This window comes from Puma concolor, chromosome D1 (genome assembly GCF_028749965.1).
Source record: "Puma concolor isolate L17-30 chromosome D1, mPumCon1.1.hap2, whole genome shotgun sequence".
Lineage (NCBI taxonomy): Eukaryota > Metazoa > Chordata > Mammalia > Carnivora > Felidae > Puma > Puma concolor.
In genome coordinates, this window is record NC_141676.1 from 97,856,156 (window position 1) to 98,144,513 (window position 288,358).

A 288,358-nucleotide genomic window follows, 5' to 3' on the forward strand; every position below is an offset into this window, starting at 1 on the left:
AAATCTATTACCATAATGAGCTGTCCCCACTCCTGTCCCCTTCCCTTCTCGCCCTCACTCAGCCAAACCTCCCCTTTCTCTCCCTAAAAGCCCCTTCTCGAATGGGCCATTCCCATCAGCCAAAAAGTTATGAACAAACTGGAACATCTCCCCCGCCATTAAAAAACTCCCTTGACCCCACATCACCCCATTCCTCTGCTTCCTTTTACAATGGGAGCCCTCAAAATAAGTATTGATACTTGCTGTCTCTACTCTTCTCTCATTTGTTCCAGAACCATCTTCTGCTAGGCTTTCCGGTCACTCTCGTCCAAGCTCTTATTGTCCTATTGTTCTGGTCGCCAGTGACCTCTGTGTTGGCAAATCCAGTAGCTGCTTCCAGTCATCAGATTACTCAACTCACACACACACACACACACACACACACACACACAGCCTACTTTCCCCCGAGATATCTCCATCTCAGTAAATGCCGAAAACTGGTCTGCCGGGCCAAAAATTTTAGAGACAACCTTGACACCCTCTCCATTTCTCACACTTCAAAACCAGCTCATCAGTTCTACCATCAAAAAATATCCAGCATCGGGGGTGCCTGGGTGGCAACAAGCAGTTCAGCGTCCAACTTTTGATTCCGGCTCAGGTTATGATCTCACAGTTTGTGAGTTCGAGCCCCGCATCAGGCACGACACTGGTGGTGTAGAGACTGCTTGCGATTCTCTCTCTCTCTCTCTCTCTCTCTCTGTCCCTCCCCCATTTGAACTCTCCCATTTGAAAATAAATTTTTCTTTCATTTGAAAATAAATAAAGGAACTTAAAAAACTTTCTCTAAATATCCAGAACCTAATTTTCACCATTTCTGCCATCATCACCCTCATCCAAGCCACCGCCCTCTCTGCACATCAGCCTAACAACTTCCAACAAGATCCCTGCCTCCCTTTTATATTTTATTTTCCACCTGGCAGCAGGATGACAGTGGTAAAAGAAGTCAGGTCATAGCACTCATCCAAAAATGAATATCCCCTGCCCTGTGCCCCTTGAAGATCTCACAGTTGGCATCAGCCATTTGGCATTCAGCACATCCTGTCATCATTCATTCATCCGACAAAATTTATGTTATCAGGCTTCCATCACATAGTGTCAATATCTTCTTCCCATACTTGCACCTGACCTATTCAGTTACGTTATAAACCCTTTGAGAGAGAAAACCAAGACCTCAAACTTGTTTGAATGGTCTATGCAATTTTCTATGTATAGGCATAATTACTGATCAAAGAGAATGTGGCCCGTTTCATGCCCCCGCATGGTTATACATGTCGTTCCATCTACTTGAATGAGCTCCCTCTCCTCCCGCTCTTTGGATTCCCATCTGTCAGGCAAATTCTCACCTTTCTTTGGGTGAGGCTGATCTCACCCTCCGTTGGATATCCCCTAACTCCAACACACTGCCCTTGTCAGGTTTCACGGTTTTCTTGTCTGTTTTGTTTGGTGACTAATTTCCTCTCCTAACACCACTGCCAATAATATTTCATGATATATTTAAGCGTTTTACACTCTTCGCAGGAAAAGCCCTAATGAAATCCATGCAGATACCACAGTTATTGTTGGGGCATGCATCTAGGAACTTTAAACGCATATTCTTGTTAGTAGTACCTTATGTATGTAAAATGCATTTCCTCCTTTTTTACCCTCACAACGTCCACGTGGGTTGCTATGGAACCTCGCCATGTTGCATTTGAATTAACGAGTTCTGCAGTTCCTTGCTTCTGTTGTTCTACGTGTCGCTCCGTTTGCCTGCAATGCCCTAAGAGTAGAAAGAGATTAAACGAATTAATCAATAAAGCATACTCGATATGCACTGAAGGTCCCCATACTATTGCTCATATTTGCCATTCCTTGGGTATCACAAGTGATATTAAGAAACAAAGAAGGATTGGGGCACCTGGGTGGCTCCGTCAGTTAAGCGTCTGACTTTGGCTCAGGTCATGATCTCACCCCTCACGAGTTCAGGCCCCGCGTTGGGCTCTGTGCCGACAGTTCAGAGCCTGGAGCCTGCTTCGGATTCTGTGTCTCCCTCTCTCGCTCTTTCCCTCCCCTGCTGGTGGTCTCTCTCTCTCTCTCTTTCAAAAATAAATAAACATTAAAAAAAAGACAAAAACAAAGAAGGATAAAGACACTTTATCATGACACAAATTCTGACAATCATGAAAATTGAGAAAGGTGACAGTAAAGATAGTCTGATGGATAAACTGCCATTTTCTTTTTCTTTTTTAATTTTTTTAACATCTGTTTATTTTTGAGAGAGAGACAGAGTGCGAGCAGGGGAGGGGCAGAGAGAGAAGGAGACACAGAATCGGAAGCAGGCCCCAGGCTCTGAGCTGTCAGCACAGAGCCCGACGCGGGGCTCGAGCTCCCCAACCATGAGATCATGACCTGAGCCGACGTCGGTCAGACGTTCAACCGACTGAGCCACCCAGGTGCCCCTAAACTGGCATTTTCTAAGTGAACCACCTTGGTTCAAACGTCAGCTTCACCTCTTTCTAGTTGTGTGTCCTCGGGCGTTATTTCACATCTCTTATTCTCAGTTTCTTCATCTACTAAATGAAGATAATAGAAGAAACTAACAGTATTGTGATGATTCAAAAGGATGATGTATATAAAATACTTAGCATGCTGCCAGGAACGTAGTAAGCAAGCACTCTATACATAAATAGGGATTATTTATAAACATTATTGTGTCAAAAGACCAGAAATAGATACATGCTTTCATACTTTAAAAAACAATTCTGGAAACAGCTTAATAGTGAACATAATATACTCTCGCAGAATCCTAGAAAATATTATTGAACAGATGACTTACGAAGAGAAAGAGGGAGTCTCTTTAGGTTAGCATGGGTTCCTTGAGACTAAGTAAAATCCACTAATCTTATTTCTTGTATGGAAAAGATTATGAAACGGGTGAATTAATGTGATTATACAGAGATAGTATATCTTCATTTTTGGTAATGTGTTATGCTCTCTTTGGTGATTTCTTTAGGAGAAATATAAGCAAAATGAGAATTCTGTTAGGTAAGCGAGTTAAAAATATATAATGGCCGTGATGGAATAACTGATACAAGGCCTGCCTTCCTGTGGTAAATAACTAGAAAACAAGACACAAGCAATGAAACTATGAGTTTTAGACATAAAACAGGCAGTGCTTGAGTGTGATCCCTGAAAATAGAGATGCAAACTAGATGAGCCTTGTGATAGGCTAGGTATTTCGTCTGAAAGTATTTCCAAAGCTATAGTACAGGAGGTAGCAGTCCAAGCACAGCATAGTGGTCTCGCTGAATTGAGGAGGCAGAGATCAAAATTTGAGAAGGTAGAGTCGGCTGGAATTTGTGGAATAGAATACCGTACAGAAGGAATCTATACAGGAAAAGAGATCCAGAAATCTGCACAGTGATCCCGTTGAGTCTTTCATTAAGTACTAAGTTTCACATGCTCGGGAAGAAACTCTGTGAGGCCAGGCAAATAACAAATACTGAGAATCTGAAATGAAACATTTCTAGAGCTCACATGGGGCTGGGAAATGGCCAAGTTCCAACCAGCCAGCATGGAGAGAGTTTGTTGAACCTTGGGGCATTTTGTAGAGAACCCAGAAGGGTCACACCTTAGAAACATGGTAAAACTACCCCAAGGGTAAATGCTCTTCTAGATACATCTTTTAAAATTATTTAAAGTCTCTAAAGGATCAGACTGATTCACAAGCAACTTAGTGGCTGCTGAAACAATATTCACCACTCTTTAAAGGAAGACAACAAAATCTACACACTCAACAATGTTACAATCATAATCTCCAATACCACCTGGACACCCGACACCACAAATTGCTGGATATGTAACCCCTAACCAGTTAAGCAAAACAAAACAAACAAACAAACAAAAAAAACAAACGGTAAAAACAATGGCAGAACATATAGAAAGAATGGAGGTAGCAGACAGAGGTTTTTAAATGGCGAGTATACAGATGTTCGAGGATTTATTATTTTTTTTAATGTTTATTTATTTTTGAGTGACAGACAGAGCACGAGTTGGGCAGGGGCAGAGAGAGAGGGAGACACAGAATCCAAAGCCGGCTCCAGGCTCTGAGCTGTCAGCACAGAGTCCTATGCGGGGCTCGAACTTGGGAACAGCGAGATCATGGCCTAGGCTGATGTCGGACACTTAACTGACTGAGCCACCCAGGTGCCCCCAAATGTTTGAGGATTTAAAGGAAAACATAAAAGTAATGAGATAAATTAAAGATATAAGGGAAAAAAGCAAAATGAAACTTCCAGAGCTGAAAAATTATATCTGAAATGAAAAATTCACTAAATGGACTTCCTTAATAGCATAGTAAACACTGTAGAAAAAGAGACCAAAGAACTTTTGGACGATCAATAGAAATGATCCAAACTGAAGCCGAGAAAGAAAAGCATTGGGAAAAAAATGCTCATAACATCAGTAACTTTTAAGACAATATAAAGCAGTCTAACATATGTGTAATTGGAGGCCCAGGGAGGAAGCATAAAAGAATATTAAACAAATAATAATTGAAAAATTACCAAATTTATGGAAATTATAAATTCAAAGACCCAAGACACTCAACAAAGAGCAAGAATAAAGAAAGAAAACTAGACACATCATAATGAAATTGCTGTAAGTCAAAGGTAAAGAGATTATTAGAAAAGCATCCAGAGAAAAAAGACATATTAGAAACAAAGAAGCAAAGTAACAATGCCCATATTCTTCCCTCTGAAATAATGCAAGCCAGATGAACACCTTTAAAGTCCTGAAAGAAAACCAATCAACCCAGAATTCTATATTCATTGAGTATATTCCTCAAAAATGGAAGCAAAATAAAGGCATTCTTAAAAAAACAACAAAACAAAACAAAACAAAACAAAAACTAAAAGAATTTGTTGCCAGTAGATCTGCACTTAAAAAAAAAAAGCTGGGGCGCCTGGGTGGCGCCGTCGGTTAAGCGTCCGACTTCAGCCAGGTCACGATCTCGCGGTCCGGGAGTTCGAGCCCCGCGTCGGGCTCTGGGCTGATGGCTCGGAGCCTGGAGCCTGTTTCCGATTCTGTGTCTCCCTCTCTCTCTGCCCCTCCCCCGTTCATGCTCTGTCTCTCTCTGTCCCAAAAATAAAATAAACGTTGGAAAAAAAAATTATAAAAAAAAAAAAAGTTAATGAAGTTGAAGCTGAAGGCAAATGAGCAGGGAAATAGTAAATGTATGAGAAACTATAAAATATATTTAAATACATTGAATTAATAAATTGAAACCTTCCCCCAAATAAACTCTAATCCCATATGGTTTCGCAGGTGAGTTCTAGCCAACATATAAGGTAGAGTAATACCTATCTCACAAAAATTTTCAGAAAAGAGAATAAAGGGAACATTTGCTGACTCCTTTTATGGAACAGAAATACTATGATGCCAACACTAAATAATGAACTTATAAGAAAAGGAAATTTCTAACAAATATCCTAAAACAAAAATCTGAACAAAATGTTAGCAAATTAAATTCATCCACATATAAAAATGATGATGCATCATGACCAAATGGGATTCATACCGAGAATGCAATATTAGTTTAACATTTGAAGTTCAACCTCTGACATTTACCATAACAACAAAATAAAGAAGAAAACCACACAATCACCTACATACTTTGTAGAATTTGACACACTGATTTTAAAATTTATATGGACGGGGCATGCCTGGGTGGCTCAGTCGGTTAAATGTCTGACTTCGGCTCAGGTCGTGATCTCACGGCTCGTGAGTTCCAGCCCCACGTCGGGCTCTGTGCTGACAGCTCAGAGCCTGAAGCCTGTCTTCGGATTCTGTGTCTCCTCTCTCTCTCGGCCCCTCCCCTGCTTGTGCTGTCTCTCTCTCTCTCAAAAATAAATTAAAAACATTAAAAATTTAAAAAAATTAAAATTTAGATGGAAATGCAAAAGACCAAAATATATATAACATAATTTTAGATAAAGAACAAGGTTGGAGGATTCGTATTATCTGATTTCAGATTTATGATAAAGCTACACTAAACAACACAGGGTGTTGTTGACATAGGACAGGCATACAAGTCAGGGGAGAGCACAAAGCCTCCAGAAATAGAGCCCCATATAATTTGGTCAGTTGATTTTTGGTCAGTTTTGACATTTTGGTCAGGTGATTCACACAGTTGATTTACCAAGGTAATCCAATTGGGAAAAAAACAGTCTTTTCAAAAAATTTTCACTTTACCTTCATACACACACAAAGTAACTCAAATGGATCATGAAACAAAACCTAAAATTTACAACTGCAAAACTTCTAAAAGGAAACAGGAGAAAATCTTTATGATTTTAGGATAGCAGTGATTTCTTAGGGCAAATAAAGCATTTAGAAGAGAAACTCGGTAAGTTAAACTCCACAAAAGGTTAGTATTTCCGTTCTGTTCCTTGAAAGATATGGTTAAGAAAATAAAAGAAAAAGCCACAAGCTGGGGGGACGGGGAGGGGGAAATATACATACTTCTTGAATCAGACCATATATACAAGTTTCCATATGGGTGTAATAAATACGTACGTAAGAACTTTTACAAATGGATAAGAAGATGCACACAACCAACTTAAAAATGGACACAAAGGTAGGAGAACACAATGAGACCATGCCTTAGAAAACTGACAGTTTCTAATGAAGTTGAGCATACATTCACCTTATGGCTTCATAATTCTATTGTTAGGCATTTACCCAAGAGAAGGGAAAGCTATGTCCACACAAAGACTTGTAGACAAATGTTTGAGACTGGTTTAACCATAATAACTCAAGCTGGAGATAACCCAAATGTCCACCAACAGATGAATATATAAAGATATTTTTATTTTTATTTTTTTTTTATTTTTTTATTTTTTTTAAACAGTGTTTATTTTTTTTTTTTAATTTTTTTTCAACGTTTATTTTATCTTTGGGACAGAGAGAGACAGAGCATGAACGGGGGAGGGGCAGAGAGAGAGGGAGACACAGAATTGGAAACAGGCTCCAGGCTCCGAGCCATCAGCCCAGAGCCCGACGCGGGGCTCGAACTCACGGACCGCGAGATCGCGACCTGGCTGAAGTCGGACGCTCAACTGGCTGAGCCACCCAGGCGCCCCTATGCCTTAATTTAAAAATATCTTATCACTAAGGTGTCTGGGTGGCTCAGTCAGTTAAGTGTCTCGCTTCGGCTCAGGTCATGATCTTATGGTTCGTGAGTTCGAGCCCCACGTTGGGCTCTGTGCTGACAGCTCGGAGCCCGGAGCCTGCTTCGGATTCTGTGTCTGCCTCTCTCTCTGCCCCTCCCCCACTTGCACTCTGTCTCTCTGTCTCTCTCTCAAAAATAAATAAACATTAAAAATAATTTTAAAAAATAATTAAAAAGGCTGAAATATTGCAAGAATCACCAAAATATGACCCAGAGACATGAAGTGAGCAAAATGCTGTTGGAAAAAAATGGTGCCAAGAGACTTGCTCGATGAAGGGTTTGCTACAAACCTTCATTTGTAAAGAATGCAATATCTGTAAGTGAAATAAAGCAAAGTGAAACAAAACGAGGTATGTTTGTATGCCTCAATAATGTCGATTTTTAAAGAATCAAAAAGGATTACATAAATTGAACTAAAGTACAGGGCTTTGCTCTCAACCTCACTGGATTCTACATTCATATATAGCAAGAAATTATATATATCAAGTTCACGGGTGGCACATAGTTGGGAGAGTTTTTTATGTATCTATCCAACAAATATTCTTTAAGCACCCACTATATGCTAGGGAGTGAAGGTTATAATGGTGAAAAAAAATGAAGTCTCTATTCTTACGGCATTACAGACCTCGGGTGAGGCAGACACTAATCAAATAAGTGGAATGTGCAATTCGAAGCCAAAGGAAGCTGTACTGCTCTATGCGACCACAGGAAAAAGGAACGTGGCTGAGTCTAAAGGGGGCAGGGTAAGGGGTGCCTGGGTGGTTCAGTCGGTCGAGCATCCAACTTCTGCTCAGGTCATGATCTCACGGTTTGTGTGTCCGAGCCCCCACGTCAGGCTCACTGCTGTCAGCCTGTCAGCACAGAGCCTGTTTGAGATCCTCTGTCCCCCTCTCCCAGCCCCTCTCCCACAGGTGCTCTCCCCAAAATAAATAATAAAATATTTTAAAGAAAGAGAGAGAGAGGAAGGAAGGAAGGAAGAGAGAAAGAGAAAGAAAGAAAGAAAGAAAGAAAGAAAGAAAGAAAGAAAGAAAGAAGAAAGGAAAGAAAGAGAGAAAGAAAGAAAGAAAGAAAGAAAGAAGAAAGAAAGAAAGAAAGAAAGAAAGAAAGAAAGAAAGAAAGAAAGAAAGAAGGGTAAGACTCCTCAAGGCTCCCATCCAGTTGAGAGCTTAAGGACAAGTGGGCAGGACTTATCTAGTTGAGGGGTGCGTTTCGCATTATAAGGCCCCAGTGGGGGAGAAGAAAGCATTTTGAAGGAACCAAGGGAAGGTCAGTGCGGCAGGAGCCCTCAGTGCAAGGGAGAGAGCGAAACAGAAGATGAAGCCTGGAAGGTCAAATCCATGTCCTGGGAGGGGAGCAACTCAAAGGAGCCTGAGCAGGAGTGATGAGGTCAGACCTCGAATCGATCGGGGGTGGGAGGAGGACATGAGAGACATACCCAATCTCAAGCACCTGGAGGACACTCACCTGGAAAAGTCCTGAAACGTGGAAGATGTGGGCTGGAGCTGTGGTACCGCGGCCATCAGGGAGGGACAAATCATCAAAGACTCGGGGAGGATGAGATGGCATAAGCACAGGTACGAGGGCAGAAGAGTAGGGGCCCAAGACAGAGCCCAGGGGAGAACTGACAATCGACGCCCAGCCAGAGGACACAGGTGCCACAAACCACAACGGCCAGCAGGACCTGGCAGGTGGGAAGAGAAGCAGAAAAGTGCTCCACCTCAGAAGCAAAGGAGGCGTAGAGACCACTTCAAGGCGGATGCAGTTGGGGACGGCACCCCTTCCATCTCAAGGTTCTAGATCCGTTCACGAGGCCGGTGGGTGGTGATGATAATGAACGTCTAATGTGATTGGGTACGCTCTAGACCCTGTTCTAAGCACTTTGCGGGTGAATCATCTGACCCGATGCTCCAACAGCAACAATGGGTCGGAGAGGGGAAGCTCTGCTCTAGAAGGATCGCCCTGCCAAAGCCAGAACTCACAGGGGACACCCAACTGCCATCCCAGCATTCTTTCCCCCTACTGCCTTTTCACTGGCCTGGCTTGCCTGGCTCTCTATTTCTCCAAAATTGCCCCTCGGGGCTAGGGGATCCAAATTCTCTCTACCATGGCATATGATATAGGCTAACCTATTTCAGACTTTGGACTTCCGGGTCTCCTCCCTGGCCCGCCCTGAAGCCAGCTGACTCTCAGGCCAGAGGAGGAGACAGCTGCCATGCACGCCCCCAGGGAAAGAGCATCTATTCCTGCAAATGCCTGGTACAGCTGCCCTCCTACCCCTCCCCGCCCTTTATTATTTCTTGATTATTCCACAGCTGGTCACAGAACTTCTGCAGGAGTTATGATCCCTGCTGCAACTTGTGGGGGGGATGGATAAGGGGAACATCTCCAGCCCAGCCCCCTGCAAATTCTCTCCCCTCCCTTGCCATCCCATCCCTCGGGTTGGCACCCTTCTCTTTGCTTCCCGGGCCTTATATAGTCATGCGGTTTCACAAGTACCAAGGCAGACTGTCAGCCAGCACCTCTAACCGCTCCGCTGCCAAGGCGATGGCTGAGGCGAGCTGCAAACTCCCGAGTCTGAGCCAGACACCAAATATATCTATTTTCTGCTTCTCGAGCAAGGCACCCGAGACGGCCTCCGGGGCCCTGGGTCCCTTCCCACCGGTGCCACAGGCACTCCACAGACGCTTACAAGGAGACCAGGGTGCCAGGGTGCGTGGGCCTCAGCACCTAGCACTGGGGGAGTCCGGGGTACGCGGCTGGCTGTGCTCGGTGCACGCGGACGCGAGCAGGTGCTAACCACCGCCCTCTCCCTCTCCGGGCGCGCGCAAGGCTGCAGTTCTTTGTGTCTGCGCCTCACCGCTCGCTGTCTGCGCTAGACTGGGTGGGGTGGGGGAAGCCGGAAGCGGCAAATCAACGTCTGGGTCTTGAAAATTGCCTTGAAGGGTGGACATTTTCATTAGAAACCCCTGCACACTCGGAGAGAACGAGCCTGCGTGCGCAGCAGCCTTTTCCTCCCCGGCCCCCGCCCTCCCCCGCCGCCCCTCCCCGCCCCTATCCCCTCACCTCCCCCTCCTGATTCCTCCACCAACCTCCTTCCTCCCTGGTCATCTGGATCTCGTTGTTCCTGCATTTTCCCCAGCTGCCTGTCTGCGTTTGCAGCCCTGCACGTGCACAGACACACACGTGCTCACGGCACTCCCACCCTGTAGCCCCTCACCGCGACAACCCAACACCTTTCAAAGATTCATAAGGCAGTTCCTAACCTGGCTCCAAGACCCCCTTAACAGAATGAGCCCTTTATTCCAAAGAGCCTTGGGTATAGTTAACCGCAGCGAGAGGAGCCACCAGGAAGGGCTGTATTTTCGTACGGGAGAGTGGGTGGGCAACTTCTGCGGTTTGGGATATTTTAGTCACTTCCCAAAGAATATACTATATGAACAATCTATTTCTCCACTCCGAGGGCTTCCCTGCGAGAGGACTGTTAAAGGGATCAGGAAACACAACTTATGAAATGTTTTCCCCTCGCTTCACCTGAAGACCTTTCAGTACATTGAATTACTGTTCATTTTATATTGTATATGTTCACCGATGTGCTGGAAACACGCACACACGCACACACACACACACACACACACACACACAGGCAAAAATCCGGGACATTGTCGCTTTAAGAAACTAGACGAAAACACCTTAAATGAACTCTGCAGCAGATGAAAAAAAAAAAAAAAAACAGAGAGAGAGAAAGAAAGAAAGAAAGAAAGAAAGAAAAAGAAAAAGAAAAAAAAAAGGCCCTTCTCTGGCCCTTGCTGCTTTTGCCATTATTCATGATGTAATTTTTCAGGTGTTAGTTTGGCAGAGAAAGATTGGAACAGGGCTTGTTGCTAGGACATGAATGAAGAAGAGGAATCCCATTGGTTCTCTGGAACTCCGCAGGAGCCAATGAGAATGAAGGGGTTGGAGGGGGGGGAAGCCACCCCCCCCCCAAAAAAAGACTCTGGCTGGACTATTATTGTATTTGCTATGTTAAAGTAGAGTGGGGTACTGTAAATTTACGGGAGGGTTGTTATTTTTTTTTGGTCTATTTTTTTAAGGTGTAGGTGGGTAGTATTGTCCGATGGACTAATGCTGAAGAATGAGCACATTAGAGGCAGCTTTGTTCACACTGTCCTGGGTTTCACTAATAGCTCACTGTCACCGGCAGTCTGGAGCAGTATGCAAACGAGACCAGGCGCATTTCACACCCTCACCCTGCCACACACCGTTCAGGAAACGTAATTATGCTAGGGCTTCGGGGTGGGGGGAGGCTTTGATGCGTCCTCTAGTCCTGATCACAATCGGGTGAACCCCAAACAACCTTTTGCAATGTAAGTGAAACGGACGCCGTGTGCGTAAACCAGGGGCTCAGCATGTTCCCTGCCTAAGGCTTGGGAGACGCCTCCCAACACGCTGCCCTGGCATCTCTGTGGGTCACAGCAAGATCTGGCCCAGCGAAACCTCCGGTTCTGGTAACAACCACGTGCGCGCGCGGAGAGGCAAAGAATGTCACCCCCGGCTTTCCAGACCCGGGCAATAAAACGTTCACCCACTTAAGCCGTTTGAGTCTCAGCCTCCAGGCTAGGAAAGTGAGCAGTTCTGTGTGCCAGTCATGCTCAGCTGCTGGGTTCTAGAAAGTTCCTTGCAAACTTGGGCAGGAAGACAAGCTTTGATCCCTGCAGGCCCCCTCTTTCCCTCCACTGACCGTGTAGAGTTGACAATCATCCACCTCCCTTGCCATATTCCATTGTCTGGGCTCCGGCTATAACCCACACCTTTTCTTTAATAAATGTGCAGGGTTTGGGCAGGGTGACTTGAAACACACATGCAATAAATTGACTTCTTATTGGGTTATAGACCTGGCCAGTTTATTTACACCCCGGAGGGGGCTCAACCTCTGCCAGATTCCTACTTCAGAGATTCCGTGGCTGGAATCCAGCAACATAAAAGGATTTCTCCTTGTAATCGGAGCACTTCCTAAGACCACAGGCAGTTTCAACCAATTAACATCTCTGATTGCAGTAGAAGATTTTAGGAGACCCAGAAGGACCAAGAGGGTTTTCAACCACAAGCCTTTATTGGATCCATGGCAAGAATTGATCCGATTATCAATTTCTTTCTTACAGATTTCTGTTGACTTCTGAGCTTATTGGAGATTTGAGGGGATGGAAGGTGGGGCATGAGCAGAAAATGGGAGGAGATAAAACAAAAAGAGAGACTTTTTAATCTGCCTTTCTTTTTCTTCCAGCCAAACAAACGCCAGTCTCTGCTCACGTCCACCCCTCAGCCCTGATAGAAAACACAGCTCCCAGTGCAGACCCTAATTGCACCCTTCAGGTGACAGGTAGCGTGTGTATGCTCCAGTTCAAAGCCGAAGTCGGGGTTGAGTAAATCTGATTTCGGTCAGCATTTCAAAATAAAAGCATTCAACCCCGAGCCCCAAACAGGAGGCCTCCTTGCAGCCTTTTACCAGGAACCCTGAGAGTTGTACTTCACACAAGGTCTCCACTCAAACCTCACTTTGTCCTCAGTTCTCATAAAGCCTCACACTGCTTACAAAGCCGCCCCGCCTGAACCAAGCGGAGGCTCCAGAGAACAGTGCCAGGGAGTGCAAAATGCATGGCAATGATGTTGCAGGCAGCCAGCCCACACTGGGGAGTGGGGGGCCAAGCAGCCACCAAGGGGGACATACTGGTCCCAGGACAGATGAAGGGAGGTCACATGGTGACTTCTCTCTCTGTATCTTAACATAGGAACCAGTTAAGTGCCCTTCTCCATTTACTGGGGAAATGGATACAAATCATAAGGTGTCCATTTTGTGGGGAAGAGAGAGAGAGAGGGAGAATTATGGGGCAAGTTGAAAAATCAATATTATAATACTGTCATTTAAGCGCTACAGATTGTATTCAAAGCCAGGCTCTAAATTTAAACCTCTAAATACGCAACTTATGTATTATTAACTCTGTAGAAAAGCATCATCACTGCTTGGCGCAAAGAACTAACAAAGGTCCCCAAAGTTAGGTGATCTGCTTAGTTAACCCCAGTCAGCCTGGAGCAGGAGCCAGGAGGGGACATCCCCCACTCTCCACCCACAAACAAACTTCAGAAATGAGCACATTTTCATTGCCAGTGTGTGAACTATAGCTAATTATGTTTTCCTGCAAGGGAAGCAAATTATATTGATTGTACAATAAAAGCTATTGTCATTCCCAGTATATTCATCATGACTCAGAAAGATGCAAAAATATTGACTTGCTCTAAATAGCATTTTACTTTTGTCTCCAGACAGCAGTTTTTAAGGCACGGAATGACCAGAGATAGCTTTGTTAACCGGTCACGGTCAGGGAGCGTGACAAAAGAGACAGGAGTTTGGGGTATAATCTCACCCATCGTATGAGAATGACAGAGTGCTCTAAGCAGAAGGACGCACATCTCAGATCTCATGAAAGGGTTAACCTGTGCTATTACATGTATTATTTTTAAAATTTCTTAAAACTCCCGGCAGTACCTACAGTAACAAGAAAATAAGGAAGGAAGCCCACTGACATCTCTGAAAAGAAGGTGATTAATTAAAGTAATTAGGCTCTACTGAATTATTAAAATACAGAGTCTTCTGTAGGGACCATCAAAAAAAAGGCGGAACATTTTTGCAGTTCAAAAATTAAAACCATATTCCGGTTCATTAGCCGAGACGGGAACTCACACGTTTTAGCCTACAATCTTATTCACAGATGCGTAAGTGTCTAATATTTCACACCTTTGCCACGGCTCTTGTAAAAATTAAAAAAAAAAAAAGAAAGAAAGAAAGAAAGAAAGAAAGAAAGAAAGAAAGAAAGAAAGAAAGAAAGAAAAAAGAAAACAACAACCTGACTTCAATTATTTTATGGCTTGTCGTGCAGAGATCTTTTGGAAGAATGACAACGAGACTTTCGGGTTTACTTTAAAAATGCCCCCAGGCTTTGAAATGCCAGGTGTCTTAAGGGCCTGTACTAGAATCGGGCTGGGGACAGTGAAGGGCACTAGGGCTCCTCTTAACACATTCTTCGGCTGTGTCTTCAAAGCAGTCGGTGTCTCTTTCCTTCCTACTAAATGGGTCTCCTTGGCCTGACTTTCAAATCGCTCTTATTCACCATCAGTGGCCCCTGACCCAAAGGCCCTTTATTCCTGTCCGATGGGCCCTCGTCCCCTCGTCTCTCAGAACTCAGCTTCGGGTACTTCTCCACAAAGCCTTCCCCCCCTCTTCTCCAGCATCTTCACACTCGGGCCTTAGGACATTCATGATTTCATTGCCAACCTGATTATGTCGCTGCCCTGCTTGAAACCCTTCAATTGCACCCTCTGCCTTCAAGATAAACGTTCGGGCACATTAGCCTGGTGTCCATTGCCCTCTGGGATCTGGCCCTGGCCTATTTCTCCAACCAGTGGTCAGCGGTACCCACTCTGGAGCCGGAGAGCCCAGAGGAGGACCCCAGCTCTGCCACATGCTGGTGCGGCCTTGGCCAATTCCTTCTGTCTTTGAACTTCAGTTTCAACAAAGGGTTATTGAGATGATTGAAAGAGTTAACGGAAGTGACACGCTTAGAACTGGGCCTGCTATATACTTGGTGCTCAGCAAGTATTTCTTATTAACATTGTCATTAATGTTATTTTTCCTCGTCACAAATCCTGCCCTCCTGCTCACTACCCTACTTCGCTTTTCTGCGAATATCCATGGTTCTTAAAGTCCATCAACCCCGGGGGCGGGGGAGGGGGGGGAACCACTCTAATGCCACGTTCTCCAGAATCGTGTCCCGGATTCAGCCCCCAAAATCTACCCAGCCCCTAAACTTCGTCAGCACTCCATCGTCATCTCTCTGATACCGTGTGGCACTATCTGCTTTGTGTCACAGTTTTGCACAGTGATCGAGGGTAGGGGCTCTATTTTTCCCCACCTATGGCAGAAGCTGTTAGCGGTCATCAAATATTTCATGGGTCCTGTATTTCCCAGTTTCCCTTTCATGACCTTAAGGTCATATGACTAGTTCAGATCAACAAATTACGAACAGAAGTGGCATATGTCACTTCTGGGCTGAGGGTTAAAAGCCAGTGTGCCCATCCACCCTTCTCTTCCCTTCTTTGGAAACCTCAGAGCTCACATGTCCCCAGAAAGTACAACTACAACATGGAAAGCTTCCATCCGTGTGGGCCTCCAAGCACACAACTCCTGACCACACTTGTTGGGTGTGTTTGTTTCCTGAGCAACCAATGGAAACCTATGTTGTGTTCAAGCTCTGGAATTTGGAGACAGTTGTTACTTCCGTATAGCATAGCTTATCCTGACTATTATGCCTCCCCACCTTTTCAATGCTTGATAGAAGAGATTTAGCACCCAGGAGATATTTAGTATTCAATGCCGAATGAGTAACGTATGGATTCTTCTTTTTTATAAACGTGTCCAGTAGTGGCATGTGGCTCAATCCAACCTCGAGCCTTTTATTTGGACTCCTTACCTCGAATGCAAACTCCTTGTGGGCTTTCTCTGTTGGACAAAGGACCTAGCATAACACTAGACGTGCGCTTAGGAAGACTTGGTGATTAATCAAGGGTCAGCCTCGGTTTACCCATTCACCAGAATGCACTCCGTCTGAGACCACAGTTTGGTAGTAAGAGTTCCAATGATGGCTCACTCCTCCCGAGCTATTTCTGACTCTGCGACTGGTCGGGGGGACAGTGAGATGATGGCTGAGCTGTGCAGTGGCCGTCGCAGCTCCAGGACCATAGCTCTCCAGGGGAGATCGAGGACAAAGCTGGTTTCCAATGTTTTTTTTTTTTTTTTTTTTTTTTTTCAACGTTTTTTATTTATTTTTGGGACAGAGAGAGACAGAGCATGAACGGGGGAGGGGCAGAGAGAGAGGGAGACACAGAATCGGAAACAGGCTCCAGGCTCCGAGCCATCAGCCCAGAGCCCGACGCGGGGCTCGAACTCACGGACCGCGAGATCGTGACCTGGCTGAAGTCGGACGCCCAACCGACTGCGCCACCCAGGCGCCCCTCCAATGTTTTTTTTAACCCTAGCCTCATTAGTCAAGCTTTCATTAGGGCTTTTGCTAAGTGGTTTGTAGTGTCAGCATTCAATTTCTAAAGATGAAAGTATAATGAATATATTTCTGGAAAGTACCCCTTTTTTCCCCTCCTTTGCCCACTCTAAAGATTCTGATATACACCAGATGGGCAGAGATCTAGCTGGGCGCCATTTTCCACCACCTTGATCCCAGAAGGATGAACCAGGAATCACACGTGACTCCTCCCACCCTGTGGTGGGAATGTGAAGAGCCAAGTTCAAGTCCCAGTTCCACCTTGGGGGTAACTCATCATTTCTAAGTCTGAATTGCCATCTGCAAAAAAGGGGAGGAAAAAAGACTCCTCTCTCTTTCCTTCCCCCTTGGGATTGTAAGGGATACAATGAGGAAATGCATTTTCTCGCTGGCTTCTTAATCAAGGCTCCTGCTCCCTAGCACATTCACACAAACGTGCTGGACAAATCTACCTTCCAGAGCTGTCACCCAGGGAAAGACTAACGTACCTCTTGAACAGAAGCAACTCAGTTCAGAAAGACAAGGGTAAATCTGGGGGGGTTCTCTATTGACTGGGATTTCAGAAAAAAAGCATTAGTTAAGAGGAGGCAAATTGGGTCACCTCGGCTGGGGAAAGCTCTCCACTCTGGGATCATGCCTTAAAACCAAGATGCCATAAACCCATTAGCCACCTCGCCCACTTGAAAAAGGAAAAAAAGGAAGCTGAACTCCTTTAGAGGGAAGATAGTTGAAGAATAGACATCACTGGGGTGAGATTAATCAACTAGAGTGGGATCCCTTCCAGGATATAAGAACACTATACACAGCATCGAGGACTCAGGTAATTACCCTCATCCCGACTTGGAAAGGCCACCTGTGGTAGACTATGCCACCGGTCCCAGGCAACTCTCCACTGCCCTCTTAATTGGTTTTATCTCGTGCCAGTTACTCTCAAAGCCTCTAACTGCCAGTTTGTCCTGTGGGGGCACTGCCCGCAAGTGGACAGAACTAGGTGAGAGGTGCCAGGACCACCAGGCGGTCAGACTGCTCTGAACCCCTAAATGGGCGAATTCGGGACATCTCAGAGCAGAAGGGCTGGCTAAAAGGCAACCGAAGGCGACCTCAGCCAGGAGAGACGGGTTCATAGGGTCACAGCTTAAAATGCAACAAGGAAGCAAAGCTGGCCTCTCAAGCCAGGTGGGAGCCAAGGATGGTAATTAAGAGGTAAGTGACGCCGGAGCCAGTGGGCTGGGAATCAGCTAAGCAGATGGTGGGGGTGGACGTGCCGTTGCTTTCCCAGCCAAGTGCCCTTGTGCGCAGATGACATTGCTGCTTAAGTGTCTTACCAAGGCTCCAGCTCTCTGACATGGCAGTGCAACAGCCCTGCGTCCTGCCGTATGGAGACATGTCCTGTCACACCCGCTCCTACACGTCGCCCAAGCGCGTTAGAAACGATGCGGATCTCCGCCATAGCGGTCTCTGCCTCCAGGGCATTTTATTCTCCTGCCTGGCCTTTGAGATTTTTTTTTTTTTCCATTCATTCCATTATGAGCAAGTACTGATTATGTGCCCAGCTTTGTGCTACGTATATCCTGGTGATTCTAGAAATAACTAAGACAATGCGGCTCCCGGGTGGCTCAGTCAGTTAAGCGTCTGCTTCTTGATTTCAGCTGAGGTCATGATCTCGTGGTTCATGGGTTCGAGGCCCGCATTGGGCTCTGCGCTGACAGCATGGAGCCTGCCTGGGATTCTCTGTCTCCCTGTCTCTCTAACTCTTCCATTCATGCTCACTCTCTCTCTCTCTCTCTCTCTCTCTCTCAAAATAAATAAATAAACTTTAACTAAGACATGATTGCTGCACCTAAGAAATTCAGTCTAACCAGAGAGACGGACGGGTAAACAAGTACATTAAGGTGATGCAGTCTGTGAGAGAGAAACTTCACACGTCTGGCCACTGATTTTCTCTGAACACCATCTTCTCTAAGCTTCGAGGATCCACATTCACCTGGTTTTCCTCCGAAATCAGTTTCTACCTACCTACGTTTCCTTTACTGGATCCTTCTCCTCCATATCTCTACATTTCAAGAAGCCCCCGGATTCTTCTGTGGTTCTCTCCCCCTCCTTGGATGACATCTAACCTTGCGACTTTAGTACCGTCTACATACTGACAGTTCCCAAATTTATATCTCCAGCCCAGACTTTTCCCTTGAGCTCCATTTCATATATATACAACTGCTCACTGGCATCTCTATATGGATGCCTAATAGATATCTCCAGCCTACTTCCTATTTACCTATCAATTCCCCTCTTCCCAGTTGTGCCCCCACCTCTCTCACCAAAAATCGCTTCCTCAGTACATGACAGGACATCTACCCAATTGTTCCAATAGAAAACGCACGAGAATTCTGGCTTCTGCTCCGACTGCGATCGTCATCATCCAGTCCATCAACAAATCCAGAATCAAATCCAGAATTTGCTGCCTTTTACCACGTCTTCTGCTCTGATACTCTCATAGCGGTTGGGGGACCCTACCCGCAAAATATGCACATATGCAAACTTTTCCCATACAGTTTCAGAAATTTCATAAAGAGAGACAGTTGTCAATAGCTTCCAGGTTGAGGACCCACGTCATTGACTGCTATAAATGAGTGTTTATATCTGTTTAACAGTTTTAGATGTTAAGCTACTTAGGGACAGGAATCCTTCATGTAATTATCTCAGTAGGACACCTGGCACAGTGCCTCCTACAGCTAATCCCTTTATTAAATCTTTTCGAATATAATATGGAGAACAAAATTAACCACTCATCCAATAAATATTTATTGAACACATACCATGTGCCGTGCCCTGTACTGGTTGCCATGGGAATACAAAGATTGAGACAAAATGTACGGAGAAAGGGAGTCAATAACACAGAGAAAGGAGAAGCCAGTTCTGGCTTTAGGGTCCAGCATTAGCAAAGATGCAGAGGTAGAATAGGGCAAGATGGGTTTGTTGAAAAGCAGAGCAGTCCAGTCCGGCTAGAGCAAAGGGATTGGTTCCCCCAGAGGCTTAGTGGAGCCACGATTGGGAGGAGAAAAGTGGTAGAAACAATGCTCAAGCAATACCTTTGTATGGCTGAGTTGGCACGAAGGACAATTTGGCGCTATTCAAAACCCATTACATCATCGAAAGGTGCCAGGCAGCCTTCTTTATTGCCCCATTTTTATGTTGGAAGAAGGAATATGGGTTAGGTCAAACCCCTTAGAGAGCACTGGGCATTGAGATACTGCATAAGACCCCGGGACATTGGAGAACTTATGTGGGGCATTGGAGCATTGGGGTACTCAGGCCACTGGGCATTAGGGTACTTGTAGAGGGCACTGGGCATTGGGGTGTTTACAGAGGGCATTGGGACCCTGGGGAACTTATGCACTGGGGTACTCACAGGGGGCATTGGACCTTAGGGTACTCGTAGGGGACGCGGGGCACGGGGCATTGGAAACTTTCACAGGGCACTGGGTTATCGGGTACTTACAGAGAGCACTGGGGCATTGAGAAACTTATTGGGGTACTAAAGCATTGGGGTACTTACAGGGGGCACTGGAGCGTTGGGGTCCTGACAGAAAGCACTGCGACGTTGAGGTGTTTAGTCATGTGCTAAGTGTAAGTGTTTCACACGTGTGTTTCATGGCCTTCTAGCATGACTGTAAGCTCTTTGAGGGTGCCTATAACAATAATGGCTATCATCAGCGCAGTAGTTAAGAATTAGGAAACACTCAGGGGCGCCTGGGTGGCGCAGTCGGTTAAGCGTCCGACTTCAGCCAGGTCACGATCTCGCGGTCCGTGAGTTCGAGCCCCGCGTCAGGCTCTGGGCTGATGGCTCAGAGCCTGGAGCCTGCTTCCGATTCTGTGTCTCCCTCTCTCTCTGCCCCTCCCCCGTTCATGCTCTGTCTCTCTCTGTCTCAAAAATAAATAAACGTTAAAAAAAAAAAAATTAAAAAAAAAAGAATTAGGAAACACTCTAACATGCATTATCTTACTTAAGCCTCAAAACCTCCCACTGAAAGAGCTGTTATTCTCTCTACAAACAAGTAAGCGATGCAACCAGTATTTGAGGATGGAGCCCCCTTACCTCTAGCAAGGAGTGCAAGGCTTAGACACCCAGCAGATATTTAATAAATACAACTTAAATCGGTAGGACAATGGATGGCAGAATTAATAGCGGGAAAAGTGGCTTTTGGGAAGCCTCTTCATTATAGCACAAAACACAGAACCTTCTAGAGTCACAGTAACTCAGGAAAAGGCCCCCTCAGGAAAGAACTCTGGAACACCTGAGCAAAATTAACTTCAGACTTAGCACTCCCTTTTATCTAAGGGGGCCTGAGAGCTCATAGATAAAGCTGACCTAGCATCTTCTTTTAGACACTTTGAAAACTTTCCTTGCCCAGCTCCCTTTCAGTGGGTCTTTACCCAGTGCCCACAGTTTCAACTCTCCATTCTGATGGCTGTGGACCCTTGGCACCAGAGTCGAGGGAAGAGAAATGTACTCAAATAATGAAAATGGGGGCGCCTGGGTGGCTCAGTCGGTTGGGCGGCCGACTTCAGCTCAGGTCATGATCTCGCGGTCTGTGAGTTCGAGCCCCGCGTCGGGCTCTGTGCTGACAGCTCAGGGCCTGGAGCCTGCTTCAGATTCTGGGTCTCCCTCTCTCTCTGCCCCTCCCCTGCTTGCTCTCTGTCTGTCTCTCTCTCTCAAATATTTCCTGGGATCTCCCTCCCCTATGCCAATTTATCTAATAGAATCTGTGGATGAAATCAGGTCTGTGGTCCTACAAGAATTGGAGTAGAGATGGGATGTGCAGATCTAGAAAGCCTTGAGGAGAAGAATCCATGTCTAACCTATGATACCATGTCCCTGTCGCACCTGGTATAGTGTCTTATTCATGAGAGTTGCTCAATAAATAATCACTGAATTTCACTGAATTGAAATGAGCCAAAATGGTTCTATGAATAGCGCTCAGAAGAGGGTGTGGCAATGTGATTCTTTGGTCACAGACTTAGTCATTTGCCGGGGGAGGATTCTTGTGCTTCTGGTTTAAGGAGATGGAACCCAGAGTCGAGAATCCCTCGCTATCGTAGGGCCAAGTCCCTGAGCCCAGCCAGATCGCCCGTGTCCATTCGTCATCAGTGGAATCCGTCACCAAAGCCACTCCAAGTTTCCCTACGTGGGATTTAAGCTGCTCTTTGATTCAGCATGAAACCTGTCTTTCCTACAAGAATCTCTTGTAGGAGCGCGGTCAGCTCGGCCCTGCAGCATGAAAGTAACTGGAGACTCATCTCCTACCCTCCAGAGAGAGGGGGTAGGGAGATAGGAGGGTGGGGACAGGGATGGAGAGAATATTTTGAAAACAGTAATCAAGGAAACACTGCCAGGACAAAACACACAAGCCAACACAATTACCCGCCATCTGTTATACGGACTAAGGATAGTTATTTAGTGATCAGAACAGACCCCATGGTTCCTGGCCTGGTCTCTTCGTGGAAACTGCTTTGTGTTCTGAAGTTGGTGCCTTTGACTCTCTACACACAGTTTACTGGCGTGTGAGACCGTGGTGACACGGCCATGCCCCTGTGGATGTGATGAGAATGCACTTCCCATACAGGCTGGACAGGAACACTGCTCTAGCAATCTGGTGATTTAATTAGTGTTTGCCGTGTATTTGCTGGATCTGCTGGTGAAAAGGGCCACATGTAGGAGCAAAGTTATTATGATTATTATGGTTTATGACTCAACTCCTTTCCCAAGCTCCGTGTGGATACATTTTGAAATCCCACTGTGATTTCAAAGGCAGAGTTGATCTCTTTTACATGCATCCGATAAACAGCTTCCCACTAGAGACTCTCACTGTCTTAGGGGGCCATATTTAAAATTCGCACTAATACAAATAAACACAGAGACGACGCTTCAATAAGGTAGACTCTCTGTGACCTATTTATGGCTGTCGGTTTCTACGCAAATCGTCAATTCTCAATTAGGCACTCAAATAAGGAACTAATGGGGCAGACGCCTGACTGGATGCGAACGAAAGATACTTTTCTTTCTGCCCATTCGTTTACCCACTCATTCTGCAGTAAGCGTTTGCTGAGCACCTACTAAGTACCAGGGAGTGTGCTAAGGCATGGAGATTCAAAGCCGACTCAGACAAGGTACTTGCCCTTCAGGAACTCGCGATCTAGAAGGGGAAACGGACAAAGGAAACGCTCGCAGCACAATACTATAAGTGCTGTGGACAGCAAAGTTACCCAGATTGGCTCTGAGAACATGGAGGACTGGCTGTTGTCGAGACTGGCCTTACGTGCTCCCCACAACAAGGACGATGAGTGTCAGTGAGTTTCAAGAATGGGAATGGAAAAGGCCAGAGCACCTAATTCTATCCGCAGAGGTTGGGGGAAAATTTTAGAGAGGAGTCATGTATGCTGGTTTTAAAGAACCCACAGGCCTCTGCTATAGAAAAATCATTAACTAGACAGCTGAGTGTCGATGGTTATACAGCAGACAGCTGTGGATGCAGAATAAAGTATATGTTTGGTTGCTCTCACTTTGAGAGAGCCATAGTTTGAATCTGTTTCCTACATGGGATTTAAGCTGCTGTTGGATTCGGCAGGAAACTTTTCCTTCCTACAAGACTCTCTGGTAGGAACATGGTCAGCTTGAACCTGCAGTATGAAAATGGCTGGAGCTCATCTCTTATCCTTCAGAGAGAGGGGGGAGGGGGGTAGGAGGGTTGGGGGCAGGGACATTCAAGGCCACCCATCATCAGACAACAACCAATCTTTAAATCCTGGTGTATCCCTTCACCTGCCAACGATCTTCCGGTTACACCGGACTAATCCCTGTTCCCCAAACAATCTCAGGCTTGTACTTTGCTTCTATTGTCCCCTCAGCCCGAAATTCCCTTCTGGCCCTTTCCCTATGGACACAGTACACACCTCTCTATACCGAACCCAAACACTGCCCCACCTGGGAAGACATCCCTCACCACCACCACCACCCCAGGGAAGATGAGCCAGTCTTTGTTCTGAGCTTCCCAAATGTATTACTTACACCTCCACCGGCCAGCCTTTCTGTTCCGCCTTTGATTAAACACAGTGATTCACATGCCTCCTTGCCCATTCTGGCAAACAGGAAGTGGTAAGTAAAGGGCAAGCCCCTCGAGGACAGAGAGACCTCCTTTTGTGTCTTGCTTTCTTTTTTGGAAATGTCCTATCTACAGAAAAGTTGCATAACTACTCAACACCAATACGTTCCAGCCTTGATTCATCAATGATCACATCTAAACAATCATCAGTCGTCCCAGTATGCAGTCTACACGTAGATTTCTCCAATTGTCTCAGAAGCGTCTTTTATAGCTTTTTTCCCCTTGGATCTAGGACCCAGTCAAGGTTCACACACTGTATTTCATTATAATGCTTCTTTGGTCTCTGACTGAAGATGGGAAGGTCCCAGAGAGCGGGGCCTGATTGCTGCATGGAACGTCAGAGCTGGAAGAGAAGCTGAAGCTTCCTTTCAAGTTTACCTGGTCACCATGACGATATCTGGATTCTCTGTCTCTCTTGTTCCCGATGACTTAGGGGCAGTTCGCTCAACCTTTCAGTATCGAAGATCTCGAAGTATTCAAGGCAAACCTATTCTCAGAAACCCTATTTCACAGGGAGGAGCCAGTGACTGTTCCTTGCCTGGGCAGGATGGAGTTACTTTGGAGGGTGCCTGTTGCCTCCCGTGAGGAAAGACCGAGAAGCAAACTGTGTGTAGTCCTGGGAAAGGGTGGCAAGAGGAAGGCTTGGAGCTCGGGGCTAAGACAGGTAGGATGCCCCACGCTCGCCTCGCCTCTGCCATTTTACCCAAACGTGTCACTGAACATTAATAGGACCCGCTTGCCTCACCCATAAAACCAGATCATTTCGGACCCGTTGTCACCATGAGAGGCATTTGCAGGTGTGAATCCCTCTTGGAAACAGAAGCGATAAATGAGGGAGATCGGTGAGGGGTGGTTCTCATTTCTAACGGAGCGTAAGCATTTATTTAAACCAGAAAAAAAAAAAAAAAAAAAACACCTGAAAATTCCTCAGGAAGCATTTGTTCTTTCCAAATTTCTCAGAGGCAACAGCAACACAGGTGTGTGGTTGCTGGAGAGCCACACCGAACGGGAGAAACTGCCCAGAGGAGGTGGCTTGACTCAGTCCCTAACGATTTGAAGATTGAGGAAACGCTCAATCACCACGGAGGAGCCAGAGGTCTTATACAGAAATTCCAGGTTTAGACTTGAACTTGTGTGACCTTGGCTGCACCCCTTAACTCTTGGGAACCTCATCTGTAAAACAAGAGAAGTTGAAATAGAATTGCAGTGATTTATTATTATTATTATTATTGTTATTCTTATTTTACGTCTGGACGTACCTTATAATCATCTGGTTGGGGGAACAGTGGTTTAAAATTACGATGCCCATCCCTCACCTCGTTTCCATTCTGATTTCAAAAGCTCTGGAGTAGGGGCCAGGTGATTCTTAAGTAGCCAGGGTTAAGATCCTCTGGATAATAGGATCTGAGAAGCTGATACTCCAAAGTGAATGAAGTCAGGGTGGCGGCGAGAAGGAATATTGGAATTGCCTAACTGTCCCTGCCGTAAGGAGTCCGGGGTAGGCATTGTGAGCACCTCGCCTGCTGGATCATTCCTCCAAAGTGAGCATCCCCTAGGATCGAGGCGCACTCCTACCACGGGCACTCAGCATTTCCCCAGCAACCTGTGGGGACACATGTATTTTTCTAGCTGAAGGAAAACGGCAGGAGGCTTGGATCCCTAAACATTCTGGAGGTGTTTGGCCAGCTGTGCGGAGGTCCCACCACCCTTCCTACGTGTAATCCAGGCAGTGGGGTGGCCGCTGGAGAGGGGAGGAGGGGAGAGAGGGCCCAACCACATCCCCCAAGATGGCCGATCAGTCCGCCTGCCTGCCTGCCTGCCTGCCGCCAGCGCCAGCCACTGGCTCCCGACGCGCAGGACTAGAAGCATCTGCCAGACGGGTGCCGGCTTTCGATCAGGACCGTGTCAAGCCAGAGACCTGCGGGGAAACGGCCAGGCTCCCTGTTGTTGGCTGGCAGGCAGCTTGCTGCAACCTTGCGAGAGGAGCTAGAAGAATTTGTGCACGGGTTCCAAAGTGGGGTGCGAGCAGGGGGAGGAGGCCTGCCCCACGGGGACTATCTCCTGACGCCAGAGTCTTCCATCTCAGCTAGAGGAGGCAAGATGCCCTTTCCTAGCTGGTCGTTGGAGCAGATTCCGGGACTGCCTCTGCCTATTTTGCTACCCCGCCCCAGGGCTCAAAGAGCCTTTCAGCCTCAGCTGACACATTTGCAAAGCCCTGAGACCACCAGAGAGGGTCCCCAGCGTCCCCAATGTCAAGCAGCAGGGCGTGGCGGTGCCTGACGGCAGCGGGGCCGTTTAGAAGACACTTGAGGATTCGGCAGGTCCACTGGCCAGGAGCCTTAAGGAGGGTCTCTGTCTTCTAACTGGGTTCCCCTGGGGCCTTAGGCTGGTGTCCTTAGGAAACCTGGTCTGCGTCCTCAGCAGGGAGACTCCTGGGCACCCCTCAAAGCTGTGTGTTAAACTAGGGCTGCCCCCCACCCCCTTCCTGAGCAGCCGGGCCCAGCAGCGGACAGATAGTGTGTGTGTTACATCTGACAATGGCAGCTACGTGACTTGAGGGGCTCTTAGAAAACCAAATGCCCACCAGTTTTGCTTATTTGCTCTAACGTTCAAAGAGCCCAGAGGTCCCTTCCTAGTTCAACAAATAAATCCAGTTCCACTCTAGCGGGCTCCAGCCCACAAAGTTCTATTGTTACGCCTTCCCTGAATTTCCCCTTGTCGCTCCCTCTCGGGCACCCCAGCCCCAAGCAGGCTCACCCTTCTTTCGTCGTTGTTTTTTTTTTTTTTTTTTTTTGATAAATCAAGCTCTTTTTTTTTTTTTTTAATTCTTTCAAAGGGTACGGAATGTCGACACCCCCTGAAACATGCCTCTGATGTCTGGTTAGACTTCAGACGGCTGTATTTGAACGTGTGCTGACGCAATCGGGCATATTGGGTTAAACCAAATATTACAATTGCAAGAACTCATCTGGAACTAATAATTTTGAGGCCACCGAAAGTAAAAGGGCCCTGCTTTGGGGCTGGCCAGCGGCGGAGGCCAGCCCGGGCCAATGCTGCCACCTGCCGTGGGCGCTGGGAACAGGGCGCGCCGGCCCGGCCTTCCTGTTTTGTTCAGGACGCACTGGCTCCCACGCAGACGCGTTCGCCAGCCAGCCAGACCAGGGCTATTTTAAAAAGCTAGCGCCTCTCCCCAGCCCTTGGTGTAAAGATAGCTAGTCTGGCTGCCCTGGCTTTTCTCTGGAAAGGGGAAAAAAAAAAGACAACCTCCCAATTACAGGGCCAAGGCGGGCTACAAAGCCGGTTGCAGTTGGGGAGCTCGATTAAACATGTGCCCCCTTGGATTAAACAGATCATGTGTCAGTGGCTCACTTAGGAGGAAGGCTCGTTGAAGAATTTTTATTTTGCGGGCGATGAGGAGAACGCACAACTCTGGGTTATGTCGGCACACTGCTGAACTGCAAGTCACATGCCAGATCCAGAAATGATGAAAACATCTGTTTTCGCTTTAGACCAGCGAGGCTCTGGCCGCGGGGAGGGGCGGGGGAGGGAAGGGAACGGCTCTGCTCACCGGCGCCATCTGCTGAGCCTGGTGTAGAAACGCGTGCGTCCCGAGCACAATGCAGGTTGCCGCTCACCCGGGGAAAGGGGGAGAGCAACAGGTGGGGGGGGGGGAGGGGGGGGTCTCTGCCCAGGCGATCACTCTTCGTGGAGGACCGTCCCGATTTTGCCCCGGGGCTTGTGCACTTCCGTATTGTCTCGGGTGTTCACAACAAAGAGCTTTGTCCCTGGGGACTGCTCTGGGGCAGAGGAGGAGGAGAGAGAAGCAGCAAATGAATTCCCAGGTTGGGAAGGACGAGGTGAAGGCGGAGGGAGTAGCTCGTTGGTGGTTTGCAGACAGTAAAATTTGCTGTTCCTTCTGGCTGAAACCTACCAGAACAAAGAAACCGCACCGCGTCTCTAGGAAAACTCCCAGCTGCGCTTCCCCCAGCCATCCCTCTTTCCTGCTCCGATGCCTTTTACTCAGCATGTCTGAGAATGTTCCAGTATTCACAGAGACCATTCTGGTCAGGCAGGGCTTGGCCAACCCTTTAACGTGAGATCCACCCAGCCTCCTATGAATGGAGCACCGGGGATGGATTCTGAATATAAGAGCCATACTGACAGCCAAGCCACAGCCTTCTTGCAACGTTCAGCAAATATTTACTGCCTGCCTGCTAGGTGCCCAGCACTCACTCAGCGCAACTATTTGTCATACAGTTAAAAAAAAAAAAACAACCAAATATGTCAGAGGAAAATGTATGTTGAATGTCAAGGGAGCGTTGGAGACAATGACAGCTGTGAGTTCAGAGGCAGAGAGAGGATTCCAGACACTGATCCGGCCCTTTCTCGGGGTTTGGGGGCATTTCTGAGAAGTCTGATTCTCCCAGCTACCCCTCCTGTAGTCTAATCCCCTAAATAACCGCTTTCAGTCAACCTGCTTCAGCCTTAGCCTCTCTCTCCCAAGACCCAACAATTCAGTCCTTCTCTCTAGTTTCTGGGGAGCTCCTTGCCAGAGGAAATCACCACTAAGGGACCATCCAAACTCTATCCTATAACCCACAACCAGAATTGGGTGGGTCCTGTACTTGACTCCCTGGGTCAGAAGCAAAATTCTGAGACAGACCCTCAGGAACAGTGCTTTCTCAAATTCACAGGCCGTGAAGGGTTAATCTAAAGGAAAAAGAACTTGGTCACATGAAAAGGTCCAGGCTGGCAGATCTCGTTAAGTCCCTTTACGTCCCTTTGCGTTCATCTGTCGAACATAGCCTGAGCTCTCTGCTGGCCACTTCTGAGGTTCTCAGAGGAGTCTGCTCATTTGAACTGAAGTCAATCTGTCCACTCATTTTTGCCCACCTAACTAAAAACTCCCCAGTTCAAAGGGAAACTGAGGTTCTCTATCGGAGCCCATTTCCTTCCATTCTCCCGTTTTACGCCCACATAAGTATAGCAAGAGCTGGCCTCTGGGTGGGTCTGAGAACGAACTATCATCTAAAGGATGAGTCAGCAAAAAAAAAAAAAAAAAAAAAAAAAAGATTTATTCCCATTCTACAGCTGGACAAATAATATGAGACCCAGCTCAGTCCTTATGGATTTTGACATACGCTAGCTGTACCCCCAGTGCCCACATCGGTTTTGAGAAGATGCAAAGTTCTTCCATTGTTAGCATGTAATCTTCAAAGCTGCCTCCAAGTCCGCCCGTCACCTGCACTGCCCTGCACAAGGTTCTGGAAGATTACTAGGTCAGGGGAACCATGCAAATCAATACAATCAATTTCAGGTCTTGTTTCAGGCCCTAACGGATTAAAATAGGAGACTTCATTTTACTCCGGTCTGGTATTGATCTGCCCTGGAGAGTTTTGATGAATTTTCTTTGTTTTATAAACTGAGGAAATCTGGCCACTGACCCATATGTCTTTTCTGGATCTTTTCCCTGACCCTTTTTCCCATTTCTACCTGGTTTTGCAACAGGTCCGTATTTTGATCCCCAGGGGGCTGGAGGTGGAATTTTTCGTGCTGCACTGACATCTTTGAACCCAGAAGTTAGGGTCACTTGTCAACATTCAGCAAAATAAAATCTCTGAACTAGACTCAGACAATAGGGGAGGAAAAAACCCTGACGGCAGGAGAAAAGAGGTGACATGAACATCAACAGTTGTGACTTTGTGCTCTAGTAGGTGGAAAGTGCCAACCTTCCACACGGTTCTTCCAGTCCTACCTCAACTCTCTTTCCCTCATTATAAAAAGAAATTCTGTGGCCCCACTTCACTCCGTATATCTTGGTGTGATTCTCTCCACGCAGAGAAGTAACCTTTGTTCAAAGCTCTGCTCTCCTAAGCTGTGCTGAATTCTGCAAGATCACTCGCCACATACAAGATTAGCACCTCCTTTCCAGCTCCAAATAGACTATAATCCGAAAGCTGCTCTTTTAAATAGAGGTTTCTTTTATGCTTAAATTCCTAAATAAAAGGGACATCAATGCTATTGCTACTCTCCCCAGTTAAATCCGATTTGCAAGAAATGCCGCATGCTCAAAAATCTGGGTGTGAGCTGAAGCCGGGGCTCCGGAGCATATTTGGGATTCTCCAGTCATTCTCTATCTGGAGGGCCCTCCAGTGGCCAAAATAATACCTGATATAAACAAAGACCAAACAACAAACAACAAAGGCAGGGGTGGATGCTAGGCTATGTCTAAAATGCTGCGTGTAAGCCCCACGTTTTGCCCCACAGGGGTGTGTCTCATTTAAAGAAAGCCAAGACAGAATCTCTGCTCACGGAAGGGAGACGTTATTTGCATCACAAAAGGACCCTTCACTTGATAAAAAGAGGCAGGTTTGAACTCCATTAAATGACAACTCCCTCTCATGTCTTTAAGATTCTATTGAATTTGAAAAAAAACAAAAAAAACAACCACCAGATTGACACAGAAATTTCCAGAATGTGTCTGTGCATAAAACGTCGTATGTTTGTACTCGATCGGCACTACTCAGCCCACCCCTCCCACATTTCCATCTCAGAAAAGCTCATAAGCGCTTCGACCATAAGACGCAGAGAAGGTGGATGGAGGTCAGAATGCGTGATGGTGAGATCTGAAGGCTCGGGGTCATGGTCAAGATCCTCAGAACCCAGCGTTGCCTCTCTGGACTTCTGTGAGAATAACAGGAAGTGGCTCCAACACGCTTCCCTCTGGACTTGGAGGACACTTGTAGCGTTCTAGAAGATGTCACAAGAAGGTTTTCCCCACTAGGCAAACTCCTACTGGTTCCACGTAACCCAGGTCTGACGCCAACTCCGCCCAGATGCCTCACCCAATTTCCCCAAACATAAGGCTTGTTTCAACCCCTCTAGGTTCTGTGTGCCTCTGCCCAGGTCACAGGTCTTGACAAAGTTGATGCCCTCTGGCCTGCAGATCGTGGATAACCTGGTGCCTCCTTTGTCTCAGGTCACCCTTGCTTAGTGTGGGGGCTGCTGATTAGATGTAGAATAAGAAGGGAAGCTCCTGAGAGTAGAGCTCCTCTCCCTCCATTCCCTGCCGATGGGGCCAGCGATCCCTCCCCCAAGCCCCCCACCCCGACCAGGGACCATAGCGTGCCACAGCCAGGTGCCGGGAGGAGCAGAATGGGGGTCTCTCCCCCAGCAGCTCTGGGAAGCACAGAGGGGGATGGCCTCCTAGCTAATGCTGTTAGTCACGGCATTTGACGTGCATTATCTAATGTGCCCAATTACCTAATTTAATCCTCACAGCATCCCTGTGAGGTAGGTGCTAAAGGATCCTTATTTACAGGAGAGGAACTTTCAGTGCAAAAAAGAGGTTAAGACACACCCGAATCTCCAGCTCCCCAGTCCGGATTTGAACTCAGACTGTGATCCCAGAGCCCAGAGCCTTGACTACATGTGTTTCTGGACAAAGAAAGCGCTGAAATTCTGCGTGAAAGGCTTCCTGGTGCCCAGGAAGTGCTTGGCTGACATTGGTCATGGGTTCCCTCTTGTGGTCCATGGTCCCGTAGCCAGAATTGCAGAAGCAGGCTGCTACCTCAGCTCATGGGCTCTCCCTCTGAGGGAGGACGTATATGACCTGCCCCCCCACCCCTACTCCACCCCCCCCCCCAAGTTGGACTGTTGTTCTTGAATTTTTCGTTTGCTTTCCTTTTACGTACCAAAGACGCTGTGTGGCAAAGGCCCCTGTGTGGCCAATATCCACCCTCGCCTTCCTCCTTCCAACAAAAGCCCTCCGTCATTGGAAATGGCGACGAGCCAGGGACAAATGAACTACCTTTCCCAGACTCCTTGCAGAAAGGGAACATGACCGTTACTTGTTAGGTGGAGGTGCGGAGAAAGTTCTCTGAATGGAGCCGGTGCAGCTCTGAGGTTCTTTTCTGTCCTCCCCTCTTCCTCTTTCTCGCTGCCCGAACCTCAGACGTGATGGCGAGAAGAGGACCCTGGGTACAGACTGCAGGCCACGAGGAGACCCAAAGAGAGAAAACCAGGCAAAGGACGGCGGCGCAGAAAGCCAGGACAACCCTGGGTCTTTCACGGCTGAAGCTTCCACGGTAGCACATGAGAGCAAACAAACGTTTCACACCACGACCGTGGGGGATTTGGGCCGTTCTCTGCTGTACCTCATACTCATGGATTCATTCTTCGAGAACAGGTTGACTCATGCCTTCACTCAACCAACAGATTGACTAAGTGTCAAGGAATGTTCAAGGCTCTGTGGACATACAACGAAGGAGGAGCCCCAGTCTCAAAGATTCGGTATTTTCTGCCTTTTCGCCTCCACGCTGCCCCACGTGTCACCAGGACCCAGGATGATGGATGATGGGGGTTTTGCTCCACAATGGCCCACCTGCTTTTTGGTGAGATCCCCGGTCCTCACTCCCGAGCTCCCCGCTCCAGGCTGACCGCCAACAGGAGGAGGTTGACTTATGTCCCTGAAATGGAGAGTTCACGTTCTGTGCATCCTCTCCCACCTGGGGGGGGGGGGGGCACTCCCACAGCCACTTCGGGCCTGTTCATACCTCTGTGCGAAGAGCCAACCCACCTGAAATCGGAATGAGTGAGGCCCCAAAAGATGGCTTCCGTCTGGCCCTTATTCAGAAAGTTTGCCACATCGTGAAGATACGTCCACACTCTAACGTGCACAGTAGCTCTAAGGAATATCAACTTGCGTAGCTATCTTCTCCTTCCTGTTTCCCTCCCCTCTGGGACCACTGGGGCTCTGAATACGGGAAGTGCTAAAAACCCCACTGTTGATTCCACACTTGGGACCATCCAAAAACCAGTGTAGTGGGGGGTTAAGACTCTCAGGGTCAAACAGACCTCTGCTAAAAATGGGCTTTATTTTCTTCTGTGTAAAATGAGAGGAGAGTCTCTTCACTTCAAGGCGTTTTAAGATTAAATGAAATGGTGGAGTCTGGCATACAATTAGTCCTCGGCAAATGGGAGATATTATCCACTCATCCATCTGTCCACCGAGCAAGCTTTTCCAAGATAATCAGAGCAGTGTGGTAAATGTGGGTAACAGAAAAGAAGTAGACGATATGGCCTTTAATTTTAGAGAACTTAATCTTGCCATCCCAATTAGAAGTTATGGGACTTTTCACCAAGTTCAGACGGCAAAATGGATTTCCTTTCAAAGGGTTCCAATGGCCAAGGATCTCTGCAAACAGAAAATTAATTGTCTAATGAATCCTGTAATGTGATTTATCTTAGCAATAAGCCATCTCATGCCTGAGGCCACGTGTATGTGTCATTTCCTCACATAGCCCTCCCTACCTGGAGATTAGCAGAGAAGATCTGCTCTGTAAATTAAGAATGGCACATGGCAAGAGGCTAGCCTGGACCCAGGGATATATTTCTCACCCTCTATCCTGCTGGGTCCCCTGTCTCCAAAGTTGACAAACATTCAGGGAAGGAGTCCATCGTGACCCTCCCGGGGGTCCTGCGGGGGAATGATGCTACATTCACAACAGGCCCCCTGGGTGTTAGGATGCGGCTGATTTCACCAATGTTTCCAGGGCTAAAAGGTGAGGTGAGGGGAAGAAATCCCACCATGGGGTTCAGACCAAAGAGGAAAGGGCACCTTGTTCGTTTATGTTTTAGAGGCTAATGTTCAGTATCAGTTAGTATGAATTGTAGATTTCGGGATGAAGTGGTTAGGATAGATGTATCTGCACTCCATTATCTCTGCTAAAGGAAGGGAGTTGAGAAGCCCTGGGAAAATTTTAAAAGGTGGGCTATTCAAAATTTTAGTCCCTGGGTTTTGTAAATACAAAGATTGCCTACTTTTCGTATGTTTTGCTGACATTATTACAATCAGCCTTCATTTAAAAAAAATTTTTTTTGAAAGTTTATTTATTTTTGAGAGAGAGAGACAGAGGGCAAGCAGGAGAGGGGCAGAGAGAGGGGAGACAGAATCCGAAGCAGGCTCCAGGCTCCGAGCTGTCAGCGCAGAGCCCGATGTGGGGTTCAAACCCACAAACTGTGAGATCATGACCTGAGCCGAAGTCAAGACGATTAACTGAGCCCCCCAGGCACCCCGGCCTTCATTTTTTGAGTAGAAAAGAATAAAAAGCACAGTGTTAAGTTACAGAACAGTATCTGGGTCCTGGCATCCTTTTTCATTCACAGTCCCTTCCATTTAAGGAAGTCTACATGTAAAAAGCAATAGCCACGAGGAAACAATGCATCACATAATTAATACAACCTAGGTAAGCCTCCCATGACACACTCTCCTACCCCCGGTAGAGTTTCTCTTAGAAGCTGAATTGGAGCCCCTGGCTTAGGCTCAGAATCAAACTGGAGCCTCCTGCCTCCCCCAGTGTCGTCATGAGATGCACAAGAACAGGCTTGACTTCAGACTTTTAGACTAAGGCTGATTAGCCAGCTGATAAACCCAACTCTGAGGCAAATCACATCACATTCTCCGCCTCAGTGTCCTCTTGTATGAAATCATTGGGATCATCTACACAAGACTCAGGACGGCCTCGCCACGCAGGGGCTCCATCCTACGTTGTGCCAGAGGGCAAGAATCCTATCTGCTATATTCTACACTGTTCTTCCAATGGCCAATACAGGACCTCAGACGGAGGACGGGCTCAACAAGGACTTCCTGAATGAACGCTGCTCTAGGATCCAGGAGCCAAGTAGGTGCCTCACTGACCAGGAAGGTTTGCATCTTGCCAGCCGGGAGCTTGAGACCTGACATTAATCTTTAATTTCTTCAGGAACTGTCCCAATCCTCAGAATTCTCTGTCTTCCTCCTGCTTGAGACCTCTCTAGCCTGGAGAGGGTAGATATTTGTAAGGGATTCCAATAGGGGACTCACGCCACATTTTTTTTTTTTTTTACCGTCTAGCTCTGCCATTATCTACACGCTGCAATTTAACACGTAACTGTCTTGCCATTTAACACATTCCTTTTCCAGTTGAAGTGGAGAAAAAGTTCACCCTCCGACACTAAATCCCTCCAACACTGTTCCCAATTCCCTCTTTTCCTTCCCTACGCGGGTCACACAGACACAGGCAAACCTCCTAGGCTCTAGCCATCTTCAGACCATTCCCTTCTCTCTCTTAGAATCCAGACACATCCCTCTTGGCTAGCCAGATTATTCTGTACCAAACATGCTTAGTGTGACAACCATGTTTGCAAACCATCTTCTGCTATGCATCTGTCTTACGCTCTCCTATGTCGGTTCATGCTATTTCCTTTGGTGGGAGGCATCGATGGCTGTTTCTCCCATGTTTGGAAACTAAACGGTGAACGGGGAACCCTTAGTGAGCCAGAGATAATGAAGTGACAATTCGCCGGTTCCACATTTCTTCAGAGTAAGTCTCTATCAAAACTGGTTGCGGGGACAGGGGCACCTGGATGGCTCAGTCAGTTAAGCATCTGACTTCAGCTCAGGTCATGATCTCGTGGTCCGAGAGTTCAAGCCCCATGCCAGGCTCTGTGCTGACAGCTCAGAGCCTGGAGCTTGCTTGGGATTCTGTGTCTCCCCCTCTCTCTGCCCCTCCCCCTCTTGCACTCTCTCTCTCTCAAAAATAAACATTAAAGGGGCGCCTGGGTGGCTCAGTCGGTTGGGCGGCCGACTTCGGCTCAGGTCACGATCTCGCGGTCTGTGAGTTCGAGCCCCGCGTCAGGCTGTGGGCTGACGGCTCAGAGCCTGGAGCCTGTTTCAGATTCTGTGTCTCCCTCTCTCTGCCCCTCCCCCGTTCATACTCTGTCTCTCTCTGTCTCAAAAATAACATTAAAAAAATTAAAAAAAAAATAAACATTAAAAAATAAAAAAAATAAAAAACCATTAAAAAGTATAATCCCCAATAGAGTGTTATTTAAAAAGGTAAACTAGCTGCTTAAAATAAATCCGAATGTAGACATATCCAAACTGGGCTATCAGAAGGGACACTTGGGAGTGGCTGTGTGAAATAACTAATAACACAGACTCTGGAGCCGGGCTACTTGGGTTCAAATCCCAGCTCTGCCCCTTACTAGCTGGTGTGAACTTGGGCAACTTTCTTTATCTTTCTGTGCATCAGTCTCCTTATCTGGAACATAAGAATAATAATATCCTCCTTAAACGATTGGTGTGAGGTTTAAATGAGTTAACGTATAAGAAACCCCCAGAACAATTCCCACCGGAGCGCAATTTGGCTTTGCTACTAACATTCATCATCAAGTCCCATCGTGGCTACAGTGTATTTGGAACCACCTTTGGGGGCCGCGTATTCAGGGTCTTAAGCACATCCACCGGAATCACTGCAACGTGCATACGTTGGGATACAATTTCGTTCAACGGTAGTGCTGATTCTCGGGAGCAATCAAGCTATTGGGGGTTCAGAATGAGGTGTGCATGGGAAGTCAAGAGCGTGATGCTCCTGCATGGTTCACCTACCGCCTATGAAGAATTCCATAAAACCCACATGCACACACACCCTGACAGTCCAGCTCCGTCTGAGGCTTCATCAATCCCGGGGTAACTAACAGGTTCGGCTTCTGCTAGTGAGAGGCTGATAACGAAATTTTAATTATGAGATCTTCATTCCGTCGATGCCGAGGGCTTTCCTGACTGGTCTCCAACCAATGGGCAAGTTTCCTAAAAAGCTGATTTACATTTAAATCCAAGCCTTTTTTGTTGTTTTTTTTTTTTTTCTCCCTCAAAGTTTGCTGATGCCAAGTTTTAAGTATGAAATGTCATTGTTTTCATACAAATATTCCCAAACATTACCAGTTGTCATTTTGGCATTAAATAAGGTTGCAGCTCTAACAATGGTACCATTAGCATTTTTAAAAGCGTTAACATCATTGTTCTTCTGTAAATTATTGCAGGCTCCAATTACCCTACACAGAATCTTTAAAAAAGAAAAAAAAAATTAATGGGGCACCGGAATCAAAGCCAGTTAGGGCTGGATGAAAAGAATGGCAGTTACCTGTTTTTGCTGGGACCATAATGGTCTCGTGCTAGCCCAATTATCACCCCACTGGAACATGTTGCAATGCTGTGCCCCACCGTGTACCTAAATAACAGTGACTAAGACGTACGTTAAACATTCCTTCCCCAAGATGCATGGGATTTTGATAGACTCGAACTGGGTTGTCACAAAGGAAAAGAATTCTCTGTGGTTCTCAGCGCTGGATTCTTTACAAAAACATTTTCCAATTTTTCTTTTCTTAAAGAAAAGGTTTCATGGATCTAGCATCTTAGGGAATATTGCGTTTCACATATATGATTTTGCAAAGAAACTGAAGTCTATCTCGCCATGTCTCCAAATGTCATCCGTAATCTTCCTGGGGGAAATCCTTTAAAATTGTATTATCTGTGCCCTTAAGTTCCCTAACCACATAGTATTACTATTCTAGACCTCTAATATTGAAACCAAAAGGGCAAAGTAGCACGTGAATAAGAAAATAAATTTAAGAATGGAATAAATCCAGATTCAAATCTTGACTGTTGCCACTTACCACACGTGAGATCTCGGTTACTTCCCCTGAGACTAATGTAACTCACGTTTTAAAACACAGATTCGTATCGAAATCACAGGATCACTTTTAAAATTGCAAAAAGCTGTTTCTAGAGTTTAGCAGTGAGGGGCAAAGCATAGGGGTTCAGTAGAAGGGCCCTGTTATAATGCTAATCCAGTGAGCTACTTAATGTATAGGACTGGCCCTATGGGGTCTATCGGGCTTTTTGGTAAATGGCCTCGAGTTGTCGTCGAGAGTTCCTTTGTAGAGGTTTTTGGGTAGTCTAACTGTAAGGTTCTTTCTTAGTTTTTCTTTTAGAGTCAGGCTATCTGCCTTTAGCAGTGCCTTTCCATTTTTAATTTGCTGTCAACTGGGGAACGAGACATAGCTGACAGATGAAGTCAGAATTTGGGGGCTACCCTGAGGTGGTCCCCCAGACTCCAAAACAACGCCCTCCCAGAGTTAAACTTTAAAACCAACATATAATAGGCAGAATAATCTTACAGGTGCAATGGCTGTCAGGCCACGATGATTTTATTGTAACCCAGTCAGGGTTCATTAACATTAGCTATATAATGTTTTAGTGAAGGGGTGGGGGGCGGGGAGCTTGCTTCACCCACAAAACCCAAAAAAAGAGGAGTCAGTGGCAGATATGGGTGGTGCCCAAGCCCTGGTGGAGGGAACCTTTGGCGAAGGGACATCAAGGATCAAGACCCCACTGGCAAGACTTTCCTCAGAAACGGACAGAGTTGCAACCCAAAGGTTTCAAATACTAAGTTCATATGGGGTACATTATTCTTGTATTGGCACGCCAATCGTTTGTTCGTTCATTCAATATTTATTGGGCAACCCCTATTCTCACCTGGGTCCCTCCCATTTCCTTTCTTCTGAGTCCATGTTACTAAGCAACCTCCTAGTTGTGTCTGGCTTCCTGGGCAGAGGGCCCTGGAAGGGGGAGAATGCACTGGCCACGCTAACATTCTAAGTGACAGGACTGCTTCCCGTGATGAGCTACTCAATGGGCATTATTTTGTCGCAGATCAGTCTCAGGAGCTTGGTTAAAGTGCACCTGCTCACAAGAGACGAACTCACTAACGTGCTGACAAATTATCTAAACCTGGAGACCCAAGGGCTAGGTCACGACTAGGTAAATTCACCGTTGGGATTCCTCTGGGTGTGACGTGTTAGACTGTGTTCTGACGCTGAATGGTGACGGGGGTGGGGTGGGGGGGGTGGGGAGGCAGTGTGTGGGGTCAGAAATTCTTGGCACTGGAGGCTGGTTCTGCCATTCATGCTCTGGTTTCCCGAAGCCAGTTGCTTAGCCTCTCCGAGCCTCCGTTTCCTCTTCTACACAACAGAAGGACAGTCCTTCGGGGTTCTCTTTTGGCTCAATGTTTAAACAAAAGCGACAAACCAGCAGATCTGTTGGGTTAGAAACACCTGCCTCCCCTTCTCTCCCGTTCCATATTCTCCAGGCCTGACTGATGGGCCCACCTGCCATTCATTTACCCATCAGAGGGGCTGGCAGCATCCTTCGCACGACCCCACTGCCCACGGGAACCTCCTCAAAGTGCTCTTTGACAACACAGCACATCACACTGCTGTGCTTTCTTCTCATAAGACTTGAAAACTGCCTTCTTAGCCAATGGTGTCTCAGCAAATGTAGTGACAGCTTTAAGGAAGTCACTGCCCCTGTGGAGTAATTCTATTTACTGCGAGAACAGCTGCCTTGACGTCTCCCCGCTCCTCGGCCAACACTAAGGCATCGCGTTCTTCAAGGATCCACCACGCGAGACCACCGTGGTCATAACAAGATTATCCCAGGCCTTGGTGTTCTCTCGTCTATCCAATACACATCCTTCCAAACCAGGCAAATCAAAAGGGCATCCGGACACTGTACAGACCATCTTTATTGCGCTCAAAAGAACAACTCAAGACACGCGTAGAGAGTGGGTTCTCATATAGGTGTCTCCTTCACCCAGTTAAATTTTTATTCAGTGAAAAAAGTTGACATTGAGACAAAAAATTATCGTAAAACTGTGCAACAATATAGTAAAATCTTCAGCATAAATTGGTGATTTGGAAACGCATCAAGGCAATCGAAATCATAAATGCCTAATGTCACCTTGGAGAGAAACAAGTACACGGTGTTTCACTTTAAATGAGAGCAGAGTAGGCCTTTATTTTGCTTCCAATGCTTTCGATTTTGCGTAAAGTTTCTAATAATTTGTAACAAGAGTCTTTAGATGAGAAATGACATGGAATATCTGAGAATAATGTTCCCTCAGCATTCATACTTATTCCATTTGCGTTATTGTACATGAGACAAATACCATTCTTGGGTTACTTGGCTCTGAGGATTTAATTCCTAACACGGTTGCTCAAAATCGGTGGGCAGAAACATACGCACAACCTATCCTCCCTCAACCCACGTTCAATGGTGGTTCCCATTCCGAGAACGTGCTCATTGTCCATGTACCCGGCTACGCGTACCTCTTGCGATCTATTCCATAGCTCAGTCTTGCATAGAAAGTAGTCTATATGAACTTAATGCACTGGCTTTTATTACACAAAAATTGTACCTGAAAGGCAGCACACACTCCAGTTAAGAAAAATAACATGCTAGGAATGTCAAGATACAATCTCAACAAAGTGAAGATTCTGCACGGGGTTTGAGGGTCAATTCGGAAAATCAATATGGAGATGGTATTCGGTTGATTTATCTCCCGGACCCCTTGAGTGAGGGGTCTCCCAACTCTGCCGAAGGAAGAGAAAAATCTGCTCGGAGATTCACCATGATCCCCTTAGTAGGAAAGTGACCACCCAAACCTACCAAGATGAGGCTTCTGCCCTTAAGGAAGTACCGGGACTATCATCTTACAAGATGGAGTAACCGCCGGGTGGATGTTTGAAGGTAAGATTCTCCCAGGGGAGGTGGGTGGTTATCTACAAGAGCCTCACCACACCATCGCCCTCCCCAGTTCCCCCAGAATGGCCGCTATCTGAGAAGGGTTACGTTCCTTACCAGGCTAAAGCGTAGCTTAATCTAGCAGGCCAGGATGATGGGCAGGAGAGAGCATGTAGCTCTGCGTCCCACACCTGTTCCACCCAAATATTCCCAGAGATACTAGCAGAGATGGAACCCCGGGAACCTCTGTCCCCAAAGTCCCAAGTTTCCACCAGTTTCCCGGCATCATAACCATGTACCCAGTATGCCGGGGCAGCCAGGAGTTACTGGAACGTCTCACCTGTCTGGAAATGCCTGCATAGTCGTGGCTTCTCCCCAGACTCCTCTGCAGAATTCTACTCTTTGTCATGTCATCCGCATGGACCCGTGTCCCCTCAGGCTCAAGGGGCATTCGATACCCATAGGGGCAAAGTCAGCTTCCGGAGAAAACTCTGTACACAGTGCCCCTGCCTGCCAAATTTTAGCGGTCCGTTCGTGGTCCGTCGTGGTCCACGGGCATGCGGGCTGCTGACATCCTAACGTGCGTGCTGGGAGAGAAGAGAACTCTTTTCCTGTACGGTGTGAACTTTTGAGGTGGCATCTCCAACGAGGTACAAAGCCCCTTCTTCACAAACAACCAGGGGCTCCAACTGGTCACAGTGAAGACAATGATCTGGTCACGTTCAAAGGCTGCACATAGTTTGCGTTCTCATTTCCTATGGTCACTCCAACCTCTGGACTCCTGCAGACAGCGCATAGACACCACAACCCCACAAAGCTACGCGGAGGGAAGGAAGAGTGGGTGCTTCAAAAGTTCATAAAAATATACAATTTGCACATAGCTGTATCTACCTAGCTTAGTCTTCAGAAACTTAGCTCTTCTGTGTATATAAAATACTCTAGCCCTAAAAGGCTGCTTTTTCTCAAACAGCACAGTGGCGTTTTCCGAGGAGAGGGGTGATGGCCAGTCTATACAGTACTGTGCACTAAGCACTGGGAGGCGCTGGAGACAAGAATTGGAAGCTCAGGTATATCTCAAGTTGCCGACTGGAGACACAGGCCCTGTAAACAAAGGCCTGCCTGCAGAATAACTGAAAATAAAGTCTCAGAGCCTTTTATATCAGCTTTCACAAATGCCACCAAAAAGTTGGCCGAAAAAGAGAAGAAGAAAACATACTTTCTAGGGGTTCAATTAAACGACTTGCCTCCCACCAGACTGTGCATCTTTTAGCTACTAAAAGAGCTTCACTTAAAGGGGTGGGGGTGGGGGGTAGGCCTTGGAGTTCCGAACAAAACCCCAAGACAACACGAGATAAAACCAAAGAACTTCCATTCTTTGAAAAAGTAACAAAGGAGAGAGAAAGAAGGGAGAAAATGTGGAAGGAGGCTCGTCATGACCACCACGTGTTAAAATAAAAGGGAGCCTTACCCATGCAACATGCTACATGTCTATAGTTTAAGACACTCCTCCCTGAAAATATATACATGTATAAATTAAAACTTTTAGAACGAAAAAAATGGAATTGGCTCTTTGTTTTCCAGACGATCACTAGCTAGAGCGAAACTATATTATCACCCAAGAACGATGCTTTTGGTTAAAAGAAAGCAAATACTTGTGAGAAGGTGATGTAAAGCATCCCAGAGGAGATGGGGTTTTTACAAAGCTCGCACGTAAAGGACACACATTCAGAAACATGACTTTGGACTATCCCCAGAGCTCACTGCTTCTCGGCTGAGAGGTTCTGCAGTGAGGTCCGTACGGTAGGAGTCACAACAACGCCGGACATTGGTGCCTACGACGCTAGGTCTAAAGGGCGGCCATCAGTCCACAATGGATTCCACGTACCTATCAAGTGGCCATGAACTGAATACTAGGGTGGCGTTTAAAGGCAGAAGAAGAAAAAAAAAAAAAAAAAAAAGCTCAGCTTGTTCTACAGAGAGAATAAACTCTAGTCTTGTTCCAGCTGCAAACTGGATAGAACGGTCTCGGATTTGTCGATCTCCTGTATCTCTGTTAAGAGCGAACAGGACTCTTTAAACTGGGCAGGGGTATGGGGGAAGCAGGTGGAAAGAAACAAAAAAAAAAAGAGAGAGAGAGAGAGAGAGAGAAGGCACTGACCCAATTCAAAATGACTGCATATATCAGTGTAGATTTTTAAAGACAGTAAGTGGCCACCTCAACACAAATACAAAATTTTACATTCGAGATTCTTCAGTGGTGAGTAAAAACAAAAAAGCCAAAAAGGACAAAGCAGGTACTACGTCTGCCAGTGTATCTATCATGGCACAGACCTAGGATTCTCCCACAACCCGGGTGATTTTTTTTTTTTTTTTTTTTTTTGCAAGGGCCATGACACCGGGGTGTAATAAAGCAGGGTTATCGTTTTTGTAGCTGTGAAAGGCGCATATAGTAAGACTCCCTCGGCGTCAGAGAAGAAACTGCTGTCTGTTTGACTGAAACGGAGCAATGACTCAATGCGCTCTCCTGCCAAATACCATCAGGTGACACACGAGTGACTAAAAATGGATTGCTTCCGGAGTGGCGACAAAACTACTGCGGCTCCCCACCCCTCGACCCTACAAGGTGAGGGGTTCCTAACGGGCAGTGTTGGTGTCAGATGACCGCTAAAGCCTTGCCTTATACAGAGTCCCAATAAATTAACAAAGTAACAGGAAAGAACCTTCCCCTATCACACACACACTTTCATGTAAACTGAATCTGAACGAAATTTAAAGTTTGAGCACACCTTCAAGGAGGAGGGAGGGATCCCACCCGTCACCCTCTCTTGAAGTTTTTCTATTAAATACATTTCTGTGTCTTAGAAAAATAAAAAGAACGGCCAGTTTATTGAATCAAAATGATCTCACAGACTTAAAAGCATGCCCAGCAAGCACAGCCCTGTAAGACTACATTAATATGAAATTAAAGCAATTTGGTTACTAAAATCAACCTGGTTGGAAGTTCACAGTTGATGACTACAAAGTGTACCCATTCCTTTCTTTCCTTTTTTTTTTTGTTTTTTGTTTTTGTCTTTTGTTTTTGGCCCATATAAAAATAACATATTGCAACTCAAAGTGCATCTTTTTAAAATAAACCATCAACTATCTTTATCAAATAAAATATTTACACCATTTGGTTTCTAGTGAGGAAAAGCTCTTTCAGGCTATCACCATGGGGACGTCGTCTGAAAATCCAGTTATCATAGGAGCATCCTCGTCATCTTCCCCTAAAGGCAAAACAGTCGGTCCTTGGTAAGTTCCAGAGCACTTGCACCCAACCCCGACACCCACCCCTCCGCCCCAGCCGCCCCCAACACCGTCGCGAGCCCCAGCCTGGAAGATCGGTACCACGGCCCTCTAGGCACAGGGGTCTAAGCCGAAACCGAGCTCAGCTGACCCTTGACGCTCTTGGGTCACCTTCTCCCCGTCCATGGGTGACCAAGCTTATTTTAATGGTAGCTTGAACTTAACCAAAGAAAGAAAGGAAATCATTTAGGAAGGAGAACCTTATGACCTATCCAAAAGTCCAACGGGTGACTTAGGTTCCCTAATTGGAGTTATCCACACCCTACAACAACACTGTGAGCTTCTTTATCTGTTTTCTCCTCTGAACCCACACTGCTCTGAGGTAAAGGACCTCAGAGGGGTTGAAGCTATCTGAGGGCAGCTTCCCAGACTAAAGGATGTCCCCTCGTGGCCTCCGGTACAATCCTGTACAACCAAGTCACGATCAACCTTCAGTGATCACCGTGTGGTACCATTAACTTCTTTTGCCCCAGTAACGGAAGCAAAGAACCCGCCCCATTCACGCAAAGCAGACCAAATACTTGTACTGAGCAAGACAGGAAACTGAGAAGAGGAGGGAGCAAAGCTAATATCAAATGATCAGTGATCGGGGAATATACAAATACCTTTATAAACAAAAAAATATTATAGTTGGTTTACAGGGAAAAAAGTAGGTATGTAAAGTCACAGTCCACATGTCCGCGCTCGGGGACGACCCCAAAACACGCCTAACTTATTATATCAAGCGGTCCACTAGCTCTACAGCATTTCGTAATTATAATGAGCACGTAGACGTTTTAAAAGAGGTATTTCTTTCTTTCTTCCATACCACGTAATGGGTACGTAAAAAGCAGAATGACTGGGGAGGTGCCCCTAGCGATCGGAAAGGGGCACAGCCAGATGGAAAAGGCTTCTCTGGACGGAAGTCAGTTGGGAAGGCGTGACGCCTGATCTTGACCGGGCTCTTCAAGGACGCCGGACCTCCGGGTCCGGGAAGGATGGAGAGGGGTTGGGAATTCCTGAAAACCTGCTGACACCTCGGGGGTATCGAAAGCCCAGGGCCTATCGATCGACCCTTCCGTACTTCCTACTCAGGCCACCGGCTTGGAGGGGGTCCGCGCGGGGAGGAAGAGCCAGGGCACCCGCCCCACTTACCCAGGTCGTCCCCGGAGGAGAAGATGGCCGAGCCCAGCCTGGAGCTGTAGTGGCTGTTGGCGAAAGCGGTAAAGCTGCTCCGCAGCCTCCGATGCTTCGTGTACAGGACGGCAAACCCCACCGCCAGGCTCAGCAGTATCAGGAACAGGATGGGTACCACCACGGCGGCCACATCCGTAGACCTGGCCGCCCGGGCCGCGGACGCACCCGCACCTGCCAACGTTAAGACAGCCACGCATGAGCCCCCTCCGCAAAGGCAGCAGAGCCGCCCGCCGAGAAAGCGGGGAGTTTGCCGGTTACCCGAACCGCCTGCCCGGTGTGACGAGTTCCTGCCTGTGACGGCCGGCTGGGTCCCCACGCCGTGCCACAAGCCGAGAGACCACGGGCCTTGTGCATGCAAATACGGTAATTACGTTAGACTCCTAATCACTGCCTTGTTGTTGATTTAGATAATATCCTGGAAGGGAGACCTTTGTTGGGGTAGCAACACTGATTTCGTTAGCGTTCTTACTTAAGACCACTCGCTGGCCTTACATAAGAGGATGTGAAATCAGACCACTAATTAACGAGGTTGCAATTATTTCCCCCTACTCGGCACCGAAGTCACTCTGAACTGCAATTACCTGAAGCTCCGTCGAGTGATACAAACAAGATCCCTTAACTGCAACACTGACTTAACAGCTCATGAAGTTTTATGAGGTTTTTTTTCCCTTACTTAAATAAGAGAGAGAGAGAGAGAGAGAGAGAACCCTTCCATATATGCTTAACGTTTTAAAAATCCACTTGGCAAAGCCATTTAGGTGTCTGTAACCTGACAATGATGCCCACTTCCCACTATCTTAAACAAATTCTCACTTTATGATGATGTATAGATAGATTTGTACCAATAGGGCCCGAGGGCAAAGCCATCCCCCTGCTGGGTTAGGGCCAGTCTTAAAAAATCCCCGGGGAGGGGGCGCCTGTCGGTTAAGCGTCTGTCTTCGACTCAGGTCGTGATCTCACGGTTCGTGGGTTCAAGCCCCGTGTCGGGCTCCGTGCTGACAGCTCGGATTCTGGAGCCTACTTCGGATTCTGTGTCTCCCTCTCTCTGCCCCTCCCCTGCTCGTGCTCTGTCTCTCTCAAATAAACAAACGTCAAAAAAAAAAATTTTTTTTTTTAATTCCTGGGGAAAGTCTGAGTGAGGCAGGAAAATGGAGCTTGGGAGTCCGTTTTAGCTAAGGAAGCAAAGTGGACCTTCCCTGTCCTATGAAGAGTTGAGGCAGTTCCCTGGTTTGGGGCAAGGTGCTGTGGCACAGGCCTGTGCCTCAGAGGGAAGGCTCAGTAGCCACCCAGGGGTTCATCCCAACAAGGTGCTCAACCAGATGGGCCAGAGAACAGCCATTTCTTGCGAGCCTCATCTAACAACTCAAGACGCATGTCTTTAAATTCTTTCGTTATTGACCTACGGGGAAAAGCCGTAGCAGAATCTTACTTCATACGTCCCAACGTAACCCCAGCTGTGAAGTGGCAAACTAGGGCAATGCTCTTGCCTGGAACGGTGAAGAGGAACCAGTGTGGCGGAGGAAACAAGAATGAGTGGGCCCTCACCTCCCCCACCCTGCTTCTGTGGTGGAAAATGGAGGCCTCACTGAGAGATTCTTTCTGCTGGACGATCTTGGTTTTATAAAGGCAACAGTTGTTTTCCCCCCGGAGTCTATTTCACAGTTGCTAATTGGTTTTGCTTAAAAAGGAGGCTCTATTTAGGAACTGCTAGGTTAACAAGACTTCTGTTGTGTGTTTTCTGTAAGACCTTCTCAGAACCTCTAATACGCTATGATTCTCCAAAGGGGACACGGTCTGCAAGGTCGTCCTCCCTCAGGGAGGTGCCTGGGAAACATGACATGACAGAACGCACAACAACTCTAACGCAAGACTTTGGCTTAAGCATCGGTGAGCTCCCGGCTGGGAGTAAATGGAACTGAAAAGACCAGTGGCAAAACGTTGGCTGAAATGCTGACCAAGCTACTACGATACAAGCAGCATTTCTGTGCAAATGAAAGGTTCCTCTCCCCTGCCCCACCTCTGCCCTCGGCATGACCCAACACTGGTATCTGTGAGTGTTTTATAAGACAAGATGCCAGGCCAAATTCAGGTTCTGATCTGGACTGGCAGCTAAGACGAAGGGGGAGGCTATACAATCGGTTACTCTATGGGAAGGAGATTATCTACTACTGACTTGGAAGAATCCCAGGGAATATTAGCATACTAGAGGCTCTGAGAAGTCCTGCAAACAACAAGCAGTAGCACTCACACTAACCTAGTGTTTCCCAAGCAGAATCTCCTTTTTTTAACAAAACCTACTGCTAACCTATGCCCTTTTCTAGGCTCTACATTCAGAATTTGGTCACACGGTAACTCCAGCTCCTCACCCCATGCCTGGCTCGGGAAATATTTGTTAAATAAATCAGTGCCTGATTACACGGATGCACAAATGACTTTTTTGAACTGAAAGAATATTTTAATTTTTTTTTAACGTTTATTTATTTTTGAGACAGAGAGAGACAGAGCATGAACAGGGGAGGGGCAGAGAGAGAGAGAGACACAGAATCTGAAACGGGCTCCAGGCTCTGAGCTGTCAGCACAGAGCCCGACGCGGGGCTCGAACTCACGGACTGTGAGATCATGACCTGAGCCGAAGTCGGACGCTTAACCAACTGAGCCACCCAGGCGCCCCTGAAAGAATATTTTAAATGTGCGTAAGAAAGACACATATTCATCAGACCACGCCACATCCTTCATCTGTTTCCCCAGAGGTGAAGATGGAAAGTGGCCACACGAGCGACTCACCAGACCCCAGTTCGTCATACAGCAGGACAGCAGGCTCCCCACAGATCTGGCTGCCAAAAAGGCATCTTGCTTGCACAGTGAAAGTGTAATTATGACCCAATTTCAGGTTGGAAATTTTAAAGAAAGTGTCAGTAGTATTCCCAAGGTAAGCTGAGATATTCATGGCTCCATCCAACATGTGTATCTCATAGCCCTGAAAACAAAGACACGAGAGATTGTGCAGGAAGTTAAGTAAGGAATCTGACAGCTTCTATTACTGGTTCCAACTTTATGTGAGCTCCTTACTGCAGGCTTTTATAGATGCGAAAGCACTTTGGGTTTCTTACTAGATCTTTTTACATTACCACTGAGATATTGGATTCAGAAAATGGCAATTTTCCCATCCCAAATAACTACCACGCCCACTTGTGAGCTGCAAAGTGGAAAAGTATAGCCCTAATAAAAGCCATTTTAATAAATATTTTGGTACACATTCAAAGTTCTGGTCAAGAGTCCACTCATCTCAAGCAATATGAAATGCAACAAAGAATCTGGACAATTCAGCAACAGTTTGCTGTAATGTAATGGGATTTGACTCACAATAAATCCGGGTCGTGGTGGGACTCCAGCAGCAGGGCTGGAAAAGTCAGGACATTTCTAGGGAGAACAGTGTGTGGGAACTTCCTTGTCAGCCCACAGCTCACTCCCCAGCTCCTCACTTTCTAGCTCTTCCAGGCTGATGGTGGCCCCAGAACAACTTGGCCTTGACTAGAAAGCACTTCAAAATTAGGGTGGGGACAGAACGGACTCCTGGACTTCTCTGATAACCTCCCAATATTCCAGTGTCAAACCTACCAACTCCCACCCCACCAGCACCAAAAAAAAGACCTCCTCTCTTAGCTCTATCCACATATTGGGCCCCACTGCATACTCACGGACTCTTGGTCCCCATTCCATTGACCTGTCTATTCTCTGAACTCTAAGCCAGGGGGAGAGAAGAAGGATGCGCTATATGCTTATGCCAGAACCCTCCCCTGGGAGTCAAACACTGACCTGTCACCTCCACCTAAAAGCTGGGCCATGAGGCGGACCATTGGCTGCCAAACTGGGCCTCCCAACACCCCCTACCTGGAATCCTGTCCCTCCATTCTTCTTTAGAAACTAGCATTGATTGCTTCTATCTAGCACGTATTTGCTGTAGAGAGCGTGCAACATACATAAAGGTGTAAAGAAAAACATTCAAATGATACAAACGTCGGTCATTCACTTAATTAACTATTAAATATCCTCTTCTCTTAGACACTAAAGTTATTTCCTCTTTCTTGCTATCAGAAATAAAACAAGGCCCTCAACAGAGCCTTGTACATAAATTCTTTATGCACATCGTTTCCTGAGAATAAAATCCTGAAAGAATTGCCAGGCCAAAGGATGCGAACGCTTTTTATTTCTGACATGGATCACCAAAGTGCCTTACAGAAAGGCTGAACCAATTTGTATTCCCAGCATGCTAATCTCCCCAACTACGGCTCATTCTGGTAATACTCTCCCCCCCCCCCCCGCCAAACTTAGCTGATTTAATGTGGAAAGGGTCCTATCTTTGTTGTTCAGATCACCAGTGAGATTGATCCTTTTCTCTTTTGCCCACTGCTGCTGGAGTTTTTACTGTGTTACCGGTACCTTTTCCAGAATCAGAATATTAGTCTTCTGAACTCCTTTGAAAGCTTTCTTTATATTTGAGTTTATTAACCACGTATAGGTCCCGGCAGGGAGAGTTGTGAGGATTTTCAAATTTTACTCTGGCTTTGCTTCTGGCGTTACAGGGTGACCATTTACAACCCCAGCGCCCTTTACCGACGCTGTGCCGCGAAAGAGCCACAGTGGATTTGTCGTGTCTCTGTTCAGCTTGTGCTTTGCTGACAACGGGGACAAGCCAGGTCCGCTCAAGAACCTGTCCACCCTTGGGTGACAGATCGGCAGATCTACTCGCCCTCCTCCTCCCTCCCATCTCCCGTTGCGAATACAGTCATGGGTCTGCCAGTGACAAAACAAAACAAAACAAAACAAAACAAAACAAGTCTTTTCTGTATGTTGACGGACTATCTGCAGGTACTTCTTGCTCCCTCGGACATCACCGGAAAGAAACCGCGATGCCACGGCACGGATGTAGCTCAGTCCCCGGCACTGAAGCCACGGCCCTGCTCTGGGACTGTCAGAAGGCACAGGGAGGGCTTGGCCCATTCCCCGGTCTTGCGGGGGGAAAACAAGTTCAGGAATGAAAGGTGCTTAGTGCAGGGCTCTCTTGAACGGGCAGGATAAACCTCTGAGTAATTAGCGAGCCCACAGAAAATGGCCCTTTTGTTCTCAAGTTCGCTCCCGTGCCCTTTTCCTTCTCTCTCCCCCTATTGACGCGCCAGCGGGCTGGTAACGAGCCCGTCTCTAAAGCTGCATTTCAATTAGACCCCCGAAGTCATTGTGGAGGAGGGAGGAACTCACCCTGCTTTCATTGAAATGCTTTTCCTTCAAAGCTAGACTCTTCCAAAACAGAAGGACGTGGTCGTTTTCTGTTATGATTTTTAAGGCATCAGGTGCGGACAATGAAACTGAAAATTAAAGATACAGCAGGATGCGGTTAGTGGCTATGTATTGCAATCGCTGTTCTCTCTGGTCAGAGGGAGATTAAATAACGCCAACTTGAAAGGCTAGCTCAAGGAAGGAACGGAACCCATGTGTTGCTTAGTACAGAGCCTCACACAAGGTAGACGCTCCCTAAGTGGCATCTCTCTTGCTGCCGTTATAATACCTTTGGCCAAATCTGGATAGCACCTACTCTAGTGGCCCTCAGAGCCACAGATGGCCAAAAACAAATTGGGTCGGGGAGAAAGGGAGGGGGTGGGATGGACCACGGTTCCAGAGCCTTCCTGGACTTCTGCTCTGGTTGCAGTCTGCTTTCCTGTCTCCCTGGTCCCACCCCAAGACCTGAGGAGCCTGACTGCTCAGTGAGGGGCCAGGGACTGTACCCGACAAGAGAGCCCTGGAGTGACACTGGAGCCAGGCCCTGACCCGCTGCTCACACCGCCAGCCTGGTGGGGCCTCTGTCGCGGACATTCTGACACTGTCTGCTGCTAGCCAGGTACCTGAGCTCGTGACCTGCTTTCTGAACTAGAGTCTGACGGCTGAGCCAGCTCTGGACTGGCAGCAAGCCCCCTTTAATACGCTGCCCAATTCTTGGTCTCCCTCCTTGGCCGCAAGAAACCACTGTGATTTCAGCCTAGGTTCCCATCCTCGGCTTTCGTGGCAAATGCTGTTTCACTTCCTACCTCTTTGGGGCATTCCTGCCCTTGGCCCCTAAAAATGTTGAAACCAGCTAGGCAGAAGGAGAGCGAAAGCGATGCAGGATACGGAGAATGACAGCCGCCCCCCCAGGCCACCACCCTGTAGCCCAGGCCCTGGAACCCTGCCCTGCCCGCCAGGTGTGGATACCGACACTTCCCGTGCAGATCCTGAGAGATGTTGTGCGTCTACGGGCTTCCTAGCAGCCCTGTGGGTACCTTGCTGTGCGAGAGGGCTCCTCATCTCTCTCCTGTTTACCTGTGGTGATTTTTATACTGGAATCTTTGCTCATGTTCCCCAGTTGGACAATGACGTGGTATTTTCCTCCAGGTTGCAACTTGTTAAGGGTGTATTCCACAGTACTGTTGCGGGATCTTATTTTGTAGCTTCTATCACTCTTCCTTATCAGATCTTTAACCGCAATTGCATACAACTAGAACAGGAAAAAGAGACCTTAAGGGTAATCAGAAACTTGGCATTTTTTAACTCTTTGCAATTCGATGGTGGATGACAGAACATAAGCGCATCAGTGGCTGCGACCCAGAGCAACGATGTTTTGAGCCCCACAGTCTGACTCTGCTCTTTGGAAAGCCTTTGGGGGTGGCCAGGTCCAAATCTGGAACAGGTATTTGCTCCCAGAACTGTGCACAGAATTATCAATTCAACCCAAAAAACAAGCCTAGGGAAAGTTACATTTATTGTGGCATCAGCAAATAGGTTGGAACAGGCAAGAAAAATCCAAATTGAGTGTTCAGAGCATCTCCTCAGCTGTGATGGTTTCGGGATGCTGTCAGAGGAGATAAAAGGACAAAACGCTCTGCTTATTCTCTCCCCCCGATTGCTTCTTACATATATGGAAGCAAGAGGAAAAGACAGGGCCATGTGGTAAGTGCAGGAGATTCCATCACCAGGAAGAAGCTGAGAGTCAAGGAAAGCCTTAGCAACGGAGCATCTAAAACCATCCACCCCAGGGGCGCTCAGTGGGTTAAGTGTCTGACTTCGACTCAGGTCAAGATCTCACGGTTTGTGAGTTTGAGCCCCACATCTGTGCTGACAGCTCGCAGCCTGGAGCGTGCTTCAGATTCTGTGTCTCCCTCTCTGTCCCTCCCCCACTTATGCGCCCCCTCTCTCTCTCTCTCTCAAAAGTAAATAAGGGGTGTCTGAGTGGCTCAGTCGGTTGAGCGTCCGTACGACTTTGGCTCAGATCATGATCTCATGGTCCGTGAGTTCGAGCCCCACATCGGCTCTGTGCTGACAAGTCACAGCTGGAGGCTGCTTTGGATTCTGTGTCTCCCCCTCTCTCTGCCCCTCCCCACTTGCGCTCTGTCTTTCTCTCTCTCTCAACAATAAACAAACATTAAAAAAAATTTTTTTTAATAAATAAAACATTTTTTAAAAATTAAAAAAATAGGGGCGCCTGGGTGGCGCAGTCGGTTAAGCGTCCAACTTCAGCCAGGTCACGATCTCGCGGTCCGTGAGTTCGAGCCCCGCGTCAGGCTCTGGGCTGATGGCTCGGAGCCTGGAGCCTGTTTCCGATTCTGTGTCTCCCTCTCTCTCTGCCCCTCCCCCGTTCATGCTCTGTCTCTCTCTGTCCCAAAAATAAAAATAAACGCTGAAAAAAAAATTAAAAAAAAAAAAAAAAAAAATTAAAAAAATAAATAAATAAAACCACCCACCCCTGGGATGACGGAGAGGGCAGCCTGGAGCAAAGGAAAACAGAAGCTGTTTTTCAGAATTAATGCCTCTTCTTTTAGACCAGGGGCCAGCAAACTTTTTTGTAAAGGTTCAGATACAAAATACCTTCAGGCTTTGAAGGCCAAATGGGTCTCTACCAGAACTATTCAACTCTGCCACGTGTCACATGAAAGCAGCCACAGGGAAGATGTACACGAACGGTAAGAGTTTGGTTCTAATAAACTATTTACAAAAGCAGGCAACGACCTGGATTCGGCCTGCAGGGATTTGTCTGTCAACCCTGCTTCAGAGGATCAGGGGAGGGAAGGGGAGAAATCAGAGAAGAAAGAGGGACCAACCAATATGGCAGCTGGAAATCACGGAGAAGCAACGATTAAGAAGAGGCACCTACAAGGACCCCATCTTTGGCCAGACAGAAACGGGGGGAGAGACCTCCTGCTGAGCTCCCGCCACCAGGGCTGGCTTTCCTGGTCCCATCACAGGACCCCCTCTCCGCTCCCAAACCATGCCAAGAGCACGCATGGCCGGCCGAATGCCCGGCCCGCTCACCAGGTCCTGGTCAGGAGAATCATACGGGGATTCCCACTTGATGACAGCCGAGGTTTTGCCGGTGCGAACCACATGCAGGTGACGAGGTGGGAGCCTGTTGTCTGGGATCATCCTTACCACAACGTAGTCGGAGGACGGCCCTAGGTAGGGCACCACCACCCGGACCTGAAACAAACATCCATGGACGCACGCAGTCTGTGCTAAGACTTTTTTTTTCCCTCCCCCCACAAAACAGTGACACACGTACCCAATTATGATTCAATCATTGCAAAAGAAGACACAGAATGTAAGAGAACTCCCCACCCATCCCAGATCTCTAATCCATTTTCCCAGAAGTATCGCTGGAAATGGTCTTAGGTGCTTCCTGCCCGGTGTCCCGTGCACACGTTAAGCGCAGATCTACACACGCGTGCCTCCTACACATGCGTGTCTACGTGCGTGTGCGTCTAGGTAGCCTCTTCTTCTTAATTTTTTTATACAAATGAGAAAATGTTACACGGCTCGTTAGGCTCTTCGCTTCTTGCCATTAATAACAGAGCCCAGAGATGTCTCCCCCTCGGTACGGGGCTCTCTGTCTTTTGAAGGGTTGCCCTGTAGTTCATTGCAAGGATCAGCCATGCTCTTCTTAACCAGCCTTGGCAGCCACGTGTTTCAAACCTTCTGCTGTCACCAGCAAGAGCGCACCAGACACCTTTCTCCAGAGATCTTGGCACACATGACACAAGTATGTGGGCTAAGTTCCTAGAAGTGGAGTCGGACAAAGTGGTGTGTGTTTCTGTTCCTGCTGCGACCCATCTGCCGAGTTCGCAATCCCCCACCAGCGAGCCGCGGTGGGTTAAGGGGTCATTCGTTCTGTTTTTCAAGCAGGAACTTGCTGCTGCCACAGAAGAGGAACTACCCTCTCCTCACACACTCAGATCCTGGAGTCCCGCGTCCAGCTCCCCCGGTCTCGGTCTGAGCGAGGCGCCCGGGATCTAAGCCATCCTTAAAGAACAGAAAGTCCTCTGGACCCCCTGGTACGGGAACCTTACCAGAAACAAATACTGCTCATCCCTCCTGACAATGACTGTTTTGTTGTGGAGTGAAGTAGTCAAGCTCTTCGGACTGCGATACAGGTCAAGGAAGGATGTAGCGTAGAAAATGCCATAAACCTGGTCAAGAGGATGGAAGAGGACATCAGCTCGGTGGCCAGTGACTTCATTCTCTTGAAATCCCGAGTTTATGCCCTGCTGCAGGGGAGCTTAGAAGAGAAAAGTCTTCACGTAGCATGCATTTCATCGGCATTTACAGAGAAGGCGCACTGGGGCTGGCAGCGAACCCACGGCCACCAAGATGAATACGGCGGGTGCTCTCTGTCCTCCAAGAGCTCATTTTTTTTTTGAGGAAGGAGGAGCAGAGAAGAAAAGCAGACACGATTATAAATGACAAGCTGCCAGTACAGAACAGGGGATAATACAGGGAGCGACTGCGCGAGGAGCCGCGGAGAAGGGGGCGGTGGGTCCCAGAGAGCAGGGGGCATGCTACCTGAAAAGCAGGGATGGAAGAGGGGAGCTGAGCGGAAGTGCTGATTGGGGAGGAAGCGAGTGCATTTGTAGGGGGAGGTGAGGAGGGAAGGCAGCAGGGCGGACATGGGGCGCTGCCCAGAACACACCCATTCTTCATCTCCCCCTTAGGAGAATCCTGGTTCTTAGTGAGAATTGCCACCTGGAAGAAAATGTGCACTTCCCACCTCCCCGGAAGCTGGGAGGCCAGGTGACAAAGTTCTGGCCAATGAACTTTAAGCAGAGATGTCACGTGGGGCCTGAGTGACGGGCTCATTAACATAGGGGGAGGAGCCCTTCTTTCAGCTCTCCTCCCGCCTGGAACCCAGATGATGGTGTGGCTCCAGCCCTCCAGGACCTTGAGGTGACCTTGAAGATGGATGCCACGGGCAGCCTGGGTCCCGGATCAAACCGTGCTGCTGCTGTACAAACCCAGGCCCGCCGAAGGACTCCACCTTCCCTGTAAAAGCCCTGTCACTTTCAGCCCTGTGATATGCAGCCACTCTGAACCCCGGCTGAGGTGGGTGGAGAACTGGGAGTTTAAAGCAGGGACGGGGGATTTGATGGGCTTGGGGCAGGGGGTGGCCTCTGTGGGGGTTATAACGGGGAAGGGGCAGTAAAGTGCCGAGGAGGCTTTCTTTGTCAGGCAGCATGCAAGCACGCATGGGCAGGTAAGACGGGGGCTTGAAGAGAGCTGTACAAGTCTGGAGAGGAGGTGGGGCCGGAGGGCACGGCCCAGGGACGTGCGCGGGGACTTCCGAGGCCCAGAGAGCTGTGCATTTTCTCGAAGCTGCTCAGCAGCCAGGGCCAGAGAGGGGAAAGCATACAGGGAAGGGGAAGGGAAGCCCCAAGGGGGTGATACGCTGGCAGGAGGTGAGGAAAGAAAGAATTGGGGGACTCCAGGGAGTCAGAAGCAAAGCAAATGGGACAGAACAGGAAAAGGAAGGTGCTCAAAGCACAAGACGGGAATGGGGGTGGGGACCTCCAGCCTCAGAAGCAGGCCTGGTTTCCACAGGACAGGCCCGTGGCTGCTGGGGGTGGGGCGGCATGGGGCGGCTCCGGCCAGGGGCCAAGAGAGGGCTCCAAGAGCCAAGGAGGCCAGGGTGCAAGAAGGGCCCCAGAGATGGACAGCAGCTGTGCAGTTCCCACAGTGGAGAGGGCAACCGTGGGTGACGAACTCGCGTCCTCGGTGGACTGAAGTCGGGAAGAAGCGGAGAGCTCGCGACAGGTGGTTTCACTGGCCTTCTCGCCCTCGGAAAGCTACACGGAGCAAGGACGAGGCAGAGCAAGGCTACTTCTCAGAGTCCACGTGTAATCAGAGACCCTGAGGTCAAGTAACGACTCCAGGTGCCATACACTAGGCCCCACGCTGCGAACACGCTTGGGTGCGGCAAGGTGGCCGTGGCCTCGGCTGGGTACGCAAGCGAGAAAGGCCCTTTGTGCAGAGAGGCTACTTCGAGGGAAAGGGGGGTCCCGGGCGTGGCTCTGGGCGTCTCATCTCTGCCCCCGCCTCTGAATCGGGCTCTGGAGCCACAAAAGAGCAGAAGCTGTCACACGAGCCAGACATGAGCTTGCTTTAGAGCTTCAGTTCTGGCGAGCCTCCTCACCCCTCTGGGCCTCAGTTTCCTCACTGGTAAACTGAGAACACGGACCCCAGGGAGCTGATGAAAGGATCGAGTGGGAGAAGGAAAAAGGGTTCTCGGGGTGTCTTACTTCCCCTTTCTTCAAGGCCGACCTTACAATTACGTGCAAACCTTGGTTCATTCCCCATCGTTCAGTCCCGCTCCAGATGCACACCGGAGACGCCCTCAGAAGACAAGACTCAGGCTTCCATGCTCACCAGTCACGGTGAGGACTAAGTCTCGCCTACAGATTTAGTTCTATGGGCTTCTCCCTTTAGCAAACTCAGAAACCCTTCAAGGAGCTTACAGACTAGTTAGGGAGATAATAATGCACGGAAAATGTCAACGAGGATAAAGCGGTATCTAATGAGACAGGTCTCTGAATGGCACCAACTATACACTTCTCCGGAGTTCATACGGGAAAAGCATCAAGTAGAAGACAGTGGGATTGGACTGCAGACCAGAAGGACAGAAGGACTCCAGGAGGAGAAAGAGCATAAGCCAAGGTACAGACGCAGGAGGGGGTGAAAATGTGCCAAGAACCTTGGGAAGACCCACCTAAAAGCAAAGGGGAGGTATGGGGAATGAAAGCCACATTCAAAAGGAAGCACAAGTCTGATCATAGTGAGTCAAAATGCATACATAATGACAAAAAAAATGACCTATGTAACGTGCAGCAGGGACATTGGGATGAAGGGGGAGGGGGGAGGCACATGTGGGAGGAGCAGCCCCGGGGGCCGGGGCGCGGGGGCGGGGGGTCACATAGGTGGGGAGGAGTTGGAGGGTCTTGTTAGTGCTGCTAACATGTCACCACGCCCATGAGCCAAGGTGGGTCCCCCATGACAGGAACATGACCCCCTCTTGAAACTCACAGTCTATTCAACAGCAAAGAGCATGCGCATTTTCTCTCGGATGACAGGCCAAGGTGTGGAAAGGGATGCTGGGGCTGGGATGGCAGGTGCCTCTAGAAAGTAATCCAGAACTGACCAAGAGAGCGGTCTGTGTTTGGGTGAGAAACGAGGAAGTGGTAACAGAGGAGAAAGCCCTCAGGCTGCTGCCTAGCCTCCCATCAGGGCAGGGTCCATACTGACTCTGCAAAGGTCACCCTGGCTGACTTACCACATTCCTGGGGCCAGTCCAGGTGCATTCCACTGCAGTCTGATTGATGGCCTTGGCTTTGAGGCTAGGAGCAGGTGGGCGGACTCCTTTGGTCATGACATGCTCGAACGCCAGAGGGCTATCCCCTAAATCAGTCTTGGCCCAGGCAGAAATCTCATAAGATGTATGAGCGGTCAGATTGGTAACTGAAAACAGGGACAAGAAGACGTCAGGAGGGAGCTGGAGGTATCAGTCAAGAATCTGTGTCTTGACAAACCAAGAAAGAGACGCTTGACTACAGAGAACATACCGACATCACCAGAGGGGAGGTAGGGGGGTGCTGGGTGAAACAGGTGACAGGCATTAAGAGCACACTTATTGTCGTAAGCACTGCGTAACGCACAGAAGTGCTGAATCACCATATTGTACGCCTGAAACTAATATAACACTGGATGTTAATGACACTGGAATTAAAATTAAAAATCTCCTTAAAAAAAAAAAGAATTTGTTACTTGGTATACAACAACCTATTTTTTAAGCATTTTAAAAAAAATCTCTACCCAGTGTGGGGCTCAAACTCATGACCCTGAGATCAAGAGTCATATGCTGTTCCGACTGAGCCAGCCAGGTGCCCCGATACCCTATTTTTTTAAGGCAATCTCTCGGTTTAAGTGAGCCCCACATGCTGTAGGATTTTCATCATTTTGCAAGTTCATCCCAGCGTTAGTTACTGATGACTCCTACAAATAACACACTTGCATGGGTGCTAGGTAGTTTCTTTAAAGCTGACCATCTGAGGGGCGCCTGGGTGGCTCAGTCGGTTGAGCGTCTGACTTCAGCCCAGGTCATGATCTCGTGGTTGGTGGGTTCGGGCCCCACATCGGGCCCTGTGCTGACAGCGTGGAGCCTGGAGCCTGCTTCAGATTCTGTCTCCCTCTCTCTCCGCCCCTCCCCTGCTCGTGCAGTATCTCTCAAAAATAAACATTTAAAGAAATTTTTTTAAAAAGTTGTTTCTAAGAATATTTAATGAGACTAGAAAATTCTTAACAACTTTACGTTAAGTGGAAAGGGCAGGATATAAAACTACAGCTGCCCCTTGAACAACACAGGTTTGATCCTGCATGAGCCCACCTGTACATGGGTTTTTTATTTATTTATTTTTATTTTTTTTTAATATTTTTATTTATTTTTGAGAGAAACAGAGACAGAGACAGAGCACGAGTGGGGGGAGGGACCAAGAGAGAGGGAGACAGAATCCGAAGCAGGCTCCAGGCTCTGAGCTGTCAGCACAGAGCCCGACGTGGGGCTCGAACTCACGAACCGTGAGATCATGACCCGAGCCGAAGTCGGACGCTTAACCGACTGAGCTACCCAGGTGCCCCTGTACATGGGTTTTTCATAATCTGGTACTATAAATGTATGTTGGCTCTTCCCTATGATTTTCTTAAGAACACTTTTTTCGGGGCGCCTGGGTGGCTCAGTCGGCTAAGCGTCCGACTTCAGCTCGGGTCACGATCTCGCGGTCCGGGAGTTCGAGCCCTGCATCGGGCTCTGGGCTGATGGCTCAGAGCCTGAAGCCTGCTTCCGATTCTGTGTCTCCCTCTCTCTCTGCCCCTCCCCCGTTCATGCTCTCTCTCTGTCCCAAAAATAAATAAACATTGAAAAAAAATAAATAAAAACGTTAAAAAATAAACAAATAAAAAAAATAAAAAAAATTTTAAAAAAAAGAACACTTTTTTTATAGCTTACTTTATTGTAGGAACACAGTCTATAACAGATACGACATACAAAATGTGTGTTAATTCACTGTTCATGTTACTGGCAAGACTCCTGGTCGACAGCACGCTGTTAGTAGTTAAGTCTTAGGGGAGTCAAAAGTTATATGCAGATTTTCAACGGGGTCAGTGCCCTCTAACCCCCGACTATTCAGGGTCAATTGTATTCAAATGAAGTCCATTTCCTTGTTTGTAAGACAGAAAAGAACAACTACACTTACAGCAGCTACTATTCCAAGGATTCAAAAATAAAATGCTTAAAAAAAAAAAAAAAAAGCATGCGGCAGGGTGCCTCGCATCTAGCTAGCCCTAATATATTTCAGGCAAGACGGTTACCGCTTCTGATTCTGCCAATTCCTATCGGTGCGACACTGAGACAATGAGATCATAGCCTCAGAAATCAGAAAGTTGCAGGTTCTAAAGCTGCCACCTTCCGAGGGAACTACTTTATCTCTGAACCTTGGGTTCTCACCCATGAAATGAGCATACCCCATAGATTTATTACTGGGGTTGTATAAAATGCCTAGGTTACAAAGAACGCCTAGGTAAATGCCTGCGCACAGTAGGTGCACACATATAAGAGGGACTGGGGTACCTCCTTCCCTCCTCCCTTAGCTCAGGTCACTTGTCCATCCATTCAACAAACATGCCCTGAATACCAACGATGCACCACGCCCTGTGGACCTCGCATTAGCAAAGCAGGAGCGAGCCACGCCAGAGAAGAGGTGCAGGTAACTCACTCCCAGAACTTTCTTTTGGAGCTAAAAAATCATCGGTAGAGGGTTAATCTAGCTTCTTTCCAGTTTTTCCTCTTTGAAGCCTCCAACTTCCATTAAGAGCCAACAGAAGAGCCACCAAGCTAGAGAAGGAGGCTGACGAGCCAAGTGGACCCCCCCCCACCCCAAAGCAGGGGTCATTTACAGTCTCTTCGCTCTGCCCACCCAGAACAGCTGGCAGGGGAGAGCCTCCCTTTCCAGGCGGCCCCCACACAAACTCTGCCACCAGGAAGTATCCATCTCCTTTCTCCTCCCTGCCAACTAGCTCCAAGGTGTTACCTTTGTGCGACAAGATGTTCCCCCGGAAGTTCAAAGTTATCTTCTCTTGTTTGTGGGTGTCAAATGCCCAGAAGAGGTTCACCACATAGCCATTCACCTGCCGAGAATGAAGAAACAGGTTACAGGAACAGTACACAGTCAAGGGAGCACAGCAAACGCAAAAGGCACCCCTTGACGATGGTTGCTTTCGGCACCTCCTTTCTTACAGCAGACAGGTTGTTTCTTTTGATCTTTAGGCTGGTTCCAAGTGTGCGATCACTGAATATCTAGTTACCTGGCACCTAGTTCTAAAACCAGGGGCGCCTGGGTGTCGCAGTCAGTTAAGCATAAGACTTCGACTCAGGTCACGATCTCATGGTTCGTGAGTTCGAGCCCCACGTCGGGCTCTGTGCTGACGGCTCGGAGCCTGGAGCTTGCATGGGATTCTGTGTCTCCCTCTCTCTCTGCTCCTGCCCTGCTCACACTCTGTGTGTGTGTGTGTGTGTGTGTGTGTGTGTGTGTGTGTGTCTCTCTCTCTCTCTCTCTCAAAATTAGATAAACATTAAATAAAAGGAGGGGGGTGGGTGCCTGGGTGGCTCGGTCGGTAGAATGTCTGACTTTGGCTCAGGTCATGATCTCACAGTTTGTGACTTCCAGCCCCGCGTTGGGCTCTGTGCTGACAGCTGGGAGCCTGGAGCCTGCTTCGGATTCTGTGTCTCCCTCTCTCTCTGCCCCTCCCCCCACTCATGCTCGGTCTCTCTCAAAAATGACTAAACGTTAAAAAAAAAATTTAAAGGGGCGCCTGGGTGGCTCAGTCGGTTAAGCATCCGACTTCGGCTCAGGTCGTGATCTCGTGGTCCGTGGGTTCGAGCCCCGCGTCAGGCTCTGTGCTGACAGTTCAGAGCCTGGAGCCCGCTTCAGATTCTGTGTCTCCCTCTCTCTCTGCCTCTCCCTGGCTCGGGCTCTGTCTCTCTCTCTCTCTCTCTCAAAAATGAATAAACATTTAAAAAAAAAATCCAAAAAAAAAAAAAATTTAAAAACAAACAGTAGACTATGTAGAATATAAAATATGGGCTTGATGAAATCAAAAACACCGATGTAGAATAAAAGGACAAGAGCCAGTTCACAAAGGCAGAAAGAGGAAAAACTTTAAAGATAATTACGTTATGGTAATTAAGGATAAATCTCAGCTCGGGCGATCCTTGCAGTCAAGGCCAAGAGGTCGCTACAAAAGGGGCTCCCTTTGAGCTCTTCTTGTCTAACAGGAGCAAACCTATCCGTGTATCAGGAAAGCCTACCTTTCCGAAGTCCTGAGTTCATAAAGGAATTTGATCTAAAGACCTTTAAATATGGGACACCAGCCAAAAAACACGTGCAAGACCAAAAACTGTCATACAGACAGGGTTTACATAAAGGCCATTTCTTACACCAACAGTCTCTGAAGCCAAGGGCATGTGCCCCCAAACTGTAGTCCCGTAAACGGCACAAGGGGCTCTGAAGGCTGTTTGTCCCACCACCGCTCCACGGACAGGGAGGGAAACGAGGCAAAACAGACAAGAACGCTACGGAAGGTGGACCTCAGCTTGGAAAACCACAGGCAGGCAGAGAACCCGGGTGGAGCCGGCTTTGCAGACAGGCCTCGCAGAGCGGACGGGGGCGCTGGAAGGGGAGGGGGCGCGGTGGCTACAAGGGGGCATGTTTCTAAGGCATCCGACTCTCTCTTCCCCTGTGGGAACCTCTGCATTAGTGCTTAGCACCAGGAAATCCAATAAAGCTGAAAATTACAGGGCATACATATTCTGTTAACACCAACTCTTTATTTGCATTGTAGCTGTGAACCATTTAATTATACGGTTTAAAAAAAAAAAAAAAGGAAAAAAAGGCACCGGGCTGAGGCAGAACAATTACGTGCAAAGACTCACGTTGCTCTTCGTCGGGGGAAGGAACCGACCTGGCTGTGGTATTTTGGGTTGACTGGATCAAATCACTCACTTTTCTTCATCTCATTTGGCCCATGCGGCACCAGCTGCATACAAAGGAGAGCCCCACCCGCTGCTGTTTGGAAATTCCAACGTTACCTTGACGTCACTATCCATGGTCAGGGTGAAGCTTAGAGAATTCTCACTGTAGCTGTCAATGCGGATATCTGGTGGTGGGATCACTGAAAACAAAAAGGAATTCAGAAAGAGAAAGCACGTGACGAAAAGTGAGGAAGGCAGGGCCGAACAGTTTTCAACTCGACAGACAAAGCGATCTTTTTAGTTGGGGAAGAAAGGGCATTTCTTGGGCTGCTTTCACTCGTCTCTTTTACCGCTGTCGTCTTGCAGCGGAGGTTGGGTCCACAGTTGCCCGGCGAACACGTAACCCTCTCGGCTCAGCCTGCTCTCCTGGCAATCAGGTGGAGCAGAAAAGTTCCACTGTGTAAATGCCCCCAAACAGCCCAGCGGCGGTCTGGTTCTGAAACGTGCGGGGATCACAGAAAGCGCCACCTTTATTGGCAATGAGGAGGTCTCAGCGGCCTCGCGCCCTCTTCAAAAGTTGAGAGCAGGCCAGATCGTAAGGCAGAAGTTGTAAATGCACGTGTGGCAAGACGGAAACCACGTGGCCTCTGGAGTCTGGCAAACCCGAGTTCAAGTTCCCGTTTTAGACACTTAACGACTGTGTAACCGGAGGCAACTTACTTCCCTTCATACTAATGTTAACTCAACCAATGTGCCTTTTCTTTCCGTGTCCAGTAAAGTCCCACCTCGGACAGAGGAAGGAACTGGTAAGTCACTGGCATTCTCAAAAAGGCCAGAGCCCAAACTGAGAACTGGGGGCAGGGAGGGGTGTGTGTGGGAAAAGAAAGTGGCAGAGGGAAAAGACCCCTCTCAGTGCAAGTGATGAGCATGGTCCTTGACGTTCAGAAGGCCTGTCCACAAGATGGCGGATGGCGCTCTGCCAGCCGTAATCCAAAGGGCTTAGTGGGGTAACTATTATCAGAAGACAGTATTTAAATGACAACTTGTATACTTGACTGTCCTGTGTGTTACGTCACGAGGACACAGGATCACGGACAGAACGCAAGACATACTTTCTGATTCAGCACACCGTGACCTCCTGCACGTGCCTGAACCAAAACCTGTTATGAGCTGAGGCTCACCGACAAAATCACACAAAAGAAGTTTAAGACACTTTCCAAAGCAGGTGTGATTTGCGTTGAGAGAATTCAAGGCACATGTTTTATTGCTGACCTTCCAGGGTCCCTTCTTTTCCATACGCACGGCCAGCATGCTTTGATGGGTTTTGTAGAGGGAAATGACAACACAGCAAAAACCCTAGGGGAGTGTGAACTCAGTCCGTTTTTTTCTAATTACCCAAGAGCACCCTGCTACAGAATGGCTGGCTTCACTAAGTTTGCCTTCCTCTTGCCCTGATCTCAATGAGCCCCAATTTTAAAGGCAACCAGATAGTGACTCTCCATAAACCACAGCCTGTTTCTCACTGGCGCAGGCTCAGGTTAAAGCCCCCCAGTCGTGTCCCATAGGACGCTTCTGTCCAGAAACGAAAGCCGCAAGTGCCAAGGCTAAGATCAGGAAACCGCCGAGGAACATGAGGCTGTAATCCGCCTCCCCCACGTACGCCAGAAGCCTTCATTTTAATCGCTTTAATTCATTCCTTCCTCAATTATTGCATTGGCTCGCCCTCAACACCAGTGACACGAGGGCGGAGGAAACCAAGCCGGGCCCCCCTGCCCTCGCAAGGACACGTGCAAGCGGGACAGGGCAGCGGGAGCACGCGTCTCGGCCCAGGGGGAGCAGAGCAGCCCAGCGGTTAAAGGCACAGGCTTTGGAGCCAGGAGGATCAGGGTATGCTCCCAGCTCTCTGCGATTTACTGACCGCGTGGGAGGGGACTTTGCTTCTTTCTACTTCCTTATCTGTTCTTACATCCGTGACGTGGGCTGATATATGCCGAGCAGCAGGTGCTCCCGAGTACCCGGCTCTTGGCGGGCAGTCAGCTATCACTAGGGTCAACTCTGGTGCTAGGAACTACCACCTACACACGGTTTGTCAGCGCCGCTGGGGAAGACACAGGGGTCAGCCTGGGGATCTTGCAAACACCCTAAATGGACACGGACAAAATCCTCTGTACCCTTGGCGAGAAGGAAGGAGTCCTTTGATTTTGGATATTGCGCATGAGTATAAGAGCTGGGCGCGACGGCCTTTGGAAATCCCTCTTGTACGTCTGCATCCTTAGAGATGCTCAGCTCAGGGGCAGGAGGACATTCAACAGGCACCCGAAGAAACTTTGTAGCTAAGGCAGTATGGAAACACCTGGAAATGTGTGCATGTTGGGCAGAAGGAGGATGCGTGAAGATTTCTCCTCTACGCTTCTCCGTTTCCCAGTCATACTATAAGTTATTTCCGAAGGGTTTCTCTCTCCTCTAAATCTGTGAACGCTGGAATCATTTACCTTTGCCTTTGACGGTGATAATGGATTTAGAATCGCTCCAGTTTCCTACTCCACGGCTAGTCACCGCAGCCACCTTTTCAAATCAGAGCGTGAATTAGTAGAAGATAAAGGCAGTACACCATACAACGAGGGTCCCCAGTGGGCTACGGGGCTGAGACCCTGGCAATGAGGGTGGCAAACGTTCTACACAGAGGGATCCGGGACACTCAGAGGCCCCAGCATCTGAAACAAGGGGCTAATAAGAGGAAGCTGGGCAAAGGGGGTTGTGACAGTGCAGACATGACGGCATTCGTGTGGACTGATGGACGTCAAGGGCAGGGGTTGGGGGGGGGGTGCGTGTGCGCGTGGAGGCGTGGGGCCGTTCAGACACACAAATGAAAAAGGGTAATGGGGAAACGATCAGGGTCATGGAGTCGGTGTGCGCCCTTAAGGGTCCCAACAAACATGTTCTGCACAAAATCTCTCTCTTTTCTGCTAAAGGTATTAATAACATATTGCTTAAGATCCCTACGATATTGGCTTGTAAATGCCAGTGACCATAGCTCTGTACCACCCTGCAGCCAAGGATCAGCAGAAAGGTGGCAAGTGCAGACGTGTGGGAGCTGAAACGCGAGCAGAAAATCGGGGCGAAAAGCAGGTAAAGCTGCATTTACCATAAATTCTTGGTTATCTGAGGGAAGTCTGATTTCAAGTTCTCTGTGGCACTGATTTAAGAGACTGAAAAAAAAAAATGATGCCTCCCCCCGCCCCCCCCCCCCCCCACCCCGAGCAAAGGGCTGGGTTTTTAGCAGACTATTCGTAAGTCGTTCATATAGCCATGCTCTAAGGCCGCCCGGATGGCCGAAACGGGTGCTAACACTCACTCGGACGGTGTACGGAGTGTTAACCAGTAAATTCTTTATTTCCGTGACGTTACTGGCAGCCCTCTGGGACGCCCACATCCTGGAAGCATTCCTGCTGTATTCCACCTGAAGCGAGAAGAAACAATTATCAGCAGGGTACCCAATGGTCTGGGACATTCTGATACCTGACAAGGAGGCAGGAGGAGAGAGGGAGGTGATATGTAAAATCCTCTAACAGGTGGACCGCTATTTACCAGGCTACCCCAAATCAAGTGCTCGTCACACAGAACACCCCGCTGTGCTGACAGACCCAGAATCTCCTGTTCCCACAGCCGCACGTGAAGATGCTTACAATGTACTCTCGAATGAGGCCATGCGTGTGGGCGGGAGGAATCCAGTGGGCCACAATCACGCCTTCCTCTTCCCTGTGGAGCGACAGCTGGAGACTGCGAGGGGCGTCTGGCACTAGAAGAGAGTCAACGCAGGGTTAAAGCCCATCTGCGTGTTGGGTGAATGGGAGGAACTTCCCTGAGACTGACCACAAAGACCAGAAAGAATCTGGAGCCAGCATTGGCAAGAAGCCACCAGGAAAGGCCGTGAGCTTGGCCTTGGCATCGACAAACCTTTCCTCTCTTCTGGAATGTGAGGTGTGCTGTCCACACGTGAGATCACGGCTTTGTTGGTTGTGATGTAGGCGTGAGGCTCACAAGGGCTGCAGGACAGAATCACCTGCAGGCACTGGGCGTTCAATGCTGAGATCCTAACCGCCAAGCACAGCACCTGCTGCCTCGACTTCTCGTACAACCCTCGTACCACGGGCATGACCACAGAGGAGTAAGACTTTCTAACGGCGCAGAACTTCTGCACCGGAATGCATGGGATCACCTTCAAAGCAGGCTCTTTAACTTCTTTCCTTTAATTACACGGGCACGGCCGAGACATTTCTGGATCTTCTCTCTTGTGACTGCCTTCAAGAGCTGGGTGAGATGCCACCATACATGAAAACCAGCTACGATACCTTCTGGGCAAACTTCATTCTGACTGCAGCGTACTTATCCACGTGGATAAGCCACAAATGTTGAATATTATGGGCCCTCCCATCCCCCCTTACACACCCACACACAGGCGGAAGATACTATCCGCAAACCAGAGGGACAGAGGCCTCAGAAGGAAAATCCCTGCTAGTACCTTGATCTCGGACTCCCAGCCTCTAGAACTGTGAGAAAATAAATTTCTGTCGTGGAAGCCACCCGGTCCACATCACTCTGTTATGGCAGCCCCAGCAAACCGATGCGGTGAGCATTCATCAACAATCGGTGGCTGGCAAGCCCTCCAAGGGCAGGACTGTGTCTCATTCACCCGAAGCTCCCGTATCTAACCTAACACCTGAGCCATACTAGGCGCTCAGCTAATTATCTGTGGAAAGAAAATCAACGAATGGGGTATTTCAAAGATCGCTCCGGGGCGCCAAGAACTTAGCCAAGGTCCTCCTCAGCAGTACCATACTGCTGCCTGAGCCTCCGTTTTGTTTGGCCAAGCAGCCTGCAGACGTCTTCCACTGACACCAGCCCCTCACGCAAGCGTGTGCCCCAGAAAGCAGCCTGCAGAGCCACAAGCAAATCTGAGCTCCTGACACGACTGATCAACGTGTGATCAACGGTCTCCCTTGCCTCCCCGGACCTTCCCCTGGTGTGCTCCACAGAGCTTTACCCCCTGTTTTTGACTTGAATGGACCAATGCGGCCTCAGCACAGGAACCCCAATGTACTGCACCCGGGAGCCCTAAAAAGGGCATGTGCCCAGGACCCGCCACTCTCTCTGCCTGCACCCTGCCTTCCCCTGCCCATGTGGCCCCTCGGGTGTGCTGTGGCTCTTCTGGGGAACCTGCGAATGATAAACCTCTCTGTTTCGATTTTCCTCTGTGGTCTTCCGTGGACCGTCCGGCACCCCAGGGGCTCTACTGAACAAACGTTAATTTAACAAAGTCGTAACCCACACACGCACTTCCTTGCTTTCTGTAGGCTCATCTCCTAGCTGCCCCACCCTAGTGCTGGAATCAACGGATTCTTCAAGGAGCCCTCCTTGAAGGTCTTCCTTTTTTGAAGAATGGCACAGAAGCCCAGGTCTTACTGACAGGTGCGTTCACTGCTACTGTGGAGTCCTCTCTCTGTCTGGGCCTTCTCAGCTGACAAAGCGTGCAAATATACGCGTGTATACCAACCCGCCTAGATACACCTATCTGAATCTATTTCACATGTCAGCATCTGCACGGACATGAAGACCAGCGTGAGTTCACAGTGATGTCTCCAACCGTAATCTAAATGTCAGCACGGGCACTGGTAAATAGACGTTCACAAAACCTTGGGAAAGAGGATCACTGGAATACACGCACAGTCACCCAGTGTCAGCCACCGTGAGAGGGGAAGAAGCAGGGAACCCTCTAGGACACGTGAGTTTCGGCAAATTTCTTTACCACTTAGCCTCAATAGCCTTGGCGTGCCTCATGGTTTCACAATGATCTCACAATCCCGAGTACCGGGAAATACCTGGAGATGGAAGGTAGGGAAGGGAACGAGATAAGAAATGCAAAGGAGGCAACGGTGGGCACAATCTGAAATTAACTTCTTAGGGTAGAAACACATTACGTGACGTGATAAGGAGAATACATACATGGTCAACCACTCGGGTGGGACCATAAACTTTCGCCACAAATCTTCTGCATGTGTGAGGCACGTGTAATTATGTTCCCACGTTGCCAAGCGTCCTTGAGAAACTCTGAAAACCCCACCTAAGGGCTTGTGCGCTCCATAAAAATTAACTGTGACACTCACATCCTTCCGGCGTCCTCAGAGTCACAAAGTCGTTGGTGTTGTGCACCTTGCTCAGGCACTGCACTTGGACTTTAACCTGATACGTGGTATCTGGCTTCAAGACTTTCAATATCATGCTTGTTTTATTGCTGTGGGTCTCCACGGTCTTCCACATGCCCTCTCCAACCACCCTGGCCAAAAGAATAAAGATACCGTCACGTCAAAGCAGCATGGGGTTGCTGGGATGCCTGCCTCAGGGAGCGGGGAGTCACGCCGTGCTCGCCACAAGGGTTTTACAGAACATCCAGTGGTGGTAAGGACACGGTTTTCTTCTCCCGAGGCAAAGACGGGACCCACCTGTAGTAGACGTTGTAGACACAAGAAGCGGAGGGCATCTTCTTGGGCCGTATCCAGGTCAAAGTTACATTCCCCGAGAAGTCAGCTGTCCACTGGAGATTCTGTACTTTGTATACAGTTAGTTCATCTAGAGAGATGGAGAAAAAGGGATGGAAAGTGGTATCCTTGGATTCCAAAGGACCCAAGAGGTCCTCTGATTTTTAGGCAGACCTATCATGATCCACATGGTCAAGCCACTGTCATCATCTTAAGACATTCCAGAAAAAGAGTTCCAACCTTCCTACACAACCTCTCTCGGGGTCTCCTAAATATCCGGTCATGAAATTTTCATTACATTTCGCCTCCTTGTCTGCACTGGGGTAAGCTGTTTCTTAACAGAAAATACTGCAGGTCCAGGGACAATGTCATAGCACGATCCATTGCCGCTACAGTAGACTGAATGTTTGTGTCCCCCCCCACCAAAATTCATATGCTGAAACTCAATCTCCAACATAATGGTATTAAGAAATGGGGCTTGGGGCGCCTGGGTGGCGCAGTCGGTTAAGCGTCCGACTTCAGCCAGGTCACGATCTCGCGGTCCGTGAGTTCGAGCCCCGCGTCAGGCTCTGGGCTGATGGCTCGGAGCCTGGAGCCTGTTTCCGATTCTGTGTCTCCCTCTCTCTCTGCCCCTCCCCCGTTCATGCTCTGTCTCTCTCTGTCCCAAAAATAAATAAAAACGTTGAAAAGAAAAAAAAAAAATTAAAAAAAAGAAATGGGGCTTTTGGGAGGTGTTCAGGCCATAAGGATGGAGTCCTTGTGAATGAGATTAGTATCCTCATAAAAGCGACCCCAGAGAGCTCCCTCACCCCTTTCCCTGTGAGAGGGCACACAGAAGGCGGCCATCTATGATCCAGGAAATGAGCCCTCACCAGACACGGAATCTGAGGGTGCTCTGATCTTGGGCTTTCCGCCTCCAGAGCTATGAGGAGGAAGTTTCTGTTGCTTATAAGCCATTCAGTCTGTGGTGTTCTGTTACGGCAGCCCAAAAGGACTAGGACGATTTCTAGACACGTTCTACACAGAAGGACTGAGCTCACCCCACCACAAAGCCTGAGGCTCTGGGAGCATGGTGCACCCACACGAGGTGGGACGTCCACAGAAAACAAATCCAAGACCACTGTTTCCCTCACGGGGATGAGTTCAAACTACCACAGAGGCAGGACAAGCCTCACTTGACCGGGTGCTCCAAAACTGGGCAAAAAGCGGTTTCCTCTTCAGACTGAGGAGGCTCCCAAGGGTTCCCGCTGGAGTGGGGGAGGGGAGAGCTGAGGCTGAGCCCCGGGCCCGAGGGGTGGCACTCACCGCTGCAGGCCCTCTCGTCACTCTCGTCTGAGCAGTCCAGGAAGCCGTCACAGCGCTCGGAGAGCACGATGCAGGCCTCGCCGTCCTCACACTTGAACTCCATGCTCATACAGGTCAAGGTGCTGTGTGTGGCTGCAACACAGGGGAGGGCTACGTTGTGGTAACGGTTTGTCGTGTTTAGGAAAAGGGATCTGCATTCTCCGAACTAATCTGCTTCTGATTCAAAATACGCCTCTGGGGGCACCTGGGTGGCTCAGTCGGTTAAGCATCCGACTTCGGCTCAGGTCATGATCTCACAGTGTGTGGGTTTGAGCCCGGCGTCGGGCTCTGTGCTGACAGCTACGAGCCGGGAGGCTGCTTCGGATTCTGTCTCTCTCTCCATCCCTCCGCTGCTCGCTCCCCCTCTCTCTTTTTCTCTCTCAAAAATAAATGAACATTCAAAAAAATTAAGAAAAAAATACGCCTCCGGGATGAGGAGTGGTAACCCCCCACAATGGCACCGTGATGCCATTCTTTGACGGTAACCGCTGGACTCTGCCTTCAGGAAGAGCAAAAGCTTTGAAGTCAAGTGATCTAGAGTGCATGCAGTCATTTACAAGCTCCACAGCGATTCACCAGAATTGGCCAGGGTTGAATACTTCTGTTCCAGAACAAGGACAAGTAATCCCGTTTTCTACCTGAAACACCGCCATCGACCTCTGACAACCACACCTTGAGACGCAGGTAGAAAGAACGGATAAGGTTCTCACGAGAGAACCAGGATGGCAACGGGAATGGATAAGGGATCGACAGAGATGTTGCTAGAGATGAAGAGATCCAGGGGTTGAGGCGCGGTAGAATGTCGTAACAACCATCCTCAACTGGCGAATTAAAGATGGCATGTCTCTAGTGTGGAAGTATAGACTGCAATTAGCTACGCTTTCAAAAGAGCTCTCTACTAGAGTAATTCGCAATGAAAGAAAGGAAATGTGAGGTTTTTACAAACTATAATCCCCCTTCTCCTGGAAAACCACTGTATTATAGAGCTCTGTTATATGCTGAGTAGAAACTGGTTTGCTTTGGGGAAGTTGCAAGGGGGGCTTGGTTACAAATAAAACTGCATTAGAGCATTTAGAAAATGTCTGAGACCCACTAGGGTAAGAAACTCAAGATGGAATTCATCCTTCCATCTATCCATCCACCTACCCACTCACCATCCATCTACTCATCATCCATCCATCCACCCACCCACCTGCCCATCTAGACACCTATCTATCCACCTACACACCCACCCATCCACCCATCTACCCCTCCATTTATCCCTCTACCCAACCATCTACCCATCCAGTGAATATTCACGGAGGGCTACCAAGAATCAGGCACCGTTCAAGATGCTAAGACTATGGTGATGTGTAAAACAAAGGACCTAACCTCAAAGAGCTTACTTTCTATTAAGAGAAACAGCAAACAACTCTGGTATTTTAGACAGTGATTAACAACTACAAAGAAACATAAAGAGAAGAATAATAACAGAACGCTGGGCAGGGGTCATTTCATATAGAACGGTCAAGGAGAAACCCTGTGAAAGGCATTGTTTTAAGAGACTGCCAAGATCCCCAACACAGGATTATCCCACGTGGAAAAATATAATCAAACAACAGCTTATTAAACATGTCTCAACATTTTTAAAGTGGCCAAATGTAGGTTTTAGAAACTGAGAATCTAGTTGCTATTAATCTGTGAAGATTCCTAAACTGATAACTCAACAAATGATTAACAAGCACTTAGAACAGAATGCAGTGGCCTTCAGGGGCCAGCTTTTCTGAGAAGAATCATGCCATACTAATCTCATTTCCTTTTTTTTTTTTTTTTTTTAAGCTTATTTATTTGGAGAGAGAGAGAGAGCGCATGAGCAGAGGAGGGGCAGAGACAGAGGGAAAGAGAGAATCTCAAGCAGGTCCTGTACCACCAGCCCAGAGCCTTGATGCAGGGCTCCAACCCACGAACCATGAGATCATGACCTGAGCTGAAACCAACCATCTCAGATGCTTAACTGACTGAGCCACCCAGGCACTCCTCCTTTCCTTTTTTTGATAGGGTTCTCGGATTAATGGACTGAGGAAAATTGGAGACGAAGCACATTTTTATTTTAAGGCTCTTAACTAGGCAACATCCTTATGAATAAGGCCAATTTGGAACAGGTTAAATAAACTTATTTAAAGAATACCAACGAGGGGATGCCTGGGTGGCTCAGTTGGTTGAGTGTCCAACTCCTGATTTTGGCTCAGGTCATGAGCTCACCATTCATGGGATTGAGCCCTGTGTTGGGCTCTGTGCTGCCAGCGCAGAGCCTGCTCGAAATTCTCTCTCTCCCTTTCTCTCTACCCTTCCATCCCCCTCCCCGACTTGCGTCCGCACTCTCTTTCTCTCAAAATAAATAAATAAACTTAAAAAGAAAAAAAAAAAAAGAATATCAGTCAATGAGTTAATCTCACCCAGGAGGAAGGTCCTATTGCACTTCTCTGTTAATTATTTTCAGTGTTCATCTTACCGTGTGTTTGTTTCATTTGGGCCGAAACGTTCCTGCTATCATTTGGGGGAGTGTGGGATTAATCTGCCCTGTTCTTTTCATGTCCCAAAGGCCCACCTGCATTTTACACTATGCCCTATTTAGTGTCTCCCTCTGAGACTACTCACGGCAGTTGGCCTCGTCCTGGCCGTCCTGGCAATCCTGGTGGCCATCACAGCGTTTCCAGTTGGGGATACACTTCTTTGGCTGGCGGCACTCGAATTCAAATCGGTCACAGCGCCCACGCTGAGTGGGAGTAGAGGCAGCAGTGACATTTGCTGGAAGAAGAGGTTGTTTTTTTTTTTTTTTAATTCACTTTTCAGTACTGAGGGACCCGGTCAGCAAGAGCAACCAACTCGACGCATTAGGAAATTTAGGAAATGACAGTGCTTTGGGAATTACGATGGGGGCCTGGAGACAAAGGTGAGCTCTGGATATGGAAGGCGGATCGACCAGACGTGGGCATCTAACTTTGGAAGCTAGATGTAGACAGAGAGTGGTAAGTGACCCAAGAGACCAGATGAGGCATACCTGAACTGGGAGAGAAGAGGGAGAAAGACAACAAGGGCACAGACTAAAGATTCCCAAGTCCCCTGCTCCTACTAACCCCATGAGACAATCACCCCATACATCACTCCCACAGAAGACTGGAGGATTGTAATGTGCAGGGTAAAAAGGGCTGGTTAGGCCTAGCTAAGAGCAAGAATGCTGTACTGAAGAAAGGGGTTAAACTCACAGATTGCTGAAGGCGAGGACCCTGGTCCCCTTCCTCATAAACCGTGGCAGTGACACCTTTATTCTCTAGGCAGTAGATTACTGCAAAAACTCTCCTCTAGGGCAACTGACCAGCCTCGGGGACAAACCCTCAAGTAACGCCAACTCTTGTTGGGGATCAGGAGTTCCCCAATAAACAGCCCAAGCATGAAACTCAAAGCTGTGGGGAGTCTCTTGGCAGTGTTTTCGTCCCCAGCCTTAAACACAAGCCAATACCCCAGGATTATGCGGGCAAAACCTTTGACATGAAAGACAGAAACCAGTGCGGACCCTCTCCCCTCCTAATAAAGAAAATCTGGAGGAAACCGAGATTTTGTAAGAAGAAAACTTCAAAAAATAAAGATCCTTAATACGCTCAGAATGAAAGAATATAGATTTCTGCATGAAAAAAGACAAGATGCCATGAAAAAGGAACAGTACTAGAAATTTTAAATCTCTTAAAATTAAAAACCATGGTAACTGACATGGAAAACTCAGTAGTAGAGCTGAAAGATAGGGTGAGTCTTCCAGAAAACAGAAAAAGAGAGAGAGAGAGAGAGAGAGAGAGAGAGAGAGAGAGAGAGAGAGAGAAAGAGAGAGAGAGATAAAGAAATTTAAAAAAATAGACAAGAGGACCACGTCAGTAGATCTAATGCATGAATGACACGAGTTCCCGGAAGAGAAAACAGAAAAGAAGATACCATTAATGGCATATTTCAAGGAAAACTCTCCAAACTCAAATACATAAATTTGAAGGATAAAAGAGCCTATCAGCGTCCATCCACCACTCTGGATGGAAAGGAAGCTGCATCAAAGCACATCGTTGTGAGATTTCAAAACACTGGAGCCAAAGGGAATACCTTACAAGCTTCCAGAGAGTTAAAAAACGAACAAACAAACAAACAAACATGCAACATGTAAAAGATCAAAATCAAAATGACTCTGAATTTCCCAAGAGCGGTTCAACGGCAGGGGAGCCAAATTCTTAAGGAGAATTACCGACAACATAAAATTCCAAACCCGGACCAACAATCGTCAACCACATCTGAAGACAGAAGAAAAACACTGTTAGATAAGCAAGACCTCAATGATACCTCCCACGTTCCCTTTCTTGAGAACGTTCTGGAAAATGTGCTCTACCAAAAAGTGGGATTGAACTGGAAAGGGAGGGGAGGGGAGAAATCTAGGATACAGAAAATAGAAGCTCCAACATGAGAGAAGTAAAACAAGTCCTTAGGATGGAGAAAACATGTCCCACAAGGCACCTGTGGCCCAGGCACCGACAGCAACAGGCACAACAAACCCAAGCAGCAAACTCAGGGGACATACACGTTGAAGGCTATCCTCTCTGTGTCTCGGCCACTGTGCCACCACATGCATCTGGCAAAACTACCAGAGGGTGTACTCCAACAACACCAGGGAGTAAACCGAGAAAAGCAAAACACGAGACCCAGGAAGCAGCGAATCTAAACCAGGAGAAAGGCAAAGAGAATCCCAAGGAGGGCAGTGAAGGCCCCGGGGAGGGGCACGCAGGGGGCCTGGAGACCCCTGGGCCCAGAGAGGGAGATCTAGGCCATTAGAAGGAAAATCGCCCAGAGAAACTCTGGGGCTGAGAAATCACTGATACGGTGACCTTGGGGAGAGTTACCCTCAGAGGTCATGAAGAGAGAGACAGCGTTAGCAAACATCACACGATAACCTGAGCTAACAGACACAACAACAAAAACCAGGTACTAACTCTGGGATATTGGGCTCATTCCATGGTTTTAACTGGGTTTTCAAAGGGGCCTCTCCTACCCCCAGAACCACTCTGTGAAAACAGGGTGCATGAGGAAAAGCAGTAAAATATGAGGCTAGAAAGCCAGGCCAAGGCACATCACAGCACTACTGCCTGGACAGTGAGGGGGCCGCTAGAAAGTTCCAAACTGGGGAGGACAAGATCATGCATCAATATACGGCCTCTCAGAAGGTAAACCGAAAACGGGAGAGACACAAGACCCTGAGACCAGTTAGGAGACCCGCAATAAAGAAACCAGATCTGAGAGCTGGAGACAACCTGAATTAAATTTGCCCTGATGACGTACATGCAAAAGAAATCACAGAAGTTGAATGGAAAATCCAAATAGGAATCTGCTCACTGGATTAAGCAGAATTTGCTAGAGTCTGTTAATACCCTGCTCACAGTTCCGATAACCAAAAGACAATTGTGAGAGAAGGAGAATCGAGACACTCACTAACCAGATAGCTGGGTCTTGGGGGCCAAGGACAGAGATTTAAAAAATATCTTTTTTTTTTTTAATTTGTTTTGAGAAACGTTTTTGGGACACTAACTATTTGCCTATTACTGTAATCGGCAAAGTGGGGATTCCAAGCGGTATGCAGCACGATCCCCAAAAATACAAGGTCCACAGAATCGCTTGGGGAGGAAAGATTCCCACACGTGAAATGACCAGGAAGCAGCACATGACAGATCATAGTGAGGGATCAAAAGGACAAAGGGTAAACGTGAGACTGGAAAAGAGATCAATATCAACTATATCAATTACAGGACTCGGTGAAAGCCCCATGGTGGTGGCCTCGTGACAGAAAATGATGGTGTACTTGTTCCAAGAATCTCAAACTTTAGTGAACCTACAGGTCACATGGGGAGCTCCTGAGCTCCACACAGAAATCCTAATTCTGTATTTTTTACAAACACCCCAAGTGCGGGGCGCCTGGGTGGCTCAGTAGGTTGGGTGTCTGACTTCAGCTCAGGTCATGCTCTCGCACCTCGTGAGTTCGAGCCCCGCGTTGGGCTCTGTGCTGACAGCTCAGAGCCTGGAACCTGCTTCCGGTTCTGTGTCTCCCTCTCTCTCTGTCTCTCCCCTGCCCATGCTCTGTCTCTCTCTCTATATCTCTTAAAATTCAATAAACATTTAAAAAAATTGAAAAATATATTTAAAAAAAAAACACCCCAAGTGATTCCCTTACAGGTGGTCTTTGTTCCACACTTTCTTTGATAAATACGGAGGGCGTATCAAGGTCTCTTTTAGCTGCAAAATCCATGCCTCCCTTTGCCGTGATGGATGGTTTCATGGGGGGTGGGGGGGAGTCGGAGGAGGACAAGGCCAAGGAGGACAGAGGTCTCTGGTGAGGCAGAAACCCTGCTGAAACAATATCAGCAGAGAAGAAGCAGGTCTTTCCAGAGAGGATGAGAAGGAGGAACCCAGCTTGGCAGAGGTGCGAAGCAATGGCAGGCAAGGAAGGGCCTTGAAAATAAGACTTAAGGACAATAAATTTCATATGTTGAAAAATAAAAAAAAAATAAAATAAAATAAAAAAAGAAAAGAAGACTCAAGGGTTGGGATCTATCTTCGGGACAAGAGGAAACCACTGATGATGTTAAACAGTGAAGCAATGGGACGGATGAGTCTTAAAGGAGGAAAATCAGTGTTGACCTAGAAGTTTGCTAGGAAAAGGATTTGCAAAGCATGGCGGACAACTGTCTATTTTCTCATCATAAACTGAATATGCAACAGAATCCGGTTGAGGAAAGAACACAGCACCCTTACCTCTGTCCTGCCTGCAGTTAAGGGCATGCACTAGACAGGGGGTCTCAGGGTTTACCCCCGCCTCCAGCAACATGGTTTACTGCCCACACCTTCAGAGGCCTCTCTGCGTTGGGCCACTAGATGGCAGTGCTTACCCTCCTTTAGTAGGAGGGCCTCCAGCTAGTGGGCAGGAAAGTCGGACTCTCCCCCGGAGAGTGTTGTTAACCCACACCAATATTTTCCCTGTAATTCCCATTCTAATTTCCTGTGCAGAAGGAAGCAAAGGTGGCCCAACCACAGCCAGGGTGGGAAGCAAGGCGGCTGGCCTCTTCGTGCAGGAAGATCAAAAGGCGGTTATAGGAGACGAGACGCTCCAGTCACAAGTTCCACGGGTCTCCCTGCTCTGGAGGTGAGCAGCAGCCTGGCCACCGAGCACAGGGTCCCAGGAGGCAGGGGAAACCGAGCCCGGCGCCCGGGGCGCCGCGCCCAGGGCGTACCCCTGAGGCCCTGCTCCACAGAAGCAGGTGCCCCAGGAGAGGGCAGGGCCGGCACTCACCAGGCGAGGGGCAGGCTTCCTCGTCTGAGCCATCTGCACAATCTCGGTACCCATCACATACCCAGCTGTCCATCACGCACGCCCCACTGCTGCAGCGGTAGTAATTGGGCAGACACGTGGAGGGCCCGGGCGTCGGGGAGGGAAGAACGTGTGAATCTGAGCAAAACACAAGCAAGCGAGAAAACCCAGAGTGTTACGGGAAGCCATGACCTCAAACCGCACATTGATACTGGGGCATCACAACGGACGGCGATCTTTTCCCTTTGTTGAGGCACATGCACCTATCCTATTGTGCTCGCTTTGGGCTAATATTCGAACGAGTTTGCTCTTACTCAATAGGGGCTCAGTGCCTTTGCAGGCTGACGGAGGGCAGGTGAGTCGGAACGCACAGGGAGGGTGAGAGAGCTCATCCCACGGAGGCTGAACGCTGTTCTGGTGAAGAGTCAACTACTGCACCCCCCTGAGACCCAGTTCGGACGTGAGAATGCCAGAAGGGAAGGTAACGAGCTTGCTCGCGTTCCACACCAGTGCTTCTCAGATGTAGTGAGGCACACTCGTCACCCGCAGGCCTTGTTAAAATGCAGATTCTGACTCAAAGGCAGCCTGGGGTGGGGTCAGACACTGCATCTCTAACAAGCCCCAAGCAGATGCGGAGGCCGGCCGCTGGTCCGAAGACCACACCTGCAGCAGCCAGGCTGCAGAGCGCTTTCCGGGGGCCTGCAAAATACCTAGAAACCGGAGAAACCAGCCACACTGGTTTTCAAAGTGGGAGAGGACAGAAAAGAACTCAGAGAGTTATTACTCAACCCCCACCCCGGATCACTGAACCGGCCTGACAATGAGGAGACAGAACGACATTCTGTGCAGAAAGGTGGAAGGCAGTGTGCTGGTGACTCCTGGGCATGGGGCTGCCTCAGGACCCTTACCTCCACAGTCCTTCTCATCAGACCAGTCCTCACAGTCGTTCTCCCTGTCACACTTCCACCTGTTGGGGATGCAGTGGCCATTCTCACACTGGAACTCGAAGTAGCGGGAGCAGTTTGGGGCTTCTGTGGGGTTTTCTGGGGGAGAGGAACCACACAGTCAGTCACTGGCCCGGCACCAAATGTGGACATAAAGGCCAAACAGATACCCAGGTCCCAGGGCAGCCTGCACAACCCTACCAGATACGGCGGGCAGCCAAAAAGATACATATCCGCAAACAGAAGCCCGTCTTCCCGGATCCCAACTCGTGCTTCTCTGAACTAGGCTTCTGTATCTTACAAATAACGCCCGACTTTTTGACACTTTACCAAAGGGATGACCTAACTAGTGACGATGCCCCAACAAGGACAAAGACTCTATTAAGTTGCAGAATCTGTTCACTTATACGTGGAACTTAAGACACACGGCAGATGAACGTAGGGGAAGGGAAGGAAAAATAAGATAAAGACGGAGAGGGAGGCAAACCATAAGAGACTCTTAAATGCAGAGAACAAAACCGAGGGTCGCTGGAGGGATTGTGGGTGGGCGGATGGGCTAAATGGGTCGGGGGCATTAAGGAAGACACTTGTTGGGATGAGCACTGGGTGTCACGTGTAAGAGATGAATCACTGGGTTCTACTCCTGAAGCCAAGACTAGCCTGTATGTTAACTACCTGGAATTTAGATTTAAGGAAAAAAAAAAACAAAACAAACCCAAAACTGTGAAATCTGAAATATTTACCATAATTCCTCTACCATATTCCTTAGACATAATGTGAACTTCCCAGCTGGGGAAAGAGAAGGAATGGGCGTAAACATTCTCCCCCCACCCTGACCCCGACCCGGCCACCGACACTTCCTGGGGGGCAGGCTGCCCCCTCAAGACTCGATTCCTTACATGGAGACTCGCTCGCCAGCTGGCAGGAACAAGTGCTGAGGACAGAGAAGGCAGAGCCTGCGTGGGAGTGTGCCGAGCGTGGCCCTCCTTGACCACAGGAGTCGCCATGACCCGGAGGCTGGGGACAGGAGGCTGGAGGCCCGAGATCTTACCGCAGTTGGCTTCGTCAGAGTAGTCGCCGCAGTCGTCCATGCCGTCGCATTTCCAAATCAAGCTGACGCACACTCCGTTTTGGCACTGGAAACTGAACTCATCGCACACCTTGTGGAACTCAGGGTCTTGGGCTAGGTAGGGAAGAAAGTTCCAGGTTACTGCCACACCGACGAGTTCAAAGGAGTGCCCCACTTGGAAACAAGAGGGAAGGGCAAACGTCCTCCTCCAAGAGACAGACCAGCCACCGGGCACCTTGAGAGCAAAAGCCAACCGATGGCCTCACCCCCCACCCCGCCTGCTCAGACGGTGACTGTACTCGGAAACGGGGTCTTTGAAGAGGTGACGAAGTGAGGGGCGCCTGGGTGGCTCAGTCGGTGGGGCGTCCGACTTCGGCTCAGGTCATGATCTCGCGGGTCATGAGTTCGAGCCCCGCGTCGGGCTCTGTGCTGACAGCTCAGAGCCTGGAGCCTGTTTCAGATTCTGTGTCTCCCCCTCTCTCTACCTCCCCCCACTCCCACTCTGTTTTCTCTCTCTCTCCCTCTCTCTCAAATAAATAAGTCACATTAGGAACACCTGGGTAGCTCAGTCAGTTAAGCGTTCGACTCTTGATTTCAGCTCAGGTCAGGTTATGATCTCATGGTTGGTGAGTTCGAGCCCCACGTCAGGCTCTGCACTGACAGTGTAGAATCCGCGTGGGATTCTCACTCTCTCTCTCTCTCTGTGTCCCTCTTCCCACTCGTGCTTGCTCTCTCTCTCTCTCTCTCAAAAAAAAATAAATTATTTAAAAAAAAAAAGTGATGAAGTTACAGTGACGTCATTAGGGTGGACCCTAATCTACTAAGACTGGTGTCCTTGTAAGAAAAGGAAAGCAAGACACGGGTAGGCACGGTGAGGAGACCACGTGAGGGAGAAGGCAGCCATCAGCAAGCCATGGAAGAGAGCCTCAGAAGAACCAATCCTCCTGACATCTTGACCTCAAACTTGTGGCCTCTGGACGGTCAGAAAACACTTTTCTGTGGTTTTGAGCCACCCAGTCTGTGGGCTTCTGTGATGGTGGCCAGAGCTGACTAGAAGGAGTACCTACCACGGGCAGGGCCCTGTTTTAAGATGGGGACTACAGGGGCGCCTGGGTGGCGCAGTCGGTTAAGCATCCGACTTCAGCCAGGTCACGATCTCGCGGTCCGTGAGTTCGAGCCCCGCGTCAGGCTCTGGGCTGATGGCTCGGAGCCTGGAGCCTGCTTCCCATTCTGTGTCTCCCTCTCTCTCTGCCCCTCCCCCGTTCATGCTCTGTCTCTCTCTGTCCCAAAAATAAATAAACGTTGAAAAAAAAAATTAAAAAAAAAAAAAAAAAAAAAAAGAAGGGGACTACAGGGGCACCTTGGGTGGCTCAGTCAGTTGAGCGCCTGACCCTTGCTTTCGGCTCAGGTCATGATCTCACGGTTTGTGGGTTCAAGCCCCGAGTCGAGCTTGGGATTCTCTCTCTCTGCCCGCCCCCCACCCCCCACTCGCACTGTCTCTGTCTCTCTCAAAAGAAATACACTTAAAAAAATGGGGCTACAGCAGTGAACAAAACAAAGGCCCTGTTCTCGTGAAGCCCACATTCCGGCAGGGAGAGACAGGCAGGCAAATAAATACACAGCGTGCCAAGGGCTGACTAGTGCCGCGAAGGCCACAGGAGCAAGATAAGGACGCTACAGAGCGATGGGGCGTGGGAAAGGCCTGTCAGAGAAAGTCCCGCTTGGGCCAAGACCTCGGACCTTCGGCGTCTCCCCCTTATACGTACACCAACGACCAAAAAGCAACACTTCTGAAGCCACAAAGGTAAGTCTTTCTCAGGAAGGGCAAGATTGGGCACTCGAGCAAGACCTGTAAACCTGAGTGGCCCGCTCCCCCCAGAGTGTCTCCAGTGGCTCGGGCACCTCCCCATCCAGCCCACTCACAGCATCCTGCGAACGTCGCGTCCTCGTCTGAGCCGTCGCGGCACTGGACGATCCCGTCACACACCATCGAGTGGAAGAGGCACTGCTGGCGGTTCTTGCAGACAAAGTCCATGAAGCGCGTGCACAGGGGCTCTGGAAGGGGCCCGGGGAGGGGAGAAGGCGTCAGCAATTCAGGACTGGTGGGGCCCTCCCCGGCCCTGAGCAGATGCTCCCGGACGCGCGCGCATTCGGGACACAGTCACCAGAGGCATCATTTATTGCGCACTTCCTGTGTGCCAAGCCCTGGGTGAGAGCACCTGACACGGAAGTACATTAAACTCTGAGGACAATGTTATGAGAGATTTTACTGTCCTGTTTTCCAAATGAGACCAGAGGGGACGGCAGCATTCAACGTTTGGCCAAGAGCACACGGTTAATGAGAGTGGAGCCAAAATGGACACCCAGGCCTCTCCGACATCAATGCTTGAGATCTTCATCACCACACAGAACACGGACTCTCGGGGCGCCTGGGTGGCCCAGTCGTTTGAACGTCCGACTTCGGCTCAGGTCATGATCTCACGGTTGGTGAGTTCGAGCCCCACATCGGGCTCTGTGCTGACAGCTCAGAGCCTGGAGCCTGCTTCAGATTCTGTGTCTCCTGTCTCTCTCTCTCTCTCTGCCCCTCCCTGGCTTTGTTCTCTCTCTTACCAAAATAAATAAACGTTAAAAAAAAAAAAAAAGAAAGAAAGAAAGAAAAAAGAATATGGACTCTCTACTACTTTTTCTGTAAAGGACCAGTGTTATGGATGGAATTACACCCCCGACGATGCGTATGTTAAAGCCCTAATCCCCGGTGTAACTGTATTTGGAGACAGAACCCCTTTTAATTGCCTTTAAAGAGGTCATTAAGGTTAAAGGAATTCATGTGGGTGGGGCCCTGGCCCAGTGTGGGCGGTGGCCTCCTAGGAAGAGACACCAGGGATGCAGGTGCAGACAAAATGCCATTGAGGACACAGCAAGGAGATGGCCTTTGGACTTGAACTGCAGCATCAGCCTGTCCCTGGGTCTCCAGCCTGCCAGCCTACCCTGCAGATTTCGGAACTCACCGGCCTTCAAAACTGCATGAGCTGATCCCTGAAAAGAAATCTCTCTGCATATGACACACACGTCCTACTGGTTCTGTTTTCCTTGAGAACGGGGAGCGGCACAACCAGGGGGCAAGTTCTCAAGGTTCTGAGAGTCATACAGTCTCTACCACAACCACTCCACTCGGCTACAGTTGCATGGAAGCAGCAGGAGTGTCTGTGTTTACAGAAAACTTCAGTTAATAGGACAGGCCACATACGGGCTGGCTTTCCACCCCCAAGGCCCGACTGCCACCCCTCCACTATTACATCAGTTCTGAACCTGGACTGTCCATCACAAACACCCGGGGCACTTTTTAAAGGTCCTGATGCTTACAGGGCGCCCTGGTGGCTCGGTCGGTTAAGCGTCCCACTTCGGCTCGGGTCACGATCTCGCGGTTCGTGACTTCGAGCCCCGCGTCGGGCTCTGTGCTGACAGCTCAGAGCCTGGAGCCCGCCTCTGCGTCTCCCTCTCTCTCTGCCCCTTCCCTACTCGTTCTCTCTCTCTCTCTCTCTCTAAAATAAATAAACGTTAAAAAAAAAAAATCCCCATGCTCAGGCCATGCTCCAGAATTACATCAGAAATCTAGGGTTGGGAGGGATGGACCCAGGCAAAGCATACTCGGGCAGGAGCACCAGTGACCCGAGACAACCTCTACGAGTAGAAAGGAAATGGAGGGTAAGAGGGTTCCCCGGCCAAAAATGGTACCCGAGCGATAGTCAGCAAAAGGGAAGTAGGAGAAGTAAGCGTTCAGTTCCAAACAATGGGCCAATCCCCAAACACACTGCGAAGAAGCGACAAGGTTCGCCGAGCTACAACCTCTTCCACGATCGCCCCGCCGCTGCCGGGAGGGGACTCACCGCAGTGCTGCTCGTCGGAGCCGTCCGAGCAGTCCCGCAGACCGTCACAATGCTTGCTGGAGGGGATGCAGGTGCCGTTCGGGCAGCGGAAGCCGTTACACTTCTTCTCTGAAATGCAACCCGACAACGGAGGGAAATGACGGAGAGGAAACAGGCAGGCATGCACACCCATCGTGGCGGGGGGGAGAAGGGGACGGGTCTGTACCACCCCTCAGGAGGGTGGGAGATGGGCAGCGGCTGTCCCGATTGCAAGTGTACATGCGCCTTGAGCCGGCGATGCCGTTGGAAAAACGCCATCTGCCCACACAAGTGGAAAATCGGGTAGGTATAAGGCTATTCACCGCGACACTCTTTGCAATACCCTGAGGACCACGTACGCGTCCCTCAACAGGGGACTCTGTAAGACCTTGTTGTACGTACAACTGGAGCACCAGATTGTTACAAAGGGACTGAAGAAGTAGTTAGTACTCTGTAAAAATGTGTCCTAGATACATGGTTGTGTGAAAAAAAAACCAAGGTGAGAAACAACACACATAGCATACGACTCGTGTAAAACAGCACAGGAATACACACTGTATTTAAACGTGCACATACGCACAAAAACATCCTACAAGGGACTCCAACCAAAGTTTCCTACACGGACAGGGTGAGAGTCCGGCAGATGGGGAGAGAAATGTTTACCCCCACACCTCGTGATACTTTTTTCCATTTTGAACCTGTTACCTACTTAAAAAACGGAGTACATGTTTTCAAGAAAAGCTTCGGTGAATGAAAAAAAAAGAAAAGGAGTTGCTGAATCCTGATTATAAACCCTGGTCTTTTAAAGCTCTCATAAATCACCATCTTAATTCTTCAGGAATTCTAAGCCAAAGCCCTTTGGACAAAGTCCATCCTAGAAATGTTAAGAATCTTAGGTTTTACACTTAGCAGAGAATTCTTAGTATGAGGTAACCCTTTCTCATGAACACAGAGCTGCTGCTGGCCACTAGGCTTAAATGTAAGTTCTAGCACGCGAGTCACGGGCCACTGCAAACCCAACTCTTAGGAGAATGGCTCCGGGAGGGTCATGTGTAAGGCAAGAAAATGTGTTTTCATCCCCTAAAAAGCCATCATGCCTAGGAAATTATTCTAAGGACATCAAACAGAAACAGTAAGTGAGTACCATGAGTCAGGGAAATATTTAATGCCACTAACTATAAAAGCTTTCTATAAAAGTATAGAATTAAAATTACACGAGACAAACCCCCATTCATTATTACATTAGTGAAAACAACTAAAGAGATAAAATGTAAGATCAAGGGAGACTTGGGGAAACATACACTATGTTACTGATAGAGATGCCTCTGGCATAATCACTCGGAAATGCAATATGGCGACACTTAGTGAGAATCATGAAAACACATCAGAACCCTTGACCCAGCCATTCCATACTGAGAAAACATATCATAACGAGTACCTTCAAGAAAAACTAAACCTTCGTTTCCAAAGAAGTGAATAATTTCACTACGTATAACAGTGTAAAATTAAAAACACGCTAATGCCCGACCAGGAAGCAACCAAGTAAACCACGTCAGAGAAACACAAAGTGAATATGCATCTGCCATGAAAATGCTAACTACAGAAAAATACAGATAGAGGCAAACATCTTTGTTTAATACGGTGACATGAAAGGAACAGAGTATGTGATGTGCAATGACTACCATCCCATGAAGATCCGGAACGTATGGTATATAATAACAGGAAATATATAGATATATTGGTCTCTGCCCCTGGTTAGTGGCACAGAGCTCTTAAACCCTATCATTTCCTAGGTGACAGGAGTGTCTTTTGTTCTAATGGGGCAACTCTGGGTAGACTCCTGTGTAGCTTTAGGATAGGGGCTGATCACCAGAAAAACCATGCCATGACCAGAGGCTTGCAACTTTGAACCCCACTCCCCATCCTCCAGGAAGGGCCGAGGGCTAGAAACAGCTAATGATCAGTCATGCCTATGCCGTAAAGCCTCCATAAACATCCACAAGTATGGGGCTCAGAGAGCTTCCAGGTTGCTGAGCACAGAGAGGCTAGAGAAGTGACAGGTCTGGACAGGGCACGGAAGTTCCACATCCCTTTCCTATACCTTGCCCTACGCGTACCTTCCATCAGGACGTTCATTCTGTCCTTTTTGAATCAAGTAGGAAATGTGCTTCCCTGAATTCTGTGAGCCATTCTAGCAAATCGATGAACCCAAGGGAGGGGACGTGGGAATGTGGATTTATGGCCGGTCGGTCAGAAGTTCAGGTGGCAATTTGAGGCTTGTGACTGGCATCTGAAGTCGGGGGGGGGGGGGGGCGGCGTTGGGGACCAAACCCTTCCCCTGTAAGGTCTCACACTATCCCAAGGAAGACAAAGTAAGGAATGAATTAACTGTGGGACATCCGGCTGGTACTGAAGAATTGCTTAGTGTGGAAAACATACATTTGGTGGCCAAGAAATGTTGAAGTATTCTGTGAGCAGAATATTGAGAGCAGAGGAGAAACACGGGGGATTGGTTTCTGACAGACGTTATAGAGAAAAGGATAAGGAGAGGGAACCTTAAAGATATTTGGTATAAAAGAGGATTTCATACATTGTGTTCGTGTCATAGCTATTTTGTGAAGGTAACTGATGACCTCAGAATTCTCTTCTAAATCACTTATGCTGAAAATGTTCTACCTTCGGGGAAGGGTCCATTTTACCAAAGGACCATAACAGAGAACTCTCAGTCATAAAGTACGCTATTTATAGAGAAACCGTTGGCTAAGTTCTGGCAGAACCCTGGCAATTTCCGTCCTTGGTGACTGCAGTTAGCACTCTGGGTGCGTTCATTGGTTTCCATTGCTTTGCTTCAAAGTTGCGATGGAAAAGCAATGAGGCCAAACGGCTTGCCTGACAATGAAGACCGTATCACACACCCCTTTACGTCCTGCGCGATGCCATACGGAACCTGGGCGGGCTTCTTTGGTTGTCAGAGTGGGCAGAGAGGAACGGTGGAGCAGAACTCCCCGGCCCATCTGTGGCCTCTTTTCCTGACCAGCAGACACCGGGGAAGCTCCAGGGGAAGGCTGGAGCGTTTGCATTTACCGCACTTCACGGGATCCTCATCAGAACCGTCCTGGCAATCCATGTCGCCATCACACGCCCACCGCTGGGGGATACAGTGCCCGTTGTGACACTGGAAGTTGGAGGCTTCGCAGGTGTGGTAGATGGCTGCCGGCAAAAAAGGAGAGAGAGTGCGTGAATGTCGCCCTCACTGCCGCTCCCCCACCAACCACCCAGGGGCTGACTAAAGAGACACCGCACTGGGTCAAAAGGTACGCATGGGGAGCACCCGAGCTCCTCCCTGGCCAGGAGCTAGGCACCTGGGGCTGCCCTGAAGGTGGGGGGCAGCCTCCTGATGAAGCAATCGCTTGGCTCTGTGGGTCTGGAAATGTTATACAAGTGCAGATGTACACGTTAAAAACAACAACCAAAAAAATCATTTGCTTTTCACAACCACCTACGATGTAAGGATTATTCGCCGTCCACAGGTGAGAAACAGCCTCAGAGAAATGAAGAAACTCGCCCACGTTCACAAAGACGATTAAGTAATGGCTCCAGGGCTATCCCAGCCCAAAGCCTGTGCTGTCCCTGCTCCGTCTTGCCACTTCATCTTCTCCCATAAACCCACCCACTCATGCAGATTCTGTGGGACATGGAGGGGCGGCAGGTGCTCAGGAGACTGGCCCTAGACCCGGTCCAGCCACCGTGCTGGGGCCTCAGTCTCATCATCGATGCTGACACGTAAGGACCCTGGTCAGCTCTGACAGGCTGTCATTTTATAATTCTAAATCAACTACCCAATTTCAGATGGGGAAAACCTCAGCTCCAAAGGGCACAGAAGATTTATCCAGGCTCACAAAGAAAAGGTCCCAGGACCTCCCAGACTCGTCTTTCTCAACAGTCAGGAGTGACATCCACCAGCCAACAATAAATACGTGGTGTCCCCGACAATCATTTCAAAAGAGGCAAGTAGAACAGAGCTGTTGTTATAACCGAACAGCCCTAGCTGCATACGTGGGCTGAGGCCACCTGGAAGTCCTTTAGCAACTTCTCGAAGCCCTGATCAAAGGCTGGTTCAGACGCAGACTGGGTGCCTTGAACCCAACCAACACGACTAACCACCTTCTCCATGAAGAGTTGCCCTTCCTCCACTGAAACAGAAAGCCGCTTGTGTCTGTTCGTGGCCGAATGAAAGCCAGGCCTGGCCTTTTTGACAAGTGACATAAAATAATACCACCGAGATAGATGAGCCCTCTGTTAGTTGAACTGTGTGGACAGGATGTCTGCGCAACCCAGGAGGCAAAACAAACAAAAGTGGGTTACTGAGTGCATACTGTAGTTATTTATTCAATCAAGATGGTTGGCAACTGCTACTCAAGGGTTGGGAAAATTGGCTTCCAACGCCCTCGAGAATTTCTACTGAATTTGAGGCTATTTTTTGCAGCAGTCAGAAATACAGAGAACCTGATCTTTCAAGCCACTTTAACACAAGTGGTGGTCCATTATCTGCTGTCTTCCTCTCTCTCTGAAGATCAAGGATAGATGCGTAGCATGCAAACAGGTCTACAGGACGTCTCAATATTTTACAACCTTTGGTACAAGGAATCCATTAAACATCTTTTTTTAAAATATACTTATCTGGTAAGAGGAGTAACAGGGCACATGATTTTTTGCCCCAGTAAACAGCCATTGCCTGGAATACTTCTTGATCTGTTGGTTTTCCAAGTCTGACAGCCCTTGAAAATATTCCTCAGCAAAGCCTTGCTCACTTTCATAAAATATGCTGTTGCCTAAGCTCATTACCATACTGATCTACTTGTTATTATTCAGCTTATGCATTTCACTTTTAATTGAAAGCAATTTCAGAGTGCTAATGGAGTTTCCAAATGACCATTCTGGGAGGCATGTCTGAGATCTCCAAAATCTATCACAGGAGCTGCGCTCAGAAAGACTCATCAGTTTGCACAATTTCATTTTAAGTGGCCAGGTATGAATGCAATGCTTAACACATTCTCTTTTTCTGAATTTTCCCACCTCCTGAGTAACTTATTAGCTCTCTGACAGTAAGTGTCTAGTAAATAATACATGTTCAATTAATACTTTTTTTTTTTTAATCACAGGGATAGAAGAGACGGACTTTAATACAGACTAAAGAACTGGGGAAGAAAAATAGGAATCCTTCACACGGCAGGATTCACTGTGACTATAAGAATGGATGGGCTAATGGGGTAAATGACCATGAAATTAGAGCATCCTGGTTTCTAATAGAGGCCATTATCCCACACCTTACTCTCTGACTTGGACAGATCTTCTATGACTCAGCAGGACCCTCTGGAATACCCGATGGAAATTATTAACCAAATACAAGTGGGGGGCAGAAGGGATGAATGAATTAATGCGGTAGGAAAGCACTGCCACATTCAACACACAGCACTGGACTATCAGGAAGAGAACGAGGGAACACAAATGAGAATATCAATATAACTTCAATGATTAGTGAAATAAAAGTAATAACGTAAAGCATAAAGAAAAGAACCAGACAGAAATTCTAGATATAAAAAATATAGTCATGGGGTGCCCAGGGGTGGCTCAGTCAGTTAAGTGTCCAACTTTGGCTCAGGTCATGATCTCACGGATCGTGAGTTTGAGCCCCACCTTGGGCTCTTTACCAGCAGCACAGAGCCCACTTTGGATCCTCTCTCTCTGCCCCTCCCCTGTTCTCTCTCTCTCTCTCAAAAATAAGCTTAAAAAATGTATATATAGTCATGGAAATAATAATAGCTCAGTGGATTTGTGTAACAGCCCATTAGATTTAGCTGAAAAGAGAACTGTTGAACTGGAAGAGAAGTCTGAGGAAGTAACCGAGACTATAGATAGTCATAAAGAGTCATAAAGAGACAGGGGATACAAAAACAGGAACCATGAACAACAGGAGGGCACAGTCCAACAAAATGGTTGACAGTAACTGCTGAAGACCAAAGCAGAGAAAGTAGCAAATAGAGCTGAAAAGATGGCTGTAGTTCCCCAGAATCGACGAAAAACAAATCCTCACACCCAAGAAGGAACACAAGTCTCAAGAGCAGGACAAATAAAAATAATTCCACACCTAGATGGGGGAAGCTGCACACCAGCCACAAGACAAGCGAATCAACAAGAACCTACAGATAACTCGAGAGGAAAGAATGTCTGATTGTTGTTTGAACACATCACCCGACAGGAGAAATCAAATCAACACAGAAGAGGCCAGAAGGAAACAGAATGAGTTCGTCAAGATACTTACGGAAAATTACCACAAACCCAGAAACCCAGATCCATCTGAATTCAGGATTTGAGAGCAGCAAAATAAAGACACGTTTATATAAACAAAACTTAAAAGAGTTTACCATTCACGGACTCCTGCTGCAAGAAATGGAGAAGGATGTACTTGGAAGGGAGGCATCAGATACAAGAAGCAGTGATAAATGGTTACTAAAATATAATAGCAATGGCTAATATTAGGATTTTTAAAATGTGAAACTAAAATACTAAGTATTTACTGAGTCTGTTAGTCTTGGGACCATGTGCAGAGACTGGAATCCAGGCATTCTGAGGAGAGGCGGATGTAACTAGAAAGACACACGAGACGTCTAAGCATAACCGCTAATACAACAGAAATCAAGTGTAAGTTCAAAATTCCATTCAGGGAGGTGGGGAGAAGGGAATAAAGGAAATTCAATCCCATGAAAGGAAAAAGCAGGGGGGGAGAAGAGCAAAGACCTTGCACGCAAGCTGAGGCCGACAGGAAGTCGGTCGACCCCGATCTATTTTCCCTGGCTTTGCAGATGACTTAATTTGTTAGGTCAGGAAATGAAGTGACACGCCATACATCCTAATGAGCTCACAGCTGACCGCCATCGATTCAGAGATGACAGGGAAGGAGAAGCATCTTTAAATAGCTTTGGAAGAACAGCCATGGGGACAGGGGAGCAGGTGAGGTGCAAACACTCTACATTTTCCCCAGACAGCCCTGCCAGAAAAAAATCAGAGAGGAAAATCAGGAGTCTACGGTGAGCCCACCCATAGAAACGGGTTGATAATTCATCCCGGAAGATCAGCACATGCTGCTGAAACACAAAATTGACTAACACGGTTGTGCTAACAAGATGTTCAATCATTTTGCAATTTACAAACTGCAATGCCCAAGTGCACCCCTCTAATTTATTACCCAATCATCCACCCAAACCCACAGCTTCCAGACAGCACTCGTGGTTCCTGGGCTGACGGCAATTCCTTCACGGACCTTGGTTTTTCCTCCTTCTGCAGGCCATGCTCATGTTTGGAGAGAAGCATTTTCCTGCAGTGCCCCCAGAACAGAGGTTCAGACACTGACAGATCACACCAGAAAGGACAAAGGGCAAGTTCAGGGTAAGTTTGCAAGGGCACAGAATTTGGTAACATCACAGATCATCCTGTGGGACGATAGGGCATTTGAGGAGGGCCACGTACTCTTTAAGGCCACAGGAGGTCGCCTCGAAACTAAGATGACTACAGAAAAGCAGTTGTGTAAATTACCAAATTGACAAAAGTTCCCTGAACAGGCACTCTTCCCAGGGGCTGGGCAGTGGGAGAACACAAAGGGGTCAAAGGTCATTTCTGCCCTACAGGAACCAAATCTAAACTAAAGCATCACGACACAAGTTGTCTCTATTTACATTTGGGATCTGATCACATAACCTTCTTTTTATTTGCTTTTACACACTCGTAGGCATGCTTCGAGCTCCCAGATGCTGGGCAGTGTAGGAACCGGTGGGGCACGTGGGGGGCGAGGGAGATTAAGACAGGGGCCTTGGAAGTCCCGCCACAAGAGCCATGATCCACACCGCATGAATGACAAGTTAATGCAGTTAACAGTGAATTGAAAACCAAAGCCAAGAAGCAGATCTGCCCTCACGACGAAATGGGTACGTGAAACCACCTTAGCCCCATCACTGGAGAGATTTAAACGTAGAACTGAGTGAATTTCAAGACGTTGCAGAGAAAATTTACTCATCAGGCAGTGGGATCAGTCTTTTTTTTCCCCCTCCACAGCGTTCCCAATTCTTTGTTCTCCTCCACTCCACCATAATGTAAATGGGCCCCATCCATTCATTCATTCACTCATTCATTCATAAAAAGTAGTATAAGGAACATGAGTGAACCCATCACTCAACAGAAGAATTCAAACATTCCCTCCACATCACACCGCCCAGCCTTTCTCTCATATCCTCATGCTCTTTCCAACTTTATTTTTCATAAAATCTTGCCCCAAACGGGTGCACAGTACACTTTAGGCTTTGACTGTTGGGGAATTCTCTGATGCTCCCCATTCAAAAACCTGAGCTAGGAGAGCCTGGGCGGCTCAGTTGGTTAAGCGTCTGGCTTCAGCTCAGGTCGTGATCTCACAGTTCATGGGTTCGAGCCCCACGTCGGGCTCTGTGCTGCCAGCTCGGAGCCTGGAGCCTGCTTCGGATTCTGTGTTTCTCTCTCCCTCTCTCTCTGCCCCTCCCCCATTCATGCTCTCTCTCTCTCTCTCGCTCTCTCTCTCAAAAATAAATAAACATTAAAAAAAAAAATCAAAACCACGAGCTAGTCCAGTGCTACCCAATGTAGGGTCCCCAGACAAGGGACCAAGTCTGTCAACTGTGTATTAACGGTCAAGAAGAAATAAGCTTGAGCCGGAATGTGAACCGACTGTATCAGGATACCCGTTTAGTCGATCCTTTTTTCACAGCAAGACCTTCTCCATGAAGAAAGCAGGATGTTGGTTTACCCGTCGGCACAAGCTCATCACAGACCAGCTCTTTGAGAAGCAGCCAATTGGCTGATGTCTACGGTCCAGTTCTCAGAGCCTAGAGTCTACGATCACGTAGGGCTGCGAGGCTAACCAGCGCACATACAGACAAGTGCTGTTCAGGGAGAGCAGGAAGTACTGACCGGTGCAGTTGGCTTCATCAGACCAGTCTCTGCAGTCATTGTCCCCGTCACACACCCAGGAGGAGCGGATGCACATGCCCGAACTGCAGTTGTATTCGTCACTCCGGCACTGGTGCATTTCTGCAGGAGAGACCACAGACACACAGCCGTGGGGACAAAGCCTCGCTCATGATTCCATTCTGGCGCCAGAGCCCCTAAGGGTTAGCAGGGCACACGTTATCCGCATCATCCCCAGTTATCCAGACATAGCACGGGCTTGCACCGGGGATTTGCAAGGCCGCTGAGGATTGATTCCAGCTAGCGTGCTGCAAATGGGGTACGGGTGCCCCGAGATACTCCTGCTGCTGGTTGCCTCCAGGAAAGAACAGGGTTATTCTCGGCGCACTCTGCAAATATTACCACTGTCTATGACTGCTGCGATGGGAAGGTTGGGGGCGATGCTCTAGTTGTCCAAAAAGCAGAATTCTCAAGAAACAGAAGCCTTCTAGTATCAGCCTGTGGTTTCAGAAAGGGGGTAGTGAGAACTCCAAGGGGGCTGATTAGGATGCCATGCTCAGATAGGGGAACGTGAGGTCAGTGCCGAGCTCCCGAAACACAGGAAACTGGGGAGTTTCTGTGGGCAGAGCTCCAGGAATGTTGGCCGGCCGGCTGTCTCTAGAAAGGTGGGGTCCTGAGGCAAATGAGCCCGTGCAGCCTGGCCAAGACTTGCAAGCAGGCTTCCCTGGCAACACCATTTACAGGCCCTGGGACTATCCTTTAAAACAGAACTTTCAAATGGAATTTAAAAAAAATTTTTTTTTGAAGTTTATTTAATTATTTTGAGAGAGACAGTGAGAGCGAGTGGGGGAGGGGCAGAGAGAGAGAGGGAGAGACAGAATCCCAAGCAGGCTCTGAGCTGTCAGCGTGGAGCCTGACACGGAGCTCGAACCCACCAACCGTTGAGATCGTGACCTGAATCGAAACCAAGAGTCAGACGCTCAACTGACTGAGCCTCCCAGGCGCCCCTGAAATGGAGTTTTAAAAATTCTACGTGGGCCGCCTGGGTGGCTCAGTGAGTTGAGCATCCGACTTCGGCTCAGGTCATGATCTCATGGTTCATGAGTTTGAGCCCCGCGTTGGGCTCTGTGGTGATGGCTCAGAGCCTAGAGTCTGCTTCAGATTCTGTGTCTCCCTCCCTCTGTCCCTCCCCTGCTCACACTCTGTGTGTGTGTGTGTGTGTGTGTGCGCGCATGTCTCAAAAGTAAATAAACATTAAAAAAAAAAAAAGATTCTATGAAAACAGAGGTAGCCAAGTCTGAGTTGCCCTCATTCAGGAGACAAGTTGAGGGTGAAGTTGGGGATTCAGATATTTAAGAGGACCTGGCTCTGAGGATGTCAGGGACTGAGACCCCAGGGTGGACTCAGGAGACACTAGCATGAACAGGCTCATGAAGGGAGAACCCGGCCTTCGGATGGTCACACGTGTGCCCAGTGAGTGACACCACTGGGGTCTCCTTCCTACCAAGCTGTGCCCTTCACCCTTCTGAGGGCGCTGAGGAGGAGACGGGAGAAATGCAGGGAGAACAGCACTGGATCCCGAAGACTGCTTTCCAGAACTTTCTATGTTTACAGAGATGAGGGAAAATGACGTGATCCCACAAAATTCCTCAGAGAGCCAGGCTAGGAGCATTTCCCCTGCTCTCCTCATTCCAGTCCCTGGGGTCAAACTGCCTGCTGGTGAAAATAGCAGGCCCCATCTGTAAGCACCGGCACAGCCTGACCGGACCTGCCCCGTGGGTGGGCAGAGAGAACTGGCACAGCCACACCAACTCATCACGATGTCTGGGGTCAGCGTCTGGCCTCCGTTCTCACTTCCCCTTCATGGCCAGGATCCCTCCAATCTGGTACACTTGTGTGCACTGTGTAATGTCTTGCACAGTCAGCGACGCCGAGTTGGGTACCAGAGCCATTCACCAAGACAGGCCTCGTGAACCAGGCAGGGCCGGTGCCGGGCAGCAGCGGGGGCGGGGTGGGAAACAAGGCTCCGGGGTGCTACTCTGACACAAACTCATAGTGTCACCTGAAATATGTCCCTTCGGTCATTTAATTGGAAACTGAACTTGAACTAGAGAACTCCTTATCACGCCTTGCAATTCCAACACGCTAATTTTTCTAAATGTAAAAATCTCCATTCGGGAAACAGATGTCCAAACAACGTTCGTACCATCTGCTGGGCTTCTAACAGAGTTTACTGAGTTAGATTGGTTTTAAAAAACGTTGACAAAGGTATTGATCTGTGCGTTCGGGAGGCTAATCTCACAGCCGCCCAGATGTGTGGGCCAAGTCTGTTCCGCATACAGCTGTTACGAACCGCCTAAATTCATTTAGAAATCTTCCTCGCTATCATACCCATGCTTACAGCGCCTCTGCAAGGCACAAGCAGCGGCTGTTATTTTTTGAATGAATCATTCCTACCATGGTGGTCATGCAGCCGGACTATCATAAACCCAGAGACGCTTTCAGAAATCCTGCATCAGGGCGCCTGGGGGGCACAATCGGTTAAGCGTCCAACTCTTGATCTCAGCTCAGGTCATGATCTCATGGTCTGTGAGTTCGAGCCCCGTGCGGGGCTCTGCGTTCGTGGCACAGAGCCTGCTTGGGATTCTGCATCTTCCTCTCTCTCTGTCCCTACCCTGTTTGCACGCACACTCTTTATTTTTCAAAATAAATAAATAAACTTCTTTAAAAAAAATTTAAAGAAAGGAAAGGAAAAGAAAAGAAAAGAAAAGAAAAGAAAAGAAAAGAAAAGAAAAGAAAAGAAAAGAAAAGAAAAGAAAAGAAAGGAAAAGAAATTCTGCATCTATAACCCACAACAGCCCAGTGAGCAAAGAGAGTCACCCTGCTCAGGAACGGGGCTCCTGGATGTCATGTCTCCTTACCACAATGACTTTCATCGCTATTGTCTCCACAGTCATCCTCGAGGTCACATTTATAGGAGAGGGGGATGCAGGTCCCGGACTCCTGGCAACGGAACTGGGTATCCAGATCACAAACGGTAGTGGCTAAGATGGGAGACACAACATACTCGTTAGGAACAATTCATTCCCCCTACCAAACACAAACATTTCCCTGGAAAGCCAACCAAGGGGGGGAAAAAAAAAAAAACCCATGAGAACCTGAAATTTACAACCAAGGGAGATCAGAGCGTGTCTTTCGGTAGACAGCTTCCAGATGGGAACCGGGCTGGGAAAGTGAGAAACCACCATCCAGCTGGGAGAGAGACTGATGGGCTGGACTACCTCCTACGATCCGCTCCGACACGGAGGGGTCTTCCTAAGTGGCAGAAACACCTTCATCTAGAAAAACTACCATTAAGAAGCCCGATGTTGCACAAGAAGCTGGCACCTCCTCGTCTCCATGACACAGGGAGTGTTGGGCAAGGATTCTGCAGCGGGCACGCGGTCCCCGTTGTCAGGCTTCAAATCCTGGCTCTGCCTCTGCCTCAAGCAATTAACTTTAACCTCCTTGAGCCCGTTTCCTGCACAGCAGGAAGAGGATAAGGTGATGGGGCCAAGTGCTGTGATGACAGAAAGACTAGATACGGATCTCTCGGTTCTGTTATCTACCACTTACTTATGTAACCTAACCGTCCTGTGCCTCTGTGTTCTCCATTGTAATGTGGAAATCGTACAATACCTACCCTGTGACAGGCTTGTGAAAATAAATAAGGAAATAGGTTTGGGACCAGAGCCCATTAGATAGGCTGTAAAATAGAAGAGGCTCCCACCAGATGTCACGTCTCTTCCTTGTCCTTCCTCTGCCCGACTGCATCCGAACGGGTACAGATTCCTCTCCCTCTTTGGAACAGAACTTATTTGAAGGTGAGCACAACCCCCTGACCCCAGCCAAGGACCCTCCAGGAAAGGCTGCTCTCGGAAGCAGCTGACACACAAGGTAGGATGTGACAGAAGAGAATCCTGGGGCGGAGGGTGGGGCTGTGCCGTGAAATGAAAAGCCAGCGCTGCCGTGACACATCCCCAGCAGCTCTTATTTGAGGCTCCATTTCTTCTCTGTAATTGAGCTCATGGTGGGAGGCAGAGGATGAATGCAAAAATGACAAGGCTGCAGGGGATTCATGTCAAAACCCAGAGTGCCTGACAGCCACCCAGCACAGGAGTGTGTGCGCGCAGGAGGGAGATGAACTGACAGGATGCCTCCCTGCCACACCCCCTGGCAGCTGACGGGATGTCGCATTTAACTTCCCAGACAGGACTGCCCAGCCACAGCCTGCCCCTTTCCTGCAGCCCTGCCCTCAGCCGGGGCGCCTCCACCATCAAGATAAGCGCGGCTCTCCTCCTCCTTGATAAGGGAGCCGCTTGAGCAGGCACAGACAAGCACCACTCTCTTGGGTGCCCTGTCACCCCTCCCCTCTGCCACATCTGACTGGTCGGGACTTGGGCCAAGTGGAGTGAATGGAGAAAGAACAGAGCAGCAAGTAAGTCCCATGGTCCCGGGAAGGTCAATCCCAGCTGACGGTGACACCAAAGCAGGGCGGGTTCAGAGCCAGCTGCCAACTTGACCCAGAGGACGAGTGTGAACTCTCTGGAAGCCTGTGAGGCCCGTGCAGAGCTCACGGGCTGGGCGGGAGAGCGTCAAGTCCTAAACAGGGAGGGAGGTCCTTCCCTCCTAACGCTGAACCAACACAAGATCCCGGCTTATCCGTCGAGTAGACACCAAAACCCAGGGTAGAATCCTCATCACTGGACACAAGGTCATCTAGTTTAAATCTCTCTGCTTCCACCAAGCCTAATCATATCTTGGCAATCTTCACCCAACGTGCCAACTCTAAGAAGCATCTCCTCTCCCTCCCCATTGTGTAATAAAGTCCTTTCCAAGGTAGGCTCCCCTGTTGTTCATGTGGACAGTTTTTAAGGAGCTTTGGCTCTCCCCCCACAAACACCACACCTTCCTGAGACTCTGGTAGAAAAGAAAAGAAGAAACACACAGATAGCCTAATGTTTTCCCAAATCTGCCGTTCAGTAAGCTCTTCTCCCTGGGTGTGAATGGCAACCACTGAAACCAAGGAAAAAATCATTAAGAAGAGGTTTAGTAAAAACCTCCTGTGAGCCAGGAAGGGCAATACGTAGTTTTGTCAGTGAATTGACTGCTCCTGAGGTTACTTTCTGGATAGAACAGCCTGGGAACCTGGCACAGGCCCCTTAGGTGGCCGGCTAAGTACATCCACCAGAGGCCAGAAGAGTATATGGAGCCAGGAGGCACCCATCGACCTCTTCTTACAGCACAAAATGGTCAACGAGCTTCTGGATTTCTCATGGGGAAATATTTGAAAGAGAAGCCTGCGGATTAGTTTCTGGCTTGCCTGCTCCTGGTCTGCTTCCGCTCCAGTGCATTCTTCCTAGTCCTTATCTTTCCAAAGACAAAAATCTCATCATGTCATTTCAACGGTTCCCAACTGCTCCTCTGAATAAAGCTCACGGGCCCCTGCTGCTCTGGGGACCATCCCTAGGCCAACTCTCCATTCCTGTCACCGATGCCCCACACCACGCACTCTGACCTCTGGGTTTTCATACCTGTGGTTCTCTTACCTACCACGATATTCCCTCCACCTCTGCTTGGTTCACCTCTACCCACCCTTCTTCAGGGCTCTCCATAAATACCTCCCCAAGTTTGATTTGTGTGCTCTTCCTGGATGCATATGGCGCGTCCCCATCACAGCACTCATAGGCTCCTCTCTAACTGCCTCTCTATTTTTCCAGCTCCCCGACAGACTGTAAACTCCTGATCTACCTGTCCACCTGATCACCTGAGGCCAGGCACAGAGCCAAGCACAGAGCCTAGCACAGAGCACAGAGCCTAGAACAAAGGAGTCCTCAACAAATACTTGCTGACTGAATGTGTGAACGTATTACTCACTGTCAGAAGGCAAAGCACCTCCTTACAAGGTAATGTCGAAGCTACTAAAAATTAAAAACTGGAAGTAAATCAATTACCCATGATACGTAGTTATTTGTTTGTCTTTAAACCTTGCTAAACACAATCATATATTTTAGTTGTTACCCTTAGAAAGTATACACTCTTTGGAGTGGATGTTTCCATGCACACCTATCAACAGCCCCGCATCTCATTTTTTTTTTTTTAACGTTTATTTATTTTTGAGACAGAGAGAGAGACAGAGCATGAACGGGGGAGGGGCAGAGAGAGAGGGAGACACAGAATCGGAAGCAGGCTCCAGGCTCTGAGCCATCAGCCCAGAGCCCGACGCGGGGCTCGAACTCACGGACCGCGAGATCATGACCTGAGCCGAAGTCGGACGCTTAACCGACTGAGCCACCCAGGCGCCCCAACAGCCCCGCATTTCAAACCAAACCAGGCATCATCAGTCAATTAGGACGATCACTCTAGAGCCTGGCAGTCAGCTGATATCTGCCGATTGGAGTGGCATACAAAGTAAAACCTGTTTCCAATCTCTGAAAAGGTTGAATTTACCGATCAAGGAATGTCACCTGGTCAACAGCTTTATCACAGTAGTAGGGCCACAGTTACAGCCCAGGCCGCCCCACGCCCCAGGCAGCTCAGTTTCAGCCACGCGATGCTTCTTGGTCAACCCCTTGTAGTGAGCAGTTCCCTCACCTGTGGGGGTTGGGTGTTAAACAATAACCTGTATCTAAGTGGCGGTGGAGACATGTTCTTCTCTGTTCTCCAAGCCCCATCAGCCTAAACGGGCATCGCTGATCATGAGGGGCCATCTGGGGTGGCAGGTCCCCACCTGGGAGGAGCTGACCGGCCTCGCGGGTAACCACAAACGTGTAACATCCCAGACGCCCGGCCAAGCTAAGAGACTCACGGCAGTTTCTCTCGTCGCTCATGTCGCCACAGTCGTTGTCAAAGTCGCACCACCAAATGCTGTTGATACAGTTCCCGTTGCTGCAGCGGTACTGGTTACGGAGACAGGTGTTCTCTGGCCGCCGGCGGCAGGCAGAAGAGGAAACGAAACGAATATTATTCTTACTGCTGGACCGCAAGACTCTTCTCTTTTGAGTTTCCGCTTTTCTTCCTCAAATAACAGGCCTTAAATGGCCAAGGGGGGGGGGGGGGGTGCCAAGCTCACCTGCATTATGATAGAGGCCTCCTTATTTCCTCTTTCAATTACAATTAAGGGGTAAGGGGGAGCTAGAGAGGTGCCGGGGGTGGTTACAATAATGAAAAAGGACAGTGATGGTGCAGGTTGGGTCCAATGGGTAGATACCAGCCCATCAACGTTATAAAATATTAATCATCCAAGGAACTGCTTAAGGGACTATGTCTACACAGTATGAAAACATACACAGTCAATATAGTTATAGCCATCTGTATTCTGTACATACTATTATATATATTCATAGATCTTCAATTTTTCAGTCAAGTAGGTACCAAAGGATACACAATACTCTGAGGTTTTTTTTCTACCCGTAACACCAGGAGAAAGAAAAATGCGTTGTTTGGTAAACTGAGTCTAGAACACGTGATGACTGGCCTCTTGTTTGGGTAACCAAAGGCATTCTAATGGAAAATATAGAAAAGCCTTTCCCTCTCCTCTTGGTTAACTTAGCGTTAACTTTGTTTCTTTCTAAAACAGATATAAGAGGATGTCGAGAGCCTGAAAGAGAATCTCCCAGGTCTAAGAAGGGCAGGGTCATCTTTTTTCCATTCATATTTCTTTTTTTTTTTTAAGTGTATTTATTTATTTTTAGAGAGAGGGAGCAAGGAGGGTAGGGTCAGAGAGAGAAAGGGAGTGAGGGAATCCCAAGCAGGCTCCATACTGTGAGCACAGAGCCCAATGCGGGGCTCGAACTCACAAACCGTGAGATCGTAACCTGAGCCGAAACCAGGAGTCGGACGCTTAACCGACTGAGCCCCACAAGCACCCCTCCATTTGTATTTCTTATGGAAGAGGGACCCCAGGGCCGCTTCGTGTGTTCCCCTGCCCAGGACTAAGAGGCTGCTATAAGGAGGGAGGTCGTGATTACAAAGCAAATATAACCTTGGGAATGAAAATAGCAGGGGTTCGGACGCTTCCTGGCAGGGCCCCCTTCCAGAGGTTCCCCTCACTGACAGTAATATACAGGGCCGGACTGCAGAGGTGATAAGGGCACAAATTAGACAGGAAAGCAAGACGAAGACAGGTTTTCAGAGGAAAAGTTTTAGAATCTATGTATTCACATTCAAAGAAAGAATGGATGGGGTTGTTAGAGCCAGTTGGTCACAGCGTGAGGTAAAGCCTCAAGACTCTCTGCGACGTCATTGTGAACACTCTGGACGTTTCTGGGCTAGTGTTGGGCGGGGGGGGGGGGGGGGGGGGGCGGGCGGGCAGGGTGTGGGAAAGAGCTGCTGCTGAGCCCAGGTGAGCTGTGAAGGGGTCCGACCAGTCCTTTCTCCAAGTCAGGTTTGGTCCAACTGCCAGGAAGCAGGAGAAGTTGAGAACCCGGATGTGGAGGGGGGGATGAGGAAAGGAAGAGGCAGAACGAAGGGCGTCTGGATGGCTCAGTCGGTGAAGCGTCTGACTTCGGCTCAGGTCTTGATCTCACGGTTCGTGAGTCTGAGCCCCACGTCGGGCTCTGCACTGACAGTGCGCAGCCTGCTTAGGATTCTTACTCTCTCCTCTCTCCCTCTGCCCCTCCCCTACTCGCTCTCTCTTTCTCTATCTCAAAATAAGTGAAAATAAATAAATAAATAAATAAATAAATAAAGAGGCAGAAGGAGACAAAGAGGGGACTCCCACTGAGGACTGAAGTACCACAGGCCTCAGCCCCTGAGCCGGGATGTCTGTATGTATCTAGCGGATTTGATCCTTACCCGCGGCAATTTCAATAACCCAGCAACGTGGGGAACACACAGCACTGGGAGGGGGGAGGAGGAAGGAGGGTAGAAAAGAAGAAGGGACGCACCTTCTTTGACGCAGGTGCTGTTCTCCCGCTGATAGCCCTGCGGGCAGTCGCACATCAGGTCCCCGGACGGGAGGACAGTGCTGGACACGCCCTCCGGACACCGGCAGCTCTTACTGTTGTTGGCCCTGGGCAGGCAGAGCAGGCTGCACGGCCTGGACACACAGGCGTTGCTTCCTGGAGAGAAGGCAAGCGGTGGCCACATCCGGGTTAAAAAAACCACCGAACGGGATACTGACATCAACACAACCTGCTCGTCGTACAGACACACGACGGCGCGGAGCGCAGAAAGAAAGGGGAAGGGCCGAGTGCGGGGGCTCGAACCTCGCCGACAACCCCTGCTCAGGGCCAGGCGTCCGCTGTTCCTCCTGGGAATTTGGAATTGGGGTGATGGAAAAACAACAGAGCAACTGGGGAGCCCGAGCCGGGAGAGAAGTCACACGGCGTGGGTGTCAAAGGTGAGGCAGCACAAACCAAACCCCGTGCAGGTCAAGGCTGTGCAGAAACAGACTCGAGAGAGGCAGACGGGAGAATACGGCAGACTTCCAGAGGGGAGGGGAAGGGCCACACCAGGGTCCCAAAGGGAGAAGGAGAGAGAGAGACAGAAGTGGTGTCTTTACCATTTCCTGCACCTGTCCCCACAAGGCTCACCTCTGTTTCCTCCCTTTGGGTTCCTTACAATCTCCCTTTATGCTTTCCTTAGCACTTTTTACTTGAGTTAGCTTGACTGGGTTTCTGCTCCTCTGACCCAAGAGCCCTTAATGAGAACATGCACCTGAGTAATGACAGGGCCCAGACGAACACCCGGGTCTCTGCTTTTCAATTCCTCTGCGCCCGAGTGCAGCGGCCGAGCTGAATAAAAAGCCAGCCACGGTGCCCATTAGCCTCAGTGCTATCTGTCATGCAATAAATCCACACAAGGACTAGTTAACATCGATCTATCCCTATTTCCAGTCTTTTCTCTGGTTCAGCTTTCCACAGAGAGGGCCAGACGAAAGTCCATAAAATCCTTCGCTGCATTCTGGGGAGAGAACTTTTGTGGACGAACAATGATGGGAAAGGGATGTTCCTACCCTCCACATCCCTCTGGCAAGGCGGGAGAGGATGCACACACCACTGGGTAAAAGCTGGAAACACGATACAACTATGGAGCACCATAAAAGCCACATAAATTATGAAATGTAAGCGTGTTCTTTTGGCTGTGACTGTCCATCATCAAACTCGGGGGAAAATACACATAAACGCTCTGATAAAACTCAGCTGATGACAGTCCTTCAGTTGTGCTATCTCACGGACAGACAAACGCACCACAATCACATCCAGGTAACCTGTTTCCATGCGGGAAGATTTTAGCCATGTCATTGCCTATACTGACCTGCAGGTTGGAAAACAGGGCTCGTTAATGACGACTGGTATTAATATGGGTGATGATACGCTCAGTGGCTTTGGATGTGTTGGCACTTCCTCAGTGTTTAACTAGCACACACATAAAAATAAAAGTCACAATGATATAGCAACAGTGTTGTTTAGATGCTAAGGACCGGAGAGTACGAAGCATTACCAAAGACACGAAATACATTCGCAGAGGAGAATCCATATGATGAAACATTCAAAAGGGTTCTACAAATATTTAACCAACTCTAAAGGCAGAGTTTCCACAGCAGAATAACCGGTTGACTAGAGCAGAAATGCCAGAGATCAGTTCACCCTGATCTGTTCCATGAAGAGAGATTATTCCTTTTTCAAAATACACATGCTCTAGGCTACAGGGAAGAACACAGAGCTACCACTAATGCAAAACAACTCCAAAACGATCTGGAACATGTTCTTTGTATTCAGAGGACAACACAGCATTCAGTGTTCCAAGAAATGGAACAGTAACAGAATACTTAAAAAAAAAAATACTCCAGGACAGGATGATGTTTTCACATGGGCTATGTCTGTAAAAGAACACGACTAACACTTTCACATGTGGAGCAAAGGTTCCTACCCAAGGAAGCAAGAGCCAGAAGCACCGAACCCAAAATGGGGTTCTAAATTTTTTTTTTTAATGTTTATTCATTTTCGAGAGACAGCGTGAGCAGGGGAGGGGCAGAGAGAGAGGGAGACACAGAATCAGAAGCAGGCTCCAGGCTCTGAACTCTCAGCACAGAGACTGACTCAGGGCTCTAACTCGTGAACCACGAGATCGTGACCTGAGCCGAAATCAGACACTCAACCGACTGAGCCACCCCGGGGCCCCCAAAATGGGGTTCTAGACAGAGATGTATACGGTCTGAGAGGCAGTGTCCAGAGGCAAACCCCAAACCAAGCAGACCCAGTCACTGACCCCAAGAGGTACACTGGGCAGGAGCTTATGGGGTGCTACAGAGAAGCCGGGAGAGCATAGAAGGGGTAGTCAGCAGAATTCCACCCCCAGAACATGGCCACGGACTCTATACAGGAGGCTGCAGTCTTGCATGGGCAAGGAAGACAATACAAAGACCATCAATCTGATATAAAGAGTGGACAAACAGCAGTCATCATCTCCAAAGATGTCCCCTTCAAAGACCAAACAGCCCCATGATGCCTTCATTGGGCAGATTCAGAACATATTCAGATCTCCTCTTTGGAAAATTCCTCCAGAACCAGTTTAGGACACAGAAATGCTATTATCTTGCTTAATTATCTAAACGTTTGACAATGATCGAATCAAATCCACCTCAGAGAGTAAGTGTTTGCCCTCACTACAGATATTTAAAAGCCTTAGATTACTGAGACTCCGAAGGACCATTCCAAGAGCTCCAAAGTATTTTAATCCATTGCAAAATCAACTGAAAAAAATCAACAGCCTTGTAAACTAAGCTCTTTAAAGAAAAAGCACTCAGGGCGCCTGGGTGGCTCAGTCGGTTACGCTTCTGACTTCGGCTTAGGTCACGATCTTGCAGTTCGTCGAGTTCGAGCCCCACGTCGGGCTCTGGGCTGCCAGCTCAGAGCCTGGACCCTGCTTCGGATTCTGTCTCTCCCTCTCTCTGCCCCTCCCCTGCTTGTGCTCTCTCTCTCTCAAAAATAAACACACATTTAAAAAAAGAAAAAGAAAAAAGCACTCTTTGTGGGGAATAAATTCCAGTAACCCTACATGAAAACTAATCAGGGACAAAGATCAAGAAAGGCGTCTGGTTATAACCAAAATCGCCCAAATGGACAAATGCTCGGAGTGAACAAATTTTTATCACGAACAAGAATCAATCAACATCTAGGACTTCCATATCACCATCATATACCAGGGCACTGCTATTCCAACAACAGATGACAGAGGGAGCAGAGCCTAACAGTTTCGTGGAAGTCAAGCTTGGAAGTGAATTAGGCCACGGTGCAAATTCTTACCACTTAACTATACGTATGATACAGAAACATGAACCTGACTTTCATGTGCTCATCTACAAAACAGAAATATTAATAGTACACAGGATTTGGGGAAGGTTGACTGAGGTCATTCAAGCCCACAAAGCACATTAGCGTGATACTGATAACACAGGAATCCCTAAATAAATGTAGGTTATCATCTCAATTATTATTTTACACTTGGCTAATAGTCCTACGTGTGCTAGGAGCTGACACTAAAAATAATAAAGACTGACTAGCACCAGGGGTCACGAATGTGCAAAACAGGGTCCAAAAAAATCAGGCAGGTTAGAGCAAACAAGTTCAAGGCCAAGAGGCACCTGCTACATACAGGCAGTGCTGGCAGCCAGATGTCATTTCAAAAGTGCTCAGCTACCCTAAACTAGCCCTGAGAGATCACAGACTTGCTTCTCCGGCCCTGTGTCTGTGGGCGGGAGGCCGGCTGCAAGGATCCTGCTCACACAAAGGAGAAAAAGGAAATCCGAAAGGCAAATGGAGGAAGGACCAAAGAGAAGGCAGCGACCGGTCCTGAGGCTGCAGGCCCGAGTCTGTGTGCTACCCACCGGCACACATCTCCATCCAGACCCCAGCCAGACTCCCGGAATTACTCTGGATGGTTTAAATGAAGGGGGCTCGTTCAGGCACAAAGGGGAAATCATGCCCAAGGTGAGGCTCACAGGCCCGTGTGCACAGCCCCAGGAGACCACCTATGCACATGCTTAGACCACAAACTCGCTCCCCCAGCACAACACCCCCACCCCACCCCCCCGGGACCTGGCGGTGACTGCACACCAGCTGGAATGAAGCAAGTGACCAGCCGAGACCGGGGAGGAGAGAGCCCAAGGGTCAGCGGTTCATCTGAACGCTGCTGTGTGCTCACCAACACATGCTTACAAGCGCTTGTCAAAAGGCAGACTTGCTTTCTGGAAGGAGTGCTAATCCACAGGAATGCTGAGGACTCACTGGGCTTGCTACCCACGCCCATCAGCAGGGGTGGGGGGTCCTCCATCAGACAAAGGCCCTGAGTTTCAGCCCCTGGAGCTGAGAAGCAGTCCTTCATCTCTCCCTGTTTTAAAACAGGCACCATGTCCGAGAAGAGAGTGACCCCTACGTTCTGTGGCAGAACTGGAACAAAAGCCCGGCTCCTAAACCAGCGAGGGACCTTTGAGAGAGCGAACTCACAACATCTGAGATGTCGTTCCCTGATCTATGATCCATGGATTCCAGTACTGCCCCCGCCCACATCACAGGTCAGTCGCAAAGGCAGGACAAGAATACAGACTTACATTTCCAGCATTCCGTATGGTTTCCTAAGGGTGTTCACAATGCTATCTCCACTGGTCTCCCCCAAATAACAAGGGTATCTATAACCGTATTTTTTCCCTTTGACAGTCTTCTCTTAGCACAAGGCCAGCCAAAACCCACCAAACAATGTGAACATTCTAGCTCAAACCGGGAAACCTAGCAGTTTGTCAATAAAGGAGAGTCAGCAGACCCAGGGTGCTATTTAATCCTGCTGAGAAAAATAGGGTGTTTCTTAAAAGAACTATTCTTCCTGGAGCATCCTGCCGTCTCTTCTGGAGAGCCAAGCATACGGGTGGCATACAGACGGAAAGGGCAGGAAATAAGGAAGGAGGCTTTCTCCAGGACCAGCGGGGTCACAGGCACCGGAGCAGCTCTTGAAGCCTCTGCCAGCAATCTTTAACACAGCTACTGCGGCGCCTGGGCGGCTCAGTCGGTTGGGCATCCGACTTCAGCTCAGGTCATGATCTCATAGTCTCTGAGTTCGAGCCCTGCGTCGGGCTGTGTGCTGACAGCTCAGAGCCTAGAGCCTGCTCCGGATTCTATGTCTCCCTCTCTCTCTGCCCCTCCCCTGCTCATGCTTTGTCTCTGTCTCAAAAATAAATAAAAACATTAGGAAAAAAAAAAAAAAAAAAAAAAAGACAGCTACCGTCTCCACCCACTGGCAGCTCTTCCTTTTCCATGACCTCTTTCCACAAATACCGAGCCCTACTAAGTGCCAAGCAGTGGCAAAACTGTTGAGGACAGAAGGGAAAAAAAAAAAAGAAAAAGAAAAAAACCACAACCCCCTTCTTCATGGGCCTTAAGAGTTGCAGGCGGGGGGCGCCTGGGTGGCGCAGTCGGTTAAGCGTCCGACTTCAGCCAGGTCACGATCTCGCGGTCCGTGAGTTCGAGCCCCGTGTCGGGCTCTGGGCTGACGGCTCAGAGCCTGGAGCCTGTTTCCGATTCTGTGTCTCCCTCTCTCTCTGCCCCTCCCCCGTTCATGCTCTGTCTCTCTCTGTCCCAAAAATAAATAAACGTTGAAAAAAAAAAAAATTTAAAAAAAAAAAAAAAAGAGTTGCAGGCGGGACGCATTCATTAATGCATCATATAGGTAGGCGCTCAATGAGCAACAGGTCATCTGGGCAACCGGAGAACAAGACACGATCCCATCAGGAGGCAGCGACTGTCTGCACACCCAGCACGGCGCTGGGCCCTGTAAGGTTGCCAAGTGGGGATTAAGCACCCGCTGGGACTCTCCAGCTGCAACAGAAGCCACACCACCAATCAGTCAGGGGCCAAAGGCAGGGGAGGGGGGTGTAATTACCCACCAAGTATCACACGCTAGGCAGGCAAAAACACGCTGTCTTCCAGCTGTTTGTGTACCATTAGAAAAGAAATTAAGATGTCATTAGGAAGAAATTAAATAATGTGCATGTTGTCGTGACAATAAAGATTCAGGCTGCCAGATCCCGCCTGAGCAGGGATTGCCCACACCCAGCCCCTCCTAGAGATCCACGAGAGACAGAGCGAAAGAAAGATGAAGCGGGGCACACTGCCTTACCAGTCGTCTTCCCCTTGTAGAAAATCTTCATGTCCATCAGCCCCGTGAGCTGGCTCGCCAGAATCGCCATCTGAGAGCCGGTGTACTTGGAAGCTCGGAAGATGCTGAGCTGCGACCAATCATCCCAGTAGATTTCATTCTAAAAAAAGAAAAAAGAAAACCGTGCTCGTTAGCGTAGTTCCTTGGTCTCCTGTTCTGGACCCTCCGTGAGAACAGGGGTTCGCCCGTGCGGGGCGATGCCTGACGGTCACTGGTGAATGACCAGCCTCATCGAGATTCCGCCGAAATGCAAGGCAGCGGTTTTATCCAGACCTCACCAAAGAGCCGCACAGAAGGAACCGCCCGAAGGAAACTATCCGATGGGCAATCAAGTTTGCCCACGGTCCAGCCCTTCGGTTCGAAATCTGCTTCCCAACGTCGGGGAGAAGCGACCATTCTGTTCTAGAGTCGAAGCAGGAGCGACGGGCAACACAGCTGGTACAGAGCTCATCTGAAGCCATCAGGGCACGAGGCGGACAAGCCTCACAGGAGATGACACGGAGCCCAGACTACCGGCACTCAAGGGCAAACGGGGATTTTTCTGTGAAACAACCTCAACCTTTAATCTTTTGAAATGTGAACAGTGAGCAGCCCGGCAACTGTGACATCCGTAAAGGATGTCAGGGAAAGGAAACTGTAAAGGAAACTGTCTCAAATTCAGAAACGAGCTGGTTTTCTAGAAGTAGACAAGCATCTCTGTAAAACAAGAGCAGCTCTTCACGTCGGTACACTCTTCCCCAGCTCTAACAGACCGCCCAAGGTGGGAGCAAAGGAGTCCCCACCTTAAAGACGGCGATGGCGTAGGGGTGGGGGAGGTTGTCCAGGATGACGGAACGCTGTTGGCCATCAAAGGTGATCCGCTCGATGCAGTCCAGGTAGGCGTCTGTCCAGTAGATCCACTGGTCATCCACAGCGATGCCGTTGGGCCACTTCACGTCCTCTGACACGAGACGATGCACAGCAGAACCGTCCATGTTGCTCCGATAAATTCCTGGCTTCAGGTCTCCCCAGTCAGTCCAGAACATCACCCTGGTCAAAACCGGGAAAGAATGCACATCACATCAGACCTGGGGAAAGGTGGGGGGGGGGGTTGTCACATGCTACCCCAAGGAGGTAAGAAGCCCATCGACAAACATAAGGCCAGTTCGTTCAGCATTATTGTTATAATCTGCAATTGTGAACTTAAGATACTTAACTTCTTGACCCAGGAATTCCTTTACTGGAATTTAAACAGATATAATCAAGTTACGTGACTGCAATATACAAAGCTATTCATCACGGCATCATTCTTACTAGCAAGTGCGTATATGTATACATACGTGTACACGTATATGTATTGTGTGTGTATAGATACACACACACTCTTAGGTGGATATATATGTATACACACCGAACCGTCAATATACAGAGAAAGTGACAGACTGTGGTATACACAGAAGAGTGTCACGAAGCCTGAAAAATCTACGAGCGCTCACATGAAAACGTCATCTTCAAACCACGTTAAATATTTTTAAAACATGCAGAACAGCAAATGTCCTCCAACTCTGTCTGACACACGGGCAAGTACATGTGTTTTAAGGATACACGCTTGTATACGGGTAAAAGAGAATTCTGAAAGCTACACAAGAAACCACTAATCATGGCTACCCCTAGGATGCGTGAGCAAGAAGGGTTAAGAGTGAGAAAGGAGGAAACCAGTAGTTTTCATGTCATAAACTTCTGCTCTCGTAACGTTTTTAATCAGGTACATATACATTTTTTTCTCTTAAAAAGCAGATCAAATTCTGTATCATAAACATTAGAAGGACTGAAAACCTAGTCCAGAATTTCCTTTCAGCTATGTTTCCTTAAGAAATTAATAAAAAGCACCTTTGCATTTCCCAGGTGCTTACAAATTGTTAGTAAGAGAACCCACCCATGCTTGGGGGGCGGTGCACAGGAAAAAGATGGACGGGATCAAATGTTTGCATCATGCCTCAAACTCCAGGTAAAGATCCTTACGGTATCCAACCAGGCCTGACCACGCCTAACCAAGAGACTTGCTTTCAATACCCTTCGTCGGAGAAAACACCCCACAGATGTGAGACATCTGGGTGCAGAGACTCTGATGCTCGGGAACAGAAAGGGAGTAGTCACCTGACCAGATGACTGAGCTCTGGCTTCAAAACTCGAAGTCAACAGGTTATTTCAACCATAATCATCAGAAACAAGTCTGTGTCCAGCAGTTTGCATTTCCACGAAAATCGGTCTGCTGTAGCATCCGACACGTGCTGACTTCCTCTGGGGCCACACTTACCCGTCTTGGGGCAGGAGGACCAGGGCCCGGGGCCGATCGAGCACAGAGGAGTTGACGATCGTGAGTCGGAAGTCACCATCTGGATTAGCTACCTGACAAAAAAAAAAAGGGGGGGGGGGGTGGGAGCCGTGGGTGGAAGGCCAAGATGGATGTGAGCTCCTTGAAAGGCCCACATCACAGTTTCCCGTGGGGCTGCTGCCTACAGACACGAGCCTCTATGGCTGCCTGATTCCCCTGCAGGTGCCATCTGGGAAACTTCCCGGCGGAATGAGCTGTTCCCTCCTCCGGTCATGGGACAATTCTCACGTGGTCTGACAGAGGAGCCACACGGCCGCCTGTGCCCCAGGTCTGGGGCGTGAAGATCTGCACAAAGCAACCCACCTACGTCACTCCAGGCTCCAAAGCCACCAGTGGCTCTACGATGTCCACAAAACAAATCCTCAAAGTTCCCGCCTCACGATTAAGAGTCTCCACACGGGCACCTGGGTGGCCCAGTTGGTTAAGCTCTGGCTTCAGACCGACTTTGGCTCAGGTCACGTTCTCACAGTTCGTGAGTTCAAGCCCCGTGTCGGGCTGTGCCGACAGCTCGGAGCCTGGAGCCTGCTTTGGATTCTGCACCTCCCTCTCTGCCCCTCCCCTGCTCGTGTTCTCTCTCTTGTCTCTCGAAAGATGAATACACGTTAAAAAAAAAAAAAAATTAAAAACAAAAAAGGAGGCTCCACAGACCGTTCATTCTCTTTTCTCCATATTCTCTCTCTTCCACGTCAGCCCCTACAACTTTGGTGGGACTGGCCTTCTCGTGGGTCTCCAAGCCTGACGTACTCCTCGTCCTCGTCTGCTCTTACCATATCCCCTCCGGGCCTGTCCTCTGCCCCATAATCAACGTCTTTCCTTCAAAACTCACCTCCAGGCCCACTTCCTCGGCTTAACTCCTCTGACCTCCCTCGAGCAAGGAGCATCGGCACTTCCTGTCGGTGACTCCCCTCACCATTCTGCACAGACGGGACCTGAGTTGTATGCTGTGTGGGGGGTTATGCTTTACTGCATCCTTCCAGCACCTGGCAAAGTGCTGACCACACACATTAAAGAAAGGAGAGGAAGGGCAAGACAGACGCACTACTCAGTATGTCCAAGGCACCGGGCGCCTTCTTGTTCACTCCCCCCAGCCACGCTGTGGGGTGGACGCTAATCACCCTGTCCTCAGGGCTCCGCTCAGATGTCACATCCTCAAGGCCTTCCTGCCCACCTCGTGGCATGCCGCCTGACTGTGCAGTCACACGATCACACTGCCCCCCCCCCCACCCCGGACATTCTCTGGAGGACACATCGCTGACGGAACTGACAGACTTCTTTCTTCATTAGTTCGCTGCCTCCACGAAAATCTAATCTCGATCACAACAGGAACCTGTGTCTCGCCTACTGCTGTCTCTCCACCACCTCAAACCATACCTGGCACATAAGCACGTGAGGAAAAAGGACCCGTCCAACCACTGAGTGGATAAACGAACCTTCGTATCGCAGACGAAGCACCCGAAGCTTCGGTGGGTAAGAAACTGGCCTGAGTCACTCAGCTTCCAGAATGAAGACCGAACCCAGGTCTGGCTCTCGACTTCGCGGGTCTCGTCTGGCAACTTCTCCCGACTCTCTGAGCCTCCCTGCCTCTACTGCACTTCCTGAGCCACCCGCGTGCCATGCTTCCACATCGGCAGTACAAAGAGGGCTGGGGACGATGGGCCTCAGCCGTGACGTCCAGGAGGTGAGCGTGCCTATGAGACCATGACTTTGGTGCTGTCGAGGCCATTCCTGACCCTCGCATTGCCTTAGGTAGCTAAGGCACAGACAGGTAAAAATGGGATAATAAGAGTACCCGCTGTTGGGACGCCTGCGTGGCTCAGTCGGTTAAGCGTCCGACTTCGGCTCACGTCATGGTCTCGCTGCTCGTGAGTTCGAGGCCGCATCGGGAGCTGTGCTGACAGCTCACGGCCCGGAGCCTGGAGCCTGCTTCAGGTTCTGTCTCCGTCTCTCTGCCCCTCCCCCACTCATGCTCTGTCTCTCTCTCTCTCTCTCTCTCTCTCTCTAATATAAATAAAACATTAAAAAAAAAAGTACCCACTGTTAACAGGGTTGTTGTGGGCAGTGTATCACATAATTCATGCAAAGTGGTTCCAGTGGGGCTTGGCACCCAGGGAGTCCTCGTTGCTTTTAATACTAACGATGGTGATCATGATCGTGACGTTGTCTTTATAACTCTGGTCGACAACAGTCATACTAGAGCAGTGATACTACGGCACGATAATCATGCTGTGGCGTTATTATGATTATCATTATGGTTGCTCCCACATGCTGCCGTTAGCCAAAACAGAACCATTCAGGGCACCTTCGTGAAATCTCGGTTAGGTGGGTCCAGGCATCCTGTTCTCACACGGGCCCTTCACGGCAAAAGGCAAGAATTCTGAACCTTCCCCCTTTTCTTCCCTTTCCAAAGGCTCCGCTGGCCCATTCTCTGGAATTCTCGAAGAATCTCCAGAGAAGTGGGTGGGACACACTAGCTGCCACCTCGGTGTCAAACGTGACTCCAGGCCCAGGTGCACCCCCTGCTCGCTTAATTACGGACAGCATGGGACACACGTACCTCAATCTTTTTAAAGCCAGAATCCACCCAGTACAATAACTGGCTGAGGGGTTCAAAAGCCAAGGCCTCTACGGTCTCCAGGCCGGAGTTGATGATCACCTCTTGCCCTGTACTCCCATTCAGACAGAGGCGCTGAAGAGAGAAAAAGAACAAAGGCTGTGAAACGTGCGGACGACCCCGCGCCAGCTCGGTTCCCCCGATGGTAACCGTTTCCTCAACTGGCTTGGCTGGCGAGGGATGCGAGGTTTTAGATGAGTCAACTTTCCACGTGAGTGAAGCCGGTTTCCGGTCAAAGTATTCTAGAACATGTCACCGCTTCCTGTTTTCAGCAGAACACCTAAACACAACGTAATCATCTGTATGACTCTGCATTAGCGTTACGAACACTGGTTACTGAACGATGCCCTATCACAATAATGAGGTCGGAGATTACTGAGAAGCAGGATTTTGTTTGCTTTTAAAATACATGAAGCCAGACTGCTGTTATCTCTGAGTTCTTGGGTCAGTTTTCAGAGGCTCTCCTCCCTTGGGATAGCTCCACCCACCAGTCCCTCCCAATGCCCATCCCCCACCCCCCATCTCCACCCTCCTCAAAACCCGGGCACAGTAAAATTGGGTTGGAAGTCCCGAGAAAGCTTGTTGGAATTGCTTTTCTAAAAAGGATTAAGTGGGCAATGAATAAAGATCAAATAGCTCTCCTTTAAAATGCATGGGTTTGAGTGTAGATGGCTATCTATCTGGCCTGTGTGGGGATCTTTAGAGCTCACTTCCCAGTTCTTGACTGTGTTCGGAATAGCTCAAGTGGATAATTATGTGGACTGTGGAGAAGTCAAGTATTACCGGGTCATGGCTTCGGCAGAAGGACGCTTAAGAGGCAGCTGGTGCGATAGTGACTAATAATCCTACGCTGCTAGTCCTAAAATCTTCCCAGCAGGAAAAGTGAGGCTTCCCTTATAAGCCAGACTGCCGACTTGGGCTCCCTCTGTCCTTCCTACAAGGACAGAAGTAGGCAGGGCAAGAAAATGCTCAAAGAGAAGACTGAAAATTCTCATCAGCCGGCCCTGAAATGAGTTACCATGTAAAACCTCTAATACCCATTTCTGATACCTGTTGGGAATTAGAAGTGGGCCATTTGGAAAGAGGCTTATCGGGACTGGGCGATCACGAGGCGTAGCCCCCGCGAGCAGACCGAAGGGTTGACGCACCTGGATGATGTCCAAGGCCAGGTCAGACCAATACAAGCAGTTCTGCTCATAGTCAAAGTCCAGGGCCACTGCGGCCCGCAAGCCAGTGAGAGGCAGCTGCTCCGTGGCTCCTGAGGCCAGGTCATAGCGGTGGATGGACTTCCGCATGGCGTACAGGATGAACTCATTCTCCTCTGCACAGACACACAAAGCAACAGAGAGGGTGGGCCTGGGGGGTGCTGAGGAGGTCTTGGCATGCCTCGCCTGTTCTCTTCTCATGCCTAAGCCTCAGAGCCACAGGCCCGTGGCGTGGATCTAGTGGCAAAGCACGGGAATCGAGATGTGGGAAGCAGAATCGCCTTTCCACTTGGGACAAGCCACTTCAACCCCTATAAATCCGTTGTCTTGTCTGCAAACCGTGTCCCTCGTTACATTTGCTCTTTTTTATCTGGGTGCCCCAGTAGGCATGCTCCAACATCCACGCTTCTGAGCTCGACCTAGAAGTCTTTCAAGTTACACATGAGAACATGGTGACCCCACGCAGCACGCTCTCCCTCGTCACAGGATTGTATCACACGGCACCGGAATCATGTTGACTGGAGACCCCTCGTCACGGAGACTCGTAGCTAATCTGTTTGCTCACCCATCCAACGTTATTCACGATGACACAGGGGCAATTATATCAACCTAGTGTGTTTCCAAAACAGTAAGACTACATTTGTTCTCGAGTACTTAACGAAACGTCTCACCACGCGATCATTCCCGAAGATTCTATCTCTACTTAACAAATACTTACACAGTGTATATACCAGCTTCCAGCGTTTGTTTCGTGGGCGTAACAACTGCCTGATGGAAGCATGACTGTTAGCTCGATTTTATACGTGAGAAAACCGACAGCAGAGAGGTTAATGCACTCAAGGTCACCCAACTCGGAAGTAGAAGAGCCACGGCTTGAACTTGGGCAGTCTGGCTCCAGGACCTACATTTTACCCACTACACAATGCTGCCTCTTACAATGGAGATGCTCACGTGGTCGTTTTTTGAAGACACAGAAATAGAGGCCCAGAGTGTTTGAGACGACTTACTTAATGTCAGACAACCAGTCACTGGAGGAGCTGGTATTCTCTCTCTTCTACTTAGGGAACGGCCTAGAAAATATTCAGATTTTTCCACAGCGATGGACACGAGCAGCACAGCCCCGTCCACGTCTAACGTGTCCATTCGGACAGTATGCTGTGTGTGGGACCAAGACCTGAATCTCTCTGCCGCAGGCCTGCAGGGTGACCGTTTTTCGCTCTCTCTGATTCCCTTCATTCAGTGAGTTCACGTGGACTAGCTGCCTGCTTCCCAGCTAAAAGGTAGATAATGCATCCCCCCAAAAAAATCTACCTACAATTTTTTTTTTTAAAGATTATTTATTTCGAGAGACAGCACACAAGCAGGTGAGGCAGAGAGAGAGGGAGAGAGAGCATCCCAAGCCGCTCCACACTGTCAGCACAGAGCCCAGGGTGGGGCTCGGTCTCATGAACCGTGAGATCGTGACCTGAGCCGAAATCAAGAGTTGGACACTTAACACCCAGGTGCCCCTACATACAATTTTTAATAAAGGTTAAGTTTGCCTACTTTTCCTTTGGTCTCATTTTACTTCAAAAATATCTAATGGGGCGCCTGGGTGGCGCAGTCGGTTAAGCGTCCGACTTCAGCCAGGTCACGATCTCGCGGTCCATGAGTTCGAGCCCCGCGTCGGGCTCTGGGCTGACGGCTCAGAGCCTGGAGCCTGTTTCCGATTCTGTGTCTCCCTCTCTCTCTGCCCCTCGCCCGTTCATGCTCTGTCTCTCTCTGTCCCAAAAATAAATAAACGTTGAAAAAAAAAAATATCTAAGCCGCCACCACGGGGTAACTAATCTCTTCTTCTGGTTCTCAAGGAAAGCTTCCCACTGTAATTCCCAGTGAAGGGGGCCGTCTAGACGAAAACTGCCAAGCCCGTACGTGACAGGGAAGTCAAGGACTCTCGTCGCAGCTGCCACAGGGGGTCGTGGAGGACACGTTCACAGCAGCAAGCTTTCCACCCCGCATCTCCAACATCTGCAAACCCCATGCTGGGGCTCTGGTTTTCCTTCTGATGCCTTTATAGCAGAGCCTGAGTCCAGAAAGACTTGCCTTAGGATTAGGGACAGAGGAACATTTCCCATTCCTGGTGTTCAGTGCTTAGGAAAGGAACAGAATTCTTGACCAATCCCAGCCTAGGAAGAGCCCAGACATCTGTGTTATTACAGTCATCATAAAGGAAGGAAGACGACTTCATTTTTAAAAAGGGTGCCCAGGGGTGCCTGGGTGGCTCAGTCAGTTGAGTGTCCGACTTCAGCTCGGGTCATGATCTAATGGCTTGTGGGTTCAAGCCCCCACGTGGGGCTCTGTGCTGACAGCTCAGAGCCTGGAGCCTCTATCAGATTCTGTCTCCTTCTCTCTCTGCCCCTTCCCCGTTCATGCTCTGTCTCTTTTTCTCTCAAAAATAAACATTAAAAAAAAAATGATGCCCAGATGCCCAGATTACCTCAATCTTTACAAAGATGCTGTGGTTCCCATCAGCCCTAGGAGACCATCCTTTCCTTTCCTGGTACGCCCCTGCCTTCTGTGCCATGCGTCTTTTTTCTTTTTCTCTTTTCTTTTTTTTACATTTGGGAGGCGGTCTACACTACAAATGTGCTTTTTTTCTACTTTGGTCCCTGTTCTATTTTCTCCTCTCAGCAAAGAAAACAGCTCTCTTACCAGTTCAGATGGTTTTCCACACACTGTTTTGTCCCTCACAGAAGTATCTTCAGAAACGTTTATTATGAAAGTATGCACTCCAGCCCTTGAGAGCAACCACTCCAACCCTACTAACCCAAACCCTCATCAGTAACAGCTCTCGTGAGGAGCATATTTGAATATTATCTGCTCATTTGCAGGAATCTGCTGAAGCCGTGTTCTTTTGAAGTCTCCACAGCGAGGGATGTTAATGACTCTGGTAATGATGGAAGATTAAATTAAGGGACTAATGAGCTTAGCATGAAAAACACCGGGGCAAACGCTGGCAAGCGGTGAGCAATGGAGGGGGGCGCTCTGCCCCGTCTGCGGAGGGCCATGCGCTTCTCGTGATTCAGCGGGGTGCTGATGGCTGTTCCATCAGACCCCACCACCACCACCACCACCACGGGTCCAAGCAGCCCCAACCATCCACCTTCACCGAGAGGTAAGAGCAGGAGGAAGGGCTCACAGGGAATAAGGAAGTTCTGCAAGAACAAGAACTGGAAATAGGAGGGAAGAAAAAAGAGGCCGGGAGGTGAACTCTTTGCAAGGGGATCATCGTTTCCTGCCTGGGTTGCAAATACCTGTGCCATCACCGCTCAGTCAACTTAACGCACGTTTGGACCACACTGTCTATCCCCTTACAGCGCGAACACTCGCTCCAAAGAACGCTTTCCCAATGAGCATGCATAATGGTCACCTAAAATAATGCGAATGACACTCATCTGCCACTGGGGCGATGTCCGAGGAAGGGCATGGGGCTTAAGAGTCTGAATTTGAACTCTGTCCCTTACCAGATGCGTGACCTCAAACAGGTCGATTCATCCTCTCCTCTGAACATGCTTCTTCGTTAAAAAAAAAAAAAAAAAAAAAAAAAAAAGCGGAGCTCATGATAGTATCTGCTTCATTGGGTGGCGATAAGGGTTAAAATGGCAACACAAGGAAAAGTACATTAAATGTGTGAAACTCCATTCAAGTATTCGTTATAATTATCATCATAAAAATTAAGATGGACCGCTTCGCTACTTCCCAAAGAGCCACAGTTTCTTTATGTTCCAACTCTGACAAACAGACCAAGGAACACACACAAGACCGTCGCCATGCCTAGGACACAAGAGCCGCCGAATAGACATTTTTCAATGAGCAAAAGGGATCTCCCTCAAAAAACTACTCTCTGTTCCTATGCGAGCATAAGGCTATAAATAAATTTGGTTTGGATACCAAGGTTAGGGGAAAAGGGGAGGTCTGTGATGCTTGTAATTTCTACGTTTTTCTACCACTGAGTTAGAAGGGCCACAAGACTGGACCAGTGTGAGATCATAAGGACACTACAGTGACGTCTCAAGAACTCAAAGGCAAGAAACCACCTCTTACCTGCCAAGGGACAAGGGACCAGTTCTCCTTCCAGCCGTGTTTCAACGTCTCCTCCACTGCAAGTGTCCCCAGAAATCTTCCGATAGCTGTCACCCCCCCCGCCCCAAGAGCAAGAGGTCAGACACATCCAAGAATAGCCATGAAGTCTTCATACCTGGAAACCTATTTCCTATCCACATCCATCTCTTCATTTCCCTATAGGACAAGAAGGATGTTTCATCATTCTCAATTGGTTCTGCTCATAATTACACCGGGAAGCCCAGATAACAGGGAAGACTGTCCCGGGCAAGAGTATACACGTATCCCTTCCACGAAGTCCTATGACGATGTGTCCTTGCTGAAGTTGATGACTTAACATATAGCTAGAGCTACAGAGAAGCTTACGGGTTTGCATTTTTTTCTCACAGAGGGTAGAAGCGTTTGTAAACATCCTAATTCTAAATATTGCCCAAGCTACCTGAGACCCGCTAGGAATCCAAGCAGTGGGAGTATGAAAGGAGCCCAGGTGGCTTTCTCTGCTCTCTCAAACCCAGTGCAGACATGTCCCCAGCACGTTGGGGTACGTACCCTCTTGTTCTCCTGTATGTAGAACCCACAGGACAAGGCACAGGAGGGGAGTATGACTTCCCGGAAAACTCAGGATCCGGAACACAGACCTCTAATGCCAGATCTTCACTCATCTTGAAGCCAAAGTCACTGCAAAGGCAATCGGGGTTTGTTAGGGCCAATGGTTTGTGTACTTGGGGCATGTCAATACGAACTCTTGTGACTTGTCCCATACCGCCTACCAACTTACTGTGAGTTACTAAACATGTCCCTTTGAAGAACACTCCCTTTTTTATGCTAACACACTTTCAACAGAAACTTTGTATCAGAACCAGGACTGGCAAACCGCGATCATATGCCAAAAACAGACAAAGGCAATACAAATCATTACACCAGAAACAAAATAATATTACTTTTTTTTAGCTGGATCTAGCTCCCCACCCAAAGGCCCTGGGTCTGCCCTCTCTTTGTTAAGAGGGACCAGCAAATGTTAAAGAGTTACCAGCACTCAGTGATCCTTTCTCCTTGACATGCTGACAAGCATTAGAAGGGAAATTTAAAAGAATCACCTTTTTTATTTTAAATTTTTTTTTCAACGTTTTTTATTTATTTTTGGGACAGAGAGAGACAGAGCATGAACGGGGGAGGGGCAGAGAGAGAGGGAGACACAGAATCCGAAGCAGGCTCCAGGCTCTGAGCCATCAGCCCAGAGCCCGACGCGGGGCTCGAACTCACAGACCGCGAGATCGTGACCTGGCTGAAGTCGGACGCTTAACCGACTGCGCCACCCAGGCGCCCCAAGAATCACCTTTTTTAAATGAATGATTTAATGTTATTTAAGATCATGTCCATCCACTACCTAAATCACTGTGGGTGTCTCATCCTGTACTTTAGGACACAACACTTTGGCCCACGAGACCTTCCACAATTTGGGGGCCACATCTCTGCCAAAATACTCAGCTCAGGGGCGGGGGATGGGTGGGAGGAGCTGGAGTAGGAACCAGGGACACTAGGTCTAGTCCTGACTCTGCCCTTTACCGCAGTGAACAACCCCAAGAGGAGGCAGTTACACTATATACGTCCCAAAGCCCGGCCCAAAACCGAAATTCGAATTCACAGAGATTCTCCACGTTGACATGCTCTACTCGAAAGGCTTCCTTTATTCAGACCAATGAATTACTTATTAAACACTTTCTCCACGAGAAGGGTTAACAGGTACGGGGCTGAGTGCTTTGTGGGTTCCTTACGCCACAATCGACATTTAGCAATTTGTAGGAATTTTTCAGAAGGGAGAGTTTTATTACTGTGTGGAACACGTCTCATTCATTAAATCAGGTCATTTTTACCGAACGGCTGCTTACGATCTTTTTGGGGGCTAGGTGGAGCATTACCTAATTATTTACTTGCCTCCAATGGCAAAGCACCTGTTCTTCGGCTTCTGCGATCTGTAGGTCACGGCCTAATAGGCCGTGAACACACGTTGGGAGGGTTAAGCCCAGCTTCTGAAAGAAACTAACTCTGAAATCAAGGAACATATGGGCCCGTGGCTGGGCTTCCCAGAGAGGTCAGAAAGGACCGTCAGAAGCAACCAGACTTTCACATGTAGCTGTCACTTGGCAGCTGAACTAACGCACAGAAACTGTAAGCTCACTCATTCTCCTTTCCCCTCCTACAGTCCTCCCTCAGACCATCCCGTCCTCACTACCGCAGTCCAAGGCCCCCAAACGTTTCCAGGAGCCACACAGTCCAGCCAGCTCCTTTCTAGCAGCTACACAATCAGAGGCCTTGAAACCAATACATCCTTTATCATTTTCATGGGTCATCATCCTCATGATCTCATCTGGCCGAAAGCCCAACTCTGTGAGAGGCAAGACAGGTGGTTTTCCCCGTCCAAACTGAACCCTCAGCCCCTAGTGGGTTTCCACGAGTCAGCCGGGATAAGCGTGGGAGACCAGTGGGAGCTAAGCCAGTTTACCAAGAAGGCACACCAGCCTCTGGTTGTTGGCTGTTGTCGTTGTCGTTTTGGTAGAAAGGGAGCAGATTTTAGAGAAAAAGCATAGCAGGGGTCTTTAAGAAAAAAAACCAAAAACAAAGGAGAGTTGTTAGGGTTTCTTACATGTTTATTATTTCCTTTTGTCTTGAAGTAGTTAGAGAGGATAAAAGAGAGAAGAGAGAGAGTCTTACAAACTTTTCCATGATTAGGGCCTCTACAGTCAGGGGACCTCAGGCCAGCAAAAGCGCTCAGATTAGAATTTACAATTTGGGGGCATCTAAGAGAGAACACAAGGTAGCAAAGGGGCACCGAACGGACAACCCTGGGAACGTCGAACAGCTCTGTGGTTGTACACTGCAAGGCTCTATGCCGTTATCTCAGAACCGCACGGCTTTCAAAGAGAATGCGCGTCCTGTACGGTCTAAAACCCGGCTGTTCAAAGGATGGGCTGGCAGATTAGCGAGCTCAGATCACCCAGAGCAGGGCACCAGCTACAGAGCCCCAGAACTGGAGTCAGAACTGGCATTTTAACAAGATCCCAGGTGATTCATACGCACGCTCGAGTTTCAGAAGCATGGGTCTAGGGCAGGAGTTGGCCAGATCTGGTTAGCTGTTCTTGTAAACAGAGCTTTCTGGGACCACAGGCATGCCCATCCACCTATGGCTGCTTCTGTGCTCCCACAAGCAGTCGCCAAGCCACCATCATGGACCGCAGGGCTCGCAAAGCCTACGACATTTACCCCATGTCCCTGTTCCAACCTCAGGCTAGAACATATCAGAGGCTTCTGGCTTTCATCGAGATAAGTGTGGCTTCCTAAAGCAAACTTTAGCTGTTCTGAGAATGGCAGTGGCTGAGAAGTGAGTGACGTGCTTAGTTCGATACCCATGCTCTCTACTGACAGCCCCGCCCAGCCTGGGGTGATTTCATGCTGGATTACAGGCACCAGGGACTGCCTACGGGCTCCCAGACCCTATGTGTTTTACTGCTAGAATCATCTTCCAAAGCTAAGCTCTGCTCTGATCAGCGACTCTCCTCAAACGCCTTCAAAGACCCTCTGCAGCTTACAGAATAAGGTCCACACCCCTGTCTCTACCCTCACCTACCAGCCTCAGTTCCCCTCACTGACCCCACTTCATACCGACAAGGCCTCCAAACCAAACCACCAATGACCTCCCCACCACCCTTCCGCCTCCCCAGTGCTGCCCCATCTTCTCAGAATGCTCCCATCCACAAATCCAGGCGTTTTCATCTCTAACAGTGCCTCCTCCAGGAACTTCCTGATTTCCAAGCCCCAAATCAGTCTCCTCCTTCCTGCCAACAATCACAATAAAAGCACCCCTTCCTCCTCCAAGGTACGTGCGGCTTTCCCTCCCTGGCCACAGTTATCTGTGGGCCTGTCATTTCTTCCGCTGTCACCATTCTCAGCCCTCCCTTGGGTACTTTGCTCCAGGACTGATGAATATACAAATATATATGCACTGACATCCCCTCACTGCAGATAAAGAAGCACACTCCCAGGGGCACCTGGGTGGCTCAGTCGGTTAGGCGTCTGACTTCAGCTCAGGTCATGATCTCGTGGTCTGTGAGTTCGAGCCCCGTGTCGGGCTCTGTGCTGACAGCTCAGAGCCTGGAGCCTGCTTCAGATTCTGTGTCTCCCTCTCTCTCTGCCCCTCTCCCGTTCATGCTCTGTCTCTCTCTGTCTCAAAAATAAACAAACATTAAAAAAAAAAAAAAAAAAAGCAGCACACTCCCTACAGGATAGGGCTTCTAAGGAAAAGGAGTTTCTTACACAGGAAACTTCAGTGTGTTCCCTTTGGAAGCCGCCCTCCTAGAAATAAATCCCAGAGTGATCCATTCCTAAATAAACTATGGCAGCTTCCCTAGGATGTAACTCCTCTCCCACATTTCGTAGCTATAAGAATTAAATGGAATAACCTATATAAAAAGTGCCTAGCACCATTCTTGGCACATCAAAAATTCTGAAGAAATCTTTATTTCTGGGGCGCCTGGATGGTTCATTCAGTTAAGCGGCCGACGTCGGCTCAGGTCATGATCTCACCATTCGTCGGTTCGAGCGCTGCATCGGGCTCTGTGCTGACAGCTCAGAGCCTGGAGCCTGCTTTGGATTCTGTGTCTCCCTCTCTCTCTCTGCCCCTCCCATGCTCACACTCTGTCTCTCTCTCTCTCTCTGTCTCTCTCTCTCTCTCTCTGTCTCTCTCTCTCTCTCAAAAATAAATAAACATTAAAAATAAATTTTTTTTTATCTTTATTTTTGAGAGAGAGAGACAGAGTGTGAGTGTGAGGGGCAGAGAGGGAGGGAGACATAGAATGTGAAGCAGGCACCAGGCTCTGAGCTGTCAGCACAGAACAGAGCCAGACGCGGGGCTTGAACCCACGAACTGCAAGATCATGACCTGAGCCAAAGTTGGACACTCAACCAACTGAGCCATTCAGGCGTCCCAAAAAAAAAAATTAAAAAAAAAAAAGGAAATATATATTTCCTATGATTGCCTTCTTTCCCTCAGGGGAAGGGACCATGCCCTAGTCTGTATGTAGCACTGCTGAGTAAGACACAACCCAGTCCCCAGGCATCCAGGAAGAACCCACCATTCATAGTCCTCTCGGGTGCAGGAGCAGTTGGACACGACCACGGGCCGGTCAAAGTCCTCTCCGTTAAAGCATGTCGCGTGGGGAGTCCTCCGTTTGAACACAGTCTTGTGTCCCAGCAAACACTCGTTGCCCCGCTCATCAGACGGTGACCACAGCTTGTAGTCATTCTCCGTGCAGGGAACCCCTGAGGAAAAGAAAACGTGGCATGAAGCGTCCGAGGGACACCCACATGGGCCTTCCTGTCCTCCCCGCCCCTCAGCCCCGCCACCCACGTCCGGCTCATCCCGGTGCTTCTCAGCGGGCACACAGACCTCGGGAACTGTCCCAAGCCTCTGATCACCTTGCTCTGATGCCAGGAGGCACCCAGGCAAATGAAAATGGTACCGCCTGAAACACAGACGTTCGTCTGAGAAATCTGGGAAGAAGCAAGCCACCTTTGGCACTCTCTAAACTTCTGAAATATTTTAGCAGATTCTGCAGTGCCTTCTAGAAATGGGTATCAGAGGTGCCTATCCCCCAGGGAGCTACGCCGAATCGTTGGTAGATGGTGTCACCCAGGGGTGTTGTCTCCTGCCTGCTTTCTGGGGGCGTAGGGTGGGCACACCTGGAAGGAATGGCCCGAGAGCAACAGAGTCCGCTGTCACTGCTTGGAAGAAAGTTCGTGGAAGATTCACGGAAGGAGGGGCTGAGAAATGGTAAGACAACCTGGACGGTCACTCCATCCACCCGTACTCACTTGGAATTTAAGCAGAGTGGCTTCTACGGGAATTCCAAAGTATACCTATGTCTATACTGGTACTCTGCGTCTTTTTTATAGATGTGTCAGATTGCATGCTGCCTGAAACTGATGAACAGCCGTCAACTCAATGCCATTCAAATCAGCAACTACTTATTAAGCCCTGGCTGCAAGGCTCTCCCCGGCTGTTCAGTGGGCGGAAAATACAGCATGCACAAGACAGGTTCTTTTTTCTAAGACCCTTGTAATCTAGTCGGTGGGGAATGATATAAACAGGGTGACAGACACAAGTTTTAATTAACGGCGTGAGGGGTGGGCTTATGTTCTGGACACGGACGAGAGGCGGCGGGGGGGGGGGGGGTCCTCTGGCTGGGATATTAGCGGCCAAGTGCATTGGATCCTGAGACGTGAAAAGGATCTCGACTAGGAGAAATGGAATGGGTAGCAGAGGGGATGTTCCAGATAGTTGGAATGATGTTGGCTGAGGCAGAAGGGGGAGGAAAGAATAGGGCTGCAGAGGGGACGGGGGAGGAAGAAAGACTCTGGATTACACTTCTCCCTGCTTACTTACACATCCTGTGCCTACACTAGCAGACGGCAGATGAGATCCTAGACGGCTGAGAGGTCCCCGCATCATGCGGCACACTGCCATTCACACGGGAGCCACCCGCTGAGTCTGTCAAAGCAGAACTGCTGACGCGGAGGGATGTTTTTCATTTACTCACCTGTTCAACGCACACACACGCAGACCTACTACGTGCCAGCGACTAGACAGGAAGTGAGGATACAAGACATAACACCTGCTCCTACTAAGAACTGTCTGAGTTAACTACCTCTGTATTTCCCAACCGCTTACTGCATACGTGTCCGTCTCCCTCAACGGCTACAGACTCTCTCGAGTACAGAGTGTCGAAGCCGATGCCCTAGTCAACAAATATCTCCATGAAGAGGGCCGAGGAGGCAGCGGCTTACCCAAGGCACCCGTGGCATTGACCTGCAGGATCAGCCAGCTGTGGACATTCTCCTTGTTGGAGCCAAAGATGGTGAAGACAGTGCTCTTCTCGCCGGGTTCCGTGAGGAGCCCGTACACAAACACTGGGCTCTCGGAGAAGATGAACGTTTTCCAGGTCTCCCCTTCGTTGGTACTGTATCTGCCAAGGACGAGTAAGAGGATTCTTACTTACAGTTAAAGTCTCTAGGGCAAGGGCTTGGTTTCCAGGTAACATTCACTAGTGATAAGAGCCAGGACTCTCTGGAGGAACAGCCGGAGCAGGGAACCTTCAAGGCTGTGCCAGAAAGCAAGGACGTGCTAAGAGACTAACGGACTCAGTGCAAAGGGACACAGCAGCCAGCTTGATGGAGCTCCAACTGGCCATTTTGGGAAAATCTGAACATAAAAACAGAAAAATGACGGTAACAGATTATATACCCAATAGAAATACGACAGGGGTCTCCGAATGATGCTGAAAGGAAGAGAAAAGGGAAACAGGAAGATGTTTTTCTTATGTTACAATGCTACCTGATACATATTGAAAACAATGACAGCATGAGAAAAACGACCATCCCATAACCCGCACTGTAATGACCGAGTCAGGCAAAGAAGACCACTGAATGCCACAACCCCATGGTTCACATGGGGACCACGGTGTTCACATCAACCCACAGATGAATCATTCACTGCAAATGGGGAAATGCAATCTTACAATGGATTAAGAGTCACAACTGTCACCAAAATTAGCATCACTAACAATGGGACAACCTGACGTCACGTGCCTCCCGGATAAAGCGTTGAGAATATCATCTATGTGCCGTTCTGTACAACCGGACAAATCCAGAACGTGGGACGGTCTCCATGGCCACTGGTCTGGATTCCTCCAACACAAAACTGAGGCCGTGAAAAACTTAACAAACCAACCAGGAAAGGCGGAAGGCTTGTTACAAAGAGACTAAAGAGGTGTTAACGACCACAGGCGATGTGTAAACCTTGACTGCATCCCAGACCGGTGGGGGAAGGCAGCTGTAAGCAGCTTGGGACAACAGAGAAAATATAAATACAGTGTGTAAGGGACACTGAGCTCATGTGAATTTCCTTAGATGTGAGAATGGCATTCTGAGTGCATAGGAAAATACCCGTACGTATTGGTGATACATGTTTTAAATATTTAGCTGTAAAGGGGCACGATGGCTACAACTTTCTTTCAAATGGCTCAGCAAGGGGCGCTGGGTGGCTCAGTAGGTTAAGCATCCAACTCTTGATTTCAGCCCAGGTCATGATCTCACAGTTTGTGAGTCTGAGCCCCGCATCAGGCTCTGCACTGACAGCATGGAGTCTGCTTGGGATTCTCTCTGCCCCTACCCCGCTCATGTTCATGCTCTCTCTCTCAAAATAAACAAATAAACATTTTTTTTTTTTAAAAAACTCACAAATGACAAAAGGATAGACACATGGACAGACAGGCAAGTAGGATGAATAGATGACAGAAGTAAAGCAAACTGGCAAATGTTAGCAACTGGTGATTCTGGGCAAACTTCTGTGGGTGTCCTTTATACAATTCTTCCGCCTTTTCCCGCGGTCTGACAGATTTTTAAGGTGGAGGAAAAATATGTCCAGAGAAAAGTCTCCAAGGAGGACTTGTTCTTGCTACAGAACGAGAAAGCAAGCTCTTTAAAGAAATAGGCAGCACTGACATAACTGTGTTGATTTTTCATAATCTTTTGTATTGAGGGGGAGGGGAGGCGCAGAGGGAGATGGGGAATACCTAACACTTGCTTCGTCTCCCAGGAAGCTGGCCAAGATGCTCAACATGAGAAACCGCTCAGTTAGAGCTCTCTTCAGCGTCAGCTCTCGCTTCTCTCTTAAATCCTACGTGCAAAATTTCTCTTTCTTTCACGTTTCCTGTATTTTTGAGATTTCAGTTTTGCTTCCTCAAAGAATGCTTGACACAAATCTTTTCACAACATCATACAATCCAAACACTCTCTCCCAAATCGAGATGACGACAATGGGTACTTCTGCAAGAGGCCACGGGTTAAATGGGAGGTGGGGAGCGGTGTACAAGGCAACATAAATAAAGAAGGTCAACGAGGACCAAGTGACTCCCCTACGGATCTTCCAAAGAGGAGAAATCCTCATCTGGTTGAACCGCGTTTGGTTGAAGCTGATTTTGAAGCAGATATAGGGATAAGTTAACTCATTCACTCTCCTTGCACCAGTGTGATGAGCTAACGGCTGAGTATCACTTTTAAAGGAAAATGAATGGGAAGAGCTGGCCTATTATCCAGACAGGATGGGAGCTATCAGGGATAATGTTGGAGGTCCATCCATTTGCACACTGCCCCGTAATTCTATTTAGGAGCTCCCTGAACCCCCGATAACCTTAGGAAATGAAGCACCCCATTTCTTGAGAGGTTCCCAGATGACTGATGGGATGACACTTTGATGAGACTGATAAGCAGGTACATGGCCAAGCAGAGCCTTGTATTTGAGAATAAACCGCGCATTTAGAAAACGGTGCTTTTTCCGAGTTTCGGGGAAGAAGCAAGTCACATTACCACTGCAACAGTTAGGGGGACATCTACTCTAGACCAGGTTCTGATCCCCTAAAGAACAACATGTACTGATGGGGTGAAAATGACAACAGCCTTGCAAGAAAACAAACCAAGTCACCTGTGTATTCCTACAGTCAGGAAAAACCATCAGAGCCCTAACCTTCAGGACTGGAGGATTCAAAATGTTCAGATAAAAATACACACATAGGGGAGCCTGCGTGGCTCAGTAGGTTAAGCATCCGACTTGGGCTCAGGTCATGATCTCACAGTTTGCGAGTTCGAGCCCCGCATCGGGCTCTGTGCTGACAGCTTGGAGCCTGCAGCCTGCTTTGAATTCTGGTTATCCTTCTCTCTCTGCCCCTCCCCTGCTCATATTCTATCTCTCTCTGTCTCTCAAAAATAAATAAATTTAAAAAAAGTTTTTTCAATGTTAAAAAAAATACACACATAATCCCAGGGTCAAAACTCTCAAGAGGATGGGAAGGTCATTTAATATAATTAATGTAATAAATTTGTAATATAAATATAACACAGATACACTAAATAAGGGAAGTGGTAATATTCAAGACATTAACGTGTGGCTGTACGGAAAGGTCCTTGATGAACTCAGATTTTTTTTTTTTTAATTTTTTTAACGTTTATTTATTTTTGAGACAGAGAGAGACAGAGCATGAACAGGGGAGGAGCAGAGAGAGAGGGAGACACAGAATCTGAAACAGGCTCCAGGCTCTGAGCTGTCAACATGGAGCCCGACGCGGGGCTCGAACTCACAGACCGTGAGATCATGACCTGAGCTGAAGTCGGACGCTTAACCGACCAAGCCACCCAGGCGCCCCGATGAACTCAGATTTTTAAACATGTTCACAATAAGAAAAGAGCCATACAACCAAAGGCAAAAAAAAATTAAAGAGCAGTACTTATCTGCTAGTTAATTGCCGTTATAATTCTGATGGCAAGTAATCTGCAGCAACCGTGAGCAAACAAACCCAAAATGAGTCAAAGATTATGCTTCAAATTATAACAATTAGTGATAGATTCGTGAGTCAGTGGGATGGTGGGTTGGTTGCCTAGTAAATTCTACAAAGTATTAGCAAGAAATTCTATAAAGAACCAGAAAGGGATCATCCTTTTGATGGTCACTGGTATAAATAGTAACAATAGAAAGAAGAAAAAAAAGGCAGAACCACTCAATTTCTATTTTGGTTGTATCTTTACCAAGAATGATCTTCAGACTGGACAAGGCAGGAAAAAAAAGACAGGGATGTTAAAAGAAAATGAGTACAAAAGAGAGAACATTCTAGAGAATAGAAAAAGTTCAAAATATGATGGCAGATAAGAATCTCTAAAAGAATCACAAAGAACAGAGATTCTTGAAGCCCAGAGGAGGAAGAATAGTTTTACTTTCCTAAAGAACATAAAAATGGGGGCGCCTGGGTGGCTCAGTCGGTTGAGCATCCGACTTCAACTCACGCCGTGATCTCGTGGTTCATGAGTTCAAACCCCGCATCGGGCTCTGTGCTGACAGCTCAGAGCCTGGAGCCTGCTTCAGATTCTGTGTCTCCCTCTCTCTCTGCCCCTCCCCCGCTCGTTCTCTGTCTCTGTCTCTCTCTCAAAGAATAAATAAACATTAAAAAAAAAAAAAAGGAACTAAAAAATGGTTTCAAGAATGGAAACAGCTGATCTGAGAGACCTTAGAAAAGAAGGAAGTCAGGGCTGGGACTCACATGGTTTCACACCCAAGTCACAACACAACAATCGAATCCCACTTCCTTTTCTCAAGGTAATCCTTGATTTGAAGAGGGCAATGACAGAGAACGTTCTTTTTTCATAAGGATCTCTATGGACCACACAGCTAGATAAAATTCACCGCTGGGAAAACAAGTCCCGGTGTGCTGACTGCCGACATATGGTGTGAACCCAACCCTAAATGAGATCGCTCGTTTCCACACTGCTCCCTGCTTTAGTCAAAGACATGAATAACAATATGGAAGGTCAACCCATCAAATGTGCAAAGCCTACAAGGCTAATTGGACTGGTAATGCAATTAATGCCCAAACAGGATTCAAAACACTCCTCTTATTACATCAAAAGAATAAGCAAACATGAGAAAAAAGTTCCACATGTTGTTTCAAAAGCCTACCTGCTCAGACACAAGGTGGAGTAAATCTGGTCTTAAATACCATATGATTTCGCTTCTATGTGGAGTTTAAGAAACAAAACAGATTGAACACAGGGGAAGGGAAGGAAAAATAAAGTAAGATAAAAACAGAGAGGGAAGCAAACCATCAGAGACTCTTAACTATAGAGAACAAATTGAGGGGTTGCTTGCTGGAGGGGCGGTGGGTGGGGGATGGGCCAAATGGGTGACGAGCACAAGGAGGACGCTTGTTGGGATGAGCACTGGGTGTTACACGTTAAGTGATAAACCCCTAAATTCTACACCCGAAACCAGTACAACGCTATACAGAAGGAAAAAAAGTAGTGACAAAACTACTCTAAGTCGAGATAATGCATTCCATTATTTGCATCAATTACCTTGTTTAAATTACCACGTTAAAAATACTGTGAGGCGTTTCCACAGATGAGAAAACTGAGTCTCCATAAGATAAGTAATTTGCTGAGGTTACCCAGCTAGTGAAGGGTTATACTGCCTTTATCATGAAGTTGCAATACGATTCAAACTGGCTTGGAGGTAAAATAAATAAATTAATTAAAAGAATGCGTTATTTCATGAATGTGAGCAGTCCAATGGCACAAGTCCCCTCAGTACGGCAAAGCTGTCGCTGGGATTCAGTCTGTTTTCTCCACCCCTTGATCATTTTTCCTCTCTGTGGTCTTCATTCTCAGGCTGTTTTCCTACACGATAGCAAAGAAAGTCACGGGCATCCTGGGTTATGTCTGTGGAGACAGACAGCTACGTACTCCCAGAGGTGCAAGGAAAGGAAAGTATGCTGCATGTTTAACTACCCTAGTTTCCTTCTAGAGTGTCCATTAATGCTGAAGGTGGCATTTCCACCCTACACACACCTATTCAAAATAAAATCTCATGGCATCTGGGTGGCTCAGTCGGTTGAGGGTCCAACTCCTGATTTCAGCTCAGATCAAGATCTCACGTCTCATGAGTTCAAGCTGGGCCCCACCTTGGGCTCCGCACTGACAGCACAGAGCCCGCTCCGGATTTTCTCTCTCTTTCTCCCTGTCTCTCTCTGCCCCTCCCCTGCTTGCCCGCATGCTCACTCTCTCGCTCTCAAAGTGAATAAACTTTAAAAATACCACTACTACTACTGGGGCATCGGGGTGACTCAGTCAGTTGAGCGTCTGACTGCAGCTCAATCTGTGAGTTCGAGCCCCGCGTCGGGCTCTGTGCTGACAGCTCGGGGCCCCGGAGCCTGCTCCCGATTCTGTGTCTGCCTCTCTCTGCCCCTCCCCCACTCGCGCTCTGTGTCTCTCTCTCTCAAAAATAAATGAACGTTAAAAAACTTTTTTAATAAAATAAAAGTACTACTACTAAATATAGTCTCAAGTCAATGATATTACAGTAGTGTCGTATGGTGACGGATGGTGGCTACACTTGTGAGCACAGAACATACAGAGATGCTGAATCACGACGTTGTACACCTGAAACTAATGTAACATCGTAGGTCAACTATACTCAAATAAAAAAATTAAAAGAAAAAAAGAAAAAGAAAATCATGCCTTTAATAAAATCCATAAGAAAAAAAAAAAGATCTCTAGGTTTCACGGTGAAACTGAACTTAACCTACCGATAGAGATCACAGCACAGATAGGATCTCAAAAATAGGATGCTGAATAGCAGAAGCCAGATAAGAAACACAGGAAATTCTGCTAGCGGCAGAAGTAACCTACAGTGATAAAAATATAATCGGACCATCAGTTGCCTCTAGCTGGGGTGGGGCGGTGGTATTGGAGGAAGGGGCACAGAGGGATTTTCCGGGGTGATGGAAATTTTCTGCACCTTGACGAGGCATCCTCCAGCACTGACTAAACGGTGGATTTACAATCTGAGAATCTCATGGCGTGTAAATTGATATCTCAGTTTCTACAAGATGATTTCGTAGAAGCTAGAAAGGTAGGGAGGCGGTCAGAAGTGTAAAAAGAGTCTTGGGTTCTCACTGGCAGAAACTGGGTGTCCAGAGCTGTGTTGGTGTTCATCCCTGCATGTTGGGGTCAGATCTGGGCCCCACATTTGAAAGCACTGACATCGTGAGGTGGGCTAAAGGAGACCCGGATGGGGAAGGGTCGGGACCCCACAGCATCAGAGGACAGGAACCGGAGCCACCTGCCACGGAATGGGAGACACACAGGAGGACAGGGAGGGGCCTCAGATCCTGAAAGGTGTTCAGGGGAAGGAGGAAAGGGCCTCTGTGTGCGTCTCCTGGGGGCAGAACTAAGCCTACTCGCTAGAAACCGGAGAGAGGAGAATTGGGGCTCTCTCCGACCTGAGAACCTCCATTCGTAAAGGAATAAATGGATAAAAATGGTGAGCGAATGGAGACATGAACAAACTGTCCCAAAGTGAAATGGAAGCCCCTCGTGATCTGGTAAATTTCCCGTGTCTCAAATTATTCAAGGAAAGACTGGTGGACTTCCATAAAAATGCTTTCAAGTGCTGGCGGGAGGCCAACCCAGATGACGGATTACGTCCAGATTCCTGCTGGACATCTCCCCTTGGACAGCCCAGAGCAATTCAGCCCACCGTGTCCAAACCCACATTCCTCTGATGGCCTTTCAGGGCCTGCTCCCCTCACTTTCCCCTGCGCCTCTATGAAGGGTCTGATCAGCGTCCCCCGTCATCCTAGTCAAAAGCAGTCCTGCAGACGTTGTCCCCCAAAATGCTCTGTCCCCCCACCAGCTTCCTCTCTCACGTCCACTCTTGCTTCTTTAACGTTCATCCTCCTCAGCTGGCCAGAGCCATCTTTTCCATAACGTGAATCTAGCCCTGTCATTCCCCTACTGAAAACCCTCTAGGCGTTTTTAGGACCCCCAACTTTGAAAGGCCAAGTCTGATCTCTCCGGGGAGGCATGGAGGTCCTCCGGCCCCCAGCCCCTACCTACGCCGACCTCAATCCCCATGTCTCACGGCCCCCTCCCTGCAGTCTGCATTCTATTACTACTCAGCTTACACCTTCCACCCTGGTTCATGCCGGACCTTCTCTGGCCAAGGTCTTTCTAACCCTGAAATGGCACACCAACCTCGCTCAAGCTTCCTCTTCCTCCTCCTTCCTTCTCCTGGCTTCCTTCTCCTTCCTTCTCCCTGGCCCCCATTCTGTGTTCCCACAGCACCGTGTGCTCCTTCTTACCCCGTACTCTATTTTCATGACCTGATGTTGTGAGCATCTTCGAGCAGACTGCCCTTTGTCAGAAACGAGCCCTCCTCCTCACTTTCCCGCCCCTGGCAGCTGGCACCTTTCTTGGCACACAGAAGGGGCATTAATTAACATTTGCTAAAGGAAAGTAAATGAACTGCACTGTATTTTTTGAACCCCATCACTCAGTTTCTTAACAATTAACAGGTGATAACACCGGCTTCACTATAACCCAAAGGCCAAAGAGACCACATGAGGGTTAAAATGAAGCAGGTAGGGATGGCTCTCTCTGCAACCGTCCCAGTAAGTGGTACCCCCCCACCCATTAATGCTGCCACAAGCGTGCGGGCTAACTGCCATCTCCCACATTCTGGAACCAAGGGGCTGCTTCCAGAACTCAGGTCCAGAAAAGACAGCTGCACTGCCGGATGTAATCTTTGCACTGTCTTTTCAGGGCTCCGGGAGGAAAGCCCTATTCAATCAAAAATCTCCTATGAGAGGGGCGCCTGGGTGGCTCAGTCAGTTAAGCTTCCGACTTCGGCTCAGGTCATGATCTCACGGTCCGTGAGTTCGAGCCCCGCGTCGGGCTCTGTGCTGACAGCTCAGAGCCTGGAGCCTGCTTCAGATTCTGTGTCTCTCTCTCTCTCTGCCCCTCCCCCGTTCATGCTCTGTCTCTCTCGGTCTCAAAAGTAAATAAACGTTAAAAAAAAATTAAAAAAAAAAAAAAATCTCCTGTGAGGAAAGACGCTTTTGGGCGAGTCCGAAACATTATTAGTAAACTACCAAGAAGAGCCTTTTGCTGGCAGGTAAACCTGCCTAGAAGAAATGGAAAATGATTTTGTCCTTCATGATCAAGTCAGCAAACCTGTGTTTGGGTTTTTGTTTTGTTTTGTTTTGTTATCAGAGTGGAAGAACACAGCAGCCCCTTCTCTGACGAACACACCGATTATACACAAGAAAACCGTGCATCCCCTGAGCAGGTTCACGGTGACAACGTGCTGATCGAATGAAGCTGAATCCCCAGAAGGGGTTCTTATTTACTCATTTCAGACATGCAGACACAAGAGCAAAAAATACAGGGTTCCACTTCTTGCTCTCAGTTTCAATTAACAATAACAAAGGTAACAGCCTCAGAGGAGAGTCCAGGCAGAAGCTGAACAAGTAATGGCCAACTCTTAGTTATCTGCGCTAATCAGGGAAAGAAAAACGTGAATAGTTTAAATTTTTTTTAATGTATATTTATATTTGAGAGAGAGAGAGGGAGAGAGAGACAGAGCGCAAGTGGGGAAGGGGCAGAGAGAGAGGGAGACACAGAATCCGAAGCAGGCTCCAGGCTCTGACCTGTCAGCACAGAGCCCGACGCGGGGCTCAAACCCCCCGAACCGTGAGATCGTGACCCTAGCCGAAGCCAGACGCTTAACCGACTGAGCCACCCAGGCACCCCAGATGTGAATAATTTAAAAGAACCACCATCAAAACAAGACAAAACGAAAACCTAACTCTTACATTAAGCAATGTTCCAACCTCTGTCCCTACTGAAACTCTTACGAGAGTTCCTGCTGTTCCTGATGATGGCTTTCTTCCCTAAGGCTTTGTGTCAGGAAGCTCCCTTCCGAAACAGGTCCTTCCCCTGGCCTCTCTTTGTAGCTGGCTCAGAGACATAACAGAGCCACAGTGGGCACAGGCAGCTCCTGAATAATGCCTCACTCGCCTCTGCATCCTCCATACCTAGAACCGCGTCTGGTTCATTGCACGTGTTCAACAAATGTTCGCGTAATTGATGTGAAATGATTATCTAACAGAAATATGCTCGAGTTCCAGCTTGGGCCCTAACTACTGACAAGTCACATTATTTCCTTATGTGAAAAGTGAGGAAGGTAGACTGGGCTAGCCCTGATGCCTCTGGGTTGCCCGTATCTGGGGGACCAACCCCCACCCCCTGCCACTCCTACTTGAGTTCCAGCCATTGCCATTTAGGCAGAGCACTGTGGGAGCGGTCCCCTCAGAGCCGCGCACCTGCCACAGTCCTGCACCCCTTCTGGTTTTATAACTCAGTAAAGAGGGGCGCCGGAGTGGCTCAGTTGGTTAAGTGTCCAACTTCAGCTCAGATCTCACAGTTCATGGGTTCGGGCCCCGTGTCAGGCTCTGTGCTGACAGCTTGGAGCCCGGAGCCTGCTTCGGATTCTGTGTCTTCCCCTCTCCTGCTCGTGCTCTGTCTCTCAAAAACAAATAAATGCTTAAATAAATCGGTAAAGAAATAGGCAATCTTGCAAGACTAAGTGTGCATGACCTATTTATTGAACAATCAAACACTGACTAAGCACCTGCTAGCCTTTACAGAATAGAAATACTGAGCAAAAGACCTTGTTAATGAGTTGAAAAAGTCAGGCATATAACGAAAGGGTAACTAGCGAGGGACGTCCATATGTGATCAATGCCCAAATAATAAGACAGCCAATAAATGCTGCGAGACTCAAGGAGAGTGATCACGGTGGTCGGGGAGGCCAGACTTGAAGGGGCCCAACACATCTAGACCTGCAACAGAAATCCTCTGTTTGTGCTCAGGTATCACAGTAAGTCGACACTGCAGTCTGAGGATATGTACTAACTATAGTATTATTTCCTGCTTCTCTTCTGATGAAGCTGATGGCACAGGGTGACAGGTCAAAAGCAAAGAAGCAGGAGAAGCAGAAAACAAAACAAAACCACCACTACAACAAAAAACCCAAAAACCAAACCAAAACAAAACAAAAACCTCTGAAAGCAACATACTAAGTAAATGCCAGGTGGCTACAGAGATTTAGGCCAAGCTCAGACTGATATTCGGGACACATGCACCTGTCACTAGGAGGCCTGAAAATATTCTCGTATTTGCAAGTGATTTATCTGAGCCACCCATACAGATGCCTCCAAACAACCCGGGGCAATACAAAGGTGCCACAGTGCCCACAAACCCTCAAGTCCACAACCCCGCGGTCACTTTTAAGTGTCTGGGGAAGGCACGGTGATTTTCTGGCAGCAGGTTTATTTTCCTGACCGTGCGCTGCTCCTGCTGGTGCAGCAATGACACTGCGTTCCCGGAGCACGGGTGCACCGACAGATGGTGTGAGAGGACCAGAGTCACGCGAACGGCTTCCGTGAAGCCAGCCCGGAATGCAAATGGAATCTGCAGAGAAGTTACCCTAGGAGAACCAGAAACTGACTCTACGATCGGACTGCCACTCAAACAATGGCATGGGATGCACAGGAAGCCAAACTGTGTCCCCTACCATATGTCTTGCACAGCAGTGCCCCAACCGTCACACCGTTTGTTGGCCTGGGGATCTTAGTCCTGGAGGATGGACTCCTTCCGAGTGAGGGGAAACATCTTACTTTAGAGACTCAGTAGCCGGCACGATTCAGGTTTGCTAAGCGCGTGAGATGCGAACTGATAATTGACGGATAAATAAATAAGTGGACGGATAGGTAAATAAATGGCAGCTCAAATGTGGGAAGCACAGCGCTCGGTGACTGTCCTCATGGGAGCAAACACCAATCGGAATGCAAATACAGTGCTGCACACAAACAGGGCTTCTGACTCTTGGCTCCAGAGAAGCAGCTGACCAGGGCCATACGGACTGGAGAACAGCCAGACGCCAGGACTTGGCTTCTCTCTGCTTCTTTGAGGCCAGGCTCCTCAGCACAGGGCAAATTCACCACAGGGGAAACCAGATGCTAAGGCCTCTTTTTTCAAGCCACCCACCTCTCTCTTGCGGCTGAACCCTGTTTCTAAAAGGAGCGAAGGAAAAGAAGGCTTTCTTCTTTGCATTAAACAAGATGATTAGTGAGGCCTCTCCACCTCCGTTAGTAATACATCTTGTGGGTTCAGCTCAAAACTGGGAGGGCGCCTGGGTGGCTCAGATGGTTAAGCGTCCAACTCTTCATTTTGGCCCAGGTCATGACCTCACGGTTTGTGGGTTCAAGCCCCGTGTCAGGCCCTGTGCTGACAGAGAGGAGCCTGCTTAGGATTCTCTGTCTCCCTCTCTCTCTGCCACTCCTCAGTTAGCATGTGTGCACGTGCGCTCTAGCTCTCCCTCTCGCTCTCAAAATAAATAACCTTTCTTTTAATTTTTAACATTTATTTATTTTTGAGAGAGAGGGAGCATGAGCATGGGCAGGGGAGGGGCAGAGAGAGAGGGAGACACAGAGAGAGAAGGAGCTGTCAGCACAGAGCCCGATGCGGGGCTCGAACTCACAAACCATGAGATCATGACCTGAGCTGAAATCGGATGCTCAACCAACTGAGCCACAGGCTCATTTTTTTAAAAATAGGGAGAAGTGACAGCCCGTGTGCCCTGACGTAACGTTAACAAAACTAACTTTTGTCCCAACTCAGACAAAAATAATCAAAGTGGTTCCGATAAAAGCAGACTTACGCAGGCAGAGTTTACAGACCCTTGACATTTTTGCTTTTCAGAGCACTACATCTGCAAAGAGTACAGAATGCAATTTAACATGAGTACCAGTCCGGCCTGTCACTAACAGATGTGGGAATCCTCAGCAAGCTACCTTACCTTACTAAGCCTCAGTTTTCTCATTTACAACATGAAGCAGTTAACCCCAAATGTCCCTTCTAGGTCTGTTCCTATGAATCCCAAAACCCAAATGGATCACAGCAGAAGTCAACGGATTACCACGTAAAATGCATTCTGAAATGACTACTCAGGTACTATTATCATTTATCGACTGTTTTTATTATCACTCATTCTATGTCACACACAGAGCAAAGAAAGACAAGTTAAAGTCCCTAGTTAATTGTTTGGTCATTATTAATTTACATTTATAGACAGCTGTCCTTTGTAGGCTCAATAAAATTATTTCATCTGTTCCTTATGATACCCCCTTGAAATAGGAAGGGCAGATTATCATCCCCCTATTAGAAATGGGGAGTTATTACGCTGAGGTCATAAACTGTGCCGTCAACAATCTAGGGCTGTAGAGAGATAATCCGCTTATACTCACAGACTTAAATTTTGGGGAGTACGTTAAAAGAAAAAGCTTCATCGGAAACACTTACTTCAGCTCATTGGTTTCCATGCCCTGGGCGATGGCCATGATGATGCCGCCATGATCTCCCCAAGTATAGTAGTGAGGTCCAGGAAGTGCCTAAAGAGGAAAAGCCAGCGCTGATGCCACCGCTGTGGAGGTGACTGGGCAGAAACCATGCACGCCACAAAGGCACACACATACACGGCACACACATGAAATTGCAGCAGCAACACCAACCACTTGAATACAATGTTTTGGTTTTCAGGGCACATTCACATCCATTACCTCGTTTGCTCCACATGACCCTGGGATAGGACAGCAAGTTCTCATATCCTAATTTTTTTTCTTTCGCAAATGAAGAAAGCAGGGTTCATATTAAAGGGGCTGACTATAAACAGTAGAGGCAGGAGTCAAACCCAAATCTACTCTCACCAACCAGAGATTAAAAATTAACCAACTGGAGGGGCGCCTGGGTGGCTCAGTCGGTTGAGCGTCCAACTGCGGCTCAGGTCACGATCTTGCGGTTTGTGAGTTCGAGCCCCGCGTCGGGCTCTGTGCTGACAGCTCAGGGCCTGGAGCCTGCTTCGGATTCTGTGTCTCCCTCTGTCTCTGTCCCTCCCCTGCTCACGTTCTGTCTCTCTCTTTCTCTCAAAAATAAATAAACATTAAAAAAAAATTTAACGATTAACCAACTGGAGTTCGAATTCTACCGTGATTATATAAACCCACAGCAGTCCATCGTCCCTGCCAATTACAACTGAAAACTTTGAACAAGATACAAAAATCAGCTGCCCAAGGATGCTGAAAAGTAAACAAAATCAGGTGGCTTGTGTAGGGGACTTAAAAACCTGAGAAGCTACCATAAGGTTGGGGTTCCCTGGTATGGCTTTGCCCCAAGGGAAAGTCCCAGTCGTGGAATACCTCAGTCCCAGATGGATGGTTAAACCTTCAGGAGAAACTGTTTCTGCCTAAGGAATCAGGAAACGAAGCCACTACAGGCCTGGGAGAATGTGGATGAAATCCCAGAGGGGAAAGTGTCAAGCAAATAAATCCTCTAATTCTGTGTATATGAACTCATGCCCAACCCCTAAACTAAACATGTGTGCAGCAGGACCTAAACCAGCACAGCAAAGGTTTAGCGAACGGAACTGAGATTTTAACTGCCACCCTCAGAATACAAAAAGGAAGCTCAAGTCTGAATCTGAGCAGATTTACTACATGCTAAAACAAAAATATCGACATTCCTCCAGTAGATTTTATTCCACGCATCTCATTCACATGTCCAGCACACAATCCAAAATTAATCAACATGCAAGCATACCAATAAAACGTGTCCAATTCTCAAGGGAAAAGACAATCAACGGGGCCAACACCAAGATGATTCAAATGCCAGAATAACCGAAGACTTTAAATAACGATCATAACTCTGTCTCATGAGTTAAAGGAAAACACACTTGAAACGAACAATAGACATGAATTCTTCCCAGAGAAGTGGAAACTCTTTTTTAAGGAAAGAATTTTAGAACAGAAAAATCTAACATCTGAAGTAACAAATTCACTAATGGGCTCAACGACAGAATGGAAATGACAGAGGAATTGGTGAACTTAGCAATAAATATAGAAGAGTAGAAATTATGCATCCTAAAGAGCACACCAGGGGCGCCTGGGTGGCTCAGTCGACTTCGGCTCAGGTCATGATCTCACATCTCATGAGTTCGAGCCCTCTGGCAGGCTCTGTGCTGACAGCTCAGAACCTGGAGCCCGCTTCGGATTCTGTGCCTCCCTCTCTCTCTGCCCCTCCCAGCTCGCACTCTGTCTCTCTGTCAAAAATAAACAAACATAAAAAAACATTTTCAAATTAAAAAAAAGAAAAGAACACACAAAAAAAGATTGAAAAGAAAAAAGCCCCACAGACAGGGAGGACAATAATAAAAGGTCTAAGCATGTGTAACTGGAGTCCAAGAATAACAGGAAAAAGGGACTAGAGCAGGGAAAAAAAAAAAAAAAAAGAAAAAAAATTGAGGACATAATGGCTGAAACTTTCCCATATGTGGTGAAAAACATACATTCACACACTCAAGATCAGCATACGCACACAGGACAAACGCAAAGAAAACCACATCTAGATATGTCACAAGAAAACTGCTGAAAACCAAAGATAAGGAAAAAAAACATTGAAGCATTTACACAAAATGACGCATTGCATACAGGAAACTGGAAACTAAAATGACTACAGATTTCTCGTAAGAAACCAGGGAGGCAAGAAGATAGTAGCACGTCTTTAAAGCACCGAGAGAAAATTACTGTCAAACCAGAATTCTATATCCAGCACACATATCCTCCAGGAAGGAAAGCGAAATACAGAGATTCTCAAATGAAGGAAAACCAAGAAAATGCGTAGCCAATAGGTCTGCTCAACAAAAAATGCTAAAGGAGTTTCTTGAGGCCGCAGGGAAACCTATCAGGGGCTTACAGGGATTCTCAGGAATGAAGAAAGGGCAAAAGAAATAACCTGGGTAAATACGAGAGACTGTTTTTTTCCCCCTTGAACTCTTTAAAACTGGTATTAAAACTGGTATTTAAAAACAGGTAAAGCAAAACAAAAGCAAAAACACTGTCTTATAGTGTTTTAATGTATCTCGATGGGATACACAGAATAATAACAAAAAGGTCAGGAAAAGAGAAAGGGACTTACGTGCTCGCAAGGTTTCTACATTTTAGGTTAGGTGTAACATTATGTTAAGAGCAATGTTAATTCAAAAAAGACCATGGAAGATTAAATACACATGTTGTCATCCTCAGAGTAACCGCTAAAAAAATACAAAGAGAGGCACCTGGGTGGCTCAGTTGGTTAAGAAACCGACTCTTGCTTTTGGCTCAGGTCATTATCTCATGGTTCCTGGGTTCAAGCCCCACGTCAGGCTCCACACTAATAGGGTGGGGCCTGCTTGGGATTCTATCTATCCCTCTCTCTCTCTGCCCCTCCCATGTTCTCTCAAAATAAATAAATTATTTAAAAAATATAAAGAGGGGCGCCTGGGTGGCGCAGTCGGTTAAGCGTCCGACTTCAGCCAGGTCACGATCTCGCGCTCCGTGAGTTCGAGCCCCGCGTCAGGCTCTGGGCTGATGGCTCAGAGCCTGGAGCCTGTTTCCGATTCTGTGTCTCCCTCTCTCTCTGCCCCTCCCCCGTTCATGCTCTGTCTCTCTCTGTCCCAAAATAAATAAAAAACGTTGAAAAAAAAATTAAAAAAAAAATAAAAAATATAAAGAAATATAATAAAAAAGACAGTACCTAAATAAAAGTAGAATGCCAAAACTATCTAAATAATATTAAAAAGGCAGTAAAGGAAGAACAGAGGAATAAAAAATAAACATCATATATACATACATAAAATCCTGGACCTAAATCCAACTGTATCAATAATTATGTTAAATGGTAACAGTCTTGGGCACCTTGGTGGCTCAGTCGGTTAAGCTCGGGTCTTGATCTCAGGGTCATGAGTTCAAGACCTGCATTGGGTTCCACACCCAATAAATAAAATAAGTAAATAAATAAAATGGTGAATTTTATGGTATGTGAATTACATCTCAACTTTAAAGGGGACGATTAAAAAATATTCTGAACTGAGTGACAGCAAAATTATAACATCTCTAAAATTTGTGGCCGTAGCTAACACAGTATTTAGAGGAAAACTTACAGCTTTAAATGTTTCTATTAGGAAAAACATCTAAAATCAGTGACCTAAAGTTACACCAAAAAAACTACAAGAAAAGCAAAGTAAATCCAAAGTAAATAACGTTAAAGACAATACTAAAGAGCAGAAATCAACAAAAGAAAGCACAGAGACAAAGCCAAAAGCATGTTCTTTAAAACGATCAACAATAGGGGCGCCTGGGTGGCGCAGTCGGTTAAGCGTCCGACTTCAGCCAGGTCACGATCTCGCGATCCGTGAGTTCGAGCCCCGCGTCAGGCTCTGGGCTGATGGCTCAGAGCCTGGAGCCTGTTTCCGATTCTGTGTCTCCCTCTCTCTCTGCCCCTCCCCCGTTCATGCTCTGTCTCTCTCTGTCCCAAAAATAAATAAATAAACGTTGAAAAAAAAAAAAATTTAAAACGATCAACAATATTGACAAACCAGTAACTAAACTAATAAAAGCAAAATAGAAAAAAAAAAACACACAAATTATCAATATCAGGAATGAAAACAGGTTATCACCACAGATCCTATAGACATTTAAAAAAATTAAAAAATAGGGGCGCCTGGGTGGCTCAGTCGGTTAAGCGTCCGACTTCGGCTCAGGTCACGATCTCACGGTCCGTGAGTTCGAGCCCCGCGTCGGGCTCTGGGCTGATGGCTCAGAGCCTGGAGCCTGCTTCCAATTCTGTGTCTCCCTCTCTCCCTGCCCCTCCCCCGTTCATGCTCTGTCTCTCTCTGTCTCAAAAATAAATAAAAACGTTAAAAAACAATAAATTAAAAAATACCTTGAGTCATTTTAACCCAATACATTCAATAACTTAGATGAAACTCACCAAGACAGATACAAGTCGTAGAAAATCTGAATAGTTCTCTATCTGCCAGAGAAACTGAATTTCTAACCAAAACATTCCCAAGAAGACTCCCAAGAATAAAAATGTGCTACTAAAAATAAATTTGAAAAAAATTAAAAAAAATAAAAAATAATTTAAAAAAAACAGAAAAAAAGTGAAAATACATTCACTGGTTAATTATTCAAGAAAAAAAATAATACCACTTTTACATAAAAGAGGAATCACTGCTCAACTTGTTCTATGACACCAGCCCAACCCGAACACCAAAACTTGAAAAGACATTACAAAAAAAAAAAAAAAAAAAGCAGACCAGTATCTCTCTCGTGAATAATGTAAAAATCTGTAACAAAGTATTAGCGACTCAAACCTAACCTTATATAATAAGGATAATATATCGGGGCGCCTGGGTGGCTCAGTTGGTTGAGTGTCCGACTTTGGCTCAGATCATGATCTCACGATTCGTTAGTTCGACCCCCCGCGTCAGGCTCTGTGCGGGTAGCTCGGAGCCTGGAGCCTGCTTCGGATTCTGTGTCTCACTCTCTCTCTCTCTGCCCCTCCCCAGCTTGCACTCTGTCTCTCCTTCTCTCAAAAATAAATTAAAAAAAATTTTTAATCAGGATAATAGATCATAATGAAATCGAGTTTATCCCAGTAATTCGAGATTAGTATAATAGTCAAGAATCAAACAATGTAAATACCATATCATATATGTGATGGTACGATAATGAAAAAAATTACGTACTTTGGTCTTCATTCCCAGCTCCTGGTCAGAGCTCTTAAAAACCTTGTAACGACTGATGGGAGTGATGTGTATCTTATATGTCCTATATCCCTTAGAACTTCCTGATGATAGGAGAGTCCTTTGTTCTAATAAGGTGACTCTCGGTGGACCCCTGGACAGTACAGGGGCTGGCTACCAGAAAAGCTAAACACGATTAGAAGCCTGAAACTTTCAGCCCCACCCCATCCCCTGGGGAAAGGACAGAGGGCTGGAGAGTCTAAGTTCATAATCAATCATGCCTAAATGATGAAGCCACCATTAAAAAAAAACATCCCTGGGGCTCCTGGGTGGCTCAGTCAGTTGAGTATCCGACTGACGTCACGATCTTGCAGTCCATGAGCTGGGAGCCCCACGTCGGGTTCTGTGCTCACAGCTCAGAGCCTGGGGCCTGTTTCAGATTCTGTGTCTCCCTCTCTCTCTGCCCCTCCCCCGCTCATGCTTGCTCATGCACGCGCACTCTCTCTCTCTCTCTCTCTCTCTCTCTGTTTCAAAAATAAATAAATGTTAAAAAAAAAAAAAAAAATTTTTTTAACAAAAATAAAAATTAAAAAATCCCCTTAACTGAAAGATGTGAAGAGCTCCCAGGTTGATGGAGACATCCACATGCTGGGAGGCTGGCACATCTCACCTCCATGAGGACAGAAGCTCCTAGCTCAGGACCCTTCTGGACCTTGCCCTATGTACCTCTTCATCCAGCTACTCATCTGTAGCCTTTGTAATATCCTGCATAATAAACTGATGGACGTAAGTAAATATTTCCTTGAATTCTGTCAGCCATTCTAGCAAATTATGGAACCCAAGAAGCTTGCGGGGCGGGGGGGGGGGGTGTGTGGTTCATAGGAACATCCTATTTATAAGCTGCTCAGTCAAAAGAATAAGTGACAACCTGTACCTTGCAATTAGCATGAGAGGTGAGGTGGGGTGGGGCTCAGTCTCATGAGACTGAACCCTTAACCTGCGGGGTCTGTGGTGACTCCAGCTAGCTGGAGTGTAGGACTCAAGTGTAGGACATGACTCAAGTGTACGACATCCAGTTGGTGGCAGAGAACTGGAGAATTGCTCCTTGTGAGGGGAAACTCCCCCAACGTTGGGTGTCACCAGTATTCTGAGGGGCGCCTGGGTGGCTCAGTCAGTTAAGCATCTGACTCGTGATTTTGGCTGGGTGATCTCACAGTTCATGGTTTCAAGCTCTGAGTCGGGCTCTGTGCGGACAATGTGGAGCCTGCTTGGGATTCTCTCTTTCTCCTTCTCTCTCTGCCCTTCCCCTGCTTGTGATCTCTCTCTCTCTCTCTCTCTCTCTCTCTCTCTCCCTCAAAATAAATAAATAAACTTTCAAAAAATGGTCCTTCAAATCTCTTTTTAAAAAGTATTCTGGGACACCTGGGTGGCTCAATCAGTTAAGCATCCAACTCTTGAATTCCGTTTGACAATTAAGTAATGGCTCCAGGGCTATCCCAGCCCAAAGCCTGTGCTGTCCCTGCTCCGTCTTGCCACTTCATCTTCTCCCATAAACCCACCCACTCATGCAGATTCTGTGGGACAAGGAGGGGCGGCGGGTGCTCAGGAGACTGGCCCTAGACCCGGTCCAGCCACCGTGCTGGGGCCTCAGTCTCATCATCGATGCTGACACGTAAGGACCCTGGTCAGCTCTGACAGGCTGTCATTTTATAATTCTAAATCAACTACCCAATTTCAGATGGGGAAAACCTCAGCTCCAAAGGGCACAGAAGATTTATCCAGGCTCACAAAGAAAAGGTCCCAGAACCTCCCAGACTCGTCTAACTTTCTCGACAGTCAGGAGTAACATCTATCAGCCAACAATACATGGTGTCCACTATAATCATTTAAAAAAAAAAAAAAAAAAGGCAAGCGGGACACCTGGGTGGCTCAGTTGGTTAAGCGTCTGACTTTGGCTCGGGTCATGATCTCATGGTTCATGGAGTTCAAGCCCAGCATCGGGGTCTCTGCTGTCAGCAAAGAGCCTGCCTCAGATCCTCTGCCTCCCTCCCTCTGGCCCTCCCCAGCTCACGCGTGATGATCTCTCTCTCTAAAAAATAACAAAAAACATTTTTAAAAAATTTTTTAATTAAAACAAACTAAAGTAAAATAGGTACAAGATGTGAACACTGCACAGCATAATTTTTAAATAGCCAATGAGCATATGAGAAGAAGCTCAGCATCATTAGTCACCAAGGAAAGGCCAATTAAGTCCATGATGAGGGGGATGCCTGGGTGGCTCAGTCAGACTGAGCCTGACTCTTGATTTTGGCTCAGGTTATGATCTCATGGTTCATGGGTTCAAGCCCGCATCGGACTCTGTGCTGACAGCATGGAGACTGTTTGGGATTCTGTCTCTCCCCCTCTCTCTGCCCCTCACCTGCTCATGCTCTCTCTCTCTCTCAATCCCTCTCTCTCTCAATCCCTCTCTTAAAAACCGTGATGAGACATCACTGCATACTCATCAAACTGTCTAAAATTAAAAAGACTGACCATACCAACTGTTGGCGTGGACCTGAAGCATTCAGAACTCTCACACACTGTTGGTGGAAATGTAAAATGGTACATCCACTTGGAAAAACAATTTGGTAATTCCTTAAAAAGTTAAACATAAGACCCACTAAGCTGTCCAGTCATTCCATTCTGAGGTATCAGCCCGGAAGAAATAGAAATATGTAGCTTAAAAAAAAAAAAAAAAAAAAGCACGTGATCAAATGTTATAACCGCTATAATTTATAATCGGCAAAAACTGTAATGCCCATCAACAGACGAATGGATAAACAAATTGTAGAATATCCCTACAGTGGGACGCTAATCAACAACAAAATGGGAAAGAGCCCTTGATACATGAAACCGCATGAATACACCTCAAAATCACCATGACGAGGGACAGAAGCCAGGCAAACGGGTGGCATGTTATGAATCCATTTATATAAAATTCTAGAAAACGCTAACTAATAATCTGGCAGGGAGGGACGAGGTCAAGAGAAGGATGGACTGACTGCGAAGGGGGAAGAAAGATACTTTGGGGAGGGACAGAAACGCTTGTTGTCTTAACTGTGGGGTCGGCGACGGTTTAGGGATGGTGACCAATTCTGATCAAACCGTAGCCTTTCCTATGCAGAGTTTACTGTCCTCAACAAATAAAGGTAAGGAAAGACGGCACAGAAAAGAACTCGGGATCGGGGAATTTACGCTACTCATGAGTACCGGGAGGGGAACAAGAAGTACGGTCACCAATTTTCTGGGCAACCTCTACCCACCGCATCTCTACCTCACACTTCCCCTGTCACCATCCATGCCCTTCAAACCCCCCAGACTGTCCCATGCGAACACCGCCTGAGCGCACTCAGATGCCCACTCGCACAGACGCGGTCTCAACCCTCCTCTCCCCTCCTTCCAAAAAATAAGATCCCTTGTGCAATGGCTGCTCTTGGCGGGCATGAAGCATGCCTGGCAGGAGGCACAAGAGTGGCCCCAGCACTGGCCACATGACACTGCTTCACTGGAGAAGGAACAAGCCACTGCTTTCTACCCTGAAGGAGAGCACTCGCAGATGTTCAAATCCCAGAGGACACCGACATCAGAAGGTCCAAAACAAACCACAAGCCTATCCGCTGAGGAGAGAACACCCCGTTTCAAAAGGAAGGTCTGGCTCCCCAGAAGAGGAAAGCCAGCTGTTTAATCCTTCCCAAGGGGGCGGCGCAAGGATGCCCCCCACACTCCAAACTGTTCACGCTTTTTGACTCCTGGGCCTGAACGACATCTTTCACCCGAACACGGAGTTATGTTCTCCACCATCCTGGATGGTTCTTTATTTACACGCACACATGACGTCTCGGTCCCAGATCCCTCAGCCTGAAGGACGGCAAGCCCTACCTCGTAGGAGAGAGGTGCTAGGTCTCTGTAAACTGTACAGAAGCCAAACACACGTCGGGTATTATTAATGCTTCATATAGTACATATTTAAATATAAATGTGTACAGGGCACCTGTGTGGCTCAGACATCTGACTTAGGCTCAGGTCATGATCTCACGGTTTGTGAGTTCAAGTCCCACATCGAGTGAGCTCAAGCCCCAAGCCCCACACTTTGGGTGAGCCCTGCCTTTCTCTCTCTCATTCCCTCTGCCCCTCCTGGGATTCTCTCTCTCTCTCTCTCTGCCCCACTCTCCCCCTGGATCACTTGCACCCTCTCTCTCTCGCTCAAAGAAAAAACAATAAAAATAAAGAAGTAAATATGAACGTGTACATATCATATTCCCCAATAAGCAGCACCGTGAAGATGCTGGTTCTTCTGAGAACGCTACATCCCTCCTGACATCACGCGGGACGTACTCAGTTAAATTCTTGCCCAGGAGTCTGTTGCGATCTCCTGGTGGCTCCCCACACGGGCAGGAGAGTGCCCCTGAAAGCAACCCCTTGGCATGGGAGGCTGCTGAAAGCGTTGTTTTTCATCTTTTTTTTTTTTTTAACAGGTTTGGCAATTCTCTAATGTCCAGGGCTGGATGAACATTTTGGGACTATAAAGCGAGTCCTACTTTCAGAACTAGTATGATCAGTGCCTAAGGACCCAAAGTAGCTCTACGAACTTAAGGTAAAAACAGTCTTCTGTGGCACCTGGGTGGCTCAGTCGATTGAGCGACTCACTTCGGCTCAGGTCACGCTCTCCCAGTTCACGGGTTCGAGCCCCGCGTCGGGCTCGGTGCTGAGAGCCCAGAGCTTGGAACCTGCTTCGGATTCTGTGTCTCCCTCTCTCTCTCTGCCCCTCCCTCGCTTGCACTCTCTCTCTCAAAAATAAACAAACATTTTTAAAAAGTTTTAACGAAAAAAAGATACAAAAATAAATAAAACAGCCAGCTTCACACCAGATACCCACACCGTCCTTTACTGACAGGGTCTGCAAACGTTACGCTGCGTACCCGCCCCATGCCAGGCCCTGCAAACTGGGCATTGCTTTGTCCTCTTGGGATATTTAGTTACATTTACAAGGCAGGGGGAAGAAAAGGTCTGTTTTTGATTCAAAGGGCTATCTTTCGGCAAAATCGCGAGCCCACATTACAAGGTGTGGACACAAGTCAGCGCAGCGGGCGCTCACGTGTGGCTCTGGGTTCCCCTCTTTATTTTGTAGTCATACTTGGTGCCATTGACCTCCACCTGAGGCCACAAGTGTTCCTGAAGTGCTGAGGCCCAATCGTGTTCTCAGACAAACAAGAACACGGACTGAGGCTGGGGGCAGGTTGGGGTCGGGGGGGGGGGGGGGGTGGAGCTGACCTCTCGCCATCGGGCTCCGGCACTGCTGGAGATGTACACGTTCGTCTTGCTTGCCAAGTTCTTTCCCACTGACCCTGAAATGCAAGAGGAATAATGACTTTCAATTTCAAGAATATGTCAGATACCCGCCTTGCCCAGCTAGGAATCCGAAGTGGTATTTAGCGACTGAGAACGTCTCAAAACCACAAACGGCACCTGCCGCGGCAGGTGTCCGTGGTCACCGCGTATTCGGCTGCGTGTAACCAAAGAGCTCAGGGCCTAAGTGAGAAGCAGCAACGCAGACCTACCAGTGGCAATGATGAGCCCGGGAGCGGACTCCTTGGACAGGATGGGCATCCTCCGGAGCTGAAGGTTGAGCAGCTGGCTGAGCCGCTGGGCCAGGTGGAGGGAACAGCCCTGGGCGAGCTACGGGACACAAGTTCCAGACCCCATCAGCACGTGACAGGATGCCTCCTGCTCCCCCAAAACACGGAGGCCCGTGTGAAAACACTGCAGCCACACACAGCGAAAAGGGAATCTGGCCCAGAGGAAACCAGAACTCACGCCCCAGCTGTCCCCACACCGTCCCCCCTCCCACCCCAGGTGGATGCGATTATCCGAACCACACAAATGCCTCCCGCTGAAGAAAAGAGAAAAATAAAATTAAAACATTCCTTCGGAGACTCTCGGAGAATGGCAATTAGAAATCAGTGTCAACTCAAATAGATCGAAAGCTATCACTCCCTCTAGATTACCCAGAGATAACTCTCACGTGATTTGGGACCGAAGAGAAATGAAATGATTTCAGGGCACTCGTTGTTTAAGTCAGGAGAGATCAATTGCAAATAGGATTTACGCAACGCCGTCAGAGGAAACACCAAGGATCAGAAGTCATAAAGCTCCCAGATGTACAACACATGAGATCTAAAAATCCACATGAAAACAATTGTGATGCAGTCTGCATTCGTCCGAAGAACCAGCCCTGCGATGAACGTCCACTGCAAAACGAGTTACTCAAACTTGCCTCCACCACTTCACATTCGGATTTTAATAGTTCTGCAAACAAAGCCGTTTGCTGTGTGGTCAGGCCTGATTCCCTTGGCCAGAATGTGCTGGTCGAATGTCATTCGGCCACGTCTGGTGTTCTAGACGGGGTAACTCTTGGGTGCGCTCACGTTAATAGGTAAAAGTTGACATGGTCTGCAAGATACGCTGGTTTTTATAAAAAAGGATCTAACAAACGTCCACCTTGCTGGCATCGCAGTTTCGCAAATGAAAACTGGAGCAAGTTAGGCTGGGTCTCAAAGAAAGATGTGCCGACCAGCCTGTTCTTTCACCACCTAAACTCACAAGCAGAAACGAAAAGCTCGACCAACTGTTGTACAACTCATAACTAAACAGATCAGTCAGGGGAATAAGCGGAGTTTCAACAACACCATTAATTCTATACAACTAGGGCTCAGACCCCCAGCGGACACTCAAAAGCAGCCCACCCCCATCCACACAGACTCACGAAACACTCCCCAAATCTAGAAGACACTCCTGAATAAAGAAGCACCTGTATGTTTGTCTCTTATCTACTTCTATCCTGCCTCTTCCCCAAGTGAGACTCCATGTGGTAAGCCGAAACCTGTTGCCAAATAGGGAAGAGTAACCGAGAAGCCTGGGGAAAGCAAGAGCCTCCAAAACAAATTTCCCAATGGCCACAGATACAGCATACAGTAGAGTCGACACAATCGTGGACAAACAAAATTCAAAAACCCAAAAGACCAGGTGACCGTCTAACTCTTACGGTTTTTCCAAGGACTGCTGCCACTCGAGTTTTTCTGAGTTCCTTCTGCCCACCTACTTTATATACCCCAGATCCCTTGTGCAAGGCGAAAGTGGAGGTGTGGGATGTCACATAAGGCCAAGGAACTCAAAGCCAAGAACGCACTGTTCTTCCAAGAGACAAGAAAGGAGCCACCTAGGGGAGGGGGAACCCTTTAGTGAGACCAACTAATACCTTTCATATTCTCAGCTTTTCAGATGGAGCCACTGATTGGGAAAATTGTAGAATCCTAAATTCTATTCAAGAAAGCATTTTTTTTTTTTCAAGTTCCACATCAATGTGGGACTTTAAATGTCAGAGTTTCCAAAACTTTTCTGGTTCACAACATAATTCGTATCCCCATGAATTTTTTATAGCAGCCTCAGGCCAGAAGAAATACCAACACTTGTTTTTTAAGTAGTTAAGGCCAAGCAACTTAAATAAGTATACATGTTCTAATAACTTAGTAGCAGCTCAAAAAAACATATATATATACATATGTATATATACATGTACACACACACACATATATATACACACACATATATACATATACACAGAAAGAGAAAGAGAAAGAAAACAAAATTTCTATTTCATTCTTAAATAACCACATTTGCTTAATACGGGATATGTGCACCTGATGGGTACTACGTAACTTCTCAAAGTTTAGAATCATACCAATGTCATTTCCTGCTCCACCCTGATTTTCCCACTTGCTTTTTATCTTATCACCTGCTAGAAAATCCAGCTTCACCAAGGAACGATGCCTCCCAAAGAAATACAGCATGAAGTAATGTTGAAACTAGGAACTAACTCAAGACAGCATTTCACAGGGTGACGAACAAATATCACGTTGTCATGTGTTTCCCTTAAAAACATCCCAGGTGCCCCTGGGAGTTCACCACGGCAGCTCCGGGTGTCTGGGTGCTGAGTTTGGGAACTGTAAGGGCAGATCGCCACATAAAAATTTGTATTAAAAGCCCAAACAAGATGAAAGCATCGATACCTCACAATTGATTTTTTCTCCATATCCTGTGAAGGCTGGCGCCTGAAGAAATTCCCAGGTGCCACCTTTGTCAAAGGTGATGACTGATCTCATGTTCTCCTCATTCATAGAACCGTTTATCAGAGTAGCAATGTAGACTCCTTGTAACCCTTCCACTCGGTGGAAGTCAGCAAATGGCTCATTTGCAAAATACCTGCGTAAGAGAAAATAAACAGCTGCGAACCAGAATTGACATTTCCTTGGTATGTTTTTATTGTAAATAACATAAAAGTTAACTGTTTCAAAGGACAGAACTCAATGGCATGAAGTACACTTGCAACGTTATGTTGTACCAGCATCACTATCTGGTTCCAGAACCTTTCCAGCATCTCAGAAAGAAACCCCATACCCACTGGCAAGCACTCCCCGTCTCCTTCCTATCCCAGGTCCTGGCAAGCCCTCGCCACTAGTTAGTTTTCCTCTCTCCAGGTTTGCCTATTCTGGATGTTTCATTATCATCGGAATCGTGCAACATGTGGCCTTTTTTATGGTTACTTTCCCATGTTTTCAACATTCGCCCATATTGTAGCATGTAACAGCACCCTGTCCCTTGTCACAGTTGAATAATCTGTTGGTTTTCTGGTTTTTTTTAATGTGACTGTTTTTTAACCTTGAAGGCCAGGATGCTGATCCCCTCGGTAGGGAGTTCAGAATGCTGAGTACAACACAGAAAGCTGATGAAAGGGTCCCACCCCATTCTTCACTAACAAATTCACCGCAAATCCTCCAGTGAGCCTCGGCCAACGGAAAACAATAAGCTGGTCTTGCCAGACGCTAACAGAAGAGCTGGGGCTTTACCCCAATCTGCAGGAATACGGTGTGACAGCTTACACAGCCTTACACTTTCGACGAATTATCCAACACGCTGATCGGACAGAAGCCCATAGGGTTTCTGTCAGAAAGCAGAGCAGAATCCCTACCCAAGGAGGCCATATGCAGAGCGAGGATGGTTCTAGAAACTTGAGGTTCTACTTGGTAATAGTGATGCAGAGAATAAGCCCTCCCAGGCCTGAACTGCCATGCTAGGACATTGATTTCACTGGAAAGTAGTTCTGCACTGAAAAGGTACCACAGGATTCAAATGCGACAGATCGCGGAGAAGCGCTAACCAGACTTCACACGTGGCTTTCAAAACTGGAAGTGTGCCCTTTATTTAGAAGGGTTCTGAGCCACTGGGCTTTGTTTAAACACAAAACAAAACAAAACAAAACAAAACACAGAAGTGCTTTCTTCCATGATCTGCTGTATAAATCTTGAGCTGGTTGGGTGCTTGGCCTCCTCAGACAGAAAGAAGCAAGCTCCAGGCTCTGAGGCAGACGAGGAAATTTTTGAAATTTTTTTTTAATGTTTATTCATCTTTGAGACACAGAGAGAGACAGAGTGTGAGCGGGGGAGGGGCAGAGAAAGAGAGAGAGAGAGAGAGAGAGAGAGAGGAGAGAGACAGAGAGAGAGAGAGAATCCGAAGCAGACTCTGAGCAGTCAGCACAGAGCCCCATCCAGGACTCGAACTCCCTGGTCGTGAGATCATGACCTGAGCCCAAGTCGGACGCTTAACCGACTGAGCCACCAGGCGCCCCTGAAAAAGAACATTTTTAAAAAGCACTGACAAAGCTACCTCAGGGTGAGAGACGGAGCACAATCCTAAGTAAGATACGGGTGTTGAGACCACATATTCTGACATGTGGTTTCCTTAGGTCTACTGGAGTTATGTTTTGGTTGCTGCTTTGGAAATCGGTTCAAGATCTCTCATCTACCTGCTCTCTGTTTGCCTCGGCAATACGGCGTTGGATTCCATCATCATGAAGCTGCCACCATCAGCTCCACTGGCTTCCTTCACGCATATGGGAGGTCTGGGTTTCTCTCATCAAAAGAGCCCTGCTTGTTCCCTCTGGTCATTCCCCTGGAATTTTGGGCTCTTGGATCCAAGCAGAAACCTGTCCTCTGTGCCTCACACGCTCCCCAGACTGTCCTGTCGGCTCCCCTTTGGCCCTGCGACAACTCACCTCTCCCCGAGCGCCCTCTGTTCATCCATTTTCCCACATTTCTTCTCGTTAGCCCTCACAACAGCACCTGCCCCTGCTCCCCGGCCACACACCAGGGCCACTCGACCACCCTCCCTGCAGAACCCAAGGCCGCCTCGCCCTCATCTGAGGTTCTCCTCAGTCGCCCCCCGCCAGGCCTGACATCTCCTCTCCACACCTGGTCCTCCACCCAGACATCACTTTCCATGACACTTCTGCTCTGCCCATCCCCCCAGTGCCAGGGTCACCCCGTTAGGAACTCCTTCTCCAGTTCTCAAAGCAAGTTAGGATCGGTTCTTCGGCACTTTTCCTATTGCGTTCAAAGAACAACTCATTTCAAATACCACAGAAGTGCTGTGTTTTGTTTTCCTCTGTGTTGTGCTGTTTTTCTTAATCAGCCTGCCCACCTAATCCGCTCACTCACCCTCAGCCCATTTCATCTTGCTGAGATGGAGAAGTGGGTGACAAAACTGGACTCAAAGAAGCTTATCTGAAGATCTCCAGTCGTGAGATAAAATCTGAGGAGAGCGACCAGAAGGCTGAGCCTGTGTTGGTCTGTGAGTGTATACATAAATCTGTTTCCAATTTCCGAACTGGATCGTATGCTCAGGCAGGGCGGTAGTGTGACCTTTGTGACCAAATAAAGGACCGTGCGTGTATATGACAGGGACATATGGTCACATAACTGAGCTTACTGCCTCCTGGGGAGCCGCTCTCCTCGGCTTCTGGCTTCAGCTCTGCCCTGAGATCTCTATCCTGATCACCTGACGAATGTGGAGGATAAGGAAACCTTCCGCAAGCTGTGATTTACCTGCTCCACAGCCAGAGGCTCTTAAAGGTGAGGGGGCAAAAAAAAACCAGAATCTATAAAAGGCCTGAGGAATAATGGCTTATAGTTTTAATTAGAATAAAAGGAAGGAGGGGCGCCTGGGTGGCTCAGTCGGTTGAGCGTCCCGCTTCGGCTCAGTTTACAATCTCACGGTCCGTGAGTTCGAGCCCCGCGTCGGGCTCTGTGCTGACAGCTCAGAGCCTGGAGCCTGCTTTGGATTCTGTCTCCCTCTCTCTCTGCCCCTCCCCCCACTCACTCTCTGTCTCTCAAAAATAAACATTAAGGGGCGCCTGGGTGGCGCAGTCGGTTAAGCGTCCAACTTCAGCCAGGTCACGATCTCGCGGTCCGGGAGTTCGAGCCCCGCGTCAGGCTCTGGGCTGATGGCTCAGAGCCTGGAGCCTGTTTCCGATTCTGTGTCTCCCTCTCTCTCTGCCCCTCCCCCGTTCATGCTCTGTCTCTCTCTGTCCCAAAAATAAATAAACGTTGAAAAAAAAAATTTTTTTTAAATAAATAAATAAACATTAATATATATATCAGATATATATGTATCTGATATATATGTAACGGGTAATACGTCAGCTAATGTTATGTGAATTCCACCTCGATAAATTATTTTAAAAAGAAAACAAAAAGGACACAGGAACCAGGCCAAAGAGCCTGCCACTGACCAAACCAGAAAAATCTGAGGCTGAATCATGGTAGGAATGGTTTAGAACACATTAACACACACTGAGTAATAAATGACTCGTGAGTTTATAGTGGGGGCGGGGGGGGGGGGGGGAAGTAAGGCATAAAATAGGACACACCTCCAAAAGAGCCGAAACGGAGTGGAAAAGCACTATCAGAGACCACGTAGAAAGGTCTCCCCGTGGGCATCCAACAGGCACAGCCGACCTGGTGAGTCCAAATCCGAAGTCTTGCTTTTTTCCCCCAACACCTGCCCTTCACCCAGCCCTCCCTGACTCCCTGACTCCCTGACTCCGCACCAGGCATCATTCTGCCAATGGCCCAGCCCAGGCAGCAGTGGGCCCTTGATTCTCCAGAGCCGAGCAGCAAATCTACCAGCAAAGGATCAGAATTTGCCCATTTCCCTCATCTCCGCCACTACTGCCCTGGGCCCAGCCCACAGCAATCCCCACTTGGCCCGGATTTCTCTAACACTGCTTCCCAGAATCTTCCCATTCTGCTTCCCAGAATCTTCCCAGAGTTTACGTTGCACACAGCATCCAGATGGCTTCTTTCAAAGATAAGTCACAGGAGTGTTCACCTGAAATTATTGATAACACTGTCCACTTATGTTTCGTGTGCTCTCCTTTATATAATGCAATTCACAGTGTTTAAAATGGTTTTAAAAAACGTAATGGGTTAAATCAGACCATGTCCATCTTCCGGTCAAAACCCTCCACATTCCGCTTAGAAAGAAGAAAAAGCAAGTTCTCTGCATGCTCTCGAAGTCCTTCTACAGTCTGAGCCCTGCTCTCTTAGATCCCATATCTTGGGTTCTCTCCCTCCTCCTCCAGCTGTTGGATCCACTCTGGCCTTCTCACCGCTCCTAAAATAAAACAACAGCGCCCAACCTCACAGCCTCTGTGCATGCTGTTCCCTCTGCCTGCAGTGCCCTTCCCCAGGTACCTGCCTCTTCCCTCCCTCACATAACTCAGGCACCTGCTGAAATGTCACTGTCCTAGAACAGCCTTCCATGACCAGCCTATACGAAACAACACGCTCACAATCCCGTCCTCTGAACTTACTTCACTTTGCTTCCCAGCACTCCCCATCACCCCGCAAATCACATATCCGTCTATGTTCTGTCTTCCCCCAGTGAGAACAAAAGCTCCATGGAACAGGGGCCCTGTTTTGCCTTTTCGTCACTGGTCACGTGATCTCACTGCGGTGCCTGGAACAAGCTCTGGCCCAGAGCAGCAGTGTCCTTGTTGAGAGAAGTGGTGACTACATCAATCACCAGCCTGATGAGACCATGGACGGCAATCCCAAGCCCTCTGACCTGGTGGTCGTGGCCTCAGAGCCAGACCTCGCTGCCCTCCAGCCAGCTTCACCAGACGGGTCCCTTTCCATAGACACCCACAGAGTAATGTTTGCAATTACAGTAAGAAAAAAAAAAAAAAATGTCAATTAACCTGAGTCACTTGGAGGCCAGGCCCCATGGCTACCCACACCAGCCTACCCATGACAGCTTGACATTTTCCAAGTGCTTCTTCCCACTTACTCAGAGACCACAAAGCCAGACAACTGAAGGACGGGAACCCAGGGAGGGGTTGACACATGCTCAGCCTTGGCATCACATCCAAATCCCCCCGAGGGCTTTTTAACATCTTCATATCCCAGGGGCGCCTGGATAGCTCAGTCAGTTAAACGTCTGACTCTGGCTCAGGTCGTGATCTCGCTGTTCCCGAGTTCGAGCCCTGCATCGGATTCTGCGCTGACAGCTCAGAGCCTATTTCAGATTCTGTGTCTCCCTCTCTCTCTGTCCCTCCCCCACTTGTGCTCTGTCTCTCCAAAATAAATAAACATTACCCAAAAATTGTTTTAATCTCCCTACCCCAGCCACACCCCAAAGTGGTTAAACAGCACCACAAGCCAGGCATCGGGCTTTCCAAAAACTCACCAGGTGAGTCCAGATGCTCAGGTAACGTTGAAAAACACCCAACGTGATGGTGGGGGCTGCAGCGATGTAAGAAAGCAGGGGAGGGACTCATCATCTTACCTCACCAGCGTGTCACTGCCCGCCCCTCCTGGGCTGTAATACAGCACGTTCTCCAAGGACAGGGAGAATTTCAGCCCTTCTGCCTCCGAGATGTACAAGTTGGTGCGGCTGTTACTATGACTGACGCACACAAATACCTGGTCCTCGGAGGCATCTGCGATGTAATATTCCTTTGGAATCAAGAACCAAAAAACGCACAAGTCAAAAAACACAGCCGCGTAGTGGGCTTTCCTTATGGACGCTAAAGTAATGACTTCCAAATGTCCCAAGGACAGGCGTAGGCCCGGAGCCCATGGACAGCTTCCAAAGCTTGGTGAAGGCTTGGCCAGCTTTCTCTGTCGAGGGGCTGAGGATGCCCTGTAGCTGGAGTAAGCCCCTTACCGGCAAATGGGGCACGAAAGAGTGGGCCGCCGGACTCCGTAAATGACCTTAGAACCTCTTTGTAGTTAATAATGTCTCCTCCCTCTTTTTCCCAGGAGATCTATCATTAGTACAAAGCACGATACACATTAATGTGCATTTCCTTTCCTTGCATTGTCTCTAAGGTACCAAAGGAAGGCGGAACCCATAAAAAGCAAAGAATTTATAAGAATGTTCTCCACCTAAGCTACCAGCTGCCACCACGCCCGCTGCTAGAGGCAAGGCCTTCAAATGCCACCTCCTGGAGCACCTGGGAATCTCAGTTGGTTGTGTCCGACTGGTTTTGGCTCAGGTCATGATCTCAAGGGATTGAGCCTGGTGTTGGGCTGTGCATGGAGCCTGCTTGAGATTCTCTCTCTCTGCCCCTCCCCCACTCAGGCACATGCACTCTCTCTCTCTCTTTCTCGAAATAAATAAACATTAAAAAAAAAAATGCCACCTTTGGAGCCTGGGTGGCTCAGTCGGTTGGGCACCCAACTTTGGCTCAGGTGTTGATCTCATGGTCCGTGAGTTCAAGCCCCACGGTTGAACATCCGACTTTGGCTCAGGTCATGATCTCACAGCTCATGAGTTCGAGCCCCGCATCAGGCTCTGTGCTGACAGCTCAGAGCCTGGAGCCTGCTTCAGATTCTGTCTCCCTCTCTTTCTGCCCCTCCCCCGCTCATGTTCTGTCTCTCTCTCTCTCTCTCAAAAATGAATAAACGTAAAAAAAAAAAAATTTTTTTTTAAATGCCACCTCCTGCCTGTGGTCACCTCTCTGATGACCCCAGCCGACGCTAATCGTCCCTACTGATCTCTACGTGCTAACGCACACATGCGGGAGTCAAGCGTTTGACTACATATGATTTCCTCCTCGGCTCGATTCTCCGCATGTCCCACCTGTGTGTTTCTAAAAGGGTGGGACCCAAATCTTATCCTGTTTTGGAACCCGGCCATCTGTAAGCAACACAGCAGGTGCCTCATCAATAACTGTGGTCACTAGCTCCCCAATCCTTTAGTACTGGCACACTGAGCCCACGGACTCCGGTCCCAAACCTCCCTGCCAATCCCTCTCCACATAAAGCAAATGAAGGCTCCCGTTGAGTTGTGCTTCAAACAGGGAAGACGGAGAAAACAGACCAAGATGGCCAAAACATAATGGTTCTAGAGACCCATCTAGCAAGTGAATGCAGGGGGATTCCATCCAACGCCTACCCAGAAGGACATTCCTCCAACACCCTTCCCCCGAACCCTACATGGGGACGATACACTTCCTTCCACCCCCAAGCGGACCCTACTCACATTAATAGGATGTCTTGTGACAAACTGGGCCGCTCGCATGGGCTTCCGGCCAAAGGAGACCCAGAGCTGGACAGAAGACGGCTGCGGACTGCCCAGGAGATGCTGTCAAGGAAAAGGAGGGGGGAAATGTCAATTGTGCCACGTTTCGGCCTCTCAAAATAAGCGAAGAAGGAAAACGGAGAAGTCAGGCCCTTCTATTTCTACCAAAAGCACAAAACACAGTGTGACTGCAAATGCACATTTTTGCAACGTTTGTGTTCAGGCCACGGCTCAGGCTGCATGACCTTCATCCCAGACAACTGGTCTCCGACAGGTACTAGATACTCCCTAACACCAGATAAGGAGGAAGGGAAGATGGTCCCGTGGCTGAACCTAGGTTTGGGAGTGGGGGTGGAGGCTTAACCCCGACAGCTCCCCAGTGCAGCACAGGGTGAGGTCAGCCACACACCACGCATATAAAACCTATTCCCTGGGGCGCCTGGGTGGCTCAGTTGGTTAAGCATCCAACCTCAGCTCAGGTCATGATCTCATAGTTCATGGGTTCGAGCCCCGCGTCGGGCTCTGGGCTGACAGCTGAGAGCCTGGAGCCTGCTTCCGATTCTGTGTCTCCCTCTCGATCTGTCCCTCCCCCACTCGCACTCTGTCTCTCTCTTAAAAATAAATACACATTGGGGCACCCGGGGGGCTCAGTCAGTTAAGTGTCCGACTTCAGCTTAGGTCATGATCTGACAGTTCGTGGGTTTGAGCCCCGTGTCGGGCTCTGTGCTAACAGCTCAGAGCCTGGAACCTGCTTCAGATTCTGTGTCTCCCTCTCTCTCTGCCCCTCCCCTACTCAGGCTCTGTCTCTCCCTCTCTCTCTCTTAAACATTAAAAAAAAATTTTTTTTAACTTATTCCCTGTTCTTTCCCTATTTTCAGGTTACAGATTCTAAGGTCAGAGGATTCATTTAGATTACCCTATTTATACCCCTATAAATATATATGAATACACAGATGTCAGTGAAACACACCCTTTTATACTTTATATGTTATTACTTCCCATTGTGGTTGTACCTTAAAAAAGAGCCACTTTTCAGGCTACCTGGGCGGCTCAGTTGGTTAAGTGTCTGACTCTTAATCTCGGCTCAGGTCGCGATCTCACGGTTCATGAGTTCAAGCCCCACATGGGGCTCTGCACTGATGGCGTAGAACCTGCTTAAGATTCTGTCTCTCCTTCTCTCTGCCTCTCACCTGCTTGTGCTCTCTCACTCTCTCTCTCAAAAAAAATGAACTTTAAAAAAAAAAAAGAAAGAAAAAAGAAAGTAACTTTTTCTCAGTGACACCTGGCTTTAACTTGCACAGAGTTGAGGAAATTTTCACTGCTCCTATTTTTCAATCTTTTAACACTTCTCACTGATGAACGTTTTTGCCGGGATGTGTTTTCTTGGGTAGAGCACCGGGCATTTCCACAGGACATTGGCCACAACGCACTGTGTTTTAGAGACCCCAAAGTGCAGCTGTGGAATCTTGAAAATGTGCATGAAATCACTATCAGGAATTCACTCAGTTTCTCCAGGTCTCAGCTTATTCATCTATGAAAATGAGAAGCTGCTCAGCATCAGGACTTCTCTGTCGACGGGATTAAATGGTCCAGGAACCTTGTAAACCCATACGCGAATAGTTTGTGTAGACGGTGTCATTTATTCTACCAGGGAGATACACACTTTTTACCAGGTTCTCCAATGAGTCAATGATTCAAAAAAGGAGAACCACTGTAGAGGCTCAAGGTGGTTTTTTTTCCCAGCTCTCAAAGCATGGGACTGAGCACTGACAGCAAATGTCACACGTCTATCCGGACAGAAATGGAGACGCACCCTCCGTGCGGACGTAATCACGCAGATGACGATTGAGCTCAGCGGAACGGTGGGATTCCCCAGCCAGAAGGGGTTAATTTGGTTTCGTTTACCTTTGGCTATGTTGCTACTGTTTATTACAGACTTTAAACTCCTACAGAGTAAGAAGCATACCAACTGCTCTTAACTGTAACAACTGAATCCCCTGTGCCAATATACGCCCAATAAACACTGCTGGAAAAGCAAGCCGCTGGACACGAAGTTATTCTTGATTCATCGGAGCCATATATATACTCATATGTTCAAACCACACCGAACAAATGGTTGAAAATAGTTTGTTTTACAGAAGCCAGGTACGGAGGCGCAAAACACCGCCTTTCCAAAATGGCACACTGGAAACCATGTTAATGGCTTGTACTCCGTATGGGGCCACAGGAAACGACAGGATCGTTAAAAGCGCAGAACATATTACCTGAACGAGGAAACAGTTCCCAGCAAAACCATTAGGCATAAATTCCAAAAGCCCTCCTTGAGTCAATAAAATTTTATACCTATTTATAAAGGTCAGAGGATTCATTTAAGTTACCCTATATAAATCCCTATTAATATACATGAATACACAGATGTCCGTGAAACACACACTTTTATTTTATGCTTTATGTTTTACTACTTCCTACTGTGGTTATACCTTAGAAAGGAGCCACTTTTCTCAGTGACACCAGGGCCCATCATCAGGTAAGCATTCTTTTTTTTTTTTTTTTTTTTAATGTTTATTTAATTTTGAGAGAGAGGGAGACAGACAGCGAGTGGGAGAGGGGCAGAGAGAGAGGTAGACACAGAATCTGAAACAGGCTCCAGGCTCTGAGCCGTCAGCACAGAGGTCAACGCGGGGCTCAAACCCATGAACTGTGAGATCATACCTGAGCTGAAGTCGGATGCTTAACCAACTGAGCCACCCAGGTGCCCCCAGTAAGCATTCTTAATGCGCACTGTTGGTCAGCAGAATTGAGAATTCATACCAAGCCCAGTCTTACTCCATAAATGCAGTACGTCACAGAATACAAAGGTCACAAGAAACCTCAAAACACATCTGTCCCACTTCCTTCTGGGACCATAATGATTCCTAAGCCTGGACGTTCCGGCTTGCTCCTCAGGTCCTCTTAAGGAGTTACCGTAATACTTTCCTGCCACCAAGAAACACATTAACAATGAAACTGTGGCACACTATGGATTATCAGATAGATGATCTAATACTTTCCTTAATGAACCATGGGTTTCCGTGGTTGTTGAGTTTCTCTTTACCACAATTGTAGAAGTAAAACGTGCTCCTGAGAAAGAAATCTCCAACAGTACAGCCGGCTATAAGGTAAAAGGCAGACGCTCTCCCTCCCCTCACTCTCTCCTCCTACTCTGCTCCCCAGGGTACCCAGGGGTAACGGGCTCTCATGGGTGCTTACAGAAGTATTCTGTGCCATCATGCCTGAAAGCATATTTATATAGTGACAGACCCGGCTACATTTACCCAACACCCATGATTCCTTTCTCCTTCGCACCAGGACCTTGACTGTCACCCCAAATAAACCACTAGGGTTCTCTGCCTTTTATGTAATCTCATGTGGCCATGTGACTGTGTGCTAATCGAAGGGTATAAACAGAAATGTGGTATTGGGTTTCTCGGAAGGCTGCTTAAAGGGATGGAATCAGCTGGAAGGGGTCCTATTTTGGCCTTTCTACCTGTCCTCACTCTTCCTAACTCCCACAAAGACTTAAAGGCTACTACAGACGTCTCAGACCCAGAGGGAACCTTGAGAATGGAAATCATTAGGCAGGTTGGTGGAAAAGGAAGAGAGAGGGCTGGGTCCCCCATGACAGCAGGGCACCGACATACCAGCCCTAGACTGCCAACCTCGAGGCAGCACTGATGCGAGAAAAAGAAGCCTCTGTCTTCATTAAGCCACTTTCATTTCTTGTCTGTTACCAGTATCCAAACACAATGCAAACTGGATACGTGCAATTTTATTTTCTATATACAGAGGAGATTGTGATAGAAATACTGTTATGCAATTCAACTTTTTTTCGTTAACAGAGGCTCTTAGACATCTTCCATTTAACAGCTCACGGGCACTGGCGTTATCTCCAGAAGTACTTTTCGGTGACTATGCTTGTACGTATTCCCTTTTTCAGAACTACATAAGAATATATGTAGGATGCCATTCTTAAAGCTCCTAGGTCAAAATTTTCATTTTTGACAGAAGAAATAGCCTTCCTGAAAAGCCCACAGTTAATGCATCTCCCAACACAAACACTTTCACCAGCATCCGGGGTTACTTAAATGTTTCAATTTAATGCCAATATTATAGGGTCTGAGAATTTATGATAAGATTTTTTTTCACTTAGTGTTTTCATTCTGACAAGGAAAAATAAATGTGTATCTGAATAATCTGAATTTCAGAGGGCGCACTTGCATTCATGTTTGAGATTAGGTCAAGAGCAAAAAAAGGAGCGGTGCCTCGGCAGCTCAGTCGGTTAAGCGTCCGACGTTGGCTCAGGTCATGATCTCGTGGTTCGTGGGTTCGAGCCCCGCGTCGGGCTCTGTGCTGACAGCTCAGAGCCTGGAGCCTGCTTTGGAGTCTGTATCTCCCTCTCTTTCTGCTCCTCCCCCACTCATTCTCTCTCTTTCTCTCTCTTTCTCTCTCTCTCAAAAATGAATAAACATTAAAAAAAAAAAAGCAAAAAAAGGAAATGAGACATCAAGGAGAAAAGAGCAAGGAAAGATCCAAATAAATGATGCATTCTTGCTGAGTAAAGGCCAAAGGATGTCACAGTGAGCTATTCAATTCAAAGTTTCACAGAGAAAAGTGGCCAGAGAATGAGGGACCCCAAGGCACATGGTGAACACCAATTCAGAAGCTCTCGGGCTACAGCATTTACGACCACCTTCTCCTTCGGAGCAGTAACAAAGTTTCAGGGAAACATCATCGTCCACGTTAATGTTGTTTATCCTGAAATATTTACAGATAAGAGTTTATATATATTTTATACATATATTTAAGATTTGCTTTAAAATATTCCAAGACACCCATGAAAAGAGATTAGCAAATGTAATAAAGCAAACATCGCAAAAATATAAATAATACTAAGGCCGAATGACGGCACCTGCGGAGGAGATCCTATCGGTATAAACTGTTCTTTCGTGCACATTCGAACACGCCCACGATTACAAAAAGTTTCACGAAGCTGATATTCATCAGAAGCACGTCCGGCATGTCAGAGGAAGAACTCTCAAACTCCGCTCATGTCCGAAAGGCAGCAGGAACGCTGACAGAAAACTCTCCACGTCAACTTTCTCAGAGTTCTAAAAATTAAATAAAGGCTCACCAAAACACAAGGGGCACTTACTCAAGAAGCGTGACTGAAGCACAGCGATAGAGATGACTTCGTGGCCTCAGTCCCGTCCCCTTCTCGCTCTGTGGTAGCCGTGGAAACCTAACTGTGAAAACCAGCAGCCTAGCGGTCCCCGGAGAGCACAGACGCACAGAGTACTCCCATGGCTTGCTTCAAAACTGCATCCCCAGGCCTTCTGTTCATATCACCTGACTCCGCTCACTGCACAAACACACCTACAGCCAGGTCATTTACGGAAAACAGTGACAACTGGCAAAGGTTTAACATCACAGCTGCTGGAGAAGCATGACCACTCGGAGCTACCAAAAGGCTAACTAAAAAGCGTGGAAGGAAAAACGGGGGAAGCAGATGCCTGTAAGAGGCTCTGATAAGGTGTGAAATATCCCGGGGCATCTACGAGTTCACACACACGCATCTGCGAGCTGTGAGTATGATGAGGGTTGAAGCGAAAAGGGCCTGATCTCTCGAGGCTGGCTAGTAACCTTGGGCTCTACAGGAACAGGAACCGAAGGCTAAGGCAGAGTTGTAGATGGCACTGAAAGCAGGCCCCCAACCCACGCTCAGAGGCCCTTGGCAAAAGCTACCAGAAAGTTCAAAGAATTTAAGAAAATCTCTAGCCGCGCCTGAGTGGCTCAGCTGGTTATGTGTCCGACTCTTGATTTCGGCTCAGGTAACGATTTCACAGTTGGTGAGTCCGAGCCCTGCGTCGGGCTCTGCACTGACAGTACTGAGCCTGCTTGGAATTCTCTCTCTCTCTCTCTCTCTCTGCCCCTCCCCTGCTCGTTATCTCTCTTTCAAAAATAAATAAACATTAAAAAAATTTCTATTCAATCATTAGCAGATCACTAAGCCTAATTATCAAACATTTCATAGACCTCCACAACGAAAAATACAAACACCACAAAATGAATGCAGGGAGCTCACAAACAAAACAAAGATAGGCAAGAATAACAATAGCAAAAGGCAACAACAAAAAAATCCTGCCTTGAGGGGCTGCCACATTATATCATCTAAAATGTCTTACTTTCAACCAAAAAAATGACAAGACAAGCAAATAGTAAAGTATGACCCCCCAACACACACACACGCTCGCGCGCGCGCGCACACACACACACACAAAACAGTCAGTGAAAACCGTTCCTGAGGAAGGCCAGATACTGGATTTAGAGACAAAAATTTAAATCCTTATTATAAATAAGTTCAAAAAAATGAAAGGGGGGACGCGTGGGTGGCTCAGTTCAGCATCCGACACAGGTTTCGGCACAGGTTCATGAGCTCAAGTCCTGCATTGGGCTCCATGCTGACAATGTGAAGCCTGCTTGGGATTCTCTCTCACCCTCTCTCTCTGCCCCTCCCCTGCTTGCTCTGCCTTTCTCTCAAAAATACATAAACTTAAAATAATTTTTTTTCACTGCTAGGAATTTACCCAAGGGATACAGGAGTGCCGACGCATAGGGGCACTTGTACCCCAATGTTTATAGCAGCACTCTCAACAATAGCCAAATGATGGAAAGAGCCTAAATGTCCATCAACCGGCAAATGGATAAAGAAGATGTGGTTAACATATACCATGGAATACTACTTGGCAATAAGAATGAAATCGTGCCATTTGCAACAAGGTGGATGGAACTGAAGGGTATTATGCTAAGTGAAATAAGTCATTCAGAGAAAAACAGATACCATATGTCTTCACTCATATGTGGATCTTGAGAAACTTAACGGAGGGCCATGGGGGAGGGGAAGGGGAAAAAAATAGTTTCAAACAGAGAGGGAGGGAGGCAAACCATAAGAGATTCTTGGATACTGAGAACAAACTGAGGGTTGATGTGGGGTAGGGGAGAGGGGAAAGTGGGTGATGGGCATGGAGGAGGGCACTGTTGGGATGCACACGGGGCACTGTATGGAAACCAATTTGATAATAAATTATATTAAAATTTCTTTTAAAAATTAAAGGGAACCATGTCACAAAACTTAAAGGAAAGTATGAGAACACTATCTCACCAAAGAAAGAATATCCATAAAGATATAGAAATTATATAAATGGAAATTCTTGAGTGGAAAAGTACAATAACTCACAAGAAAAAAAAAATCCCCAGAGGGGTTCAACAAGAGATTTGAACTGGCAATGAACCTAAAAACACATGAATTCTGATCATCCTCAATAAACCCAGATGAAATCTGACAATATTATACTAGGAAAGAAAACAGTTGCCAAAGATCACATAGGATAAGATTCTCTTTACACAAAATGTCCAGAACAGGTGGGGCGCCCAGTGGCTCAGTCGATTATGCACCCGACTCTTGGTTTCATGAATTCGAGCTTCAGGCTTTCCAGGGAACCTGGTCGGAGTTCTCCACCCTCCCCCACTCGCGCTGTCTCTCTCAAATAAATAAAAATAAAACTTAAAAAAAAAGTTCAGAACAGGCAATTCTGTAAGGCAGGAAATAGATATGTGGCTGCCAGAGGCTGGGAGGCAAGGAGAATAGAATGGGGGTAAGAGGGTGATGAAACTGTTCTGGAATCAGGTAACAATAAGCATTACCCAGCCTTGTGAATATACTGACAACCTGTACATTTTAAAAGGGGGAATTTTATGGCATAGAATTATATCTCAATAAAGGTGTTATAAAAATTAATTTTAAACTTCTTGGTATTATAGTTTTATTTACAATCTGTAAATGTGTTTGGGTTTTACTGCCGCGCTTAAGTTAGAAGCATTAAGTGCTTATACCTAGCGTTATGTTTACGCGCACTGAAGTAATGTTACGATTAAATTAATTTGTCGATAGCTTGGTTTTGGACAGTTATCCTAAAATTCACGCTGCAACTATGGTCAGCTAACTTCTCATAGAGAAGCCCACAATCCTGAGACAATTCCTAAGTTTTCTCATTATCTCTATCATCCTTAGAGACTTTAAATTAGCATAATGAGCATTAGAAACTGGTTTCGAATACTGAAATTAGTGGTTGGTTGGTCAGAATAGCGAAAGTACAAATGAGCTGTCTTGGGAGATCAGCAGCATGCAAGATATTTGAATTGGCGATAATATCCTAAAGATATATACGTTGGCATGAACAGGACATAACAATTTAAGGAGGCCCGTAACCTAAACTTTTAGGGGTAATGCCTATGACTTATCAAGCTAGAGGATTCCAGTTGCCTGATGCCAACTCAAAGGGTAACAGAATCTTGCCTCCACAACAAGGGTCGGTTTTCTGTAAAGATCCATAGAGAAATATTTTAGACTTTGTATGCCATCCTGCCTCCATGCAACTATTCAGTTCTGCCACTGTAACATGAAAGCAGTGACAGACAACATGGGGGCAAATGAAATAGCTGTTTCAATAAAACTTTATTGACAAAAACAAGGGAAGGGCCATAGTTTGCCAATCCCTGCTCTAGAACATTGTGTCTGCATCACCTGTAAGAACAGAGGAAATACCATCAAGCCCATACAGAGTGGGTCTTTGCTTACTGATACACATATGTGCCAGAAAGGTCTGAACCTGGCTTGGACCATGGTAAACTGGTGGTGAACCTACAGAGGAGCAGCTAGCTGTCACCCACCTCCGACATTCTGGCAACTGTTGATATCTACCAGCAAGAACCTAACAGCTACAGATTGCCAAGTTAACAAACCGAAGTTGGTTTGCAGAAGTATCTCGATGCTGCTTTAACGGCCTATCATTGTGAGGTGGACTATGAAGACAAGTAAGTGAACTTTGCGCCAAAAAACAAGGAATAAAAATTAAACTTAGGTTAAAAAAGATATGAAAGGAGGGGCACCTGGGTGGCTCAGTCGGTTAAGCGTCCCGACTCTTGGTTTCAGCTCAGCTCACGATCTCACGGTTTCCTGAGCTGGAACCCCATATCGGGCTCTGCGCTGACAGCACAGAGCCTGCTTGGGATTTTCTCTCTCTCCCTCTCTCTCTGCCCCTCCCCTGCTCACACTGTCTCTGTCTCTCTCAAAAATAAATGAAAAAATAAAATAAATACGTAAACTATAAAAATACATACATCAAAGGGCATCAGACCAAAAGCACATATGACGTAAGATCCAGGCCAACAGGGCACCAGGGGATGCTGAAGAGTCAGATACCAGCTTCAGTCCAGAATCCAGATGGCTGTCCCCACGTGTTCTAAAAAGCTAACTGGCAGAGAATTGTAACCATTCATGGTACTGGAGAAAAGCAAGAGAGTTAATCATCCAAGACCAATTTTCTGTGGTTTTCCAATTAGCTCCGTGATTTGATTTGAATCAGTTTAATATTAAGGTCACTCAGAATTCCCCACACCCAGGCAGCCCGAGTGCTAAGTACACCCCAGATAAGAAGTTATACTTGCAGGGGCGCCTGGGTGGCGCAGTCGGTTAAGCGTCCGACTTCAGCCAGGTCACGATCTCGCGGTCCGTGAGTTCGAGCCCCGCGTCGGGCTCTGGGCTGATGGCTCAGGGCCTGGAGCCTGTTTCCGATTCTGTGTCTCCCTCTCTCTCTGCCCCTCCCCCGTTCATGCTCTGTCTCTCTCTGTCCCAAAAATAAATAAACGTTGAAAATAAATAAATAAATAAATAAAAAGAAGTTATACTTGCAGACCTCAACACTCCCACTGATAGGGTTATCCAACCAAGTCCAATGTTGTTTATCCGCATGGCTCAACAGTCTAATGTAGTAAGAAGGAAGGAATTCAAAGGAAGAAAATACTCATTTTATCATCCACTGCCAGTTGTGTTTCTTCCCTCATCAACCCATCCAATCTACAATGTTCCTTGGACAACACAATGGACTATTATCGAAAGCATCTGCAGACAGAAGGCCTCAGGGAAGAGCTTCTCGAATGTTGGAGATTCTTCGGCAGCCTAGGAATGCTCAGAAAATAATGCATTTGGGTCCTGCCATCTGCATTTGGAATACGTGCCCCTGCGTGACGGTGCCGTGCGTGCTCCTAAGACCGCCATTTGAGAAACGCTTCCATGGGGTGGCCGACCTCATCCGCCTCTGACCTAGAGCCTCGAGCTAACACCACTGACCTTGGAACCTGGTGGCTCACCATCAAGCCATGCAGAGAGCTGAGAGTTGACAATGAAAATACCGATCATTTAACACCCCCTACCCCACCAAAAATAATCGACTGGCCTATGCTTTCTAAACTAGACAGGCGAAGATGGCATTCATTCAACTATTGTACGCTTGCTCTGGATCAAGCACCGAGCAGCATGCTGGGTACTACATCAGTGATGAACAAAACAGACACGGCCTCTCATCTGACCACTGGCCAGGACTAACAATAAACTTGCTGCCAGCAGTCTGCAAAGCAGCTATGTCGAGAGAGAACAGACATAGTCGTTAGGTCCGCGTGGAGGGCACAGAAAGTTCCAGCTGGGATATAACTTCAGCTCTTGGGTGTGAGATCCAGAAATAATAGGGGTGAGAGGGACGTAAAATAGCGCTCCACCTCAGCCCCAACTCGGTCAATAGAAGGACACTAAAATCATATAAATAAATTCAGGCCCAAGGAACTCACACAGGAAAGATCCAGGAGCCCTGAAAGACTGGGAACAATCCGGGACCTCAGGAGGGCCAAGAACATGTCACAAGGAATCAGTTCTCAGGCCTGGTTTCTCACCCTGAGCTCCCCTCACCACACCTCTGCCCAGGACAATCCAAGGGTGCCTGCCTAGTGGCCACCGTGCGTGTGTGAGAGAAAGTGACAGGCAAGGCAGGAAAGGAAGGACCAACAAGTGACCCAATGCAAACAGCTTGACAGAAGAAAAACTGCCATAATTTTAGTGGTTTCGCAGGGGCGCCTGGGTGGCTCAGTCAGTTAAGCATCCGACTTTGGCTCAGGTCATGATCTCACACTCTGTGAGTTCGAGCCCCACGTCGGGCTCTGGGCTGACAGCTCAGAGCCTGGAGCCTGCCTTGGATTCTGTGTCTCCCTCTCTCTCTGTCCCTCCCGTGCTTGCACTGTCTCTGTCTCTCAAAAAAAAAATGAGTAAGTGTTTAAAAACATAAAAAGAAAACCATTTTGCAAAGTAGGCAATGGGGACTCTTTCTTGCCTCTAGCCCCCCACATCTTCTCAACGCAACCTTTACTCTCTGCTTTCCTTGAGGGGGAAGTCCTCTCTCCACCCCGAAGTCCTCCCAAGGTGGGGTGGCCTGCTTCTGCCAGGCCAGCTACCAATCATACAAGTAAGTGAGAACCTGAAGGAAAATATTACACCTGATCTTAGTCCCTAAGGTCAAGTGTGATGGAAAGGAAAGTGCCTGCCAGCGGCCATGGTCAGAGCCTGAGGTCAAGAAGGGAATGGCCGCCATTGAGAAAATAAGCTTATAGCACTCCAGAAAGAGCAGCCCAACCTGCTCTGGGTCAGGGCAGGTTCTTCCTTTACACAAGGGCAGTACAGTTGCAACCTACAATTTGACACAGCGGCAAAGCAAGCCCTGTTAAATAATCAACTCTGCGTTTAAATGAGCAAGCCCTCCATTCCAGCATCTGGCTCCATCCAACACATCAAATCAAGGGGACGATTTTCCCAAAGGCTGAGAAGTTAAGCTACTTACTGACAGCTGGAAGCTTAATCACTGCTTTTCTTCGAGCATTAACTCCCACTAGCCAGTGACTACACATTCTATTAGCCATGGAAATTAACATGTGTCCAGAATTCCCAAAGACATCACCCTAATGTGAAAGGAATCAGGCAGCGAGATGAAAGAAAATCACCACTGAGCCCCACCTCTCCTTTCTGTGTTCTTTTAATTGGGATGTCAAAGAAACGTGTGTTTAGGTTTGTGTTTTTTTTTTAATTTTCTAACTGTTCATTTTTGGGAGAGAGAGAGAAAGAGAGAGACAGAACGTGAGTGTGGGAGGGGCAGAGAGTGGGAGACACAGAATCCGAAGCAGGCTCCAGGCTCTGAGCTGTCAGCACAGAGCCCGACGCGGAGCTTGAAGTCATGAACCGCGAGATCATGACCTGAGCCTAAGTCAGATGCTTAACCGACTGAGCCACCCAGGAGCCTCATCAAAGAAGCACGTGTTTCACAAGGAGGCTTTGCTACCAGGAGACAAATTCCAAGGTCCCACAGACACCCTGAGTGGTTGTCTAAGCGTCTCCACCTCCTCCAACCTCCCGGGACCGTCCAAGCCCCACGGGAAGGTTCATCTACGTCCAGTGCCCCTCAGTCAAGCTCCCGTGGGCGCCCCAATCCAGTCCCTGCTTGCGTAAACTCACCTGCTGGATCACAGCATGCCAAACCTCAGAAAGGAAACTCAAAGGGACTTTATTCCTTAGTGCCTTCAACTTACCACCACCTTGGTAGCAAACATGTACTTGTCCCGGAGCTGAAAGTCTCTCACTTCCTCCAGGATCACTTCCTGGTTCTCCCGGGACTGGAAGAAGTCTGTACTTCGGAACACCGTGGAGTAGCCAGAGGGCTCGTGCCGCTCGACGTAGATGGTGTTCGGCTTGTCATAGGGATCAACACCCCTAGAGGAAAAAGAGCAGTTGCTACCATCCCCATTGGAGAAATGGAGGTTCTTCTGTGCAGACAGCCAACGGGAGTTGGAGGGCATGAAAGTGGGGTCTACCCAGGATACTCTTTTGTCAAGTTTTTCACTGCTCTCTTTAAGGCGCCCTGGGTTTGGTTCCAGGCAAGCCTTGGCCATGCTTGAGAAGAATGAAAACAAGAAAAAGTAAAAGGCGGGCTATTTCGGAATCAATAAGCAATGGACTGCTTGAGGCTGTCAGGGGGTTTCTGGCCCCAAGTTATGAACCCCAGAGAATGAAAGACTGTGTGTCCCCAGGACGGTACGTGCTCAGAAGAACAGCTCTAGAAGAAACCACATGAGGAACCAGTGAGTCTAGCCTTGCTAACGGACCCTGCCCTTTCTGTTTCTGTCCATCCTGTGCTGTTGTCACCTGTCCATGCAATCGGGAATCATCCAACCAGTGCAAAGTCACGTTCCGTGAGCGTCCTTCACAAACTCTTTCCCACACGTACTGATCTCGCCGAGGTCCTTCAGAAACACAGAGCTCATTGCTCCCCCACTCCCCGTGCTCTGTCAACAGAGCACCCCTCTGCAGGGATGCTCCCTGCATGCACTCTGATCTGCACTTCGAAATCCTATTCATCTTCTGAGGTCAAGTTCAAGGCACCTCTTCCAAGAAGCCCTCCCCGCCAAAGCTCTCCACCCTTCTCCCAACCCAGGCAATGTATCTGCGCAGTGTTCAATTTCAAGCCTTTCATACGTATTTTATCTGAGTTTCAAACAAAGGTACAAAGCTGCTTTGGGTGGGTGGATTTTGGAATCACTCTCGTGACTTGACACAGTGGTGCTTCTTACTCACAGTGGTGCCTTTTATTCACTGTAATCTATTGTTCACCATAACGTGTCTGAGCCTCCTAGAGAAAGTACAGATGCTTTAAAGGCCACGTCTTAGATTTCTTTTTGTCCTACAGGGCTCCCAGCTGACCTGAACCTTGCTGCATGCAACCTGTGGACCACGGTACAAAGGCTATTTAAAAACTGTAACGCTGACTAGATCAAACTCCCTCGAGAAGAATCTCTGAACCGGGGTCCCCCCCCCACCCCAAATAAGGCCCCAAACAACAGCTGGAAGGACGATGAATCTGCCCCAGATTTCCTAACTCTCCCAAGACCCCAGGCCAGGCAGACCATTCAACATGTGGGGGAAATAACTAGAAGAACCGGGACGAGAGCTTCACAGGGAGGATGCAGTGATGGCCAAGGAAAGGCAGGACTCGCTTCTGTACCTGTCTTTGCACAGGGCCATATTCACAATGGCTCTCAGGATAATGAAGTCTCTGACATAGACTTCCTTCAGAGATGAACTGTCAAGAGTATGTGTTCCAAGAAAGAAAGAAAGAGGGGCACCTGGGTGGCTCAGTCAGTTAAGTGTCCGACTTCGGCTCAGGTCACGATCTCGCGGTCTGGGAGTTCGAGCCCCGCAGCGGGCTCTGGGCTGATGGCTCAGAGCCTGGAGCCTGTTTCCGATTCTGTGTCTCCCTCTCTCTCTGACCCTCCCCCGTTCATGCTCTGTCTCTCTCTGTCTCAAAAATAAATAAATGTTAAAAAAAAGAAAAAGCAAGCAAGCAAGCAAGCAAGCAGGGAGGAGGAAGGGAGGAAGGAGGAGATAAGCAAGAGAGAAAACAGAAGACTTGACTTTGGCCCCACAATCCAGAGTCTCAGCAGGGCACTGGAGAAGCCAGCAGCCTTGGTCCCAATGTGGGATCATCAGACGCTCTGCTCCGGGTGCGTATGTGTGGGGGTGCTGTGGCATGTTCTCTGCTTTTCCACAATTAGAAGTACTGATTAAAGTACTTCCTCTACCCTAGAGGATATGCAAATTAAAACAAAGCTGCTAGGTATTTTTAAAAAGGCAGAGAGGAAGGGACCTTGACTCAGATTATTTTGAGACAGAGCTCACCTCTATTATTCTTTCCTAAACAAAAGCAGCAGGCAGTATCCAGAGATAGAAAGAGCCGGGACCCTTCTCCCAATTCTCTTTCACAATCCATACTCGGACCTCCCGTTTCCGAAAGCCAGGCCACCGACAAGCTTCCGCTCCCCTTTGCCTTCCGCTACTTCTGGTTCTCTTTGCCCTCACTGGAATGAGAATGCAGAGCCTTGCTCCCATCTGTGAGCGCGGTCACCTGGCCTCACCCGGCCTCACGGAACACCCGTTCGTGATGCTCTACCGGCAACCTCTGAGTCCCTCCCCCATAGCCCTCCCACTGTCCCGTCTTGCCCGTCTCCAGCTCTGGCTTACACAGCTCATTGGTCTTCCTGACTCTTGCTGCTCCCAGGCTGCCACGCGTTATTGAACAAATGTCTGTGCCATTATTCGCAGAGAGGTCAGATTACGCTCTCACATATTATGGGAAATCCTAGGGGGAAATCCTCCAAATAGCCTGAAATGCCCTGACACCAGACGTGTGATTATCTAAAATAAGATAAGCCGGTCGTTTCCCCTAAGGTATCTGCGTATCTGCACGGAGGCAAAAGGTACAACATACAAATTCCCAAGCGTGATGTTCCTTTATTTGGTCATCCTGCTGGTTTGCCCTCTTGATATACGGTTACCTAAACAGATCAAAGGGCAATGCGTCCCTTTAAAACTCAAGCAAAGCAGGGGCGCCTGGGTGGCTCAGTGAGTTAAGTGTCCGACTCTCAATTTCGGCTCAGGTCATGATCTCACAGTTTGTGAGTTCGAGCCCCACATCGGGCACCATGCTGACAGTGTGGAGCCTGCTTGGGATTTTTTCTCTCTCCCTCTATCTCTGCCCTGCTCACTCGCTCTCTCTCCCTCTCAAAATAAGTAAATAAACCTAAATAAATAAATAAAAATAAAACTCAAAGAAGGCAAAAGAAAGCTCTAGTGGTATTCCTGGGGTAGAGGTTATACTTGGATAAGATTGTGGTTACAAGTTCGCTGAGACGCCACAACCGCTGCCCAAGGAAAGTAACGAAAGGACCAGAAACAGCGGCCCTCTTTGAAAAGGAAGTCCAGGGGCGCCTGAAGATACTCAGCTGGGAGACCCCTCCTTCCGTCTTGACTGACCGCCTTCGCCAAGGAAGCAGTACCAACTCGAAGACATTCCTCTTCAAATAAAGAGCTAACGGAAGCACAAACAGTATGTGCCACTCTGCGTTTAGTGATAACTAACGCTACATGGAGAGATCAAAAGACAAATGATAAACCGAGAATTATAAATACAAATGAACATACATGTGTGATATGTCATTTCACAAGACTAACCTTAAATATGTAAAGAGCACCTGGAAATCAATAAAAAGACTAACCGATCAATAGAAAAAGAGCAAAGGGGGGCGCCTGGGTGGCGCAGTCGGTTAAGCGTCCGACTTCAGCCAGGTCACGATCTCACGGTCCGTGAGTTCGAGCCCCGCGTCAGGCTCTGGAATGATGGCTCGGAGCCTGGAGCCTGTTTCCGATTCTGTGTCTCCCTCTCTCTCTGCCCCTCCCCCGTTCATGCTCTGTCTCTGTCTGTCCCATAAATAAATAAAAACGTTGAAAAAAAAAATTAAAAAAAAAAAAAAAAGAAAAAGAGCAAAGGGCGTGAACAGACACGCCGTCATCAAAAAAAGAAAGAAAAATGACTCTTGACCAGGTTAAAAGATGTTCAAACTCATTCACAATAAAATGCAAACTAAGGGTAAGCATGTCTTACCTAACATACTGGCTGTGGAGAGAGGCACCATTCTATGTGGTTGAGATGAGAGCAAAATGCGGTACTCTCTATAGAAGATCTGGCAATCTCTACCAAAGTCACAATCTCAATGCTTTATTCACTGGGGATATAGCAGTCCACAAAACTGACCAAAGCCTCTGCCCTTGTGGAGCTTTTTTTCTATTGAGAGAAAGACAAATGATAAGCCTAAAAATCTTGGTAAATGCTACGCAAGAAAAGAATAGAGCAGGGTACAGACAATGACAGGAGAGGAGGTGCAATTTTAGTAGGATCCTTAAGATAGGCCTCATTTAGGGGCGCCTGGGTGGCGCAGTCGGTTAAGCGTCCGACTTCAGCCAGGTCACGATCTCACGGTCCGTGAGTTCGAGCCCCGCGTCAGGCTCTGGGCTGATGGCTCGGAGCCTGGAGCCTGTTTCCGATTCTGTGTCTCCCTCTCTGTCTGCCCCTCCCCCGTTCATGCTCTGTCTCTCTCTGTCCCAAAAATAAATAAAAACATTGAAAAAAAAATTTAAAAAAAAAAAAAAAAGATAGGCCTCATTTAGAAAGGGTTATGTGAACAGACTTGAATGAAGTAAGGGAGTAAGCAATACGTTTATCTTGAATAAGGGCTGTCTCGGCAGGGAGGAAAGTAAGTGCAAAGGCCCTGTGGTAGGAACGTACTTGGTACTAACCTGAGAGAAACGTTGGTGCATATTAAAAGGTTCAACGCAGAGAGAGGAACAAGATCAGACCTGTTTTTAGGAAGACCAACCAGGCCATGTACTGAGAATTAACTGCAGAAGGACAGGAGTGGCAGCAGAAAGACCAGGTGGACAACTGATGAGTGACAGTGGTGGCTCGGATTAAAGTAGCAGCCACACAGTAGATCCTGGATATAAACCGAAGGAAGAGACGACAGGATTTCCTGGTAGGTGGGATGTGACACGTGAAACACACATGAAATCAGCGACGACTCAAAGTTCTTGCCCTGTCCAACTAGAAAGTGAAATGGGGAAGATTACAGGAGTAGCTGACTGGGGGCAGTGAAGGTCAAGTATCTATCTGGGAAGAATCAACTTTGAACCGGTGGAGTGACCCACTGACCCAGCACATCCTTCCCTGGGAACCTTTTCTGCACATTCGCCCACGCGGGGACAAATCCATGTATTCAAGGCTGCGTCCCGCATCCTGCAACTGTGAAAGACCAGGGACAAGTAGGACTAGAAACAACTGTACTTCTTGAAGGGCGGCTCTGTTGACTTCACTCTCCCTTCCCAAAACCCTACAATGGCTCCGCGATGCTTTCAGAATTCAGTCCAGGTTCCTTTACCAAGCACTGCAGATTCGGATACCCACATCCCTTCCCCCAAACTTCACCCCCAACATACGGTCCAAAAGTCAGACTCGGTGCTCTCCACCCGAGACCACAGTGTCTCATCTCTGCCTCGGGCCATTCTGTTCCTGCCTGGAATCCCAGCCCGCACACCTCCACGCCCTCCGGCGACCTCCAGCCTGCCGCACACATCCTCACTCAACAGCAAGCTTTTCTATGGAGCTGTGGCCTTCCCATCTGGAAAGAACTGTGTCCCTCCTCTGGCTTCTCCTGCTACGTCCATGACTTCTGTGCTTCTTTCCAAACGTGTTCTGTGCACAAAATGTCTTTTCTTACCTCCTAAGCTGCGGTCTCCTTAGTAACTCTGGCCATAAATTATTCAACATCTACCCTAAAGCATCTAGCATGTTTTATATTCAGCAAACGCCAAAAAAAAAAAAAAAAAAAAAAAAGTTATGAATGAACAAGTGAATGAATTTTCTATACAGAAAAATCCACACTTCTGTTATCATGCTCGAAGAGTGAAGGTCGTTAGAAATTCTAATCCATGCAAGTGCTTGGAGATTCCCCTGGGTCCCCTGATGGATTGAAAAACGCAAAAGCTCTGCCACTTTTCTCACAAATAGCCTTCCTTTCTCATCCCCCACCACCTCCCACACTGGGTGTATTATACTGGTACCTCTAATTCCCAGGTCTGGAGCGTGCATTTTCTGAACCACAGGCTTTGCATTTCAGGTGAGGGTAGGTGTGTCCTCCATGAAGGAGCCAGAACTCAAAAAAGGTGATTATGTAATTCTAACTCCTTCGATGGACGACTTACCAAGAAAAGGATTTCACGTGTTCCTGAATCAGGATCCAGGTCTGGCCAAAATCATCCGACTTCCACAGCTGTAAAGACCAAAAGGACAAGAAGGAATCAGGATCCAAGCAGCACCCACCACTTGAATGGCCTGGCCCTCAATCCCCACCTTAAATAACACTTTGGCTGTGAAGACAGGGACAGAGATTACCAGGGCCAGCTCGATTACTCCAAATACAAACAAGGGCAGGGAGGGAAGTTCCTCCCCATAGTTACTAAGACCTCAAGAACTACAAGAAAAAAATGACTGGGGCTTATCTTCCATTTACAGATCATCAGAAATTACAGTTTACTCAAGACTAGCCCTCAGGCAGAGTAAAAACAAAAGGATTACACTCCATTCTTCCCGCTTAGGAAACAGTGTCCTTAAAAACCCGTAAGGGCTAAAATGAACAAATCAGGAGACTCTAGATGCTGGAGAGGATGTGGAGAAATGGGAACCCTCTTGCACTGTCGGTGGGAATGCAAACTGGAAAACAGTGTGGAGGTTCCTCAAAAAATTAAAAATAGATCTACCCTATGACCCACCAATAGCACTGCTAGGAATTTACCCAAGAGATACGGGAGTGCTGATGCATAGGGGCACTTGTACCCCAATGTTTATAGCAGCACTTTCAACAATAGCCAAATGATGGAAAGAGCCTAAATGTCCATCAAGTGATGAATGGATAAAGAAGTTGTGGCTTATATATACGATGGAATACTACTTGGCAATGAGAAAGAATGAAATCATGCCATTTGCAGCAACATGGATGGAACTGGAAGGTATTATGCTGAGTAAAGTAAGTCAGGCAGAGGACAAATATCATAGGTTTTCACTCATATGCGGATCTTGAGAAACTTAACAGAAGACCATAGGGGAAGGGAAGGGGGAAAAAATAGTTACAAAGAGAGAGAGAGGGAGGAAAACCACAAGATTCTTAAATACAGAGAACTGAGGGTTAATGGGGGGCGGAGAGGGGAAAGTGGGTAATGGGCAGTGAGGAGGGCACTTGTTAGGATGAGCACTGGGTGTTGTATGTAAGCCAATCTGACAACAAGTTATATTCATAGAAACAAACAAAGAAAACCATAAGGGGTCATGGTGACTAAAGGAGAACAGAGAGAACACTGGCTAGGCACAGAGGCAAAGAGCACCAAAGGGAAACACCTTGAATACAAAGGATATGGCCATGAGTAATTAACTTGCCGATCTTGATCTTTGCCAAAGCCCGTGAACTTCCAAACACCGAACCTGAGCCCCTCTGGCCCTGGTGACCATGTATTATGAAGCAGGGGCGCCTGGGTGGCTCCATCGGATATGCATCCGACTCTTGATCTCAGCTCTGGTCACGATCTCACGGATCGTGCCAGCAGAGCAGAACCTGCTTGGGATTCTCTCTCTCTTTCTCAAAATAAATAAATAAACTTAAAAAAAGAAGAAGAAAAAGCAGCAGCAGCAGCAGCAGGGGACCACAAAAAAACAATTATCCACCTATACTGGTAAACTGACCCAGCCTTACTTAGGTTACTCCCTAAGGCAAGTAAGTGTAAACAGATCGTGTTTTCGTTAAACAACCAGCAAAGAAAGAGAAAGGTTCCAAGGTTCCTCTGAGCAAAGCCATTCAAAAGTCATCATTAATCCAAACCCACAGGGTCTACAGGCTTCACAGGATTAGACCAGACCAATGCTGCCGATTTGGCAAGTTTCAACCTTGAGATATAAATCCTACAGGGGCTCTCTCCCCATCTTGCTTTCCTTCAAATCCAGGTTCAAGGAGGAAAAACCACACACATTTATATTTGCATATGCATATGCACGCACACGCACAAAGAAGAAAAATTTTAAATTTAATGGTCATTTTAATTAAATGGTACAAAATCAGTGTGTTTACAGTAGAAGATGGGAAAGGTGGAACAGAAATTCACTAAGGGGTCCCAGCAGAGCTCAGAGTCCACCCTTCTTTAGCTGGCTCTCTCTGGTTAATTTCTAGAGCTTCGATTTACCCCCAAAACCCACAAAGGTGCATCTACACCAAGAAAGGCACGATGTTTAACAGGGCCTGCCAAGTGCTTGGCGTCACCCCCTGGCCGGGATGCATTCTGAAAGTGCCAGGGAGATCTAGTTTTCCTTAGCCATGGGAAGTGAAATAATAGCTACAAAGGCTAAGCTTGGGGGAGGAGGGAGGGAGGGGCCGGGGGAGGTCACTCAGAGGCCACACGATCCACACGGACAGAGCAGAAAACTCGAGAAGCCCCACCTGACTATGTTCCAGAAGCTCCCTTACCTGCTTGTTGGGGTGAGACCTGTCAAAGCCCAGGAGAAGGTTGGAGGCCTTGCTATGCAGCAGGAGGTCGGCCGCCCGGAATGGGATGGAAAAGCCTTGGAGGGTGTTGCAGAAGTCAAACGTGATCCAGAGGTACTGGGCATAAGCATCTGCAAAGATGTACTGCAAGAAGAAAAAAAAAAAAAAACAAAACAAAGGCAAGTTCAGAGCAGACCTGGCCAGGGCCACCCACAGCCCCGCTTCTCACAGCGCGTGCGGTGCTGGGGGCCTGTGGGGCCTCCGTGCGGCTTCCTCGCCATCCCCGGGCCAGGAGATGCCGGTGCTTGCCAAGCAAGGCTCAGGGAAGGAAGGGGTGCAGCACGGGCTGGGACAGAGCCAAAGACTGCTTTCCTTTAACCAGGTAACGGTGCGAGTCAAGCCTTCCTTTCTTTTCTCTCAGCTGACTTGGCCATTCTCCCTCTCTGGCAGGTCACTCGGTCACAATTGGACGGTGGCTACCGGCAGCGGGGACACAGAAGTCCTGCTCTTCAGACCTGCTGGACCAGACAGGACTGTTTCTACTACCCCTCCATCCTCTGAGCAGCTACGGGGCATGTCTTCCCAGGAAAATCCCTGAAGTCACACCCATCTAGGAAGATGAGCTTCTCCTTGACACGAGGCCAGGTGACAGGGCAGCTCAGAGGACCGTGCAGCCAGTGGGGCCGGCAGACTCACTGTGGGGCACGGCAGGAAACAGCCTGGGGGAGCAGGGGTGGCACCCTATTTAGCCCCTGCACAAGCCGGACTGTAGAGTGACGGCCAACCCAAAGAGTCCTCGAGGGGAGGGGCGCCTGGGCGGCTCAGCCGGTCGAGGGTCCGACTTCGGCTCAGGTCGCGATCTCACGGTTCATGAGTTCGAGCCCCGCATCGGGCTCTGCACTGGTGGTGCGGAGCCTGCTTGGGATTCTCTCTCTCTCTCTTTCTCTCTCTGCCCCTTCCCCACTTGCACTCACTCACACTCCTCTCTCTCTCTCTCTCTCTCTCTCTCCCTCAAAATAAATAAATAAATAAAGAGTTCTCGAGGGGAAGGGGCGGAGGCAATTCAACCTGACAAATGTGCGTTTAATGTTCACCACGGACCAGATGGTACGATGCCACGGTGAAAACACAGAATCCTTAGGGTCCGAAGTGGCAGAAAGAAAGACACGACCGTGGATAACTACAACTCGAGGGAAAATGCGATTCAGTTAGACACCATGGACAGAGTCCTACGAGGAGCACAGAGCACAGATCAGTTCCAGTTTGGGAGACCAGAAAGGACTCCAGGGAAGAGCCGGCCCTTGTAAAAGGAGGGCAAGACTTCCACAGGGAAAGAACATCCCGAGTCTGAGGCAGTTTGCGCTTGGGAACAAGGGCGGGCGGAAAAAAAAGTCCAGCCCGGACTTGAGGGCCTGAGGGATCGGATCACGAAGCACAGACGGTGGCAGGCCTTGAACGCACAGGAGAGATCTGAAGGAAAGCCTCCCTGCTCCCACAAGGGCAAGGGCGGCTCAGAGGGTCACCGTGAACCGGAGCAAGAGGGACCCAGCTCCTCGGGTGCCAGCCAGTCCCCGAAATCAACAACCCAAAGGAATCCGTTCAAGCACACGCCCCCTAATTGGCTGCATCTGACCCAGATCAATCTTCTGTTCAGAATCCTTTTGGTGCTAACAGCTCAGGCACGTCCTAATGCTCTGCATTCGCTTGCACGCTGCTTCTGCTCCTTTCCCTTTGGTTTTTCCCTCCCCAATTCCCAAGAACACGCTCTATGTGTTTTTCTGTTTCCTCCACAGCACCTAATGCAAAACTCCAAAGTCTGCAGGAGCCTAATTAAATCTAACCAGAGAGGCTAGTAAATGTTTTGAAACCAAAAACTACCATAAGCAAATGCAATGTTGTAACAACAGTCATGATCCTAAGAGGACCATCATGATTTCTGGCACGAAGGCGTTCCCTAGAAGTAACAGAGCCCATCTTCCTGCTCCGAAACCATCTTGGTTCCTAAGGTAGGGAGTGTTCTCGGTTTAAAAAGATTTCTGGGGCACCTGGGTGGCTTGGTTGGTTAAGCATCCGACTCCTGGTTTTGGCTCAGGTCATGATCTCGTGGTTTCGCGAGTTGGAGCCCTGCATCGGGCTCTGCGCTGACAGCACTGAGCCTGCTTGGGATTCTCTCTCTCTCTCTCTCTCTCTCTCTCTCTCTCTGCCCCTCCCCTGTTCTGTCTGTCTCTGTCTCTCTCAAACATAAACTTTCAAAAACTAAAATATAATATAAAAGTAAATAAAAAGACTCCTCTAGAAATCTACTCCATGGCTTCGACAGGTGTCACATTTAAAAAATCTAAAAATTTAGATTATTATCTAAAATTAGCTTATTATCTAAGCTTATTAGATCATTATCTAAAAATTAGCTTATTATCGTTCCTGATAACAGCTAAATGCGGCAAGAACAGGGATGCCTGGCTGGTGCAGGTGGGGGAGCACGCAACTCTTGATCTCAGGGCCGTGAGTTCGAGCCCCACGTGGGGCACGGGGTTTACTCTAAACAAACAATCCAACAAAAGGTGTCAGGAGCGCTCAGCGTGCGCCAGGCACTGAGTTGCAAACGTGTGCCTGCCTTACCAAATTCCATCCTTCTGGTACTCACGGCAAGTCAGGGCTTTAGCTATTCGTGTCATCTCCTTTACTGACCGAGGACACTGAAGTGCAGAGAAGCTCACTGGCCAAGGTGACCCAGGAGGCAGCATCTACATCGGTGTCTGGCTGGTTCAGAGCCCGTCCCTGAACAGTCCATCCACCAAGCCTTCCCTCTCCTGCTCCAACAGAGGCAGCATTTCCTGAATTTCATGCCGAGGTCGCACACTGTTCCCCGGGGCTCATTCCTGCGCCTCCTCTCTTACTCCGCTCCTCAGGCTTTTGCGGGCAGCTCCCTTCCCCCGCCCCGTGGCAATGCTGAATCATGCCATGCCAGCACACCCCACACCTGACCGCCCCATCCTCGACTCCCCTCCTCTGGCACGATCAGGCGTGTGGTGACCTTTAATCTACGGCCTCACCCTGACTGCTGCCCTCCTCGGCATCTCCCCTCTAACGCGCCGAGGTATTTCGCCGGGTCCAAAACCGAGCCCTCCCACACCTTCCGGCCACGTCCCCAGCTCTGTGCGTGCGACCCCGTCCCCCGGCCCGAGTTCTCACCATTACGGGTGGCACTCCACTGCCTTCCCTCGGCCCCCACTCCCAATCAGCCACCCAGCCGGCCACGTTTTCCTTTTTACACTCTCCGCTCTCCTTTTTTTTTTTTTATCCCCGGTGCTGCCAAGCGTGGCCCACTTCCTACTGGTGGAGCCCACGAGCAAACCGGTGCCGGGCACTGGGTTTTGGTCCTTCTCATGCCTTCTAGGGCTTGGCAGGGTGCGAAACGCTCAGCGGGTGATTCGAGGTCTGGCTGAGCAACTGGGCAACTTCATGCCTGTATTACCACGACGGTTCCCTTCCCGGCCCCTCTCTAATCTTTCCCCCCCCTTTTTTTTTTTTTTTAATTTTTTTTTTCAACGTTTATTTATTTTTGGGACAGAGAGAGACAGAGCATGAACGGGGGAGGGGCAGGGAGAGAGGGAGACACAGAATCGGAAGCAGGCTCCGGGCTCCGAGCCATCAGCCCAGAGCCCGACGCGGGGCTCGAACTCCCGGACCGCGAGATCGTGACCTGGCTGAAGTCGGACGCTCAACCGACTGCGCCACCCAGGCGCCCCTAATCTTTCCCCTTCTAATGCATCCCGCATATTGCCAGGACACACATTTCCCTATAAGACACTATTTACAGCAAGCCCCCTTACTCAGACCCTGCTATGGCTCCCTACTGTCCTCAAGGCCAAAGGCCAACACGACCATCTTCAGATGAGCACCTGCCCGATACCCCAAAGCACCGCGGTGCAAACGCTCCACCCCTGAGAAGTGAATCTCCCCACCGCCTGCACAGAAACCACATACGCCGGCCCCTTGAAGTCTCGGCCCGTGGCCTGTTCCCCCTCTTCGACTCCCGCCAGCTCCACGTAGCTACTGGAATCATGCCTGTCCTTGAAGCTCCATTTCCAACCCCAAGTACCCCGTGAGGCCTTTACTTCCCTGATCCAACCTCGCTGAATCCCCAGCCCCACACACACCCGTGGGTTCCAGCCGGCACTCGGACACGTGTGGCTTCACGTGGTTACATAACCGTGCTGCGTGTGCACGTGACAGGAAGTACAGCACATCCTACTCTGCCTTTGGTCCCCAGCCTGCCTGGCTGTCAAGTCTGCCCGAGGCCAGCCCCACAGATCTGCCGGAAGAGCCAACCCGACCTACCAAGTGCTTCCTGGGCGATGTGATTTCAGGAGCGTCCTCACGCATCCCCACCTTCCCCACCCTGTCGGCAGTCACTGAATATTCAGCTCTTGGCTTACAACTATGTTTCTTCGTGGAGTGCCTGGGTGATTCAGGCAGTGAAGCATCCGGATCTTGGTTTGGGCTCAGGTCGTGATCTCATGGTTCGTGAGTTCGAGCCCCATGTCGGACTCCACGCTGACACGCGTAGAGCCTGCTTGGGATTCATTCTCTCTCTCTCTCTCTCTCTCTCTCTCTCTCTCTCTCAAAATAAACTCTTTTTGAAAAATGTATTAAAACAAACACCTATGTTTCCTCTTCAAACTACAAAGAGTCTAGAAACATAAACTACAGAAGGGGCACCTGGGTGACTCCATCGGATAAGCATCTGACTCTTGATTTTGGCCCGGGTCACAATCTGACGGTTTGCGAGTTCAAGGCCTGCATCAGGCTCCTTGCAGACAGTGCGGAGCCTGCTTGGGATTCTCTCTCTCCCTCTCTCTCTGCCCCTCCTCTGCTCTCTCTCGTTCTCTCACTTTAAACTTAAAAAAAAAAAAAAAAAAAAAAAAAAGCTACAGAATTCACCTCCATCTTAGCACAAGTGATTCTCTCCAGTTCTGAGGGGAGGAACCAAGAGCACAAAGACAGGACAAAGGGCACACAGGAGGCAATGAAGGAACATAACTCCGGAAGGGAAAGAGAGAGGACCAGCTCTCGAGGCCGGGAAGCCTGGCTGCACACTCGGGGGCCTTTTGTAAGGAGCCCCAGGCGTATGCAGACACTGCGTGGCTGACCTCAGGGGCACTGTGAGGCCAGCAGCACTGGCGGGTGGCCAGGGCTGTGCACTGCTTCAGGGAAGCAGCACACAAGGCTGAGAAGAAGGAAGTGGGGCTGTTGGCAGGTACGAAAATAGACCCAGACACTCACATGACCCCCCGAGCCATTCCATCTCCATCATGAAGCAAAACCACTGGGCCACAGCTGCTCGCCTACCCAGCACTTCCTTTCCCCTTGCACAGGTACACAGCCCCTCAGGCTTCCACGTGGCCCTTGTGTGACATCCTCACCTTTCCAGGCAGCTGCTGATGGTCATTTCAGCCATTTCAAACCATACTCCTTGACAGCCCCCCTAACATCTTCACACAGGGGACGTGCCTGGGCCCCGCACCCAGGACTTAACAGTAAGGCACCCAGCCTGCGTGATTTTTCTCAGGAAGTGGTGGGTCTGGTGGAGCAATCTGCCTTCCAAGGGACAAAGGCAAAAGTAACAGAAGTAACGGGCACAACGAGAGTCACGGTTTCCTTCCTGAGACGTCTGGGGAGGGGTGACCACCTTCTTTGGGGAACTAGAAACTCAGCAGAGAAGGCTGTGTCTCCAACCCACTCAGTCTGCTCCAGGCTCGGCCTCCACCTGCCACCAGGTTCTCCAAGAAGGCGGTTCCTCTTCTGTTTCCCCACCGACTGCAAAGCACGTCCCTCTCTCCCACGAGAAACCCAAGATATACCACCTTCCAGGGAGGGCATGCCCCGCGGGCATGCCCCGTCCCCCCGGGCACCTCAGACTCCCTGACAACCACCCCTGGAGTTCTCTTCCTGCTCGCCCCAGCACCCTGGCCCCTGCCCTGCTCCTTCTTCAGACCTGTTGCTTCAAAAGCCCCTCTCCCCCCTGCACCAAACCATCTTCGAGAGCCCAGAACATCATCCTTCCTGTCTTCTGACTACTGAGACGTGCATGCGGGCCCGGCAGCCGCTCGCCACAACCCATGACAAGCAGGAAGGAAGTCAGAACCTGCTTGCAGACCTCTGTGCCCTTGCAGTGGGAGGTGAGGAGGGGGCAGAGAGAGCTGAAAAGGAAGATTCCAGAGGGACAACAGGGTGGTTCCAAGGCCACAACTGCAGTGAGAGTTAGCTCTGGGGCGATGTGTAAAAAGTCATGGTAACAGGCACAGCCTGACAAAGTGAGTAATCTGAGAGTTATTTGATTCCCAGAGGCAAGGGGGGGGGGGGGGGGGGGCATACAGATCTCTCCGTGGGAGATGTGGCACAGCCAGCAAGCTGGACCCTGGGGCAGGGTTCCTCACCTCACGGAAGTCAAGCCCTGGGGGCAACGGGGCCCATCCAACTGTGGGAGCCCCGAGCACCAGGGCTGCCTGGCCAAGTGCAGTGGGCAGCGTGGTGCAAAGGGCCGGCAATCTTGTCTACAGAGCCAATTCCCTCCAGCACCCCTTCCTTGTTTCTCAGCGCGGAGGGAGTTAGGGAAGAGGTGAGTTTGTTCCTAACTGCTGCTTTTCTTCAAGATCAGGCAGGACTGATAGGAACCACGACGTACCAGTAATAATTATTTTAGTTTTAAAAAAAAAAAATAGGGGTGCCTGGGTGGCTCAGTCGGTTGAGTGTCCAACTTCGGCTCAGGTCATGATCTCACGGTCTGTGAGTTCGAGCCCCGCGTCGGGCTCTGTGCTGACAGCTCAGAGCCTGGAGCCTGTTTCAGATTCTGTGTCTCCCTCTCTCTGACCCTCCCCCGTTCATGCTCTGTCTCTGTCTCAAAAATAAATAAACGTTAAAAAAAAAAAAATTTTTTTTTAAATGTTTTTAGGGGCGCCTGAGTAGCCCCGCAGGTTAAGCGTCTGACTTTGGCTCAGGTCATGATCTCGCAGTTCATGAGTTCGAACCCCGCGTCAGAAAGCTCAGAGACTACTTCAGACTCTGGCTCCCTCTTTCTCTGCGCCTCCCCACCCCCTCTAAAAAATAAATAAACATTAAAAACAATTTTTTTTTCATTGTTGCTATACCCATTAGTAAATAGCTGCTTCCTTGAAACCCAGGAGTGGTCCCTCCTAAGGGTCCAGGCCACTGGTCCTATCCCACAATCCAGCAACTAAAAGGTTAATGCCTGGCCCAGCAGCGTGGCCTTCAGGACCCAGCTCCCTCCAGACTGGGTCTGTTCTGATTGGTCAGTGCCATACCAGTGGCTAAATATTTTGAATACAGGAAATGGGAGAAGCCAGCGCTGGGGGTGGGCAGGGAGGAGGTTTAACCTGGCCGAGATGCCTATGGATCTTGTTCCTTTCTGGATGCACAAAAAAGTTCGGCTCAGGTCATGATCTCACGGTGCGTGGGTTCGAGCCCCGCATCGGGCTCTGTGCTGACAGCTCAGAGCCTGGAGCCTGCTTCGGATTCTGTGTCTCCCTCTCTCTCTGCCCCTCCCCTGTTTATGCTCTGTCTCTGTCTCAAAAATAAATAAAACATTAAAAAAAATTTTTTTTAAAAAAAGCAGCAGCTATGCTTACCTCAGAGGTTTCTGAGCATCCTTAGAAGCAGTGGTCTTAACTCTGGAAGTGAGCTAGGACTCACCAGGGTGGGGAAGAAAGCAATCAAATACAAGTCTCTGAGCTAAAGCTCCCTAACCTTGCAGGCTGCCTGATTCCTGTCCTCCCCACCTCTGCAGCCGCCTCTCTGGGACCCGGGACAATCTCAAATCAATGCTCCCTCCAAATCTAATTGCCTGGGGTTCTGCTGCAGAAACAAAGCCCCAGGCCAGCCAGCTGGGAAAACAAATCAGGAGGCACAGCAGGTCTGCAGCCTTGGTTTTCTTTCCTCCACTGGTGCAGGTTTGGGGGGAGGGAGGGGCGCGCATGGGTAACGCGTTTGCCACCTGTGAGTAGGGCAGCTCATTAGCTGGAAGATTTTCTGCGCATTAGCCCGACAGGTTTGTCTAGAAATCCCGCCTGGCAGGCACCTGGCCCGCCTGATTATGCACAGTTCCACCCTGACAACCGTGTTCTCCCAAGGTTGGCAGAAAAACAGTCACTGCCAAGGTGCAAACAGATGACAAGGAAGTCCTTCTGCCAGCCCCCCTTTAGCAGAGCAGTCGTCCCGGATGGAATCAAGCCCCAGGAAGTCACGACGGGTGGGACAGCGCTTCCTTACACGCTTGTTGTCCGCGGGGCTGTGGTAGAACTGCGCGATCACGGCTTCGCTGCTGTTTCCCACGCCGAAGTTCAACTTCTCGGAAATTTTCTTGAATGATTTTCCATAGTCATAAGACACGTACACCTGGATTAGGGAGGAGGAGAGGGCAAAGAAGACAGAGCTGGTGAGAAACGCCGCAGAAAAGACCCCACCTGTGAACATCCCGCCCTGGATCCCAAGTGTGGGTGAGAGGCCCCCGGTGTCACGAAACGACAGAAGCCAAGGGATGACACACACAGGAGAAGCGGGGCACCTCTCCGTCCAGTCACGTGGGGGGGCGGACGGCAGGGCAATGCCTGCTACACAGGCTCCTTTCTGCGGCCAAGACACGACCCCCCTGCAGGGGGAGACCCACGGATGGCGACGAGGCTGACCTCCTCCCCACGGCCGGGTTAAGTGTTTAACAAATTACATCCAGCGGCAGATAGAATGTGGTTGTCTGGGGAGGGGAGGGGAGGGACTGGGAACTTGTTTTGCCATCTGTCGAAATGTCCCCAAAAGGTAATCTAATCCTTCAATCCTCTGCTGGGAAGTTCTGTTCCTACAGCACCGAGGAAGATGAAAGAAAAAAAGAAAAGAAAAAAAAAAAAAACAAAAACCCTCCCGGGCCTCCGCAGAGTAGCCCCAGAGATGAGAAAGAAAGCGCTGAGTGATTAAATATGCAGGGAGGTTAAATGCATAGGCACCAGATCCTTGGCCCAGTTGGCCTACGCTGGCTAATGCTACATACAGCTCGGGAGAACAGCCACAGGAGCAGTGCCCGTGCCAGCGGTATTTTCTTCTCTCCTGCTTCCGGGTCTCTGGCTACCCAGTAACCACAGTAATAAAACAGAAGAATAACTGTCGTTCGCTGTGTGCTTACGAGGTGCCAGATCCTGTACCACCGTCCCGTGAAAGATCTCAGGTAGCTCTTACCACAGCCCTGCGTGGCAAATGCAATGATTAAAATCACTTTACAGATAAGGCATGGGGGGAGGGGGGGGGGCTTACGTGATTAGTCACTTGCCAAAGCCACAGAGATAGTAAGCAGCAGCGTGGAATTGTGATCCAGGCTGCTTGCCTCCAAAGCCAGAAATCCCAAAGCCACTACACCTGGGGTAACAGATGGCGGAAGAGAAGCCGGCAGGTATTTTGCACCTAGACTTGCTACCTATGCAACGTGAAATTAACATAATCAGAGGATTCAAAACAAGGCTGGCTGATGAATCCAATATTAAGAATACTTAGTGAGCATTGGGGTAAGCGCTGAAGAAAAATGACAGGTGCATCCCAACAACAGCAGGAAGGACTAGACTAATCTCATAAGGGTATTGCCACCAGGCCCATTGATGCAACAGCAAACACGGTTTAAGGATCTGACAGGAGGCAAGGACTGTGCTAAGCACGAGATATACAGAGACAGGCCCTTTACACACGATGTAAGCATACAAATATTTGCAAACAATAACTCATGGAAACAATGAACTACACAAGGCAGGTACAAAGGAACGGAGAGTAGGGGCGCCTGGGTGGCGCAGTCGGTTAAGCGTCCGACTTCAGCCAGGTCACGATCTCGCGGTCTGTGGGTTCAAGCCCCGCGTCAGGCTCTGGGCTGATGGATGGCTCAGAGCCTGGAGCCTGTTTCAGATTCTGTGTCTCCCTCTCTCTCTCTGCCCCTCCCCCGTTCATGCTCTGTCTCTCTCTGTCCCAAAAATAAATAAACGTTGAAAAAAAAAAAATCAAAGGAATGGAGAGTATATACAGGGCGTTAATATTTATTAGATGTCAAAGTTAGAAGAGCACAGATAGAGCCTGTGCCCATATCTGGGCCACCGTGGAAGAAACCCCATTACGAACACTCATGTTTACACATGTGTGCTCCCAACTACCAAGCACCACAGTAAGGGGCCACCATAAAAATGGCTTCAGAAATGCAGCAGGTTGAGAACTTTGCAGACAATTTGAGTGGGTAAAAAGATAAAGTAGTTCTTTCTCACTTCCGTTCTCCTGACCCACAATGGACACTGAGACTCCCCGTTAGGTTCCCATGTCACAAGTAATAAACTAATGGCTTCTCAAAAAGGGAACTCAGCCCCCTCCAGCTCCAACATCCCAAAAATGGATAATCCCCTATGTGTTACCTCCTCAGAAGCACACATGATGATAAGTCATATTAGGGTAGCATTTTTCAGTATATGATATTCTTCGATATAAATTCTCGCTCAACTTTAAAAATTCTGTGGGTTAGCCTCACCTTTGCCTCCCTCGGCATACCCGAAACATCACAGGTACTCGGTAAAGATTTCTCGCATTAGTATCATTATAGACCACAGAGCGAAGTAAATGAATGGATCCCATAAATGAATAAAAAAGAATGACAGCAATGAGTCAGTGAGTGAATGAAGAATTATTTCCATTTAAGAGATCACAAAAACTAAGACTCAGAGAAGTTCACGACCAGCCCAAGGTCATACAGCTAGTAAGTGACAAAACTTAACGGGTTCCTCCAGTCCCGGTTCCAGTGGTCTTTCCACTCTTGCAAGTTACTCTTCTAAGAGAACGTTCTCTTCTACGTACTTACGTTGCTCTGTTACAGAAGAAGATCATACGCTGAATCTCCAGGCTGGGCAGTAGAAGTGCAGGAGAAGGGATAAAACACCAACTTTAACAAAATACAGGTCCTTTCTGGGATTCTCAGCCCCATTTCATACTCAGAGGTACAACAGCCCTCACTACCAAAAAGCTCTTCCTTAATACACACCTGCAAACAAACCCCATCTCTTTAGGACTTATACTCCTTAGAAGTTAAGACTAAGTATGTGAGGGTCCCTCCTACACCTCCAGGCTCTTGTAAAGGACTCATCAACCTTTCTTCCTTTCTCCAGGTTGAACAATCCCAACACGATCTTTTTATCCTGTCCTTAGAATTCTTTTTTTTTTTTTTTTAATATTTAATGTTTATTTAATTTTGAGAGACAGAGTGAGAGCAGGGAAGGGACAGAAAGAGAGGGAGGCACAGAATCCGAAGCAGGCTCCAGGCTCTGAGCTGTCGGCACAGAGCCTGACACATGGGCCTTGAACTCACAGACCGTGAGATCATGACCTGAGCCGAAGTCGGACACTTAACCGACTGAGCCACCCAGGAGCCCCGATCCTGTCCTCATAATTCTTATTTCTATTGGATTAACCTAGACACTAAGCTCCATAGGGCAAAGCCCAGGCTGAGGGCTGTGCACAGCTATCCACCCTCCTCCACCCAGGAAGCCCAGAAAAGGCCTCTGCCAGCACACAGATAACGCCAAGAAGGCTGACGGCCTCATGGTCTCTGCACTGCACCCCCACCGGTACATTCTGGTTCAGTCTTGTCCCCAGGTGGTACCAGGCTGCTGACTCACTGCCCACTATGATCTCCAGGCGAATCTGGGCAAACACCCTGTGCCCACTCATCTTGTGCATCTACAGCATGGTCTTTCTCCAAGCACAGGTTTCTGCACTGATTGGTCCCCTCTGACTTCTCTAAGGCACTGCTCCCTAAGGAACAGAATACAACGTGGGGTACCTGGGTGGCTCGGTCGGTTAAGCATCGAACTTCAGCCCAGGTCGTGATCTCACAGTTCATGAGTTCAAGCCCCGCTGTGAGCGCACAGCCTGCTTGGGATTCTCTCTTTCTGCCCCTCCCCAACTTGCGCACACTCTCTCTCTCTCTCTCTCTCTCTCTCAAAAATAAACACACATTAAAAAAAAAATTTCCTTTTGAAAAGAAAATACTCCTGGCTGCTGATTCACAGACCACACTTTGAGGAGCAAGGTTTTGCAAGCACTCTCTCATTGACAGATGAGAAGACCAAAAGAAGGTTAATGACTCGGCTCAAGGTCAGACTGCTCATGAACAGCAGAGCCAGGATCCAAACCCAGGCAGGCTGATTACAGAGCCAGAGCTCAGCCACACGCCAGCTCCACGGGCTACCAAGTTCTGCCCTGTGACCGAGCTAGCAAGTACTGGCCCCGCTCCTCGGACAATGCTGGGGGACACCGATCACATGTCGCACCACTCTGGGCACAAGGGCAGCAAGTCCTACCATTGCTAAAACCTTAGCTGGTGGATTCTGATCTTCCCTCGGACACTATCTCTGGAGAGCCCTTTGGCCAATGACGTTGCACCGAGTGCGTCGTAAACTATGTCAGGACGGGGCAGAAACAAAGAGGTGGGAAGGACGAACAGAAACAACACCTAAACACCGAGTGTTTCCTTTCATCGACCAGACTTATCAGAGAAAAGGACGGCATTCAGCTGTCATTCCTCATGCAACTTGCTACAAGTTCATCAGGACAGTTTTTTGTTTTGTCTTGTTTTTTTTAATCTGTTTAAAAGCAAACCTTCCGGGATTTCAGATCCAGCCCTTTTTTATATACTGAATATGTATGACTTGGCCGTTCTCCGACACACCCACCCAGTCCCTCACTTGGGCAGGCTCTTTCCCTTCTGCCCTGCTGACAGGGCCTTATGAGCCGTGTTCCCAGTCTTCTTTGAAGAAAGTCTGGATCATTCCTATCCCGGCACCACCGACTCCAGCCTCTGAGTCATTATTTCTGCATTAACTTTTCACATCAGAACATCTCACCGCCAGCTGCCAAGGCTTCAACGTAGCCTGTATACAGACGGGGGAAATCTCTACCACTCCTATTTATGACCTCCAAGCATTGCGTTTCCTTTCCATTGAATCTTATCACGTATTTCATTACAGAATAGTTTATCACTTGGACTGTTCAATGGCTTCTTGGGAAGATACACCCAAATATTTAGCGTGAGAACCCGGGTTTGGGCAGAGTGGCAATTCGTGGGGTGACCGGCCATCCCGGTCCACCTCCGACTGAGGAGGCTCCCAGGATGTGGGACTTTGGGGGCCGAAGCACAGACAAGTTGGCCATGCCAGAAACACGACACTCACACAGACAGCGCGTGATCGGGCCTCCTTAGCCGCTGCTCTCCTCCCACAGACATGCCGAGCGACCTCATGCAGGCCACTTAATGTCTCCAGGCTCCTGTCTGTCCAGCAAGGCCATAAACCAATGGTTAAGGGCTTTTACCTATCTTACAAAAATAACAATAATAATAATAATCTAGATAAAGAATGTTTTTAATGTGTAAAAAACCTTAAGGAGGACTTCTCAACACAGTAGGGCAGAGAGCTGTTTCCTGTGAGATACATACATCCGCAGGTGCCTGTGGGCCTCACGGGACCAACGGCATCCATACGCTGCCATCTGTGTTTGCAAACCCTGATCACACTTACAAAGGGGCCGAAGCCCCTGCCCCCAAGTAAGTCCAGCTGTCCTCCAGAGCACTACACCCAACCTGGCTGTCAATACAGTGGTTTCCCACCCACCCCTGCCCAGCAGCCACCCTGGGCAAAGCGATGCATCACAGCCCTTCTGTTGCCCTCCCTGTCCATGGCTGCCTCGCTTGTACCCACTAGGAAACAGCCCCCAGTGCTTCCTCCAGTCACCCACCTCGGAGCTCATGTGACCCAGACAGCGGATACCCAGAGAGGGACCTCACTGAGACCAAATCTATACTCAAGAATTACAAGTGTATCCTTCAGGCCGATGGGACAGTATCAGCAAATTCAGCAGGAGGTTTCCTCTGGCCAAGGGGGCACAGGAAACAAAGCTCCACACTGTGTTTCTTTGTCCACAGATTTACCCTGTGGTGACATCGGTCCCTGACCCAAGGCAGGGGCTGTTCCTCTTCCAGCACGGGGAAGTCTGGAGTGGGGACCGCACTTCTGGGACTCAAGGACGAGCTCTGGCCCTCACATACGTTGTGCTTGACCCGCCCAAGTTATTTGTGAAAACCACACATGAGCTGCCAACTTGTAAGACTCAGCAGTTTTCACAGAAAAAGCCCGATCTCTGAGCTTCTCTCGGAGATCAGATCTGGCGACGCCGGGCCCTCCACGGCAACCAGAGCTGGGGCCGATGACAGCAGGCCCCTCCAAAGCACGCAAATCCCTTCTACTTCCTCGTGTCTCTAGGACACGGAGACCAAGGATCAATCACCATGTTCAAATTAACATATGGGGGAATGCTTCTTGAACCTGTATCTCTACCGAAGCGGGAAAGCGACCCACAGGGTACGAGGAGGCCACACACGGCAAGAAAAACGGGAGAGATCGTTTTTCTCGGGGGGGACATAAGAGTGTTGTAAATGTGGAGGCCACCCACCTGGTCTCTCGTGGGCCTTTGGGTCTGTGACCCCTGGTCTCACACATCCAAAGCACCTGGACGATTAAACGCTACCGAAAGCCAACCGTGGAAAGAATCGGAATCCACACCGCTCACCCAACCATAAGGGGTTCCCTCGGGCTCCGCGGCAGACGCGCAGCCCCGCCCGGAATGCACTTCTCGCATTTCGTGGAGCAGACGCAACGAGCCAGATCATACCCTATCACTTCACAAAAGTAATCACACATCCCGTGGATCTCATTGCAAAACTGACCGCACTGCCCTCTGTTCAACCAACAAGGGGGTATTTAGTACCTTCTAGAGTCTCTCCCCTGTTGTAAAACGTATCCCCATCCCTTCTCTAATTACCCGCTGTTTTTTCTGGCAGGATAACCCCACCAGATTCCAAAAGGGCGTGCTGGCGGCACAGGAGTGTGCAGAACACCACCAATACTTACGTCACTGCTCCTGGGCCTCGCCAGTGCCAGGCTGTCCCGGGCTAAGGCCACGATCACGTTGCTTTTCTCTCCGGCCCAGTGCACCACCATCTGATTGTGGGAGTCATTCAGGCTAACCTGAAAGAGGTCAAACCAACAAAGGCATTAGGACCCATGAGGAGCAAAGGCCGGAATGTTCTAAAGCAAGACTCCTCCTTTGTCACTCACAAATAGCTAAGGTTCTTAGATCTGGAACACTGGGCCAGGGCGGCCTATTTTTCCACCAATGCAGATGCCACCAGACACAACTTCCCCAAAAAGAAACACGAATTCCTTGCTATTTTAGATATAAATGGATTGCAAAAAAAAAAAAAAAAACAACTTCTTCTCAGGCTCTCTCTGGCATCACCAATGACTTCGCTTATTCTTGTCTTCTGCGTAATCAATCTCTGGTCACTTTCATCCCCAACCCCATACACAGGACATGTACCCCCTAAGGCTTAAAGCCAAAACACTGGAACATCTTCCTCATTCAGAAAAAGTGCTAAGGCCAGGAAGACCACAGGCTTTCAACTTTTTTTTTTTTTAATATTTTATTTATTTTTGAGAGAGAGACAGGAGTGTAAGCGGGAGAGGGGCAGAGAGAGAGAGAGGGAGACACGGAATCCAAAGCAGGCTCCAGGCTCTGAGCTGTCAGCATGGAGCCCGACGTGGGGCTCGAACCCACAAACTGTGAGATCGTGACCTGAGCCGAAGTCGGGACACTTAACCGACTGAGCCACCCGGGCTCCCCGAAAGACCACACGCTTTCAAACATCTGTGCCACCGGGTGCTCCGGCTGGCTGGCCTAGAGGGGCCACTGCTCACCCTTAGGGCCTAACAAGGAGGAACAAGAGAAAAACATCATGGCACAGTTTTATTTAATTAGTTTTAGAGTGTCCCAGGCGAGGAAATCTTTTCCAGGACTCCCCAGAAATGACCTTTGGATTATTGCCAGCAGTAGTTCCCAGACTCCTGGATTCTGTAAACCAGTAAATGAAAATAAATTAGAAAAGCCAACAGACGATTGGTTGGCCAACTCTGTTTTGCCAGGTAGGGACGTTAACAAAAACAGCAGTCAGAGCCTGACTTGCTGGTCTCTGAACCGGTTTTTTCTGCTTCCTGAGGACACCACAGACTGTTGCCCAGGCTGCCTTGCAGTGGGGTGTGGCCTGGGACTGACTGAAGGTGGCAGTGCCAACTAGCCCCAGCCCCCTCCCAGCCTTCTGCTTCCTCCCCATCTGCAGGCTCCGTCCAGGACTCCAGAGCCCCAAAGGTGAGCGGAACCACAAGCAGGAAGGACCCCACGTCCCCGAGGAGAAAGCCCTCCCCTAATCAGTCACACTCATTTTGAACTCCCCACAGTTGGGCAACCCAATGACACCCCTGGGACTGCTGGGACTCGTCCGTTATGCAGTTAGCCCTCTTAAGCAACATAACCACCATCTACAATCACTGCCATTTTTTAAAGGAAGGACAGTTTCACACCGAAAACAGAGTAAGGACCTATCTCAGAACAAAGAACAGTTCGTCCGAGAGTCCCGCTTTATGAAAAACCAACTACGTTACTTTTATTTGTCCTACTTCACCAGACACCGATGGATCGTTCAAGGGCTGGCATCTCACAACCCCGGAGCTAACATTTCACCCCCTCCGTGTGATGAGCAAACCAAGGATCGTACTAACAAAAATGCCGTGAGCTCGTGTTAATGGTCATAAGTGTTAATGGTCAGAATCAGGGCAAACCCCACGCCACCCCACCCCCGGCCCCCAACAGTCAAGAGAGTGCATGCTCCCTCTTGCGGAGCAATGTCGTGGAGAAGCCTCTTGCTTCTCCAGCCTCAGCTGTCTTGGGCACGCGTAGAAGGATCAAGATCCTGGGCTCTGGGTAGTCTCTGCATAGCCCACCTATACACACACCCCACCACCCTCACCTCTCGGGCTGATGAAAAGTCCAAGCCTGAGCTGCGGTGCCCTCTGAGCTGTCTTCCTATCAAGGTTCTGCAGCAGAAAACCCTCCCCTCCCCACACCTCCTTTCTCCTTTCTGTTCCTTACCCCGCCACCGCCCTAGCTTTCCCCACCCCCCCCTTGAGGTGCTCCCAGATGTCACAGGAGAGACAGAAAACAACAGTGCCATAAACCTGGCAGACAAGATGACAAAGAAGCTAATCCTTAACTACTTTGCTTTGGCTCTTGAGCGCCCGCGTCTAATTTGATCTATCGGAAATGAGACCTCTTTCAAGAAAAGACCTTTGATATGTTTTTAGGAAAACATGTCATTCCAAAATGTCCCTTCTCATTCCCAGAGGTAAGTCCAGGCGACCATCAAGCGAGAGGTACAAATAAAAAAGGGAAAGAAGTAAATAATTTAACCCAGAATGCTAGAGAGGAAAAGAGCAGCTAAGATTGGAATCTCCACCAGCAACTCATGCCTTACCTCCAGGCTTCCTGTTCCCCCACCTCTCCCCTTCCAGCTCATGCCTCTGGGAAGAATCTAGAAGCATCTACAGATCAGAAGCCCACTAGCACAGGTGCCCTCGGAATTCAGGCTACAAGCCTTTCCCCTCCAAAAACATTCCCACCCTTAGAACCAGAGGGGAATAAACACAGAACGTATGCAAACATCGATACAGTAAAGGATTCGGAACCTACGAGAATCACCCGAGTTCTCAGGGTCGGGGATGAAAAAGCTCACCAATATTTAACTTGAGCAACCTCAGCACGGTCCCCTGTGGCAGGTGACAATCAAATCACACTGGGAATAGGGTGACAAAGCCTTCAGTGAGGAGAGTAGGAAAGAGGTCTCAATGCCCCTTGCTGAAGTCTTTCTACTCAGAGGACGGAAGATTTATGAGGCCCCCTCCACCAGTCCTAACAGAGGTGAAGGGGTGAGAGCGGCACAAAGGACGATCATCACAACGTCCAAGGGCTTTCCTACAAAGGAAGTCGAAGGCAAGCCTGGAGAAACACCTTAAAAAAAAAAGACTTGATAAATGAGACACAGTTAATTGGAGCTGGAAAAGCAGCAGGGAGGGGCCGAGGTCTCCCCTCAGAAAGCAGAGAAAAATCGCATGCCAGAAAAATCTCCCCACACAGAAACAGCATCATCAACAGCCAACAGCACTTGGGAGGTGCTTCGGCACCCCCCGCACCCCCGCTAGGCTCACAGACAGCTCTTTCAGGCCCGAGAGGTCACCTGATCAGGGGCTCCCAAACCCAGCTGACAGAACCCACCCCAGACTCTGGGATTCAGACCCCCTGACTGGGGCCCAGGAATTCATCTTTTTAAAAGACACGCTCCAGGCATCCATAACGCAGCTTCTTTGGGGAGCAATGAATCTAGTCCATTCCCCTCCTAGTACCTGCGACCAAACTCGTCGTGGTAACTAGAAGACTCACTCTTTGGAGCGCCTGGGCGGCTCAGCCGCTTGAGCGGCTGACTTTGGCTTCAGGGTGTGATCTCACGGTTCCCAAGTTCAAGCCCCGCATCGGGCTCAATGCTATCAGCATAGAGCCTGCTTTGGATCCCCTGTCCCCGTGTCTCTCTCTCTGCCCCTCCCTCGCTCATGCTCACTCGCAGGCACGTGAGCGCTCTCTCTCTTTCTCAAAAATGTGTAAACGTTGAAAAAGAAAAAAAGACTCACTCTTTTTGGGAGGAGGCCGTCTTTGGGTATCTGGAGTAGTTGTTACAATTCTATGATCCTATATATGGCACAACGTGCATAAACCTCAAAAAAAGACTACACTAGTGGAAGCAGTCAGACACAAAAGGTCACACGTGGCATGAGCCCATTTACATGAAATATGCAGAATGAGTAAATCCATACAGATAGAAAGTAGACTGCTGGTTGCCAGGGGCTAGGGGGAAAGGGAAACAGGAAGTAACCGTTTACTAGGTGAGGGGTTTTATTTTCGTTTAGAGCGATGGAAACGGCTTGCAATTAGACAGGGGTGGTGGCCATGTAACACTGTTAATGTCCTACACACCACTGAACTACTCACTTTAAAATGGTTGATTTTGGGGTGCCTGGGTGGCTCAGTCGGTGAAGCGTCCGACTTCGGCTCAGGTCATGATCTCGCGGTTTGTGGGCTCGAGCCCCACGTCGGGCTCCGTGTGGACAGCTCAGAGCCTGGAGCCTGCTTCGGATTCTGTGTCTCTCTCTCTCTCTACCCCTCCCCTGCTCATGCTCTGCCTCTCCCTGTCTCAAAAATAAATAAAAACATGGGGCACCTGGGTGGCTCAGTCAGTTAAGCAACCGGCTTCGGCTCAGGTCATGATCTCACGGTTCCTGAGTTCCAGCCCCGCGTTGGGCTCTGTGCTGGCAGCTCAGAGCCTGGAGCCTGTTTCGAAAGCTGTGTCTCCCTCTCTCTCTGACCCTCCCCGTTCATACTCTGTCTCTGTCTCAAAAAATAAACAAACATTATTTTAAAAAATTAATTAATTAATTAATTAAACAAAAACATTAAAGCATTAAAAAATAAATGCTACAAAAATTAATAATAAAATGGTTAATTTTATGTTATGTGAATTTCACCTCAATAACTTTTTATTTTATTTTATTTTTTTAATGCTTTTACTTATTCTTGACAGAGAGAGACAGAGCACGAGCAGGGAAGGAGCAGAAAGAGAGGGAGACACAGAATCCAAAGCAGGCTCCAGGCTCTGAGCTGTCAGCCCAGAGCCCGACTCGGGGCTTGAACCACAGACCACGAGATCATGACCTGAGCCGATGTCGGATGCTTCACCAGCTGAGCTCCCCAGGCACCCTCACCTCAATCATTTTTTATTAAGCCTGTATCAGTGACCTGTGAAGAACATCATACTTCCGGAGTGCTGATCTAATACCTAGAACTCCCACTCTTAACTGCTTTTTCGACTCATCTCGTTCTTTCTTTCCTGCTACCAAAATATGCAGTCAGAATGAGTCATAGAAGAGGCAGGCTGAGGAGTGGGTCTCTGGCCAAAGCAATCCTTCAAAGGGCCGTCAGCAGCATCCGCAGAGCCGCGGCATCCCCACAGGCCTCCTGGTCCCTGCTCCCAGGATCCCCAGTCCCCTGCTGGAGAATCAGCCTCGAGCTAGCATCCACTTCCAGCTCTCAACAATCCTCAGGACCCCCGCACACCTCAGTGCAAGCCACCCCCACGTTGTCTCTCAGCCCCCTCCGCCCGGCCCCTGGGGTGCCCTGGCGTTCGGAAGAGGTTAAATGATTTGCCTCATTATTCAGAGTGAAAAAAGGAATCTGCTACCGCCCCAGCCCCAAGCTCTGGGTTGTTATAAATAGAAAGGAGGACAAATAAATTGCTTGTTGTATGGAGGCCCTGACCGCTCCGGCCTTCCCCTACTGATGAAGGCACTGGGGCCTACTAGGTGCCAGGCATTCTTTGAGGCTCGTAAATGGTTTCTTCCCCCATCAAGAGGACACACAGCCCCTCTGGGGGAAATCAGTGTTGCAAGTCTGACCGGTGCGAAGAACCGTCAAAATACCTAGACTCGCTGAAGCTTATTCAGGAGGACGGGGGCTGTTAATGGAACAGGCCCCGTGTCATCTCCTTTCATTTCTTCTGCCATCACCTCTTTCAAAGTGGTCAAAGCCAAAGATCAGGATGTCCCAGACGGACACCCACAGCCTGTGGTCCTCACCACTCCTACACAGCTTCTTTCCAGCTCGCAGGATGAGGAGGACAAACAAGGCAGTCTGGTTCACTCCTCCGCCTCAGCAGCAACGAAATGCGAAGAAGGATTTTTTAAATTCTACAATGAAGGATAAAGCAAATACCCTGTCCTTCAATTTCGAGGACAGGAGGCTGCTAAATCCCCTGGACTATAGGACAGGCCTGAGGAAACCAAAGACAGACTCCCGAGGCCCAAGAATAACAAGGTTTTGTCAAACCATCCATTTGCATGACCTAAATGCTAGGTGTGCAAATGGCCCCTCCGTGTCCTGAGTGTCCCCTTTCAGGACGGTGTCCTCACTATATTTAGCAAAGCTCATTATCCTCCCTGGGCGCTCCACCTCGGAAGGAGAGCTACGATCTAGTTTAAGAACTCCCTGCAGAGAGCCCCTGCTCAGCTCACACATTTGACTTCTCTGTTGGCTCAAGACGCTTCAGCCACAGAACTCATAAATGACTTTGCTGATAAATTCAGCTGCCCACTTTACAGATGAGCAAACAAACAGAGAATGACTCTGGGTGAAAAAAACGCATTTCATTACCACCTCCTTCACTGGGGTCATGAGCTCGCTTTAGAAAAGAGGTAGGTATGGGGCGCCTGGGTGGCTCACTCGGTTAAGCATCCGACTTCGGCTCAGGTCACGATCTCGCGGTCCGTGAGTTCGAGCCCCGCATCGGGCTCTGTGCTGATGGCTCGGAGCCCGGAGCCTGTTTCCGATTCTGTGTCTCCCTCTCTCTCTGACCCTCCCCTGTTCATGCTCTGTCTCTCTCTGTCTCAAAAATAAATAAACGTTATAAAAATTAAAAAAAAAAAAATAGAAAAGAAGTAGGTAGGTCGGTAGGGGGATATCTTTTGCTTTCCCTCTATCAAAAGGGTAATAATCATATTTTCAATGACTTACAATACCAGTTCAGAAAGACTGACCTGTATTTCTGACTGATCCTTGGCTAGAAGAATCTATCCACCACTGACCTATCTGTGGCACCCCCTCCTGGTGAACCCCACTTTGTCATTTGGCCAATAGCAGCCCTGCTATTCCAGGAGGGCTCCCTATTAAAAAGAACCTGTGAGGGGCGCCTGGGTGGCTCAGCCCATTGAGCGTCTAACTCTCGGTTTCAGCTTAGATCATGACCCCAGGGTCCTTGGATCGAGCCCCGTGTTGGGCTCCACACCGACCATGGAGCCTACTTAAGATTCTCTCCCTCTCTCCCTGCCCCTTCCCCTACTCTCTCTAAATAATGAATTAATTAATGAATTCATTAAAATTTCTAAGAAACTGTAAAAAAATCTGTCATGAAAATCAGCAGCCCCTAATTTACCAGGTGGTAAGAAAAAGAAGAAAATATCAGGCCAGAAAGAACCTCAGAGAACATCTAAACCAACTTGCACATTTTGCAGATGAGGTTAAGTCCACAGACAGAGTCAGAGGTGCTGTTCCACAGGCCCCCAGAGCAGGGCATTACAGGAAGAGGGTACAGCGAGCCAGCTCAGCAGCCGGCACAGGCTGCTGACCCCCTAAGCCAGGGCTAACCGCAAATGAGGATTCACCTAGGAACCCAAGCCATTTCTAAGAGCTCTTTAGAGGATGGCTCTACAACATGCACTCACCTTGCCCTGCCTCTTTGGTTTGGCAGCTTCACCACAAATCGCCCTCCATCCACCTCGTTCATTCATAAATGTTTACTGAGCACTTACTATACAGCAAACGCCATGCCAGGTGTTAGGAAACAGAGGACTTCTGGGAGTGGGGCATAACCTCAGGTCAGGGAGAGGACGTGAGTGCCCAGAAGGCGTGACTTACAGTGGGGACCACAAAGATGGAGAGAGAGATGTTAGGAGAAACGGGATGGAGGAGAAAGATCCACACGGGGGGGGGGGGGAAGAGCAGAGCAAAAGCCAGGAGCTGGGAGGGACACGGGAACCGTCCCATTTGAAAAGCTGGAAGAAAATGAGTGCAACCAGGAGAGCCAAGGGGAGGGGAGAGTTCTATGAATCTCTAGGTTTTACAGGAGGAAAAGAGAGTTCACAGCAAACAGGCTGTGGATCCCTGGCTGCAAGCGAAGCTTTCGCTGGAGTATTTACAAGAGGCAAATGTGCCACAGTAAACTGGAGACAAGTCAGAGGCTTGGTTTTCAGTCTTGGTCTCTACGGTTTTAATAGCGGCAAGACGTTTGGTACGTCGCTGTATCTTTCTGAGCCTTCAAATACCCATCTGTGAAATGAGAAGAATTCTTATCTTCCTGATTTTATGGGGCTGTTAGAAGTATCAAACAGGAAAAAAAGGGGGGGGGGCATCAAACAAGATGTGACCCGTGAATACGCTTCATAACCCGCAAAATGCTAAAACGTTATTTCCTCTTGTTGGTATGTTATTTACGCCAAAATAAGCCATTCTTCACAAAATGGCTCTGTATAAAAAAATGAACATCAGCATCACCGAGGCTGGAATCCTGAGGCCTCAAGGGCCAACGATGACATCGTACATAGGACAATGATGAAAACGCCACACGCCTGAGCCTAGCTCAGAGCTCGCGGCCAGGAAGCCTTCCTCACCGCAATGTGGGGTAACCCAAGCTCCCGTTCCCAAGGCTCCAGTGCAGAGGTGGCACTGATTTCTAGAACTTTCCTTGCCCCAAAGGGACCACATTCAAATCACGCATCAAGCTCTCACCTTACCGGTGGCTCCTTTACCACACTGGGGAAGCTGAGAGAGAGGAGAACACATCCCATCCAGGGATGTGATCCAGGGTAATACGAGATGCCCCCTAAGCTCACAGGAGGGCAAGGCGCCCGTGGGAAGCCCCCCAGGCAGCTCTCTGCGAGCTCAACGCCCCAGCTCAGAGCCAACCAGCCTTTCACCCCTGTCCGAGCCCAGGGGACTAAATATATACAGATGAGATAAGGCATAGGTGCACCGTCTCCTGTGACGCAAAGAACTGAGCACAGGTTTCAAACGCTTCCCGTCTCCCCAAAAGCTCCCACGGTGTCACCGGCTGCTCTCCCACCTCCACTCTGTCCCCACACCCTGCTGTCAGCAGGTTCCTCTGCGGGGATCCTTAGGCAGGCCAGCACTGGCCTTTCTTCCCAGGTCCCCGGGGCAGACCCTCATGGAACTGCCTTGCACACAACCCCTGGGCTAACGAGAAACAGGGTCCTCCACTACCTGGACCACTACCCCATATACAGCTCATCTCAGAGGCACTCACTTGAGTGTCCACAGTGACAGTCTCCAAACCAGCCTTTCATCCAAGGCTGCCTTGACGATTTTTTTAATGTTTATTTATTTGGGGGGGGGGGGGGGGGGGGACACAATCTGAAACAGGCTCCAGGCCCTGAGCTGTCAGCACAAGCCCGACGACGCAGGGCTCGAACTCACAAACGGTGAGATCATGACCTGAGCCAAAGTCGGACATTTAACCGACTGAGCCACCCAGGCTCCCCGACCCAAGGCTGCTTTGAACCCTGGCCCTCCTGGTTCAATGAGATCATCCCAGCTTTTCCCGATTTCTTCTGGGCACAGAGGTTTCCTAAGAGTTCAAATCCATCACAACACTCCTCAGCTTCCCCACCCCCCCTCCCCCCCACCCCCCCACCCCCCCCACCCCCCCCACCCCCCCCACCCCCCCCCCACCCCCCCCCACCCCCCCCCCACCCCCCCCACCCCCCCCCCCCCCCCCACCCCCCCCCCCACCGCCGGCAGAGTGAAATGGATCTCACCCCAGTACCAGCTAGCGTCTTAAATTCAGGATCCACTCCTTGGCTCAAACCCACATTTATTTTACGTAAGAATCACCCTAGCCATCTTCCCCCACACTGATCCACAGTTATTTGGGGAAGGAAAGTTTCTACTGAACAGGCTAGTCTCTTTTCTAAAACACGGAAGCCACGTTACTTTCTTGATTTAAAAAACCAACAAGGGGGCGGGGGGAGAGGGTTGAATAAATAATAAACAGCACGTCGGCCCCCGCGCGGCGCAAAACGCCTATAAGTACATCTTTTTATTGCCCTTGTCTGCCATTCAGATTTGGGACATAATCACATCAGCCTGCCTTTCTGAGAATTCGTAGCTGTGTTTTTAATCTAATTCCGGGGACTGGAGATAAATCATCGTGAAGGGTCCCGATTTTCCGAGCCAAGAGCTTGCAGCGGCAGGAACAGCGATGGCATGCTAAGGTAAGGGGCCGGCCGGGAAGGGGGGGGTGGGGGCCCGCATGCAGTGATGAAGACCACACGCCCGTGATGTTTGTCTTCGTGCCAGCCTGCAGGGTCGCAGGGATGAAAGACAGACCCAGCTACGCGGAGGTAAATCAATAAGCACACAGGAAGCGGAGGGCAGGGGCGGGGAGGAGACGGCCCCACCGGCGAGGCACGGCTTGCATCTTGCACCGCTCAACAGACACGCATGGTGTGCGCAACACCACCCCGGCAAAGCCCGGTACGAGGGAGCTGGGTGTGCAAGGTCATGTCACAGGTGAAGGCCCAGGGGTCAGCCTTCACGACCCAACTGGCTAATGCCCAGAGGGGCCCCCCATCTCAGAGGAACGCTGCACCCACTGCACGCCCCGTGGCCGCTGATGCGTCCCGACCTGGGGAAGAGAGGCCACTGTCTCCCGACATCCAAGTTGGCAGTCGGCGGCCACTGAATCCTGCCTTTAGACTACAGCCCTCGGCTCTTGCTTTGCTCCCGCCATTTGTGGCGGAAACAAGTGCTGGCCTCTGCTGTCACCACGGCTTCTCTCCTGGGTGAGGCAGAGGTTGCCCAGTACTGCAAAAGGCAGGCCTCCCTCCATCCATTAAAGCTGTGCCTTCTAAGGGGCGCCTGGGTGGCCCGGTCGGTTGAAGGTCCGACTTTGGCTCAGGTCGTGCTCTCGCGGTTCATGGGTTCGAGACCCGCACCGGGCTCTGTGCCGCCAGCTTGGAGCTCAGAGTCTGGAGCCTGCTTCAGGGTCTGTGTCTCCCCCTAAATAAACATTTAAAAAAAAAAATTTTTTTTTTAAAGCTATGCCTTCTAAAACAGTGGCCAAGGGCCACATGTGGCCGTTTCAACCTAAACTTAAATTGACTAAAAGTAAGTGAAAGAAAATAAATTCAGTTCTCAGTCCTACCGGTCCTGTGCCAGTCGACACGCTGGACCACACAGACACAGAACGTCTCCGTCGCCGCAGGAAGGGCTAGCAAAGAACGCTGTGTTTGAAGACCTGCCGTGGGGCCAGGAAGACAGGGTCTTCCGGCTCTTGGCTAGCAGCAGTGACATGATCATGGACGTCACCACTGTTGCTAACAATGACCCCGTGGATAACAGAATTTTGTGCTTATTTTTGACTCCCCACCGTGGTCCTGATCGTTATGAGGTCCTATTTCTAGGGGACCCGCCCCAAAATGCACAAAGCATGCCTCGTGTGACAATCGAGACCTCAAGGTCTCACAGTAACACGAGAGAATCCAAATCTTGATGCTGATCAGCCACCGACCCTGCCTTCTCTGATTTATAGCATCATCAGCCACTTCAATGCCAGAAGGCTGTCCATGCCACTTCTTCGAAGGCCCCAGGTCCACAGGTCGATAAACCAATCAATTAGGTCGAAATTAACTGTGGCTCATTTTAAACTGAGGGAAATTGATTTTTGCATCTACGTGGCTGGACTGAATATGCCATGTGCCAATGGATTCGGGCGTACCTAGAGAATACACGGGAAGGTTCTATGCTCAACAAAGTGAACGCCCTACCCCTAAGCAGCCCAGACCACTTATGAAGAAATACTAGCCCTCGATTATTCAAACCAAAATGTAGCGAGCTCTCCTTTACTGCCATCACAACTAACTCTTTTTTTAAAATGTTTTGAAAAGTTAACGTAATACCTCAGCTTGAAGAGATTTCTGTGCAGTTATCTCTCAATTATCGGCATCTGACTTGTTGTCGAAAATTCCATACGCCAAACTGGCTTTCCCTGAACACGTTTATGCCAGCCATTTCACAGATCAGCTACTCAAGAAAGCAAACTCATTTTAATATTCACCTAAGCAAAATTTAACCAGGAGGGTAACCTGGTGCCTTAAATGAAAATAAATAAATACATACAGAGCAAAGGTAAATCGGTTACTTTTTGGATTACCTCCTTTCCAGGTTATTAGAATGTTCCCGTGTCTGCCCATGACTGGCTCCATCTACCTCCGGCCCTGGGATTGAACGATGGCAATACAAAGATGACTGTCACCTCTAAGGAGGAACAGACCCAAATATGACAATGAAATGCCCTGACAACATCCATCTTTGGCTGTGGGATATTAGTTTGCTCTTAGGACCTGCCTCCTGGATCCCAGGTCCCAGAGCAATTTATTAAACACACCACTGACTTCATTTTGCAGAATATAAAGAAAATAGTCTCAAAAAGAGCATGAGCAAAACCAAGATCCGTGATGTCTACGTTCTGACGTTCTCGCAAACCTGGGCTCTTCCCCTCTAGGGAACGGCTCTCCAGCAGCTTGCCAAGAAACAAGAGCTGCCATGCCGCTCGCCCGGCCTGCAGGAGCCCTGAGTGCAACGAGACCGCCTTTTCCTTCACCTGGCCTGGAGAAAAAGTGACAACCTATCTTACATTCTGACACTGCACGTAAGTCCCTACCTTTTAATAGTCATATACCATAAAGAACATTTTGGAGCCAGAGCGAATCTCATTACTCATGGTATCAGCGGCTATGGATAACAGAAAGCCATCGATATTGCAAGTTCCAAGTTTTCTGAACATACATGCCATACATGTGAGTAGAATGTTTCTGGAAAGACATACAGAAAAACTAAGCACAGTGGCAGCACATAAACAGGGGACGCGAGAAAGAGGGAAATTTACTTCTCGCTGTATTCTTATAAACATGTATTACCCACTGAAGGCTAAATGAACCCACTGGAAGGCTTTTCATTCTCTCTGTTTACTTCTCCGGCTCCTCGCCCCTCCCCCATCCCTGCTTCCTCCCATTCCTTCCACCTCCCACAGCCTCCGCCCACCGTGCCCCAAGATGTACAAGCCCCTAATGAACTAAAGGGTGGCCAGAGCCTGAGCAAAGAGCAGCCGGCAAGAAGAAGAGATGCCAAGTGGAACCAGGAAGTTTTTCAAGGTCACGGCCTTTACCGACCCAACCCAACACCCCAGGCCAACTCTTCACCTACATAGAAGGCCCCGTGAAACAACAAATGCTTTGCCTTCTCGTCTTTTGGAAGCAAACAGGTCAAGCATCCTAACGTCAGAATCAACCCGCCGATTCTTTCCCAAGCAAGTGTATCATGCAAGAATCTACTCCAAAGAGATCTAAAGCCGTAAGTACCCCACCCCCAAAGGAGGCTCTTTGTCCCAGGGTCTTGTGCTGTAACAGACACTTTATTTTCAGTCTCAAATCAGGACACTGAATACTCCCTGGCCTCTAAAAAGCAGGAATTATGAAGAGAGAGCTCACTGGAAGGAAAATAAACCTGTAAATCCTGTTAGGCTTTGCGCTTCATTCCAAAGGATTTTTTCCCCAAAACAATACCATTAGCAATAATACCATGATAGCCCTAAAAGGGAGGCTTCTGTACGACAGAATCCCAGCTCTTTGTTCCACATAACCCCCAGGACAGCACAGCAAAATCAGGACTTCACTACCCTCACCACGGAGAGAGCCAACCCACTTTCCCTCTCCGTTTGTGGGCTCGCCATGGTCCTCCTCCTAAATACCTTTTCTGTAACTTGGATGTGCTTCCTACCCTCTGGGCTCCTCCTCTTCCAAGCGGGCAGTCGGTCCACAAATATTCATTAAGGGCTTCCCAAGTGCCAGCCACAGAGAAGAGAAAGGCTTGGTCCATGCCCTCAAGGAGCAAACAGGGAAATGAGACAAACAAGCAATTATAACACAAGGCAGTAAGTGCTGCAACCAAGTTCAAAAGAGCTCTTCCCACTGGCGCCTGCCTGGGAATGCTTGGAGGTGTTCCCTGGATGCCGAAGAAGGGAACAGGGGCTTTGCGAGCAAAGACAGGAGTGGGAGAAGACCATCTCAGGCAGAGGAAAAGCAAGCATGACGACACAGAGGCAGGGAGCAGGCATCAAGTCTGGAAGAAAGTCAGTGTGGCAAGAACGACGGAGGCCCCCGTCTTCGACTTGGCGCTTTTGCGGCGGGGCTCAACCTCGGAGCTCTGAACTTGGGACTTCGACTTGGCCCTTTTTCGGCAGGGCTCAACCTCGGAACTCTGAACCCGGAACAGAAAAGTCCTAATATCTGACAGCAAGTTGTTTTCACTGCTCTTACCATATTTTATTATCACAAACATGCTCGCAAGGGATCACGGCAGAAACCACTCTCCCACGTTCCAGAACATGAGGAGGAATATCGTCACAGGAACCACGCCTAGTTTGCTCCATAGGCGAGTGGAGCCGGAGAAAAAGAGTACCAGCATTGCCTCCAACACAGTGCTCTTTCTCAGCTGCAGGCCAGCTATCTCCCTGCAGAAGCTCTCCTTCCCCTGTTCCCGAAGCCGGCGGCCTCAACGTCACCCCTACAGCTTCTCCGGTCAGACAGCTTCAGCTTCCAGCCCTAATCTGTGTTGCCAGGCATCCACTTAACCTCACTCGAAGGTCAGAGGGCAAGAAGCTGCAGTGGCTGAGCCCGATGACCCTTTACCCTCCATCTCCCATGCCCTCCCGTATCACACAACCCACTAACATCCGACCTTAGGGTTGTAGCTGCTTTATTGTGTATTTGCTCCTGTCCAGCACGGTCACACGCCTGGATTTGCATCTGCTGTATCTACTCCCTTAAACTGAAAACTTTCTGGGGTGGGGGGGGGGGTGAGAGATGAACAATGTCCTGCCCTCCCTCATTTGCACGCCCGTCTCGATTGAGAACTGCACTCTCTTCCACGGGCTACTGTGGGAAAATATTGCAATTCCTCAGGTTAAAAGGAAGGGGGAAAAAAAGAGTTACAAACAGAGAGGGAGGGAGGCAAACCATAAGACTCTCAAATACAGAGAAAAGTCTGAGGGTGGATGGGGGGGGGGTGGGGGAGAAGGGAAAACGGGTGATGGGCATTGAGGAGGGCACTTGTTGGGATGAGCACTGGGTGTTGGAGGTAAGCGATGAACCACAGGAATCTACCCCCCAAAACCAAGAACAGACTTTACGCACGGTATGTTAGCCAATTTGACAATAAACTATATTAAAAATAAATAGACGTTTAAAAAAAACCTGAAAGGCGAGGGGAGGGGAGGAATGAAGTGAACTTGGCTTAGAGCTAGAAGCAGAAGGGACATATAATTTATAGTCCGCATCCTGACACTGGAGAGTGAAGGCAGCGCTTTCATAACCAGCACAGACAACTTACAAACTAGGTCTGTCCCAGGGAAAACAGAGGCGAATGGTCACCCTTGCTAGAAAGGTCATTCCAAATAGATGAGGGACTCCGGAGCTCCAAGAGGGGCGCGCCAAAGCCCTTCAGTCACCGACTCTTGTGTTTTCAGCCTGAAGGGGCTGTGCCAAACATGCTTGAGACAGATAGCCCAGTACCGGGAAGTTCTTCCTTCTACCTAACTCAGATCCTTAAAGATTCGAGTTAATCCCACTTTTATTAACCTCGGGGCCTCAGAGAAGAGAAAAACACTGCCCTGGGCCTTCGTGGTAGGAATTCCTCATTATGAGTTCGCCTGCTAGCTCTCCATTCCTCAACTGAACCAAACTCCATCTGGTTGGCTCAGAAATACAAAAGCGGAGGGTTTGAGAGTCATTCCCAATGAGAACACAGTTCATCTTTAACTTGCCCCCCATCCCCAGGAGCCCTCACACACCAAACCCCAGCAAGAAATGGCACCTGTATGCATATTTTTGAGACTAAGAAGCTCTTTTTCTTTAATGTTTATTTATTTTTGAGAGAGAGAGAGAGAGACACGCAGAATGCAAGTGGAGGAAGGGGCGAGAAAGTGAGGGAGACACAGAATCTGAAACAGGCTCCAGGCTCTGAGCTGTCAGCACAGAGCCCGACGTGGGGCTCGAACTCATGAACCGCGAGATCGTGACGTGAGCCCTGAAGTCAGACCCTAACCGACTAAGCCACCGGGGCGCCCCCTAGGAAGCTCTTCCCTCAGCCAAAACTATAGCTGCGGGGGACATGAGCTCCAGAAAGAATGGACTCCCACCCCTCCCCACTCCCAGCCCCCAGAGAGCTGATTCAAGACAGCAGAGCTGGGTGGCTGTTAAGACTCAATGAACAAGGCAGTATCTCGTTTCCCCTCCCCCGCCCCCACCCAACATGGGGATGCTGCTGTCCCAGTTGAGAGCAAGGACCTTGCTGTTTTCTTTTCAACATACAAAAAGAAGTTTCAGATGGGGGTGGAGAGGGGAAGAAGGTCGGGACCCACAAACGAATCAAGCAGGCGGGCTCCGGCAGCCCTTGCCCGCAGCAGTTACATGCCCCCTTGGCACACACTCTTTCCCAAGGACTGATGGTTGATGGAAATCAGATGCTCCCACCCACTTGCCACCATCCCAAGCCCCTTTGGAGCCGTATTTTTTTTTTTTTTAATTTTAGAAAGCAGTTATTTAAGAAGCCTTGTATAAAGAGAGCACAACTATTTGATCACCCAAAGGTCACCGGGACAATGCCAACAAAAAACGAAACAGCAGGCAACTCTGCCCCACGTGACCTTGGGCTAGTCACTTCACCTTTCTCAGCTTGTGTTTCTTTATCGACAAAATGGCACAATCAGTGAGGTGGTTTATAAGGTTCTTCCTGGCTTCAGGGGTTGAATATTTAACTCTCTGTATTTCCTGAAGACATGGCTAAAGAAAATCAGTGAAGGGAGGCAGAACTCGGACTCATCTTTTAACTTCTACTTTAAATGGGAACATTTTGACTCTAGAAATCGTGCAATTTGCCATCTCCTCTGGCCCCACTTTCCCCCCACCCCACCACTGACCTTCCAGCTCTGATGTCAATCTTAACCACAGGGCTGGGAGTCTCATGAGGCAAAGAACATGGTCAAATTAATTTCGCCAATGCTGATACTAACCCCCACAAACTCGGTTTGCTATTCCTAGCAGTAAGTCTGGCCATAAAAGTGAAATTCATGTTACTTATGAGCTAATAAACCCATTGCCTGGATAGACATAAATCAGTTACGGAATAATGCCCACCAAATTCTTGCAGTCTTTCAAACCCCTAAGTGTCATGAGTTAATATCCCTGTCCAAAAATAAAGTCAGTATCTCAAAGAGGGAGGTGGAATGGATAGACCACCCCCCCCCCCACCTCCCGCAACCAACAACAGCAAAATTCAGCCCTTACACAAACACACAGACGCACGCACACCCCTTGCTCTGACCACGGCAAGATAGTCAGCTTTCAGGTTTGCCCACCTTAATTGTGGTGCAGAAACCCCCTCCCCTGCCTGCTCTGTGTAAGTATCCTGCAACTGCAGGGTCCTCGCCTCCACTGCCAACTGACGATACACACTAAAGAAACCCCGTTTTTCAGCCACATGTAAAATGAAGCTGCACCCCTCCTCTACCTGCTGGAAACTACGCCGGTGTGCCCCCACCCCGGGGAAATGTGCACCGCACCCCGCGAGTTTACCTGGCAGACGTTTGCTAAAATCGACAGGAAGAAGGAAAGATCAATGCAATTCAAGTGCTGACGGTTGTACTCGTGCGAGGGGAGGAAAACACAAATGCAAGCCGGGAAGTCCCCAGTGGTGCCTGCACCTGGGAGGCCACCGCAGAGGATGGATGCGGGGCTGAGGAAGTGCGGGGAGAGGAAAGAGCCGGAGGAAGGCGGGTGGCCAGCCGCTCACCTGTCCGTACACCTTGATGGGCTCCGGCTGCAGGGCAGCGCTCCGTCTCCGCCGGAGAGGCTTCTCGTCCGCCCCCCGGGGCCCCCCGCGCGCCCACAGCCGCAGCTCGCGCGGCTCGCCCTGCACCACGCGGAAGCCCCGGTCCTGGGGCAAGGGCGCGCGGCCGCCGTGCAGCGTCTGCGTCCACACCTCGCACAGAGCCCCGGGCGGCAGCAGCGCGACCAGGGTGAATAGGAAGGGGAGTCGGGACTCCCTCCTGCTGCTCCGTGTCGCCATGTTCGGGCGAACGCTGCCGCAGGTGGCGCCGCCGCCAGGAGAGAATGTGCAGCGCGAGGCCGGGACGGCGGCTGGGCCGGGGCCGCGCGCGCCGCTCCCGGAGCTCCAGGCCGCCCGCGCCGCTCGGGGCCGCCCGCTGCGCCCGCCGCCGCCGCCGGGTCCCGCTCGGCTTGGCGCGGCGCCGTCACGTGTGCGGCTCGCAGCCGCGTCCCCCCTTCGCGCACTTTCTGCGCTCGGCGGCCTCGGCGCCACTCGGGCCCCTCCCCCGCGCGGGGATGGGGAAGTCAAGGCAGAGAGCGCCTGCGAGCGTGCGTCCCCTTGGCCCGCCGGCGGGCGCACCGAGTCGTCCTCCCTGCGGCGGTCGAGAGTTGTGTGGGGCTCGCTCGTCTTCCCCGGAGTTAGTTGCCTCCTCCGCAGGGTCGCGTCGAGGTCGCCCTAAACCGGTCTCCTTCCCTGACTGCACAGCCCCCGGTCCTGTCTCGCCGCACGACCACCTCCCCTGGCCCCCCGCCGCATCCCCACCTCGGCGGGAGAGCCCGGAGCCAAAGAAAACGAGCTCTGAGAAGGCAGAACACGGCAGCCGGCAAATTACGGGCCAGATGAACCCGCCCCCATTGTGAAATTCACACGGTTTCTACTACTCTGGGCATCAAAACCTTTTTGAAGTGGCCACAGCCCTCCATCTAGCTCAACTGCCCAGGCCCCGAGCACAGTAAATACGCGCCCGCACAGAGGCAGTAAGAGCCAGGGACCATCCCAAAAGGGGACAAGCACGCAGTTATACAGTGGTTCCTTGCACACGTGAATGCCTGTGCCTGACACTGGGCCCCGGCACAGCGGCTTGCCTGTGACCCTCCAGGGTGACCAAGCACTGAGCCACCCTACCTACGCTGCTGCCAAACAGGCACAATATGCCAGTTCTCTCAGCCTGCGGCCAACACCTGCCGCAAGCCTCTAAAGCTTGCCACTGGGGGTGGGAGGGGACAGACACACTCAAAAGAGGGAGGAGGACACAGGTTACAGCTCAATTCAGCTTAAAGATCCAGACCCTCTTTGAACCAGGAGATACAGTTCCCGCTGTTGGAACTATGGAGGCACACCCAAGGTAAACATGGATTTGCGGGTTCGTAGGAGCAGTCAAGACCTAATCCGCTGTGGCCTCCTCTCTTCCATTTTATATTTCACTGTGCTCAGGTCTCAGATCCTGGGTTTTGATAAGACTAAAGACAGAAGGAGCAAGGCTAAAAGATGAGGCCGCTTCTACGGTCGTCCAGTCCTTGGTTTAGAGGGAGCAGGGGGTGATCGGTTCAGTTCTCCCAAAATGCTCCTTGTTCTCAACAAACCACAGTAGCTTGATTTCTCCACCCTGCCCTAGAGTCCTCTCCAGTTAGCTTAACAGAGGCCCCCTCCCCTGCCAAGCGTCACCCTTCCAAATGAGGGACAGCCTTTCCTCACCTCCTTAAACCCAGCATTCTGCCACCCTCCCCACCCCATGCCAGACTTGCTGGGGACCAGGCCTCAGGTTCTGCAGTCCCCTACCTCTTCCCAGCCCATTTTCTCCCCGAAGCAGGTTCCCCCCCGAACCCCATCTTTCCGTCCATCTCAATACAATCACAGAACCACCTGGTTCTCCCCACCTAGCAGATCACTTATCCTCTGGGAAAGCCACGGAACCACTGCCAGCTCCCACCCCCAATCTAGACCAGTGATGTCTTGTCAGGACCACCTTACCAGAAGCGGACCACCCTGTGGCCTCCCCAGACCAACAGCAAAGGCACTGCCATCCCCATTTAACCCCCAAGGATAAATGAGCGGAACACAGCTCAAGTCACAACACTGTGCAGATGATTCAACTATTGTTTTTTTTCCACGTACATTTAACGAGAACTTCTCTACAAGAACAAGTGTCAGAGTCCCAGCAGCATGAGGATGGCAGCAGAAAACAGAGACACGGGTCCCTTAAGTGTGGATTTGAAGATAAGGAGCCGCTTTTCCCACACAAAACTGCCGGCTTGAGGCTCAGATGGCAATTTGCAAGGGCCAGCTACTTGCTGATTTTGATTCTGATATGCAACTTGGATGCAGGAAGCCTGGCAAGAATGCTCAAACATGGTTAATGTACTCCTTGAAAGCCCTCCTCTGTGGTCGTTATCTACATTCCAGGCCGTTCTCAGGTGGATAATCCGCAAAGCCAGAGACTGTGTATGCCCCGTAACCACAGGGCACGATGGAAAGCACACTGAATTTTGAGTTAGGAAATCTGCTTTCTAACTTGGAGGACTTGGCCGAATAAATTCCCCAAGCTTCAATTTTCTCATCTACAAAAAAAAAGGACCTTAATCCGTATCTATCACACAAGACTGCTCAGAGTATCAGATAGAATCACATAGATAAAATAAAATAACTACGGTTGTAAAGGCCACAGAAAGGAGTATTATGGACGAGTGGCATTAGCGACATGCATTCTAGTCCTGGCTTTGCAACCAAGTGACCATGTGATTTTTGTTCTGGTCATCTCGCCTGTCCGGGCGCTGGTTTCTTCATATGCGACATGAAAAGAGGTTTTGCAGCCCTGATTGTTCCCTGCCCGCTTCAGGACCCCCACCTGAGCGTGAGATGGGAGCAGCCACAGGTGAGGCCACCTACGAGGGGCTGGAGCTGAATTGTGCAATCGAGCCGGGTGTTCTGCCTAGCTTCAAAACCGGATCTGGGTTGTAAACACGCCATCACTTCCTCCATGCCTCCAAAACAACATCAACGTTGGGGTGGGAATGTAGACAGAGGGAGGCAGTACTCTCATCACCCTCTGCCCCAACGTGTACGGCCTCGATCTCCATGCTGTGCAGTATCACAAGGAAACTCATCAGGCGTAGGAATACTAGACTTACGGCTGCGTAACAGAGTCTTGAGCCTGTGGTCAGCCTTTAAGCTGCCCTCCTCTGTCCTGCCCATTCTAGGCCATCCGGAGCTCCGGCTGGAGATAAAGCTAGGCGAAAACCACCCAGAGGTCTTGGCGTCCCACATTTTTATCCAGATGGAGTCACATTTAAAATAGTAACAAGGACAGCCATGAGGAGAAAGGAAAAAAAATCCCGAAAGCCTAACTGAACTTCTTTCTGTTCTCTCTTTCTCCCCTCATTGCCTTCGCAAATACCAGAATCTGTCTGCTCGCCCTCCCCCGCTGCCCCCCCGCCTACCCAACTCCTGTCCCTCTTTCCAGCACCTGTACCCAGCATAGGTAGGTTACAAGCCCTCACACTAAGGTTCTAAGTCCCCCGCAGTCTTTGATACTTCCTCTCTGGTCACATTACTTAACCTCATCTTCCTCTCAAACTATAAGCAGCAGGAGGCCAACAATGGGCTTGTCCTGCTCATGTGTGTTCCCAGTGCCCAGCATAATCCTGGCACATAATGAACGTCCAGTGATACTTACAGAATGAATGCAAATGAATGAGGGGAGGGATGACCCCCCCCCCCACCTTTGCTTGTGGCGAGGGTTTGGGGTGGTTAAAGAGCCAATGTAGCTGAATCTTAACCTTTTCTTACCACCACCACTCCCCCCACCCCCCCCCCCACCACTTCTTTCTTCCAAAGTTGGCTTCTCTGAGTCACAACCAGACCCCAGAAGTCGCCGAGACAGAAAAGGGACTCTCCCTGCCCAACACTTAGAGTGGTCAACTTTATCCCCTTACCCATCACGTTAGCCAAATAACTATCGTTCATCTCACCATCCAGGGTAAGACAGAAGTACCCCCCTGCTGTTGTCAGAAACTCCTTTCTTTAAGGCAAAGTCCGGGATAATTGATGGAGTTAAAAATACGGTGCACCCAGAACAAGTAACTTAGATTCTCACTCTAGAATAAATTAACTTCAAAGAGGAGGTTCTGGAAATAGGAGTAACTTTTGCAGAGCAGAAGTTTACATTTGCATAGCATTATAACAACATCATCTATCAAATGGCGTCTCCCAGCAACCCGTTGAAGTGGGCCAACGCAGGCATTACTGACATCCCCATTTCACAGATTTTGAGAATAAAGGCTCAGGAAGGAAGATTACATCACTGGCTCAAAGCCACACACTTTGTACGAGTTAGATTCAAACCGAGCCGCTCTGACTTTTTCTGCCACCATCTGATCTCCCTGAGGCAGAGAGAAGAGCCGGTGTCTCAAGTCCAGGGGTGGGCAAGGCCGTGAGAACCAGCGCAAAAGACAGAAGGGCTCAGGTCCTCTCCCCTCTCACGGCCCAGCCCTGCTTCGACCCCCCACAGGCAGCCTGTGGCGCTCATTTGCCTTTCTCCCACCTCGGGCCCTCGATTGGGCCACGTGGGGAGCTACGTTATAGTGCTCCCAGGTCAAATCCTGTTTTCTATACTCCTCTAGAAAAATGTAATGAGGGATTTGCTTGTGAATTTTCAAATGGGGTATTTTGTTCCCGTGAAGGAGTGCAGGCTTTAAAGGCTGCCCTCAACCTCTGGGTCCACTTTTACCTAGGGGTCTTGCCTTGATCTCCCCGCAACTCAACTTCTTGAACCTCTGTGACCAAGAAAAGTGTGCGGTGCGAAAACATAGAAAAGGTCATTATTGTTATGTAGACTCCGGGATTAAAAACTCCTGGCAGGTCTGCTGAGGGACCCTGGGAAATTATCTCCTTCTCCATGAATATAGACTGGGATGCCCCTTCCCGGGTTTGGGCAGAATGAGAAGATCTAAAACTGGAGATTCTTTGAAAACCTCTGAAAAATTGCATATCAAAGACTTCTATGTCCTTCCCTTGGAGCCTTTACAATAACTGAGGGGCGCCTGGGTGGCTCAGTCGGTTGAGCGTCCGACTTCTGCTCAGGTCATGCTCTCACGGTCCGTGAGTTCGAGCCCTGTGTTGGACTCTGTGCTGACAGGTTGGAGCCTGGAGCCTGCTTTGGATTCTGTGTCTCCCTTTCTCTCTGCCCCTCCCCCGCCCACCCTCACTCTGTCTCTTTCTCTCTCTCTCTCTCAAAAATAAACATTAAAAAAAAAACTTTAAAAACAAGTAACACTGGGTGGGCATGGCTTTAGGTACTAGAGTGTAAGGAGGCATGGAAAGCCACTTGGACAGACCCAGTTTAAGTGTGTGATGACCCGAATTGCTCTTGGCATTCTCAAGACAAGAAGAGTAGACACCCGTGCTGGCTTTTTTGCCCCCCTTTGTCTAATACATTCCACTCAGACATAGAATCCCCAGAAACCCTCCTCCATTTTCCTGCACCAGTCAAAAACAGAGATAAAAATGCCCCGCACACCCTGCCATTGTTTACTCTTCAACTAAAAGGTCACTTCTTGATTCTGCCCGGATACTCCCCCAACCACTCCAAAGCCCTACAAATCTTGATATATGCCTCTCTCCTGAGATGTTGATCATATTCTCCCTTCCATTAGACCAACAATCTTAGTGCTATTAGAAAACAAAAGTTCAGGGACACCTGGGTGGCTCAGTCGGTTGAGCATCCAACTTCAGTTCAGGTCATGATCTCACGGTTCGTGAGTTTGAGCCCCATGTGGGGCTCTGTGCTGACAGCTCAGAGCCTGGAGCCTGCTTCGGATGCTGTGTCTCCCTCTCTCTCTAAAGCCCTCCCCCACTCGCACTCTGTCTCTCTCAAAAATAAACATTAAAAAAAAGTTCAACTGAGTAAATTTTAAAGATCTCCTTGGCTTTATCTGATGATTTATGAACCAGGCAGCATCCCATCCAACAGAAAGGAGCTCCAAAGAGCTGTACAAAATAAAAGATATACAGGCAGAGGGGGCAGGAGGAGGAAGTTATTCACAAAAGCAAAGAATGGATTACTTGTGGCAAGGTCACCTTTCTCTAGGGGACAGCAGGGGTCTATCAGGCAGATACCTTAGAAGTGCTGACCAGGTAATTCCAAATTGACTGGTTTAAGAGTCCATTCCTGGAGGAGACTGAAATTATAATTAAGTCTAAATTTGGTGGCATGGGGCTTAGCACAAGTGACTCCATTTGGGGCCTGTTGTCTTGTTTTTTTTTTTTTAAACAGTACTTACCTCCTTTTCTAACTTATAATTAGGTTTTTCGACCTATCTCCCTGTCTGGCACTTAATAGATTATAATAGGTTACAGAGTGGAAATGAATGGCTGGGGGGGATGGAATGATTACTGCTCTAGGGAGAAGGAATTTCCCCATCCCAGTGGCCACAACAAAGGATACTAAAAAGATAGCTGAGGTTCCTGTCAGCACCAAGTGAGTCAGCCTAGTGAAGAAAAGTGAGTCCTTCCGTTGTGACATACTTTTATGTGTGATCCGGTCATTGCCGACCGCCCGATGATAGGGAAGATAGGGAACAAGTATCTGGAAAGGACCCAGCCACTACCTGCCAGGAGCTTGAAGAAAGTGAAGACGCAGAAACAAAAATAGCAGAAATAATGTGCATATGGTGTTAAATTAAGTAAGGAATTAGACTGAAGTGGCTAATTCAGTCTAAGTTAAATTAGACTGAAGTGGCTCTAATGCTTTGGTGGCCGACGTGAGCAAACTGAGACCTAAGCCTGTAAATACATCAAGTTTAAGAAATCAAAACCTAGGGGCACCTGGGTGGCTCAGCCGGTTAAGCATCTGACTCTTGATTTCGGCTCAAGTCATGATCTCACAGTTTGTGGGTTTGAGTCGGGTTCCACACTATTAGTGCAGAGCCCGCTTGGGGTTCTGTCTCTCTCCTTCTCTCTCTGCCCCTCCCAGCTCATGTTCTCTCTCTCTCTCTCTATCTCTCAAAATAAACAAATAAACCAAAAACAGAAAAAGAAATAAAAACCTAAGGATAACCCATCATAAATAGCCAACCAGGCTTTAGGCTGGAGCCAATCAACTAATTACCTTTTTTTTTTTTTTCCTTCTGCACCTTCCCTATATAAGTATTTTCCCCGGCTCCCAGGAGCTCTCCTAACCACTTAACGTGTTGGTGCTGCCTAACTTGAGTTAACTTTTGTTCAAATGAACTCTTTTTTTTTTAAATATATTTTGAATGTTTATTATTTTTGAGAAAGAGAGAGAGTACGGGCAAGCAGGGGAGAGGCAGAGAGAGAGAGGGAGACGCAGAATCTGAAGCAGGCTCTGAACCCTCAGCACAGAGCCTCGAAGCGGGGTGGGGGGGAGGGGGACTCAAACCCAAGAACCGCAAGATCATGACCTGAGCTGAAGTCAGACACACTTAACTGAGCCACCCGGGGGCCCCCATTTTGGCTCCAAAAACGCTTAAAATCTGTCCTATACCCCGGTTTATCTTTTAGCAACAGAAAAGGTTATGCTTTGAAAAAAAGAAAGATGATCAATGGGTTTGGGGAAGGTGAACTGGGGAAGGGTTTTCACAGAACAAGCCCTTTTGAGCAGGGGAGTTTCAAGCGTGTGTCTTTGGACGTGTGGGGACTGGAGGGGGAGGCTGAAACTGCCTGTTTCCAAGAGGAGCCGGAAGTTTATGCATCTGAAGAGAATGAGGAAAGGCTTCAAGGGCAAAGGGTGGCAGCGAGGCAGGGTGTGGGCTCAGATGGGAAGGGTGGTGCCACACACAGGGAGGCTGGGAAGGCCAGGGGCAAGGTGTAGGGAGACCTTGAATGCAGTGCCTCACTGCCTTTTGTCAGCACCATTGTACAGGGTGGTCTGGGGGTGCCGGGCAGGCAGGGAGGCCTGAAGAGTGTCCTTTAATCACCCCTTTCACCAGGACCATGGCACATGCTCCAAACTGTCATTTGGTCCATCTACCTCCTGAGGCACCTGCTTAGCACATATGGGATCTTTCCCAAGGCACTATGGATCCTACTCCTCTCTGCCTCCCATCCCTAAATCCGTCACAATTGAAATTCTGGGTGGTGTCATCAGCTGAATTAACACCTGTTATAATGATCATTCTCACCAGACTCGAGACTGCAAGCGCTTTTAATGAGGCCCCGCATAAAAAATTTTCTCTGAACCCTTAAACAAATTATATTAAATCCTCCACACCAACTACGTTATTGAAATGGTGATTAGCGTTTGGATCATACCAACAGATCTGCTCAGAGGCAAACACCTTCTCATTTGGGGTTTGACACAAAGCGAGAGTTAGAAAACTGCCTGACCACCTAAACCTGAGCGCTAAGTGAAAAATCCTCTCTCTTTCAGTGGGTATTTAAACAAGAACTCCAATGCTAAATTAGCAGTGGATTTTTTTTTTTGTATGAATTTTCTTTGCATTCGAACATTATGTAAATGAAAACCCCAACGAAGTGCAAATTAAGACTATTCTTAATTCTAAAAGGCTGCTATTCTCTGATAATGACGCCATGGAATACCTCACAGTCTGCCAAGCACAGTGTGTGGTTTCTGCCCCTCCCCACCTGCCTTAGTCACCTGCCAGCAGGGGGACACCCACTGTGTCCCTTTTGCCCTGCCCACTGAAGTCAGATCTGACCCTACACCTCTCCTCCTTAGGATTTTATCGTGCCGGGATCATTTTATCGCATAAAGGTAACAAGAGGTCGATGCGCGCTTAACCCGCTTTGGGGAGCAGCGTGGGCAGACGTAAGGCATTGGTTTGGACATTCGGGAAAGAGCTCACCTGGCTTTAAATCCCAGCTCTTACACCAACTGGCTGGATCATCTCAGGCACCTTCTCAGAACCTAATTTTCTTCCCTTATAAATGAATTGCCAACCTTGGCAGGTTTAAAGGATTAAATGGGTTGGGCTCAAACCCTGAACAAAAGACTTGTCACTAAATGAGAGCTATGGTTATTGTGAAGAATTCAGGTCAGGTATCGTTGCCAAATGAATCTGGGCCTTCGGCAATTGTCAGTGTTTTATTCGGGGTTCTGTGTGTCCCTTCGACCTCACCCCCAGGTGACACGTTGCTCTAAAGCAAGTCTCCGATCCGGCTCTCTCACATGCACGCAGGTTCTTAGCCAACACAGACAACACACACACCCAGGTGGTCAGGCCCTGCTCTCTGGCTTCTCTCTCTCTCTGGCTTCTTCTTTTCCTGCAGGAAAACCAGGGCCCCAGGAAAACGCAGCAGTGTTCTGAGGCCAGGGAGTCTACCAAACTCTTGGGCCACATCGGGCAACAGAGTTGCTCTTTAAGCAGAGGTACAAAAGACCAGACATCCCCGGGGCTGGAGTTAGCATGCCATTTGGATGCTGGATTCTTCTAGCTTGTCCGTGCAAGCCCATTCCAGCCAACCACCTTTCCGATACAGCACTGATTTCATCAGTGAAAAACTATTTCTGATATGCTAATTAGCGCATCATCTGATTCAGATTTAAATAATGATATTGCAAGTTCTTGGCGGAGGGAGCCTTCTCTGGAAGCGTGAATTCCTGCCCTGGGGCGGCGGTGAGGGGGGGTGGGGGGCTCAAAGTGCTGATCACAGAGCACGGATTCTTGACTGGGACCCTTCAAATGTTAATTATATGTCCCCCACCATGGATTAAAGTTAGTTTATATACATGTACATGACGCTGTTTATGTTGAAGTATTTAAAAGTCAGTTACAGACAATATAGCGACTACGAGTAAGGAAAAGCTTCCAGCATCCATGGAACAGGAGAGCGATGTGAACGATTGTGATTTTATAAGAAATACATATTTGGTCTTCATCCCATTTCTGGCACACAGCTCCTAAAACCCTTGGAATTTCCGAAGAGATAGGAGCAGTAAATGTGTCTTTTGTAATGCATAACAAACCCCGTTCAAGCACCCCAAGAGTTCATGTTAATGAGATGACTTTTGGAAAGCCCCTAGGTAACCTAAGGACAGGACAGGGCTGGTTGCCGGGGGAACCATCCATCTAAAGTTACAGGGTTGGAACTCTCAGTCCCAACCAGTGTGGGCCTGAAGATCAAATCAATCCCCAATGGCTAATGATTTAATTAATCATGCCTATTTAATGAAGCTTCCATGAAAACCCAAAAGAATGGGGTTCGGCAGCTTCCAAGTCGGTGAACACATGGAGATCTGGATGCACCCAGAGAGGACAAGGAAGTTCCACACCCTTCCCCCATACTTCGCCCAACGCGTCTCTTCCATCTACCTGTTCCTGAAGGGCATCCTTTTGTAATAAACCGGTAACCTAGTAAGTGCAACGTGTTCCTGAGTTCCGTGAGCCAGTTAAGCAAATCTGAGGAGGGGGATGTGGGGATCTGCAATCTACAGCCGGCTGGTCAGAAGCACAGGTGCTACAAACTAGACTTTTCGATTTGCATCTGAGGTTGGGGGTAGGGCTGTCTGAACCCTTGACCTGTGGAATCTGCTGCTGTCGCTCAGGAGATAGTGTTTGGACTGAATTAAACTCCACTGAACCACCGGGCATCACAGAATTGCTCGATGTGTGGAAAACCCACATAATCTGTGTGTCGTAGCAGTGTGTAGTGTGAAGTAACATATATGAGGAGTGTTTCTCCTCTAGAACTAAAGATCCTCCTTCAAGGGCTACAGTCAGGCCTGTAATTTACTAAAGGTACTTCAGCCTAGACAATGAAATACCACTGTGTTAGTTTCAGAGCGCCCTAAGGCAGTCATTTGCCCTAATCAGAAATTCATGCTAAAGGAAGGGGGGAGGGGAGGTGTCAGTTCGCATCCTAATCAGAAAGCCCATCCTGGGAGGTAGCTGTTACAAATGTTTTAGTTATTCTAATCTCAATCAATACAAGTGATTTTTTTCTCTTTTTTTTTCTCTTTTTTTTTTTTACTAATCAGCACACACACAAAATGTTAAAAATGGATTTTCATTAGTGCCTTGCTGATTAGCTTAATGAGCATTAAAAATAGACTCTCCTGGGGCACCTGGGTGGCTCAGGTCCAACTTCGGCTCCGGTCATGATCTCACGGTTCAAGAGTCTGAGCCCTGCGTCGGACCCTTGTGCCGTCAGCTCGGAGCCTGGAGCCCGCTTCAGGTTCCGTCTCCCTCTCTCTCTGCCCCTTCCCCGCTCATTCTCTCTCTCTCTCTCTCTCAGAAATAAACACTTAAAATTTTTTTTTAAAAAGGGGCTAACGTTAGTGAATTCAGAAGTATTCAAGAAAATGGCTTGTCACACATATTTTATAGACACACCCATCCATCGCATGAACAGGCGAACAGGTGTAGGGATACAAGTCCTCTCACCCCAGAGACAGCAACAGAATCATGTTCTGTAAATGGTCCTGTGTGCTTGCATCTTGGGGATTCTCGTTGCCTGTTTACAGACCATAAGTTTAACTGAATGTTGCCGCCGGAATGTTGTCTCTGCACCTAGCAAAGCACATTCAAGTAAAGTATGGTGAGCTCTCCTAAAAAAGAGAGAGACTTAATCTGCCCTGTTTCTAATAAATGATCAATAAATGCCTGCATGCATGGGAGAATCCATCGGGAGGTTTGCTGTCATTAAAATCTGGCAATGAGGGAACTGACAGGGTGTTAGTTTCCTTGGGCCACCTTAACAAAATATCACAGACTGGGCAGCTTCAACAACAGAAATGTATTTTCTCACAGATCTGGAGACTGGAAGTCCAAGATCAAGGGGCAGCAAGGTTGGTTTCTTCTGAGGCCTCTCTCCTTGGCTGGCAGATGGCTGCCTTCTTACTGTGTCCTCACATGGCCATCCCTCTGTGCATGGCCACCCCTGGAGTTTCTTCCTCTTCTTATAAGGACACCAGACATATTAGATGAGGGCTCGCCCTAAAGGCCTTATTTGAATGTAACCATCTCTTTAAAAACCTTGTCTCCAAATATGGTCACATTCCTAAGGTACGGGGAGCTGGGACTTTAATATATAAATTTGCAGGGGGGCACAATTCAGCCCATAACAGGAAGTAACTAACCTGTATACCTGCTCTACCTTGGCAGCTACCCTTTTCTATTAAAAAGAACTGATGATGAGGCAGAACCGAACTGACTGAGGTCAGTTTTAACGTGTGGCTATAGAGTGGTCTGAAAACTAGGGTGAGGTTGGGAACAGCGGGTCACACGATGTTCTCATGAGTTCTGATAAAACGTCAGCTGCAGGCCACGGAGACCCAAAACGATGCCCTTACGCAGACAGCTGAGCTCTCACCTTAGATGGTGTGCCAGCCTTGCTCTTGCAAAGTTGTCAGGAGTTCAGGCTTCTTCTGTGTTGTGGCCCTGCCATCCTAGGGGACCTCCTTCATGTGGTCCATGATGGCTCACAGGCAGAGGCTCGTTCCCGACAGTGGGAGGGAGAAAAGGCACAAAGCCGAAGTGCACACATCGCTTCTGCTCACACCCCCTTTGCCAGAGCTTGGTCATGGGGCCACACCTACCTGCAAGGGACGTCAGGAGGTAGGGGCACTGTTGGAACATCTGGAGGCCCACCTACAAATCAGAGGTTCTCTTCGCCGAGAAGAGGGCTGAGAATCCCCGGCCAACCTCCAGTACTGATGCTCTGGTTCTAAAAACATTGAAATACTTGCATATCCATTGGCAAAGAGTCACTGCTCTAGCCTCTGAGCACCGCCCCCAACCTCCACTGTCCCAGTCCCCATGGACTTCCCCTAGGATCCAGTAAATAAAAGATCGATTAATGCTTGGTCTGCCACGGGCCCTCCAGATCCTGCCCAATGGCCTGTGTCTTCTCTTCTGAGAAGTCACTGCCCTTGTCTTACTGATTTTTTAAATATTTCAAATATACCTGGTGAGAGCAATGTCTGGAAATCATATTTTATGAAAAAGTTGAACAACTAGGGATATTTAACCTAAAATGGAGGTTTGGCAGGAACAGCTCAACCATCATCTTTAAATGTTTATAATAACAACCACTACCTTTAAACATTCTTTAGTGTCTATCATGTGCCAAGACCTGAACTGGGCTCGGTGCTTTATATGTACTTTCTCGGATTCTCAGAGCAATCCTGTAGGGTGGAAATTATTTTCATTTCACCGACCAAGGCACTGAAGATCAGAGACATTGAGTTGCTTGTGCAAGACATAAAACCAGGGTCAACAATTAAACCCCTGGATGTCTGGCTCCAAAGTGGGAAGCTTTCTCCCCGGTGCTATGCTGCCTCCTCTGTGAAACAGGAAGTGAACATATTCACACGCCTCCATAGTAGAGCAAGACTAAGACATTACAGGAGAGCTGGGAAAGTTAAGTTCAAATTTAAAAAGAACTTCTAAGAATCGAGCTATTCAAAAATGAAATGTATTGATGGGTTGATAGTAAATTTTTAACAGAAATGTAAAGAACCGAGAATAGCCAAAGCACTCTTGAGAAAGAACAAATTTGAAGGGCTTATACCACAGGATTTCAAGACTTTCGGTACAGCTATGGTAATTAAGACAATGTAGTGTTGGCATAAACAGAAAAAAATAGGGGCGCCTGGGTGGCTCAGTCGTTTGAGCGTCCGACTTCAGCTCAGGTCACGATCTCACGGTCCGTGAGTTCGAGCCCCGCGTCGGGCTCTGGGCTGATGGCTCAGAGCCTGGACCCTGCTTCCGATTCTGTGTCTCCCTCTCTCTGCCCCTCCCCCGTTCATGCTCTGTCTCTCTCTGTCCCAAAAATAAATAAACGTTAAAAAAAAAAAAACTTAAAAAAAAAATAGAAAAAAATAGAGAATCGAGAACTAGAATCACATATATAAACTGAGATGATTTTTGACAAAGGCACCAATGAAATTCAGTGAAGAGGAAGTCATTTGTAAGTGGTACTTGTATAATTGATATCTTATATGGAATTAATGAACCTCAGCCCCTACTTCCCATCACACACAGAAATTAATTTGAGATGGGTCATAAACCTAAACGTAAAGGCTGAACTATAAACTTTCTAGACGAAAACACAGGAGAATATATTTGCAAAGATTGGCACGGACAAAGATGTCTTAGAATACAAAAAATATATAGCAATAAGAGAAAAAATGATTTAATGTACCTCATTAAAATTAAATTTTCTGATTATCGAAATAATTGTTAGTAAAAAGAATAGGCAAGGCACACACCGGGGGAAATACACATCTCTGACAAAGGACTCAAAAACAATAAAGAACTACAAATCCGTAATGGTACAACCACTTTGGAAAACTGGCATTTTCTTACAAGGAGTCACCTATTTTGTGATCTAGGAATTCCAAAAGAAATGAAATCTTATGTCTACAAACAGCAGTATGGGAATGTTCACTGTGGCGTTATTTCTAAAAGCCAGAATTTGGAAACCATGCCCATGTTCAGCTGTAGCAGAATGGATACACAAATGGAGGTAATTTAATTCATATAGTGGGATACTGACCAGCAGTGAATACTATTAATACACACAGCAACACAGATGAATCTCAAAAATATTACATTATGTGGGGAAAAAAAGCCAGACAGGAGTACACGCACTGCATAATTCTACTTATGGGAAGTCCAGGAAAGGCGAAATTAATCTGTGGGAATAGAAATCAGAATTGGGTCTCCCTGGGGGAGAAGGGAGGCAGGATGGTTAACTGGAAAGGATCATGGGGAAATTTTCTGTGTGATGGCAATTTTCTGCATTTTGATCAAGCCATTGGACACACAGGTATATTTGTCAAAATGTCTCAAACTGCATACTTAAGGTCTGTGTGTTTTACTGTATGTAATTATACCTCAGTAGAAAAATAAATTTAAAGTTAAAAAGGACGGAATTAGTTGCCTCTCCCAGGATTGTGCTCCTTGGCATTGGAGGTATTCAAGCTACGTTAAATGCTTGTTGGAAATATGGCGGAGGGCTCAGATGTGAGAGTTCAGATTAAGTCATTACAGAAAAGAAAACATAAACTCAGGTTTCGAGACCCTGATGTACACGGTATTGAACTAATCATCTATTTCAGAAAAGACAGTATGTGTCTTCACCTTCCACTTTCGGGCACTCAACGTGGGTAAAGAAATTTGTGTTCCTAAAATGCTGAAAACATCTTTCAATGTTTGCATGACTTTCTTTTCTGAAATTCTTCCTATATCTCGCCTTATCTCAACTTCCCTCCTGACACCCAAGCCTTTAGCCATTCTATGTTCCTGTACCTTAGAACATGCAGTGTTTGCACATTTCCTTTGTTAAACAACCTCCCCTCCTCCACTTACTGTCAACTTCTGACCCTCTTTGAAGATTCTCTACAGAAGTGAACCACACCGAGAAGACTTCTCTACAAAAGCTACTCCCTGCCCTTTGAGTTCTCCGCCCATCTTAGACTTAGCTGCAACGTTGCTTTTACCCTAGGCTAGATGATGCCAACGTTCCCTCCAGCTCAAAGATTTTAGCTCTTGGAACATGGATTCCAGACTCGAAGACTGAAGAGAAATAGGCAAGCCTTCAATAATAGCATCTTCATCAGGTTCTACGTGAGGGAGATCGAATGAAAGAAAGAGACATGGGGCAACTGAACATAGCTGATCCCTGAACAACGAAGGGGCTAGGGATGCTGACACCCTGTGCAGTAAAAACTCTCTGTGCTCCTTCCAGCTCCCCCAAAACTTAACTACTAATAGCCTACTGTTGACCGGAAGGAAGACTTACAGATAACTCAGTCGATTAACACGTATTTTGTATGTTATGTGTATTCTGTACTGTGTTCTTCCAGTAAACCAAGCTAGAGAAAAGAAAATGTTATCAAGATAATGATAAGGAAAATACATTTACAGTACTGTACTGTATTTAAAAAAAATCATGTTTAAATAAACATTTTAAAAAATCTAAAAAAAAGGAGGGGGGCGCCTGGGTGGCTCAGTCGGTTAAGCATCTGACTTCAACTCAGGTCATGATCCCAAGGTTTGTGAGTTCGAGACCCACCTAGGGTTCTCTGCTGTCAGCGTGGAGCCCGCTTTAGATCCTCTGCCTGCCTCCCTTCGCCCCTCCCCCGCTTGCATGCACTCTTTCCGAAAAATAAACATCAAAATATTTTTTAAAAATTAAAAACATGTTTAAGAGGACATGCGTTGTTCAAACTCATGTCGTTCAAGAGTCAACTGTACAATACTTTAAATTGGGTCAGAAATTGGGGCACGTGGGTGGCTCAGTTGGTTAAGTGGCCGACATTGGCTCAGGTCGTGATTTCATGGTTCATGAGTTCAAGCCCCAGGTCGGGCTCTGAGCTTGGAGACCGCTTCAGATTCTGTCTCCCTCTCTCTCTCTCTGCCCCTCCCCTGCTCGTTCTCTGTCTCTCTCAAAAATAAATAATAAGGGGCACCTGGGTGGTGCAGTCGGTTAAGCGTCCGACTTCAGCCAGGTCACGATCTCGCGGTCCGTGAGTTCGAGCCCCGCGTCAGGCTCTGGGCTGATGGCTCAGAGCCTGGAGCCTGTTTCCGATTCTGTGTCTCCCTCTCTCTCTGCCCCTCCCCCGTTCATGCTCTGTCTCTCTCTGTCCCAAAAATAAATAAACGTTGAAAAAAAAAATTAAAAAAAAAAAAAAATAAAAAATAAATAAATAATAAAACTTTTTTTTTTTAATTAAAAAATAATCGAATTAGGTCAGAAGCTACAGTACCAGCTGACTAGTAAGAGGTAGCTGAGACTGTGGAACTTGGGTAAAGCTGGAGACAGGCAGCTTTGGGGCTGGATACAAAAGGACTAAGCTCCATGGTTGCATGAGAATGGGTCTCTGTGCACGTGCTGGGCATGGGGGTTTGAAAGGAAAGGATTAATAAAAAACTCGAGGCTAAATACAGAAGCTAATATTTATGGAGTACTTTCTCTGGTGCCAGATTCTATCCTGAATACTGTGTTTCCATTAATCTTATTTAATCCTCATTATAAGTCTCTGCAGAGAGGTTAAGTGCTGTGCCCGAGATTTTGCAGCCAGTAAGTCAGAGAACCAGGTCTCATTTCCGGGTCTCTTTGACTCCGAAATCTGTACTCTTCCTCACCGGGCTCTAACTGTACCCCGGAAAGAAATTGCCCAAGTCCTCTTACCCTGTCTCTTGTTCCAGGAACCTCAACCGATCCAAACTGACAATCTCCTTCCTCGTTATTTTTTAGGTTACCTGAAAAGAAGCGTCTACAGCGTTCCCAAGTAACCTGGTCTGGGGTCTCTCACATCTTTATCCAGGGTGCTCATCTCTGTATTTAATCTGAGTCCCCTCTTCTCTTGTTTTATCATCAGCACATGAGCTTGAGGCTCCAGTTATAATTTCAGTGGAAGAAGGGGGATGCGGAAACTGCTGGGGCGTCTGAATTCTGCCAGGTTTCCCTACCAGCGTGGTCTAGAACCACATAAAGGTGGCCGATGAAGGGACACGACGCGTCAAAAAGAAAACGCGTATCAAGGAGACTGCGAAACGGATTCCTTCTCACTAAGGTGTAAGCACAGGAGACCACGGAGTCTATCGTTACCTGAAACTGTGGTCTAGCCAAGGAGAACGCAAGGCACCACGTCAAGTAGTGGAAACCGTCGCAATGTGACGCGGAGGTTTTGCAAGAGTCTTCTCCTCTTGGTCACTTTTGTCTAAATAAACTCAAAACCGTGTCAGATAGACTCAGCCCTTGCTGGGAACCCATTTCTCCATCCTCTCTTCTTCCTCCTCAGTAGCGCATGTGACTGTATGACAGAGTAATCTTTGCTTTCGAAAACAGTGCCCTGAGAACCCAGGATACAGGTCCCGCTTGCTCAAGAGCCTGACCTCAGTCCTCAGAGCTGCAACCCCAAATGACTCAGACCACTGAGCTGGTGAGTGGGAGGTTTTAAAGCTACGGTTTCAAGAGCTAGTCGCAGGCAGAGCACACGTTGAAAGCCACGTCACTAACTTAGCAGCAATTAGGTTTTTTCTTTTCATCTCCCCATTTTTTCAGCCAGGTGTAAGAACTGAGACTAGAGCAGATGATTTTTACAGCGACGAGAGCAGAGAGAAACCAGCAACGCACAGAGTGTTAACCCAAGAGCCCAAGGCTGAGTAAGACGCAGTGGGACATCCTCGTCGAGGTGAGCTGGATAAGAACACACACGAGTAAACGAGTAAAGGATGAGCCGTGTGTGTGTGTGCAACCCCTGCGTCAAGTGGTTTCTCAGGAAGGATGAAGAAAGGAAATTGAACTGAGCCAACATGTTGACACTTTATCTCACCGGACAGCTTAAACAAACACGCTAGTTCCAACATCTCTTTTGGTTGCCTGTGCAGCAACCACACGTACTTTGCACAAGTCTAGAAACGGGAGCCAGAGTTTCTGGCTGTTGCTTAAACTTGTAACCTTTCCAAGCTTACCTCGGGGCAAGGTATCTACTGAGCAGACCGGCGGTGAAATTTCCCAAGGAAGCCTTTGGCTTGAACAACAAACGGGGCCACCCCAGAGGTTGGTTCGAGGTGCGAATGCCACGCTAGCCTTGAGCTGGGGGTGGAGGGGGACCTTCAGCACTCTGCACTCCACGGTGCCCGCCGATTAAGGAAGAACACCAAAGGAGACCAAAGCTGTAGGCTGGTCCCACTTGGGTCCGAGGCCATTTTGGACTGACACGACTGGAAGGAGGATAGAGACTAGTTACTTAGGCTGTTTCAGGGACCTACACTTGGGCAGGCTTGGAAATTCAGTTTTCTCAAGGCACATACACTGATGTGGGCCATCATCAACTTCTTGGATGTTGTCCTTTTGCCTTTCAGACAGTCCCCACCCCCTTTTCACCCTGTCCTGTGCTCCCACATGCTGGCAGATTCAACAGAATCCTTGACCCTCTGGCTTTGGGTTGGCTTTGAGGCACTGAAAGGAGATCACAGTGTAGCAAAGAAAGGCAGTCGGGGGGGGGGGGGGTTATTCCCCCCAGTCTCTTACTTTCCAGGTGGCTGTGGGTTAGCCACGTTGCTCTGATGAAGGCCCAGCGTGGGTGGGCAGTCCTTTTCCATACAGCTCCCCTCCCTGGGTTCCAGGAACTGCTTTTTTATGTACCTTCAAGGGGACAAGAGGAGGTCTAAGGGTTTCCTGCTGTGATGAATGCAGAACACCGCACTATTCCTTGCAGATTTTCCACACTTTGTAAATCGTAGCTTTATCAAACTCTCCTTAAAATATCTCAGAACACTTGTGATATTCCATCAACCTGACTTTCAATCAACATCCGTCAACTGACAGCATGGAAATTACGATGAGAATAACTGTCCCTAAGGGAAGCGTATATGCTGCCTATGGTTTTATCCTCTGGCTTCATTAGCTTGGGTAGTTGCAAAGACAACTTTCAAAAGCTCTTAATTTTATCCTGTGTGCCTTGCCTCCAATTTGAATAAGCTGCCTTCAGACAGATGATAGTATTGGGTAATAATCTTGTTAAATATGTATAGGTATCGGATATGCCTGATTTTGTTTTACTCTGTGAGAATATAAAACTCTATTAGAACAGTAAGATAGTGAGAGTAACTAAATATTAATAGTGATTCCAAGTACAGGTTTTAAAGGCAGGCAGATAGGGATTCGAGTATACCTTGGCTGTGTGGCCTTTGGAAAGCTATCTAACTTCTCTTGTTTGTTTGCTTGTTTTTTCATTCATAAAATAGTCATAGTAACTGTACCTGCTTTTTATGTTTGTCGTGAAGATTGAATGAAGTATTGGACATAAAATAAAGGTACAGTGAGCACTTAAAAATGGTAGATATATATATTTTAAGTTTATGTATTTATTTTTAGAGAGAGAGAGAGCATGAGTGGAGGAGGGGCAGGGAGAGAGAAAGAGAGAATCTCAAGCAGGCTTGACATGGGGCACAGAGCCTGACATGGGGCTCGATCTCAACGCACCGTGAGATCGTGACCTGAGTCAAATCAAGAGTCGGATGCTTCACCGACTGAGCCACCCAGGAGCCCCCAAAATGGTAGATATTATTACCAATGGTAAAATCCTGTTAAATTATTTTCAAGTATATCATTATTTTATCTCATTGGGTTGTTATAAAGGTGAAATGAGCTAATATCTTTTAAGTGCTTAGAAGGGTACCTGGCACATAGCTAAAAGTGACAGGAGTGTTAATTAATACTTAAATAATATTTAAGTGTAAACACCTAGGTATAATTTGATTCCTTTCTCTCTGCCTTTTAATTATTCTCAATCTCCTCGCAAACTACTTTTGGATTTCCCTCCAGGCTTAAATAGAAAATAACCTTCTAAGGTTACCCTGAAATTTCTCTTGTAGTCAAAAACCTTCCTGAGCACATGACTTCTTTTTTTTTTTTTTTTAAGTTTATTTATTTACCTTGAGAGCAAGAGAGTATGTGCACACACATGAATGGGAGAGAGAGAGAGAGACAGAGAAGAGAGAGAGAGAGAGAGAGAGAGAGAGAGAGAGAGAGAGAGAATATCCCGGGCAGGGTCTGAACTGTCAGAGCCGGATGCGGGGCTGGAACTCATGAACAGTGAGAGCATGACCCGAGCTGAAATCAAGAGACGGATGCTTAATGTACTCAACCACCCAGGCGCCCCTGAAGTTCTGATTTCTAAGCATCGGGTCTGCTTAGGATCAGAAGTGATTTCAAGCCAAATTTTGAATATTTCGTTCCTCACACTCCTGAATGAGATCTTAGCTATCTTTTCGCCATGGACTGGCTGGATCAAGGTGGCAGGGGGGTAGGGGTGGGGTGCTGTTCCTATGACTCCCTCCTCCCGTTTGTTTAATTTCCTGGGACAGCTCACAGAACGCAGGAAAACAGTTTACTTGCTAGATTATTGGTTTCTTCGAAGGATATTGAAGGATACAAATGAACTGCCAGATGGAGATACATAGGGTGCGATCTGGAAGGGAGGGATCTGAGCACAGGAGCTTCTGTCCCCGTGGAGTTTGGGATGCACCACCATTCCAGAACATAGATGGGTTCTTGTTCACCAACACAGAAGCTCTCCAGACCCCATCCTTTTGGGGTTTTGTGGAGGCTTCATTAGCTCAAATCATTAGCTGTTGGTGATTCAGCCTCTAACCCTTCTCTCTTCCCCGGAGGTCAGGGGGTTGGGGCTGAAAGTTCCAACCCCCTAATGACCGGGCGGTTGCGCCTCCTGGCAACCAGCCCAAATCCTTAGGGGCTTTCCAAAATCACCTCATTAACATAAACTCAGGGATAGTTTAAAGGAGCTTGTTCGGAATACAAAATACACCTTTGCCTCTCGTATTGCTTATGAAATCCCAAGGGTTTTAGGAGCTCTAGAAGCCAGAAATGTGGATGAACACCAAATGTACGTTTTTTTTTTTTTTTTTATTTTTTTTTTCAACGTTTATTTATTTTTGGGACAGAGAGAGACAGAGCATGAACGGGGGAGGGGCAGAGAGAGAGGGAGCCACAGAATTGGAAACAGGCTCCAGGCTCTGAGCCATCAGCCCAGAGCCCGACGCGGGGCTCGAACTCCCGGACCGCGAGATCGTGACCTGGCTGAAGTCGGACGCTTAACCGACTGCGCCACCCAGGCGCCCCTGTACGTTTCTTATCATAAATCAACAGTATTACATTCCTCTAAGCAAGAAGGCCGAGAGGTGACCTGAGTTCGACCCCAGCCGGGTCTTGGGGTTCAAATGACAACATAAGGACCACGGTTGTCACCACCTCTTACTTCTGCAGGCAGCTAGTTCTGTTGACTCCGGACAGATTTTCTCCAGGTGACAACGAAGGTGATCTCTGGTTCTCCCTGGTTTATATCCTCCTTAGAGGTAAAGAGAAGAGAGAAAAACCTTCCCTCCCTAGCATATCATTCAGTCCATATCAGTCCCTGAAGAGGACCGTAGTGAGGTCACATGCCCGTCTGTCTATATCCGGGATTGTTTAGCTGTAGAGCGACGTGCCCACCATAGTCCCATGGTGTGGAAAGAGCCCTTCTCAGAAGGAAGGCTGGGAGATCAGCGATCCACAACAGCCTCCAACTCCAGTTGGCTGGGACATTTTTTCTAAAATCTCCAAATGCAAAGCTGTTTTAACACTCACGGAGCTCAGTCTATATTTGGTTTGGGAAGGGGAGCACTGTGGGTTTGATGACCTCGAAGGCAGGTCAGAGGTCATCCCTGCCTGCCCGGTCACTCTCAGAACTTTTTGTACTTCCTGATGGACCACTGGTTGATGGTGATAATCTACCTAGCGATTATAATCTAGATGTAAAACAATGAAACGGTCATTCCGTTGCACTGCCTCCCCAATTTACCCTCCTACCTCCACAGATAGTAGCTAAAGACGCACCTGTGAGACAGAAAAAGAAAGGGTCTTGGCACAGAATAGGTCACGAGCAACAGTCACGTTTATCTTTTCATACTCTCAGTTCCCCAATCTGCTTTTTCTTTCCGTTGGGGTAGAACCAAAAAGAATGAGAAGACGTCCCCAATATCTATTCATCACTCCTCTGTGACAACTCCGCGATGCCTCCTTAGTTTTCAGTGAGGGGGCTTTTCTGACAGCTGGCTTTTATAATTCCTTCACTAGGTAGTTTCAATTTAACGATCAATTTTCAAAAATAACTTTTGTAGGCACCCTGACATTTCAGCCATTTAAGCAGAACATAATAGAGTTTTCCAAAGAAATAAATGGTGATTTCTTTATACAGCTTCTCCCATTCAAAGACATTCACAAGTATGGTCCACCTGAAAAGCTACAACTAACCATCTTAGACACGAGGTTCTCATTTTCCTATTCCCAGAATCCCTGCCCTCCTTTATCAATACTCTTTCAAAACCTCATACAAATGACTCCCTCCAGAAAGTCTTCCTTGATTCATCACTGCCAGATCTAATTACATATTTTTTTCATCATCTAAATATTCATTATAGGTATAGTTCTAATTAGATTCACCTTCCCTTGTTTGTCTATGGATTTAAAGTTTCAAGAGTCTTGGGTTGTGAGTATAGATAGGTTCCACTTCTCCAAGTAGGTGACAATTCATGGGCAGAGGTTTTCTCTTCTGTGTCCCTATAACCATCCTTTCCCATCCCCCTGATCCACAGGACCGCTTTAAGCAAAGACAGTGGAGGAACTTAGGTGTAGCAAATGATCCTGGAGTCTGCAAAATGCCAGAGCAGAGGGGAGATTCTAGCTCTGTTATTTACTAGCTGTATGGGGGAAAAGATCAATATGTAAAAGCTTAATTTTCTTACGTGAAAAAGTGATAATAAATTCTTGAGGGTTTCTAAAAAGTGATAATTAAATAAGTTACGTATTCAAAAACATTTAAGGATGCTTGAGGATCCTTTAAGAAGTATTTGTTTCTTTAGCAATACGATTGAAGAAGGTACTGAGTCTACGAAATAACTTTCTCATTTGTTGTTGATACTTGAAATGCTTTTCCAGAAGACCAAATCCTTTCTGCCAAATTAGAAATAAGAATAAAGGGGCGCCTGGGTGGCTCAGCTGGTGAAGCATCTGACTTTGGCTCAGGTCATGATCTCACGGTTTGTAAGCTCGAGCCCTGTCTTGAGTGAGCACAAGCCCCTCTTTGGGCGAGCCCCGCTTCTCTCTCTCTCTCCCTCTCTCCCTCTGCCCCTCGTTCACATGTGCCCTCTCTCGAAAGAAAGAGAGAGAGAAAGAAAGAAAGAAAGAAGAAAGAAAGAAAGAAAGAAAGAAAGAAAGAAAGAAAGAAAGAAAGAAAGAAAAAGAAAGAAAGAAAGAAAATAAAATTGCAAATGATCTTGGAGCAAGTAACAATAAACTTAAGTATGTGATAAATACATGACCACATATCCTGTCTGCTCCTTCCCTTACCCGGGCTTCACATCATGAACTGGTCAAAGTAGAATGTCTCGCTTAGCCTGTGGTACACCTCAGAATTCTCCACACAGGACTCTAGGCAGACACTAGCAATTGATTGGAGTTTGTCCCCTCATGCTAACACATACATCATTGACACTGGCTACTTTCAGAAGGGCAGAATTTGATATCAGGAAGAGGGTAAAGGAACACTCACTGCTGGATGGAGACATTAAGAAAGGGCACCCAGAGAGGAAAAAGGTGCAAGTTCTCTGGCCTGATACACTCTCTAAAATGTTACCCTTATCCAGAGAGGTATTTCCCAGGGCCCAGCTGAAAGGACGGCCCCATGGACTATTAAATAAAATAATGAGTAATCGTAAAGTACTTGAAGTAACAAGACAGTATGATAGAATATAGCATGAGGAGACCTACCGGGTCTGTGGAATGCCTCTCTAAGGAGGTGACATTGGACTGATGTCTAAAGAATGGACTTTGTGAACCACCCATTCAAAGAAGAGCGGAAGAAGCAAGTGGGAAGAAGGTTCCAGGACAGAATAAACTTGGGATCCTCAAAAGGTTGCATGGACCCAGCAGGGCAGGAGTAAAGTGAGCAGGGGGAGGAGGGTGACAAAGGATGAGTTTACAGGGTGAGCAGGGCCAGACCACACGGAACTTGGGGGCCGATAATAGGAAATCTGGGGAGACATCCAAGGGCTTCTAGGGTACTTACCTGATCTTAGATAATTTTTGAAAGCCCTCTCTGGTTACTGTGGGCAAACTGGGTGGGGGTGGGGATGGGGGTGGGTCAGGAATTGAATAGGAGAGACAGGTTAGGAGGTTGAGTGAAACAGGATAGTGGCTTAGTCTGGGCAACCTATGTTCTGGGGGTTGACCACGTAGGACTTGCTCATGCACCCAGCGTGGGGGGACCAGGAGACGACAGGAAACGTGGCTCCCAGTTTCTGGACGGTGGTGCCATTTACCCAGATGAGGGCCAACAGGAGGAGAGCTATGGAGGGTGGGAATGATTTTCTTACAGAACAAATTTGTGTGTCATTCGGTGGCCAGTTTCTCTTGCCCAGTGGGAAGTCTGGGCATGGAACTAAGAGAAAAAAAATCCGAGAGAGAGAACAAGAGGGAATGTATGCTTTTATTTGGGCCATTCATTAATTCATTCACCAGATGTGTATTGGGCACAATCATGGGCCAGACCCTCTTCTAGCTTTTGATTGCCAAAATTCTTGTTTTCACGGCATTTATATCCTACTAGGGGGGAGAAGGGGCATATGTGCACAAAAATAAGTATATAATACAGCAAGTGGTATTACTGGTGATAAATGCTATGGATACAAGGAAGTAATGCAAAGGATAAAAAATGAAGTGTGTGTGCGCGTGTGTGTAAGGGGAATAGTTTGGCAGTCTCTATGTGGTAGCCAAAGCCTCATCGACAAAGGTGACATTGAACTGGAAAGCTGAAGGAGGCGAGAAAGGAAGCTACATGGATATCTTGGAGGTGTTCCAGGTAAAGGAACAGTAAATGCAAAGGCCCTGCCTGTTGTGCTCCAGGAGCTACAAGTTGGCTTGTGTGGCCAGGGCACAGTCACAGAGGGGTAGTGCGGTGGGAGTAGAGATCAGAGAGGGGGTGGGGCCAGCTCTTAAAGGCCTCACAGGATAATTGTGAGACATCTGGATTTGACTGTAAGACGAGGAGCCCTGGAGCATGACTAACGTTACTGAGGACCCACCAAAGATTCTCCTTTGCATGCCTTGTTCTTAGTAAATGAGGGAAAGTTTTATCCTTGGCAAGTTTATGGCGAAGGATAAAAAATAGATCGGGAATATAAAGACGTAAGTGCGCATATCGCTACTAGCCAAGATTGCCTACACAAGAAAGATATCGACATATCTCTTACCCAAGCCATTTCATCCTTGAGCAACTTGGGATACAACCTTGCGGCTGGCAAATTCTGCTACAGGAGGGTGTGCTATAGGGAAAAAAGGAGAGTGCCATTTGTCTCTCTCAAGGGTTCTCAATGGCCAAAAAGTCTTATGCAACCGTCTGCCCGACCAATCAACCAACCAACCAGTATTTATTGATCTTCAACCACATGTACAGAGCAATGGATTGGGTACTATGAATATATAGTGATGTAGAAGATTCCCCTGCTCTGTGCGTTCTTAGATTCTGTATTTGTCTATTTGGCCTGCATCAGTGACAGGGCCAAACTAGATAGCCAAAATTGTTCGCATCTTCCCTGTGATCCAGCTTCGGGAGAAACCTCAAAACCATATTACAAACCTTCCAACCAATCCTGAGGCCCTATTCCCAACCACCTCCTTACCCGACTCACACATCAAACCAGTATTTCCCCTGCCCTAAATCAACTCAGCTACTAGACAACCAGGGACAGTCCCTATGCCCCCAAGGCTCTCTGGAATTATTCAAACAAGTCAGTCCTCAGCTGTTTACCTTGTCCTCTCATATCCTTACCGCAGAAATCCCAATAAAGGCTGTGGCCTCTATTTCCCCCCCTACTCCCCACTCCCCACTCCTGCTTCTGTCTCCTGACCAAAACTGGTGCTTCACCACGTGGCCCTGGCTGGCATGGCATGATCCCCTTCCCTTGGGAGTTGTAAGTAACAAAACGTCTTTCAAAGGCATTGACCTCTCTGTGTTGTCACTCAGTCACCTTTATAAATTAAGACCCGGTTGCAAATCATCTGCCCAAAACATTTTCCTCCCGTCTCCCTCTTCTTTGAGTCCAACATTTCCTTCCCCTTGTTCGTTCCCTAATGTTCTCTTTGTCATGACTCACATATGGTTTCTTGGCTTGTGCAGGCTGACCCGTGTGTTTCAGGCTTTCGGAGCCTTGGAAAATGGATATGGGTTGGTTCTTGGTAGAACCATTTGTCTTTCTTGAAGTTCACTGGGTCTTGACACTGCACCTTGTAGATTGCAGGCTCCCTCTTATCTGCCTTTGGGCACTGGTTTGATTCTCCTTGCTTTTGATCGTCAGTCCTTAACACAAATCTAGAGTATCTTCAGGCCACTGCTCAGTCTTAGAGATACATTTCCACTCTATTCAGTGCCTGGGAGAAGTCATCATGGCTAATGTCTGCACTTTAATGCTCCCTCTTGAGCTATGGTTCATCCAGCTAAGTCATGCTTTAGTGATAATTAGAAAAGAGGTGACCGACATGGGGATTAGATTCGAGGCTTAGTTTGTCTGGGAGATATATTTTTTTTTTACTGCTAATTTATATGACAAATCTGGGAGGCACTCTTGGCTCGCATAATTTATTTTACTGGGATGAGAGGCTGTGTTTTTCTAACTCTTCAGCTGAGTTTGCTGACCTGTATAAAAGTCAGCAAAATCTGATAATATTGTTCAAGCATCCTTGTAGAATCTATGCTAAATACTAGCAATTGAGTTCAAGAGGAGAGAGTCGGTGTCCTTTGAATATTTATATTGCAAAACTGACACAAACATGAAACAGTTTAACATAATACCATGGAATGTGCTCACGTGTGGTAATGATGCATTCACACTTGCTTCCTAGCTAAACTTTTAACAACTAAGCGCTGAGCGCCCCTCCTACCAGACCTGCTGAAATACACTAGAATTGCCTGTTGCTCACCCAGTAACGGTGAGAATATTCAGTGACAGCTTCCCAAGTCCTAGGCTTGGTCCTCCAAATGTTTTTACCCCGGACTTCCCTCTTGGTGACTTGTAGCTTGGTGTTTTGTTTCGATATTAGGTTTCAACTGGCTAGAACGTGTTAAGGAGCTTGGTTCGCCACAGTGTACTTTAACTGAGCCTCTTCTTATCCTTCAGATATCCTTAAGAGGCCCTTCAATGACATGGAAAGGCCATCTGGTTTTGTGACACATAGCTGCCTGCCTCCCTCAGGAGAGCTGTAGCCACAGCCTGAGCCCCTCCGTCTTTCCATAAAGCCAGTTGGATCAGATCTTAACAACTTCATCCTGCATTTTATAGGTCAATTAGCATTTATCTGAGTAATTAACAAGGCCAGTTCCCCACTGTGCTAAACTTCTCAAAATCATACAAAACTGGACCTACAAAATCCTTAATCTGACTTCCGCATCCTGGCACAGAGCTCGGTGTCATAGTCACCCCGTGTGGGTTTATCCTTCAGGGCGCAAGGGAAAAATCATTCTGACCTCCAGGAAAGAAATCTCAAGACAAGAAACCGAGGTGCAACCACCAGAGATGCCATTGGTGCAACCACCAGAGAAAAATCTCAGGTTGCCAACTTCAGCTCTACAGGGAAATGGGGACTGAAGCCAAAGAGAGACAGATTTCAACGCCGTGTCAGCTGACATCTAACATGCAGTCATTCATTTGAACTAGGGCTTGAATTTATTTCTATATATTTGTGACTTTGAAGATCCAGTATCAATCATGGTGCTATTTCTCTTGGACGTGGGGCAAAGGGACTTGAGAGGAAGGTTGCCCGTTACTACAGTAACATTTCAGGGAGGGGAGGCTGGAAAAGAGAGCAATATGTTCCCACATTTGGAGACTTTCTCTCCTCCTTGTAACTGCTTTTTCTTATTCCTGTATGTAGGGATTTTGCAAATTAGCCAAGGGGGGAGGGGGTGGAGCCTATTTCTTACTCAGCTATCAACTCGCACTTTGAAAAGAGGGAAAAGGGGCGCCTGGGTGGCGCAGTCGGTTGAGCGTCCGACTTCGGCCAGGTCACGATCTCGCGGTCCGTGAGTTCGAGCCCCGCGTCCAGCTCTGGGTTGATGGCTCAGAGCCTGGAGCCTGCTTCCGATTTTGTGTCTCCCTCTCTCTCTGCCCCTCCCCCGTTCGTGCTCTGTCTCTCTCTGTCTCAAAAATAAATTAAAAAAAAAAAAAGAAAGAAAAGAAAAGAGAGAAAAAAAGGGCTTTTACTAGTTTGACATTAACGAATTTATTTTTCTTTGTTTATTGGTAGATGACAGTACTTTTATAGATCGCGTATCTCCACTGTGGATCGCAAGCTTGGGGAAAAGCATTAGCTCTGTAATGGTTATAGCCCTACGGGAGCCGCGCCCATGAGTCTGTATGCAAATGAGAATTGACATCCCCTGGGAGGTGATAGGCACTCATTCCCAAGGTGCTGCAATTGCTCAACTGATTTTGGAACTTTGCAAGGTGGTGGGGTGGGGGCGGGGGAGAGGGGTGGTTTCTAGCTCTCTCCATGTACTGCATTTACTTTGGATCTGGTTCCCAAGTCACCCCCACATCCGTAGGGATATTTTACCATCCTCACACTTCATTTTTAAAGTTTTTTTTTTTTTAAAAGAATTGTTTCAAGAAGTTTTTTAAAGAATTCTTTTTTAAGGAATGATTAAGGTATAATTTACATATAATAAAACTCACCCACTGTAAGTGTGCATTTTCAATGATTTTTAGTAAAGTCACAGAGTTGTGCAAAAGTCACCACCATCCAATTTTTAGGACACCTCCATCACCCATTTCCACTCTTAGCCCTGGCAACCTGTAGTTGACTTTCTGTCTCTATAGACCTGCCTTTTCTGAGTATTCCTTATAAATGGGATCATACGATGTATGATCCTTTGTGACCGGCTTATTCCACTTAGCGTGATGTTTTTAGGGTTCATCTGTGTGGTGGCCTGTATCAGGACCCCATTCTTTTTTGTGGTGGAGTTATTAGTCACCGGGTGGATATATCATAATTGTTTCTCCATTCATCGGTGATCCACACCTGAGCTGCTTCTAGTTCAAAGCTGTCTGAGCATTCACATACTGGTCTTTGTGTGGACTTGATTTCTTCTTTATCAGACAATACATCTCTGGTTTATCTTGCCTCTACCCGCACTAGCTTTGCAACATTGAAAATATTCAAAAGAGGGGCGCCTGGGTGGCTCAGTCGGTTGGGTGACCGACTTCGGCTCAGGTCATGATCTCACGGTTTGTGAGTTCGAGCCCCGCGTTGGGCTCTGTGCTGATTGCTCAGAGCCTGGAGCCGGCTTCGGATTCTACGTCTCTCTACCCCTCCCCTGCTCACGCTCTGTGTCTCTCTGTCTCTCGATAATAAATAAATGTTAAAAAAATAATAAAGAAAAAAGAAACTATTCAAAAGACTATACCATGGGATCTAGAGGTGATGCCCAAAGAAAAGATTTTTCGAAAATTCTTTCTACAGACAATACAACTGGACTAAGAAGGAATTGTTCTGAAGAAGAGCATATTCATCTGATATATAGGCTCAGGCGTATTGGTTAGGAAATAGTTAATCTCATGTGTATGGCTAAATGATACCACACTCCTGTGAATTTACAACAGGTTAGTTCACACAGTACTTTGCAGATAGTAGCTGCTTAATAAATATTGCTGATTGGTTTTTAAAAAAGCCCTCAGTAGTTCCCTTTGGAAAGTGAAGTATCAAAACCTTTTATTTTTAACTGTTTTTCCATTTTGTGTAAACAACCAAAGCCCTCTGAGAGAACAGGACAAGCTATCTGAAGAGCCCCAGGTCACGATTATCTCCTGGGCAGCCATGCTGACCTTTTTTCAGCTCAAGGAGGAAGAGGAATTGTTCTGTGGGCTTGGAGAAGCAGGACGCATTTTTGCTGGGCCAGTGGGAGCACTTGGTCAGCCAGTGCGTCATGTCTCCATGAGAAACCGTCACAGGAGACAAGCTTTCTCTTGGCAAGGGTCTCCCCTGCCCCCTTGCTGGCACATTTTCTTAGAAGGTTGACTGGCGTCGATCCAACATTGGCTGACTTCCTCCCACTGGCTCTCTTGCACGCGGTTCCAGGCCTGTGTGGTCAGATCTGGGCTGTTAACTCAACAGATTCCAACCGCAAGGAAACTGGAGCCACTCCGTGGTCCTGCTTGGTGACATTTTAGCTGTCTTATTAGCTCTGGACAGCCACTAATGCATGTATGCCTTTTGGTCTGTGGGCCCTGGGGTGGCACTTAATGAAAGCCCATCTTTAATTGGACAAATGAAGTGTCCCTCTCTGGGTTTCCCCAGTGCTCAAGAAAACAGTGCATTAGGGGTGCCTGGGTGGCTCAGTCGGTTGAGCGTCCGACTTTGGCTCAGGTCATGATCTCACAGCTCGTGAGTTCGAGCCCCGCGTCGGGCTCTGTGCTGACAGCTCAGAGCCTGGAGCCTGCTTCTGCTTCTGTGTCTCCCTCTCTCTCTGCCCCTAACCCCCTCGCATTCTGTCTCTGTCTCTGTCAAAAATAAATACACATTAAAAAAAAAAAAATTAAAAAAAAAAAAGAAAACAGTGCATTAGAAATGCAGTGCGAATGTCTGCCCACAGCACATGCCTCTTCCCAGGGAGCACTGCCAAGGACAGGAGAATGACAGGGTCTTTCAGCCAGGTTCTCCCACCTCAGCAGTCGGCATTGGTCCACTTTCAAGTGGTCACAAGTTGTTTCCGTTTGAATTTTCAAAGCACCTTCTTACACCTGTGAACTCAGCACGGGTTTTAGAACCTAACAAAAGATGTACTTACATGACTCTAATTCTTTTCCACCACAAAATCCTAAATTTCATTTTAGTACGTATCAAATAAGAATTCAATACACTCAACATTTTATTTCATTACTTGTTTACCTTAAAAAAAAAAAAAACGTATCTTATCAACTCTATTCTTATATCGTCGTTGTCTCTACTTTTCCTCTATTTGAATTTTTGGCTTACCCACTGTAGGGCACATCTGTTTCTGTTTGCCCAGCAACTTTCCCTTCTGGGAGGAATATTCACCTTCCTCCTGGTAACGCTCTGACCCACTCCTCCAGCCGTGTGATCCAAGTAGAGCTTTCCTCGTCTGACCTGGACCCAGAGGTAGGCAATGACCCAATTTGACCAATCAGAGCCCTTCCCTGGAACTTTTCCAACTGGAACTTAAGGAGAAGAGAGAGGACTTATTGTTCTTTGATCAACATATGCTCGTATTTGCTTAAGCTACTCTCAGTTGGGTATTCTCACTTGCAACCAAAAGCCCGACTTAGATACATACTTCTCTCCTACAATCTTAGCCAGTCTTTCTGGTCCTAGAACCTTATCATGCACTTTTTAATCAGCAAATTAAAATAAAACAAAACACACCATGATACTTTTGTTTTGCCCTATTTCCGTTTCATAACCTAAGGATTTTGTTTTTATTAGTTTTAGGTTATTATTATTATTTTTTATGAGGCAAGAAGGGATTATGAGGGCCCTAGGTTTGTTGTTGTGTGTGTGTGTGTGTTTTTATTCTCAAGTTAGTTAACATACAGCATAGTCTTGGCTTCAGGAGTAGAATCCCACTTTTTTTTTTAACCTTTATTTATTTTTGAGAGAGAGAGAGAGAGAGAGAGAGAGACAGCGTGCAAGCAGGGAGGAGCAGAGAGAGGAAGACACAGAATCTGAAGCAGGCTGCAGGCTCTGAGCTGTCAGCACAGAGCCCAATGTGGGGCTCGAACTCATGAACAGTGAGATCATGACCTGAGCTGAAGTTGGACCCTCAACTGACTGAGCCAGCAGGCGCCCCTAGCATCTCACTTTTTAATGGCTCTGAGGTTAACAAGACGGAACAGATGAGGATAGGAAGGCACTTAGAAACTGCTCACTCTGGAGCATTGCAGACGACTGGGTGTTCAACTAGAAGAAAATCCAAACAGCCTCTGGGAAAGGTGTGGTGAAAGTAAAGTTAATTGCAATTACAGTAAAACCTTGGTTTGTGAGCATAATTCGATCCAAACACATGCTTGTCATTCAAAGCACTTGTATATCAAAGCAAATTTCCCCATAAGAGATAATGGAAACTCAGATGATTCGTTCCACAACCCCAAAATATTCATATAAAAACGATTACGATACTGTAATATAATGAAAAATAGTAAAGAAATACAAGATATAAAGAAAAACAAACTAACCTGCACTCACCTTTGAAAACCTTCATGGCTGGTGTGAGGGAGACAAGAGAGGGGAGGGTTTAGTGTAGGACGACTTTCACTACCACTACCGGAATCACTGCTATCTATTGGCTCAACGGAATCCTTTTCTTTTCATGCAAACTTAATAAGGAATCTATCCAATGACACTTGCTATTGCCTCCTTCTGAAGATTTCCTGGAAATGCGATATTGCATTGTCATTAAACAGATTCGTCGCTTGCACTGCTACAGCCTTATTCGGGTGGTGCTTTTCTACAAAATTTTGCAGTTTCTCACATTTTACGCATCTCCCTGATCTCACTTGAAGTGAGGGTTTCCTCTGCCTTTTCCTTCTCCTCCTTTGGCAGATGAGATGTACGTGTAGACTTATAACAAAATCGTGCAATTTCGGCCACTCGAATACACTCAAATACTTCTCGGTGATTTCCTTCTTAACTTCCACCGTAATCCTCTCCTTCTTCTTACCGCCTTTCTTTTCAGTCTTTTCATGCACAGGGGGCCATTGTATACGCTCCCATGGATGTTGACTACAGTACAGTATTAATAAACTCTTGTTATATAGTGTATTTAATGTAACTGGCAATAAGGCAGCAGAGGAAAGGGTCTATAAGCTGGACCTAGAATGAAGTAAAATATTCCTAAGCTCACTCTTGTATGGAAAAGCAAAGGACTGTCCATTGATGCTTCGAAGTGACAAAAAATACACTAGTGCCAGCTGTGGGCACCCTCTAATGGTCTGAAAAATCACCAGTTTCTGCCAAATACTGCAGCCTGAGACCCAGCATCTGAGCATGGGAGATGATTACCCACAATCCCACAGAAAAATAGAGACAGAGAGAGAGGGAGGAACCATTGGCTCAGTTGAGATCATGTGATGTTCGGCATCACGTACTACTCGTAAGAAGACATCGCTCATTTATCAAGTTAAAATTTATTAGAAATGTTTGCTCATATTGCGGAACACTTGAAGAACAAGTTACTCACAACCCGAGGTTTTACTGTATTTGAAAAGCTGTTATGGGCAGAATGGATAAGAAAACAAGATCCATCTGTATGCTGTTTACAAGAGACCCACTTTAGACCTAAAGACACCTTCAGATTGAAAGTAAGGGGATGGAGAACCATCTATCATGCTAATGGTCAACAAAAGAAAGCCAGAGTAGCCATATTTATATCAGACAATCTAGACTTTAAAATAAAGGCTGTATCAAGGGATGCAAAAGGGCATTACATCATAATCAAGGGGTCTATAGACCAAGAAGACTTAACAACTGTAAACATTTATGCACCAAATGTGTAGGCACCCAAATATAAATCAATTAATCACAAACATAAAGAAACTCATATCGATAGTAATACTTTAATAGTAGGAGACTTTAACACCCCACTCACAGCAATGGACAGATCATTTAATCAAAAAATCAACAAGGAAACAATGGCTTCGAATGACACACTGGGCCAGATGGACTTAACAGATATATTCAGAACATTTCATGCTAAAGCAGCAGAATATACATTCTTCTCCAGTGCACATGGAACGTTCTCCAGAATAGACCATATACTGGGACACAAATCAGCCCTAAGTAAGTACAAAAAGATTGAGATCATACCGTGCATATTTTCAGACCACAACGCTATGAAATTTGAAATCAACCACAAGAAAAAATTTGGAAATGTAACAAATACTTGGAGACTGAATAACATCCTACTAAGGAATGAATGGGCTAGCCAAGCAGTTAAAGAGGAAATTAAAGTATATGGAAGTCAATGAAAATGATAACACCACAACCCAAAACCTCTGGGATGCAGCCAAGGCAATCATAAGAGGAAAGTATATAGCAATCTAGGCCTTCCTAAAGAAGGAAGAAAGATCTCAGATACATTACCTAACCTTACGCCTTAAGGAGCTGGAAAAAGAACAGCAAATAAAACCCCAAACCAGCAGAAGACAGGAAATAATAAAGATTAGAGCAGAAATTAATGCTATCTAAACCAAAAAAAAAACAAAAAAAACAAAAAAAAACCAACAAAAAAACAAAAAAACGAAAAAAAAAAAAAAAACCAGTAGAACAGATCAATGAAACCAGAATCTGGTTCTTTGAAAGAATTAACAAATTTGATAAACCACTAGCTAGTTTGATCAAGAAGAAAAAGGAAAGGACCCAAATAAATAAAATCAAGAATGAAAGAGGAGAGAGAGATCACAACCAACACAACAGAAATAAAAACAATAATAAGAGAATATTATGAGCAATTATATGCCAATAAAATGGGCAATCTGGAAGAAATGGACAAATTCCTAGAAACATATACACTACCAAAACTGAAAAAGGAAGATATAGAAAATTTGAACAGACCCATAACCAGTAAGGAAATTGAATTAGTAATCAAAAATCTGCCAAAAAACAAGAGTCCAGGGCCAGATGGCTTTCCAGGGGAATTCTACCAAACATTTAAGGAAGAGTTACCACTATTCTCTTGAAACTGTTCCAAAAAATAGAAATGGAAGGAAAACTTCTAAACTCTTTCTGTGAAGCCAGCATTACCTTGATTCCAAAACCAAACAGAGACCCCACTAAAAAGGAGAACTATAGACCAATTTCCCTGATGAACATGGATGCAAAAATCCTCAACAAGATATTAGCCAACTGGATACAACAATACATTAAGAAAATTATTCACCACGACCAAGTGGGATTTATACCTGGGATACAGGGCTGGTTCAATATCCACAAAACAATTAACGTGATTCATCACATCAATAAAAGAAAGGACAAGAACCATACGATCCTCTCACTAGATGCAGAGAAAGCATTTGACAAAATACAGCATCCTTTCTTGATAAAACCCTCAAGAAAGTAGGGCTAGAAGGAAGATACCTCGAGATCATAAAAGCCATATACAAACGACCCAACGCTAATATCATCCTCAATGGGGAAAAACTGCGAGCTTTCCCCTAAGGTCAAGAACAAGACAGGGATGTCCACTCTCGCCACTGTTATTCAACATAGCATTGGAAGTCTTAGCCTCTGCAATCAGACAGCACAAAGAAATAAAAGGCACCCAAATCAGCCAGGAGGAGGTCAAACTTTCACCCTTTGCAGATGACATGATACTCTATGTGGAAAACCTAAATATTCCACCAAAAAGCTGCTAGAATTGATTCATGAATTCAGCAAAGTTGCAGGGTATAAAATCAATGCGCAGAAATCGTTTGCATTCCTATACACCAACAATGAAGTGACAGAAAGAGAAATCAAGGAATCGATCTCATTTACAGTTGCATAAAAAACTATAAAATACCTAGGAATAAATCTAACCAAAGAGGTGAAAAATCTATACACTTGAAAACTATAGAAAGCTTATGAAAGAAATTGATAACACACACACACACAAAAGAAGAAGAAGACACACACACACACAAACTACAGAAAGCTTATGAAAGAAATTGATAACACACACACACACAAAAGAAGAAGAAACAAACACACACACTATAGAAAGCTTATGAAAGAAATTGATAACACACACACACACACACACACACACAAAAGAAGAAGAAGACACACACACACACACACACACACACACACACACAAATGGAAAAAAATTCCATGCTCTTGGATAGGAAGAACAAATATTGTTAAAATGTCAATACTACCCAAAGCAATCTACATATTCAATGCAATCCCTATCAAAATACCACTAGCATTCTTCACAGAGCTAGAACAAATAATCCTAAAATTTGTATGGAACCAGAAAAGACCCCGAAAAGCCAAAGCAATCTTGAAAAAGAAAACCAAAGCAGGAGGCATCACAATCCCAGACTTCAAGCTATACTACAAAGTTGTAATCATCAAGACAGTATGGTACTGGCACAAGAACAGACACTCAGATCAATGGAACAGAATAGAGAACCCAGAAATGGACCCACAAACATATGGCCAGCTAATCTTTGACAAAGTAGGAAAGAATATGCAATGGAATAAAGACAGTCTCTTCAGCAAGTGGTGCTGGGAAAACTGGACGGCAACATGCAGAAGAATGAACCTGGACCACTTTCTAACACCACACACAAAAATTAACTCAAAATGGATGAAAGACCTCCATGTAAGACAGGAAGCCATCAAAATCCTTGAGAAGAAAGCAGGAAAAAACCTCGTTGATCTTGGCTGCAGCAACTTCTTACTCAACACGTCTCCTTAAGCAAGGGAAACAAAAGCAAAAATGAACTACTGGGACCTCATCAAAATAAAAACCTTCTGCATAGCAAAGGAAACAATCAGCAAAACCAAAAAGCAACTGACGGAATGGGAGAAGATATTTGCAAATGACATATCGGACAAAGGGTTAGTATCCAAAATCTGTAAAGAACTTATCAAACTCAACACCCAAAAAACAAATAATCCAGTGAAGAAATGGGCAAAAGAAATAAACAGACACTTCTCCAAGGAAGACATCCAGATGGCCAACCGACACATGAAAAAATGCACATCACTCATCATCAGGGAAATACAAATCAAACCCACAACGAGATACCACCTCACACCTGTCAGAATGGCTAACATTAACATCTCAGGCAACAATAGATGTTGGTGAGGATGCAGAGAAAGAGGATCTCTTTTGCATTGTTGGTGGCAATGCAAGCTGGTGCAGCCACTCTGGAAAACAGTATGGAGGTTCCTCAAAAAATTAAAAATAGAACTACCCTACCACCCAGCAATTGCACTACTAGGCATTTATCCATGGGATACAGGTGTGCTGTTTCGAAGGGACACATGCACCCCCATATTTATAGCATCACTATCAACAATAGCCAAAGTATGGAAAGAGTCCAAATGTCCATCGATGGATGAATGGATAAAGAAGATGTGGTATATACATACAATGGAGTATTACTCGGCAATCAAAAAGAATGAAATCTTGCCATTTGCAACTACGTGGATGGAACTGGAGGGTATTATGTCAAGTGAAATTAGTCAGTCAGAGAGAGACAAAAATCATATGACTTCACTCATATGAGGACTTTAAGAGATAAAACAGATGAACATAAAGGAAGGGAAACAAAAATAATATAAAAACAGGGAGGGGGACAAAACAGAAGAGACTCTTAAATATGGAGAACAAACAGAGGGTTACTAGAGGGGGTGTGGGAGGGGGGATGGGCTAAATGGGTCAGGGGCATTAAGGAATCTACTCCTGAAATCATTGTTTCATTATATGCTAACTAAATTTGAATGTAAATTTTAAAAAATAAAAAAGAAAATTAAAATAAAAAAGAAAAGCTGTTATGGGAAGAAAGAAGTACAGTTTTTTGTCATTTTGTAGGGGATTAATTCCCATGTTTGGCATTAGCAGAGCCGATTTCTGTTCTTTATAAAGAGGAAGTATTTTCTTTCTTTCTTTCTTTCTTTCTTTCTTTCTTTCTTTCTTTCTTTCTTTCTTTCTTTCTTTCTTTCTTTCTTTCTTTTTCTTCCTTCCTTCCTTCCTTTCTTTCTTTCTTTCTTTCTTTCTTTCTTTCTTTCTTTCTTTCTTTCTTTCTTCTTTCTTTTAGTTTTTATTTATCTATTTTAAGATAGAGAAAGTGCGAGCAGTGGAGGGGCAGAAAGCGAAAATCCCATGTAGGCTCCACACTGCCAATGAGGAGCCTGATGCAGGGCTCAATTTTCCAGAGTCTGTGGTATTGAAATGGAGATGGAAAAATAGGGGAGAGAGGTTGGGGACATGGAACTCTGCCTGCAACGAGACCAAGGCTCCATCTGAGATAGGAACCGCCCCTTATCCTGTATCCTGCCCTAACTTCATTCATTCAAATTATTTAAGTGGTGGCTGGATGATCTTGTCTCCCAGGGTGGTAGTTTTCTCATATGCAAAATGGGAAGCGTGGACTAGCTTAGAAGTCTCCAGACTTTCCTACTAGAGATTATAGGGGGAGGACTGAGAGGAAATCCCAAAGGTTGGAGAATTGAGAAAATGCAACCTCCAGTATTGTTATTGCAGTTGGGTTCTTGAACCTGAAACGAGGCCAGACCCAAAAATCAAAGGCAGGGTGGTTACAGACAGAGGTGAGGGGAGACACTGCTCTACCAGAAAGTACCTAGGCTGGCCACCCGTAGCAATGGGGAGGCCCTGCTTGTATAAAGTTCCTGCCCAGGTTCCCCCTCCCAATATGCTAATGAGGGAAAGAAAAAAAATGCTTCATCCTGATTGATTGGTCGATAATGCAACTCAAGCAGCTCATGGGTGAGTTTGGAGCTGGACCCCTCTGTTTTAAGTCCGGCTCATTCACAGCGCCCATTCTAGCAGCATCCTGGATTTGCTCTGATAAGAGCAGCCGTTTAGCTATAGCAGCCAACAGAAAGCAACCGGGATGCACAATGTTTTTTTCCTTGGGGCTTGTTCCTGGTTCCTAACTGCCTCAGGATTCCACGTGCTTTCCAGCTCTCTCTAGCCATTGGGATTGTCTTATAGCTAGAGAAGTGCATGGAGGGGAGGGAATGGTGGAGAATGAGGGGATATGTGCAGGTCTGGTAACATAATTTGCAGGGCCCTTTGCAAAACGAACATGTTCAAAATTAACGAGACTTTCGAGACAGCAAGAGTAGAGCATCAAACCAAGTACAGGGCCCTTCTAAGTGGGGGACCCTATGTGACTGTATAGGGCGTATGCCCATGAAGCCAGCCCTGAATATATGATAACACCCGTATCAAACGAACAAATATAAAACAATAGATTTGAGGCTCTTTGTGTAGTCCATTTCAAAACTCTCCTTTGGCTGTAATAGACGATAGTAGAATAAAAAAGAAAAACAATTTGAAGCTTCCCTGAACATCTATATACTAAAAAACTTTGTAATTCTGTAAGTAAACAATAGAAGAAACAAATAAATATCCAACAAATTTCTCTGAATTCCCTAAAATTGGAATGATCGCGGGTTTGGTTTATTACGGCAATCTGCTTCCGAAGAAGGCTGCCAATTAAGGGGAGTTGCCTGCATTGTTTAAACACACATTTTATCTCCGTTTGTCTTTACTCGGAATCAAACACATCCATTTATGCTCTCTTCTGGGATTGGTGTCAGTGAACCATTTTTCTTCTCTGGTTCGGTCAGCAACTACTTATCATACCTTAAGTACTTTAACTGCCCCACACTGTACTGAGTATTTTAAGTTGTGGGAACAAGTCCACGGCTAAGGATGGCTGGTGGGGTGGGGTGAAGAGTCATCTAAAAAGAAGGGAATATCATGAGTCAAGACGCGAAGGTCAAAACCTTAAGTGAGTCACTGGGCGACCTTTGCAGGCCATTTGGCTGTGGGGCTTTGGAGTGGCCTGAGCTGTTGGTCCTGGGCCAGGATGCTTCAAAACCTTATTTAAAATGTCTGGATCCGGTGGCTCAGTCGGTTGAGCATCAGACTCTTGGTTGCATGACTCATGACTCAGGTCATGATCTCACGGTTCAGATCAAGCCCCATGTTGGGCTCGGCGCTAATGGCACAAAGCCTGCTTGGGGTTTTCTCTCTCCTTCTCTCTCTTCCCTTCCCCCGCTTCAAAAATAAATAAACATTTGAAAATAGATACATAACCTATCTGGATTCTGATGAAATCCTACTAAACCCAAGTTACCAGGAGATTTGGGGAATGCTGGGGTTGATGGGGTTCATTGTTTATAAAATCAGGAGTGCTGGTAAAAGAAGGAAATTTAGCATTCAAAGCTTGGAATCCTGAGAAGCTCCTGGTCGACATTAACCACCTTTACTTCAAGTGCACATCAGGTAGGACATCAGTCTGGCCGTAAATGTAAGCAAGCTATGTTAGATGGGAGCATAACCATCACTGTCTGCTTGTATCAAGTGTGGCTTCCTTCGTGGCATGAATACGTGTACCTGGAAGATGGAAGAAAAAAAAATTCTTCAGTTGGCTGGAGAATCCAGTGTGGCTGGAGTATAGGATGTATGTGTGGCAGAACGTGGGAGGTGAACATAGAAAGGAATCTCGGAGCTAATAGTGGACGGCCTGTGAATACCAGAGGAGTTTGTCCTTGATCCTATGAACCAGAAGGAGTTTCCCAGCAGAGAAGAGCCGAGAGCTGCCCTTTTAGGAATTTGTTAGTCACACCTGGCACTAACAAGTGGTAGCTATTGGTAGTATCCTATTACTATGTAATAGCTTAAACAGTATTTAGAAAAAGTAACCACAAATAATGTGCAGCAATGCCATTTCCCCAGTCTCCCCAACATGGTGAGTCATCTGCCATCATGGTCTCTCTCTCCATTATGTAAGCCTTTCAGTATGTTTTTTAAGTTTATTTATTTCGAAAGAGTTTATTTATTTTGAGAGAGACAGAGAGAGCACGAGTGGGGGAGGGGCAGAGAGCGAGGGAGAATTCCAAGCAGGCTCCCCACGGTCGGTGCAGGGCCCGACTCAGGGCTCAAACTCAGGAAACTGGTGAGATCATGACCTGAGCCAAAACCAAGAGTCTGATGCTCAACCGACTGAGCCACCCAGGCGCCCCCATTCAGGCCTTTCAATTCTCAATAGTTCTCAATGCAGAGATCATGCATGTCGCTCATTAAACTGATCCCCAAGGATCTTTCTTAATACTGTTATAATAGTTTGAAATGTTATCTCCAGTTGTTTATTGCTAGTATATAAATATTCATTAGAGGTTGTTTTTTTTTTTTTTTATGTTGATACCGTATCCTCTGACCTCACTAAATTCCCTTATTTCTATTAAGTTTGAGTTTTGGGGGTAGATTTTTAGAATCATTTTCCAAGCGCATTATCATGTTGTCTGTGAATAAAGGACTTTTACAACTTTCTTTATAATCTGTAAGTCTTCTCTTTCTTTTTAAGATTTATTTTTAATGTTTATTTTTTTTTTTTTAATTTTTTTTTCAACGTTTATTTATTTTTTTGGGACAGAGAGAGACAGAGCATGAACGGGGGAGGGGCAGAGAGAGAGGGAGACACAGAATCGGAAACAGGCTCCAGGCTCTGAGCCATCAGCCCAGAGCCCGACGCGGGGCTCGAACTCACGGACCGCGAGATCGTGACCTGGCTGAAGTCGGACGCTTAACCAACTGCGCCACCCAGGCGCCCCAATGTTTATTTATTTTTAAGAGAGGGAGAGAAAGAGAGAGAGACAGAGTGTGAGCAGGGGAGGGGCAGAGATGGGGGAGACACAGAATCCAAAGCAGGCTCCAGGCTCCAAGCTGTCAGCACAGAGCCAGACGCACGACTCGAAATCGTGAACTGGGAGATCATGACCTGAGCCAAAGTCAGCCGCTTAATCGACTGAGCCACCCAGGCACCCCAATAAGTCTCCTGTTTTGTTTTAAAATTTCTTTCCACACCTTTTCCACTAGCTAATACTAATAGAATTGTAAGAACAGACAACCTTGCTAGTTTCCAGTCTTTGGGGGAAAGCCTTTAGTTGTTTACCATTAAGTATGATGTTAACTATGGGTTTTTATAGTTGCCCTTTATCAGACTGAGGATGTTCCCATCTTTTTCTAGTTTGCTGAAAGTTTTAGCTGGATTTTGTCAAATTCTTGTGCTGCATCTATTGAGCTAATCTTATGATTTTCTCCTTTATACTTCTTTTTTTTTTTAATGTTTATTTTATTTTTGAGAGAGGGAGAGAGAGAGAGAGAGAAAGCGTGAGTAGAGGAGGGGCAGAGAGAGAGAGAGAGAGAGTGGGAGACAAAGAATTCGAAGCAGGCTCCAGGCTCTGAGCTGACAGCATAGGGCCTGACATGGGTGTCAAACTCATGAACCACGAGATCATGACCTGAACCAAAGCTCGTGCTTGACCGACTGAGCCACCCAGGCGCCCCTCTCCTTTACTCTTCTAACGTGGTAAATTACATTGATTGATTTCTATTGAACCAACTTTGCATGCCTGTGTATACAACCTACTTAGTCATGACTTATATATTGCTAGATTCAGTGTGCTAATATTTCATGCAATGTTTTTTCTCTTATGTCTGTGAAAGTTACTTATTTGTCATTTCCTTTCATTGCAGTGTCGTTCCTTATTTTGGTGTCAGAGTAATTCTGGCCTCATAAAATGAATTGGAAAGTGTACAAAATGGGTATTCTTTTTTGTTTAGATCACTCGATGTTGTCTATAATGAAACGCAAAGGCTCTGTTTATTTTTTTTTTCACTTGTTTTCTCTTGGTGACCCCCACCTCCACCTTCAGTCTCTGTTTCCTCCATCTTTTCTTTCTCCGTCTAATGCTACAGTTTGTAAACAAATCCCACACAGAAAGCTGTAGTGAATATGGAGCCCACCTAATGTGTTTTTATTCTTCAAGGGATCAAATCCCTCCTATATATCTTGTCTAAAGCTTGAAAAGTGTTGCTTCATACATTTTGTTCAGATTTATCATTGTTTACAACATAAAAATGAGTTTGACAGCTGTACCCTATCACGGTCAAAACCACAATCCAATATTGTTGTGTTTTTTCTTTTTTTTTTTTTTTTTTCTTTTAATTTTTTTTTCAACGTTTTTATTTATTTTTGGGACAGAGAGAGACAGAGCATGAACGGGGGAGGGGCAGAGAGAGAGGGAGACACAGAATCGGAAACAGGCTCCAGGCTCCGAGCCATCAGCCCAGAGCCTGACGCGGGGCTCGAACTCACGGACCGCAAGATCGTGACCTGGCTGAAGTCGGACGCTTAACCGACTGCGCCACCCAGGCGCCCCTTGTTGTGTTTTTTCAAGCTTGCTATTGACTGAGCATTTGTGTGGGAGGATAAACATTTTACATGCACTTTCTCATGTGACCATCACGCAGCTCTCTGGCACATACTATGGTGTTATCGATTGGTAAATGAGACTTGACAAGGTTAAGTAACTTTTCTAAGGTCACAGGCTTTTTAGGCGGTATGTTCAAAATTTGAATTCATCTCTACCAGAATAAAAACCCAAGCTCTTAACTCTTATGTAATCGTGTCATTCTGTAAAGATTAAATTAATATACATTTGAAAACCTCCAAGACCCATGTCTGGCAAGTAGGAGAAATTCGATGAATCAGTAAAGCAGACCTATTCAAATTTCTGGTAAAGCAATGCGCAAGTGCTGTGGAGTAGCTGGCCAGTCATTTGCCTGTTTGATTTCACCCAATTCTCCGTTTTTCTCTTTGCTGCTCACTATTGCAAGAAACTGCCCTCTTCCGGGTTTCCTTCCCCTCTGGATTCAAGAAATAATAAAGGAACTTCTTCAGGATGAAAGCAAGTGACCCCAAGCAGTAATTCAAATCCATGCAATGAAAACAAAGAGCAACAGTAAAGATAATTATGTAATTTTATTTATTTAAAAAAATTTTTTTTAACATTTATTCATTTTTGAGAGACAGAGCATGAGTGGGGAAGGGGCAGAGAGAGGGAGACATAGAATCAGAAGTAGGCTCCAGGCTCTGAGCCATCAGCCCAGAGCCCGACGCGGGGCTCGAACTCACGGACCGCGAGATGGTGACCTGAGCCGAAGTCAGCGGCTTAACCGACTGAGCCACCCAGGCGCCCCAAATTATGTAATTTTAAAAGACAATATCAATGCCTCTGTGTTCTTTCTTCTCTTAACTGACTTAAAACGCACTTGTATAAACTGGTATCTATCAAATTGTATGGTTGGGCCTATAGCATATAGAAATACAATGTATTTGACAATAACAGCACAAAGGAGGCAGCTGGGAGCAAAGCTGTACTATAATAATAAAATAAAATGACACCAATGGATGTTCTGATCCACAGAAAAAAATGAATAAGGCCAGAAATAGAAAATAAGGCTAATATAAGAAACTGTATGAATATATAACTGATCTCTTTTCTTTTATCAGCTTTTTAAATAGACATAAAGTTATATAAAGTAGTCATTACAGCAATGTATATTTGGGTTTGTAGCACGTATAGGTGCAACATGTATAACAATAATCACCAAAAGTGAGGAGGAAGGAATAGTTCATACAGGAGTAAGTTTTTTTCGCTGAAATTAAGTTAATAAAATTAGTTCTGATAAGTTATGATACATATGGTAAGCCCTGGAGCAACCACCAGCAAAATAACTCAAAGCAGTATGGTGAAAAAAATTAAAGGAACTGAAATGTTAAATTAAAATATATTCACTGAACGTAAACGAAGTACAGAGGAACACAAAAGATATGAGACGGGGGCATCTGGGTGGCTCAGTCGGTTAAGCGTCCGACTTTGGCTCAGGTCATGATCTCACAGTTTGTGAGTTCAAGCCCTGTGTCAGGCTCCATGCTGACAGCTCAGAGCCTGGAGCCTGCTTCCAATTCTATGTCTCCCTCTTTCTCTGCTCCTCCCCTGCTCACTCTGTCTCTCTCTCAGAAGTAAATAAACACTAAAAAAAATAAAAAAAAAAACCATATGAGACGGATGGAAGACAAAATGTAAAACAGCGGATGCAAATCCAACTGTATCAATAATAACACTAAATATGAATAAACAATCCAATGAAGAAGCAGAGATTTTCAGATTTTATTAATAAAGCAATACGTATCAATGTGCATCTACGGGACAGATACTTGAGATTCAAAGACACAAGTAGGTGGAAAGCGAAAGGGCGGAAAAATATATGTCATTAAGACAGAAACCATAAGAAAGCTGAAGTGGCTATAATACAATCAGGGAAAATAAAATTTAAAACAAAAAAGCATTACCAGAGATAAAGAGGAACGTTTTATAATGATAAAAGCATCAGTCGATCATCAAGGTACAATTACAATCATTGGTCCACCTGAAAACAGACCCTCAAGATACATGAACCAAAAACTGAAGAACTAAAAGGAAAACAAACAATTGAATAATAATATTCAACATCCCGCCTTCCATAATGGATAGAACAACTAGTCAGAAGATCAATGAGAAAAGAGAAGGCTTGAGAGCAATCCTATCAATGAAACTGAAAGGGCGGGCCTATGCCGGCCGACTCCATCTTGTTCTGTGTCCTTCACCTTGACCACACCTCCTCCCCTTGATTAACCCCCCCCTCACCTGCCTAACAGGACTTGGACCCTACCCCAGCCAATCGGCTGAGGCCATAGCCATTACCTCACCAACTGCCCCTAGGCCCCAATAAAACCTTTGTCCTTTTGAAACTCGCTCTCTCTCCCTGGTATCTCACCGCTGCGTCGGTGCACGTAGGGGACAGAGCTCGAGCTAGCTCGAATAAAGGCCCTTTTGCTTTTGCATGGGACTAGGCTCCCTGGCAGTCTTTGGGGATCACGAATTCTGGGCATAAGAAAACAACCCTAACAAACATCCATAAAACAGTCAACCAAAATTAGCAGAAAGCACATTCTTCTCAAAGTACATGAAACATACTCCAGGAAAGCTTATATGTGAAGCCATAAAATGGAACTCAACAAATTTAAAAGTATTGAAATGATAACCGTATAGTGTACATTCCCTGACCACGATGGAATGGAACTAGAAATCAGTGACAAGGAAATTTGAGAAATTCACAAATATGCAGAAATTGAACTATGCACTCCAAGTAACGAACGGTTCAAAGAAGAGATCAAAAGGGAAATTAGAGGGGTACCTGGGTGGCTCAGTTGGTTAAGCGTCCGAGTTCGGCTCAGGTCATGATCTCGTAGTTTGTGGGTTCAAGCCCTGTGTCGGGTTCTGTGCTAATGGCTCAGAGCCTGGAGCCTGCTTGGAATTCTGTGTCTCCCTTTCTCTCTGCTCCTCCCCTGTTCATGCTCTGTCTCCCTCAAAAATAAATAAGCATTAAAAAAAGAAGGGAAATTAGAAAGTACTTTGAGGTGAATGAAAACAAAAACACAACATTCCAAAACTTATGGGATGCAGCTAAAGCAATACTTGGAAGAAAATGAATAGCTGTAAGTACCTATACAGATTCAACACAAACCCTATCCTACTTCGAACTAGCTTCTTTGCAGAAATTGAGAAGCTAAACTTATTGTTCATATGGAAATGCCAGGGGCCCAGAATAGCCAATTACAATCTTAAAAAAAGAAGAACAAAGTTAAAAGAAAAACAAAGACTTATGCTTTCTTATTCATAATAACCCCAAAGTGGAAACAACATTAATGTGCATCAACTGATGAACAGATTTAAAAATGTGAAAGAAGCCAGTCACAAATGACCGTAGATTATGTGATTGCATTTATATGAAATTTCCAGAATGGGCAAATCCGTAGAGACAGAAAATAAATTGAGGGCTGCCTGGGGCTGAGGGACTTGGAAGGGAATGATAATTGGCACAGGGTTTCTTTTGAGGGTGATGAAAATGATCTAAAATTTATTGTGGGGATGATGGAACAACTCTGAGTTTACTGAAAACCATTGAATTCAAATGAATGAATTATATCGCGTATAAATGATATCTCAATAAAGCTGATTATATATTTAAAAATTCTATATATTCATTTAAATCTTTATGGGGGGGGAGAGCACAAGCTGGGAGGGCAGAGAGAGGGGGACAGAAGATCTGAAATGAGCTCTGCGCTGACAGGCTGACAGCAGCAAGTCCAACGTGGGGCTCGAACTCAGGAACCACGAGATCATGACCTGAGCCGAAGTTGGACACTCAACCAACTGAGCCACCCAGGTGCCCCTAAAAATTATGTATGTTTAATGTATTTCTATCTATCTATCTATCTATCTATCTATCTATCTATCTATCTATCTGTCTATCTATCTATAGACTTAGAAGATACACAGGAGTTGACTTACCTTAATGTAAGGCATGGGTAGTGTTTATGTAGGACATTTCAAATGATAGGGTCCCTTTCCTCAACCACTGTAAAGGTCCATTCTATAGTATCTCTGTATCTTAGTAACTGTAGCATCTGTAGTTAGCCAAGCTCTACTACACTACTTCCAGTGAAAGATCATTCTGCAAACATTTGTTGACATATATGCTAAGCTCTGAGATAACTACAAACCGGACAATTCAGGAATACGGTGTGTTAAGCATCTAACAGTGCTACAAACAAGTGGCAAGGGGATCTGTCTGTAGCAAGGGCACCAAACCCAGTCCTAGTAGTCAGTGAAGTTTTCCCAGAGAAACTTATATCAAAGCCCAGGCTGAAAAGGTAGTAAGACAAAGGAGGGAAGGCAAGGGGCAAGGAAAATGATCATAGAAAAAAAGCATAAACTAAGGACCCTGCTTGTTGGGAGCTACAAATCATTGAAAAGGGATGGAGCATAGACTGGAGCATGAGTTCAATCACCAATTGTCAATGATTTCATCAATCACGCCTATGGAATAAAACCCCAAAGGGACAGGGTTCAGAGAAAGCAGGGTCTGGGTGACAGATGGAACAAGAGAAACAAGCAAGAGCCAGGTGATGAGAGCCATCTGTATTGGTCTTCTATGACTGCTAGAACAAATCACCACAAAATGCATGGCTGAAAATAATACAAATGTACTATCTTATAGTCCTGAAGATCAAAAGTCCAAAATGAGACTTTTGAGGGCAAAATCAAGGTGTTGGCTGCATTTCTTCTAGAGGCACCAGGGGACAATAATGTTCCTTGCCTCTTCCAGCTTTGAGGGCCTGTCTGTACTCCATGAGCTGTGACACCCTCCTCCACATTCAGACCCCATCACTCAAAACTCTGTTTCCATCTTCTTCTCTGAATCTCCTCACTTCTGCTTTTCTCTTGTAAGGACGCTTGTGGTTACGTTGGGCCCACCCAGATAATCCAGGAGAATCTTACCATCTCAAGATCCTTACGTTAGTCAACTTTTGCAAGGTTCCTTCTGCCATGTAAGGTAACATTCACAGGTTCTAGGGATTAGGATAGGGGCATCTTGGGAGTGGAAGGCATTGTTTTGTCTATCACACCATCTTAAGACTTTACTTTTATCTTAAATATAATGGGAAGCGATGGAAAGATTTTAAGAAGAGAAATACATAATAGGACTTAGGTTTAAGAAGTATCATTTCAGGGGCACCTGGGTGGCTCAGTCGGTTGAGCGTCCGACTTCGGCTCAGGTCACGATCTCGCGGTCCGTGAGTTCGAGCCCCGCGTCGGGCTCTGTGCTGACGGCTCGGAGCCTGGAGCCTGCTTCCGATTCTGTGTCTCCCTCTCTCTCTGCCCCTCTCCCACTCATGCTCTGTCTCTCTCTTTCTCTGTGTATCAAAAATAAATTAAAAACATTTTTAAAAATTAAAAAAAAAAGAACTATTATTTCAGATATGATAGGAGAGGTATAGAGGATATCCCAGGGACTGAAGGGGAGGGTACTGATTGGGAAGCTTCTCCAGCAATGGAGGCCAGAAAGATGGCAGCTTGATTCAAGGTAGTAGCAGTAGGGATGGAGAGAAGTGGCTAGATTATAGAGATATTAAGATAGTAACTGACTGAGTAGAAGCATGATACTGTGATTTATAATAGGAAATACATATTTGGTCTTGGTCCCCATTGCTAACACTTAACTCCTCCAAACCTTGGAATTTCCTAAGCAGTAAGAATAATGGAAGAATCTTTTGTTATAGTGTTTGGTCTTTTGTTCTTGGTTCCTGAAATAGCTCCACAGCCATCACGATGACAAGAGTGTCTTGTTATTTATAACAAACCCCTTGCAATCATGTCTGAGTTTACAAGTTCAATCACCAATGGTCAATGATTTCATCAATCATGCCTATGTAATGACGTGCCCATAAAATCTCAAAAGGACGAGGTTCATAGAGCTTCTGGGTTGGTGAATACATAGACGTTCTGGAAGGTTGGCATGCTCAGAGCCAGACACTCCATGCCCTTTCCCCCATATCTTGCCTTACGCAGCTCTTTCATCTGGCTGTTCATCTTTGTTCCTTATAATAACTTTTATAATAAACTGGTAAATATAGGCAAATGTTTCACCTCGAGTCCCGTGAGCTGCTCTAGCAAATCCTAAGGAAGGGGTATGGGAAGCTCTGACCTATAGCTAGAAGCACAGGTGACAGCCGGGACTTGTAACTGCCATCTGGAGGGGTGACAGGCTTATAGGACCGAGCTCTTGACCTGTGGCATCTGATGCTAACTCCAGGTAAAGAGTGTCAGAACTGAGTTCATTGCTCAGTGTTGGAAAAAACAGTGCGGTAAGAGAAAAGAAGGACTCAATGATGACCCCCTAGAGACCACTGCTTAAAAAGTATCTCTATTATTACAACCATCCCTCCAGACATGTCTTGATGCATATGTATACATACAGATGTAGAAATAAAAATAATCTTTCACCAAAGGGATCATGAAAAAAGTATCTCTATTATTTAATCTATAGGGTACAATAGTATAACATAGATCCAAATATGTGGCTTAACCAGGTAGAAATTTTACAGATGGAAAGTTTCTCTCTTAGTTAACAGTTCCAACAGTCCAAGGCTGAGGGGCACCTGGCTGGCTCAGTTGGCGAAGTTCCAACTTCAGCTCAGGTCATGATCTCACAGTTCACAGGTTCAAGCCCCCATTGGGTTCTGTGCTGACAACTCAGATTCTGCTTCGGATTCTGTGTCCCCCCCCCCACCCTGCCCCTCCCCTGTTCATGCTCTGTCTCTCTCTCTCTCTCTCAAAAGTAAATAAACATTAAAAAAAAATTCAAATAGTCCAAGGCTGAGAAAGGGGTGTTGAGTATCGATATTGGGAACCCAAGTTCCTCCCATCGTTTTTGCTCTGCACGTTTACCCACAAGATTGAAGAAGACTCATCATGACCACATTCCAGACCATAGGAAGGGAGACAGAGGAAGAGGGCACACTCCTTTCCTCTTAAAGGCATCAACGGGGCACCCGGATGTCTCAGTCAGTTAAGTGTCTGACTCTTGGTTTCGACTCAGGTCATGATCACATGGTTTTGGGAGTTGGAGCCCCATGTCAGGCTCTGCACTGTGGAACCTGCTTACGATTCTCTGTCTCCCTCTCTCTCTGCCCCTCCCACACTTGCACTGTTTCTGTCTCTCTCAAAATAAGTAAACTTTAAAATAAAATAAAATAAAATAAAATAAAATAAAATAAAATAAAATAAAATAAACTTAAAATAAAATAAAATAGGCACGAGCAAGTGGTGGCATGCATCATATCTGTTTATATCCCAATGATCTGAACCTAATTGCAGGGCCATACGAAGCAAGAGTAGAAAATATAATCTTCAGCGGACAGCCAAGGGCCCAGTCTAAACTGCTATGCCAAAGAAACAATGCGAGAACGGAGGCTGGAGAGACAAGGGAAATGTCTACAAGTGATCTGGTTGTTAGAAAGTTCTATCATCGTTGAGCTGACCCTGCCTCCCTGACACTCACCGATTGGCCCTACGTCTATCTGACCCGGGAGTCACAGCTGCATATCAGTCTCATTTTCTACATGAAAGCCTTGCACGTATTTGGAGACAACTGTAATTTCCCCCGAAGTCATTTCCAAGCCAACAATCTCAGTTTCCTCTTTATTTCTCACATGGCATGTTTTTCAGATTCTCATGACCTTGTCCAATGTAACTCTGTACACCCTCTGGTGGAACTCGTTATGCAACATGAATGAAATGGGACCTCCATCTTTCCTGTTCTGAAAGTGTATTTCAATTAATATAGCCTTTGATTGTGTTTTAACAAGTGAATCTACTACTGACGTGTGGGGTTTGAGATCAGTGAAAGAACACTACTCTCTATCTCAGACTTCGGTCAAGTAAGGTCCCCATCTTATAGTCACACAACGATTTTATGAACTTTCACGTACTACCCTGTCTATATATCCTTATTACTTTTCATCTTATTACTTTTAGCCCAAGGTTCTAGAATGTCAATAGGATTTCAGCTCCTAATCTATTATTACTGATAACTTCCAGCATGGATTAAAAAAAAATTCTAAGCAAATTAAATAGCCAAAAGAGGGGCGCCTGGGTGGCTCAGTCAGTTAAGCTTCAGACTCTTGATTTTGGCTCAGGTCATGATCTCGCCATCTGTGAGTTTGGACCCCACACTGGGCTCCGCGCTGACAAGGTGGAGCCTGCTTGGGATTCTTTCTCTCCCCCTCTCTCTGCTCTCAAATTGTAACTGGCTACTAATAGTATATTTGAGCACAAGCTTGCGTGCTCTCTCTCAAAATAAAAAAAATAAAACAATCATCAACTCTAGAAAAAAACACAAAAAGTTGTACAACAAAAGAGGCAATGATAGTATACTATTCTTAATTCCTAGTAGTATTCTACGAGTATACTATCATGAATAGTAATGAGTGTTATTTACATAGCAATAATGATGTAAGTACTGAACACAAACGAATAAAGATTGAGATGAAAAATAATGCAAGGGATGAAAAGAGAGGAGTGTAGGAGCATGAACTCCTCACCTTCTAAAACAGAAGGATAGATATTAACTAAAATTGGGGAACCAAGATGTAATAGTGTAAGGAAATTCTTTATAAACACAGCAATAAATCCTAGAAGAAAGAGCTTATCATTTGAAAGTAGATGGATCTGAGGAGTGGGGCTGTGGACACGAGGCAGGCAGGCAGGAGGCAGCTGACTTTCCTTCTTTCCATTCAGAACCATTTGACTTTTTTTTTCTTTTTACTATGTGCATTTATTACTCTGTTAAAAATAAACATTAATTAAAAAAAAAAAAGAAACAGTTTAATTCGACTTGCTCCATAAGCCCCAGACTAGGAATCTATTAATTACTTTTCATGTGTCATTATCTAACATTTTAGAACAGGAAGGGGAAAGATGCCATTTCCTACACAATATAACACTGCATTTGGTATGGAGTTATCACTTGTGTCAGGGAGATAAATTTAATCACCCCTTTGGTGTCCTATTGTTACGAAGTGACAAAGTTAATGCGATTTGCTCAGTACACTTGTTCCATTATTAATGTGTCACTCAGAATAAGGCTCTAATTTTGTGAAATGACTGAATTTTTATTCTAGCTTTTGAAATCATCATTTCTGTCAGTTTACTTCCAAAAAAAAAAAAAAGAAAATAAGAAATTTGAAAGAGAAGTAGTTCAGATCCAATTCCCTAAATTGTCTTAGCTCACGGGGAAAAAAACAACTTTTCTGGGAGAAAAATTCAGTTTCATTTATTTCTCCTAAAAATAATATTTCTTTTTTTTTTTAAGTTGATTCATTTATTTATGAGAGAGAGTAAGTGAGCTGGGGAGAAGCAGAGAGAGAGGGAGAGAAAGGATCCCAAGCAGGCTCTGTGCTTACAGCGCAGAGCCCCATGTGGGGCTCGAACTCACGAATGGTGAGATCGAGCCCTGAGCGGAGATCAAGAGTCGGATGCTTAACTGACGGACCCACCCAGGTGCCCTTGATATTTTACATTATAAAACCCAAGTGCTAGGAACCTTAGTGATCATCTAATCCACACTCTTCATCTGTCATTTAAGTAAACTGAGGCAGGGAGAAAAGTCAGAATATTAACCATATTGTAGTGATGCTAAAAGGAGCCAGTTTTTTTTTTTTTTAATGACCCAATTTTCTGACTACCTATCTTATTTTGGTACTTTGGGTTTCGGTTCAGGTGGTAAGAGAGGCTGGAGCCTGTCTTTGGTTCGCCCCAAATGTTATATGCTAAGTAGTATTCATTCTTTAACACATCCGATATTTGACTTGTCTAGTGTATGTATGCAAGACTTGAGGCACCTGGGTGGCTCAGTTAAGTGTCTGACTTCAGCTCAGGTCATGATCTCGTGGTTTGTGGGTTCGAGCCCTGCGTCTGGCTCTGTGCTGACAGCTCAGAGCCTGGAGCCTGCTTCGGGGTTCTGTGTCTCCCCTTCTCTCTGCCTCCCCCCCCCCCAAATAAATAAACATTAAAAAAAAAAAGGCAGTGGATTAACTAGTGAACCTCATTCACTCTTTTGAGAAACAGAACATGGGCATTTATAGAAGACCTGGGACCCTTCATTCCTTTGCTGGCCTTTGCTGAGTGTACAAACACCCCATGCGCCCAGGTAGATCAAGGTGTTCCTAGCAATCTGCACATGCCCTCCAGCCTCTGGGGAGGACAGCAATTCCCCAGAGCAATAGACCATTTCCCCCCAGATGAACTCCCATTCATTCAAAGCAGCTGCAGCTGTGTGGGAAGGGTAGGTTTTCACAAGAAGTCCCGGATGAGCAAAGGTAGATGTATGCCCTTGGGATCTTTGCAGCTCTTTCTCTCTTTGTGAGCATGCAAACCAGCCGAAGCCAGCTGCCTGTGATAAAACTTCTCTCAGCCATTACAACGGGTAGTGCAGAAGGAGGTAAAAAATGATCAGATGGACGGCGATGCACTGAGCGATGTGGAAAGTGGAAAGTAATTCCTGTGATCTAAACTTGCTCTTTGCGGTTATTACCGTGTTCCTGGGGAAGCATCATGGAAAGAACCCATGCTTTGGGACCAGACAAATCTGGGTTCAAGTCCCAGCCTCACCCCTTCACCCAAAGGACAGTGCACACATCACGTGAGGGCTCTCAGCTTGCGTTCTTCCCTTCTCTGAGGCGATGATACTGTCCGCCTAACGTGCTGTAGGTATGGAAAGCTTCTGAAACACAGCAAGCATCCAATTAATGGGAGCTATTACAGTGATGTTTGTGGAACACCAGCAGGATTCAGCATAAAGCTTGTAGATTGGGAAAATGTCATCACGATTCGTTGGGGAAAAAAAATGTATTTTTATTTTTTCTTATTTTATTTTTTTCCCCCCGAAGACGTGATCATTTTCCTAACTCTGCTGGTGAGATCTCGTTCCTAAGCAACTTGCAGGCTCGGCCCAGATTTCTGGCAGGGGTCTCTGAGTTGTCGTTGCCAGGAAGAGATCATGCCCCATTTTATCACCCATCCCCAGGGTTCTATCACCTAGACAAATGAACACCCTCCATGAGCTGGGGACCAAGAGAGGGTCAATACTCTTTCTGCCTGTGAAGTACTTTTTGATGGTCTCTAACTGGCATTTATCCTAAACCGAATCAGTATATAGCATTGTTTAGTTACCTGTCTTCCCTAACAGGCGGCAACCCGCGCTTACCATGGGATAGAGAAACAATATCCAGGAGACCCGAAGGCGGCGAGGGGTCCCCGGGGCAGGGAGAGGATCTTGGACTGGTTCTCGAGGGCAGGAAGGGCTAGGGGACAATGACATTGTTGCTCAACTGGCCTATAAAGTGAAACTGTCCTGAACCTTCTTAAGAATCGTACATGGAAAGAGAAAGAAAGCAGACATCCAGAACCTGTCCATAATGGGATACGAAGGGCATTTCAGCTTATCCAGGTGTGGTGGTCTTTCCAAGCTGCTGAAAGTGCCCCTGCTACTGGGAACCCAAGGTATTCCTGTGCTCTCATCACTGGTGATGCTGGCATCCCCAGCTCAGAGTGCACCAACACCCCCCAGGTCAGCCCCAGAGAACAATTATGGTGGCTCTCTAGCATTCATGAGGGTCCTGGGGGCCTCTGGGCAGGGGATTTGGAGGCGAGGACTTGAAGCACAGGCAAGATCGGTATCCCCTCCTGCCTTGATGGAGACCTAGGCTGCGGTCGTGGACCTGCTTAGGACACTCGTGCATTAACCCCCCACCACGCTTCTTCTTGGGGTCCACGGCCCCTAGCACTTTGGGGACCATGTCCACATGGGTCCAGTCTCAGGAGTAGATGCCCTCTAGACTCAGGGCCCCTTTCCAAATCTCCTCCTCATTCCCTTTTTTCTCCTCATTCTCCAAAGCCCTTATTCTTCTCATTCACTTTTATTTTTTTAACCATAAAAGGGCTCAGTGGTTCCCCGAAAGAGTTTGATGGTTGATAGATGGAGTAGAAAGTCTGTACAGTCCTTAGCAACACCCAACACTTCTTTGCCTTCCCTGTGGGGTTGGGAAGGACCCAATTCCTGGAAACACAAGTTGATTTTTTGCCAGGGTAAAATAGTATTTCCAACACTTTCTGATGAGTCATCATCTACCAGGGGTGGACAAAAGGACCTTCGGCTACCGCTGGCAAAACGTAAACAAAATAGAAACTGACAAAGGAACCCCCATGCTGTAGGCTCTCTATGGGCCACCCTGCAAGCTGAGAATTTGGTGATACCTTGCATACATTTATATAAATGCCTCATCCCCCCCATCAGAAGAGGGCAAGGAAATGTGTCTTCTTGTCTTTTCTATCCCACGTCACTTAGCATCGTACCTTATACCTAACAAACGCTCAGTCTGAAGGCCCTGCTCCTATCTTTATTGCTGCTTTTTCAACTCTTGCTCATAGTCTTAAGTCCCTTCACCAGTGTGTTGTGATCCCTGACATACCATCCTATATCTGTAGCCCTCTCCAAGAGGCCCCTGTAAGAAAATTAAACATCTCAGCTATAGTCTGGACTGTCCAGAGCAAGGACTGTAACAAGGCCATATTATCAAAAGCTCTGTGTAGAGATTAATACCAACCCATTAATCTGTACCCTTATGGTTACTCAAGCAGTTATAAACCCACCTAATTGTTGTCTTTAACCCATATTTCTCCATCTTGAGCGCACGGATATCAAAGGAGACCTTGTTAAAGGCGGCTCGAGTTCCGAAACACTTCGTCAAGTATAGTTCCGAGGCCTACTAGTATAATGCATTAAGTAGCACGGAGTTCTGTCTGCAGCGCTGTAACAAGATAGCAGTTTATGTTTCTCTCGTGTGAAAGTCCAAGCTGGTAGGCTGGCTTTGCTCCAAGAAATTATCAGGGACGTAGGCTCTTGTTTCTGAAACACTTCCAGGTACTGCCCTCATCTGCATGGTTTAAAAGGACTTCCTTATCGACATTTTAGCAAATAACATGCGTCTTCGGTTTAGGGCATGACTCAAAAAGGACATACCTCACTTTTGCTCATATGCATAGCCAGGACTTGGTCACAGGGCTGGATAATTCATTTCTATTTCAGGTAGCTCAAGTAGGCTGAATAATCCCTATAATCCCTACCCTGCTCTCCCCCACCCCCAGCCACCAGCCAAGACACTCATGTCCTAATCTCTAGGTCCTATAGATTACCTGATGTAGCAAAGGGACTTGGCACACGTGATTAAGTAAAGGCTCTCAAAATGTGAGATGATCCTTGATTATCTACAGGAATCCAATGTAATAACAAGGGTCCTTGTAAAGGGGAGACAGGAGAGTTAGAAGGCAGAGGATCAAAGAGAGACAGAGAGACGTTTGAAACTGTGCTGGTGGCTTTGAAGATGAAGGACGAGGCCACAAGTCAAAGAAAGCAGGCGGCTTCTAGAAGCTAGAAAAGGCATGGAAAAAGATGGTCTCTTAGAGCCCGCAGAGAAATGCAGTCCTGCTCACGTATTTTAGACCTCCGGCCTCCAGAACTATAAAATATTAAATTTGTGTTGATTTAGGTCACTAAAGTCTTGGTCATTTGTTATGGCAGCAGCAGGAAACGAATACAGCAGCCATTTACTCTGCTGAAATAGCCCTTCCTGTGGAAAAAGCTAAGAAAAGATATTGGGGGATGGTTAGCAGTCTCTACATGACTTTTTCTCATAGTGGTCTTAACGCCTGTTCCTAAAGATGGCTCCTTCCTCTTCAAGTTGCTCGCAAACATTCTTTTGAAAATCCCGTGGTTTATCTTGCTGGGGCTCATGGCCAAACCCACGGGCCTCTCTGGTGCCTCAGAGGTAACCGGTGAGGGACCCACCAAGTCACTCATGCTCAGTTTAAGCTGCAAGGGCTCAGCAGCTGACGTTGTTTAAAGCGTTAGGGCGGTCCCCCGGTTCCTTCATGCATCTCAGATCACCGGTCCCCATCTATGACTAGTCCCTTGCCCTTTCAGTGGGGAGATCACTCTCCTTGAGACAGAATCCAGAAACGACTCAGATGCTGGAGGAGTTCTGCTTTCTTAACGGCGCCCGTCAGCAAGCAGCATGCCGTGAGCGCTCAGCAGAACTTTGACGTCCTGCCTTAAATGACTGTTGAAGGTATTAGATCACCTCCATGGGGTTTACGGAGGCCAGGGCCGTTGTGGCTTTCTGGCCCAATCAGAAGAAGGCAAAGGATTCGGGCTTCTCCATGGGCCTCTTGGCATGGCTTCATTGCCTTCCAGGTATCAAGTGCCCACGTTTCTGGGCCTCCAACCCTCTCAGGCCTCTGCTCCCCACAATAGTTCCAGGGTTGTTCAAAATGATGTATCTGCTTACCTTAGTTCACCCAAAATCCATAGCTTCTTCTGCGAGCTATTTGCTCCCAGAGAAACAGCCTTTGGGACGACAGCCAGCATAATGGGGAAATCAAATAATTCTGGGGATTAAAGTTTCCAAGAGATGAGTGCATCTCTCTGTTTTGTTCTCCTCACCTGCTCTGTGTTCTCTCTGCCAACAAGCTCACTCTGCCCCAGATTCATTGGCAGTCAAGGCAGGAGCCAACTGCCTACCAGAGGCGGCCTCATTAAAATGCACTGCTCTTGCTAATTAGGAGCCAAGGTTCTCCCACGGTGGGCTTGGCCTGGGTATTGCCATTATCTTCATAAATAGACTCTTTACTTTGCAAATGGTGCTGTCATAGCCAGGCATTCCCGACCTGGCAAATGCTCTGTGCATTCTTAAGTGGCGGAGGGAGTGTGTTAGCTCGAGAAGGCAGAGGCATTCATGCTGAAGCAGGGCTCTGTCCTGACTTCACCCCGCTCTGTCTGGGCAGCAGGCAGTCAACACAACGGCTGAATCTGAGTGCACAACCACGATGTGAAGGAACCATATGGCCCAGATTTTCTGGGAGATCTTCTTTCCCGTCATTTTAATCTTTACGGTAAAGGCGACTTGTTAATGCATAAACTGCATAAATATTTTTTAAAGGGCTCTAGTCGTTTTACCTTTTAAATGGCTATATGGGGCGCCTGGGTGGCTCAGTCGGTTGAGCGGCCGACTTCGGCTCAGGTCATGATCTCGCGGTCCGTGAGTTCGAGCCCCGCGTCGGGCTCTGTGCTGACCGCTCGGAGCCTGGAGCCTGTTTCGGATTCTGTGTCTCCCTCTCTCTGTGACCCTCCCCTGTTCATGCTCTGTCTCCCCCTGTCTCAAAAATAAATAAAACGTTAAAGAATTAAAAAAAATTTTTTTAAAAATTAAAAAAAATAAATGGCTATACCTACCAATAAATTCACAAATCAGGGGCGGGGTGGGGATTCAGATGAGTTCTTGGTCTCCTTATGTAATCTCTATGAGAACGAGTTTGCTTATTTAATTTCTTTCACCTACAAAAACTCTACTAGCCTGTCTCATGCTTACCTGTACTCATTCTTTTGCAAGGCCTGTTCTGATTCCCTCAATGAAACGTAACCTCTCCCTTTTCTGCATCGTCAGCGTGTGTGTTTATCTCTCTTTCACGCCACCTGTTTGTGGAATACCGACTCTCTGCCAGGTCTGTGCTGAACACACATGATCTCTAATCCCTGCAGTGAACTTGCAACTTAAGTGTTACCCCCATTTTGCCGATGAGAAAACTGAGGCTCAGTGCCGTCAAGAAATGGGTCCAGGGATCTTCCTCTGCAGGGAGCCGAGTGAGGCTTGAGGATGTGAGTTGCTGTTCACAGTGAACTTCTCTTCTTACTAGACTGCAGACTCCTACAGGGAAGGGCCTGTCTGTCCGTCATCTTGGCATTTCCTTTCTGCCCGAGGCACTCAAGAGTGGTGCATCAAGGAAATGAAGTTCTTGGTTACCATTTAATTAGGGAGATAAAACATGCCTTCAAGAGGGGCGCCTGGGTGGCTCAGTCGGTTAAGCGTCCGACTTTGGCTCAGGTCACGATCTCGCGGTCTGTGAGTTCGAGCCCCGCTGACAGCTCAGAGCCTGGAGCCTGTTTCGGATTCTGTGTCTCCCTCTCTCTGACCCTCCCCTGTTCATGCTCTGTCTCTCTCTGTCCCAAAAGTAAATAAACGTTAAAAAAATAAAAAATAAAAAACATGCCTTCAAGAAAAATAGCTGTATTTGAAGACAGTCTAAAAGGGTAGTTGGTACAAGTAATATACCGACTGCTGGTGAACCTCCCTTCTGCAAAACTTACCCATAAATTCGAAATGAATATTCGGTTGCACGTTTGGGGTGGAACTCGAGAATCTGCATTTCTAAATAGCCCCCAGGTGATGTCACCGCTGCTGTTCTGCTGTTCTGCTGACCCCACTTTGAGTAGCAAGGCTCTAGGAGACTGAACCATAAACTATAATTGGGGGAAACTGGAAGAAAGAGAAGCAGGGGTGAGGGGAGGTGTGGAGGTTAGAAACCAGAAGGGTTTCAAAATGGGTGAAAAGTGCCTGCCCCCTTACCTCTCCCTGCGTTGTGCTCGTTGCCTGGAAATGCCTTGTACGTTCTTTCCCTGACAAACGTTTATTTATCCTTTGAAACAGTTCAGAGGTCATTGCCAGGAAACTTTGCCGAACCTCCAGGCTGGGCTAGTGTACCTCTCCTGTGTGATCACGATAATCCGTGCATACTTCACTCCGGTCGGCTTCCCCACCCTGATGTGGGAAACAAAGGCAGAAGGAAATGGCAGATAAAATTAAATTTCCTTATAACCTGCGGCCGGTTGGCAAATAAGTGAGGCAGGCTGAGCAAAACGTGTCTCCAGGACTCCCTACTGTCTTGATGCTAATGATTGGCTAGAGGGAAAAACAACCCTGGGTTGACAATAGCTAAACCTCCCGCAATCTGTGAGTCTTCTTTAGCATATGAAAATCTCGTGGGCAACTTCCCCTTGACTTTACCTCCCCCAGCTCCCAAGAATATAACCAGTGTCTCTTCAGGGTCCTGAGGCAGCTCTTTTTTGCCCATGGGTCCTGGCCCCGAGCTTTAGGAAAATCACCTTTCTACACTGAAGACATCTTCAAGAACTCTTTCTTGGCTGTCGGCTCCAGACCCCACGAACCCCACCATCACCCCAAAACCTCATCAACCTGACTGTCCACGCCTTGAGGTCAGGGACTGTGCATTAAAGGTCTGACACCTGATGGTCGCTCTTTAATGAGCTGAATTTCATGGAGACTGAGGAGCGGGTAATGAGAAAACATGGCAGGATTTTTTGTACCTCAATACCCTGGATTTGTCGTCTCACCTCTTTGAAGAGTGAAGAGGTGGACACAAGGAGCAGCCGGCAAAAATTTATTAGAGTATAAGATTAGGAAGTAAGAATAGTAGGAAAGCTCTCTTTACAGAGAGGGGGCATTCGATGGTGAAGACCTACAGATTATAGGCAAGGGTCCTTGTCTCATAAGGTTCTTGTCTGCCTTCACTTCCCCCTCATTTCTTGTCAGGCTCGACCCTTATTGGCTGGATGGCTCTGGGTACTGGGTTGTCCAATCCTTATTGGCTGGATGGCTCTGGGTACTGGGTTGTCCAATCCTGATTGGCTCGTTTCCATTGTGTGAGGAGTCAGACTGGTCATACTGTCCCTCATGTACCATGAGTTTTATGGTTTACTTTTTTTAGTCAGGTATTTTGATTGTCAAATTCCCGAGGGGAACCTGAGGGGGAGTAGGCGGTGTCTGTTACATTCTTAAGGGGAACCTTAAACCCGAGGGGGGGGTTGCTGTAGTCTGAGGCTCCTAGCGTTGTTCCAAAATAGGTGTTCCCCCCCCCCCCCCCCCCAGGGATCTCAGGTTCTATCCTTTCCCTCTCTGCCTATTTTATCCTATCTTGTCCAATCATAACAGTAACGGTAGCCTACTAGAGATGGAAAGGAAGCAAAGCCAGGACAGCAAAGAAGTTCTGTGCCAGTCATCTGCTGTCCCAGTAAGGCTATGTAAGAAACAACCAGAAAACTCAGTGGCTTAAAACAAGAGGCTTGTATTCAACTCATGAGGGTAGGAGTCAGATGGACAGCTTTGATCCCAGGTTAATCCTCACGTGTCTACCCTCAGTTGGCAGATTGGCTCTGCTGATCTTGGCTGGGCCTTCCTGCACACCTGGAGCTCCAGCTCAGGGCCGTCACCCCAGCCGCTAGGCCAGGTTCGGGCTCACGTCCGTGGCAGTCCTCCAAGAGACAGAGTGAAGTGTAGGAGGTCTCCTGATGCCTAGGCTTGCGTATGGCACAACACTACTTTTGCTTCATTTTAATGACCCAAACTAGTCAAAAGGCCAGTCCAGGGTCAAGAAGGGAGGAAATAGGTTCTATTACTTGAAAGGAAGAGTTACAGGTCATAGAGTAAGCACGTGACTGCATGGGGCAGCGTAACTGGGGCCATTTTTGCAATCAGCTGCCATAATTTTAGATTGACTCAGACTCTTTGACTCTTAGTAAGAGTATGCAAATTCCAGGGCACGCCACTAGTGGATCGTGACCTTAATGCTGTCACCTTCTGGAGACAACTGGGCTGCAAACCATAGCCACTCTTTATTATTTGCACATCAGTCACCCAAGGCAAATGTTCTTTCCCAGACTGGCTTCTTAGCTGTTTCCTCCCACTGTCCAGCTGGTGTGTGTTCATATAACTCAGGCTTGGTCTAAAATTAGGGTGAGCAAAACATGATTAGAGAGGCGAATTTGTGGCAAAAAAAAAAAAAAAAAAAAAAAGTGAAATCGAACCAAAACTAAATATAAATACCTTTACATGTAGCTTCATTTAGATTACCTGTTCCCACAATCAATGCAGATCCTTAAGAGTTGTTTTCCCTCCTATGTGGAAGAAACCAAAGGAACAAATAAAAAATTAAATTAAAAAAAAAAAAAGGGACAAGCGAAAACCAGACTCTTAAATACAGAGAACAAACTGGTGGCTGCCAGAGGGGAGGTGGGCAGGAAGATGAAGGGATTAAGAGTACACTTATCCCGGGGCTCCTGGGTGGCTCAGTCCGTTGAGTGCCCGACTTGGGCTCGGGTCATTGTCTCACAGCTCGTGAGGTCAAGCCCCACACTGGGACTCACTGCTGTCAGGGTGAAGCCTGCTTTGGATCCTCTATGAGCACCAAGAAATGCATAGAATTGTTGAATCACTATATTGTACACCTGAAGCTAATGTAACGCTGTATCTTAATTATGCTTGAATTAAAAAAAAAAAAAAAGAGTACGTGTGAACCCTCCCCTCCCCGTCTGCCACACTTAGTTCTCCCCAGAGGCAAACAATGGTATTTTTTAAACACGTCCTCCCAGAAATGCACATATAATCAGATATAAACAAATGCATACATATGTCATCTCCTTGCTTCTGCGTTTTTGCATTTATTTGTTTCAATTAACATTACACTTACAAAGGGTTTTCCAAATCAGGGCATAAACACTTTCTCATTCTTTTGTTAGGGCTGCATAATTTTCCATCGTGCGGCCGTATCAGAACTCCTGTCCCCGGTCCCCTACTGACAGCCACCTCATTTGTTTCCCTTCTTCTGCTATTGTGTGACCTCAGCTCTAGAGGACCTGAGCGAGCACAGCAATGGATTCCAGACTTCGGCCCTGTGAAGGGATTGGTGACAATGGCTGCTCTATTATCTTCTGATTGGAGACTTTGTCTTAGCTTGTAACCTTGCCACGTGAGAAACAAACAGAAAATTCCATGAAGACCTTCCGCTTGGCCTGTGCCCAGCATTTTGGGAACTTTATGTTCTCAGTGACCTCCAGAGGAAGGCGTCCGGGAGAGTGGGGAGCCAGCAGGCAAGGAGAATATGATTCAAAGTACAGTCGGCTCTGTTGCATTTTTAAAGGGCTGTTGAGAACTGCTTAGGAGAAGGCCAGTTTGCTCAAGCATCTCTCCGTGCTTAAGAGCTTTTCCACATTACTTACCTCTGCTTTGCTCCCGTCAGCACTTTCTGTCCTGGAGGCAAGTTAGAGATGTGCAGAAACGGAGTTCGGATAAAACTTCAGTACAACGGCCGTGGTAAACTGGATGCTTGGGGATCCCAGAACCCCTCGGGGTAGTCTAAATGCCGCAGTCACCATCTAAGATTCAGGAAGGCCAAATCGGTTCGTATCTTAATTTGTCCAGAGGCAATCATGTATACCAATCGTTTCCAAATGCCAGCTCATGCTGCCTCAGAATCACCCCTGTGGGTTGTTTAAAAAAAATATATATATATTGCTGGGCCCCACCTCACAGACCCAAGGAACCAGCCTGTCTGGAATCTATAACAAGCTGCTGGGTACCTCGGAAGCCTCGTCAGGATTGGGAACTCTACCAAGGCAACAGTGCAGATCAACATGACTGCATTTAGAAACCAGGAAGCTCAGGCCTTACAGACTCGCTGTGTGGGACACACCAAATGTTCCGGCACCCTATCAGCCTGATGCTCGGGCGTGGAAAAGGCTTCACATTCTCTCTGGCTTCAATGGCTTCAAAGGCGAAACTCTATCCCTCTATCCCTATCCTAGCTCCTGGCCAGTCCCGTTTCCGACAGGGGACCCTGAATGTCACTTTGCAATGGTGATCTACAGAGAAACATGGGGTAGGGGTAATGCGGAGCTGAGGACAAGTCCGGTGATCCCCTTGTGGCTCACGTGGATACACGCAAGCCATCATGGCGCCCTAGACGAGGTCCTGGGATTGATCAGGCTGACAAGGAAGCTTGTCTGAAGAGGGATAGTAGATATGAGGCTGGACCACCGTCCCAGGCAGGGAATTACTGCCATGAGGTGGTCCCACTCAAGGAAGAGCAGCTGATTTTTTTTTTTTAAGGTTTTTTTTTTAATGTTTTTTTTTTTTTAATTTAGTTTTGAAGGAGAGAGTGTGAGCAGGGGAGGGGCAGAGAGAGAGGGAGACAGAGGATCTGAAGCAGGCTCTGAGCTATCAGCACAGAACCTGATGTGGGGCTCAAACCCACAAACTGTGAGATCATGACCTGAGCTGAAGTCGGATGCTTAACCGACTGAGCCAATCAGGTGCTCCAAGCGACTTTTCCAAGGGAGTTGTGAACTCTGGGGCCATTGGGTAGTGTTGGTGAGAAGGGAGGGAGGTAGATTCAGGTGCCCCTGTACTCCAGAGAGAACTGTCTTGTCTTTAAGTCCAGGATCAATCTGGGAAGCTCTGTTTTTCCTAGGGGAAACTTGGCCTCCTCACCCTCTCAAGGTCCTCATCATTGGTGGCCATGGTCACCCCACATGTGTGGCCATTCACGGGGTCTCAGGTGGGACCTGTGCCTGACTGCAAAGGGGGTTGTTGATTCTGGGGGGGGTGGGGGGTGGACCATCAGGGGTGGCGACTCTCTGCTAGACCTAACTTACCCTTTTATGTAGGGACAACAGATTTTTCTGTAAGTCTGTAAATTTAATGTCAATGCATTACGTGTTTAATGTCCAAAGCTCCAACCAGGATTCTAGAAGAGCAGACCAGTAACGCTTTGCTATTTCAGGATGTACCTGTGCAAATAAATCCTCTTTTAAAAGTCAAAATCTGTTTCTCAAAATCTGAACAGTGCTTTGTACATAGTTGGTTCTCCGTGAGTGGATGGTAAATTCATGACGATACATCAGCTATCATCCTGAAATTAAGTGATATCTACATATAAAAAGATACCCTCTGCTATGGTTGAAGGTCACAACAATGTTCTTATATTTTGCAATGAGCCTGAGCCGATACTAGAATATTTGCCCCCAGTGACTTGTAATCATCATTCATGCTTTGAAAGTGTGCCACTTGCGTGAAGGAATAAATGGAAAAAGGATTGACATGAAAATGCTTTCATGAATTAAGGAATTTTAGGTAAATACTTCAGAGGGAACAAAACCCCCTTTCTTTTTTTTTTTAATTTTTTTTTTTTCAACGTTTATTTTTTTGGGACAGAGAGAGACAGAGCATGAACGGGGGAGGGGCAGAGAGAGAGGGAGACACAGAACCGGAAACAGGCTCCAGGCTCCGAGCCATCCGCCCAGAGCCCGACGCGGGGCTCGAACTCCCGGACCGCGAGATCGTGACCTGGCTGAAGTCGGACGCTTAACCGACTGCGCCACCCGGGCGCCCCAAAACCCCCTTTCTAAAGCCCCTTTCTCTAAGTACCAATCCGTGCCTAAGCCCAAGGCAACTGGAAGCACCTTTACTCCTACACACACCCTATGTCCTTATAGCTGACACAGAGCTTCCCGAACTGGGGCTCCAAGCACAGGCCTGAGCAGTTGCTGCTGTAAAGATTTTGATCGATGACAAGCCTTTTGTCTTCCTGAGTTGGATTCAAAAGAGATCTGGGGAGACGAGGCGGAGGGGGAAAGGAGAGAAAAGACAGAGGAACCCGGAAGGAAGAGAGTTCGAGGTACCTGCGAGCACCATCACTGTCATTGCCTCCAGCACCTCAGGGTTGTCCGGGACTTGGGCACAACGGAACAGAGAAGAAGGAAAAGAAAAAGTGACCATTTTCTCCATTCCTCCTAAGCATCCGGAACCTCCTTTCTGCTTGTAGAGCCAGAAGGAGAGGGCTTTCTCCTGGAATTTCCTCTATCCATATCTGCTCCTTGCTCCCAATTTTGGGGCTGCCTTGAGTCCAAACCAGGAAACATCAGGGAGAAAAAGGGGGGGGGGCCAGCAGGGGTAGGGCGGACAATGCTGGTTCTCTGGCATTTCACATTCCGGGCTTTCCCAATCCACCCGCCATCACTTATTTTTTAGAGTCCTCGAATAGCTACCCTGTGCATTCTTGCTGGTTTTTAGGGCTGCATTCGCTCGGAGAGAGGGGTGGAAGGTGCCCATCATATCTTCAGTCCTTCTCTTTCGCTTTGCAGGGATTCCGTCTCACTCTGCTTAACAGACTGTAAGCTGATAAACTAGGGTTTTAACCTTTATTTCATTCTGAGATGAGTTCACAAAGGCAAGAGTCGCCAGGGAAGAAGTTTATCTAGTAAGGAAAGTAACCTAAGTTTGGTTTCTTAACTTTTTAGCTCACTTCGCTTCCTCTTCAAGATCATGAGCAAGAAAAATCAAAGCCTGATTACCATGCAGGATGTGCACCTGCTGAGAAAAAGGTCTACAACGTCTTAAGGTACTCAGAGCACAAAGTAAGCACGAGACCTTAAGGTCAGAGTTGTAGTCTAAGAAAATAGGCTATATGGTCCATACAGAGAGGTCTTTCATACACGCCTCGGGATTTAACTGCAAGAACGCTAACAAGCTTGCTTTCTCAAAGCTTTTTGAAAACATTCATCCAGTTGCCAAGACCAGGGTGTTCTTCATCAAGGACTTCCTAGCAGATAAGATTTAATTTGCACTTCTGTTGGCCTTGTTGGGGAGGGTGAATTCCAGGGAGTGATGTATGTTTTCTGTAAACTCAGCAAGCCATTGTTGAACAGAATTTCTGCAGATATTGTCAGTGGGAATATAATTTGGGTCAATGAATCATAAATTCTATTTTGGTAATTTGCCGAAGACAACATCGAGAACATAGCTATCCCAGTGGGGGAAACTGGAAAGAGACATTCATAACTTTAACAGCATGGCAATAGGGCAGGGAGGGGGGCGGCAAGAAGGGAGACACATTCTGCTTAACAGATTGCAGACTTGTTTTCAACCAATTAGTCACCGAGCAGGTAGGATACTCTTTTTCTTCCAAGCGCTGGGGGTGGCTATGAAGCAGTGACCACGGTCTGCCCAGCCACAAACAAACAGGAACATGACACTTGGGGTAAGTCCCCTAAGGTTCTCGGGTGACTACCTCCGTTCAGTTGATCAACCCATGAACTTGTCCCTTGGAACAAATCCACAGACATGAAATGCGACAGCCTCGTGCTGCTGGTGTCCTAGTTTCTGTAGGTTACAGAAAAAGAGCCAGTTCACACACTGGCTTTATCTTTCCTTCCTTTTGCTTCACAAACTCAGGTGGAGCTATGGGTTCAAGGAGACTCCGGTGGGGGGAGGAGCAGTGGAAACAAGTGCCAGGAAGAATGAGCTGTTCGTTAGATGTGGCGTTTCCTTAACACATTTTTTTTTTTCAGTGTAGGCTCCACCCCCAGTGTGGAGCCCAACGTGGGGCTTGAACTCATGACCCCGAGATCAAGATCTGAGCTGAGATCCAGAGTCAGCCACTCAACTGACGGAGCCACCCTGGTGCCCCTCAGTACAATTTTATCTGCTTTATTTAAAAAAAAAAATTTTTTTTTTACATTTCTTTATTTTTGAGAGACAGAGAGAGATAGAGTGTGAGTGGGGGAGGGGCAGAGAGAGCGAGACGCAGAATCTGAAGCAGGCTCCAGGCCCTGAGATGGCAGCACAGAGCCCGACGCGGGGCTCGAACCCACGAACCGCGAGACCATGTCCCTAGCCGAAGTCGGACGCTTAACCGACTGAGCCACCCAGGCGCCCCTACAATTTTATCTGCTTTATAAGTGAAGAGATGGGAAGACTAAAAATAACAAAGAAACCCCAAGTCATCCTTATTCATCCTAGGAATTAAATCGAGGACCCTCGGGGCGCCTGGGTGGCTCAGTCGGTTGAGCGTCCGACCTCTGTTCAGGTCATGATCTCACGGTCTGTGGGTTCGAGCCCCACATCGGGCTCTGTGCTGACAGCTTGGAGCCTGGAGCCTGCTTCAGATTCTGTCTCTCTTTCTCTGACCCTCCCCCGATCATGCTCTGTCTCTGTCTCAAAAATAAGTAAACATTAAAAAAATTTTAAAAATAAATAAATAAATCGAGGACCCTCGACCAGAATGCCCTTCTTCTTAGCTCATCAGGGTCCCGGAGGAAGAGACGAATCGTACCTGAGGGCGGATGTAAAACCAAGGTCAGACAATTCCGCGTTTACCCTCTGTTGGCAGCCTCCTCACCAATCAGTCCTCAAGAGTTTTGCTCGAGTGAGAAAGCTGCCCTTTGTTTCTGACAAGGACAAACAAGAAAACTGGAGTTTGCAGTAGGAGGGATTTGGATTAGATGTGAGGAAGGATTGTTAGACTCCAAGTGTTGTGAGGCAGAGGGATGAGTTATGAGAGAGAGAGACAGAGAGAGACAGACCTGCTAAAGATTTTAGAGACAGCTCTCTTCATGGGGTGATCAAAGTCCTTCCAGGAGGACCAATGAATTACATGGGGAAGGGAAAGAGAAACGACCTTCTTTCAAAAGAAGCAGTGGCTGGGGTGCCTCGGTGGCTCAGTCAGGTTGAGCGTCCGACTTCGGCTCAGGTCATGATCTCACGGTTCGTGGGTTCGAGCCCCGCATCCGGCTCTGTGCTGACAGCTCAGAGCCTGGAGCCTGTTTCGGATTCTGTGTCTCCTTCTCTCTCTGCCCCTCCCTGACTTGTGCTCTGTCTCCCTCTGTCTCTCAAAAATAAATAAACATTACAGAAAAATTTCAAAATGAGCCTTGGCCGCGCGCCCCCCCCCCCCCACTGGGGAAGAGCTATGTCCGTTTCTTAAGGGGGACAGAAAACCACCTCCCCAAGTTTAAAAGACATTCTTAGTGACAGAACAACAGCGGCATCCCGGAGTGGGGCTTCCCAAACCCGGCTGCCTGTGAGAATCACTGGGGACTCCGGGAGCCATCCCAGTCCAGTTAGATCAGAAAGTGTGGGTGGTAGGGCCCGGGCATTGATATTTCTTTCAAAGCTTCCCAGGTGATTGGAAAGTGCATCCAGGGTTGAGGAACGCCACGTGAGAGGTAGAGCTGACAGTCTGTACTCTCTTTGAGGTCTTTCTAGTGGTCCAAACATTCATTTGGCTGGACCAAGGAAGTACAGGGTGTCTCCTTATAGGTGTTGTGTTTTCGATTTGATTCGATTGCTGTGGCGGAGGACCAGGGCCCCGGGCATTACACCGTGAAGGCAGGTGCCGCTGTGAAGGCAGGGGACACAAGGGAGTCACTTTAACAGCCTTGTTTCAAGAGCCCAGGAAGACGGCACCTGTGACTCAGTGGCCGGGAGGCTCCCTACAGACAAAGGGAGGCTGTGATTCTGTGCTGGAATAAGGGTCTCCAGGCTGCTGAGTACAAGCTGCTGGCTCATCCTCAACGATCACAGGGCAGAACACGGTGAATCGGTCATCTGCGGTACAAAGGAGACACATCGTGAAGCCTAGCGACCGAGTACATAAAGGCAGCAAAGTGGGGCACCTGGGTGGCTCTGTCAGTTAAGCGGTCCGACTCTTGATTTTCGGCTCAGGTCACGATCTCACGGTTTGTGGGTTCGAGCCCCAAGATAGGCTCTGCATTGACAGCTCAGAGCCTGCTTGGGATTCTCTCTCTCTCTCTCTCTCTGCCCCTTTTCCCTGCTCATGCTTACTCGCTCTCTCTCCCTCTCTCTCTCTCAAAATAAATAAACATTAAAAAAAAAAAATAAAGGCAACAGAGTGCAGGGGTTAGGAATTCCAGTTCCGAATTCGGACTTCCCTAGGTTCAAGTCCTACCACATACTGACTTCATGCCCGTGGGCATATACTTAATTTCAGTTTTGGTTTTCTTACCTGTAAGATGAAACCAGTAATGGTAACTGTCTCCTATCGTTGTGGTGATTCAGGGAAATGATAAATGTCATAGCTGGCGTTGTGTTCAATAAAAGCTGCCCGCGTTTAGTTTGTTGGGGCGGGCGTTTTGCCGCAGTTGCTGCGGTGATAGCGGGGAGATGGAGGTTTCCTGGACAACAGGGCGGTGGCATTGGAGACCGAGGAAGAGGTGGGAGAGAAAGGCATCAGCCGGGACACCAGGCTGGTGCCGGCCGCTGCTTTTCCAGGCCATGGGGCACCTTCACAGCCCCCGTACTTGGTAGGGAAGGAGGGCACCCCTACTCAGGGTGGCCCTGTATCTGCTCAACTTTAAGAGCAAATGAAGTCAGGGGCACCTAGGTGGCTCAGTCGGTTGGGCATCTGACTCCTGGTTTCGGCTCAGGTCACGATCTCATGGTTGGTGAGTTTGAGCCCCGCGTTGGGCTCCGTGCTGACAGTGTGGAGCCCGCTTGAGATTCCGTCTCTCCCTCTCTCTCGGCCCCTTCTGCATTCTGTCTCTCTCTCTCTCTCTCAAAATAAATAAATAACAACAACAAAAAGAGCAAGTGAAGCCGTCACCTGGTCTTCAGGCATATCATCCCTGGAGATTCTGAGTAAGAAATTTGGGGGTGGAACCAAGGAATCTGTATTTTCTTAAGAGATCTCTGGGCGATTTGGCCACACAGACAGGTTTGAGACACTTAGTGCAATCTGCTCAGTCCAGTTAGAAGGGGTCAGGAAAGCCCCTCTGCCCGAGCTCGCAGGCTCGCTCTTGTGTTTCTCGGCCAGAGATCAGCGGCTCAGGAGCCCCATGAGACAGACAGCTGTGTGATCAAGTACCTTCTGTTCAAGAGCACTTGGGCCTTGATGTGAGATCGCAGAGACCTAGCACTTGAGATCGAATTCAACAAGTATACAGAATACTTAAGAGGAAGAGAGGCAAGAGGTGATTTGGGGACAGGGGTGATGTGGGAACAAGAGGGGGCTTTTGGCGACATAAAAAAAAGAGGCCATCTGGGAGGCGGACAAAGGGAGTGCATACACTTGGAAGGTGGAGAAAGGGCCCAAGGTGAAAGGAGGGAGGGTTCCAAAGACAAGCCTGCTTCCTTCACCATCTAGTTACAACCCAGAAACTGCTGTGGACGGGGCACCTGCTGGATGACAAGCCTTGTGCCAAATAGTTTAACACCCACTTGATTTTCACAGCTGCCCTACAACAAAGGCTGTTATATGTATTCTATACTGTATTCTTACAATGAAGTCAGCTAGGGGAAAGAAAATACTATTACGAAAATCATGAGGAAGAGAAAATACACTTATAAGACTGTACTTATTGGGAAAAAAAATCTACATATAAATGGACCCGCACAGTTCAAACCTGTGTTTGGGGATCAACTGGGTAAGCTCCTAGAGAAGAGAGCTGGGGAGCTCGTCTTGTGGACAAAGGTGGAATCTCTGAGGGAGTGTATTTAAGCAAGAGATGGGGAGGAAAAGGATTCCAGGCCTAAGGAAGACTATGCATGATGACTGGAAGTGAGATTGGGGTGTGGCCACCGACGAGCCTGGGAGAGGTTCAGCAGAGCTCGGGTGTTGAGCATGCATGATGTGTTCCTTTTTTTTTAAGTTTATTTATTTATTTTTGAGAGAGAGAGAGAGAGAGAGAGAATTCCAAGCAGGCTCCACACCATCAGCGCAGAACCCGACGTGGGGCTCAAGCTCACAACTGTGAGGTCATGACCCGAGCCAAAATCAAGAATCAGGTGCTCAACCAAGGGGGCCAAACCCGGTGCCATGATGTGTTACTTTTTTTTTTTTTAACACGTGTCACATTTTTGCGTGAATATCTGCCTGCCTCTCTCTCCCCACCAGCCTGTGAGCTCTGTGAAGTCCCTGTCTTTATATTCTCAGGGGCCAGCCCGGAAGACAGCGCATAGGAAGTGCTCAGTAAATGCTGCACTGAACTCAGTGGTACCAGAGCTCCGGCCTCGGCCTCGTCTGGTGCCTTTCCCTTCCCCAGCAGTCTGGTTCCCAGCTTGTGTCCTGAACTTGCTTGAGTCACGGCAATGCTCTTCTACACGAGGAAAAGGCAGCAACATCTGTAAGGACCTGTGAGTATCCTGATGCACCAATCGTTCAGATTGTTGGAGCTACAAAGTTTGTCTACGCAAAACCCTTGGGAACAAGGTGGGATCATGTGGACATTGAAACCTGCTCTCTTTCCTTACTTGCCAGAAAAAAACTCTGTAGGTCATCGGGGGTTTTTTAGGTCCTATTTCCCACAAGACCTAGATGCAATTCATTATCTAATTGTTCTCTCCTTAAAAAAACAAACAAAAAAAAAAACCCAAAAAAACCCAACCTAGTATTTTAAGACAAGTCATGTTTTTTTTAAGCCATTAAGTAAATCACATGCTTAATAACTAGTTTCTAAAAAAAATCTGTTTCCTCTAAGGTTCTTCTTGACTTTCAGGGGAATCTGAGAAAATCTGGAGCAAGGCTGTGTTCAGTCCCTCAAGTTGCCCCTGCTTCTCTGGAAGAAATAGCCCACGTCCTTTCGCTCCTGCACTCCCCATGTTGGGGGATCCCCTTATTTTTGGACAGTCTCTGGTTTCAGTGGCCAGTGTCCTTCTGCCCCTGGGTCCTACTCACCCTTCAGGAGAGACAGTCCTGCTCCGTCCTTCCCTTCAGTACTTTTCCTTCCGGGTGTCCCATGCTTCAGTCACATAAATGACTTATTATTTCACACACTCGCAGATGCAGTCACAGTCCCCTTAGAACCCGTCTACCATTCCCAACTTCCTGATGGACGCACACAGAGGAAACCCAGCCCTCTACGGCTGCTATTACTGCCACCGACACTACCAGCAGATGTTTAATCAGCACTTACCGAAACTAATTCACATCATCTTCCGAGGCAGGTACATTATCCTTCCTTTAAAGACGAGGCAGTCCGGTTCCAAACTGTGCTCTTAAGCATCCCATTATGCTGCATTCTGTGAACAATTCCTGCAGCGGAGTAGACAGAAGGTGACCTTTGAGGTTGGAAATTTCCTTGGCTTTGACATTTATTAGTTGAGTGATCTTGAGCAGGTTACTTGGCTTCTCTGAGCCTCCGTTTTATTATCTGTAAAAGAAGAATTTCTACCTTGTAGTAATGAAGAAATAAAATCAGAGGCTCTCATCTTTTGAGTCAGCTACAGAGATTTATTCCTAAATGTCTACTCTGTGTCTTTCTTCCCAACCCTTGCTTGGTGCCATAAGCCTGAAGTCCCTGAACGTCCAAGGCCTCAAACCCCAAAGGCCACAGATCTGAACATCCCTGGAGGACCAGTATAGCATCAGAACTACAGCTATTCCAAAGTAGGCCTGTTAGTCTGGGTCCTCCCAGAAGTAGGGGTGGGGGCAAAGCGGGATTAAATGTGTGAGGACTTGGTTAAAGGAAATGTCCGCATGAGAGAAAGGAGAGAGGAGGCTAAGAAGGACTAAGAAGGAGAGTTCTTTGATCACGAATCAAGTGTGAGCAGAGGGAGGAAGGTTGGGAAAGGCATCCTCGACTTCTGTGCAGTCTAGAGAGGGTTTGGCAAAGCAGTCTGGGAGTCTCTGAGCCAACACTGCTGTCAAGGATGGTCAGCGTCTCTCAAGAAGGGTCTGCCCCATTATCCCCACCCCACACAGTCATTACCTGGGAACAGCCCCTGGGAGGCATGTCCTCTTTGCCCACTGGATGTCAGAATATGGTAGCTGGGGCCCTGGTCGGTGATGCTGAGTCCCTCCTAAATCAAAGCCTGGCAGGGAAAGGAAAAACATGTACTTCCTTGTCTTAAGGGTAGAGTACCATTCCACGACTTTCCTAGCAACTGGAACGTTTCTTGAAAATAAAAGGTTGGGAATCTTTGGGTTTTATTGTTGAGTGGTCCCATCTTTAATATTCTAGTACTCTATACTCACAGTCTCAGAGAATTCTAGAAAGCCAGCTGGTATCAGATTTTAGAATTTCCTCTATGTCTCCGTGAAAGGGAGTCTGTGGTAAGGGTCAAGAGGCAGTCACTAGGTCCCTGTTTCTGGGAATGAAGAGTTGGAGCCTCAGAAGCCCTAAGTTAGTGGCCTTGGGTCTACCCTTGCCTGTGAGCCTCAGCTTCCTTCCTGATCACGGGCTTGCTGCATCATTATCTACTAGCGTGATTCAACCTAGCTGTGAATTAGCTAGAATTACCCAAGGAACTTTTTAATAATACACAGCACAGACCTATTTAATCAGTGTCTCTGGGGGTGGGGCACAGAAATCCGCATTTTCCAAAGCTCCCTAAATGATTCTCATGGTTAGCCTGGTATGGAAACCCTGATGAGGCACACAAAACCGTCTATTAAGGAAGACTGGGAAGCCAGGAGGAAGAGATTTACCAGCTGCACTTGAATTCCAAACCATATTTTGTTCCTTGCTTGGGAACTGCCCTACATCTAGGCATTCACCTACACTGGGCCCAATCGTGTATCTTTCATGGTTCAGTCTCATTAGCATGTGTCATTGCCAGGCACACATGATCCAACGTTGACCCATGGCACTCCCAGAGGAAGGCAGTCCAGATGTCTCTCTTGCATTGTTTTCAGAGGAATTTTTACTAAAGGTCCAAGTGTTCAGAAAGCTCGTTACCTTCTCTTAGTGGATGAGAGCCATCTTGGTCACGATGTCAGTAGAATGGAAAACCCAGACACTTGTAGAATCAGACACAAAAATCCATCATGCAGATGCATAGTTAGCTCTCCCTCCCCATGCCCTCCTGTGGTTATACTTCTGCCTCGCATGTGCCCTGCAAAACTGACCTCAGCTCCCTGAGAGCTGACGGCTTACTGCTACTTAATACAGAGATGTTCTCTGGATCGGATGCCTATCCTACGCAAGGGTGTGATTGGGTGTGACCAACCCTTCTGCTGCCTTGTAGGTTCGAGTTCCTGGCAATAGTGCCTGGAAGGAAGGTGCTCGAAAAGGTTTATTGAACAAAGAATAGTTGGTTCTTGTTTTGGGCCATAGCCTCTGCCAATGTGCTGAGCCCTGCTCAACACCAATACCCACCTGGGATTGCAAATAAAGGAAATAGTGACACTGAAAATGCAGTACTTGTTAGGCACAGTGCTCAGTGCTTTCCATGAATCATCTCTTTAATCCCCCAACAACTCCATAACGAAGGTACTATTGCTGCCATTTTGTGGATGAGGAGGTAATGAACTTGCTCAGTGTGAAAGGGAGTGAGTGCAAGAGTCCATACTCAACCATCAACATCAGAGACTTGCAAAGGCATTTTCTTATCGTCCCTCCTCTTTATAAAAGGCTGTTTTAATCAGAATAACCCCATTCACTGAGAGTTTCTCAAGGGGTCTCTACTGGGAACCCCCATTTTCCAGGCCCCTTCAAAATCCTTGTAGGTCTGGCTCCACGTTCTCCCAGCACAACCCCGTGGACTCTCAGCCCTGGGCCCCGATCCACCTGTGCTCCCCACCTCCTATCCCCTCTCTTTCCTTCTCAGACCTCCTGGGGGCCCTGCCTTCTCTCTTCCTGGGGGCCTGGAGAAGGTGCTGGCCCAGTGAGTTCGGTGACATGACCACCCCCCTGCTTCATTCCTCTCCTGCTCCCTGTGGGCCTTGTCTGTCACCCATGTCACAAGCACTGTCAGTTGGTGACAGAGAAGAGGAAGGGCAGTCTTCTTGTGGAGTCTAACTTCGTTGTTACTCTTCAATTTAGTGACCTCGTAAAGTTAGTTTCTTTGCAAAACTTTTTTAACCTTTATTTATTTTTGAGAGAGAGAGAGAGAGTGTGAGCAGGGGAGGGGCAGAGAGAGAGGGAGACACAGAATCGAAGCAGGCTCCGGGCTCCGAGCCATCAGCACAAAGCCCGACACGGGGCTCGAACTCACAAACTGTGAGATCACGACCTGAGCTGAAGTTGGGCACTTATCTGACTGAGTCAACCCAGGCGTCCCCATGAAGTTAGTTTTTTTGGATGCAGCAACAGAAGTGTTTCACTTACTTGTATTTTACCATAATATAAAACGCTCTCTTTTTCTTCCTGTTTTGCCCGACTTTGCTCAAGTTCCCTCAGGATCCACAGGGTCAGTGGATAATATATTGTCCATCTCAACACAGACCCTCTCCCCTGGACCTGGTTAGAATCCCTGACCGGGCTGGCACACAGTGAGGTTCTGCTGTCAGGGCGAGCCTCTTCTGGTCTCCTAAGGATTGACTCTGTGTCGTCTCCCTTCTCTGACAGTGTGTCAGCCCAACCCGAATGCCAGCTGCCTCCCTAGATCAATCCTTAGGTGTTGTCACCCGGAAAGGTAAAGAGAGCCAGTTTTCACGAACGGTGGTGCAGCCTGGCTCTCTGGATTACGACTGAAAGGTTGACGTCAGAGGCTGAGGGCTCAGCTCTTGTTGGGCTTGGGCAAGGCGGTGGCAGAAGGAGTCAGTCATTGTCAACCGGCTTTAGAAAACAGAATTATGTGTCTGGCTAGAGAAAGATGAGATATTGGGCACACTCAAGATGCTGGCATTCTGTTGCTGCTCTGCCTTGGACGTGTGATCTGTCAGTCATTCATTCATGCAGTGTCATCGTCGTCTTCTTCTTCTTCTCCATCTTCAAGCTTATTTATTTATTTTGAGAGAGTGAGAGCAGAGGAGGGGCAGAGAGAGAGAATCCCAAGCAGGATCCGCACTGTCCACACAGAGCCTGATGCCGGGCTCAAACTCAGGAACCACAAAGTCACAACCTGAGCCAAAACCAAGAGTTGGACGCTTAACCAACTGAGCCACCTGGGGGCCCCCACGCAGTACTCTTCTAAGTGCCTGGGCCCATCACCATGAAGGAGCCATGCGTGGCCCTGGGCCTCATGGAGCCAAGAATCAGGGGACACTGACTGTCTCTGTGCCATTTTTGCCCTCCTGAGAAT

General features: G+C 47.6%; 1 protein-coding gene and 2 long non-coding RNA genes across 5 annotated transcripts; 1 reads left to right on the plus strand and 2 right to left on the minus strand.

Moving 5' to 3' along the window:
* Nucleotides 1-38,960: 38,960 nt before the first annotated feature.
* Nucleotides 38,961-212,147, minus strand: SORL1 (sortilin related receptor 1). 3 transcript variants are annotated; one of them, XM_086678837.1, is made up of 49 exons: nt 211,341-212,147; nt 193,838-193,954; nt 187,134-187,259; nt 178,827-178,988; nt 176,521-176,588; nt 170,463-170,643; nt 157,923-158,024; nt 156,222-156,391; nt 150,608-150,800; nt 148,100-148,217; nt 147,813-147,886; nt 137,246-137,334; nt 124,286-124,464; nt 122,575-122,761; nt 117,995-118,123; nt 117,428-117,513; nt 113,288-113,460; nt 112,083-112,214; nt 109,451-109,542; nt 107,937-108,183; nt 107,116-107,254; nt 100,890-101,063; nt 98,810-98,923; nt 94,884-95,006; nt 91,966-92,085; nt 86,056-86,181; nt 82,954-83,061; nt 80,990-81,121; nt 79,049-79,180; nt 77,962-78,096; nt 77,036-77,191; nt 72,325-72,474; nt 69,649-69,780; nt 68,308-68,434; nt 67,972-68,141; nt 65,494-65,606; nt 65,163-65,267; nt 64,300-64,372; nt 61,925-62,007; nt 59,868-59,964; nt 57,059-57,243; nt 53,808-53,927; nt 52,777-52,941; nt 50,791-50,965; nt 49,696-49,802; nt 47,224-47,416; nt 44,398-44,610; nt 43,086-43,184; nt 38,961-40,699 (listed from the first exon to the last, which is right to left on the minus strand). In XM_086678837.1, the coding sequence occupies exons 1-48, from the start codon at nt 211,614-211,616 to the stop codon at nt 43,117-43,119; spliced, it is 6,636 nt and encodes a 2,211-aa protein (XP_086534963.1). In that variant the 5' UTR covers nt 211,617-212,147; the 3' UTR covers nt 38,961-40,699; nt 43,086-43,116. The 3 variants fall into 3 exon arrangements, with proteins under 3 accessions (XP_086534963.1, XP_086534962.1, XP_086534961.1); XM_086678836.1 differs by having other exon boundaries at nt 38,961-40,735; XM_086678835.1 differs by having other exon boundaries at nt 38,961-43,184.
* On the plus strand, nt 203,426-206,614 carry LOC147576912 (uncharacterized). The gene is made up of 3 exons (XR_015241277.1): nt 203,426-203,704; nt 205,996-206,142; nt 206,524-206,614. It is a non-coding gene; the product is annotated as an uncharacterized LOC147576912 (long non-coding RNA).
* Nucleotides 212,148-272,893: 60,746 nt separating the features above from the next.
* Nucleotides 272,894-275,074, minus strand: LOC147576913 (uncharacterized). Its single transcript, XR_015240579.1, has 3 exons — nt 274,819-275,074; nt 273,647-273,717; nt 272,894-273,545 (listed from the first exon to the last, which is right to left on the minus strand). It is a non-coding gene; the product is annotated as an uncharacterized LOC147576913 (long non-coding RNA).
* Between the last annotated feature and the right edge of the window lie 13,284 nt (nt 275,075-288,358).

Coding starts and splice junctions, on each gene's coding strand:
- SORL1 (XM_086678837.1), bottom strand. CDS start 211,616: ATGGCGACACGGAGCAGCAGGAGGGAGTCCCGACTCCCCTTCCTATTC. Junction 170,644..176,520: donor CACGTGAAATCCTTTTCTTG/GTAAGTCGTCCA, acceptor TTTTTCCTCTAG/GGGTGTTGATCCCTATGACA. Junction 79,181..80,989: donor CGCGACGTTCGCAGGATGCT/GTGAGTGGGCTG, acceptor TTCCCTACCTAG/CCCAAGACCCTGAGTTCCAC.